Genomic DNA, 244,362 nt, shown 5'->3' with positions numbered 1-244,362 from the left:
TCTGAGAGAGGACCTCATCAATGTCTGTAAGTATCTGCAGAAAGGCTGTCAAGAGGATGGAGCCAGGCATCCAGTCACACCATTCTTCTTGGTGGTGCCAAGCACTAGGATAAGAGGCAATGGAAAGAAACTGATGCAGAGGAAGTTCCACCTGAACACAAGAAAGAACTTCTTTACTGTGCAGGTGCACTGGAACAGATTGCCCAGAGATGCTGTAGAGTCTCTCTCACTGGACATATTCCAGAACCATCTGGACATAGTCCCTTGCCACGTGCTCCGGGATGAACCAGCTTCAGCAGGGAGGTTGGAGGAGCTGACCTGCTCTGGTCCCTGCCAACCTGACCCCTTCTGTGATTTTGTAAGTTCAGATGTGTTGCTGATTTGTATGTGAGTTGTTCTGGCTCCCTGAAGATGAAATGTGCTTTTTTGGGTGACTAATGGGCCTAATTCTTACAGAGGTATTGTTAAAATAAACTTCAGAGTTCCAAAATATCTGTGTAGCATAACAACAAAATTGAAGTGATGACCTTTGCTGCTGTTTTAATCCACTTTGCTTATCAGCATCACACACTGGCAGGAGTAGAAACTCCACTTTTTTCTTCTTCAAGCCAACCAAGTTCTGACCCAAAGGGCTTCACTCTACTTTCTGCTTGCCTTTGAGGAGGTGGATTCACTTGAGTGTGAATGTTTTCTTTATGGTTTATGAGGATATTTCTGTTACTGATGAGTGGTTTGTCAAGGGAGATCTCTGGGTGGCCTGATAAGATTTAATGGATGCCACAAGGTTTTGGAGAGGGTGTTTTACCTCTCTTCATGAAAAAAAAAAAAAAAAAGAAAAAAAAAAAAAGAAAAAAAAGAAAAAAAAAGTGTAATATAGTTGCAGATGAGAATTTAATAAATAGAGAATATTGAATTTTCCCTATCAATTTCATTAAATGTTTTGCTACAGCTTCATAGAAAACAGCAAAATGTGCATTATCAAGGCCATTTTGGTGTATTGCTTTTAATCTGATTTGAGCTTTTGTTGTCTGCCTTGCAGTTTTCTGTTCCTTTACTTCTTTCTCTGGAAAAAGAGTTTTGCTCTTTGGTTAAGCAAAGAAGATCTAAAAAATGTTTTACTTTTTATTTCTCTTTTGCTTTTGAGCAGGATGCTCAACTTTGAGCAGGATGCTTTGCCTCAGTTTCCTCATTATAAATGAGGCATGGGAGACTTCATTACACATATATTGGGAGACTAAACTAATATTTACTGCACATTTTGAGCCTTCTAGTTCAAGATGCCCTCATTGGGCACTGAGTTAAAGTATTTCTTCCTGAAGTGCTCTTTTGGTGATGCTTGTGGTGTAAGTAAACAGTGAAAAGTGCTGAAGGGCAGACAGTTCAGTATAGGGTAATAAATAATGTATTTAGTGAAAGTATCCGAGTTGTGTGCTCCGCAGAAATCTATAGGCTGCTGATGTCTACCTTGATACTCTTTGTTGTGCTGCAAAATACTTGTAAATGTCTTTTAATATTTATCTCGTCCTTGCAATGTGAACGTAAGGGCCTCTCCAAGGATCTAATATCTTAAAGAAAGGTAATTCTACTACAGGGAGGAGAAGCAATAATTACTAAATTTCCTGAATGGTAGGGAGCTGGTCCCTCCGTTCTTGGCCCTCTCACTGCTGGTGAGTATCTCGAGGATGGCATACCCCTGCCTGCTGTTGTTGCGGGCCTCTCGCCGCTCCCCACCTCGAAACTTCGCGGCCAGTGGAGAGAACTGGGAAGGTGCCGCGGGAGGGGAGCGGCGGTGGGGGAGCGTTGCTCGGGCTCCGTGTGCGGGAAGGAGCTTCCGCAGCGCGGGGCGAGCCGCGGGGTCGCTGCGGGCGGGGCCGCAGTGCGCGGCGGCGGGCGCCAGGGGGCAGCGGCGAGCCGGGGGGGCTGCGGGCGGGGCCGCACGGGCATCCAACTCCGCTCCGCGTCCCGGCCCGGCCCGCCCTCTGTCCTGTGCTTCCCATCCCAGCCCGCTGTCCCGCGCTCCCTGGCCCGCCCCGCTGTCCTGCGCTCCCCATCCAGCCCCGCTGTCCTGCTCTTCCCCATCCCCCCATCCTGCACTCCCCGGCCTCGCACAGCACCCTGCTTCCTCATGCCACGGGGCCGGGAACTGCTTTTTCATGTGTCCCGCTGCCTTGACTGGGACGAGGGAGGGGAATCCGAGCTCCGCGGGTCCAGGAGACTTTCAAACTAGTCCTCCCGGGAAGGGAACCCGGCTCAGCCCGTATTGTGGGGTGAGTGCGGGGTATCGCCGCGACAATGCGCGGCTCTGCGCAGGGGCTGGGCTGTGTCCCTTCGTAACACTCTGGGCACTCACCGCATCCTCCCAAAGATTAAAAGCGAGCAGGAGGCGCGTCAAAGGGCCTTTCTGAGCCCCTTCGTCTCCTCTCCCTCCCTCTGGAACGGTGCTTGCTTACTGCATGGAATGCAGCCTCACCAATGAAGGCTATCCTGACATTGCATCCTGGAGGGCTCTTTCCCTCAAACAGATTTTAGAGCAGAAGCAGGGGCAGTCCCTGCTCCACTTTCGGGGTAGTGAAGCCCTGCAGGGAAAAGGAGACTGACTCGGTCCGTCCCTTTCCCGACGATAATTCCTCAGCGCTTTCCCTCAGGCGAGCCGTAAACTGAGGATTATTTCAGTGGCCGAGTGGTTTAAAAGGATACGTGAGACGACTGGGCGGGGGCGATCAGATCTGCTCATCGGGGGTTAATCTAAGTGCTCCCCGCTTCCCTTAACGCGGAAAATACGAGACGAGCCGAGGGCTGGCCCGAGCCGTCACCTTCGTAACGTGGGGAAAGAGGGAGAAGAGTGCTATCGATACCCGGGAAAACTTTCAACTTTCATGATTTTGTTTTCAAGAGTCGGCAATAAGAGCGACAGGGCAAAATACACCTGATGGAGAGAGGATAGAATGAATGCACCGGCAGAAAAAAAAAAACGTCTGCCCGCCGTCTTTTGTTGCAGTACGAATTCCCGATACACGACCTTTCCCTCTTTCTTTCCATTTTTCGTTCCCCGCTACCTCTGCTGGGGCTACCTCCGAAACAAAAGCGGGGACGTGGGGTTTGGAAAGCCACGTCTCACCTTGGCCGTGTAGCCCAGCCTTGAGCCTCTCTCAGACTTGCAGTGCGGTGTTAAAGCTCCCGTTGGCCCTGCATCTCCTCGCCTCCGCACGTCTCCAAACCCCGGCGAGGCAAGAGAGGTGATGGACGAGAGGGGCGAGTCCGGAGCCCCTCGCATCTGCTGTCCTCCTTGGGCTCCAAGCCCATGGGTGGGCAGAGTTACACGCCTCTGTTCCCATCCACGGGCTTAAAGCAAGGCAATGATTGCCTTCATCCTGTTACGGGCAAGGCGAGCTCGTTTTGCTGAGGCAGGGAGTAAGTCTGTGAGTTCCCGAGCACCCCGTCATGTATTATTGCCCACAGTTCGAGCACTTTGGGATTAGCTAGAGGCAAAACTCCAGGTTCACGTGGAAATGCCCCGGAGACAACGTGCGCGGGGCAAGCCGGGGAATCAACAGTGGCGGGCTGCAGTGCTCGCTCTTTTCAAGCATCTCCGCGGGGAAAATTGCAGCAATTTCCATATAACGAAAACCAAGTTAGGAGGGGAAAGAGAATAGAAACAACTAGTGAGTGAATTGGTGCGCTTCGAGAAATGAAGCTTTGCGCGTCCGGCACCGTTCCGTGAAGGGTGCAGCGTTGGCTGCCGTAGATAAATCCCGCTGCTCATTTTCATTCTTATCTCAGCAAAGCCTGGCGAGTCCCGCCTATCCGCTCGCGTTTTCGTCGGAGGCTCCGTGTGCTGGAGCCCGGGGCAGTGCCGAGGGCGAGTAGCGCATCACTCCTGCCGAAGCAGTGGGTCTCTCTCCCTCCCCCCAAGGTGCTCATCCGGAGCGGGGAGTCTCCACTCCCGTCCTCTCCTGAGGTCCAAGGGATCAGCCCCGCCGAGTATCTTTCCAACCTCTTTTATTCCAGGCGACTGAAGCTCAAACATCACCGATTCTCCTAGTGCCTCGCAAACTCTCACCTAGCGTTACTGTATCCCAAATAAATTTTCTAAACAAGCATTTGCCTTCCAAATACGGATATAATCTTCACTAGCTTTCTTGTTAATGACTTCCATTGAATCGATGCGGCAAAGCTCTTTATCTTATAGTGCAGTGCAGAATGTGGCATTGTACACATATGGTTTAGTTTTTTTCCCCCTGATTCTTGCGAGCTGGGCAGCTTTCAGCCGGGAAAGGCGCACTTACATATATTTGACTCCTTGCACATTCTAATAATCTGAAACGGTACAGGATGGTTTGAGGGATATGTTTGGGCAGAGAGATTAAACTAAGTCTAGGCAAATGCACTGTTAAAGCCAATTCCGAAGAAGTAAGTCTACCCTTAAGACAGAGCTAAAAATGCCGTGGACATTTTTATTGCTGTTGCTGAAAAGAGGCTAAGCACGGAGCGATCAATTGCCATGACAAACGGATCAAGAGTAAGAGTTAAGATCACGGGGGGGGGGGAATATATATATACACATGTATATTATATATATAAAGGGGAAAAATATAGAAGGAAGGTACGTGTAGAGCCTTTTACACGGGAGGATGCGTGCAGAGCCGGGGCTGCTGTGAGCGTGAGTCTGGTGTGCAGTATGTATCCTGCAGGGGTGAAGGCAGAGAGCAAGCGAGGGGGGAAATTGTCTGGCAGCCTGCCTGGAGCCACCCCGAGGTACGGCCTCCTCGGAACCCTGATGGAGCCGGCGACTCCCCGCCTGGGGAGGCGTTTTTGGGAACCCCGCGGCCGACACAAATTGGCGCCGCCAGGTCCCCGCAACCTACCCCTCTTTCACGGCCCCTGGAAAGCAGCGGGGCTGCCTGGGTTCCCCGCGCCGTTCCCGAAACTTATCCCAGCTTGGAGCCTGCACCCAGGGGTCGCCTGCCTCTCACGCCGAGTGTGTCGCTGTGTGTGTGTGTGTGTGTGTGTGTGTGTGTGTGTATGTGCGGGTGGGTGGGAGCGTCCTCTGTGTCTGTGTGGAAACGCTGGGCTGCCGTGTCCGTGCCTGCTTTCTGTTTGAAGGCATCTAGAAGTGTTGTCTCTGGTGTCCACACGACCCGCTGGCAAAGCAGAGGGGGTGAGTATGAGCCCCTGGTTGTGACCCCTCTTTCTGCTGTGTCTGAGCTGCCAGGCCGTCCAGTCTGGAGTGTGATCTTTATCTTCATCTGAGAAAGAACAGTTTACTCCGTGTTCTTCTTCTTCCTCTGAATTTGCCAGGGAAGTGTAGGTGCAATTTTGTTTCGATCAAAGCAATGCCTGCAAAAGCGATGTGTACTTCCATCCAAACTCTCAGAACTGTGCCACCCCTTTCCAGGCTGAAATCAAACTCCTATTCTAACTTGCAAAGTCTGTTCGTGTCCCTGCTTGATAGTCTGTCCAGCTATCGGTCCGTCTGTCTTCCTTTGGGGTTGACCTTTCTGGAAGAGGCAGCCCAGGTCGGATTGTCAAGTATGTGTCCAGTCCTGTCCAGTTTGTTTGGCGTGAGTTTGCCCTCAACACTCCGTCTCCCCCGAATTCGTTCTTTTTTTTGAGTAATTAGACAAGGAAAGTCTCATCACCCTTCTGAGCACCTAGGGCCCCCAAACCAAAACCCAATCACAGTACTCAGAATTCAGAGGGTTTCTCTGAAGAAAATATATTTGTACTTATATACACGAACGCACACATAAAAAGCTTTCAAGCTGTGCCCGTGTGTAAACGAGGTGTCAACTCCGATTATGTGAAAAGAGATAACATTGCTCTCCTAGGCATATTTGAAATAGGTTACCAGTTTATTTTTGATTGGTTTGTTGTTCGGGATCCTTTTCTCCTGAAATAAACATGAACTGATTTCTGAAATGGTTTTCCCCCATGGGGTTTCCCCCCTGTTCTGTGATGTATCTGCCATTGTAAACGGAAGATGAGCAATTTCTAAATCTGGTATCAGGGTTAGAGGACCAGAAGAGTTAATGCCGCCAACCTAGTTCTGTTTCTAGACACACATGTTTTGGAATATGGCGATACGCTGACGAAAAGGTGCTCTCCGAAAGGACGAGCCTCTCGGCGTTTAGCCGGGAAACAATGTAGGACGGAAACTGCAGCTGTAGAGATCGGGATCCCAACCCCAAAAAATTTGTTCTGTAGCTCTTTACAATGATTATTTCTACGAAGACTGAAGAGGTCAAGCTCTTATTTCAGCTCCGCACGGGTTTACAGCCGCAAACCACAAGGGACGGTGCTGTAAAGCCCCCAAGAGCTGGTGACACACCAGTTTTTCACACTTTGTGTGGTGCCGCCGAGGTGTCTTCTCTCCAGCGAGGTTTCGGGACTTGTGCACCGTGACGGTCTCTCGGGGAGAGGGAAATGTTTGCTAAATTTATTTTCCAATGCCGACGTTAAAACGAAAAGGTGACCTTTAAAGCGTCTCTTTTAAGCTGCGCCGTGCAGACCTGGAAACCAATTCGCAGGCGATCAATCGTGAAACCTAAAGAGGGAATGGGGAGCCTGCAAATCTTTGCAGCCGCAAAGAGAATTAATCGCATAGCACCGGCTAGACGGCGTCCGCCCGAGCCGTGAGTTTAAAAATCAAAAGAGGGAGTAAAAACCCGATGCGAAAACCAGAGAAGATGCAGCTACAATAAAAACGGGTCAGTAAAGCCTACACTGACCCGCATGCCCGGTGTCAGGGCGGAGTGGAAGGTGTGACCCTGAGGTGTCACATCTGTCGGTGGGGCCTTAACCGGGGTCCCCCGGGCAGGGGAGGCGGCGGGCGAGGCCTCGGAACTGAGACTCGCTCAGCTCCACCGCGGGTGCAGCAGGCACTGCGAGGGGAAGGATCGCCTGCAGACCCGCAGCTAAAGGCCCAGAGCCCCTGCCCCGGCCGTGCTCTGCTTTTTGGCTTCTGCCGAGCCAGCTCGGCCTTTTTTGCTGGTGAACGGGAGACGCCTGGCTTCTCTTGCTTTTCCGAGCAGACAAAGAGCTGCGATTTCTCTTCTGCGGCTCTCTGCGTGATTCCTTCTCCCGCTTTGCTTTCTTACGCTTGTCCATTAACTTGAAAAATTTGGCGAAGGTTTCTGTTCCCGGGGCTCCAGGTACGTCTCCTGACACACAGGAGTCGCAGTCGGCTCTTTCCCCTTCTCAGGAAACCGCCCTGCCAAAGGGGGTTTCTTCTCTGCTCCAAGTTCAAAGGCACAGTCCTGAAGTAGTTAAGGGGGCAAAAGGGACAAGTGTGGGGGAGGCACCGGGTCAGGAGCGCAGGGTCGAAACCATTAGAGCCTCCGCCTCTGCGGCCTTGCCCTTTATGGCCTCAGCATTTTGCTGCGGGCACCGTCCCCACGCATAGGACCGAGAGGCTTGAGAGACACCGGGAAGGGAAGGGAAATACCCTAGTGCTTCTCTTTGGAAACACTAAAGGGACGGCACTGAGGGCCAGCGAGCCCAAAGGAGTGACCCCGGTAGAGAGAGGGGCTTGAGGAGAGCGTGGTTTTCCCACCAGCTCTCTTGCCCTCTTGGGATCCATGATCACTGGGGTACCGGGCAGACATATCCTACTAATAAACGGAATAATAGTTTTCTATTGCTTCTGGTACCTGCTTCTGTCCGTCCACTACATCCCCTGTCAGCCCGAGGGTGTCTGCTGGTGAAGTCTTCCCTCGCCGCTGCCCTCTACTCCTTCCTTGCGAGTTATTGGGTTACACTCGGCTGCTGTGTTATACGGGGCATGTGCTGGGTTGTTAGAAACCTCTATAAAAGAATAAAGACTTAGTGGCAGCCCGCGCCTGAAACTAGTTTACCTGCACGTTATAACACAGTCTGCAGAGGCTGTTTAGAAGCGACGGGATTTGGGCTTGTAGAAAGACGAGTCTCCCACTCTTTCTATTTCATCGAAAGAATAAAGCCGTGTAAGGTGTTTCCTGTCTGTTTGAGATTTTGTGCGGCACTTTAGGCAGGTTATTTCCTTGGAAAAGAGCCATGGATCCCATTGTCTTTATCTGATGCTTGAAAGATTGGGGAGGAGAGGAAGAAGAAAAATCATTGTTAAAAAACACTTTGAAGTTATGCAACTGTTGCTGCTCCAATTTTTTTCTCCAGTTTCCAGATGCACCAGAAATCGTTACTTTGATCTCACAAAGCAGCAATTTATATTTTTTAATTTTTTTTTTTAATGGTTGGGTAACTCAAAGCGTAATGGCAAACATGCCGGGGATGAGGTCATCGGGCCGCGCGGGGAGGCCCGGGAGGCAGGAGCGAGCGAGAGCCGAGAGTGAGAATGAGGCGGCGGGGAAGGACGGGGCTTTCTCTCCGGACAAACCTGGTTGTCGGAACATCTGCTCAGAGCTAATCTTACATCCCCGCTCGTTCACAAGGGAGAAGTGTGCCAGTGCAAAAGGGCCTGACTGAGCGTGCGGTGGGACCCTCCCTTTTATGCGCTTGCCAGAGGCTGGCGGAGGGGCGCGACGCCACGGAGAGAGGCGCGCACATGTCGAGTTGCAAGGAGCACAGGAGCTATTAAAAACCGCACTGGAGCCGTGCGAGGGCCAGGACACGGCTTAGCAAATGGTCCCGACCCGATTTCGTCAGAGGAGGAGGGAGATCACAGAACCATATAATATACTGAGTTCGAAGGGACCCGCAAGGATCATCGAAGTCCAGTTCCTGGCCCTGCGCACGGCAGCCCCATGAATCACACCATATGCCTGAGAACGTTGTCCAAACGTGTCTTGAACTCTGTCAGGCTTGGTGCTGTGACCATTTCCCTGGGTAGACCGTTCCAGTCAGCGCCTAACCACCCTCTGGGTGAAGAATTTTTTCCTGATATCCAGCCTAAATATACCCTGACACAGCTTCAGGCCGTTCCCTCGGGTCCTGTCACTGGTCACCACAGAGAAGAGATCGGTGCCTGCCTCTCTGACGTATGAGAGAGCCCTCTGCTTTCACTGGTGCATGGCCAACCCTCTTTGAGCGTTCCTCAAAAATTAGTTGCCTCATATAAAACCAGGAGCCTCGCGTCTCTTTCAACGCTCCCAGCTCAGGGATGCGATGCCTAGGCTGGAGTTACCAAAGCCAGCCCGACCCGTTACCTGAGCACACCGGGGCGGCTCTCTCCCATCTGCTCCCTCCTTGCCCGGAGAAGCCTGGACTGGCATCCCTGTCCCCAGGGACACGGCTGCCGCCGGGCCCGTGGCGACGGCAGGCACAGCGCTAAGATCGGCCGGGCGGAAGCAGCAGGCTGACAGCTGCCTCCCTCGGGCCTCCCCCTCCCTGACCGAGCCACAGCCACCTGCCTAATGGCTTGGCTCCCGGGAAACACCCACCCGTGCGGAGGTCAGGAGTTTATTTTGCTAAGGAAAATCAAATGGGAGGAAGGGTAAGGGGAGTGTTTTTGTGTGGCAGACCCGAGAGACACCGGCCCCCTCACTCTCTCACTGAAAACAGTTGAATCTGCGGCGTTAACTGCTGGTGATTGTCTTGCTGGGCAATCACTGCCGCAGCTGCCTGGCTTTTCCATTCCAAAGATACCGACCCGGCTCAGGCTGCTGACCCTACAGTCCACGCAAAGTGTGAAGTGGTTCTCTCGGAAGCCCGTCGTACACAGTGGGGATATTTACAAAGCTCCTCGGGTGCCCGCGCTGGAGAGAGCTCGACCCGGGCTCTGCTTCTGCCGTGCCTGGCGGCTCCCCTGTCGGATTGCGCGGGGGCTGCGCCCTCCTCCCCCAGCGCGGGTGGGAACGGCTCCGCAGAAGCCGCAAGCCAGTGGAATTTCGTTGTAAGGCCGCCTGAACCCACGCGAGCCACTGGCAACAGAAGGTTGGCTCTGATCCCGCTGCTGCCAAGGGGCGAGACGGCTCCAGCCGCCGGCCGCTGGCGAGAGGGCCCAGGCAGCGGCTGAGACACGTCCCGCAGGGTGGCTCCTCGCGTGGGCTGGCGTGTCACCGCCCCGGCTGCCCCGGGAGTGGAGGCTCCGGTGCTGCCACAGTCCTCTCTCCCCTGCGTGGTGAGGGCTGCTCGCTGCCGCCCCCGCTGCGGGGAGGGGTGCGGGGAGAGCTGCACACGCCAGCGGGAGGCGAGGTGCCCGTGGGGGACAGGAGACCTGCCAGCTGGCGGCCAGGCACACGGCCGCCTCCACTGCAGCCTGCGGGCAGGGAAATCTGTGGTCTCCAGGGTAGGGGGCAGTCCCGTACCGCTAGAAGTGGCCCTCCCGTGGGAAATGGGACCGAAGTAACTCGAGGGTGAGGTGGTGGGATCTGTCGCGACTGTTCAAAACCCTTATTTTTAAAAGGGAAGAAATGCGGGGAGAGGAGGAAGAAGAGACAGAAATGAGATGCTGACACTGAGGAGTCGCAGGGAGACATCAACAATCGGTGCCTATAGACCACATCAAAGCACTGCAGAGCAACAATAAAATGCCTTGAAATACTTTTTAATGCAATGTTTGCATTGGGCAAGTCCACAGATGACGCCGAATTTGCCATCACAAGAGAAAGAAAGCAGCAGATGAGGTTTAACCAACATTTCTCTGGAAACCGACTATAGAGGGAAAAGAGAGGAAGGGAGAGGGAGAGATTTTTATAATCCTGAAAGGCAAGAGGAGAAACCACATCAACGCAAAGTGAGTAAAATGCGGCAGGACAGGATTACTAAGGCACAGGGGGATCTTAACAAATAGAACAATATGCCACAAAACATCTGTAAAGAAGAAAACTTCCAGTCAGGATTGCTACGGAGGCACTTTTGACTCAGAGGCTATTGCTCGCCCTTGCTATTTTAGAAGAGGCCATACTTGTTCCCCCTGGCGCCCCCGTTCCCCTGGCGATATGGGGGTACACACAACCTGAGTTTTGTCCCGATAGTTGGAGAGCTTTTCTGGGCGGGACGCCTCTCGCAAGGATGGTGAAGAAGGAAAACGGGGGCGAATGTGTGTGCTGGCAAGGGGAAAGCCTCCGGGTTCCGGTCAGTCTCTGCCAAACAAGCAGTCACACTCAGATGAGCGCTTAATTGCTATTGTGTTTTTGTTTTCCAAAGGCAGAACTCCTATTCCCCGAGCGCAGCTGCAGTGTGGCACAGGCTGGCTTTGTCTGGTTGCTGTGCGGCCGCTCTCGTCATGCTGGCCCCGCCTGACTGCAGCCCAAAGCCAGGAGTACCTATTTAGCCTCCTGCCACCCACGCACGAGAGAATGGCTGGATGCAGGCGGCTGAACACCCCTCAGCCCTGCAGCGAGTCTATCCCTCGCTGACTGCTCATTCCCGAGAAGATGAAGCCCCGACCTGTGCTGAACTGTCAGATCCCGCTCTCAATTTGCTTCGTTGCCTTCCCCCGTGGGCGAGCTGCCGTCCCCTCTGAATTTGGCTCTCCCACCTCACCCGCTGGACGGCCGTGCCAGGCGAAACTCGGCGCCTGCTGCCGGCACTGTTTTCCCCTAAGCTGGAGCCTTTCGCGGCTGAGCTTCCCGTGCTGTTTTCACACAGAACCTCCCGGCTGCTGCGCCCACGCCGGACAGCCTCGGGAAGTGTTGCCGGGGCTGCCTGCCCTAGGTGCGGCTGGCCGGGGGGCTCCGCTCTTTCTTGCTGCGGAGATGTCCCTGCGGTTCGGCCCCTGCGGACAGCAGCTGGCTGCTGCCCACCGCCCGCCTCAAAATACTGTTCTGCGGGAGCCTGAAAGGTGGCATTGCGGCCCTCGGGCTCCTCCTCCGAGTATGCCACACGCCGCTCCTTGACCCGGGGCCACTCCGTGCCCACTGCGACAGGGACGCGCCGGGGCCGAGCACAGGGCAGGGAGAAAGGCCTCGCGGCGGGGGAAGCACCGCACACGCTGCCGGGCTCGCTGCTGCGTCGTCGTGTCTCCCCAGGGGATGGAGAGAGAAGATAATTTCACTTATAGAATCATGATAGAACGTGACCCCGACAGGAATGCCGCCGGCATCGAGACGGGAGCGGGGGGAATATCTCTAGGTTTCTGCGGCTTTGCGGGGAATTAGCGGGATGGGTTGTGGGGAGCCGAGAATGCTGTGCTGAGGGGGCATAAAGGTTCAGCTGGATCAGGGGGTATCCCACGGCGTAATCGCTCGTCACCCTCCGTTCGATTCCAAGGCTTCTGTCTTCCAGGCAGGAGAAATCCCTGCGAGGCGTGCAATTCACACGGCAAGAAAGGGACCACAGATACCAGGAGAAGTTCCTCCCGCCAGCCCAAAATTTCGTCCTGAGAGAGCCCAGTCCCCGCCAGCTTTCTGGTTACTAGAAACTAATAAAAACAGTATTAGAAGCTAATAAAATCTTGCTTAATAATAAATCTGGGTGAATTCCGGGCGCGGAGCAAGAGCGGGAGAGGTTTGAGATGCAAAAAGAGAGCACGGGTCCGGGTCCGGTGGCTCATGACCACTTTCGAGGGGCTTGGAGCCGCATGGCTGGCGTGCCTGCCTTACACAGCAGTTGTGTTTCACGTGGGTCAAAATAAGCCGTGTTTGAAGTTCCCGGGTTGTGCCACGAACGTCTCTCGTGAGGAGGCCGGGGAACACTCTCCTGCTTCTGTAGTGGTGCCTAACGTTGGTAGCACTGTTTTCCATAGTGGAAGGATTACATCCGGCGGCCACAGATCTTTTGAATAGACCCATTAAAGTCTGCTTCGTTTTAGGTTCGGCCCTAAGCGGGATTATTTACAGTATAACACATCACGTATGAGGTAGGGGAGTGCAGAGACGTCTCTTGGTTCAAAGAGCCGTGCCTTGAAGAGGGGGAAAAAAATCCCTTATATTTATTTTTTTGACCGAACACACATTGAAATGCTGTGTGCATTCCTGCTTTCCTCCCTGGAAAAGCGAGCTTTGGATCCCGTCTCGGTAACAAGGGGCCGGTTGTCCGCCTGCAGCGCCCCATATGAGAACTATTGTGCGCAAGACCCACAGCGTTTTCTGGGGAACGCCATTTTTTTCGGCGTGTATGAGGCTTCGGGACAAGGGGCAGCGTGAATGGGTCCTGCCCGAACCCGAGGGAGGTTTAAGCACGCTTGGCTTCTCCCTCTCCTCCTCCTTGGCGGCAGCTCAGGCTGGGACGGCTGCAAGGTACCATAGGCCCCGTGTCTCCAGATCTCTCCACTGATCGCACTCAGTTCTGTGGGTTTGGGAGCCGAGAGTTGAATTTGGGCTGGAAAAATAATCCAACAAAAAAGGATAAAAATCCTCAAACGTCAGTACCCTCGAGCGATCCCAAATTGTAACAGCAGCAATTATCTGCGAAGAAGCAGCTCTTCAAGGCGCCTCTGTGTAAAAGCCGTTTGATACCCGCTTTAAATTGATTTCTTTTACTTTTCCAATGGAAAAGTAGTCAGGCTCCCTGCAGAGCACAGCCACCTTTCACACTAAAATCTCCCTGCCGAGGCTCGCGTGGGCTGCCGCACGCCTGATCCTGGCACGGCTTTCCTGGCACGGTGCTCCTCGTGGGGTGATAAGGGAGGCGTACACATCCCAGTCTGGGGTCGGAGCCATAGGAGTGCTGGGCCATGGCAGAGCTGATCCTCCTGGACTTCGGGAGATGCTTGGCCGGCAGCCTTCTCGAGACCAGCTCTTGTGCCCTGACTCTGACAGTGGATCTGGTTAAAGTTCTTGTCCCGGAGTTTGTCTAGATACAGCCTCGCTGCCGGCTTTTCTCGCTCCTCCTGAGGTCTCCTAACCCTCTAGAACTCCGAAATTCCTTAAAGGTGGTTTATGTATTGGGGGAAAAAACCCAAAACCTGTCAACAAACAAACAAAAAACCCAACCCAGGCCTATGAACCGCTTTGAAATCTCTCTCGGTCCCGTCTCGCCAGCTAACACCACTCCAGAGTCCACCTGCAAAGAGAGGCAGGGGCAGAAAGACGGAGGCCCCGAGGAAACCTCAGCGACCCAGTGCGGATGAGGCCGGGGGAGCGCGCAGGGGGGCAGCGGAGCCCAGGAGCCCAGCTGCACCTTCTCCTAGGCACCACCACCCTGTGTGAGCGACTTCGGCTGGCTTTGCCACCTCTTCTCGGGGGTGTGAGTGTGTGTGTGCAAGTAAGGTTTTCAGGAAGGTAATGTGGGGGGGTGGCATGGCTGATTGGACACCTCTGTTCCTCATGGAGCTAAGCGGTGCACTTTTTTTTTGGGAGGGGGGGGAGGGGGTGTGATGGTCAGCCCTGCTTTCCGGTGGTCTTGCCAGCCTCTGCCCTCCTTGGAGCTGCCTCCTACCTCTCGCCATCCGAGAGCTGCAGCCACGAGGATTCACCTGTCAGCAGAGACCTCAGCACAAGGCAGGGAGAAAATCTGCAGAAGAGGGAGGAAAAAGAAATATCTTATAAAAAAGCGGGCGGCAGGAGCAGCCGGGATTGGGTCCGGGGCGCCCGTGGGTGTGAAGCCGAGTGCCCCGGGCGGGCGCGCCCCCAGGCTGTGCCCGACGGCTGCAGCGCACAGGGAGCGTGGAGCACACCAGCCAGCCCGTGTGTATCTGCGGGTTTCACGCAAGCAGCGAGAGCTGAAAGCTGCAGAAACTCCGCGAGCCTGCTGACAAGCAGGCAAAGCGGGTCTGTAGTCTGCAAATGAAGAGAGAGATCATCTAGTCCCCCGCTTATCGTTCCAGGTTGTTCTGAAGTTTGGCGTGGTAAATACAAAATGCATGGCTTTTAATCCTGCCTCTGTTGTTCCAAGTCAGTAGTTGAGAAGGCAGAAGGGTCTCTAGCCGGGACTTTGGTCTTTGTTTGCGAGGGGAACCTGCTTTGTGTGAATTATTCATCATAATTGCCTATTTCCAAACAGCTCCGCGGGGAGGCTCCGAAATGCAGTCAGGTCTGACTGGTGCCTGGAGAAAAGTGACGCCCGGAGCTAGTGGTAGTTCAGGGACAATGTTAAGTTCCCGATTCTCCTCCCCACCGGGAACACTGGGGCCGGCATGGGGATGAATATGGGGAGAGGCCCGGGACAAGGGGTATTTTGTTGCCTTAAGCACAGGAAACGTGCCGAAGCGTTTCTGCTCTGCCTGGTCTCCTTCTGCTGCCCCGAAAACAGGAGAGACAAAAATAATATACGTGCCGAAACAAACAGGGGAGAAGTCTTGGTAAAATGGAGGGAAAGTAGTGGCTGGTTTTTATAGTCCAAGTGTATAATCGGATTTTTTTTTTTTTTCTGTCCTGATAGAAAGCAGATAAATTTAGGAAGGGAGAGCTAAGAGAATAATTACAGGGTGAAGGTAGTTAAATTTTATTTCGAGTCCCAAAGGCAAAACCTGACATTTTATTGCAAACATCTGGAAGGCTTAAGAGACTGGCATGGTGTTTGTTTAAACACTAATAGAGATTTTTATTCTGTAAAACACAAACAAAGCCCATTTAAAAACACTTGAGACTGTAAATATTTTGCGGTGGTTCAATTCTCAAAGCCTGAGAAAACCGGGGGAAGGGGAGGGGGAACGAATCGACAGCATAATAGGGGTATAATTATGAATTAGTTAATATACGCAACAATACCGTTTGTGCAGACCATAAAAATAAATTGCAGGCGTATTTTTTTCCCCAGTCACAATAACTGACCCCGCGCAGCACGGGAACATCACCTCGCTCATGTTTCCAAGCGGCGACTTGTGCTTGCTTTAAACTTGCCTCTTTCTAGAGAGCCAGCCTCGAAATCCTCCGATCCGTTAAAAGATAATCGGCGCTGTGTTAAAGCCCAGTAAATCACTCGCTCACGTTATCAGACAGCCTGGTTTTAACGTTGTTTTCAATTACTAACTTTTAAAAAAAGAGAAATAGCAATCAATCCACGGGCTAGATCTGGATGAGAGACCTTCGGAAAGGTTTTTCTTGCTGTGGAGAAGGGTTTGAAACTGGCCCAGCCCCTGCAAACAGCACATCTGGACAGCACTCCCGCCCAGCAGCCGACTCCCCTTATTTCTCTTTTCCCCCCAAATATTTCCATATATAAACAAATATTTTTCAGGCTCACTCTGCGACAACTGGAAAGCAGAAGTGAATGATTTCTTTATAAACCCCGAGGCCTGGCCCTGCGACCCTTGCTCCTGCCACTTTATTCCAGGGAGCAGTTTCCTGGATTTAATGGGAGCTACCCCTCCGAGTAAGAGTCTGGAATAAAGACCAGGCAAAGGGACGCATTCATCTCTGGCGGCCGGGGGTCGGAGTCGGATCTGAATCCAGATTAAGGCCAGGCCTCTGGTAGACTCGAGGTTTACACGGCTCGCCGCGGGGAGACGGGACCCTGGCCTCGGTGCCGCTGCGGCTGAGAGGAACCCCGGGGTCCGGGTGCCGGCGGCGCAGTGCGGACGCGTTTTGCTCAGTCAGATGCAAAAGCTCAACCGAAATCCCATCCCCCGACTCGGGAAGAGGGGGTTTTCTCTCGGTGAGCTTTCTCAGCGCAGGGGGCAGCGAACCCTGCGAGGGGGCAGCGTTGGTTCTCTGTCCCCCCCGCCCCCCATATCCCTCCCCTTTCCCCCCGACACATCCAGTGGGACCGCAAGGTCGCTGCAGGGTCTGCCCTTTCTCTCCGCTCGCACGGCGGAGCAGCAGTGCCTTTGTGTTTACCGCTTTCGCATCGCCCGGTGCGGACGGGCACAGGGAGGGCGAGCAGTCCTAATCCTCCAGGGCACCAGGATAGGGCCAGGGAGGAGGGAGAGGAGCAGTCGCCGGGGCCCTGAATCCCCGCGTTTCTGGGAGCGGTGTCCGGGACCGCGGGGAGCTGCTCTCCCGTCCCTGGCAAAAGGGTCTGCTCCCTGGGGTTTGACAATTAGGGGCCGTGTTGGCTTGGAAAGTGTGCTGTGTCTCTTGTCGGTGCTTCAGAGTCTGTGCTTGGCTGCCAGAGCACTGCGGAGTGCTCGGACACCGCAGCTCTCAGACCTAGGGTGGCACAGGAGAGAGCCCCAAGAGACCCGAAAGGGGTCGGGGCTGCTTTAAACTGTCCACCAGTAAAACCACACTTACTGCTCTGGAAAAAGTATTTCTGAGTTCTTACATCAGTTCCCAAAATTCGCTTAAATCTCCCTGCCTTTCCAGCACCGTTTCTTTTCACTAAAACGCTATAAATAATCCACTGTTTTCTTGGGATCTTTTGCTAAAATCTCCCTCCAGCTTCTTTGAAAGCCCTCCTCAGTATCTGCATCCCAGACAAGTGTTTCCAAGGCTTTAGGAAAGAGGGAAAAGAATTGTTTTGGTGGATTTTTGGGGGGGGATTTTTTTTCTTTTTGAGACATTCCTTCGCCTGGGAAAAAACACACAGCTGGGGGACCCGCTGGAAACACGTGTGCCCTCCTCCGGGTCCCCGCTCCCGCTGCCGCCTTCATCCAAGCCCCTGCCTCGTCTCTTCTTGCTGCTACTCTTGCCCGGCGCGGCTCCCCACGCGGGCAGTGCCAGGGTGGGGAATACACGACATCCATCCCGTGTGGCAGCGCCGCTGTGTCCGTCGCTGATCCCGCGGAGAGTGACCTGTCAAGGAGGTGTACTGGAGGGGAGGGGAAAGGAGCGACGGGGAGGGGGATGAGGGCTGTAAGGCGGGTGGTGGAGACGTACACAACCTTCTCCTCGGCCTAGATAACAGGGTTTAGCCGGGATTTCCGAAGAAACGGCTCTTTCCCGTTTTTCATCTGAAATCCGTTTCCGTGCGTGGGAACCCCGGCGGGCTGTTGTCAGTCGGCGCTTTAGGCCGGGGACAGGGGCTGAAGGGCTCCGCCGTCCAGCGCTGACGTGGGCACCATGGATTCACTCTGGGAGCAAAAGGAAGTGTATTTCCCCCCCACGCTCCCCTTTCACTTGTTTCCAGCCCCATAGAAAAAAAAATCGTCTATGAAAAACCTGCCCTAAGCAGCTCTGCACCTTCGGAGAGCAGCTGAGAAGCAATGAACAAAAACAATCCCTTTCCTCAAAAATTGTGTGTCTCCTTGCTCGTTTTTCCACCGCGGCTCGGTTCAGGCTAATCCCCTCTAGTACTTTATAATTATTTATATTATATTTTGAACTTGTGTCGAATTAACGCCCCGCGGCTTTCCCCACTGCATTTTCCGTGTACAGTGTTTCGCTCGACTTCACCCATTTTTCCGGGGTCCCACCAGCTAAGGAAAACACACGCTTCTGTCACCTTCTCAAAAGCCGCCCTTGCTGCTTTTCACTGCGAGCCCCCCCCGCCGCGCCACGCGTGACCGAGGGGCGTGGGAGCAGCTGCGGACCCGCCTCAGCCGGGCGGATGTCAGGGCAGAGTGAACAAGAGAGCAGAAATAAAATGCTGAATATTATCCAGGCAAGCAGCCGGGATATGTACCTAACGGCTTTGTTTTCGCTGTAGCAAGAGTGACAAAAAGAAGCGGGAAAGGGAAAATAATTATTTTTATATAGATAAAAATCCCTTCCAAAAGAGAAGGCGCTCCCGTGCCCGGGTGTGTCTGGGTCTCCCTGCCAGCCCACGCCGCCCGCTCAGCCCTGCCGCTCCACGGACACGCATCGTTTTGAAGTGAAAATTTCAACCCCCTCGAGACGTTGCTTCTGCTTCTGCCAAACACCGATTGCGCCGGCAAGGGCAAGTAATACATGGCATAAATGAAGTTTTAAAAACACCCCGTCATCCGGCACCGCTGGGTGATAAAGCACCTCTCGGGTACTTTGCGTGGGGCTTAGCCAGCAGCAGCGTTTGGAAAACCTGGGTGTGGCGGAGAGAAGTGCGGGAGTTGTTACCTCTCTGTGTTTAGAGTTATGGGTTTCCTACTGGCTCCCCGTTCTTCAAACAGTTAATTCTCTCGGCCGGTGTTCCAGAACTCAGATGGCCAAAATTCCTCTCCCTCAAGCCCGAGTCTCCCTCCCCTCCCTATTGGGTCGCAGCTTTTGGGTCTCTCTCGAGCTCTCCTTCCTATTGGCCGGGGACATTTTTTTTTTTTTTTTTTTTTTTTTTTCTGACAGGCGCACGCAGCCTGCCTAACTCTTGGAGAAAAAAAAAAAAATACCAGAAGTTTGGATCAATCAGAGAGAGACAGAAGGAAAGGAGAGAAGAAAAAAAAAAAAAAAAAAAAAAAAAAAAGAAATCCAGCCTGCAGCCCCTCTGAGCAAGTGCTGGGACCTGGGCTGAGCACACCCTCCTGGCTCTGCCTGCGGAGTATCTGTAGCCTCATGTAGTGCCTTCAGGAGACTGAGGGCTGGTTCTTCTGGGGGTGCAGCTGGGGAGGGGTGGGGGGGGGAGAAAGAGGAAAGAGGCTCTGCCTCTGGTCCCCGAGCTGTGTGCTCCCAGCCACTGGTCGCTCCTCTGCCCAAGGGTCTGGGCTGGGGGATAAGATGAGTGAGAGGCGAAGATCGGCGGTGGCCCTCAGTTCCCGAGCGCACGCTTTCTCGGTAGAAGCCTTGATCGGGACAAATAAAAAGAGGAAACTGCGAGACTGGGAGGACAAGGGGCTGGATTTGTCCATGGAAAGCCTCAGCCCCAATGGCCAGCTGGGGGACAATGAAGACCCGACTCAGTGCCTGGACCTCAACCCTGGTTAGTGCGATTCCTTTCTCTTCGGGACCCCCTCCTCCTGCCCCGCTCCCTCCCAGCTTCTCGCCCTGAGTCCTGTCGGGAGCTGCCCGCCGGGCAGCACGTCCCGGAAAACATCCGAGACTAGGAGTACTGAAAAAAATAAGCGGGAATTTTGCGGATTTTTTTTCCTGTTGTTGTTCTTGTAGGTTTTTTTTCTGTTGTTTGTTTTTTTGGTTTGTTTTTTTTTTTTTTTTTTTCAGTTTAAGGGGACTTTCTCTTACTCGCTGTGTCTCTTTCCCCTCCGCATAGCTCCATAATTTCCCGCGAGGGACGGCATGTCCCCTCTGCTTCCTTTTTAACCCTCTCTCCTTCCACTCCCTCCGTGCCTGTCGATCGCGATAGTCCCTCCCGGGTGTCTGGGGACACGCGTTTCGTTTTGCCCCAGTTTCCCGAGCCCCGGTCACGGAGTTGCCGGGTGGGTCTGGGGCAAAGGAGAGGGGTGCAAGTACACGGGGGCGGCCGGTGACTCGGAAGAGGAGAGGGGTGCAAGTCGGACCCCTCTCCTCTTCCGAGTCACCGGCCGCCCCCCGTGTACTCCCCGCGGAGACAGTGCCGCCCTAAGCGGAGGTTTCGGTGTAGGAGGAGGATGTGGGCATCCAGGATCAGCGCTGCTCCGGGGCGAGGGTCGCCGGCTCTTCGGAGCAATGGAGACCCGCTGTGTACTCCCGCAGCTCGGGATCCTTCTCCCGGGACCGGAGCCGCTGGGTTCCGGCCGGCGCGGCCTCGCTCCGCTCCCGGGACGGAGCGCACAAGCCGCGGCGGAAGCGCGGGGGGATGCGGAGGGGGACCTACCCTCTCCGGAGGGAAAACGCTCCCGGCAGGGAAAAGGGCCTTAGTGGGTAAGGGGCACTGCGAGGGGTCCAGCCCCGCTCCCGAGCCTGGCTCCTCCCGGCAGCCGCGGAGTGTGGAGCAGCGCCGGGTCCGCGGCCCCAAGGCCAGCGGGACGGGGTTAGGTGAGAGGGAGCACTTCCCTCTTGGTGTTCGTACTTTTAACTTTAAACTCTCGTTTGTTTATTTTTATTTAAAAGGGATCCGGTAGCTCGCAGCTCTCATTTGGCTCAAGTCGAACCCTCGGTCTCCTCTTGTCCCCCTGGCCGTTCCTCTCCGGCCTAAAACGACGGCTCCGCAAACGCAGCCGCGGATCCGCGACGATCCCGAGAGTGAAAACGCGCTGGGCCTCGCTCCCCGAGCTGTCCCCGCGCCCTTCTCGCAGTCCCACGCCCCGTTCCCCAGGGCCTTAACAAGGGACGGAGGGAGCGGCCCCGCTCTCACAATTATAGCGTGGGGAGAAAGCGAATTTTAGGTGATTTCTCTTTGCTTGCAGTGTTCGGATGGGGCAAAGAGGTCAAATGATTTCTTTGCGCAGCCCCTAAGAAAAAGGGCAGAAATATCCTCCACTCCTGCCAAGTTAATTCCGCTGCACTTGGAACACCTTCTAAATTTCGTTTTTATTTATTTTGTGTGACGTTCCCTAAGCTATGAATTAGCATAAGATGCCCAAAAGTAAGAGTAAAAAACCCAAACCAACAAAACAAATCAAAAACAAAAGGAGGGGGAAAAAAAGAAAGAATTTTAGATCGAGGTATCAAAAATATTTGCTGTTAAATAAAAATTGAAGTGTTTTTGAAGGGAGCTAAAGACTATGAAGACCTCGCCCCTCTTCGCCCTCAAGGAACCGCACTTCAATTTGCTTTTAACAGCCATCAGCCTTTCCCGGTGCGGATCCTAAGGAGAAGTAGGTAAAATCTGCTGCTAGGGTCGTCTCTCTCAGCGGAGGGACGGGCATAAAGGAGAGGGGACAGCAGCGATCAACCAGTCAAAAAATAGCCTACAGTTTCAGAGGCTTCCCCTTTCAAAAGAATAAATACGAGATCATAGAAAAAAAAAATCAACTTTCTAATAACAGAGTTTGTCTGTGCATCAGTATCCTTTTTTTTTTTTTGACTTCTTTTTTTTTGTTTTAGAACAGTTTTTCATAAATTTTTAGCCGCAATGGGATATCTGTTTATACGGTCTAAAAGTTTAATTTGCCTGTTTCTCCGTGAATTCGAATTAGAAAATTGGAAAACTCTCCATGCGCCAGATTGGAGAGCGGGAGAGAATGGCTGCTAGTGCCTGAAACCTCAGAAAGTAAACGTGATGTTTTTCATAAAGCAAAGGAAATCAAGAACAGTTTGAGAAATCATTTTTAGGAGGTTGATAGACTTTAAATAAAGTCCGCGTCTGTAATTTGCACAGTCACTTCATTAAACCTAATTCCTCCGCGGTGTACTTTTGCTGCTGGGTGAAAATTGATTAGCGGCTCTATAATGACCACCAAATTCCATCTTTACAAGACCTAATTAAGAACAAATTTTACACCCAACGTATTTTAAACTTGCCAAATCTCCAGCGATATAGAAAAAAAAATTAGAAAAGGGAATTTTTATAGCGTCCCAAAGGTTCAACACTCAAAGCCGCTGCCCCCGAGTAGCGACGGGCTGTTCCTTCTGCTGGCGGTATTGCTGCTACGGGGGTGCTTGCGGAGAGGCCGCAAGTCGTGCAGTACGCGCTGGGAAATTATGTCCTGATTTTCGTGGGATAAGCGAAAACGGTCTAGACCCATTTTTCGATCTTTTCGCCTAAATTGCCTTCATTTCAGCGCGGGAGGGTCTGAAAACTATTCAGTGCGGGGAGCTAAACGCGGCCACGAGTAGAGTAAGGCTTCGCACTCCTTTGCCCAGATCTTTTGCGTGCAGGCGGGTATGAGTATTTCTCTCCCAAGCGCGGCACACGTCCCCCGGCAGGGGTGAGGGGAGGAGGCGGCGGAGCGGCCCCGCTTCAGTCCCCGCGTCGGTGAGGATCTGTGCTGGACGTGTACAAACCGCAGCCTTCGGGGGTGCCTGGGAGGCAGCGCTACTTGTTTCCCCGTTTTGGCGGAATCCCTGATCCCTTACGTGCCATTTTATAGCCGTGCCCAAACTCTTCCTTGACGATATTGGCGAGATCGAGTCTCCCCGAGAGACCTGCCCTCCTTCCGGTGCCTCATCGTCCTGGGAGAAGCGAGGTGGCAGGCTGGGAGGTGCCGGGACGGGCTATGGTGTGGGCAAAGGTGAGAAAAACAAGCGGATGAATCCCCCAGGTTTGTAAGAAACATCTCCCGAGCATCCGAGCTATTTATGTCTTAGCCATGAATTTTGTCGCCAGAGTTAATGTGCTTTTTTTACGAGACTCATTTAAAAGGGGGATAAACCTGGATTTTAATCATGTGCGGATTCAACCACGAAGTTGTGAAAAGGAATTCGGGATTACAGCGGCTCTCACCTTCTTTTTCCCACCCCGTGCACTATGGCGCGCCACGCGTGGGGCCGTGACCGGGCCGGGGGACGCAGAGCTCGCCCAGGGGCTCCGGGAAGCCTCCCCCGCTGCTTCGCCGCCGCCCACGGCCGCGCTCCCGCATCCTCCCCCGGCACTCAGTTCTCGCCGCCGACAGGCCAAAGGAGGAAGAGGAAGAGGGTGGCGGGACGCCCCTCCGTCCCCTTGGCAGGTTCGGTTTCAGAGGGCAGCAAAACAATGGGCTCGGATGTCTTCTGGGTATTTATAGATTTAACCTGAGCAGCGGAAAGGTCACGGGGGCCCCAGGCGTTGCCTCCCTTGATGAATATATTGTTTACCGTCGTTTACGGCGGTGGCACTCGTCGGCCCGTCCCTTCGCCACCCCAAGGGCGCAGGGACAGACCGAGGCAGAGCCGAGAGCACTCCTTTCCTTGACGAAAGTTTAAGACTTTTAAACTTTTTTTTTTGGAGAGTGTGGGTGGGAACGTGTTTCCGTGGACGCGTTTGCCTTCACAAAAATACGGCTGCTCCTTCAGGCGGTCAGGGTCCCTTTCACGGCGACACGAGCACAGGCACTTCAGAGGCAGAACAAAACGGTGTGGCGGCTAAATAGGTAGACTTTCTCGGCTTTGGGACCGTCCTTTTCCTCGCGAAGAAACACACAAGCCATTTTGTAAACGAATTTTACTTGCTAGTGCAGTCTTTGTATCACACGTCCATCCCATCGGTATTTTTGGTTGCATATATTAAAAATGCACCTACCAGTTAAAAAACCCCAAAACCACCCGAAAACAAGCAAACAATCCCCAATCAACAAATTAAACAACAGAAAGCAGGGCATTTTTGAGAGTTTAACTATTCGTTCCTTGTGTTTGTCTGAATCTACACTGGCGAAGTACTTCGAGCCTCAGCAAAGAGAGAAAAAAACACAGCACACATTTTAAGACCCACAATGTGTTTATTACATGTGCTTATCTTTAAGATTAAGATACAGGAGTTTGACAAAGACTTCAGTGGCTGACAAGAGTAAAACCTTCAGCTCTTTTAGCGCCGTGTGTTGCTCTCCTGTGTCTCCCAGGAGGTTGCATCGATGTCCATCCCAACCCCGCTCCGCCGCGGGGCTCCCGCTCCTCCTTGCCCACGGGCAAAACCCCTCGGTCGGCGGGGGTGCGGGAGCCTCCCAGCCCGCCCACCCTCCGGAGAGGTAAAGAGATTTTAAAAGCATGAGAAAATGCGATTGACCCTTCTACTTCCTAATTTTATTATTTTATTTTATTTTATTTTATTTTATTTTATTTTATTTTATTTTTTTTAATACTTTTGCTTCTGAATGCTTATATTGATGAAGTCCGTTCTTCGAGCAGTGGCTGTTAAACCCGTGAAGAGGGAGTGACTTAATTCGGTTTCTCACTTCAGCTTTTGTTTGAGTGCTCGGTGGATGGGGCTAGGATTTCAAGAGCTGGCAGAGCAATTTTTTTCGTCTCTTTCCCTAGGTAGAGCACATTGGTGTACGTCGTCCATTGCATGTTCCTTGAGGCTCGTAGACGAGCAATGCTCTGTGACAACGAGATGTTAGACAAGAGAGTGTCAGCTTTGCCTTTGCCTTGGGACTGGGTATAATTGATGAGAAGTCTTTCTAACGAATTTGTGTGTGACTGGAATTGTCTGAATTCATTCCACCTGTTGGATCATCAGTTTGCCTCTTTAAGACAAGATACGGAGCTCAGATCCGTTGCTCCCTTGTATACACGATGGAAGGAAATGCGAAAATCTTCCCCTCCTCATACCTCTGTTCCCCCATACCCCAGCAGCAGAGCTAATACTCTCGTCTTTCCCAGAGGAGACAATTGCAGGAGGCAGATGGAGTTGTCCAGATGAGAGCCAGGAGAGCTGAGCCCTGTGGGGGCTCGGGAAAGGGTTGTCTTAGTCAAGTTCATACACCTCTGACCTTGGAGCCTGAGGAGACAGAGAGCGAGAAGGATTTGTTCCTGTGGTCATACGTGCCTTACGGAATTGGGAAACTCCTGCTGCTGGGTTTGTGAAACTCCTCCTGCAGAGAGGTGAATTACTCACACTGTATTAGAGAGGGCAGGTAATAGAATAATAGCGGCAAACCTTAAAGAAAAAAGGAAAAGGGCAGTGTGTCAAGCAATTTCATCCTTTTTAAAATATGTATTTTAAAGCTGCAGCATTTTTTATACAGGTTTATTCCATCTGCTGGTAAAGGTGAAAGCTGCTGTTTCAAAAGATGTTTCTTGTCTTTGACAAGAACTTTGGGAGAATCCAAAAAGCTTCTGTTACAAGCAAAAATCAAGTAATTCCTTGTGAACCATCAATCACATCTCCCTCCTCCCATTTGGGACTTAGCACTTATATCAAATATCAGCCCAGCTAGCCTCTCCTCAGGCAGAAGTGCCCTGCTTTATCCGTATCTGTCTTTAAGGAAAACTGATGCTTTTCTCAGATGGAAAAGCTGAAAGATGCCTTCCAAGAGCACTGCATTCAGGAAAGAGCATTTACATTGTTTTACAACACAGTCGGTGCCATTTGAGTAACTTCTATTCACACAGATCACCGTTCCTTTTGTAATTCGTTGGATTCCTGAATGAATCTTTGCTTGGAGTTTTAGGTCTTCAAAGACCAACATTTTTTTTTTTCCAACATTTCTTTTTCCTGCCTTCTGATCTAGTTTAATAAGGTTACAATAATTTAAATAATGCTCTAAAACCAATCTGAGAGTACTGAAAAAAAATCATTAATATATTGAGGCACGATCAGATGGCATTAACATTGTCCTTTTTGTAAAATTAGTATAATCTGTTCAGGTGTGATTTAAATTACCCCAAGTGTCCATATTGAGATCTGTAGTTTACACTGGTGACATAAAATCAAATTCAGTGAAAGAAACTTAAATTTTCTAAACCTGACAATATTTCAGAGATTGACAGAGTTTCCCAGAGAGGCTGAGCGTGCTAGTGCTCATTGACGGAGTTCAGGATTTTGTGCTAACTCTTAGTTCTCTGACATCCTCTTAAATAGTGCAATTACTTGGCAGTAATGGGATTGGATCTTCTGTTTAAATCCTGTCAGAAAAGGCATCGTGGGTATACACACATGTGGAGAGTATCTGCCAGCCTGGGAGCTGTGTGGCTCCTTTGGGAAGAGCGGTGGTGGGCACCTGGGTGTAGGGAAAATGCAGGCAAGTGAGGTCTTCCCAGTTCTCCAGTTCCTAATCCTGTCCAGAGCAGCTCTGCATAGCAGCACATTGAAAGATTTTGCTTCTATAGCTTCTTATTCGAACTACAGTTTCTTCAGATAAAGAGTACCATGCAGCAATGCTGAGACATTTTTTTTTGGAGAGGGGAAAAAAAACCCAAAGGTGTAGCTTTCTGTTGCTTATTTCCAGTGTTGTTGAAAATAGGTTATATTTGCAACCTTTACACCTGCAAAACACTTGCTTGTCTCAAAATACAACCCCATTGCATTTCCTGTGTTAAAAGCTGTAGTGTGCTCTGGTGAGAAGTGCTAGGGAGAGATAACATAGTGGTATGGTAAAATTAAATTGAAATATCTTTGAAAGCACATTGATAATTTTTGAAACTGAGAAGAAATGTGTGCCAATTGAAATTCTAGTAGCAATTTGCATCCTGGGGGCATCTTTTAATTGCATATTCTTCAAGGTCAGAAAACAATAAATCAGTTAATCAATCCCAGAAGTGATAAAAGCACTCGTTACAATAATATTTTCATATATCCTTTGCTTAATTGAGCTATTGATCTGAGAGTATTGTGAAGATGGTAAAAGGATAGTCTGAGTCAGACCCCTGTGATGGTGGGCTGTCCACTGTTTGCTGTGTATTTGTAAATGCAGCCTCGCAGCTGTTAGAGGGGAGGATTCACCTGGTGAGTGGCTTGGGCCAGCACACACTGATTCACAGCAACGGAGGAAGTCTGAGGAGGGTTTTCATTTTGGGAGTCAGCAGGAAAAAAGTGAAGATGGTGAGGATTCACTTAGATTTAGCTTAGTAAAAGCTTTTTAAACAATTTTTATTTTATGGAGAGTCAGGAAAACTTAGGGTTTGGCCAGTCTTTAAGTATTTATTTTTGTATCATCAAACTACCTAATGTTTTTAAGTTGTGCAACCATTTTAGAAATAGATTCCAAGCCTTCTTGTTTTGATTAATTACAAAGTAGTTTTAAAATAGATCACAGAACTAATTAGCAAATAAAGAATAAGGCATTTTTATTTATATAATATTCAAACCAAGCATTTGGACACTCAAAGCTGCTTCTCATTTTTTCTTTTTCTAAAAGTCAAAGCTCTTTGGCAAATTCTGCAGTATTTAAGGAAGTTTTCATTTCTTCTAAGCTGGATTTTCTTGGTTAATTATATATATAGAGTTAAAAAAGAAGTTCAGCTAAACTCTTGTATGATAGAACTCAGTCCCTATCATAGTGGTTGGCTTCACTTCACTGCCACTGCACCTGTTCATTCTTCTTGAGGCTTTTGCTTTTTGGGAAAGAAATCTTCCAGTATTGTTAAATGGACATTTCCAACTATGTCCACATGTGTAGCTCTTAGAAAGGAGCTTGGGAAGAAATTATTGCAAACCACCTTTGAAAGAACCTATTTAGAGTTTCTAAAGAGTACTTAACCAACTGGTTAAAAGCTGACACAAATCATATTAATAATCAGCAGATTTACATGAATGCAGCCACAGCAAAAATTGTTTTAAAATCAGTGGGCCAGGGCACACAGAATAGTTATGAATGACTTACAGTTCTTTGATTTCACTCACAGGCTGGATGCACTCTTAGCTAACACTGACATTTTTCCATGACCAATGAATTAACAAACCCAAGCTTCAGCTTTTAGGAGCTTCAGGAAATAGAGAACTCCCTGGTCAGAAATCTCCCCTAAAAGCAAGGAGAAAACTGAAGACATTGAAGTGTCTTTGCCTTTAATAAGAGTGAAAAACTGTGTATCATAGACTTAAGAAGCTGCACTAGTAATAGCAATATCCCTAAGTAAGAAAGCAGAAGTGCTGCTTTCTTATAATACCAGCATCAGTGTGGATGCCTATGCAGAGAAAATATGAAAGCATGTTATAGCATTTAGAAATGTATGGTGCATAAGATATGTAGGTTAGGGAGGCTTTAAAAATAGGTTCTTCTTGGTTCACCCCTAAAATGCCTGTAGATCAGTTCTGTAAGTCTGAGTTTAGTGAGGAAGAAGAAAGCTTGGGAATAGATGGAGATTCACAGCTTTTTTATTTTTCACCTAATCACCACACTGGATTTTCCTCAATCCTGCTCTAAGGAGCCTATTGGAAGGTCAATTATTAAATGTTCATAGGTCCTATTGTAAACACCTTTAATGACTTTTACAAGAATCACTTTCTTTGATGCAGAAATTATCCTGGTTCTGCCCTGTCAGCATCTTCTTTCAGCTTTGCACTTTGTACAGAAAAAAATGCAATTTTAATTGTGCTTTAAGCAGCCTTTCTCAGCAGGGTGAAAAAATAGTGGAAGAAGACCTGTTGAGTATTCCCTTATACCCTCTCAGACTTAGTGGAAACATTGTCACTGGCTTTTTAAAAAGCAGACTTCAGCCTTCAGGTTGTGCTGGACTCTGATGCTGCCTACACTTGTAATTAAATACCATGCAAGAATTGGGACTGGCAATACTAAATCTTTAGTTGACGTATCCTAGCGTGAAGGCTGTGTGGAAGCACTGCTAAAGGAGGGCCTGATTCTTTGACATGCCAAGTATCTGCACTTCAAAGGATTATATGGTGCTGATTTTCAAGGGTGCAACTTCTGTGACCTTATTTTCAGTGGTGTTAAGAATGTGTAATTGCCATGGAGATCTTAACCTCTCCCTTGATTTCTGCTCTGAGACACCCTAAACAGGCTGTGATAGCCAAAAAATAGGCTCCTCCTCAGCGCAGCTGTTGGGATTGGAGTAATTTTGTGAGATTCCTTTTTCTTCTGCTTCAATACCGCGTCAGTTTGTAGGAGTTAAATAGTCATGGCAGTGAGGTTAATACCTGGGTGATCATTTTATCCTATAGCCGGATCATGTTTGCTCTTCAGATTTAGTGCAAATGCCTGATAGCATGAAAACAATCAGGTTGGATCAGCTGCAGGTTTCTGGATTGTGCCTGTCTTTGCAATTTCTAAGTGCTCCTGCCATTTAGTTGTGCAATACAATAATACAGTGCTCCATACAAGGCAACAAGGCCGTTATTTTTACACTTAGGAGTTATTTTTTTGCTTCATAAAGCTTAATCTTTTTATGCCAGAAGATTGTAGCAAGCTATGAAAATACAGAATTCAGCCCATGGCTGTGGGTGCTTAATGGTTTTTATTTTGCTCTGGAATTTAAAAGATAAACAGAAGATTTATTATTGTAGGATTTAGGGGTTTCCTGTGCCAAGCTCTTTGGAGCAAATAAAAAAAAAGTCTTCATTTACCATCAAACAAGCCTAGCAAAGTCTCCATATGCCTAGTGGCAAGGCAGTCACATTATTCACTCCAAGGCTTGGAGTGTTACCACATAAAATGTAACATCACAGTGCTGTTACGTAGGTCCTGCAACGCTGTTGGAGTGGCAGAAAGTCCACACTGCCTCATTAGAGACTCCTTGGATTATTCTGTACAGTGCAATTCTGTTTACTCCATCACTCAGGAAATTGTGCCTGAGCTGGGGAAAGGGAGGGCAGCTGTGGAAGTGCCTAGCAGTGTGCTGTTACAGAAATGGACAATAATTAATAGCTTTTGTGAAAATATAGCTGTATAATGCAACTTCAGGACAAAAATAAAAAAAGCCACCTCAGTCTGCTTCTCAGAGTGAAAGATTCAATAGTGAATTGGCTGGTTATTAAGAACATTTCAAGACTGTTTGCTCAAGTTACATTAAGGTGCTGAGCATCATTTATCCAGGGTAATGCTGGAATAATTGATTTAGAAAAAAAGGAAAAGAGGTTGGATTGAATACATAGAGGGCACATAAGAAAGTAATCCAGTATGGTTACAGCCTTCCACAGAAAAGCAGTTCAGCATTAAAGGGGGATGGAAAATGTCTAGGGCATTTTTTGCCTCTGTTCTGTTGCAGTGCGAGATGCCCTGCTCCTGGTTGTGCAGGACTGGAATGTCCACGGGCTTCTGTAGGTGCTGACTTGTCCTTGGGCTGAGAAATGATATAAAAATAGCAAATCAAGAATAATAGTGCTGTAGCTTGGCTGGATGAGGGCTGGGTGTCCTGAATCCTTCTGAGGGGTTCACTTGGCTGGAACAAGGGATGCAATGCACCAGGGAATGAAGTGAGTCACCATTGTGTTCATGTTGAGTCATGGGTGTACATTATCATCCTGGGAAAGAAATGATGGTGAAATCAGGAAGAGATGAGTTAACAGTGGCAAAGGAGTAGAAAACTAGAAACTGATAGAAAACCAGAGAGAGGGATCACTATTGGGAAGGAAGAGGAGAATGAGGTGGGAAAGGGAGCGGTTCAGGGCTTCATTTCCTACCCACCAGCTGCTCTCAGCATGTGAAGAAATTAGAAACTATTTTCAGACTTTCACCCTGCATCTGTGTACCTTCCTGTGTTGTTTTTATTTTTTTTTCCAGAATAATGAATAGCATGGTTCCTATACCTGAAATATACTATTCAAAATGGTTTCTGAAGACAACTAAGGACATTACATGAGTAAATGTAATAATTTGGTGTACTTTAGATATGTAAGAGAGAGGAAAGGGAAGATGTCTCAATTAAGTAGAAGCTTTCATGAAAAAAAGCAGGATTTCTTCCTATGGTCTTTGTTCCTCCATGGTTTGAAGCAAAAAATTAGGAATTTCAGGAAAAATTAAGAAGACTCTTCTAAAGGAAATATTTTCTCTTATAGTCAGCTCCACAGGATTTTTTTAGAATAATATTTAAAATCATGTTTGCAACTTTGGCTACTTTGTCCAGGTCTTTGGTCTTTTTATAATCAGTAGATGTTAGGCATGGAGATCAGTCTATTTTATTGTGCAGTTGCATTGGCTGAATATTATGGATTTTCATTGAATATAAAATTCATATATTTCAGTGCTTTATAGTATTAATATTTAACTTATCAGTATACAGAGTTTTTTATGTGCCATAGAAACTATGTTAGATGTGCAGTGAGTGTAGTTATTTATTCCATAGGTATACCTGGAGGTAATTTCTAATTGCTAATTAAATTACACATAGCACATTTCTGATTCTTAAGGTCATAATTAAACTCAATTTATAATAATCAAGTACTTCAGATAATTTAGTCTTCTCCCTCTACTCAAAATTTGTACTTGTTATATTGTTTATTTGTGTGTTTTCCTGGGGGCATGGCTAGAAGGAAGAGGGACCAGCTTTTCTGCACAGCAACAGAAGTTTTTTGAAATGCCATTCTGGCTAGGACCCCTGAACTTAAATGACGAATTATGAAATAGCAAAGGTTTCCTGTTGCAATTATTTGCAGTTGAATGAGAATATGTGTTTGTGAACTGACCCTCAATCATTTTATTTGTGAATATTCAAAGAATTATTGAGTATTCATGTGGATGCTTGGCAGTCATGAATTAAAATATAAATAATTATGTCTCATATAGTTGCTATTTGCTGTACCATTTGCAATGATGTTTGCCGTGCAGACAAATGGGAAGGAAAAGCTTATTATTATGGTCATCTAATGAAGTGCATAATATTTATTTTGCATTTTTTTTCCTGAAAAATTTCTGCTTCCTTTTTTTTCCTTATTCCACATTCACAGTTGTATTATTTTTGACTTGTCTGAGTCGTGACTTTTCTCCCGTAAGTCAAGGTGTTTGTCCTGCTCTGTTCCTAAAGCAGGAGGTGATTCATTGTTAGCACTTGGCTCGTGGCACATACTTTGACTGGTAACTCCTGGGGACAGCCCAGGGCTGTCCTTTGCTCACATTTAATGGCACAGCAGAGCAACAATTCCCATTCAGGGCCTCAGGACACTGCAGCTGTACAAAGAGCAATATTTTGAAAGTGTTGCTGGTCAGTCACATTCCTTTCATGAGAAGAATTCACACCAACTCTTTACGCTGTGGTTGGCTGAATTTTTTCCCATGTGCACACTAAGAAGTGATCTTCGTTGCATGTGCCAGAATTGCGTCTTTGAGCACAGCAGGTCAAACGCTCCTAACTCTTCCTTGATATCTCTGTCATAAGGGGACTTCAACCAGGATTTGTCATTATTTTACTTGTGGTCTGAGTTTGATATAATTTAATAATAAATTTGAAAGAATGATCAATGATATTTGAGTAGGAAATCAAATCTCAGTACAGGGGAAACCCTAAATGAAGAATGAAGAAATAATAAAAGTAGAGTTTTGTGAAATAGAACAGAGGTCATGAGGTTTTTGGTTTTTTTTTCAGTGCACAATGAATTACAGGCGAGATATCCATGTATAAAGGGACATTTTGTGGAAAAAATCCCCCAGAAATCCCTGAACTATGAACTATGTTTCTTCTTTGTCTAAGATATTTGTCTAAGATATATTTGTCTAAGAAAAGCCCCCTTTACTCTTACGTATCTTAACAACAAACAAGGAAATAGGAAGCAGTAATTCCTCATTTGTGAGGAATGAAGCTGGAGGCCTAGTTTGCAGAGTTTGTAGAGCAATTAAACATATCAGGATTCCCAGTTCAAATTGTTGGCTCAAAATGCATCCTGATTTAATAAGGAAAGAACAGGAATAAGTCAGTGATTGAGTTCCTTGAAAAATGGATTTGCCAAACTGGAGATCTAACATTTTCCTTTTCTTCAATTACATTTTGATTACCCTGACACAGATAAAAAAGGTTGTTTTTTTTTAGGAGGACATGACTTTCAAAAGTTATAAAATATTTGTTTGTTTGCTTTTCTTCAGAAGAGTCTTTAGATGCTTATTTGGGGCCAAATTCAGCAAGCAACTGAGAATTCTAGCTCATCCATTTTCTGAAATTAAACAAAATTTAAACAAAAGCATAAGAGTGACAGTGACTTATACTTTGATATTTCCCATTTTTCGTGAATGTGGTTCTCTCTCTTTTTTTTTGCTTTTGTTCTATGATTTTTTTTAAGAACAGAGGATTTTTTTTTTTTCAGTGAAGACATTCCTGCTACTCTTACCAGCACAGAAAAAGGGACTGTTTAATATTGGACAGAGTCTGAATCCCATTTTAATTGCTATATACTTTCTCCACATCATGTGCATGTATAAGTCTATCCCTCTCCAGACAGATCTATAATATGTTCATATTATAGATATATTATATGTATATCTTATATATATACATATATATAAGATATATAATACATATATATAAGATATAATTTAAAGTATTGTTTTATATATATAATATATATTCCTTATAATGCTAGTATTTTTGGTATGGTTTTTGTATAAGAATTTAGTATCATCTTTTTCTAGGGATATTAAAACACTGTATTTAAACATTTAACATATCTTAGGCATTTTAGAAATACTATTCTCCATTCCCTTTTTGCATTTACTTTTTTTTTTTTTGGCAACAAGTGTTAAATACTAGTGTTACATTTGATGGCTAAAAATAAGAGAATTGTGCTTTGCAAGACAGGTTTTATGCATTTGCTAGTGAAAGCTACTTTCACTTTACAATGGAATTTTAAAACATGTCTTTGTATAGAGCAGCAAAAAAAAAAAAAAAAGCCTTGCTTTTTAATGGGAGAAACATTGTTTTATGTATAGATTTGCCCAATCAAGTTTGCAGCAAGTAGGTAATGTTCAGGTCTTGAAGGCAGAACTTCCTTCTGTCTTCTGTGAGAATCACTCAACAAGAGCATTCCCCTTTTTCCAGCAGATATATTTGTGGCAGCACAGGTTTCCTTCCAGGCAAAAGTGGACGTGAAATCTTCTTTTAAGGGGCAATTCAAAAAATTCACAGTGTTAAACAGAAGTGCAAAAAACTCTTTTAATGAAAGACAGATTGCCTAAGATTATCACTCTGCTAAACTGAAGCAGAGCAGCCGAAATTTCTGCATCATTTACATCCTGTGAGTAAGGCAAGAGCAAAAGCTGGAGGGAAAATATTTGATAATGCGTGAGCAAACAGCTGTGAGGAAGAAAAAGCTTCATTTTTAGTCACTGAATCTCTTGGCAAAAGAAAACATTAGTTTAGTCAATGCCAAATGAAGCAAGCCCTGGGCTGTGCCATGCCATAAATCCTTAAAGGGACACTCTCTCCTTGGATTTAAAAAAAAGATCAGTTCTGATGTCCTCCAGTTTCTTCTCCTTTTAAATACTCTCTCTGTCTATGCACTTAAAAGTGTTTAAAACTTTAATTTCTGTTCATGGGATCTCTCCCTTTTGTATGTTTGCAAAGGTGGTTTCTGTTAGCCTGTTTCCTCCTTGCTATCTGAGGCCCTGATTCTGCCAAAGTGTATACATGTCCTTTATTGCAGTGGGTCTCCCATCCAAATCCCTCCCAGCAGGAAAGGTAAGCTTACATTTATGTGCTTGTAGGAGCAGTGCCTAATTGTAGGGGAAATGGAAACTGCACAGAGCTTTGTCTGTGCCACAAAATAAGCAATAGAGACTATGGAGTAAAGTATATTTCTTTAATACTTCAATTACAGACGTGCTAGATGTGATGTGTAACTTTAGCAAGGGACAGTCCCTTCAGAGAGGAATGTAATATTTCACCTTATAAGTATATAGTTTTAAGCAGAAATATCTATTAAAATGGTACATATTGAAATTATTTCAGTTGTGAGGTGAGGAATCAGGTTCTTTATTTTCATCCTATATTTTCATTTCAATGTGAAACTGTCAAGTCCTTTTGTTGTTTGCCATGGAACTCCAGTGGGACTTTGATTTTATTTCCCTCACGCATGATCTTGTTTTGCACATTTAGCAGTTCTGATATTGGAATTTTAGGTAAGTCCATTCAGAAATTGCAGAATTTATTAAACCACCTTGTGTGGTGTGAACAGAAGACAGAATGTTGAACAAAATTAGATTGTGACCTCTTATATGTCCTTATTCAGAAAAATAGTCTCACTGAAGTCCCTGTGAGCTGCAAAATACATCAGATGCAATTCAGGCATTTACTTGAACCTAAGAGCCTAAAGCGCATTTGAAAATGCATGGTGGGGGGTGGGAAAAGTGTGCTTAAATTATTTACATGCCTTCAGAGGTATATCAGGTTTTAAAGTATGGTAATGTCATGCATGAGCATAATTGAAAAATGTAGCCTAGCCATAACAGGCTACCTTCACCTTGTGCTAGAGGTGGCTGAGACAGACTGCAAAGCTGCTGTCATTTTACACAGCTTGGTAAAGTCGCTGCACAAACAGCTGTTAGACCCAACATGAAGAATGATAGAGCACTGAGTTGTTAGGTGAGAAATTATCTTACTTTCTTTCTTTTTTTTTCTGGCTAACGACCTGTGGTAAAATTTGGGCAAAGGTGTTTCGCTATTATTCAGTTTTTGGACTTCAGTTGCAGGAAAGTTATGTAGAAGAGAGTCAATCTTTATTTCTCGTTCTGTCTTCTTGCACTCTGGTGCAGCTATTTTACTGAAAGTTGTTTGCAGAGCACAGGCAAGATGGCATTATTTAGATCTTGTAAAATGAAATATGAACAAGCACATATCACCACTTCAGGAAGACTTCATACACATTTTCCACCCCAAAAGCCTAGTTTTTGCACTTCCCCTGGGCCCCAAACTCTTGAAGACTTCTAAAGGGTGTCTCTGTGAAAGAAACAAGCCTCTTGTAAGCAGCTGGACAAATGATTTGCATCATGTTCTGATGTCACCAGAAATGTTAGTTCTTCCTGCCCCTTCCCCAATGACTGTATCCTGTTGTTTACTGACATTTTCAGCTCCCCATACATTTTCCTGAACATCTCACAGCATCCCAGGTGCCAGTGAACATTTTCTCCATCTGGCTCCTGTCTGAGGATGTTCTCCTGGGCTCAGCACATAGAGCAAGTAGTCAAGAGAGCCTCATCAGTGAAGGTGCTAATTTGTTTCTGATTTTCACAAAATGTGTAGAATTGTAATTCATTTGACACCGCTACCCCTGTGTCAAAGTTGTTAGAACCTGACCAGTGAGTCATTTGGACCAGTGGGTGAGAATATTAAGGGGAAATGGATAATTTACCAACTGATGGCCCTCTGTGAGCCTGAATTCTTAAGAAATACAGCTAAAATGTTTGCTATGTATACAGGCAATCTGTCTGCTTCTTTTACAACCCAATGTTCAAAAGAAATGCTTTAGGCTAGAGTTATTTTATGTGCTTATGAAAAGATGATGAAAAAATAATTTTCCACACTTTCACACATTTTTTGTCATTTGTATAGCTTCATTCTTCAACTTTCAGATCTGAGTGCCACTTCAGGAAACAAACCCAACTGCATAAAGCTTATGCACATGCTGTTAAGGGGTGCTGATTCTCTGTGCCCCTTTGTTCCTGACAGAGGTCTTTTAAACATTTCCTCTCCTTTCCCAAAATACATATAAGGAGGTAGCTAACAAATATCAGTATATCACCATTAGCAAACGAATTGCTACCTGAAGTTATTAACAGAACATTGAATTTCAAAACTGCTGGTTTAGAGACTGCAGATTCACACAGACAGCCATAGGGTGACTTGCAGTGTTTGGCACCTTCATTTAAAGGATGTTGCTCTTCCTTTTTCCAGGAGATTTAAGTTGCTGCACATTCAACTCATGTACTGAAACATTACTTCAATTCTGACTATGGCAAACTACCCAGGAGCATTTCATTGCTGTGCCTCAGCTACTGCCCCTTTTTCAGAAGCCCTGACAACTCAGAATGAAACGTTACCCCTTATTTGGTAAATTGTAACATTTAAAAATGATAATTAATACACAATTAACCTTTCATAATTTTTTTCAGTAGTTTGACATAAATAGTTACACTCTCTGAGTAAAGATTTGCCTGTTAGGGAACCCAGATTAAGAACCTATTTACCACATAAGACTAAAACCCCATATTAAGAGTTCAGTATAGTTGCCTGGCTCTTGTATGGAACACTGGATATGAATTTCATCAGAATATTTATAGATACAGCATTCCTCCTTTGTATCACCATCTGCTCACCACCTCTGATTCTCTAGCTGAGCTTCAGAGTCTGTACCAATGTCAGCGGAAGCTTTAAAATTTGCCATTAAAATAGAAACAACAGCAGAGATCTGCTATTAAAATAATAGCAACAACATCCCTCTGTGGGATGCTGGGGAACACACAACTATGGACAGGCCTGATCCAGCATTCCTTTTCTGCCCTGGGAGCTCTTTTAGGGGGTAAAAATAAGAAAAGAAAAAATGCACAGGCTGAGCCCGTTTGTGAACATATCGATGGAAATGTGGAACTACTTTCTCCCATTGTCCTTCGAGCTGAACACTGGGGAGAGGTTGGAACAATGCATGGAAATGCCATGGAGGGAATGTAAAGAGATGCTTAGCAGATGAATTCAATATAAAGAGAGCTAAAACCACTGATAAAGTTAATTTATACTTTTTCCAAGTGACTCTCCATGTAGTTGTGACTTGGCCAGCTTCTATGCATATTACAGTTAATGGCAGCAGGATTACAATTAATAGGAGCAGTGCTTATACTGGATTGTAGTGAGACTGAACTTAGGGGTCATGTATGAAACACTCTGAAAACACACACAAGTAGAGCTGTGAGCACGAAAATAATATGAAAGTAGTGAAAATGTATAAAGTAGTATAAATGAATAAAGTAGTGAACAAACGTTAGCTTTGCTGGCTGGCCAATTTTTCGCTGACTGTAAGGGAAAACCACTGAGCAGCATCATCTGGTTTGGTCCATTAGTTATTATTTTTTTTTCAAAGAGCCTAAGTGGCCAAGGTATGGTTGAGACATATTCCTGGAGAGCAACTCAGGAGACACACATCTAATGAATTCACATCATGTTCATCAGCACAACTTCTCAGCACATCTTCATGTGTTATAGTAGCAGAACTTCAGACACAATGTAATTCCTGACAAGAAAATAAGACTGTAGTGGCTAGAATGAAAGAAAAAGATGATCGCAGTGATCAGTAGTATGTCTTGAGAGGCTTTACTTTTCATATTTTGATGCTACTTTGATAAAAAAGTAGTCTGAGATGTAACATAAAGAGCTTTTTCTAACAGAGGCAAACTAAGGGCTTTAAAAATTACCTTTTTTGACAGAAGCATAATTTAGGACTAATAAATAAAGCTAACCATAACAAAAGGATAAAAAAGGACGAATCCTCAAGACAGAAAATGCCTTTGAATGATTTCTTATCCAGAAAAAATTATGTGAGTACCATTTGCAATGGATGTTAAGAGTGTAAAATCAGTGGGGTGTCTTAGGTACTTGGAGAGGGATAGGACAAAGTGCATCTCTAGAGCCACAAAACCTGTGAATTCTCATCCTTCACTAAACAAAATTACTGTAGCTAGTTTACACATAGAAGGAGGTTTGCTGATTTTGATGCAATTACCTGCTGAAGAGCTAGGCAGAAAAATGATTCTGTGTTTTGTGGCACAATCACGGGGAAGTGTATCACTCACTGGAGGAAGCATGAGGAATGCAGTCTGGAGGACAGTGACTGTTATTAAGTATCAGCAGCAAGTCAATGAAGTGACTGTGCTGAATATATTAGTGAAAAGTGATAACTCATCAGCAACATTATTAAAAGTAAAGTGTTCAATGTCTAAAATACTCAAGGTCCTGGCCAGCTATTGCAGGGCACACAATAGACACTTGCAGTTACATGGCACAGGAAAAATACACACAGAATTAATTCACAAAGACTAACATAAAATGGCAGCACAATAAACAGTCAATTAATGATTCAACAATGTTGAAGTGTAGTGGGAATACAGTCTTTGTACACAAATTAATTTCCTCTTATACTGTGTAGGATTTTTTGTCTTGTTTCCCTTGAGCACTCAGAGAGTGCTGTCGGTTAAGTGGAACATCAGAAGGTGTGAACTGCCCATGTCTCTGCTGTCAGGGGGGAAAAGGCTGCTGCATTTTGTTTTAATCTAAACTGTGTGAGTCTGTCGGCAAGACTGTGTGGAAATGAACAGGAGACCAAAACAGGAGGGCAAAATAAGAGATCTCCATGAGATAAGGGAACCAAATTTATTATTTTTAATGACAGGCATATGGAAGAGACGAGTATACCAGAGTAGTAACAAGAAACAGCTTACCATTTAATAATGGGAGAAGATAGCATTTATTTTTATGGCAGGTCAAGAGCCCAATCCACAAAACAGATGAAACTTTGCTTTCATGAGCTCAGCAGGCCAAACCCATTCCATGAAAGCCATGACTGCAGTTGGACTGGCCTTTGAAGTTAGTTGTATCTGCCTTTGCAGTATCAGGCACATGAAGCCCTGGAATGCTACAGGAAAAAAACCTTTAAAAATTACTGTAAAGGGGAAGTAGCATAAAGGGGAAAACAAAGTCAAAATCCACATTCTTGTGGGTATAAATCAGTTCCAGTGGCCTGAGTGAATTTTCCCTTGTTGATACTATGTGAGGCTGACCTAGCAAGACAGAAGTATGAGTACAGTAGCCAACTGGGCAGAACTCCAGTGAGATAAGCGTTATCTGTGTAATCGGAGATAAATTCCTTTTACTTTTTTTCAAAAAGGGTAAGAATTGCACAGTGCAAACCATACAGAGGTCAGACTGGTCTGCACCTTTGCTGTGTGCCAGTGATTGCCTGTCAGTAATCTACAAGAGCTTGAGGCATGGACTAAAGGCTTGAATTTGATCTCACACATCTATAGCCTTTTACTTCCTTGGTCTGTTAAGACACTGTAGAATTTCTCCTGGTCACTCTGGGTTTTGCAGAGAAGCAAACTGGGATGAAAAGCATCGAGAAAAGTCTCTGTTTAGAGATACCTTTTCTGTCAGGTATGTATCTGCCTGTGTGGGAAGAAATAACAGTTTGTTTGGGTACATTAACCCTGCTCCTTTTTGCTCATTCCTGGGTGCTTTCAGCTACTTTCCATTCAGTTGATTTTTTACTAACTCTCCTCCAAGTATCCAGCTTCTCCCTTTTGTTTCAGAATCCTATTTCTTTGCTTTTCCCTAGAAAACTCATCATGCTCATTCTCTTAGACTATCTTGTCTACAGGAACCTTACTGCTGATAATTCTCCCCAGATGTTGTCAGGCACATGATCATGAGGCCAGGCCCTTCCTAAACTATTTACCTCCATTAAATAAACAAAAAAAACCCAAACCAAAATGGAAGATGATTTTCTGTTTAGTCAGCTAAAAAACCCAGTCCAAACAAAGCTAGAACATGCAGAAAGTACAAAACAAGATATTAAAGATTCACAAGAGCATTAGCATTTCACTTAATGGAAGCATTATGCCTGTTAACAAATTTAAAGAAAAGTAGTATGTGAATAGTGTACGTGCAATATGTAAATAATTTATATTACTGATAAAAAATATCATGACTAAGAATTTGGGCTTAGTCCCTGATGAATTTCTGCCTTCTTGTGAGTAAAGAATAGGACTTGGATTTAAAGTCACTTTTTCATCTTCTGACTAATTTCTAGAAATGTTGACTGATGGGCTTGTCCATCTGGTGCCAAGGTGTCCCAGAATCAGTAAGCTTTAAGGAGGAAAGGAGAGTATGGTTCAAGGATGAGACTTGATATCTTCCAGGTTTGATCATTCTACATGTAGGGTCTCACAGCAAGAGGCATATCCTCTCTTCCTTCTGTCCCAAGTGAACTCCACAAGAGGGGCAGGCAGTGGGCAGCCCAGCAGATCCAAGGGGATGCTATGAGTACCACGGCTATTGTCAAGTCCACTCAGAACATTTCTGTCATCCCAGGTCCCTGGCACAACCAGGCTGACAGGAAAGCAGCTTGCATCTCAAGAGGTTCTCCAGGAGGAAAAGTCACCACACAGAATATACACTGGATTGCTACAGAGTCAGATATATAGGTAGAAATATTATTTTATTAAAGTTGGTTTTGACCAAATCACACCTGGAAGATGAGTAACATACGTATTCTCTCTCTTATTCCCTATGCTGAGGTATCTATTTCTCTTTAAAATTACATATGTTTTAGAAATGATTCCATTTTTTCCTTGAGTTCAACCACATCAGTTGCTCCAAAGTGCAAAAAGGTGGGATGAGAGCTTGTATATGATTACTGCTGATTGCTATTGCTGATAGAAGAGAGGATTTCTTGATTTATTATCACAAATTTTTAAGTAGTGTTTCTTATCCTCCTCCAAAAGGGTTAATCTAAACGGATGACAGCTGTCATAATGCAAAGAGAAGTATTAATTGCATTTAGTGAAGAATTCTTTACTTTTAACGCAGATGGTAAAGAGAGAAAGATAAAGGGAAAAGAGTATTTTCCTATATACTAAAGGTAGGCCATGTAAAGAAGTGGCTTTAATTTTAATTTTTTTTCTTTTTTAATCCCTTTCTTATGCAGTACTCATCTCAGAATTTTTCTCACACCATTCTAATTCTGTATTAGTCTACAAATATGGCTTTGTCCTCAAGTATAAAGCATCTTTCAGCTGAGTTTCTTATTTCAGCTGAGCTCTGTAACAATGTGCTATCCTTTCAGCCCTGTAAAATTTCCCATTGTGGGAGGCCTTAATAATATGGAACTGTTTGTTTTTGGCTTTGTCTATTGCCAGATGAAATTAATGACAACAGCTTTTCAAGTCTTTAAAGTGCTGTCTGGTACACACACAAGTATGTGGTGAAATGGGAAAAGAATGTGAGAGAGTATATTCTTTTTCACAATTTTTTTTTTAGCCCATCTGAGAAATCTCTGTTCTTCATTTCTTAAAGTTTCTGAGGACTTGAGACATGCATATATTTCACTGAATCTTTAATCCACAGTAGTTTTTCTGGGCTTTTTTTTTTTTTTTTTTTTGAAAATGCAGGAATCTAACACCTTCCTTTTCTTTTATCTAACAATTTTTAGTGTGGAAGCTGAGGCATCCTGTGCTCAGTGCTTCCCAGAGAGTTATTGAATGTCCTGCCTCTGATCTGTCCCTCACTTGCTCAATTTTGAGAATTCTCCTTAATTTCTCATGACCAAAATGAACAGCTGTCAGCTGTCAGCAGGGCCTCATCAACTGTCTTGCCCTTGAAGACATTCAATCCAACAATCCACAAACAGATGAGCTGTAGGACCTTTATAGAGCATAAGTGCCAGTCCTTGACGTTTCTTCAAAATCATATTGTTTCTGCCATGACTATAAAGTCCTGTTGCTTAATTATTTCTACATCCAGAGGCAAGAAGTCCAACCCACACAATTTTCAAGCTTTGAAATTTCCTGGGTTTTAATATTTTACTTATTTTATCTCTCAAACAGAAAATACTGTTTTATTGAGCATGATATTGATAAATGCCTGAGGACACCATATTTGATCATAAACCCATCTGTTCCTGATGCCTTATTTACATTCACACTTTCTATGATAGTACTCGCTTCCTTCTTTGAAGTGTGTTATCCAAGAATTCTCAGGGTATACATACATATATATAAAAATAAAAATTATATATACATATATATATATATGTATATGTATATATATATGCATTTCGTGGTTCTGTGATAAAGAAGCTTCTAAAAAAGTTTAAAAGTTGTTGCCTTTTGGAGAATTGAGCAATAAATAAAACCTTTTGGTCTCAAATCACCCAACATCTCTTCTCAGCATGTTACCATATGTCCTTTGCTGTCTCTTTTGAAGAAACTACCATATTATCTGCTTTTTCAAAAGCCTGCCCACCATCTTTTCCTTACATAATGCTTTGATTTGTGCATTTTTGGGTTAGTTCTGTTTAACAGACTTGCAGGAAATCCAGTTCTCCAATCCCTGTGGGTTTATGCATATTTTAACAAAACCTTCAAGTAACTCTCTGTTTATCTCAGACTGAAAGGGATTCACCAGGACCTTTCTTCACTGATTCTTGATTTTTTAAGATGGAAATCTTTACCAGTACCTTTGCCATTTATCCTCACCTTTCAAGCAACCTGCACAGGTTTCTTATCCCAATGAGTTTACTGTGTTTTTTTTAGATAACTCTGGTAGGAGACATAGCAGTGCCTGAATTTGCATCACATGGTTGACAACAGTAAGAGCATCCCCCCAAGTTAAGACCTTACCACCTCTTGAACATTACTAGCATCTAACAAAGTGATTAGCTTTAAATTGCCTACAAATCCTGATCACTTTCCTCTACCAAGGGCTGGGTTCATGAACTGACTACAATTTTCTCTTCTGCCCTAAACTTTATGGAAAATTCTTAAAAAAAAGGGAAGTTATATGAAAGAAGCTTGTTCCCGTGTGGAACAGTATGGTGTATGTACTCTTTCAAGTTACCATTTTAGAAGTCTTTGATCAGAATATATCTGCCATCTTCAAACACCAAGCTTTTAGGATGAAAAGGAGGTATTTGACTAATAAAACTGCCACCTCTTCTCCTGGTGGCCTGGCAAGCATTATGGTGTATATTCTCAAATTGCAGCTCAAGAAGCTTTCATTGTTGGTCTGCAAAGGAGCTTCTTGTAATTGCAAGCTGTGTTACTGATTTTAATTTTTTTTAATTGCTTATAAAACTTGTTGACCTAAGCTGGTCAATAATTTAACAGTTAAAGACATCATCTGAATTGGTTCTTCTGCTCTGTTGACTTTCCAGCTGTTGTTTTTCCAACAGTAAAACTTACAAGACTTTATTCAAGTCCTTTTAGCTGATACTTTCATAAACAGCTCAGTGCTGCCTGCTGCAATAGCCAGTATCCCCTTTTTTAAATTGAGGAGATGACAAAATTTCAGATAACTTTTCAGGCTTCATGATACCCTCACTTTACTTTCTTGCTATGTGCTTTATACTCTACCACTGCCCTAACATTCATTAACTTTAGCCATTCTGAATTTCTCCTGTCTTAAATAACTTATTACCAGCCTTCTGGGTCTCCAAGGACTGCAGTGTCCTGTGCCCTTTGGAGCACAAATGCAATTTCAAGTGACCAGAAATTACTCATTAATAGAAGGTACTGATCACTAAAGTGGGAGGCATTTGCATCAGAGAGATGCTAGGAGATCAGGGGAGGGAGGACATCATTATCTTAAAAACTCTGCTGGCCTGGCCAGGGGGGTTAATTACTATCATCCCTGAGAGCCCACACAAAAAGCAGCTGTTTGCCTGCCAATCTGTGCAAGTCACTCAAATCAAAAGAAGGATAAGATTTAAAACACTGCCTGGACCCGAGCGGCGATGTTCAAGATGGTTCTATTCAAGACGGTGCCATGCATGTTGTGCACCCACTGCCAAGGCAATGGTGTCCACCAGGAATTTTATTTCTTACATATGGAGGGGGCCTCACCAGCCAGGGTAATGTGGCAGCACAGAAGTCTTTGGGTGTCCCCAAAGCTTTTGCTCTCTTTGAAAATCAAGGCAAGGAAGGCACCCTGCCTCGCTGGAGAGATTTCTGCTGCCCAGACGGGGGAAGTGCTGCTTGTTATTAAGTCTCTTGAAACTGGGAGCAGTTGTGAAAGCATGTTTGAAAGCAGGATATGCTCAACAATGATATCCAGGGCTCATAAGAGATTTTAAAGGGCTTTAAAGAGGAAATCAGACCTGATCAAGAGAGCTTGAAGACGGTAATTTAACAGGGTAACTCTGTATAGTCTGAGGGTGTTGCTTTCCTGTGTATTGATTTTTCTGTGATTCTGACTGAAAAAATGCATTAGGATATTAAAACCAGAACTTCTGGAGTAAGTTTGGTTGAAATCATGAAGTGGGAGAATGTGGCAAATTTGCCCTCACAAAGCCCAGTATAAGCTTTTCCTTTAAAAGTCACATCAAAGCCATAAACATTGCAAGATGTAAAGCATGACAAATGTGCAAACAGAAATATCTCTCCCTGTTCTTTCCTTTTGAGCCTACAGAGGAGTGTGTAGGATAGGCTAGAACAGTTAACAATCCAGGATGCAAAAGGAAACAGCAAAGAAACCTAATTCAAACATTAGATTACTCTCACATGCTTTGCTGCAGGTTTACTGTCATATTAATCTATTGGAGAGCTGTTTAGTGTGGAAGTGGGTGCAGATGGTATTCCTGACAATACCTCTCCTGTCAACAGAGATCCTCTGGATTCCTGCCACTGGCAGGGAAAGTGAAGGGAATTATGGAATTCAGCATTATGGAATTTGGCCCATCTGCACTGGAGAAAAAGGAAGTTGCTTTACTTCTCTCGTTTTTTTTTTTTTTAGCTTTACTTCTGATTCAAATTGCTTCTGCTTTTGAAGCTCAGAGGAACTGAGTAGGGCAACTAACTGATCCCTCCTGTGATGTCTGCATCCTCTTTGTGGTGAAGCTTAGTGAGTGCTTTTGGCTTTCTAGATTTGATAACAATTTTCCCAATTGAGACTTTTTAAAATAAATACAAATATAAGTATTTGTACTTTAACACTGCAGATCACTTTTTCCACTAGCAGTAGGGATATACTGTAAACCACAAGGAGAATAGACTGAATATCCTTCTGATGGGTCCTAGTGGCCTTTGTAGGATTTTCTTCATGTTACACTGATTAGCTATAGTGTTTTACAGTTTTCTACCAATGAATAACATTAGCAACTTGTATTTTGTTTTACAATGTAAAGTGGTATTCACTGTTTTTATATTTGCTATATTCCCTATCATATGATAGGGAAAAGACACATATTGAGCTTCTATTTATTTATTTAAATATTAAAAGGGTAACACAGAAAAGGGGCTGTGAAACCCCCTTAAAGTCATCCTCAGCATCATCATTATCCAATGACAAAGATTTTTCCTTTTGAATACTTTAATACAGAAGCCTTGAAGTTCAATCAATACAAGGACTAAAAGAGTGACTTCTTAGTGATAACACCTGAGATTCCTGTAGATTTATGTATCCTGGTGTGGGGTAAGGAATAGTCTTTGGCATAGCAACATTTTTGTTTACTTTGATGAAAATCCATGGAGACCTGCTAACCTTCTAATTGTGATGAGGAACAGCAGTTTAGATACATGGAGTTTAAGGACCAAAGAGACTCCTAGATTGCCTCACTACCTTTCCATCTACCAGAGATTGCAGCATCTTATTCAGTCAACTTATTATTTGGCTAAAGAATATCTTCTAGAAAAGCACATAGGCTTCCTCTGAAAGATTCAGAAGCAGAATTCAGCACCACCTGCAGCAGGAGATATCCCACTGCTAGGAATATGTGTCTTCTTTCCCTCAGAAAGGAGCTTCAGCTTCCTGTATTGGTTCTTGTCAAGCCTTCCTCCAGGAAATGAAAGAATTGTCTTATATTTCATGTTTTGTGCTGTAAGCATATTCCTGCACTGTAATAAACTCACCCTATCTTCCTTTGGTATATGAAGCAGGCACAGCTCCTTGCATCTTCCTCTGAAACACATTTTTCCTCAAAATTAGAAGTAGTTTTGTTGTTTCTTTTCTCTATCCCACTGAACTTTTAACTGTCCTTTAGAAAATACATGCACAGGACTATGCAGAGTAGTCCAGTAGTAGTACCTCTTCCTTAAAAGCTTTGAAAACCTAGAATTTAAACTACCTCAAGTCTCACTCAATGCTCCCTAGTTTAAACACAGTTACTTGTTTTTTTGAGAGCATTACACTGGAAATTCACATGGTCTTCTTGTCACTGTGACACCTTATCTCTTTTCAGGCACACCGCTGTTCAAAACACAAGCCACATTTTGTTGGTTTGCCTCCCACTCTTTGTTCCTAAGTACACAACTTTGCATTTGCCTGCTTTAGCATGCCCTGTTTAACAAGATTTATGTTCCATTGAAATATATGGTATGCCTTTATTTATATCTTTACTCTTTGGCTTTTTTATGAATGGGATCCCTTCCCGACTTCTGCGTTTTTCTTGCCCAGAAGAAATATCAAGACTTGTCAGCAGAGCTCCTCTGCTCATCCCATCCCCTTAACACTGACACTCTTCTAGCCTTTCAGTGTTCCCCTGCATTTCCAGCAAACATTCAAGACCATCACAGCAGGTCAGAGATCTCTTCAGCCAAGTCTCTCAGAATTGTTATGCACAAGTGGCCTTGGCCTGCCAAGTTGAATATGCTTACTCCTAGGGGGCTGATCTGAATTTATGTAGCTTCCTCCTCTGTTACTAATAAATATAAATGTTCTTCAGCTTTCTTACATGTTGCTGTCTTACTTCTGAGACCTAGACATGAGTAATTGTTATTTTGTATTTATATTAATGTATCTGAATGCATTGATCTTAATAATTCAGCATTCCTAGTTTTATAGCCTACAAGCAAATATTTATTGCTGTTTTCTGATGAAGAGTGTTATGCCTATAAATCCCTGATACTTTTAGCACTTACTAATGTAGACTTTCTTGCTGGTTTTGGCTTGACTTATTCAGATAATTTAAAACTCGGTCAAAATTGTCTCCTTTGCCCATTGCTTCCTGCTTATTTTGTGTTCCTATGGACCCTTACTCCAAAATTGTGTTGGGACACTGAAATGGATTGTTTCGAAATACAAATACCCGTGGACTTTTAATCAGCTTTCGGGTCAGGCTTGGGAACACAATTTGACCCTTAAACTGTTAGCCACAAAAAGTGTTAATCTTCTGCCCCCCCCAAGCAAACTATCTTTATGAAAGTGATTATCTCGATGGAAGCACTCCCACCTGCTCTCAGGAAGCCTTGGTGCGTGCTAATAGTTTGCTGTAATATTAGAATTGCAGCTGCTTCGGGACGGGGCGTTCTCGGCCCTGCTGCCGTTCATGCAGACACAGGGCTTTCACTGTTTGCTCCTGTGACATGGGTTGGTGGCTACCAGGCCACTGCTGTTTTATTTCAGGGTGCTGCCTCCATCTTCAGTCTCTGGAGGAGATCCTGATGTTTGCTCAGTTCACAGAACAAAACATCATTTCCACATGTTTGAATTCTTCCTCAGCCTGCTCTTCCCACCCACACCTGGGAATCAGGGTACTGGTACAATTGCATACACTTAAACTTTTGTGGGAGGAAATCATTTTTCTTCAGGTCAGTGTAAGAAGAAAATAACAGGGGAAAGGAAGAAATAGGAGGAACATTCGCTTACAACCAGCAGCCACCTGAGGGATGCATGCTAATTTCTGCTCAATCCCCCTCCAAAAAAAAAAAAAAAACCACAATTGGTCATCCTAAATTATTTTTGACATACAAGGCTCCAGAGGCTGGGAGACTGAAAAATTACAACTACTCAGTGTAGAGAGAAAAGATAAATACCAATAAATGACTAAGAGACTGAATGTGAATTTTTGGTTCTAGCAATACAAAACAGGGAGACAAATTTAAGGTGCATGTAGGAGAGATCATGAGTGAAGTGAGGATTTCCAGGTATGTCTGCTGTAAAAAGATCAAAACCTGCATAATGCACAGAACATCATTATGGTTCAAAATGTTGGCTTGTGACTGTGTGAAATATCATATTGCATAAATAAATAGGTAGCACCATTATCTCTAATCCTAAAACAGAATTCTTTTCTTGCAGGCCTGTAGGTTAGAACAAGAACTGGACATTTGGCTGAGAGATATTTCCATTCCACTCGGACTTGCTACAAATTAACACCAAGTCATATTCATTTAAGGTTTCTCTAGGCTTGTCCCACAAACCCACTGCTTTGGTGGGCAGACTCCAGCCCTACAATTCCTTCACTGTGGCATGGGAGGGTACTTGGGGAGATGCAGCAGCATTTCCCTTTTTCTAGGAGAAGGCAAGAACTGGAGGAGAAAATGGACGGTACCAGAGCTGCTCTTGCATTCTTTGGTTTGAACTGGATATGTGTCAGGGCATATGAATATACATACATTTGCATTTGCACAGAACACTGAAATGTAGGGAAACAAGTGGATTTTCTGAGATTTTTTTTCCTAAAAAAGCATTAGCTAATTTACATGAAAATCCTGGGTATTTAATTTTTAGAAATTAAGTAATGAAATCAGGTCAGTGTCATCTTAATTCTCAGTAGAGGGATTTCCTCTTAGGTACCTTTTAGCATTTGAGACAATCTACTTTAAATTACCAGCTTTGTTGGTTTAGTATAGTTTTCCTGCATATCTCTGTGTAGGTAGTGCCTTGAAGAATTCCTGTAAAGATAGCAATTTTAAAGCAGCATGGATATTTTTCCAGTTTTCTTAAAATTGTCTTAAAAAAGAAGATTACTTAGGGTAAAGTGAAATAATTTACTCTTTTCCTAGCTTGAAGAGGTCACAGCAAGATTTAGTGCTGGCTTGCTTAGTAACATTGCTTAAATAATTCTTTCTAATAGAATCTTTCTAAAGCCAGAGGCAACAGCCAGGCAAGCTTCTGGTGATAAAAGAGAGACTAATATAAGCAAGATGAGAATCTACTCAGTCTGTATGGAGCTGGAGGGAGGAGGTTAAATGAGACATTCTGCAGAGTGTACTTGGCAGTTAACTGTCCTGATTAAGGAGGCATGAAAACCACTGTACAGAAGTTTTCACAATGAAGAAAAAGGTCATCAGAGAAAGAAAAATGATGTCATCATAAAAGTAGTGGTAACCTGGGGATTAGGAAGATTGAAGAGCAAAACTACTTCTGCATAAGGGAAACATCAGGAAGGCATAGTTCAGGTCACAGTGACTTTGTAGAAATGAATTACTGAGCAAACCCAAACCTGAACTGGAAACATTTTCTGTACTAACTGTAGCAGTGGATTCTGATGGCTCTGAATTGGAAGTCGGTTCTAGCTAATATGTTGCTAATTTTTTCCTCATCTGTTAAAATGTTTTTCATTTTCTGGTGTGCTGAAAATATCTCTGAATAGGACCTTACAAATATATGAAGTTCTACCACAAACTGTGCAGGCGGTGGTACAAAGAATGTTGAAGAAAATTGCTTTTGGCCTGCGGGACACAGAAGACAATGAGAAGTTTCTTTAAAAAAAAAAAAACAAACCAATATAGTTTTCATTTTGTTGTGGAGCAGACCATAGGACCTGGTTATGGGAATCATCCCACACAGAAACCCAGCCAGCATCTCATGTTAACAGATTTGCATTGTGCAGCGAAAGATGAGCCCGTATTTTCTGAGGCTTTGGTGGGGAACAAGAAGCGTTAAGTGAATGGACTATCACATACTGCTCTACAAGAGGAGGACAGCTTCACTCCTTCAGCTTTCCAAGACAAAGTAAAACACTGGAATCCTTCTGTCCTCTAGAAGAGGCAAAAAAATCAAAGGAGAGCCTGCCTACTGCATTAGAGCTAGGGAAAACACCATGACACTGGAAAAACATAGGAAACTAGGAATTATTTGACAGGCTATGCAGTATATTGACCACATAGATTTTCCTTGCCACCTCCATCTGCATTTCCTCAGGGCCCTGTGCAGTTCTGGGTCATCTCCCTTTGGCTTCTTTGCACTGAGCAAGGCCAGTGTTGATACTGGGTGGGGATCTTTGGCCCCCAGTAATGAAACATGACATTTACAATTCACCAAGTCCCTTTGCAATCAAAATTCTCTTTCTGAATATTTCTCATAGCATTGTTTATTTTTGCTCATTTTGCACTCTAATTTGCTCTTTCTATTTGGTAACATATCTCAAGCAGTGTTTTGTCAGCCTGGCTAACAGTTGCTTTCTCTGTCTTCTGTATGTCCAAGGACTTTATCTAACACTTTGTGCCTTTTGCTGGTTTTCATCCAGGTGTTCTCCAGCGTTTTATGAAAGGTGAAATCCCCACCTTGTATGCTCTAGCCCCCATGCATAGTCCTGAAGCTTCTCTTTGGAGGTTGAAAATCTAAAAAAAGAGGGAAAAACCCTCTTCAAAACCAACTTCCTCAATGAATAAATCAAGTCATTTTTCAAATCTGCCTCTGGTATTTTTGAAGGAAAACTTGAATTGCTCTGTGTGTGTATTTGCTTTGCATGGTGTTTTTTAGATTTCTGAGTATTTACCCTAAAAAATGCAACCTCAAATGCTGTACAGGCAGAACACTGGTTAGATATTAAATCCTATTTTATGTCTGACTGCCTTTGGATGCAGTCAGATGAACTGCAATTACAAATAATTGTATGGCCAGCACACTGTGCAGTGCTCAGAATCCAGACCACAATGTTTGCCTCTGAAATTCTCTCACTTCACTTCACTTCACCAAAAAAAAAAAAAAAAAAAAAAAAAAAAAAAGAAAAAAAAAAAGAAAAAAAAAAGAAAAAAGAAAATAAAAGGTGAAGCTGTTGTTATGAATCGAACTGTTTGCTATAAACTACACCATGTTTCTGTTCTGTCCTGGAGTCCATAAGTGCAGCTTCTAATGACACTGCTCCAGCTGCAGGAATCTGCTCAGTGAAAGAGGAGGAGGAGAATGGCTGCTGGCCATTTTTGTTTTCTAACGTGCATGGGTTGAAGAAAGAAGAATCCCTCATGGGATTTGATTTAGATGGTTTTGGCAGCTGTAAATTACTCACAGCATGCTGCAGAGTTTGCGCTACGAGATATTTTCAGTTCCGTTGAAATCTCATGCTAAAAAAAACCAGCCTCACAAAACTCGAACAAAAATAAGGCAGCGGGACAGAAGACTGCTGCAGATGACTTTCAGCTGGCTCATGCTTGCCTGCTCCATAGGAGGAGTATTAAGGAGCTGGATTCAACACTTAGGGAATATTGAAAAAACAACCATGAATGACACTGAAATGTTGTTTTTCACCCTTAATGGCAAAGAAAGGGCATTTTTTAGATTTTGGATTACATTAGGGTATACTTACTCTCTGTCTTAAGATCATGCTGCACAGGTTTCTAGAAGAATTGAGTTAGCACTTTCTAAAACTCTGTTTTCTTCTGTGGTTATGTCCTGACATTTAATAGTGAATCTTAGTCAGAGAGCAAAACTACTACATACAAAATCCACCTCCACAAATAAACAAACCAATAAACAAAACCCTGTGTTAAAATAAAAAATCTCTTTTAATTTTTGGAGCACTGTGTGCAAATACCTCTATTTTATGGAGGGCTGCTCTTAGAGGGAAGTGAGATTACTTTCCATTAAGAACGGTGTTGCTGAAATTGAAAGAATAATGTCTTTTTCAGTGGAAGGGAATGTCTTGGAAGTACTCAGTTTAAGTTTCACATCCGAGGCCAGCTTGCAAGGTTAGACTTCTCCCAGAAACATTTGAGTAATTGAATGGATTTGACCTAGAAATGATTGAAGAGTGGACAACACAAGATGTCCTTGCTGACCCTTTAGTTTTTCAGAGCAGTTGTGCTTTGTCTGGACATTTCACACTGTAACAGGTGTGGGGTTTTACAGTCTTCCCACACCACATGGGGCCTGCAGCAGTGCAGGGCACCTGCAGAACTGAATTGTGGAAAGGGAACAAGAGCTGCTCACCTTTCCTCCCATCAGCTGGATCATTCCACCACCTGTTCTTACAGATGCCCAGTATCTACATTATTTTTCTGTTCCCTGCATCACTGTACATCGTAGAGGGGGAAATATTTCAGTAAGTGGGAATATGCAAGACATTTCAGAAAATTATATATGGACATTTTAATATTGACATTTTTGCAAATGCCAATTTTTGGAAATGTATTAAAAGTATTCTAATCAAAATGAAACAGAATTAGACATTTTCAGGTATGAAACAATATTAATACCTGTTGGATACACTTCTATTTTCACAAAATACCATTTTCTAAAGAAAAAACTATTTCATCAGCAGGTTTTGACCAGCTTTATAGCTTCATTTCTCCATCATTTTCTCAGGTAGAGTAGAACAACAAAGAGTCAAAAAAAAAATGCTGGTATCTTGTGTTACTTAATTAGTGTTTTTGAATGTCCAGCCTCCTTGCTACCCTCCTTCTCTTAGTGGGTCCTTGGTGCAGATACAAATGCACACATACCCACACACCCAACCCTGAGGTTAAAGCCAGTCTGTTTTAGGTCTTGTTTGATGACAAGAGCTTGGTCCATGTGCTCTCACCTCCACCTTCCTCTCTGTGCCCTCCCAGGCAGGAGGAGGAGCACTGCTGGAGGAGCGCTGCTTGGACCCTGTGGAGTTCTTCCCCAGGCTGAGCAAAAAGCCAGAGAAGAAATTGCATGTCAGGTATTCATCCACGATTTCCCCTTGGGGCCAGAGCAGGACTTCCAAGGTTACTTTGGTACTGTGGGTTGTGGTGGCTGTTCACTTTGTGGGTGAACAGCGTTGTCGTGGTCCTCCGGTCCATGGCTCAGCACTGTGCTGAAGGTGCATGGATATATGAAGATCATTTTAAGCATCCTGATGTTTCAGTCACAATCTGTGTTTTACAAAGGCTCCTAAATATTTCTGCTGCTGAGCCCCCATATGGTGCAAGAAGAAGGCATTTTCTAAGGGGCCATGGTTGCCCAGTATCCTGGTAAGACACCATAATTATAAGGTTCTCCTCAAGAAACTGATGTTATAGGACCATGGGACCAGCCAAGCCTTCTGCTGGCAGCCACTCAACCTCCTTCGATCAAGAGGTATTGGTGGATGAGGAAATGGGAAAAACAACATGGATATAAACGCAGTAAATTCTGTTGTTAATACTCATCTTATGCAAGGCATCTGGACCTGCCCTCTCTCTACTATCAGGGGAATTTTGAAGGTTGTGCAAAATGTTTTCTCCTGTTCCTCTGCTGGATTAACAGCTGCAAAAACTGGACCAGCTCAGCAGTTTTAATCCCTGGGTTCCTGTGTGTACTTTCTGATTTCAGAGGCCTCTGTTGGTGGAGAAGAGAGAATTCATATCTCAGTCTGGGGCCAAATGATATAATAGTGGTTATGGGATGTCATCTGTTGTCTTGCACATAATCTTTGCATGTTTTCCCAATCGATCCATAATTGCTTCCACAGGGTTGTGTGGAAAGTCCTGACTTTGGCTGTCTGTAAGTCCATTCCAAGGTCCTTGGCAAGAGCACTCTAATTTGAGATGGAGATGCAGGAGGGTTTTCTCTAGAATATTACACTACAGAGATTGTTCTCCTTCACTTTGCTATCTGAGCTATATCTGTCCAGAAAATAGAGCACAATAGAGAACAATTAAAAATCTCTAGTATCGCTGGAAATGAGGAAAAATGCCATTGAAGTAGATAATGTAACTGTTGTGATTGAGGTGAGAGCTGGGATTCATTTGTACTGAAATAAAAGCACACAGAGAAATACAGTAGTGGGTTAAGATTCAGTATTATAGGAGTTTCATAGTTTTCCTCTCTAATCCAGTTTATGTGGCTTTGTGCCCACCTGCATGTGGTTGTCTGTTTCATGCAATATGGGCATCTCACAGAGGAATAAAAGTTGTACCTGGGGAGCACTAGTGAGGTTTCAAACTCTTTAGTATGTCAGAATAATTTCTGAATTTCAGCTTGACTTGCATTTTCCATAACCTCTTTCCTCCTTATATTTTTCTTTCAAGTCTTTATGCCTTTCTAATGTCCTTTTAATGTCTTTATGTTTATTTTGCTTTATTACTTGCTTACTATGATTTTTTAAAGCTGTGCTCCATATTTACTGTCTTTTCATCTCCTAATCTTGTCTCCCACTGATTTCTTTAGCTTCTTCCCATTCTCCTTCTCCCATGCTTTCTCCCCCTTCTCACTACTGTGATCTACAGAGTTTCTACCTGTTTCCTCTGAAGACATTTGAACTCAGGATGGTCTGAAGAGTTTCATGGGTGCATATGAGTCAACAGATCTTTTAGGGAAACTTATTGTCAAAGCCTCAATTTTAGTAAATAAAATATATTCCCTGTGACTGGAGAGGTGGCTTCTGAATGTTTGCATTAGCTACCAAGCCACATAGGAAATTCTTGAGAATGTTTTCAGTGATTTAATTTCTCAGTTACTAAGTCTGCAGACACTGAATTATTTTGAGTATGCGTGGGCAGATTTTATTTTTGGTTTGTTTTTCCACTATTCCTTTATTTCATTAAGTCTTTGGCCTATTGTTTTTATTTTCTTTTCCTCTTTTATAAATTTTTTTCTCTCCCCATAACCTCACTACATCATCTCTTTCCATCTCTGTGTCCTTCTAGGTCCTTTTCATCTTGCTTCTTGTACTCTTTTTCTCCTTGCATTCTTCTTGCTCTTATTGTCTCTAACAGATTTTATCTGCTTCATCTAAATCTGCTGAAGGCAGAGAGCACTATGCCTCTAAAGAAACTGGCTTTTATCATATTAAAAATTAAGACTTGGAGTGTTTGGCTTAGGAGGTCAGAAGATTACCTTTCCCGAGACAGTAACTGAATTGAACCCAAAATTCACCTGTATTTCTCCTGTAATGTCCTGTGCTGGACGCCCTGACTTTGGAAGCAGAGAAAGGAAGCTGCCTGAGGTGTCTTTTCTTTGCTAAGCACTCAGGTAGAGTGCAGCCTTTGAGAGCACCAGTGGCTGCCACCTGCCATTGCCTATGGCAAGGAGAAATGGAAGGCTGTGAAGGGATACAGGCTGGGAGAAAGGATTTGGTGACCAGCTCCTCTTGTCTGTAGTTGCCAGTCCTCAGACCCTGTCGGTGAGCCCAGCTTCTGGGTGAGGGTTTTGTGTTTGAGCAGGAAGGCAGCCTGCCCAGTGGTGACTGTTAATACATTGCTGCTGCTTTGACATAGCAGTCATGAATTCATCATGGTCTCTATGAGGGAATGGCTTAGGTTTGAGCAATTGTCATAAGCGTGATTCAGCTTGGCCCTCCCCAGGATGCTTTTAGCGCAGCTGAGCACAGGCACAGGGAAATATTCCTGGCAAGAGGTTGAGGACATTGTATGTAAGTAGATCTGTGTGTCTTTGCTCTTGCACATGTGTAACCCTTATGTAAACCCCCATCAAAAACAACTTCAGTCTAAAATAAGTAAGAAATTGCTTGAGCTCATTGAAGAAGCTGGAATATAATAGTGTTCTGTCAGAAATTCGGCATAAAATTGCTTTAAAATGTATGTGTAAAACAAAGCATTTATTGGGATATTGGAATCTGTACTAAAACAGCCTGTGCTGCCACAGAGGGCTTTGCTTTCTGATTTGTACTGTCAAGGCAATCATGCTGCCTTATAAAGTTTAAAAGCTCTGCATTCTTAGACAGACTGTGCTGGCCTGTATGAATGATTTGTATGAACTGTAGTACACTTTTTACTCAAAAGCTGTACATTTCTGGCAGATTCTTTTGAGTGCTTTTCAAACCTTTGAAGCGAAAAGCTGAGGAGTAAATAAATGGGAGGAAATCACATACAGTAAATCACCAGGAGTGCACAGACAGTTTCAGGACTGTGAAAGAAACAGTGTGAAATATCAATGATTCTGTAAAAGAGATACAATAAAATCAGAAAAAAACAGTCAGGTCAGGTGCTAAGCAGCATGAAGGCTGCTTTGCTCTGCTCCAGCAGCTCGGTAAAGCAGTTAAGCAAACATTTTATAGCTGGAAGTACACGCACTCTAGTTCCTCAAGCTGGGTGCTGTGCCCCTCTCACTCTGAGGGTGGAAGAGCAGCACACAGTTACAGGTGCTACAGGTGCCGGAGCTGAGATTCCGAGGTACACGGGGGAGCAGAGACCCACTTACAGTAAATGGAAAACCCTATGTCAGAGCAAGTGGAAACCTGGAAGAAGGCTGTGACCCTGTAGGAAGTCCTGGCAGGACCCATGGACCCATGGAGAGTGGAGCCTATGCAGGAGCAGGTTTACTGGCAGGTTTACTGTCAGGACATGTGACCCTGCAGGGGACCCATGCAGGAGCAGTCTGTTCCTGAAAGCCTGTGGAAAGGGACCCACGCTGCAGCAGTTCCTGAAGAACTGCAGCCTGTGGGAAGGACTCATGTTGGAGAAGTTTGTGGGGAAATGTTTTCCATGGGAGGGAGCCCATGTTAGAGCAGGGAAAGGGCTTCATCCCTGAGGAGGAATTAGAAACAACATGTGATGAACTGACTTTAACCCCCATTCCCATCTCCCTGTGCTTCTGTATAGCAGAGAACTCTTGCTGTTGTATGAAGGCTTAGGTGCAGGGTAGCAGGACAGCAGCAACGATGCAGCAAAACCAGCTGGTTGCAGGAGGCATGCACTGGTGCATGTACCCTGTAGTACATGCAGGAGAGATCCGTGGTCTTTTCTGGGATGAGGGAAACTCTTTGTCACAGCCTTTGCAGGAGGAGGGGGTTGCTGCAGCTCAGGTTTCGGTGTGGGGGACAGCACATGCCTCCTGGTTGTGCTGTGGAATGGGGCACCCTTTGCCACCTGTCCCTCCAGAGAGGAGGGACAAGCATGGCCTCTTGCTGCTTGAAACACAAGGAACCCGAGAAGAACAAGTTCTGGGGGAGTGTGGTGAAGGCAGTGGGATATTTAGGTTATCCCAGTAATATCCAGCCCCGGACACTTGCCCTGTCTTCTGAGGGCTTCTCTGCACAAGAAGTTCTTACTGAATATTTTTTTGATTGGCAATCAGTGTAAGGAATTCCTTATTCAAGAAAAAGCACAGAGTTGTGCTTTGCTGAGTGACCCCATAAGCTGACACGGAGATGCCTTCCTGGATTTAGAAACACCACAGTTATTACACAAAGCATGTCCCATGGATGTGACCTTCTCAGTTCCTCCCACTCAGTAAACAGAGTTATTCTGGTTATTAATTGGTTATTCTCTAGCTGTGTCTTCCTTTCAAGAAAGGCACATTTTTTAGAGTAAAATTCACAAGTTAGCTGTTTTCTGTGAAATATATCAGCTTGTGAGGGTCTTGCCCTGGTTGTAGAGAAAGATACGGAGAGGCAGGGGGTGTAATAGATGCAATGTTAGATTTGCTTTGCTGCCTTCTGGGGAAAAGCCATTGCTCTTGTTTTCAAATGAGGCCAACAAATTTCATTAGTTTACCTTTCTGTAAATATCCTGACTTGTTTTAGCAGCAGAAAGGTAACTGTGGCTGCAAAACTGACATTTTGCAAAGACATCTTGAAATTCAGCCAGGGAAATAGCTATTTAATTTCAGCCAGCCACTTCTATTTCCTTTTACTTTATTTGGTTTTCTGTTATTTTTTAAAATCTCTATTCCTCAGTGGAACTTGCCTGCAACTGCTCTGTGCAAATGTGTGAAAGCATTTTAGTACTAGCTTCTTTACCCCTAAAAGCCATAAAGTTTATGTAAAAACCAGATTCTCAGGAGTCAAAAACAGAATGCCAGTCAGGATTCTGGGTGCTTTATGCAACAAAGAGTGTTCTGTTGAAGCAACCCCACATTTCCCTATTGCATTAGTGTTTTTCTCCATCACGAAATGGATGTGGGCAAGAAAGCTGCTGAGATGGGTTAAGAGGTCCCTCCCTAGCTGATGCACACAGGAGAAAATGAGGTGACCTGCTGGAGCAGATCAGACCTGCAGCCAGAAGTACAAAGCCAGACTGACATGAGCTGTGGAAAGAGGGAAAGAATGGTGTAGCATCCAGGACATTATCCTGGCTCACTGGCATTCCTTCTGTTGGGGTGTTTTGAGAGAAGGTCTAATGCCCCCTGGACTGTCCTCTCTTTACAGCTTTTGCTGCCAAGAAGCCAATTCCACCCAATAAACTGTCCTAATCCCCAGCCTCTTCCTTCTCCTTTCTTACTTTCAAAGTACATTTGTTGTACTTCTGTTTTAGCCTTGTCCTTTCCCTCCCTCTCCCTCTCCGCCTTCCATGGTGCATCTCACTGAAGAGCAGCCCAGCTGCATCTCAGACCCTGCTGGGCTCCAGGCTGGAAGGGGTGGGTCAGAGTTTCACTTTGAAGCATCTCTGTGGGGCTTCCAAACTGTACTGGGAGAGGAAATTGCTGCCTCCTCCCGTAGCCACATGGTCAAACTCAGCAGCATCAGAGACAAGCCTGGGCTGCTTTTCACATCAAATTTTACCACACAAGAAGAAGGTGACAGAAGTATGATTGAAGGGAAGGTGAGAGAGGGGGAGGAAAGTATGTTCTTCTGAGACTATCTTTTTCTTCTCCTCTTTTTCCCCATGAGAACTGGTAGATCCCTTACTAGCTCAGCGCTTCTCTCCAACTACTTTATGCTGCAGTATGGGAAGGGCTGAAAGGAAGTTTTGAGCCACAGATGGCAGCATTTCAGCAATAGGGAGGGCATGGGAGGATGCACAGGAGCACAAGAGATAATAAATTAAGTGATGAAATAATATGTTTAGAAGCCAAATAAGGAATGTGCTATCTCTCTGCTTGTGCATTTGTGCTCCACTCCCAATGAAACCCCAATGACAAATTAAACTGTCCTTTTGCTTTGTGTTCTTCTTGAAGTGAGCAGTAAGATAAATCTGCAGCAGTGTCTGGGAAAGGTGAGAAGAATCATCTTTATGTCAGAAAAATCACACACTTTTTCATTAAGACCTTTTGTGAGGAATATGCTAAATGGCAACAAGTACCGGTAGGACTGACAGGCGCTGAATTCTTGGTCTGTTGGTGTCCATGGAGGTCTTTCAATCTCTGGGCTTTAGTTTGAGTAATTTTGACTTTCCATCCTGTGCATTTTCTGCAGTAGCACACCTTTAGTTTTCTCGGTGCCTCACTTGTTTGTGATAGAAACCCCCGAGTGAGAGAGGAGTGTCTCAGTGTGCAAGCTCTAAAGCTGGATGGCAGAGTGAGGTTGAACCGGGCTTTTTGGGAGACATGTGGAGACTGCAAATTCAGTGTGCTATCTGTATACCTGTTGATGTTATTTTAAACTCATATCATGATGGTTAAAGTAGAAGTTAATGGTGATGTAAATTTTCGTTTTCTACTTAAAAAATATATGGGATATTTGCATTTTTAGTTGTAGTGGAGATTGAAAATTTTGAGTTTTGTAAGTTTCCTTTCCACATGAAAATGTTCATCCTTGTTTTCTAAATGAAGCCATTAATTAGAATTCTTCATATTTCTTCTCATCTGCAGTAAGATACAGCAAGCCATTCTTTCCACTGCCAAAAGGCCAATTTTTTAGAGAAAAGATGGTTGGAAAGAACCCTCAGCAAGCTCAAAATATGCATATAATTTTCCAAGTGTAGTACATGCATTTAAAGGTTTTAAAAGAATGGGTTATGAAATAGTTTAGTTCTGCATGGTTGAAAATGTGTGGGTATTCATACACAGAAAATTACTAGCCCTGTTTTTGACATCCCTAAAGGATGCTTTGTGAGGTCACAGAAACCAACTGCTTTCTGAGGACACCACTGATGCTTTGACATCACTAGTGGGGGAATCAGGCAAACCTGAGACATTTGTGACTTCAGTGCTTCCAGACCATGCGCTTCCCAAAGGACACCACAGTGGAGCATCCTATTGTTTCTAGCGTGCTGAACTGAGAGTCAGGCAGGCATGAGCATTCTGAATTCAAGTATTTTTCATAAAATACCAAACTATCAGAAGGTTTTGCCAACATTCTCTTTGAATATATCTTTTATATTAGAAGTGGATGAGAGAAGCAAAGGCAAACAGACTGGAAATTTCCAACATTCAGAAATGCTGAATTATGCAATCATCAATTTTAGTCTTAAGCACTGGGATGTTTTTAATTTAATAGTTATCTGGAGATGATTCTCCATTTCCTTTTATTAGTTTTATTCTGGCACAGCTTCTAACCAGAAAGTGGAAAAGTGAGCCTGAGTAGGTAAGGGACAAGTACAGGTATGACTAAGAAATGGAAAGGTATACATATAAAGTTATTGTGTGCAACACCTGTGAAGTGTTTATGTCAGAGCCATTCATGCCCTGTTTTCAGAAGGACTAAATAAGGACTATTATTTTAGAATACGTGCAAGTGATTGCTTGCGTTTCCCTGTGTGTGCCACGTTAAAAGTCCATACTTCCAGTGAAGTGAAAAAGCTATGCACCCCTTCAGTTGTACAGATGAAGTGTTTGTGAGTTCTGTAAAGATGAATGAAGTCTGTGGAGTTTTTGCAGTGAGCTTGTGATCACCAGATGTTGGAGTATGTGTGTGAACGCACGCTGGCGCATCTGTTGTTTGGATAATGGGATATACGCGTGTGGGACAACCGTGCAGTGTAGGTGTTACGACACTTGGGACCACGGCTTCGGCAGGCGTAAATCAGGGGGGCTCAGTGGAAGGAACAAAGTCCAGCAGCGTGCACTTCCTGGAATCAGCATGTGTGATGGCATGTAGGGACTTGGACATGTGGGATTGTGGTTGGCAGAGTGTGTCAGGATGTGACTGGGGGAGCTTCAGCTGAAGACAGTTGCTAAAAGAAGAGAGAAAAAGCCAAGCCACAAATGCACATCTAAGGAGCACGAATGTTAAGGGAAAAGGAGAGAATGCATTCACTGAGGCTGAACCCTCAGGCTAAGTCACCAGTTTTGTGCTGCTTTTCCTCCATGAAAGTACATGGGAGCTGTGGGATTTTAGAAATATTCTGAAGGGAAATTCAATTTATACCTTGTCATGTGTATGTGATATTTCAGATTTCAAATGAAATAATGTTTATATGACACAATTGCTTTTCATAGCACAGGCTTGACTGAAGTTCCAGCACATCTTTTCCAGGTCCGTGCACCATACTGTTGTAATATAGCCCCGTAACTCATTCAGTTACTCGTGGTTCTGTCCCCCATGAACTCATACCAACTCCATCCCCCATGTTGTTACTTTTAAAAATATTTTTTTTTTGTTCCTAGCTTGGTCTTGAAATGCTAGAACTGTGCTCAGGTTCTTTTGGAGAATCTTTTCTCTCAATCCTACCTGCATGGCTACATCATCAGAAAATTGGCTGATTTGGATGCAAGACAGTTGTATGTGAAGGAAATCAAAGGAATAATATGTTTATCATTTGTGAAAATTCCCCAGAATCATTGCTTAGGAAAACATCTGGTCACTCTGCAGAGGTGATTCAAAACAGCAAACAGAACATTAGATTGCAAGAAACTTCCAGTGGAAAGTACCATTGAAAATACTATAATTTCTGCTATGTGAGCCATGGGCAAACCACTGATTTAAACCCCAAATACATTTTTAAGAACTCAATCCCATACATATAGTCAGGTGTCTTTGTGTGTGTGCGTGTATGTGGACCCATGTATGTAATGAAAATAGGACAGATTGAGCAAGCAAGCTATTACAGTCTTTAGAGTCAAGGAGAAGCTTTGCTTTGAATGAAATCTGAAAGGATTTGGATTACTGTCAAGAAGTTTAGATAGAGGGCAATCTAAATTGTACAAGGGCAGATAGTCTTCCAAAGTCTGGCACAGAAAGGGATGTGGGAGGTCTGACAGACAGCTTGGCTCATGTAGCATGCAGATGAAAAAAATGCACTTTAATGATTTTTGAACTAATACAAACTGAAACAACAGTTCAACAGGACTAGCCTGATAATTACTGTTTTCCCAAAAGAAAATTGTAGATTGTGAATGAAACTAACAACTCAAACTTGAAACTTCAGCCTGATGGAACTGCATTTTTCTTGTGAAACTATTCCCATGGAAACTTCCTAATGATTTCCTCTTGAAATAGTCTCATTTAGAAAGAAAATACATAGAGTGGCATATATCTTGTTACAACACTGCAGAAAATGGACAGTCATACCATAAAGGCAAAAAGAAGTACTCTTTCTCTTCTTGTGCGTGCAGTTACGTGGTGGGACTCACTGCTGTGTGACAGCAGTGCCAAGAGTTCAAAAGGACTAATGGAAATATAGAACCTTTCTTGTTATTAAAATACCATCTGGCTCCCTGATACTACTGCCACAATAACCACCACGGTATAGGAAAACACATATAATGTCTCTTTCCCTGTGGCTTGTAGGCCACCAAATATCAGCATGCAAATATTTAAAATGTTAAACTTTTTCTGTTTGAGCTGTGTTTATGCCTACAAAGAACTTTAATATTTTCTGGACTTCACAGTCATTTTAAATTTCCCAGTGATTCCACATTGATCTCAGGGAGAATGGATAACTCTGCAGCCTTAATCTTGTGTCATGTTTTCTTTTTTTTTATGAAGGATTTTTCTTTTCCTGTCTGGCAGAGAGTAGTCCAAGCCGCAGAATCCAGAAACAGACTGTCCCAGAGTTGGTGCCCCTTTCCACCAGGGAAGGGCCTGCCACAGAGCTGGGATCTAGTTTCAAACTCCTGCACAATTTGTGGTTATTTAGAGCCAATATTTTGGTTTGAATCCGTCTCTAAATATTTGTTGTATGGTTTATTTATAAGAATAATGACTCTGTGTTTACAGGCAACAGCATATAATGTATTTAATGCCCGGTCTCTTATTTTTTTAGCTTGCTGTAACTTTCAAGTGCATTTCCACTCTTTAATTTTACACAAACTCTTGGACATTGGCCAGACAAATTCTTTGTAGTCTGTATAGTTCAGGATCTTGGCCAGATTAAAGTTGTCATCAATTTCACCTCCCTCTTCCTCTAATAACATCCCACTTTTCTCTCTAGTACCTCTAATGTTTTTAAAGGTTGCCATTCTCTGCGTTCTTCTGCATTTTCTTCAATATTATACTCTTTTACTTTTTCTTCTGAATTAACTGAATCTTACTTTTTTGGATGCTCATTTTAAAGCCCTGTATTATTTTAAATACGGTCTTTTAAAATATTCACTACTTAGCAGTATTTTTGTGAGGCTATTGGTGATTCCTTGTCCTAAGCCCAATCTGAATGACAGCTGCAGAGAGTCTCCTCAGGGAATTTTAGGAATCTCTTGTTTTGTTCTATACTGAAATTTCAAATTGCATTTTCCTCAAAGCTAATCTGACATACTGAAAGCCCAAGCTATTCTTGCTTTCCAGAAGACAATAATACAATATAAACCCTGAGTCCAACTTTTGCTACTTCAGAGGATTTTGTTCTCCTGAACTACAATTGCCAGAAGCCTCTGCTGGGAAAAAATATGCTTATAAAATTCTTTTAAACTAACAAGATACCACCATCCACGGATGGGAGAGTTTATAGAACAGGTTTCTGATTGACATCTATTTGATGAGATATTTTTAGTTGTGATAGATAGTCTAAAGCATGGACTGATGAATTGCAGGCAGTTTTACTCAAAGAATAAGATGGGATTTTGTATGAAGTCTACAAAGAAAGCCTACATTGTGATATTACTCAGAACGATCTTGGTCACCTAGCTTATGCTTCTGTAGTGAGAATTTGTACTTGCCAAGGATGAGTTCAGAACCCAGCAGTCAGCATCTCCACCTTCAGCTGATGCATTTCAAAACTGGAGCTGGTGTCTTAGATGTCTGGTCCTAAACCAAATGTTGGCAAAGCATATAAGTTTTGTTTTTCTCAGAATTCTTTGAAAAATTAGCATAGATCGTGAGATAAAAATTCACTTTAAAGTTTAACTGTGGCTTATATTCTTTCTTCTTGCTGGAGCAAAAGTTAACTTTTAAGGGCAAACCCCCAGGGCTGAATATACTAGTAAACTCCAGCTGCTTTGTACTTCTTTGCCAATACTGAGAAGTCATAAACCCAATTTAACTTTCTGGTTAAACCAGGCTTACAGCTGTTTTGCATTGCTGGAGTGGAGCAGAGCAGCTGGAGTATACCCCTGAATCAGGGTGATTTTCTCTTTGCTGAGTTTTGTGTCTCTTTTTTCAGTCTTACATGGAATAAGACAAGGCAGAGGCAGTCAGCTCTTGGCAGTGCACAGTCAAATTGATGCAAGACTTGCATTTAGAGCCAAAGCCACCGTGGGTTTTTTGGTGTCTTTCTGTTTGTTTTTATATTCTCCTACTAGCTGTGTTTGCCATGGGGATATAGTTGTGTGATAACTGTACTGGCCTTAAACTCAGTTTTGGTAAGTGCAGCATTTTTTGAGTGGGTTTGGCATGTTTTGTTGGCTCAAGTCATCTTACAAAAACACCTTATAACACTATGTATCAGGAGGATGAAGATGATTTTGAGGTTCAAGTGCCAGAGGAATTCTTCACTTCAGAATAAGCTTGTCTCTATTGGTGCCACTTATGATGGTATCAGGTCATTCCATTTCTCTATGCCACATTATTCCCTCTCTACAACATCTTACAGTTTTGTCTTTTTGAGTCTTGCTGATATGAATGCTATTTTGTCCTGCTGTGGTTTCATGGTCTTAGGCTAGAAATGAATTACTTGAATGCTTCTTTTGGCTGCCTGAGATTGCAATGCAGCATGAATATAGATGAAGTTCTTGGTTTGGACAGGTTTGTACTGTCTCCAGACCAGTAAATCCTGATGCTGGTTGCAACTTGCAGTCAGGAATGGAATAAGTAATACTGAGGGATACACGAGGTAAACTTTAAAAGGTATCTTTGAGCAAAAAATCATTCTATGACTCTATTATCAGTAATAAACAGGTTAGAAATTCTAGCTGTATGTAGTCAATAATGGGCTAATTCTGGAAGAAGGGATGATTAATGTAGTAGGGCCTGTGAGTGAATGGAAAAGTTCAGGGGGATAAAATAATCTATAAGAACACCTGCAGAGCTATCTTTGTGTTATTTGTGGTGTGCAGTATGTCCATATGGTTACAATCACCAAGTATTTAGAAACCTTTGCCTACAGCAAGAGCAATTGCCAGATCAGCTGTGCAAAATACACCGTGCTAATTTGAACGGTTCTCTTGAACTCCAGACTGCTTCACCTCTGCTGCTCCTGCTGCCTTTGCCACAGCCAGACTTCTGGCGTGTTTTTGACACTACTGAGGTCTTTGGTTTAGCTTCTCCCCAAGTATTTGTTATTAGGGAAAAAGTTGTGTACCTGAAGTAGTTGCACCAGCAGCTGCCACCCCACAGCCAGAAAAGTTTCCACTCTTACAAACTGTTTGGACTTAGTGAGTTTCTGTTCGTTCACTTTTATGGGGCTGTGACATTTTGTTTCTAAATTCCAGTAATGACACACTGCTTTATGCATGGTTCTTAGGCTGCTGATCTTGTGGGGTGGCAGTAGCCAGTTTGAGAATCATAAATCTGAAAAGAACCATGAGATCTGTCTGCAACCAGCAGTAAAAGCAAGATGTCCACTCTGCTCATTTCAGCTGAGCTCGTAGGAAAAAAACAAAACAAAACAAAACAAAAAAGTTCCCCAAATGTTCTTTGTCCATACATTCCCAGATTTTGTAATCTGCAGGTCCTAATGGCCAGCAAATCAACTGCAGGGGGGAGGGAGAGACCACCTGTTGTACTAAATATTCACAAACCCTGCAAACAAAAATAAACAGTAAAAGACCAAGCCCTTAACAGCTTGTAACAGCTGCCACATTCCACTCAAGAGAAATCTTTATGCTAATGGAATCTGACAGGATCTACATTAGATATCTACACATACAGAGGGAAAAAACCTAGGAAAAAAAAAAAAGAAGAAAAAATGATGAGAGAAAGAGAATAAATCTGTTGGACTCCTCTGAGTAGGTGATGTTTTATGTATGTAAGTCTTTTGTCATTGTTCCCACTCCTGTAGTTTACATTTTTGATAGTTTGAAGTAAAATGTTTGTTGAGTGCATGAGCTGCATGATGTGGCCAAGGACTAAACTGAGCTCTATTTCTTTTATTGGTTAAGTAAGGGGAGCAGTATCCCTGCTGTGCTCCAGCTGCAGCAAAAAATTCTGCTGAAGATCCATCTATGAAGATGCGTAGAAAATAGTCTTTTAATATCCCACATACCAGTTTGCGTCTGGTCCCAAATTGATGAAAACCCAGGAAATTTACATGAAGAACACTGGCTAGCTGAAACATAGAAACAGGTCAGGCAGTAGCACCTTGCTGATTTGTGTGGGATGGCTCTGATCCCAGGACACTGGTGCTAGAAACTGGTTGGGGTTATTGTCTATTATCTTGGGGCACTCAGTGCAGATGCTGATCTCAGAGTCACCATGCTTGTCAGAACAGTGTTTTCCTTCCTCTCTGCCAATGAGAAGCCTGGGGATTTGTGGATCAGTAAAAATTATAAGTTGAGGATTTCCAGGGTGATACAAAGATAGTTGAAATGTGAAAGGGATTAAGAAAGAAAAAATCTGAACTATTCTAATTTTCTTCTATAAGCCCAGAAATGGCCTGGAAGCTTTGAAAGTGACCCTCTGGTCTGGTTAGACTCAAAGGTTGCTAAAAGTTCTGAGAAATTTCCTGTCCTCCAATTCAGTTAAACTGCAGTAAGCAGCTGGATGCATGGACAGTGTGGTTGGAAGCCATCCAACAGGGCAGTAGAAAAGAGAACTATCTTTTTGCAGTGACAGTGAAAGAGAGTTATGCTTCAGGCCTCAGAGAGTTTTTTTGCACATTGAATCCAGAAGTTTTTTTCCATGAAATTTACAGTATTTTCCCATTAGATAGTTTTGACCTCCTTGAAATGCAGTTCTTCCAATAGCGTGTCTGGCTTTGACAGATCAGTCCAGGTCCCACGGTCAAAACCCCTTGGTCAGTCTGTTTGTCCAGCAAGTTGCCTGTAACAAGGGATAGTGTTTTAGTATTTCTTCTGTATTATGTGTAGGGAAAAACCTATTAGTCTGGAAGAGTTAAGCATTGGCATTTCCCGGTGGTCACCATGTCTGTCTCCACAAAGACCGAAATGTTTGTTTTCTTCTGGCTACATATCACTCCAAAGAATAATAGAAATAATTGGTGGAAGCATCAGGAAAAAAGAACATAAAGAATGAGCAAGAGTAGAAAGGGATAGTTTTTGAAGAGATTTGAAAGAATGGGGAAATGAAGGAGGCAGATTGATACTAACTGTGCAGTCAGCAGTAGCTTTGGAGATGTCCACCTCCATAGCTATGGTGCAGCAGGAAGGGCCCTGCTTCAATCAGACAGGTGAGAGGAATGACCTTGTGAAGAAAACCAGTTAAGATCAGAAAGTGCAAGTTTATGGGTTCCTGTAAAAGCAATAAGGAACATTTTGACTTGAGTCAGTCCCAACTGAAAGTCCAGTGAAATACTATAGATTTAAAAATCTCAGTTGCATCTACTCCCACTTTTGTTAGTGGTCAGTGATGGATGAGCTGGTTGTGAAGTATTATTTCTCAAGGACTGTAACCTAGCAAGAGAAAATCATAAAACTACTTGAATTGCTGGTTGTTTAACTTATGCCTAAAGTGGCACAAATTACAGATTTGTGAGGGCTGAGAGAGACCTTCAAAGTCTGCAACAGTCAAACTAGCACCACTGTAATCACCCCTGAACCATATACCTAAGCGCCACATCCAAACACAGTAGGATTGCAGCCTGACATAGTGCAGGAGAGTCAGCATTTCTGGGGCAGTGTTCTGAGAAGGTCTCCCAACTCAGAAAGGAAGCTATGTCATGGGGGTTCTGCATTTCCGTCTGATGGGACCTTGAGTTCAGAATGTGGGCTTTTGTATAAGGCACCTCTTAAAGGAGAGACAAATACTCTTATCTTGTCACTTTGGAGATAGAAGAAACTACAGGTAGCTTATCTTCCTCAGAAATCCTTCTGTTTGTCCTTCAGTCATGCACAATATGTAGTACCAGCCCCAGGCTGCATCTTTGGGTGCTCACAGTTTTATATATCATATTGAGGCTTCAGGAGCTATTGCCTGCTTTCCCTCTGCTCACACCAATATAAAGTAAAATAATTTCTTTGAGTTTAGCAAAGTTACACCCCACTGAAGCTGGTGTGTGAAGAAATCAAGTGTCACTAGGGTTGAATACATCAGATACACTTAACCTCCCCTGAATCCCTGGGTCTGGACTAGGTGTCTCCAACTGGATGACAGCATTCAGGAGAGCTTAGCTCAGGAAATGTTGAAGAAAACACAGAACATGTCTCAGTGCCTATTAAGTCTGAACTATGAGCAACAAAATTAGGGACTCTCCATTTCCAAAATTAGAAGAAGGAGAGGTAGTTACTGTTCTGTGCACTAACTTGGGGGTGATGATAGTTCATAACTCAAGGCACAAAGTAGTATCCCTGGGGAAAAAAGAGTTCTCCTTTGTGTGGTACCACATGTTTGAGTAGATACTGGCTTATCAGTAATTGGTGAACTCCTTTTGAAATTATTGATTTGTGCCCAGGATGGAAGATTATATCCAAGGTAAGGGCTTTCCTTTGACTTCCATAATTAAAGAAAGGCCCCTCCAGAAGACTGTAAAGTCAGTGGGATGATATCAGTATAAATCAGTGAGAGGGGACTTAAGCCTCTGATACTTAATTTTTTGCAGCATGCTCTGCCAGTTAATTCCCAGGGATTCCCAAAGCTCCAGCCACATGCCCAGTTTGAAAGGCTGTCAAGGAAATGCTGGAATGAAGTGGGGACAGCACCTAGCCAAGTGCCATCTGTTGGCCGTTTACCATACTGCCTCAGAGGACAGTTTTTGAGTGACTGAACCAAGCACAGATGATGTGGTCTAAACCCCTCTCTTCAGATTCAGACCTACAGTTTAGTACCTCCTTTCAGAAGGAGGGCTCTGCTTTTCCCTAGATCCAGTCCCTTCAGACTCCCAGTGTAGTTTAAGTTGGACATGAGGAAGAACTTCTTCACAGAAAAGGTGATTAGACATTGGAATGGGCTGCCCAGGGAGGTGATGGAGTCACTGTCTCTGTTAAAGGAAAGACTGGATGTGGCACTTAGTGCCATGGTCTGGTTGATGTGGTGGTGGTTCAGTCATAGATTGGACTTGATGATCTCAGAGGTCTTTTCCAGCATAATTGATTCTGTATTCTGTGATCTCAGAGAAGATGTATGACTTCTGGTTAATGGTTTAGGACATGAGCAGGTATACAAGCAGATCTTACTGTGATTTGTGAAGTATCCTCTCTCTTTTTGTTGAAGGACAAACTGATTAACCATTCTTAGGGAGACCTAAGTGTAGTGACCCCTACTCATGCTTGCTTCTCCAACACTTTGAGGTGAAATAATTTGAGCTAGAGGAAGAAGATAAGATTTGCTCCTCTGTCACTGGGGTAGTGAAGCAGGGAGCAAATGTCTCAGCCCCTCTGTACTGTCAGGTTGATTATCTGTCCTGTGGCTACAGAACCCCAGAAGATTATCCCATATTGTCTTGAATCACCTTGTGTGTGGGATATTAGTTTTGGATGTAGGACTGGTCTCCATGTAACAATCCTCTATGCATAAGTTTGTGCTTCTCCTTTAGAGGGATGGGCCTATTATTGCTTCAGCCTAACTTGGAAGTCCATGGGACACATAAAGAACTCACTTTTCAAAATTGATTGGGACCAACAAGTACTGAGCCTTTCTTGTGTCCTGCAGAACTTCTACAATGTACTGGCAGATTGTTTAAATAACTGACAAAGCTTACTGAAAACACCCCTCAAACAAAATGTCCACTGTCCAGTGACATCACCTAGGGATCTCATAAAAGAGAAAAGCTTCCTGATGACACTTGGGGCTGGAAGTTTCTCATAAATTATAAGTCAAACAGTTTATGTCCATACCACAGCAAAATGGATTTTCCAGAAATGTTTCCATGTGGCAGGAGGTGAGGATGGTGGTTCTGTGGGTGGTATCTTCACTGCCTCCTTCTTCTTAACCATAGCCTCTTCTTGACCTGCAGGCTGATGTGCAGGCTGATGTGCAGGCTGCTCCAGGAGATGCTGTCTCTCAGAAACTCTGTAAACTTCAGACTCAGCTTCCATGACCTCAGGGTTGTTAAAGAGTTTCTGGCATTTTCTTGGTATGGAAGGAATTTTACATGCCATGATTTGATCACATTTTTAGCACAGACTGATTGTTACTTTTTGTCTCCTTAGGTTTCCTTTGCAGACAGAGATACTTCTTTCTTTCTTCACATGCAGAGGATACATCTAAATAGCTATCTTGTTCATTCACTGGGATGCTTTTACTGGTGTGATCAACGAGGACACTCTAAAATATCGATTCTGTTTGTTCTTTGAAACCCACAGAACTCTTTCTGAGCCATTTGATGGAGTGTTTTACATAATTTTATTATTTTCCTAAATATCATCCAGTGCAAATCTATTAAAAATAAGGTTGGAAACATAACTACATTGCTTTGCAGAATGTATTGTGAATTATTTTGATGCAATGTGGGTGTGCAACACTGCTATTTGCAAAGTTTCATCTTAGCTCTCTGTATGAAAGTGACGCCTGAACATACACAGCATATCTACCTAATAAATTCATTAAATATTTTTGCAAAGAAAGGGCCACCTGACTCAACATGCCAGCCTGGACTTTTAAACTAGTTGAACCTCATTTTTTTGTTTGTTTGTTTATTTTTTGACCAAACCTTCTTCTTCTCCCCCATACAGGTGGTTGTGTCATGGGTTCTTTTCTGCAGTTGGCTTCAGTTGTTTCTTTGGTAGCATGTTCCATATGTTTACTATCACCTTTTTTTGTCCTTTAGTAGCCTAGAGCATTTTCCTCACCAAAAGCTTCATGGTTATCTTTCCAGGAAATATCCTTGTTCAAAAAAAGTTTTATAGGAGCAAATAAAACACATTTCCAGAATAGTGCTGCCAAACAGCAAAATAAAAATGTTCAGTGTTTTTGATGATGAAGACATTAAAGAGAATAAAAAACTGTGTTGTTTAAAAATAACCAACTCTTTAATAGTACTGCAGGAGAATATTCAATTAAATGAAAGATAGTTTTCCACTAAGCCCATCTTATCTTAGCTTGAAACGACAGGTTGAATTAATTTTTTTTTTCATTTCTGTTTTTCATCTATATTTTGTACTCCTGCCATTGCTTGCTACTATTTATATTTTATGTTAAAGGTGTTTTTTTTTTTCAGCTGTTTCTAAAATTTTACAAAAGAAGCCAGATATCATGTTGGAAAATCAAACCTCCAAATCAGGCTATAAATCACAAACCCCCATACATATATATGCCATATAAAAAGGCCACTGTACTATTCTTTAGCACTTTCTGTGTTGACTTTCCTTCTCTTCCCTCCTCTTACCCCTCACAGCAGGTAGAACTGAAGGGTCTTACTTGGCTTCTTTACTTTGCAGATTCAGAACAGAGCACTGGGTCAGACACAGAGGTGCTGGCAGAAAGGACATCCTGCTCATTTGGCTCCCATTCTGACCTTACATCTGGTGGCTCAGGCCCTCAGCCTCCTCCACCTTCATCCATGGAAGAGATCCAGGTAGAGTTGCAGTGTGCGGACCTCTGGAAAAGATTTCATGATATTGGGACAGAAATGATCATCACGAAAGCAGGCAGGTAAGACATCTCTGGCCTTCTGTCTAGTTAAAAAAGAAATCATAACCAAACAAACCAAATTTTATTTAATTGATTTTTAAGAAAGAAACATTTTTTTCCCATTCTTGATAATCCAAAGGGATAAACATGCATAAAAAAGAAATTGGCTGTCTGAGTTTCTCAGCTGTGTTTCCTATTAGGTTTCTTAAGACAAGTGAAGTTGTTTCACATGACTGTTTGAATAAGTGGCTCCAAACAAGAACTGGCAGCTGCAGGAAACCATTGAGGATAGTTGTTCCTTTGAGCAAATAAATCAGGAAACAATCATTGTACTGTTGTCTGTACTGAATTTAAGAAGAGCTATAAATTTGGGGGTGAGCCATTTGAGTCTCCTTTCAAGTTTCCATAGCACTTCATAAGCTTACTGATTTAATCTAAAATATAGTGAAATTCAAACTCACCTTTGCACCAAATGAGTGTCTTCCTGCAGCTCTAAATAGATGCAGTGTTAATGACTTCCTGTATAAAAAATGTGCAAGCCTAATGTTTTCCTTTGCTATTGTAGTGATACCACGACAGCTGAGGTTAGAAAGAGCCACTAATTAGCCAGATATTTTAAAAAGGAAAACTTCACCATGACAGGTTAGCCAAGGGGAAGATCTTCACTGCTGACTACTATTTAAAAATGGCTGGGAGTCTGTTTGCCAAAACACAATCTAGAGGTAGTTGTACGTTTCTAGATGTCCCAAACGAGGATTTTTAGGCACGTTTGCATTAGCAGGCCGTTTCCCACCTTCACCTAATGAGGTTTTAATGCCGATTGACGCGGAGAAGGAGAATGTCAGCACCACGGACAGAGCCCGCCAAGGCGAGCAAACACCGGGAGTGACCCGGGAGCTGTCCCGGCTGCGCCGCAGAAATGCAGCAGTGAAATTTTACCCAAATTTTAAGGAAAACCCAAGGTGCTCTATTGTTTACAGCGTTGTTTCATATCCGTGCTCTTAAAATTTGCCAGAACAGCTCGAAATGTTGTTTTACATTCTCGTGAAGTGAGCACTATTGCTCTCTAGCCCCAGAAAGTCCAGATAATTCAAGGAAAGTTACACTGGACAAATAACCCAGATGATCCCTAATAAACAGCTGGTTTTGACCTTCTGCCTCAAATGGAAGAGGCAAAGTAACAGGAATGATATCACCAGCTATTGTGCAACACCTCCTCTCTGGAGATGTTAAAGCAGACACAGAGAAAATAATTATTATCCTCTTTTCATAGGTGGTGACATTGAGACCTAAACAGATGAAGTGATCTGTCCAGCCTCATTAAATATGGCACTGGAAGAACCAACTTCCTTCTTTCTGGATTTATTGTCCTGGTGCCTGGACCATGCTGTTTCAGAAACTTAAAATAAAACATAATTACATATTAGATGAACTATAATTAATTCTCTGATAATACATGGACTAGATAGACCTAAAAGCAGCATAAATATGTTTTTGCCCACCAGTTCAAAGGAAAATGGCCAGAACTTAGTGGTATGAAGAGGATCTTGGCAGCTCACACATTTCTGAACAAAGTAGTTGACTTTTCGGACATCTTACAAGCTCCAGGGTGGATAATTTTTTCACTACAGATACAGATCATGTATCACAATGGAGTCATAACCTCCTGTGCAAATCATATATTTGTTATAATCCTAAATAATATTCCTTCTCCTTGAAAGGAGATGCTTGTAATTACTTGAGTCCTGATGACCAACTGTCACATTACCACCCACAGAAAATCTATGTAACTACTAAATAGATGTGTTTTTTCCTACTTGATGATGTTCTTCTCCAGAAGTGATGTCAACAATATTGGAGGGCCGCTTTTCTTTTCTTTTTCTGTTGACTACCTTTGAGGTTAATCATCGCAAAGCATGATGAAGAGCTGGGCAGTTTCTTTAGGTAATACACCTGTTTATTGAGGATGGTCCTTACAGGTGTAATAGAATTTGCAAATTAAATGGTTAACAGTCCAACAGGTTAAACAGTTTTCTCTCAGGGAATATGTGTCTGTGATGCGTGAGAGCTGGATCTAGCAATCCTGTTTCTCCATATGGGATGCATGACACATGACGTGTTCCAGAGATTAGATTTTATTATTTCTGGCATAAATAGCAGAACTAGTGTTATTTCCTGAAGATTTCCTACTACTTATTCAAATTGTTAGGGACACACAGAGTAGTTTGCATCTGCTTCCTTCCCCACGAGAAGATTTTACTCTTGTTGCTTTCTCTTTGGAAACCCTGAGTCCCATAAGGCCTTCTTGTTTTGAAAGCCATTATAATTACAGACTCAGTTGCCTACAACTACAGCTGCTCCTTAATTTTCTATGACTTGTAAAGCACTGCCTAGTTCCTGCCTGTCCCCACAATGTCTCTCTGCTCTTCTTGTGTAATGCTAATTTCTAACCTACGTTCTCATTTCAAACATATTTCTGGGGCTATATCCTGCCTATGTCAGGCACACTGCATTTTTTGACTTTCAGACTCCTACTCTCACTCACTTCTAATTCTGCTTTGTTGTTTTTCTTTTCTTGATGCTGTATTTATAGACTTTTTTTTTCTTCTCTGGTCTGTTTCCGTAAACCTATCCAGTCCTCTTATAACTCTTCATTTTTCCTTTCCATCAAAACGTTGTTATTTAGATTATAATCAGATGCTTATAAAAAGACACCTTTGTTCCTTGTGTAAAAGATGCAAATGGCTGTCAGCTGCAGTCATTCAAATCTGCAGTTACCTTTATCTCCTTTTTGTTTGAAAGGCAACCTTGCACTCTGTACAAGATAAAATAAGTTCATCTTAAGCCCTGGGTCATACTGATTTGAACAATTAGTCCTAAAATAATGTTTAATTCTTTTTTTCTACTCTCTTTTACTAACAGTGATCATAATGGCAGCATCAGTGGAGGAATTTGAAACCTTTCCCACATCCTTACAGTCCCAATCTAATGTCCATGGTCACCTGAGCTGCAGGGGTAACTGTTTGTTAACTGATGCATAGGAGTGCTGCCCAAAGTGGGGGAAAATGTGCAATTATTCCTGGGGGAATACACTGTAGGGGGTGTTTGGAGTCAACCCCTGGAAGGGAATGGCTGCCTACTGTTTATGGAGGTGGTTTTATGAGTCCTACCATGCATCCCAGCACATCCAAGAGCCATCGTTCTGGGAACACACATTCTACCTGTAACAGAGCTGGGATCTCACCTCAGCAATAGACGGAATGATCTCATTTGTCATACCACAGTTATCATATCTGTGCTGCAGGATGGCTCAAACCAAAATGCTGATGGCCAAGATCAGTAGTAAGACTGGAAAAAGGCATCAGTGAGTGAAACAGATGACCTTGTCCTCTCTTGACTTCTCTGTGCCTCTTGATAGGTTAAGTGGTACTTTTCCTGCAGTCTCTTTGTCTCCCTGAAATCATGAGTCTGAATTGTACTTGGGACCGTTTACATTACCAGGTGTCACTTTTGCTTTCCAGTGGAAAGAAAAGTGGGTCCCAAAGTGCTTCTCAGTTAGAGAGAGCAGGAGAGATTTTGTAATCAAGCTCTGTTGATGCTGAAGGGGCCCATGAAGAGGACTTCTCAGAGCAAGGGATGGCAGGTCACAGATACCAAACTGATTTTTAGAGTTCCCTGCCCTGTGGGCCAGATAAGCTTGCTCCATATTCCACAAGAATGTCCTCTTTGGGAGCAGCTGAGAAGACCTGTTCGTCTCTCTCTCCTTCCTAAACAATAAATCCATTTGTTACCAAGCCCTGCCCTCATCTTTTCCTCTCAAAACACACATCTCTACATGATCCCATGCTGCAAAGGGAAACAGAAGGGCATTCCTCCACTGTCTTTCCTTGCCTTCCCTCACCTTCCTTTCCTTTCCTTCACTCCTTACACATTTGTTTCTCTAAAGAATATATACATTTGCATCAGTCTTAAATGCAAGGAAATATGAGATATGAAATAACAGGGATAATTTCAGGTTGCCCTGTAAACTCACACACTTTGTAAACATTGTGCATACTTAATCTGCAGACCTAAACCAGATTATTTTGCAGAGTTTCTCAATTTGATTATTTTTATGCCTGGGAAATGACTATTCTGTCTACAGTTAAAGAGCACATCCCTTCATTTTAGGGTTTGCATTTAGTAGATGTCACCCTTATATAAATCTACTGTTATCTAAGTTCCTAACTTAAGGGTAAGAAACTGAAGCTTTATTCTATTGGGGAAAAAAATCCAGTTTGGAGATATATCTGTGATCCTCCTCCTATGACCAGTTTTCACAAAGTAAAATTAATCTGCATTTTAAAAGAAAATTTTAAATAGCATCACCAAAAGATATACTGCTAGCTGCCACAACCCAACTATTTTTTTTTTGTTGAAAGTTCCCAAACATGGTTTTTAATATGAGTACACTCCTGTCCTGGCAAATACTTTTAAACTAAGTTCTAGAGATATTTATCTATCATTAGTTTTCTTCACATTTGATGTTCATAAACTTCAATCTCATTATGGAGAAAAACAGAAACTGAGTAGACTGAGGCACATGGTTGTTGCTAAAATGCTTTTTTAAACACTTCTAAGTGGTCCTAAAGCAGTTGAAATAAGATTTCATATCACACTATATTTCCCCTACAAGGGTATTGTGTGTAAGTTCACAGTCTAAGCTTTGGAAGACTGTTTTCCTGCTGAGTGGTAAAGCTAACTTATAAATAACTTGATCATCCCAAACTGCTGCTGATATAAAAACTCCTCCTAAAATATATCAGATGTCATCACATGTTCCCTATGAAAACAGACAGCCTTCGTGTCTGTAGCTGTTGACTATGAAGCTGATACCTCTCTAGATGAAACATTCTTGACTGTTTATTAATACAGCCATATCCAAATGGCCTGAATTCCTTCCAAACCTTTGAGCCTCTTGTTTTCTATAAGGTTGATGCCTCTAGGCAACTAAGAGCCCGCCAAGAGGAAATGCAGAGAACAGGGACTTTTCCAGATTATACACGAGCACATCCCTAAGTCTCCACTGTTAGCCTCTGCCTTTTCCATTTCCCTTTTTCCACACAGCAGTGCTGCCATAGACTTGCTGTGACAGTTCCAGGCCACATCTTTATGGTAAAGAAACCTAAGTTACTTTTATACCCACAGAAAAAGAAAAACAGTAACAATTTACAAAACTTTAAAGGTACACTTAAACCTTAGAGAAAGTAGTGGGATCAGCCGAGCTCTTGCCGACCATTTTAGAGATTAGCCTCTAAGCCTGCTGAATGGTCTGTGGTAATCTTTTACAAGGCATTTCATAAGCAAACAACCCCACAGGCTATACTGCAACTTTACACGAGGCTGCAGATTTGGAAAGAACTTTTTGGGACACACAGCTCATTCAATTTTCCCAACACAGTGTGCAGACTTAGACCCAAAGAGACTCTGATTTAATCCTGGGTTTCTCATCAACCCTCTGAAACATGACCTACCTCTTTAGCTGCTCCCAAGCCACCTCTCTCTAATTAAAGAGAGCTGGACTGTAAAATGCCACATCCTGTACCCATTTGGCTTGGCAGATTTAATGAGCCATTGTGGCAGAAACGAGGTAATGCCCTCAAGCCACTGAAGACTAATCCATTATTCCTTCCCCACCTCCCCCCCAGTCATTCTACTAGCAAACTCACACCATCAGTTGCACAAATTGCTCTCTCCTTGAAGGCTTTCTGCAGACGATTTTTCTGACAGTTTTACGTCTCTCATAACTCGGGTTAGCTGTGCTGTGGCAGCTGTGGGGCGGTGCTCTCCCCACCCCCCACGATAAATGCCCTTTTTCAAAGCAGATGCAGTTACTAATAGGTCACCTCTTATCTTCTCAGTGTGGCCTGAAATGAAAGAGCTGTGGGTAAGGCAAAAGCTGAGCATCAACCTCCTCCTTCCCACCCTCTTCTGCATAGGGCTACCTGGGGTTGTCTGGGAAAGAATGAAATAGATCCTCATGATCACATCCCTATCATGCAAAGTTTGAGAGACATGCCTGGAGATGTTGACACAAGGTTTCCTCTTTTCTTCCTCCTCCAGGCTGTGTTCACTAGCAATACTTTGAGAAACAGAAGTGATGAAAGGAGAACTCCATCTTCTTCTCTGACATTTCACTGCTTCTTACTAAATAGAAGGGAAAGTGTCACGATCATTTGTAGGGATGACTCCTAGAAACATTTCTTGTACACTTTCCTACTATTTTGGCATTGTGATTTTAAATTGTCCTTTAATATCCTACCTCCATCCACATACTTCCATTCCTCAAGGATATGTCTACTTATCAGAGAAGCAGAATATGATTTTGTATAATCATCCAGTACTTTTGGGGTTTCTTCTACCAAAGTTCTGTATCTTCTAGGCAGAAGTCATTCCATTGAGTAACACCACCTTATAGGACCTCAGCTTAAGTTTTTCTCAGATAAAGGCTGAAAAGCCACTCAGGTAGAGCTCAGGTCTGGGTTAACAGTCAGTGAAACAATGCAGGATTTCTTTCTGCTCTGCTCTGATTTCAAGGTTGCTCAATTCCTTCTGCACCTCATTCCATTCAGCTCCTCAGGTTTTATGAAGGTGTAAAAATACCACATTAGTTGGAAATATAATATGGCATAAGTAATTCCCTCGGCATGCTCTTTGAGGGAGGTGTAGAATAGAAATTGGTCCACTGGCCACCATAAAATTTTTAAGAAGGAGAAATTATGTCATAGCCACACTAACACTAACATGCTTTAAGGTTAAAATTGCTCTGATCTGTTCTCTTCTGAAATAATTGCCTAGCTACAAACACTTCCACAACAGTGACTGTGTTTAGCAGAACTTAACTTGTGCTAAGACAAGAAGAAAAAGGCTGGGAATTGTTTCTTGTTGCTGTAGAGTTCCATACCTTGTCTATCAGGAGAAAATGCTTAAGATAGATCTGGATCATATGGCATGGAAAAGACAACACCTATTAAAAGATTGCACACAACAAAACCAGGAGTTCAAGGAAGCCGTGGCATAATGCCAGTGTTTCTGTTGAATGTGAAGTTCATTCCTAATAAGCAGATTAATTTGAGGGATGTTTTTCTTAAATAACTGAAAACATGTGAGTGAGATGATCTTTCAGGATCATGTATTTGCTTTAAATGTTACCTCAGTACTGTCAAACTCTATACTGAAATGTGACATTCTCAAAAAAAGAGTGATCCTGCATTTAATGGAATATGAGAGAAGAATTAAAGGTGGATGGCCAGTGGGAAAAACACAAGATAAAAGGCACACTGCCCATCCTAGAAATGCCTTAGAGAGGATGATTTGTGTGAAGCATAACAGAACTGTCTGCTAGGAACTGGGAACAGAGTGCTTGACTGTCAGTATTTTATCATTACTTACAGGTGGTTATCCTGTTATCCCTTTTTCTAAGTGGGGAAAAACCTGAAGATTCAAAGCACTGCCAGCACAGTCTTTTCTACCCACACCAAGCCCAGAGGAGTCATTCCAAGGACTGGGCTGTATAAAGTAGAATGTTTCTGGTGCCAGAGAGAGGTACAAGGAGCCTCTTCATTTTCCTTATTCACCATTTTCTTCCTTATTTCTACTCTTATTTTCCTAGGAGAATGTTTCCAGCCATGAGGGTGAAAATTACAGGCTTGGATCCCCACCAGCAGTATTATATTGCCATGGACATTGTCCCTGTGGATAACAAGAGATACAGGTAAGCTTTTCAGGGGCAGAGATAGGAATTGTGTACCAGCTTTACTGTCAATGACAGCCTAGGAAAGACACCTCCATTAAACACCATTGCAAAGGTGTGCTGGAGGAGACCCCCTTGATTTACCCCAACATACATGATTTGACCAGAATCTTTAGACACAAACCCAGAGTTTTAATACAGTCTCCTGCACTTTTGGAGTGAAATCTGTCTCTTTTCAAGTAGCAGTTTTTAATCAAGGAGATCTCTGTCATGCATTTCCTGATTGACATGATTAGCAATGACTGTCTGAGGGAACTGATCACTGGAGTTATCAATGGGGGGTCTGCAGCTCCTAAATCTGCTTCCTCAAGAAAGGAATGGGCAAGGAGCAGCTTGGAACTAAGCCAGGCCCCTCAGGTCTGGCCTGAACTGGATTGGGTGATTTCTGTTTCAAAAGTGCTCACTTTTGAAACAGCAGTTTCAAAACAGTGCCCAGCAGCCTCAGTGAATATTGGTCCCTGACCTACAGTATGGAGTCACTGAGAAACTTCCCACTGCTGAGCTAAAGACAGGAAGAAGAGATTTCTCTGATATTAATGGGCTTCTGATCTTTAAAAATACTCTGGAAAACTCATGATCCTCTGCATCCCAGAAAACTCTCCAGACTGACGTGATTTATGTATTCTTATTAAAAGACCCCTGAGAGCAAGTCTCTTCTCCAAGTAGTCTTGACTGAACCACATTTCAAGGATACAGAATTGAACCTCTGCTTTAAATGCTAAATACTACATTTTTGCTCCCAAATTGTACAGAGTTTTTTCTCAGGGAAAATGCTTTTTCTGGGAAGCAGAAAGATAGTATTTGATACTCAGCTGGATATTTTTCTTCTTTCTAAGAGTGTGGTTCTAACAACATTGACATTGAAAATAAATTTATTTTCTTACCCTGCTTGGCTTGTACAGCCACATAGAGCAAACTAACAGGAAAGGAAAAGACTCCTCTTTTTTTTTTTTTTTTTTTTCTTTTTCCCCCCCAATTTCTTGTGACAATACAGGAAATTAGTCACTGTTTGTAGGTAAAGACTGGAACATCTTAGCAGAGCTGAGTAGAGACCCAACAAGGGGCAGCACAGGGCAGAATTCAGAGGTGTCAGTGGAACTGTTTGTGAAATGCTTTCAAGGGAAGGAGCTGCAGGGCAGAAGAAAAAAAGTGTCTAGACAAAGCTGTGGTAGAGAAATTATTGGCATATATAGCATGGCTAGATCAGGAACCCAAAAATGCTTTTTTCCTCTAATCCCAATGTGTGTAATCCTATACGAAATTTCCTTTTTTGCAACATTTCAAACCAGAAATTCTGTTTTATCAATTGTTTTACTGGTATCCACTGGATATTGCCCTTTCTGGGTGAAGCCACATGTGTTTTCTAAAGTCTGGTATGAGACACAATGCAGATTTCCAGAAATTGCTGGGTATTTATGAATATTTTCAGAGAGGACTTTGTTTAACCATATTTTCTAGCCTCTTACTCTGGCTCAGAGAGGGTTAAGGAGTTGAGAAGGCACATGTGGCAGAGTTTTACAGGGAAAATAACTGCAAGGTGGTTTTAATAAGGAGTCAAGTCTGAACAAGTGGCTCAGGGGTAATCTGGCTTTCATTTAGAAGGTAGGAGGTTGCAATAAAGCACATGCTCCCCTGACTGCAAATGAGAGCTTGGGGTGCATGAGGGTGGCAGGGGAGGGGAAGCCCTCGATATGTTCCTGCAGTGAGTGAGTGACAACCTCCCTTCGCCACCTACCCTTCCTCTTTCAGGTATGTGTACCACAGCTCCAAGTGGATGGTGGCTGGCAATGCTGACTCCCCAGTGCCCCCGAGGGTTTATATCCACCCTGACTCCCTGGCTTCTGGAGACACCTGGATGAGGCAGGTGGTCAGTTTTGACAAGCTCAAGCTGACCAACAACGAGCTTGATGATCAAGGCCATGTAAGTTAGAAGTTAATCCTGGTGCCTGCTGTCCTAAACTTGCTCCTCTCAGACTTGAAAGGGTGCTGCTGCTGCTTTGATGCTCCCGTGTCCTGTTGGGCACACGTGTCTGTGGTTGCTTCCAGATTTATGGAGGTTTTCTTTTGCTATTTCAGTGCTTTTCCTCAAAATGTTGCCTGACCCTATAAAGCACCTTTCTCTTCGCTCACAGCAGAATCTTTGTCTCATACATGCTTTTAAGAAAAGGATCATTTTCTCCATATTAGCTCTTACTCCATCCCTGCTTTCTTGTACATCTGGATGTTGTGTAAAATATTTTTTTTGGGAAAAAAAGTCCTTTTCCTTTTGTTTTCTCTTCAGATAATCTTACATTCAATGCATAAGTATCAGCCTCGTGTTCATGTCATACGCAAGGATTTCAGCAGTGATCTTTCTCCTACAAAGCCAGTTCCTTCAGGAGATGGGGTGAAAACCTTCAACTTCCCCGAGACTGTTTTCACCACAGTGACAGCCTACCAAAATCAACAGGTAAATCCTTCATGCTCCTTTTATGTTGTGCCTTCACAAAAATATCAGTGTGCTCTTTGTGACTGAGACACTAAATTCTCTGAGAAGAATAGAAAAGTTACACTTTACAAAAAAAAAAAAAAAAAAAAAAGGAAAAGAAAAGAAAGTGCCCTTGAGTGCCCTTGAAGATAAGATGGCTTTTTAGTAAAAGTACCTTTTACTGTAAAAGGAGTAACTAAGATCAACTGTAAAGAGGTCTGTTGTGTTCAAATTTCCTTGCTACCTCATAGTACAAAACTAGAGTATCCTGTCCTCACTATAATTTTAAGGCAGTACAGCTAGGATAGCTATAACTCCAGATCAGCTATCTCAGAGACAAAGCAGATGGGTTTTTTATAGCAGTGAAGGAAAAAGTTTTGAAGATGCTCAATCTCATCAGTTTGTTGACAAAACAAGCCTTTGAATGTATGTATTGCATATAAACTGAAATTCTCATGAGTGCATGTCCTGAGAGATAGGGGTCAGGTAAGGGGTCAAGTTATGCACCTGAAATTTAGGAAAGTAAACTTCCACTTCTGCAAGGAGATGGTCAATAGGATCTTCTGGGAGCCTGCCCTTAGGAACAAGGCATGGAACAGAGCTGGCAGATCCCTAAGATTTCCTAAGATTCCACACAGGCCAACAGCCAGCAACAGCCAGGAGACAGAAATCAGACAAGGAAGTCAAGAGAGCAGTATGGCTGAGTAGGGACCTGCTGGGAAAACCAAATGGAAAGAAACAATTGCACAGTCAGTGGAAACAAAGACAGGTACCCTGTGTAGGGACTGGGTGAGGAAGGCCATGGCAAAACTAGAGTTAGAAGTAGACCTGGTAGGGGATGCAAAGAATAACAAGAAGAGCTTCTACAGATAAGCTAACCAGGAAAGGAAGGTTAAAGAAGGTGTACCTCCCCCTGATAACCAGTGCTGGAAAACTGGCAACAACTGATGAGAAGTCTGAGGTACTTAACACCTTTTTTGCCTTAGTCTTCAAATGAATGAGTCCTCACTTCTCATACATTTTGAGAGGATGGACAGCAGGACGAAGACTGGGTAAGCAAAATGCTTCCCACTGTAAGTACAGATCAGAAAAAAAGGCTTTGGGGTGACATAATTGCAGCCTTCCAGTACCAGAAGGGAGCCTACAAGAAAGATGGAGAGACTTTTTACAAGGGCATGTGGTGAAAGGATAAGAGGAATGGTTTCAAAGTGGGAGAAAGTAGGTTTAGACTAGATATTGCGAAGGAATTCTTTACTGTGATGATGGCGAGGCACTGGCACAGGTTGCCCAGAGAATCTGTGGGTGCCCCATCCCTGGCAGTGTTCAAGGCCAGGTTGGATGGGACTTTGAGCAACCTGGTCTAGTGGAAGGTGTCCGTGCCAATGGCAGGTGGGTTTGAACAAGGTGATCTTTATGGTCCCTTCCAACCCAAACCATTCTGTGATTTTATGATAATTTTTGTTTGATTCAGGTCTTGCATAGTTCCCAGTGATGAGACTTAGTATTTTCATAAGGAAAAGATGTTACTGCAGCAGGATTCTTTCTCTAGGGACCTTGACTTTATTAGTGATCTACACTTTTCTGAAACTAGACTTCAGTCTTCTGGGACAGAAGGACAGACCCATATTAAATCAGCTTAAGGCAGATTGCAATATTTAACCAATTTTTAACAATTGTGAATTCTAACAATTTAGTGAAATGCTATAGAGTTTTTTATTTTGCAGTGCATAAGACAGCACAGGTGCAGACAGTGCTCCCGTGACTGCTTCTTTTTCTTCCCATGCTTTTTTACTCAGTCTGGTCCCCTTGAACTGACTTAAACCAGGATCCACAACAGATAAAAAATATTCCAAATCGCTGGTGGGTTTGCTATTGCAGTATGGGAAACTTCCTGCTCCCCTTGTCCAAATGCAGATACTCCACAAATCTTGACTGTAGGTCAGACAAGGAAAGAGGATAGGGAAAGGTGAAGAAATGACAGGAAATAAGCCTGTCGTTCTTCCTTAATGACCAGACTTATAAGACATAATTACACAGGGAGGAGGATGCTAAGGGAGGGATCCCTGTCAGGGATTGGCACCATAAAGAAAAACTGACATTTCTGTCTCTCTGAATTCCAAATGTTTGGGGATTTTGTTCAAAAAGATCTGGGGGACACAATCATATTTTTATAATACCAGTAAGGAGATTCTGGTGGGCTGGAGAAACATTTTCATTTAAACCAAATCTAAATCCCCTGAATCTGCCTGCATGCCCTCCAGTGGCTGCAGAGCATTGCCTTACTGGGGGAAGCGTCTCTGGAAACAATTGTAAAATGTTAGCAAATCCACCACAGGGATTCCCTCTGCTGTAATTCCATCCTCCACAGAACATATCTGTCTCTGTACACACAAGTCCCAGGACAGCTGCAAAGTCAGGCTAGCGGAAATTAAGTTCACAAATTAAGCTTCTGCAAAAATAGGAGCTGCATTCCAGATCTGAGGTTAATATCCAGAGTAAGGGCTTGGTTCTGACAGAAGCAAAACACCTGCAAATCCCCTTCAGATCAGACTGTATTAAACTAGTCCCTTTTGAGCAGTTTCAGCAAAATCACCTCAAATTTGGTTGGTTCTGGAGATCTCACTCTCATTTCGAACATAGAATGTCTAGGACAAGCTGAGGCTGGCAGAGGGAATCTCTTGTGCTCCACCAGGTTGTGGAATAGTCAACAGGGAGTATAATACCACAGGCTGCAAGGTCAAAATCACAATGTTATAGTCCATATTTACCAACATGGAATTCATGCCTAAAAATAAAGCAGGAAGGAAGATTCCCCCAGAGCACTCAGTCTGGCTGCTACCTCCTTTGTTTAGAGGAGGAAAAAAAAAAAAAAAAAATTTCACACCAGAAAACTCTTGAGGGCTGCCTAGATGCTGACCAGAACAACAGCAGCTTGTACATGTGACTGGGTAGCCACCTGATATCTTTGGGGGCTGTAGCCTGTGCTTTTCTCTTCAGCATTTTTTGAAGGTCCATAAGTTGCATCCAGCTGCTGGATATCTGGAGTGTTGAGGCTGAGATAACTCAGATAGCAGCCAAACTTGAGCACTGTGCCTGCTTCCCAAACCACGTGGCCATTGATAAATAACAGCTCCTGGGGGTTTGCACCTGGTGTACTTCTACTTCAGGAGCAACTTCTCAGCCCCAGCACTGTGCCAGATTTCCCAAGGCTACTATGATTTCTGTCTCTGACGACATTTTTTGATAAGCAGATTATCTGTTCATGGATAATGGAAGGGCAAATTTAACAGAGGTCTGGGGAAATAAGTGTGAAAGATCATTGTAGAGATGGCTTGGGATAGAATGGTAATCATCCATGTTTTTCATTTGTTGAAAGAAAAAAAATTGAAAATGTCAACTAATTCTCTTTTTCTTCCTTTTAGATCACCAGATTAAAAATTGACAGAAACCCCTTTGCCAAAGGTTTCAGAGATTCTGGGAGAAACAGGTAACAGAAGCTTGTTTGTGCTTCCTCACTGATCTCTTCACTCCTTTCCCTGATGAGTGCACAGGGTATTTGTCTATGGTTGAGAAAAGCAATTTTTTTTTTTTTTTTTAATTAAAATGAAAAACAGAGACAGAAAGATAGGGCATTACAGATTGTAAAACAGCCAAGTAGGTCACAGCTTAACACTGTACAAAATAATTATTCTTTATTACATGTAGGGTTGGCTGAAGGACATTTAAAATTTTTAATTTTCACAAAAAATGTCAAAATGCTTGCTTTATGTTAGAAGAAAAAATGAGTTTCTCATAGGCGTGCAGGATAAAAGTGCAAAAATGTTCTAGTTCCAAATAATTTCAATTTTATCCACCAGTGTCCAGTGGTTTCACTTCAACTGTGTTGCTTAATTTTGTCATGATTTTTATGGAAGAATTAAGTAGAATGCCTTAAATATTATTTAGAAGCAATTATATTTTAACAGCACAGTAGTTAAAATGGAGCTTTAATCAATCCCCCCCTTTGTATTAGTAAAAGACATTACAGAGTTATCAAAAAAGAGTAAGAAAAAAAACGTTTCAACTTCTTCTGCTGTTCATGAATCCTGCAGCAGAATGTGCAGCACATCTAAATATTTCAGATCTAAATGATGTAGGTATCCTTTAAATCAATGTAACAAAGGCTTTAAACCTTAATTATACAATTAGGTATATATGACTACATTACAAGAAGCCTAGGGCTGTAAAGCAAAGCTTTGAGTGTGCAGACCAGAGTAAAAGTGGTGTGCATAGCCCTCATTTGCTGTCCCCATGGGCACTGTAACTCAGTTTTACTTGCATGCTCCTGTTGTGTGTGTTTACTAGGGCTGCTGTCTCCTTTGTAAGGAGGTTTGGTGAGGTCAGTGTTCATGAATGGGCAACTGCCCTGTGTTTTCCACCACTCACTGTAGTGCTACACTCTCCATCATCCCAAAGAAGACATTTAACTGAACTAGGGACTTCCTAGCTTAGCCCCTCTGCTCTCATCTTACTGAATTTCTGCACGAAGATGTTGCCACTCTCATTTAATCCCCACTGTGATTGTCAGTTCTCCTTGAGGCATATGTGACTTTTATTCTGCTCTCCTCTCCTGCGTAGGGAAAGCAAAGTGTGTCCTGGGTATGAGATCTTCCCCATGTGCACAGATACAGCTGCACTGGGGGTTGGGTTTGGGAGAGGGATTGATGCAGCTCCAGGTACATGGTGGGCTATATTAATGTGGAAGGCATTAATAAGGTCCTAGCTCGGTGAATTTGGACAGTTTCCTGAAAAGGTTGGGAATTGCTGATCTCTGTAGTTCATTGATTTAAGAAAGGGCAGGAAATTGCTACACGGCTGCAGCTGTGGGGAGGGCTCAGTAAGGCTCTCTGCTGATGTAAAGAGGAATTAAAATCTTTAAGGTATTACACATCAAAGGGAGAAGCCTGAGGCTTTAGGAAGAAAAAAACAGGCAAAGGTATTTGCAAGCATATATAGCAGTCAGGCGCCTGCCTCACAAGCAGGGGTCTGGCTGCAGTGGCACTGCTGCTGTCAACTAGGGGAGGACACAAATACTCAGCTGCCTCCTTCCCAGAGGACACACACACAGATATTCCCATAGGAGGGAGGAAAGCACTGGTGTCCAAGCTGTGTGTGGAAAGGACTTTCCAAATGGGACATTTCTTAACTGTGCTGGATGGCTTCTCTCTCCCTTGTGAATCTGTAATCTCATTAGGATCACTGGTTGAAAACCAATTGTGACACACTGCAACTTCCCACGTCCTTCCCACCGCTTGTCAACTGCAGTGCCTCAGACTGTGGCTGGAGAAGGTCCCACTGAAAATGTGGGTTTCCTTTGCAAAAGAAATTGGGTAATTTGAAGAAAGGCCATTTGTGAATCAGGCAAGTGAGTAGTACATGTTCAAGAGGTTTTATGTATAAGGTCTTAAAAGAAAAAATCAAGGTGTGGCAGCAGCAAGAGACAGAATTCTGAGGCAGCTCCAGGACATCCTATTCCAGAGACATTAGATACTGAGCCATGGTTAGAGTTTGCCAGCAAATGATGGAGGAAAGAACTCTCAGGGAAAAAACAGCGCATAGTGGAAGAAAAGGAACTCTTAAGCTGCTTCTTTCTTAGGACATTTCCTTTCTGCTTTATGTTGAGGCTCTTCCATTAAATGGAGATGGATATTTTTACTCCACTTATTTATTGTCATTGTTTCACTGTTGTCTCCTGCTGCAGAAATTGTGGAGGTGACTGTTGTTTTTAAAACTGGCTTCCATTTTGGATCTTTCACTCCCATCAGCTTGCAGCCTGCCCCTTTATTTCCTTATGACTCCCTTCATCAGTGCAAGAGACTGCTAAAACCCTGCTGCTCTGGGGATACCCCATCATGATGTGACTGACTGTATCCATATGGGGGAGCAATCTTTTCCCAGATCCTTTCTTGGATCTCTTTCAGTTATTTTCATGAGTGTCTCTCTCCAGACCCTACTGCCTCAGTCTTTGAGCTGGGAGAAGGAGCACTGAGGTGTTTCAGAGGGAAGGATGGAAACAGCTCAGCAGCTTGCTAATGTTAAGCAGTCTCTGAGCATTCAAACCATGTTAAGTAATGAGGGTCAGGAATCTAACCATGAGCCTTGTTGGACTGCAGAGGTAGCCTGTGTTTGAAGGTCAATCCTAGTTCCTGTTAGAGATTCCCTCTATCTGATTTTTGGGCCTTCTTCACTTTTTGCAAAAGCACATAAAGTATCTGTAGAAATTCAACAAGAGAAGTTCCTGATGTTGAAAGAGAAGTTTCCTGGTGGTGAAAGGATACCCACATAATGTATGAATAAGGTGGGTTATTACTTGGTTGCTTTCCTGAACTTCAAGAGATTGAGAAAGCAGTTTTTGACATATGGAGCTCAGTTAGCCAAATGTTTGGGTAGTGAGGGTGCAGGTTTAATGCCACAGAGGTTATTTTTAGAGACTGGGTAAAGTTCATCTGAAGTGGGATGCTTGCAGAAACTCCTTATCCAGAAGGAAACCAAAATGGAAAACACTCAGGAAACTCAACAGGGTGATGGAAGAAAAAACCCTAGGCTGAAGGAAAAACCAGCACTTTCCTTTCAGATGTGGGCAGCTGAGGTGAATAAAAGTTGTTTGTTTGGAAATACTCTTTGAGCTTTGTCTAGGATAAGAGAGCCAGGAGAACACTTGGAGCCAATAGCTTGGCTTCCCCAGCAAATAATGAAAGGATGGCCTGAATCCTATGTGCAGTGGGAATGGCAAGACCAGCCATATGGAATGGATTATGGAGGTGCACAGATAGCTCGTTTCATTTTTCAGACAATGGAACTGTTTCATTTATTGCCTATTATTAAAACTTTATAGCACTAAAAATAAAAGAATGAATGAAAAAGAGAGAGCAAATTTTGGATACCTTTTAAAGGACTGACCTTATTAAAAAAATGCTGGCAGTGAGACCTCTTCTGATACTTTTTTTTTTTTACTTCCTTCATAAAGAGGGTGTGAGAGGGAAGGGTTTACGGCCTGATAGATATTTTGAAGTTAATTTTTCAGTGCAGTTCCTTGGAAGAGAAAGTAGATGCCACATGGATAATGTTCAGCACACTTGGTATCAGCAACCCTCAGCAAAGGCCCTCCAAATTTCCTGGCATTTCAGAAACGCTAAAAACAATTATTTTTTTGTCAACATTTATTATTGTCCCAAAATGTCTCTTCATTGGCCAGATGGGGATCCTTTTCCTTGTTAGGGGGTGGAACACACACATAGAATGGCACTCCAGTATTTCTGCTGACTAGGAGAGCACACCAATGTCATAAATTGCTATGGGAGAGACAGTTATCAGAGTTGACAGGGATTAAATTTCTTGATTCTCACCTCATCACCTCAACATTTTCTTTCAAAAATAAGACTACATCGCAGACAAAAGAAAGAGTGGGGCTAGGGTTGTAAAATCAGTACACAAAGGTGGTGTGCCTTCTCACCAAGAGCTGTTTTTAGCATGATTGTTTGGTTTTCCTCTGCAAGGCTCCATGCATAGTGTGGTAGGTGCCTAGCAGGTTAGCACATGAACATGCGGTCTCATGGATCTTGTCTGGTACCTGGAAGGATGTGAAAATTCAGTAAGGAGGTCTTCTGCTTAGAAGCTATTTCAAAAACAGCCACAACATTTTTTTCTGCATGAAGAAAAAGAGCCCCAAAACCCAGAAACCAAAGATAAAAAAAAAAAGAAACCCACAAACTAATGGGGAAAAAAAGGTTGGTCTAGTACATAGAGGCTTAAATCTGTGTGTAGAAGTGGACATTAAGTTTGAGCTCTGTCACCCACATGCTCAGAGAGGATGTTTTATACACATGTTTAACACGTACAAACTCGTGGGGAGTAAAGGACTCACATTTGGGGCAGGAAGAACCAGCTGTGGAGTTTGATATTCATTCTTTGGGTGACACCACGCTGCCCTCAGCATTGCAGGGCAAGGCCACACTGTTGCTGCCAGCAGTCACAGTGTGGAAAGGGAAGGGCAGCAGGAGCTGTGTTCAAAGCAAGGGGGCTGTTGTAGAGCTTCTCCCCCGGAGCAGGAGGAGGTAGGTCCCTGTTGGTGTTGGCAGCTTTCCTTCCTCTGACAAACAGGGCAGGAATAGAGCAGCTTTACAAGCTGCTCTGACACTCTCAGTGCTGCCATTTACCCTCTATCAGCTCACAGACACAGTCAAGTCCAACCTTTGAAAGAATATATTATTCCCAATTTACTGTTTTATTTCTTCTTTTTATTATGTCCTGGATATTCTCTTTTTTTCCTTTTCTTTTAGAAGTAGAAATTATATGGTTCCTTTGAGAATTGTATTGATATAGGGAAAAGTGTTAAATGCACAGCTAGAAACTTTGAATCGTGAGTCAATTGCTGAGCTGATAATGATGTAAGCTGCAGGGAGAGGCAGGGGTAATAGCTTTAATCTGCTTTTAGTGTCTCCATGAGCCACCTTCCATTAGGGACTGGATTTCACTGGAAGGGAGTTGTGAGAGCTAGAAGCCCAGTGCTGGTGCAGAGTGGGGTTGTGTACCTGGGGATCTAATGACTGAGCCAGACTGTGTGTTCACTGCTCTCAGTAAGTTGGCCTCCCTGCTTCCCCACACAATCCTGTGGCAGACACAGAGCAGCTAGAGTAGCACAGCTGGAACTTTCAGTCTGCATTTCTGATACATTACATGGTTCTAATCATCAAGGCAGGTCATTTCAACAACAGGTCTGGCTGCTTTGCAATTTGTTCAGGGCATTTTATGCCCCCTGGATATACAGTACCAGAAAGTCTTCCCTCAGTGTTTGGGCTGGGGATCATTTCATGAGGCTGCAAAAAAGGTACCGTTCTCTCCCTCGCTGTGTGTGTCAAGGAGCAGATGGAGTCTGAACATGTGTGACTTTCACACACAGGGAACAAAGGAAATCCTGGGGGTGGTGCCGGTAGTCAAAGGGCAGCTTTTGCACATAGAGCCCAGCTTAGCTGATGGGTTCAAATTCTGCCCTGCCTTGTTGCTTCTGAGCTCCATGAGCTGGCAGAGGCCACTGTATTAACCGAATAGTTTTGTTGTAATGTGCTCAGCACTAGTGTGAGACTGATATGCAGGGATGTCTTCTGTTTCTACTTCTAACAGCTTAGCAGCTAATAAACACCATGCAACAACCTCTCTTCTAAACCTCCTCTTAAAATATAGAGTTTGGTTTGCCAACTCCAATGTATTTAAAGCATCCAAGCTTCCGGGGAGACTTTGGAAAGTTAACTGAGTGAGTGGAGGCATGTGCAGAAAGACATTTTCAGAAGGAAAAGGCAGCTCCAGTGTCAGCTCAACATCTGATGAGCGGCTCTGGGGATGTTGTGCCTTTTGCATTGAAAGGGGATATGTTCTCACATTTGATGAAGAATCTCTACTGGTATTCAGTCAGTGCAAGGGCTGTAACCTACTGTAGGAAAACACTTGGGGGAAGGTGAGGAATGGGGAACAGAGTGGTGTACAGCTTCCACTGAGGAGAACATTTCCTGGGAAGAAACTCCAGTGGGTTTGATAACACACCTATGTCCTCACTGAGCCTGCGGCACTAAGAGACTTCCAGCAGAGCTAGGAGTTTGTGGTGACAACAAGAACAAATCTGAGACCCTAGCCCTTCAAGAAGAAAAAAATTCTCACTCAGTGAGTTTGGCTTTTTCTCTTTGATAAGTCTTTGTGGTGAGTTAGGGACCCAAAGCAGATATATCACTGACCCTTGAGAAAGAGCATCTTATGCATTTCTAATTGAAGTCCAAAACCAAGAAGATTCCCTTTTTGATGGCTTCTCATAGCACTTTGAAACAGTGTCCAGAACTGTGAAGTGGCAGGGAAAGGCAATTCACACAATCTCTCTGATTCCATAGTCTGAATCCCAGGCATTCTTTATTTGCAGGACAGCTTACATCCAAAAAGTGTGGAGGGCCATTCAATGGTAAACTGAGTATGCCTTAAGGAGCTGACAGTTGTGTGTCCCCTGGAAAGCAGACAGAAGGCTTGAGATTCTTGCTAGAAAGGAAAAAGGCATTTAGAGACTGTTAGGAACTTTTGAAATCCTGGGCTGGGGAAATTTCATTTTACTCTTGTGGTCAGCACCTGTGTGGGAAGACTCACTTGAGGAATTCACAGATGCCAAGGTGACCTTTCAGTGGCCGCTGGCAGCCTGCCAAGTAAGGTCAGAGCCGTCTTTCCTCAGCGCCTGTATCCCCAGCTGGTTGACATTCTTATTCACTCCTTCTTTTCTTTCCTTTGCACAGGACGGGGCTGGAGGCCATTATGGAGACCTACGCCTTTTGGAGGCCCCCCGTGCGCACTCTCACCTTTGAAGATTTCACTACCATGCAGAAGCAGCAAGGTGAGTGAACAAAGAGATGGCAAGAAAGAGATTGCTCTTTCTCCTGTAGAAAGAGCAGGAGAAGAGGGCATAAAAGCAGCAATGCACCTTGCTGTGTGTCCAGCAACTGGAATGTCACACACATTGTTGAGCTCTTGGCTGAAGTGAGAGAACACAGAGCAGAGAGGAGGATGGAAACAGTGGACAGGCCATGCCTTATGAGGTGTGATGGAATCGCTTGGGCTCCCTGATCTCCCAAGAGCTAGAGTCCTAAGAGCTAGAAGGAGGAGCAGGAAGGATTGTAGGGTTGGGCAAACCAGCCCAAGTACACAGCATGAGTTAAATCTGAAGAGAGCACGGAGACACTGAGGAAATGCTCAACCATGTCAGATACGTTTTTCTCCATTTACAGTCTACATTCGCAATTTTTATGCAAACACAAGGGGAAGCAGTGGGGTGGGGGCAGGATTTGCTCTCTGGAAGTTTTAGGAGACCAAGAATGTGTCTCCCTTTGGGGTCATGATACCTTGATTTCAAGACACAGTGGCCTTGCTGGACACACTTTCTGCTAGTAAGAATCTGAGAGGAATTATTGGATAGGCCAAGTGTTCATGCTGTGTCTTTTCATAGCTCCTGCCCTTTACATATCTCATTAGTTAAGTAGGGCTTTCATCTCTAGTTTCAGGCCATGTTGCTATTTTGCTTTTTGCAGAGGTAGGTCTTTCTCATTCACTTTAGTGCAGCTATTTCTAGTTAACAACAGTGATCACTGAGAAAGAGATATCAAGGCAGCAGCCTGATACTTTCTTTTTATTCCAACAAACATGCAAAAAAAGAAACAATTCAAAATGGTGTTCAAATGTGGCACCAGCAAAGTTAAGCCATCAAAACCAAATGTCTGCCCTATGTAGCAAATTCTCCAGTCTCTCACATTCAAGCTTGACATCACCCCCAAAACCTCTCTCCAGATCTTAAATCCACCTAGGGATGGATGGTGTGTTCTCCTTCAGATGCAGGGCAGCAGTGGTGGCTGTTGGGGTTGCCCATCACCGAGGCAGAATCAGAAGAGTGTCCAGCAGAGGAATCTCTTCTTGCTTGTTGACTGTCCCCCATGCCAGTTCCACATGCAATACCTCAGGGCCCAGGTTGCCTGCTAAATAATTTTTCTGATGGCACAGCACAGAAGTAGGACAGAGCACACTCCAGTTAGCTCTGTTAGACTCCCCATGCATGGTCTTTGCCTGACCACCTAACTCTTCTGGAATAGCACAGCATGGGGCAGGAAGGATTTCACACAAGCTCAGGGGCTTGTGTCGAGGAGCACTTGGGGTGGGGCACATGGTCAGAGATGGGTTAAAGCAAGGACTTATAAATGTTTTCATCACCCACCTAAATAGAAACATAACAACCTCTCCTCCTGGTCACAGTCACTGAAGCAGCCTCTCTCCAATGTCTCACCCCCTATTCGGGCTCGACTGTCTCCCTCCCCTCAGTTATCAGATAACATCCTAGTGGCAAGTCCAACTATTGCTTACGCGGTAAGGTAATATTAGGAAAGGAAAATATTTAATATATTTTTAGCTTGTTATAATATAGTTTGGCAGCTGAAAAGCCAGAAAGCAAGCCAGTACCCTGTAACCAGCCGGCCCTGTGCAGACCACCACCACTGCACCAGAGACAATAAAGCCTAGGGCAGCCCTTAACTGAAGATGTGTTCACAGGTTGATCTCAAAACCTAACAATTTGTTACAAAGAGGTTTTTGAGCTCTGTATTTAGCCATGTGAAATAATAAATCAGAAATATTCCAACCCTCATAGTGCTCATCTCTCCAGAAACTGCTGTAACAAGCTGTCCCCTGGTCTCAAAAATAGGTGCAAAGCTAAGGTACAAACATGCTCTATTTTAATTTCTGGCTGCTGGGACAGCCCTCTAAGTCAAGGACAAACATGCTAGTATGGAATCCTTAGAATTGCTGACAGAAAGAGCAAAAAATGCTGAGGTAGCTTTAAGCTACATGTGATTCCTCCCTGCAAATGTAAGACAACCAGGATATATCGTGCCCACATCTCTTCATCTCCTTGCTTTCAAGCACATGAACTGGGTGACAGGTGAGTAAATCACTGCTGTTTAAGAGCTGACATCAGCATAAGCTATTGAACTTCAGATCCTCTGAGACTCTACATGGATGTGACTTGCCCCAGAGTTTTTTCCTCCTGGAGCTTCAGCACTCTGAGCTGCATGGTGTCATCTCATACCCTTATATATTTATGAATTAGAAACTTTCAGGTTTGTTTTTTTTTTTTTTTAATAAACTGATATTTTAATTTCAGATCCCACTGGTTTCATCAAAACTGGGTGGATATGTGACATTTCTGAATAAACATTTGAGGAAATGCAAGCTTTCCTTTTATCCCCTGAAATGTTTGTTGGGAAATTGCATGGGGGCTACGGGAAACTTTTGGGACTAGATGTGTGCACTGAAGGTAAAGAGGAGTGAGTTCTTACTGCACAGAGACAAGATGAGGGCAGCAAGGGTGGCCACATGCCTAGGACTGATGAGGAGCAAGCCAGGAGCAAGCCTGTGAAGAGAGAGAGAGCAGATAAAACTACTAAAATAAAATACTGTCTGTGGTGATAGGAAAAAATACAGTAGGTTCCAGTTACATGAAGTTTAAGGATGTGCTGTAACAGTTTCCCTGTAGGAACTGTGGAATTCAGTTTTGATTTTCTAGAGACGGATCCATCCTAGTGTAATAGGAAAAATTACACTTTCTAGGGCAAAAGCTTGGGGCATCAGCAGCATAAATATGGTGTCTTCCTTGCTTTCAAGTTAAATTTTCCTGTGCTACCTGACTTTTCCAAGATAGTTTTGCCTAACAATTCCAACTGAATTATTTGGCCAGGTTAGAAATTTGACTGATAAAAATAACTATATAAATGTGACAATTTTTTGGAGAGCATTTAATTTACTGCCACATGTGCCAGTTTCAAAAAGCTATTGTGTGTATTCTGAAATGAGGAGCTGACTGATCTTAAAGCTGAGAAAAACTACAAATATGCCCTCCAGTAAGGACAATCCCAGTACTACCCTGCAGAGTCTGGTTCCAGCACTAACTTACCCAGAGCTAAAAAAATTAGTGCAGTTCCTAAGAGGTACAAATTGCAAAAATACTGAAAAATGGTCAGTAGTGATGGGGACAGAGGTAGCAAAGGCAATAGATATTGTTTGGTAACCTGCAAGCATGCAAACATGCTTCATTCAAGAGACTAAGTTTTCTGCTCTAACTAGATGTTTATCCCATTTTGTGGGGTTAAGAGCTAAGGACAAATTTCCTCTCATCCACCTTCTTCATAAATTTAATTGTTTTACAGGTTTTTATCTCCCCCTTCTGTGCCTCTCAAAGTGAATAGCATCAATCATTTAATTTTCCAGATTCTTAATTGTTTCTTTAAACACAAGTCTGCACAGAGTATTCCAGACACATCCATGTGATACAATTATCTAAAGATATTACAATTTTTTCCACATGATCCTTTCTGCCATTTGACCTACATCCTAATGCTTTGCTCATTTGTTTGGCCCAAGCTTTATGTGGAGCAAGGGACACACCAAAATCGATACTTGTGCTGGATGCAGCTGTTTCATGCAGGGATTGAATAACTTTCTAATCTGCACAACGATGGGTTTCAGCTGCCACGCAAACTGGAGGATTTGATGTTGCACCCAGTTGCAGATGCCTGGTGCAGCTGAATCTTGTGGTCCATGAGCTTTAGTTGCAGGTGTTGCATTGAAGGACAGCACATGAGCAGGTCCCTGCAGGTCTGTGACCTGAGTGGTCACCATGCTGTCCTACCAAGTGAAAGAACAATGCTTCTTCTCTAAGTGAAATCCCCTGGCTTGAGAACAAAACCTCTCTTTTGGAGTGCATAATCCAAAAGTATCTGCAGCTTCACAAGAGTGAACACCATGCTGGACACAATCACAGCAGATCTGCAGCCAGTTTTGAAAGAAAGAAATCCCCCCTGAGAAAAACCTTTGCACGAAATGTTCCAAAAATGGCAATCCAGGAGCAGCTGACCTTCTGGGGAATGGTGTCACCCACACTGCAGTCTACTTACCGCTGGTGAGAAAGGGGGCTTGGGGTTATTGAATACATATGGCAGTGAGACGTGCAGAAAGCCAAGAATCTATTGAAGCCTTTAATTGGAATATATTTTCAAAATTTAGATTGAACCTCATCCAGATTCTCATTATTAAAAATTTGTGGCTCAGTTTCTTGATTTTAAAAGGGAACATAAAAAAAAAAAAATAAGGGAGAGGAAAAAAGAAAATCAGAGTTCCAGTAACTCTGCATTATGTCACTAAGAGCAAAAAGAGCTATTGCTGGCTCATTTGTGATATCCAGTTTCCCACAGGATATTGTGATGAGCAGATCACTATCAGTGACTCTAAGTTTTGCAAGGACATAGAGACTAAAAAGGCACTGGGGCAATATTAGAAGAGTGATCAGTATCTAACCCTTCCTACAAAAGCTGATGACTTATCAAGAAATGAAATCAAAGGTACCCTGGCAGCTGGTAGGAAGAAGTACCTCCTAAGCAGAATTTCAGGACCAATGTGAGAGTCACATGATGTGATCTTTCACTAGGCTTGCAGCACATAAAAATTCACTTTGTCATTAAATTACTGTTTTGATGCATGAATAACAAATCCGCAAGAGTCAAACATCTTAAACTTGACTGGTCAGCTCTTAAGGCAGCTTTCCTTCCTAATGGGCTCTTTTCTTGAGTAAGTGCTTTTGCCAGGAACTCCACCAAAGGGTAGATGCAGTAGACTCAACCCCTTCTCCATCAACTTGAGCATCTGCGCTGATTTTGGACTGGAGGTAGACAGTAGAGAGTCCACCTCTTAGAGGGTCTGCAAAATTGGCATTAATGGTTCTTGAGATCAGCATTGGAAATTATCTACAAGGGAAAGAGGGGTGTGTTCCTTGCAGGTGAGACAGCCGGTGCTATCTCTAGAGCAGCATGCATGTACAAACTTATCAAACACAGGTTCCACTGTCTCCTTCCATGAGGGGAATATCTTAACCCTGCAGTCTTGTGTCAACAAGGATACGCACAAAAGGCTCCCTCTGCTCAGTGTGGAAGAGATTCAAATGTCTCATTTACTGCTGGAAAGGAACAATGTTTTCTTGTAGTAATGATGTTTCCAGACAGACCCTAAGTCTGCATGGGCTATCAGCAGATGTGAGACAGATACCCCAAGCTGAGATGTTGCTGCTTTTCCAGCCTCTCTGTCTGTAAACATTACCCTTTCTGGGCAGGCATCACCTCTGTCTTGCCAAAGTTTGTCTGTACTGTCTGTAACTTATTTAGTATAATACTCTTCCCCCTTGGGGGTGGTGCTCAGAGAGCTACCCTGATTACACTCATATGAAAACAAATTCCTGAATACACAAATGTGTACTGGTGTCAAGTGGAAGGAAGACTGAGCCCTCCAGAACTTCATCTGAAAGCATCACAGATGCCAGGAGGCAGAAAGAAGTAAATAACTGTTAGGATCCTTTTGGCTTTATCTGAGATTCTAGATCCCAAAAATAGTGTCTCCCAAAAGAGAGGAGCTGCTTACACCAAGGGAGGTTGAACCACCTACAAATTCATCTGATTGGCCCTTGCCTCCCAAAGGCAGCCATCAATTCTATCAGCAATGCCACCAGGATAATTTGGATTCTGCTTCCCTTTTGAAATCAATTGTAAACAGCCTAGGCTATTGGCAGAGGTCAGATAGCTGGGTGTGGACTCAATTATCTGCTTGATTCTTTTGACCTTGAAGAGGAGATTGGAAACAGAGTGGTTGTTGCCAGAGTTATTGGGATCAAGCACTGGTTTGGGCTACATACTTCAAATGGCTTGTAGATTGGCTCATTTAAACAAAGCACCAGGGAAAACACTGTTCCAGCTTCTTCTAGGTTGAGCTGCAGACAGTTTTCCTTTAGAGAAGGGACATTTTTGGTGCTCCACTGGAAAATTAAAATGCTCTCCCAGATGTGACACAAGAATCTGGAAGTCAAAGACTGTGCCACTTCCTGATGACCTGAAAGGAGCCTGAAGTGCTCTGTTACTCCAGAGAGGTGCTCACCCTGAGTTCCAGTGACTGAAGCCTCAATCTCTGTTATCTAGTGAGTGGTGATCAGATTTCATATGAATGACTAGAGGTGGGCAATGATACTTTGAAGATTTGAACAGCTTCCTAAGAGTAACACATAATTTTCTTATAGAATAGAAAATTACATGTTCCTTGAATTCTCCATAGTACTTCGATGTTTTTCCTCAGCTGTCTTGGTGCTCTGGATGTAGATGAGAGTGAAAATCACATCTCTTGAATCATACTCTTTGTCCACATTAGAAAAAAAGGTTGGTTTTTACCATTAGATCTTGAAAAGATTTTGTCTTGGAGCATGACCAAGGCAAGTTTTATCTCTAACTTTCTCACTGCTCGGTTTGCCTTGAAGAAATTTGTAAGATGTAAACAGAAATAAAGTATTACTCTGAGTTGTTCTAGATCTACCATTAATCCCAATGATTCTTGTAATTTGAGGCAAACTTATTTAAAAAGTCCTTCTCTATAATTTGCTAACCTTAACCAAAATTTCCTTTCATTACTCACTTTTGTGCCATACAGTACATACTTTCCCCCTTAAATCTATTGCTGTAATTATCTTTTTTTTTATGTGCTCTGTGAGCTCTATCCCAAAGAACTACAAAGCACTCTTTATATTTCCTCTACAACCCAGCAAATTGGCATGCAATAGGTTTTGAGTCTCATTTGGGCCTTTTAAAGATTTTACCAGCAGATTCATAATTTGATAATTGGCCAAGGGCTCTAGAGAGAAAAAAGGCAGTTACTCTGCTTCACTCTGTGAAGACAGAAATGGCTCTTATTGCCATGAAAGTGGGAAGTTTTCATTCCTAAAAATAGGGAAGGAGTGAAGAGAGAGTCCAGCATGTCACAGACCAGATGGCCCTGCCCTTTCTTGGTGAGAAGACAAGGAAAAGGCACAAAGCCATTTAGTTTTCCAAGCTGCTGAAGAGGGAACTCAGAGGGGTAGTAATGGTGATGAAGAATCTTTCAGTCCTTCTGAAGGTTTTAGGTTTGAATTTTGGAAAGCTAGGACTGGGAGCAGAGACCTTGGGCTGCCAGTTATACTTGCAAGGAAAAAGTTGATATGATAGGTGAGACCAGGAGTGACACCTGATATTGTGGCATTTAGATGTCTGAAGGCATCAAGCAGGACTGAGGCATGTGCTGGTTGAAGCAGAAATGGATCCAGGTTTGTACTACGCCTGGCTCCAAAAGGACATGAGATCAGATAGTTACAGTGGCACACTCTGGTCTCATAATCTATCTGTCAGACCACCTGGCAATCTGCACAAACTCTCCCTCCTGACCTCATTACTCCCTCAGATTCCCATCCTTGGGCAATTAACACATTTAATTTTTGTTCTGCCACCAAAGGTGAAGTGACTTGGATGGCAAAGAGTAAATGTCATATGCCGTACTTAGTGTGCATGTGAGTGGAAGTGCACAGAATGGTAGTAGGATTTACTTTTTTGTTCAAATTTGTTTTCCTGCATGCATGTCATTACATTTATTTGCTGTTGAGTCTGAGGATAGGACACTGCAAAACACTGGTCTTTCCTGTGCTTTAGAAAGACCCTGTACACATGTATCCAAGACTGTAGAGTCCTCACAAAAAACAGACCTTCCAGAAATGACTTGAAGTACATCTGCATGGGCAGGCTCCTCTGTGCTCCTTGCTGGCCAGACACATGCCAACTCCTGGCCAGCTCCATTTGGAAGGCTGGAGAGTTGCATTATCATGGCTCTGTGCCCAAGTGAATATAAACTACCTCTCAGGAGGGCTTATTTACTCAAGCTAAGTGCCAGGAGGAGAGTTGTGAGCCAGGTGAATGACTAGTGGCCACAGTCCCTTTCTTCTGTGCCCCCAGGTGCATTGGATACATGCCTATCATATGATGAAGATGCCAACATATTGGGCAGATGTCAGAAGAGGGACTGTGGCTCCTCTAGAAGATGGATAGGTGAGGTTGTGCACCTATCAATCCAAGCATCAGGTCCTGTTCACATATGGAGGTAGAAGGAGATTACCTGGCTGTGACTGTGGGCTGGACACTGTCCTTTAGGCTCTGCACAGCCTGCAGGCCGTGGGCTGACCATGGTTCGTGTCTGGCCACAAGCTAAACTAGCTTGTAGGTGGGAGTGGGCTAAGCTCTTGCACTCAAAGAATAACTTTGTGCTGCCTGACCCATCAAAATGTAAAATCTTTAGACAAACCACCTTGCTGTTCCCATCCTTGTCAGAAAGGATGTAGAGCACAAACTCTGAGGACATGCAGCCACATCTGTTTGCAATGTGACAGTGAATACCAGGTCAACCCTGGGTGAGACCAGCCATGCTGAGAACTGCAGGTTGTGACCAAGTTGCCCAAACTTCTCTAAAGCTCTGTTTGTCTGGTGAGACTCTGCCATTGCACAGGGTATGGCATTCATGTTCAGGTATGTTGGCTGATGGCAGCTCTGCACTGAGCAAGGACTTCAAGGACCAAGAGGTTTGTATGGAGGCACTGCAGGTAATGGTAGCATTCAATGCCTGGAAACATTAGCAAGGAAAATATGCTGCAGTGGAGTCCAAAATTTGATTTATGTGCACCTTTCAGATAAAGGAGGTTGGGATAAGTTGAGGGTCAAGTGAATAGTATGGTGTCATTCGTAAGAGAGATCCCAGAAAATTTTCCATGCACAATTGCTTCAGACTCCCTTGGCACTGATGCTCTCCCCACTATCTTGCTGTTGCCAGAAAGCTCCTTTGGCAATGCTGGCTTCTGGCAGATGCATTTTCCATCTACACTGCAGTGTTAGAAATTCTCTACGTGACCTGCCTTCTGTGGAAGAGGTCCCTGTAGCATTTCAGATGCCCTGGCATGCTGAATGTTTCCAGAATATTCTAACCGCTCATTTTAAGGCACATCATACCTATGGACTACGTATGTTTGGGCTGCAGTTTACCCTGAAATTGTCCTTAACACAAGCTCAGTCTAGGTAAAAGCAAAAACAAGGGTTTATTTGGAACATACAGGGAGACAGCACCATTACTGTGGCATAGATGGACACAAGTGACAGGAAGGAAATACCAGTCATAAGTTATTTGAGATGATATTTTAATGGCCCTTCTTGTTGATACCCAAAGGAAAAGCTGTAATTTCTTCCCTAGGCCTTGTGGGCATCTATCTGACACTGGTGCATAGACAGCATTTCTATTTGGTGCCACAAGAGTGACAAGAAGAGGAAGGTTTGCCTTTACATCCCACCCTTTCCACATGGTATCCCTGTCTTCCACCATGATTTCATTCTTCTTTTTCCCTACTTCTCAGTCCCAGTTTGCAAATTTTGACTTCTCTTGCACTTGATCGTTCTCCAGTTCCCATAATTGAAAATGCTTTTATCCTTTTGATAAGGTCAGCTTAGTTATCACTTGTATGCCCAGAGAACAAGCTCCTTTCAGGATGACAGCATTGCTTGGCTAAGTCCTGGACAGAATAGCAGGACACCGCGAGGACAGACACTTTCACCTGCTATGTGGGGCAGGGTTCAGATACAAAGGAGGGGCCTTTGAAATTCTGAACCTTCTATTTTATACAAATGTTACTCGATAACAGCACAATGCCTGCAGAGCCAAAAAAATGATCTTTTAGGGGCTGCTCAAAATAATAATTAATCACTCTAGAATCATGGTAAGTGTGGAGGTGAGAGATACTGTGACATCTCTGGTAAATGCTTTTGGTGTTGGCAACTATTTCCAGGGGAAATGGTGGGTAGAGAAAAGGAACAGAGGACAACTATCGAGGGATTCATTGTATTCTTGCTTAAATGTGGTTTCACTTGACTTAAACCAGACCTAACATAGTTTTGTGTATCAGTTTAACTAGATTGGTTTCTATCCATGCCTTCCATTGAAATGACACATACATCTGTTTTTCCAAGACTGTGGTATGGTGTGGATATATTTACTGGGCTTGCTGCCATCTCTAGGGGTATTTGGCTGACTTTGTTACAGCTACAGACCAAGTTATAACTTCACAAAAGTCCAGGTTGTGTATGGCCCATACTTAGGGCCGCCAACAAAGATGGCTAAGAAATGTCTTTCAGGGCAGAGTGGAGCTGGTCTGAAGAGAATGAGCTGAGACAAGCCTTGCTTTGTATTATTTCCTGTTCCACTTAAAGGTATAAAGATTACTCTGCAAATGATCAGGAACTTCCTGCTTCTGCATTATGCTCTGTTGCAGCAGAAGTGTGGCGTGTCCTGTGCTTGTGGTTGGCATTGGTAGCAAAGCATTCTTGAAAGAGAGTTGTTAGGTTTGGTACTTGCTCCAAGTCCATACGTTGATGGATTTCTTACCTCCTCATAATTTTGAAGTTACGGAGAGAAAGAAAAATCTTTTTTACTCTGTTTCCTAACTGTTGTGTTGTCACTTCAGGGTTTTCCTGTTGGTCTGCAAATAGGGGTTATTCAAAGTAGAATCACTCAGTCCTTCTTTGGAGGTGACCTGAAATGTGCAATTCTCAGTTTTGGAACCATTAAGCAACCCTTGAAACTGCTAACAAGCAAAACTTACTCTGTGTAGCCAAAGCCTCAGTTATGGGTAGGACTGGATTGTAGCTTCTCAGCAGATGAATGAAGTCTAATGACCCCCAATTTAAATGCAAATTAGACAAGCAGATTTCTCTGTACCTTCCTCTCACATCTTAAGGATCCTTATTCCAACAAGTAGGATGAAGGATTCACTTCTTTATTCTTTCTAGATTGTCTTCTAAGTATCTTTGACAGCCATGTAAGCCACAGGCAGATGTTCACACTATAATATATCCTCTAGAGAAAGTGAGAAAGTGATATATCTATATCTGTGAACATATTAAAAACTCAAGGCTTCAAATATTAATACTTGAATTAATAGGAAAAAAAAAAAAACGAAGAAAACATAAAGCTTTAAAGTTTCAAAACAAGCTTGACAAAGTTAAGAACTTGCTTGTTAGAAAATTCTCGTAAGCAAACAGATTTGGAGAATTCAGGAATAGGTAGGAATTCACAGTCTGAACCTGTGCTTTGTAACTCTGGTTGTTCAGTTTAGTAAGGGAACCCACAGTTGGCTGTTTACAGTGGTAATGAATATGACATCTCTCCCTGGTAACTGATGTGTGCGCTTTTCTCCTACCGAGTTGATCAAGTTTAGCTCTGGGGCAAAGGAAGACTGAAATTAAGACATTGTATTTAATAATTTATTCTATATATTTAATTTCAAACAGATCATTAAATACTCATATACATATGCATTTTAATTTATTCTCCAGACACAGTCAGCAAGGGAGTCACTTTCTGCAGTTTGTTAATGAAATAAATGGTGTAAAGAGTCAAAAGCAGGATTACTGTGGGTTAAATACATCTCACTTTGTGCTATATTTGTTTTGTGATTGTTTGACGTTTGTATTTTGGGCTTGGATAACTAGAAGATGATACATGAGTTCAGCTGTCTGCTTGTTCTCCCTGTTAGAGGTTGTGCTCTTTACAGCAGGGATAACAAAAAATAGTGTCTGTAGTTGTGTTCAATCTTACCTTTATCAGCAATTTCAACTAAAACAGGCTGCAATAGAACTACTTGTGTAGAGGTCAACTTTCCCTTCTGCTGATCCTACTGCAATACTGACAATCTGTAAAAGACAGATAGGGAGGAAGGCTGGAGGAGGTACCATCTTTACTTACCACAGCCAAAATAGCCCCAGGTTGTCTGACAGAAACATTAAATGAACCAGGAAATTGTAGCCTTTAAAATAAATGCTAAATTAGAAACTTACACAACAAGCCTTTGAACTCTGGAGCTAAAATACGTGAGCAAGTTTGAGCATATCGGTATTGTCAAGAAGTGAAAGCAGAGTCCATGGTGGCATTTGAATATTCAATTTCTCTCATTTACTTTAATGGAGATTTGATGCAATGCTTCTCTTTTATGCGTCGGAATGAATGACAAAACGAGTCAGTGGCTCAGCAATAACTGGTAAGCATTCCTCCCCATGGCTGGTAATGGGAATGACTGCTTTGACTTGGCAACACAGAAATATGCCTTTTGTTAGTGTTGCCTGGGTCAACAGCAAACACTCCAGGCTGTGCTTACCCAGTGCTGTTTCTCTTATTTTTTCTGAATCTGGGTTAAAAAAAAATTAAATTACAACATCATAAATATTATTAGTGTCTCAAGGTTACATTTTCACTCCCCATTCTGTTTCATCCTAGATGTGTCAGAAAAATTCAGATATAATCTCACTTTCATTCTCACCATCATATACTTACACAGAACAAGTCTTTCTAGTCCATCTCTTAACTACTATCATCACCTATGCTCTTTCATCAAGCAACACTGCATTAAGTTCTTCCTTTTTTTTCTTTTTTTTTTTTTTTTTTTTTTTAGCAGCAGACCTAGGCTGGTCTCAAAATCCTGCTGGATTTTTTTTCCATAAGGTGATACACAAAAAAGTTGTTCCTTATTTTTGATCCTCAATGTGCAATCTCTGCCTTGGTGAAATTTCATCTGCCCATTCAACCCATTCAAACACTGTCTTTTCAATTCCCTTTGCCTCTCATCTGTAGTCTTCTACCTTGTTGGAAATGCTGCCTCCCAGTTCCTCTGGATCTGTTTATTGCCTGGTCAAATTTTTTCACCAGCAGTTCTTTGGTTCTTTTACAAGAGTGTCCAGTGTTGGTTGCCCTAATGCAGAAAGGGAATCTCGTGCAAAGAGAATAGTCAAATGAAAATAAAAGGTTTCACATCAGAAAACTGAATTATTTTACACACAGAATGGATTTTCCTGGTTGTTCAAGGAAGCTTCCTCCAGTTCAGAATGTTGCCTATAAATAATTACTTCTTAAGCTCAAAATTGTGCCATAATCTTTTTCATAACACTTACTTTCAGGTTGCTACCATTCTTGGTAGTATTACACAGTATTATTTTCCCAGGTCAGAACATGTAAGTATCCCTGCTGTGCAGAATGGTCAATTCCATTATTCATAGCAAAAATATTGTAAAATGTGCTGATGCTACTGACATGCATATATATCAATATTTTGTTAACATCAGTGGTACAACATATGGAATCCCTTTTAAATTCTACACACATGATGGAAAATCCTGACACATCCTCTTTCTGTGCTCTGTGGAGCCGGATATAGCTTGAAACTGTGTCCCTTCATTTTAGTGCTACTTCTGGCTTGAATCAGCACTGCTGCACTGTGAGCCAGCTGACAAAAATGCTGAATAGTGCAGAAGTACAACACACTTTTCAGCCACTTCCTACCGCAAGCCCCCAAGCAGATGATAAAGGGTGTTTGCAGTGGGACCATATAGTTCACTGACTGGTGGTCTTCCTGCCAACCAGGAGAGAGGAGAAATTACCAAATTACCTGGGGATTTTTGGTTTTTGTTTTTTGGTTTTCGGTTTTTGTTTTTTTGTTTTTTTTTTTTTTTTTTTTTTTTTTTTTGTTTGGTTTTTTGTTTGTTTGTTTGTTTGTTTGTTTTTTCCCCTCCCGTAAAAAGAACTAGATAAACATGCCTGGAAATGGCAGATCTCTTGACTGATAGAGCCGTCTTTCCTTGCAGCTTCTCCCAGTGCCTTGGGTTACTCTGTGGCAGGCTTGCTTCCCTCTCCCATTTTAAAAGGGAATAAAATGTCTGTTGAAAAACAAAGTCGTAACAAAAAAGCAGAAGGAAAGACCAAGGGATGCTATTAATAAAGTGAGGGCCCTTGCCAAGAAAGGCTGAATTTTCCAGTGGCCATTTTACCACCCTTGCTTCTTTATTGAACTAAGCTGTTTTTTTAATGAGGCCGTCTCATTTTGCAGATGTGGTTCTGGGTGCTGAACATCCTCCCATGCGTTTTGTTTTGCAGGGGGCAGCACAGGAACATCCCCAACCACCTCCAGCACGGGGACCCCGTCACCATCCGCTTCTTCTCACCTTCTCTCTCCATCCTGCTCTCCTCCAGCCTTCCATCTGGCCCCCAACACTTTCAATGTTGGCTGCCGGGAGAGTCAGCTTTGCAACCTCAACCTGTCTGATTATCCTCCTTGTGCCAGAAGCAACATGGCAGCACTGCAGAGCTACCCAGGGCTGAGCGACGGGGGCTACAACCGACTGCAGAGCAGCACCGCTTCTGCCTCGCAGCCCTCCGAAACCTTCATGCCTCAGAGGACTCCCTCCTTGATCTCAGGAATGCCGGCTCCTTCCTCCCTGCCCAGCAACAGCAAGATGGAAGCATACAGTGGCCAGCTGGGATCTTTCCCCAGCTCTCAGTTTCAGTATGTCATGCAAGCAGGCAACCCTGCCTCCACCTCCTCCTCTTCACACATGTTTGGTGGTGGCCACATGCAGCAGAGCTCCTACAATGCCTTCTCCCTGCACAATCCCTACAACCTCTATGGATACAATTTCCCTGCTTCCCCCAGGCTGGCGGCAAGCCCAGAGAAACTCACCACCTCCCAAAGCACTTTACTCTGCTCTTCCCCCTCCAGTGGGGCCTTTGGAGAGAGGCAATACCTTTCCACAGGGATGGATCACGGGATGCACATGATCAGCCCTCCCTCCAGCAACCAGCAGACGGCTGCCGCCTGTGACAACAGGCAGTACGGAGCGGTTCAGGGCTCCTCCTCACAGATGTCTGTGCACATGGTCTAACAAGCCTTGCCTTTCCTTGGCATCGAAGGCAGCCAGACCTTCATCGTTCTGGGCTGAACCCATCCCAGTACTCTTTTGCCTTCAAACTTATAGTGGAACTAGTATTGTAACGATAAACAAGAACATAAGCCATCTAGATGTGTGCCCCAGAACCTTCTGGAGAGCCTTGACTGACAGCCATTGCAGCTTGTTGTAGCCCAGGGCCTCCAGACTGGCACTGAGCATCTGCTTTTTCTGGACATTGCAGAGAAGAGGGCATGAATTTCACAAGGAGCTGGAGAGAAGCAGCTGAATTTACTGTTTTATGCATTAACTTTAGGCAGTGTGATCTTTCAGCGTGAAGGGATCCATTCCCTGTGCTGTCTCCTCCGAGTGTTGAAGAAGGGCAGTCTCCCCGGGCTTCATCTTCTGAAGCTGCACTGCCCAAGTCTCTAAAGACCTCCCCGTTCCCAGACAGTTCCTCACTGCCAGAGTGGCTCAGCCCATTTCTGAAACCAGCAAGGCCTGTGGGTCTTTCCTCCACTGTAGCACAGGAATGGCGCTGCTGGGCTGGAGCTTCTTCTGAAGAGGTTTCTCATTTTCACCACGGCTCTGCCCAGCCGGCTGTTTCTTTATGGAGGTCAAGCTGACCAGCACTCAACCTGCAGAAGGAGATGGGAGAGAGAGGAGAGAAAAGTTTTAGCTCACAAATGAGACTCAGACAGAAGCGGGGATGGAACTTTGGAGAGGTGAATGGGGGGAGGGGGCTCAGCTCCTGTTGACTTGACTGGAAGTAATGCAGCGAAACCAAATGGATGACAGCCTTTGTGGGGAATGTGTGTCTCCCACAGCACTCATCCCAGTGGGGAGAAACTGTCCAGACTGAGCTCAAGGGAAGAGTGATGAAAAAAGAGAGCTCTACAGGAGTGCAGCTGACCTTGCATGTGAGAATTGCCATAGAAAACCATTAGCATTTCAGAAGCAGTGAGGTTGAGTATTTGCCAACCTTCCACCTGCCACATGGTCTCTGTTTAACCAAATAGATCATTGCCTTTTAACATCTTTATTTTCTGGGTTTTTTTCCCCTTGTTCTTTTTTTTTTTTCCTCTTTTCTTTTCAAATCCTTTAAAAATAAGAAAACATTTGTAGCTTGGTGCAAGCTATGCATTTAAGTTGTGTGAAAATGCAAATACCAAGTAACAGAATACAGATATTATTGAGAGTTGTTGTGAGGTGTTGTAGATAAATGTATTTATATGCCTAGTGGGGTATTCAATATTATGAATATAAACGAGGGCAATAAAAATGGTATGTAAAATATGTATGAAGAAAAAGCTGTATAAAGATTTGCCCTATGCACGGAACTCTGTTTCTAAGTGCCAAGCACAGAAAGCGCTAAATAAATCTTTGCAATTGTTCCTTCTGTGTTCTTCTCTGTCTGTGAGGCTTCCTCAGTGGTTTTCTAGAGACATTTTTAAAATACTGTCACATATGTTTGCACAACAGAAGGGGTGAAGATATGGTGCCAGATTGTGAAGTCCAGGCAATATTGCAATAAAAATAAAAATTCTGTCTTCTCAAGAAATTAAAAAAAATGAGTCCTTGGAATTTGTAAGTTGTCTTCTTCACAGGAAGTGTATCTTAAAAACAGCTTGAGTTGTTATTTTGATTATTGAAGAAGCTCTTCTGAACAATTTTTCACAGTCAGTACAGCCAATGATACTTTAAAATAGCAATATAGTTTATTTCTCATTTAAAAATAGTTTCAAAATGTAATTCTGAGGTATGTGTCAGTTTTTCATTTGTACTATAATTCTAATATGAGATTGAGACATTAATAGTGAAAGCTGTGGGAGGCTGAAGCCCCTTCAAACCTGGCTGTAAGTTATGGCTGCAGAGTTTACAGCTCTCCTTGTGTCAATAAACTTCTTTTCCCCTGAATTGAAAAAGCACCAGAAAGGTAGAAAGACCTTTAAAGATCAATTCTGCAAGCATTTCTTTATTTTTGTTTTTACAAGGGAAGTTAAATATACCAATGCCATTCCCAGTTCTGTGCCTAGTCTGTCTGACTGTATTCTGGTTTTTACTGCGTCTAGCCTTGGAGGCTGCTGAAAAGGGTAGGGGGGATTATGGATGGGGACAACCTGTCCTTCAACTTGTTGTCTCTTGCTTACCCCTAATAATGAATTATTGGTTTAATCTTGACCATGGAGTTTTAGAGCTTTTCTAAAATCCTTTCAGAATCTTTCAGAAATGCCCTTCAACCTATGCTCTGATGTTTGCTTTTAGGTTTAATTCCATTTTATGGCAACAATTTCTATAGGTTAATAGTATGTTGTGTGAGCCGGTATTTCCTTCCACTGGCTCTTTGCATTAGATTGCTCTTTCTTGTTTAATCAAATTAACTCTTTGTGAGTCAGTCTGTATTTCAGCTAGAAGAAGAGACTCAACAAAACCAAAACAATTGTCTGTATTAAAATGCATGTGTCTATTCTGGATTAAACAAACAAACAAAAAAAGAATAAAAAATTATCACTGGAAACAATAGATTAAAAAAGCAAAACATATGCAGGGCACAACCTCAATATTAGTGTGAAGAACTGGTATCTAAGTTTCCACGCATTTTAGTAGGAATCCATGGGTAAGAGCTTTGGGATGGTCACCCAGACTATTCAGCAGTGTGATCCTTCATGTTATTGAGTACTTTTTCCCTGATCTCACCATATTCTTCATAAAATCTTACTGCATTAGTACAAATTGAAATTCCTTTTGGTATGAAGTATATTGACCCCAGGGTGAGCATTCATGGACCTTGTTTATAGACATATTTATTTAACTCTTATGGGGCACATATATAAAATGAGAGAGCTTAGATAGCTAGATAGTAGTTATTCCTTAGTGTTTTGTTGCTGCAGGGTCAGAATAGTCAGCATCAGAACTGAAAAAAAAATAGGAAAAAAAATGTAAGAGAGACTTCCCTGTTTCAAGATGTAAAGTTGTAAGTACACAAATAGTACTTGGTGTGAAAGTTATACTGACAGTTTATGAAGATTAAAAAGATTAAAAACAATCTGATACTGAAAATGAGAAAAAAATTTACACTTTTTCCTTGGCAGTCACTATGGAAAGCAAAACCAGAGCAGTGTTTGGAGGGCAGTATTAGAAATAACGGGACAAACTTGTTAAAATTATTTATTTATGGCTCATTAGGTGCACAAGGGTAACACTCCCCTGAGCAGATAACCTGCTTAAGGCCTTGACACCACCCCAGAAAGATGACATGAGCATTGTATTTGAAGTGGACCCAGGTGTGACAGAAATCTCCTGTACAGCAGTGGCTCTTCTCCCCCTGCCACCCACGTACAGGCACAAGGCCCTGAGCCATTTGCCACCTCTTACTGGAGCCTTCCAGAGAGAGGTGATAGCAGTGGAGAATGGGAGAGATGCACTGGCATCAGTGTGAGATCAGCCAGGTCCAGCTGGCCTGGTGGGCAGCCTGGGTTGCAGAACACACAGCAGCCACCCCCAGCAGACTCCCTTTCCTTGGGTGACTGCCCTAACCACAGGGCTTGAGAGCCCTCCTGGCATGGTCCTGCTCTGATCCAGGACCCCTTTGGTTGCTCATTTGCGAAGTATGTTTGTGTGGGTGGCAGAGGCAGCAATGCTGTGATTCCTGTCCCCTTCCTTCCTTCCCAACTTTACCACGAACATTTGAACGCTTTGACCAGCTTTAAGCAGCTTTGGGATGGAAGTTCTCACATGTTTCTTTAGAAGAAACAGTGGAGGAGGGCAGGGACCTCATTAATTTTCCCAGTGCAGGGAAGGCCACCGTGTAACATCTCATTCAAAGAAGCCACACAAGGAACAGGTGTCCTGCATACAAGCCCCCAAACACAAGTTTCCTCTGGCATATGGATGTTATCAAACACCAGAGGATCTACCCAGAGCTGCAGAAGCCAGGGGGTTTCAACTCCTCCTCTCCTGGGCTGGCCCATTTGGCCTTAGCCCATGCAGGCTTCTGGTTTCCAGTCCAAGAGAAAAGAAGGCTCTGGATCTCCCAGTTCAATGCTGCAAATTTAGAAGGTCAAATATCATGTACCTCTCTGAAGAAGTATCCCTTTGTAGAAGCTGAATCCAAATCCTAGAAGGAGTAATGGAAATCTCAGTGATAGGAGATCTCTCATCTTGCAATACAGGCTGTTCCAAGTGCAAACCTGACAAATTGTTACAGAAATTAAAAGTATGGCACAAAAATAATCAGGGTGGGTTTGCAAGCTCTACAGAATTTATTTAGCTTCATTCCTTAGCACACTGACAGGCATAGGACATCAATATTACCACAGTCAGTGCAGCTCAGCAATGCCAGGACACTGCAAACCAATGCAACGTAGTGTTCCCAGAGGAAATGTAAGCACCATGTGCTTAAGCAAAATGTTCAGGGCACAAACATAATTGCAAATTAAGTTGTACAGGCTGTGACACTCTCTGAAGTATGTGAGAGGCTGGAAGCATTGCTGGTTTGAAGTATTCTGTGTGAGTGTGTGAGGGGTAAGGGCAGGTCAGGCCTTGCCGTGTTGAGGGGATGCCCTGCCCTGCCCACCCTATTCCTAGAGCCTGTATCCCAGCCTGGCAGTGGCTGCCAATCCCTGGCACACCAGAGGCAATGCATTCATCCCTGGAGCCCCTAATCCCCTAATCCAACTCCAAAAATGACCAGAAGTCCCACATGGGGGAAGGGACCAGGAAAGCCAAAGGGTATTTAACTCAGGACATGCAGAAGGACATGTCTTGACCCTCTTGTAATTTCTATCAGCTGAACACTACAGGAATCAGGAATGCTGGCTATATTTGTCCTTTTCTATGTCTTTCTGTCTTTCCATGTCTTTCTGTCTTTCTTTCTTCTTCTAATTCCCTCTTACAGGAATTTTGAGTAACTAAAAATTGAATGGGCTTAGAGTGCTGAGTTGAATGGGCCAAGTTAATGCTTTGGGAAGTGTTTTACATTTCTGGGGGCCTTACAATGCACTACAGCAAAAATTGCAGAAGATGATCTGCTAGAGTGCCGCATTTATTGCATACTGATCGAAGCTTTACTAAGGTGGGTGAGGGCTGACAGATAGCATCTGCCATTAAAAAGTCTTCAGATTATTTTTTCCCCCAACTCGAATAGCTGCATTGACCCAGAGCACACATCCCATGTGAGTTCAGCACTAGCAAATCAGTTTTGCTGGATGTTGCTTGTTGGGCATCACTCTAAATGAAACAACAACATGAAAATGCAGCCAAGGGCTGGGCAGAAGAATGCCTGAGCATGCCCATTGCGTGCCACAGATGTAGTAGAAATGCAGCTATAAAAGCAATGACAGGACTTCATGAGGAGGGTGCTAGTGTGGCCAAGGGACAGTTTGCTATAAATAAGCCAGTTCCTGTCCAGGGAACATCTGACTCCTTCTGCACTTTTTCTTCTATGGAGAGGCAGACTGCAGGAGCTAACTTTTTGACCAAGTCTGTAGCCCAGCATTTTGAATCCAGAGATGGGATCATTTCTGAGAGCTTCTCTGTGGGTCAGCTGGGAGGGACTTCTGTAGCCTGATGCTGACCCACAAAACTTCTGCTGGAAAAGTGGCTCACTCAGTTTTCTCACTGCTTCTTACAGTTTGTGTGTAATTGCTATATAGGAAACTGCATAGAATATGACTAAAATCCATATAACTTTCAAGGGTTATTTCTTCACGTCAGTCACTGCTGCTTATCACCCCAGAGGTGTGACATGGCCACAAATTACAGGAGCGGTGTACAGCTCTTCAAATATCAGCTCCTTTCTGCTACAAAGGTCTCCAACAGTTCTGGCCTGTCTGAACAGAGGATGAGGCTGGAAAAGAGCAGCTCCCATGGACACTGCCACACTGCTGTATTCCGACAGCACGTTGGTGAATGTGACTTCTGTGCTGGATAGTGGTAGGCACCAGCTGATTTTGGGAGGAGTGATAAAGCTCCGCAGTGGGGATAGTTGTGCAATAGCCCATCTCTTGGAGCACTGAGCTAGTTTCTTTTCTGACTCAATGTGGAACTCATTGCATGCTGTGGGGGAGAAGGATTAGAAGCATGTAATTTTACACTGGTTGATGCTCCTACAGATGCTGTTCTTATTCCAGTAATGTTCTGAATTTGTTGAGCATTTTGGAAGCTCTGACATTGAGCTGGATAGAGTGACTTCTGTGGACTAACCTCAGATGCTTCCAGGAGCAGTGCTAGACTCAGTTTAGCTGGGTTGGCCTTTGAGCATTCAGCACTGTGTGCAGCTCAGGGCACTGTTTTCCAGCTGTACTGCAGAGACACAGAGCTGGCCCAAGTGGCGCTGCCAGCAGAGACCATTGCCCTTCTTAGGATGATGGAGAGGGTGGTGCTGCTTCAGCCAAGAAGCTGGTTCAGTTGTTAGCAAACCTGGAGCTTTATGACATATGACAGTGAAGGGGCCTGTGGCTGGCACTTTTCCCTCCAGACTACACTGATGGCAGCCCTGGGGATATTCTGCAGCACCCACAGTATTCCCAGTGTTTCCTTTGTAAGAATTAGGGGTGTCCAGTGACTTGCAGGGAGGTTGACATGGTCTTGGGTTCTTTTCCTACCTGAGTTGGTTTATAACATTTCCCTTAATGTGCAGTCAGGTAATTGCTGGTGAATACAGTTGCATTAAGTTGGTGTAACCAGCCCAGGAACAGGCACAAAGAAAAATGCAGTCCCTGACCTATATTAAATAGGTGATGTAGTTTAGTGATTGGAGACATGATGTAATCACCTGCATTGGTCTCTCTCAGTAAAGCTGGAACAAGTTGCAGTACAATTAACCCTGCAGAAAATGGATTTATCCTGCCAGCCATCCAAGCCAGGGCCAGCACTGTACTCTGTGGTTTATATGATGCTGCCATGCAAAAATCTGTATACAGAAATATGAAGATTAATTAGAAAGCAGCATGAATGCAGAAGGGTGTGGAAAAGCAGTAGAAGAACAAGAGAGCAAGGGTGCAAAGAATGGCCTGTACTGATAGCCAGGGACATGATCAATGGCAGTGAAACTGGTAAGCTCTGAGGAATGTGTTGTTCCACCCAAATCACAGCACATGTGACTCACCAGCAGAAACCCTGCAAGCAGCAATGGGAGAGTGGCAGTGAGACTGCAGTGCACTGCTGTGGCATTTCTCTTACTGTAACCCCAACAAGAAGTCTAAATTTGCTAGCAAGCTACCCAAAATGGGGAAGGAGAAGACAAGTGCAGCAATGTCACCCAAGATTTACAGTGGATAATTAACCAAAATTCAAAGGTTAAAGTTCAATACCTGTGACTCCTGAAATATATGCAAGATCTGTCCAAATGCCAATACATTATCATCAGTGCAAAGAAAGCCAGAAGATGAAGAAGTTTCAAGGGCAATCATTCCAGAATACTTGGAGACATGCATTTTGGAGCTTGTGAGTTCCATGTGTGAGTTGGCAGTGTAATATTTTTTCTAGAAAACTAAGTAAAAAAATCACTTCTAAAAATGAAATAAAAATTACTTCCACTTCTATACAGTATTGTACTTTTTTACATGAGTTCCTACAGCTGTAGTATTATCCATAAAATACTGCAACTACTAACTCTGTAAACATTACAAAGTCAAGTTTTATAGGAGACCAGAGGAAACCAACACAAAAATTTGGTGATCTGAGGAAAGAAAAAAAAGCTAAAGATTATGTAAAAGAAGGTTGATCTAACATGAAGAAACCTGTATTAAAAAAAAAAAAAATAAAGTGCATGCATCCAAAACAAGAGAGACTTGACTATGGTCACATAGTAAAGGGAACAGCATAGTCTGAAAAGATATTTTGTGGATAGCTCAGTTACTTTTAGATAATGAGTAATAAGCTGCTTTCCTTCTTGGATGGATAATTTGAAATTATCCAAAGGAGCTTGAGATGCTCTAGCTTCTGACCACACAGACAAAAGTCATATCAACAGAAAAAATGAAACTTTGGAAGGAAACACATTCACTTCTTCGATGTGAAATGTGCTGTATTAAATTTGTTGTTTACACTGTATGCACTATTTTAGGCACTGTTTATCACAACTAGTCATTGAGCACAATTGAAAGCACATTAAACTGGCTACATTGCCTATACACCAACATAAATGGTTTTAGGCAAAGCCTAATTGTTCTTTCTTTATTTAGGGTGACAAAAACACCATGAAATATTAGGAGTAATTTCAGTTGTCTGCCCCTGTAAATTGGAAATATTTTTCCATTACTGCCGTGATCTTGGAAGGAAACAATTTGATACAAAGAACTTGTGGAGACAAAAATCTATTTTGTAGTCATTCTTGATTTATCATGCTTGGTTTCTGTAAAAAAAAAATGAAGACCCTGACTCCTGTTGCAGGTCTACTCATGCAAAAATCCAAACTGGGGAACTAAATAATTCTGGAACCTGTGTTCTCCACCCTTAAGGACATGGTGGGGAGGTCCTGAATGCCATAAGAGAAATGGAAGGCTGGAAATATCTGCCTAACATAACCATAGATCAAGCTGTCAAGTCAGGCTTATAAATAGTACAAAGTGACAGAGGCAGAGAGGTGGAGCAAGGCTTAGCTGTCATATGGCCTTAGTTCTTTGGCTTCTCCTTTCTAATATCCAGGCCACATTCACCCTGTGAGTGTCTGAGTGTGCCATGATACCTGATGTGAAGGGATCCTTTGATGTCCATCTCTTTCAGGCCTAAGCTGGTAGACTATTCCATGTTCATTGTATTGGCACCAACGAGGTATTAATAAGAAACACAGTCACAGCCTCATACCAATCCATGTGACCCATGTTCAGGCCAGCCCTTGACACTCTGTTCCAGCAGTGATTTAGTTTTCATTTTATACAAGTTGTGAAGAGAATATAGAACAACAGAAGGGAAATGCAAGGGGAATATTTAATAGAGTGGCTTTTCAAGCTGAATTTAGCTGTGGAACAGAGTTGCAGCTGTAAACCTTGGGGAAGTCTATGGGGTCAGTCAGTCCTGGGTGGGCTGTGGATTGGCTGGGTGGGCTGGGTGGGCTGGGTGGACTGGGTGGACTGGATGCCCAGAGCTAATGCCCAACACTTCTACAGCAGAAGGAGTAACAGCATCCATGGGTTGCCCTTACAAGGTAAGCAGGCATGCTTAATTTCAATTGAGCTTGAATCCAAACCTAAAAAATTCTCTGTGTTCATCCATCCATAATATCTATGTTTTTTCTCCCTTCATCTGTTGCCACAATTGTGCCACCTGGGGGTTCCTTAAATTCAGTTCTCCTCTACTTTTACCCATGTTTCCCAGAATGCTGGCAGCTGCAATATAATGAGATTATTTATGATTTTTAAATATAATCTTCTGATGTATCTCCCAGGCCAGCAAAGCAACAACCCAGCAAATCTCACTGAACCAGAGCTGCCTGTAGCAATCCCAAAGTGCCCAGCCATCCATTTCTATTTCCTGGTTTCACTGGTTTCTCACTGCACTTTTTCAGATTTCCTTTTGGACCTTTTTTAAAAATTATTTTTACAGCAATAATGCAAAGAAAAATGTTATTGGCTGCCAGTGTTCAATCCCATAGCGTCATTGGAGACAGAGCCTTTTTCCCATGAATTTTTCCCATTTTGGTAGTGTACAGAGTAAAATGGAAGCTCTGTCCTCAGCATTGTCCTGAGACATGGACAAGGTGTCCTTGACCCAGCCGGTCCTGAGAGAGAGTCTGCAGTGATATGAGTGGATGTGCTCCCAGAGGTGTCAGGTCTCAGCAGGTAGAATATCTTCTATTCCTGCATTTCCTTCACCCACGTGAGGCCTTGCCTTTTCACACATACTTTAGACTGAACACATTTCTAATGCAGCAAGAGGAAACTCATCTCCAGTGTGAGAATAAGTTGGTTTCTTTTCAGCAAATTTATTGGGCATTTATGTCTAAATACAGACTTGCTTATAACGACAAAAAAATTAAAATTTTTATTAAATTCCATTTTATGTTGATAATTTTTTAAACTCTTTTTTGTTGTTGTTGTTCTGTATAGTCAGGGAAAAAAACCCTGTAACCTCCTCTTTCTTATAGTACTTCAAAATTTATCTGCAGCTTTCCATGGCCAAAGCAGTTAGAGAAAAACTGAAATCCCTGTAGCTCCCTTGCTGGTCAAAGCATTTTATAGAGAATAAACCAAAAAAAGGTCTTGCCCTTGGCCATGTGTGCCAATCTCTGCTGCATTATTGCAAAACTGTTATCACTGCCAGAAGCAATGACAAAGTCCCCATCTTTGCCAATTTGGCACTGTATAAAGGTAACGTAGCTCAATTTATACTTTAATATTTAAGTGAAATGGAGGGAAGCGCGTGCTGTGTGATGGCTGACACCACCGAGCACAGGTGTCAAGTCTGAGCTGTATTTTTCCCATCACTGCTGCAACACAAACCAAACATGCAGGTTTAGTGGGACCAAGCTTAGTATTTTATCACCGACCCATGGCAAGGTGGTGGTGGAAGAATTTCCAGCTGAGGCTGCAATGCACAGGCAGGAAAACTTCATCATAGCGTGCTCCTCCAGAGCAGTCCTGCTGCTAGCCAGCAGAAATCTCCTGGATGCAACTCCTGGCTCCTTGCAAGACTGTGGAGCTGAGAATTGCACCCTGGAAACACAACCCTTGTGCCAATGGTGCTCTGCAGTTTGGTTTGATTCTCCCTCTGTGTGCAGGTAAACACAGCCCTGTGCCAGCAGCCACGTGTAGGTGCACAGAGAAAAAAAGGCAGTTGCTCAAACAATATGGAATGGAGGGCTGGAGAAAGGCACATTGAAAATGTAAAGGACATTTATGTTCAAGGAAGGTGTGAGAACTTCAGGAAGAGCCAAATTACAAAAAAAAAAGTGAGTACTTCAAGCAGCCAAATTAAACAAGACACAATGGGGGCCAACTTTGCCTCCCAGGCATTTCACAAGCCCACACCCCAGAGTTCAGGGGGTGCTGGGGGGAGAACCACGTGTCCCTCTAGGTCTTATTTAACTTGGCCATGTGTAAGGAATTTTAACTCTTTTGTGACTTGCAGATTTCTACAGCACTTGATTATTGCCCTTTTTTTCTTCTTTATTTCTGGGTACCTTTTATTGGACAAATTTTAAATCCTTCAGAAAACAAATAATTTCTTTTAGTTTAAAAAATAATCATTGGAGACAAAGCATAAAGTCATTTCCATAATAGTATCTTGGAAGAAAATAGATACAGTATTTTGGAAAGAATTTGAAATGAAAACACAAAGCCTGATGGGATTTAAATGTAGAAAACCAAAAATTGAGTCTTGCCTCCTCTTTTCCCTTCCCCTATCCATGAGGTCACCATTTCTCATCTAACAGACTATGGCATCTTGCCGGGATCCTTAGGCAGCCACCAGAAAAAACATTCTTGCTCCTGTAAGCACAACGCAGGATCAAACTGGCCAAGTGAAAATAAGCAGAATGGCTTATTTGAAGCTACAAAGAAAGAAACTTCGTAGAACTAACAAGAAAAAGACATCCACACAAGGCAGGGAGAAACCTCGTTTGTCCCTCAAAAATTTGTTGCCTAAGCGTTTGAGATTAGGTGAAAATGTGTGAAATAGTGGATGTGCATTGAAATTCAGCATTGCAAACAGCTCGATTGTAAAGGAACTGTGAGTGTCCCTGTGTGCAGGGGGCATACAAAGAATGAGTGTGCATGTCCCTGAGATGTGGCAGACCTCAGTCCAACAAATTTAACTTCAATCCTGCTTGGAAGCACTTCCTGTGGCAGGCTGGCTCTCTGAAGAGCAGGGGTTGATGCTGCTGACATGTCAGCTCTGCTGCTTCTGGGGCAAGTGACTTTTCTCACAGCATTGCTCATTCTGTCTGTGCTCAGACCTGAGGAGGTGCTCCTTCACTCAGCCCTGGCATGGTATGAGCAGGAGCTGAGCTTTGCATCCATGTAACTCTCAGCCCACGTGAAGAAGAAGTGATCACTCTCTAACACTCCAGTGGCCTCATTCAGCTACAGGTATTTACCTTTTTTAATAAACTGTGATGCCTTTGGGGGTAAACCAGGAGCACGAGCGAAGTAGGGATTGTGAATGTTCTTCTCCCATTGCAGATTTCTCTGCAGCAAGATCCTGCAATCTCAAAGGACCTCCTGGCAATATTGATGGCTCCTACTTGCTCTGCCACAACTCAGAACTGTAGAATATCTCAACTTGGAAGGGACCCATAACAATCATCAATTCCAGCACTCGGCTCCTCTCAGGAGTACATGAAACTAAACAATATTACTGAGACCATCATCCAGATGCTCTTTCTAGAGGCTTGATGCTGTGATCACTTCCCTGGGGATCCTCTTCTAGTGACTGATCACCTTCTCAGTGAAGAACATTTTCCTGACATCCAACCTGAATTTTGCCTGGTGCAGCTTTATTCCATTTCGATAAGAGTAGAATGGTGAACCAATATGTCAACAGTCATGGCTCACATTAAAACTTCTCCATGAAAGCAGCAATCTGCTGGTCCCTGTTATTTATTTCAGATTCTGAAAACTGCCCAACTACACCTATCATAGAATCATAAAGGGGTTTGAGTTGGAAGGGACCTTTAAAAGTCATCTAGTCCGACCCCTGTAATAAGCAGGGACATCTTCAACTAGACCAGAGTGCTCAGAAACCTGTCAGATCTGACCTTGAATATTTCCAGGCATAGGGCATCCACCACTTCTCTGGGCAACCTCTTCTAGTGTTTCACCACCCTCACTATAAAAAAACCCAAACAACAGGTCTGCCATATATCTAGTCCATATCTACCCTCTTTTAGTTTAAAACCATTACCCCTTTTCATATTGCAACAGACCCTACTAAAATGTCTGTCCCCACCTTTCTTGTGAGCACCCTTTAGGTGCTGGAAGGCTGCTATATGGTCTCCATAGAGCCTTCTCTTCTCTAGGATCAACAGCTCCAACTCTCACAGTCTTTCCTCCTAGGAGAATTGTTCCATGCCTCTGAAAGCACAACTCAGCTTTGGGACAGCAGTGGCAAAGTGAATGCTTTAACTCTTACCAAAGTCAAGCACAGTTATTTTCAGTGTTTTCTGAGTTATTTTGTTGTTACTTAAATCCAATGTGAACTTGTGTTGAAGATCCAGTTCAAAAATGTGTCCTCATGACAATTCTCCAATGCAAGAAAGGAGGAGAACTTACTACAAGGAAAAAATCATGCCCATTTGAGAGACAGATTTGTTGAATTTTGGATCTGAATTGCCTCCAAGGAAAACTGACAGCATGAAGGGCATGAAGTCAGTTTGGCTGACTGATGGGATAGTCCTCTGGTATAGGGGAAATGTGCTCATCAAGAATATTCCTAGTATTCTACCCATACTATTATGGATGTCCAATGCCAAGGGCAGCAGCCAATGTCAAAGCACATGAGGTGCCCAAGGGATGAGGCAGCAGGGAGGAGCACAGCTCCTACCTGGACACCTGCAGAGCTCTGTCTGAACACCACGCTCACTTTGCTGCTCAGGACAAGGCATGCTCCAGCTGTACCTGACAAGATTTCCAGCCTACCCCAGAGTAAATCACATAATTCAGAATAATCTTGGGGGAAACTCTTCTGAATTTTTCCTGTCCAGTCTGAAAGCCTCCACCAACCATGTTCTTCTCAGCTCCTTGAGAGCAAACTGTTTACTCCTGTGCAATGCCATGCAGCACCTTGGCTTGAAGCTGTCCCTGTACACCCCCTGGACTACACACTGGGACTTCCATCCAGGTCTGCAGTTCTCCAGTACCCCTGAAAGCCAAATTATTTGGATTTTATTCTTTTCTCATCCTCTGTTGCTCCTTGTGTCCTGGATCAGATGGAGCTCCTCAGGCTTGCAGTGATAGCTCTTCTCCTTACACCATTTGTGGGAATGCAGGGATGAGCACAGAGTGCCTGGCTCTGACACTGACAGATCTCATACTGCTCCCAGGGAGTTGCTCAAATGCTGTAAAGATGAACCATATGGGCAGCCCCAGCACTTGAGGCCATTAATAGGAATTTTTAAGCAACTGTGATTGATGAGGCAGCTCTTACAAGTCTGAGATCAATGAAAATGCAACTTGATCTTTTGAACCTAATTTTTTTTGTTCCTTTTTCTGCAGAGAATCCCATAAAACCATTTCTGTGCAGACAAAAACTGTCTGGGACACTTCATGTGGATTTGTCATGCATTTTCCTTTTTCTTCCCCCTCCACCCTATTTGCAGTTTCATATGCAGTTTGTTTTTGAGTCTTTCTCCAAGATTCGTACAGCTCAAGATCAGCTTTTTCTATAATTGTAAATGGGCATTCTCTTGAGGGTGTTTTTTGAGACTTATTATTTTTCTTTTGTTTTCAATTTAGATAATTTACTCCTCATTATTATCTGAACACCAGGGAGAAAACACTGGTAATGAAAACCAAAAGTCATTGAGGAGAGAGGAAAGGTTGAGCAATCTTCAGGAGAAAGCAAGGAGCCCAAGCAAAGAACAAGAAGAGGTCTATGTCTAATAAGTCTTGAATTATCCAATATTGATGTTTTTCCCTCAGGATCTGCTGACACAAATGAATAGTAACTAAAACAGCTCCATCTTCCAACATTTGCTATCAGGCTCTTGACCAACAGAACAGTTGTTCCCAGTAACTTTGGATTGAGCCAGTCCTTGGCCAAGATGTCAACAGTCTTTCACTGGCTGAATGCTCAAGGAAAGGAGAGCCTCTAAGAGACAGCAGGTCACTTAGAACTAGAGGAGAATAAGCCTTGAAAGGCAGAGGGAAGGGGCAGCTTCTTAAAAACCTAGATAGGGAATTAGGGGGAGCCTGAGGAGTAGGGGCAGGGAGAGAGGCAACATGGGGAACTGTATTTAGCTAAGGTCAGAGCTTGGAGGCACACAAGAGGGTCCAGAGTGCAGGAGGGAGTGCAGTGACATGGGTGAGTTTGATGGAGCTTAGAGAAGCATGATGCAAGAAGAGAATGTTCCAGAATGAGGATGTGAATGGCAAAGAGCTGCAGAGGAGATGAGGGGTGCACATCATTGAGGAAAATTGTGAGAAAGGTTGAGGGAAGAGTCTTGGAGGGGTTGGGGCTGCTTCCCTGCTCTTGGTCACCACTGTCAAGGAGCAAGGAAGTTGACAGAGCCCACAACCAACTCAGAAATAGAGTCATTGAGGGCACTGATGGGATTGGGAGCACCCAGTTCTTCATCACCTTCACTTCATCAAAGTACAAGAAAAATCGAAGATGTTCCCAGAACCCAGCAACATAGCTTGGCTCTAGACAGCTGGTCACCAAAAGAACTTGTGAACTTATATTATGTGACAAAAATTCCAATACACTCTGTCTCTCTTTTGCTAGGGAAAGAGTCAAACCTTTCCTCTGAACAACACCTGGGATTCTTCCATACACTATCAAGTTTCCAAAACTAATCCATGCAGGAAATGATCCTCGGCAGGCAGAGGGATGGGTGGTTACAGCTGCAGGTTAGTAATGGAATGACGTGTCCAGCCCACTCCTCTGGAGTTGGCACCCCTTCCTGGGAGAAGGATAAGCAACTGCTAAGCAATGGGAAGTGCTCATGCCCTCTCCAGACCTCAAACACCCCAAAGTGTTCAAGCGCTTTAATACGTTCTAGCTGCGGGCACAGATCCATTTGCAGCTGTATGCAACCCAGAGATTTATATCTTCAAATGAGCTCTTTCATGGTGTCACAACGTGGGTGACTTCCAGGGCCTCTCCATGGTATTCTAGAGCACCCTTAGGTCTGGCTTCCACTCCATATTTGACAATGTGGTATCCCCAGAGATGCACTCACACTAGATGAGTTCTTCCATTAAAACCTTAATATTTGCAAAATTCAGTGCTCCCTCAACAGAAACATTACACTCAATTATCTGATGGTGGTGACGTGCTTCAAGCTCGGGAGTGTGCCAGTAGCAATGCTACAAACCTGAGTGGTTTGGGCTTCACAGTCTTTTCTTTGTAACTAATCCCCGTGATTAACATTTTCCTTAGAAGCAGTCAGTGGAGCAGTGAGGAACACCAGGCTGGCAGTATTAGAAACTGGAGCTGGGTCCCCAGAGAGCAGATGCAGACTGAAAAAGACAGGGCCAGCTTCTCACACCTACACAGGGCTCTGGCCACACAGCTTGGAGTCACATCTCGGAGTGACAGATTTGAGAAGTGAACGGCAAGCTCAGTTGCCACTTCTTTCTCAGATGCTGCCTGCGATTATTGAGGCTGCCAAAAGCCACAAGAAGGCAGCCAGATGCCCTCCCTGCATGCTGGCAGGGTTGTCTCTTATGAGCACCTAGAGAAGCCCCCTCTTCTCTAGGTCAGCTGCAGCACAGGGCTGAGCTTTACCAGGAGACCCAAAACAACCACCCACTGACCTGTCTCACCTCCTCCTGCAGACAGTTCCTCATCTGGGCACTGCTTGAACCCAGGTGAGTATTTCCTTCATTAGAACACCAACAAGGTCTTACACAGTCTCTGTGACTGCTCGCATTCACCCTTTCTCCATCACCAGCATCAGGGAATGCCTGTATGTTTGCAGGGAATTTCCTTTCAGTCTTGCTCTCTCTGAACCCCTGTTTATTTCTTTCATTTCTATCTTTTATTCCACTTCTAAAACTTCCTTGAAAATGACACTGACTCTTCTACTTATAGCCACTGCTCTGGAGCTCAATCAGCCTTGTTGATCCCCAGCTGCAAGTGACAACACTTCTCACTCTTTTATATATCAGCTTAACAGCCTGATAACAACTGGGCAGGAGAGGATATTCCTGGCACTCTGAGCATACTCTGCAAGGCTTGTAGTGTGGCACCAGCTCTATTTTGCTGTCTCTCGCTCCTGAGCTGTTGCCTTCCGACTGCTTGAAAATTACTTAAAAGGTTCATATGGTCCAAATTAGGTGAACGGCTGAACACTCATGATGCTGTCGGTTACTTAAAGAATTTTAGGCAGAATTTTAATATTTCATTGTCTGCCTGCAAACTTCTGAAATTTCTTAGTAAACAAAAGGCAAGTTTTGCAAACTACAGAAATGTTTCATCAGCTGAGGATCTGAACCCTTCTTCCAAGCTCTTTTAGTACCTTTTGTAGCACACTGCTGTTCATGCAGATATAAAACTATGTTTTTTTTTAAAAAAAATGTTCAGTTCTCAAGGGCATTTCTCCATTTTCTTGTGCTAGTTTAAGACTAGAATTGTTCTTCAGCCAGTGTATATTTTCATTGGGTGTTGCTTTAAAACACGTGCTAAGCATCTATGGGACATTGCCATTATCTTGGGTTGCAGAAGATGTTATGTGTATGAAAATATCCTTTTTGAGCTCTGCCTGGCAGAGTCATCTCTATTCCAGTAGTTCTATTCCAGTAGTTCTTTTCCAATCCATCTGAAGAGCTTCTCTCCAGCCACCGTCCCTACTCTTAGCCTACCCACATCTGCAGTATTGGCCCTGCCCTCCTGCTCCGCCAGCTCTGTTCCTCATCACCAAAGCAATGCTCGAGCATGTTCCAGAGCATGTTTAGTGATGTGAGTTGCTGAAGGATAGGCAAATGTTGCTCTCCTGGTGTGCAAACTGTTACTGCACTCAACAACAATTTCTCTTAGAGCTTCTCACTTTCTTTTAGAGCTGCTGCTAAGGTGAGACTCAAAAAGCTTAGGGCAAAATTCTTGGCTTCTCTATTCTCCATTACCCTAGATCCCTGACCTGTGTACTGTTTTGAGGAGCTGTATTTTTTGTCTTGGAAATCATCCCTGCAACCCAGAGTTTCCTGTATAAAAAAAATTACTCTTCTCTAGGTCTTCATTATTTGAGTCCCCATCACTCCCAAAGGGAATGCCTTTTCAAAATGCCTTTAACACTTGGACTGTCCTTTTTAAATTTTAGTGAAGCCTGGAGGGTTTGCCAGTGGTTTTGCTTTCCCAGCATGAGCCAAACGTGCCTGCCAGATTTCTCAAGAGGGGATGTAAGATTTTCCAATTTCTAAAGAGGCCAATGAAGCATTAAAATATCAAAATGTAAAATAAATGTGTTTTATGAAAGGATTCTCTGTTGTCAAGGAAGGAGGGCTGGCTAACACCTGAGGGTGCCGGGAACTTCTCTGCTCTGTGACCTGAGACCTGCGGGAAATGACCTTTACCAGCCTGGAGGCACAGGAATGAGGTGGTGCCAAACTTCCCCTCCACGTGTTGTGGGCAGCTTAATGGAAAAACCTGTAAATATTGCAGAATGTTGCTAATTGTTATTAGTATCACTGTGCCTTTAGGTAGAGGTATGTGCTGTGCATTTTATCCTCTGTAACTTGCTTTTCGTAACAGTTAACCACTGTCTAACGAGGAAAGAAAAGAGGTTTCATGCTTACAGGAAGTATATGGTGTTGATGGATTTGCATAGTATTTAGAAGAGCTAGAGTTACATGGCAGTGACGCAGTTCTACAGCACTCGCTAATTCCCTCTTCTCCCTAAATGCTTCCTCCTGCCTCCCACCTTTGGCCCTTTGGACCTATCCACCCTGTTATTTCTCTCTCTCTCTGGGCTGTGTCTGGAGTTACTGAACAGCTGCACCAGGTGTGGTCATCCAGACTCTCTGGATGGGAACTCCAGAAATTTGCCTCTTGATGTGTCTTGCAATCTTCCTTTCCATATCAACTCTTTCCTCTCTCTCGTGTCTATTCCAGCAAATCAGGTCTTAAAATCATGTCTATTCCAGCAAACCAGGTCTGATTGCCTAGCAAAGCAGAGTACGGTGTTCCCAGGACAGTTTGTGCAATGGTGATCTCTACATCAGACAGGATTTATGTTTGTCATATTTCTAGCCAGAGTTCAGGTTTCATAGATATATTGCCCCATCCTTACACACACAGCTTCTTACTCTGCAAAGTGCCTGACAGAAGCAGTGCAGCTGTTGTACCATCTTCATCCCTGATTCTGGTGAAATGGCAAAAGCCTCCCATGAACCATCCAACAGTTTTGCAAGGGTGACCCTGGAAAACTCCCTGGAAATGTCCTTTCCTCTTTCCACCTTGAGAACTGGTTTTAATTGCTCTCCTTTTGTGGCAAATGGGGGTAGAGGTGGTGACATCAAGCCCTTCTTGGCAGCTCCCTTTTCACAAGGAAGCATGCATTCAATTAGAGGATTTTAATTAAAATACTTTTCTGTAGCATCCTGTTTCCAGGCCCTGCTGTAAATTTAACTTGACATTCTCTCATTTAACAGGTGGGTGAGATTATTGTGAGAGCTGCCAGATGGAAGAAAGCAGAAACAGGGCTGGCTGTTGAGATAGAAGAATGAAGAGAGGAAGAGAGAGAGAGCAAAAGAAAGGAGTGGGACAGATATCTGCTGCATATCTGTCAATATTTACTATGCAACATGCGATACTTTTCTGTGATGGTTCCTCGCTGCCATATGCGCGTGACTTCTTAAATGCCTTTTGAAGGATAAAAGCAGCAAACCAGGGATCAACACAGTTGTATTTGATTTCCTTTCCTTTTGGATCAGAGCAGTTCAGGAATAACCAATGACTGGCAATTGATGCAATATTCAAAATACACTCACAGCTATCCCTAAAAAAGGAAAAAGAACCACCCTTTGACCTGGCAGCTGAGGAGCAGAGTGAGAGCTTGTGAGGCTGCAGTGGCAGCCCTGGGAGTGGGCAGTTTGCTAGAGGTCCCTTCTGCCACTGCAGCTGTGTCACCACCAACTTGCAGATGCAACAGGTTAAAGATATGGGAGAGTAAGAGATTGTTTTCAAGAGGTTAAAACTCTGCTGCTAACAGGAGCAAGGATGAGGAATGTGGAAACCTGCTACAGCTGGGAATCTCAGAGGTAGAAAGGATGGGGACAATGAGTGGCCAGGAAGGAAAATGAAAGGGATCAAAGGAAGAGGAAAAAAAGGGTAAAGAGAGTTTGGGAAGGAAGAACCTTAGGGAATGGGGATGGAAGAACCACTCAGGGTTTCTGAGGTTGGGGAGAAGACTGAGAAAGCCACAGAAGTAATGAGAAGACAATGGGGGTGAGAAGGAACTGGCATGAAGAGGAGCAAGGACCCTTATGCTCTCATTTTTCCTCTTGAAAGCAACAAAACTTATGGAACCTAAAGACCAAACTTCAAGCTAAGGTGGATGGGCAACAGCACTGATGTCCTTCCACTGTGCTGGTTGGGCTGTAGGACTCTAACCCACCACCACACAGCACGTGCTGTGAGACCTCTGTGACAGTGCGGGGTGGAGGCTGCCTGTGGCAGCACTGAGCTGTGGTGCCAGCAAAGAGGGTGTTATTAACCCTCAGGAGCATGGCACACTGCTGTCAGAAGTCAGAGCACTACTGCAACTAGTCTCGTGCTTGCATTGGTTGCCTGAAACAGCTGTTTTCAAAGGAGGCTTTTGCAGTAGAAGGCTTAGCAGATAAGGTGTTACTGGGGAAAGTGCCTGGTAAGCTCTCTTTCCCCTTTCCATGTGGCATAGATTGGTTTAAGCTCCAGCTTCAGAGGCCTGGAGCTTTCAAAGCTATTGATTTCTTCTTTAGATTTGCTGTTCTAACTCCAGAGGCCTGCTGACTAAATCCATTGTCTGAATTATTTGCTTGGAGATTGATAAAATTGTTCAAGCAAGCACTGAGAGTTCTCATGATGTCCTCTCAAAGAACGGGATTTCAGACACAGGTATGCTCAGGCTTTGCCTCCATTTAGCAAACTGAAATATTTAAATATACAACAAAACTGAAACATATGGTTTTGATTCTCCAAATGGGAAAAATCCTGTACAAAATAAGCTCCCATTAAAAAGAGAGAGAGACAAAGACGGAGAGAGAGAAACCCAAACAGTTTCAGAGAAAGATTTTTTACCAACAATTGTAGACATTTATACAAGCTGAAGCTTACATCAGGCAGAATCAAGCGCTTTGGCCAGCAAGCACACTTTTATCAGTCACTTCATAATCATTCTCTAATAAGAGTTGTTAATTTTTTCCAACAGGATTTTCTCTCCATATTATGATACCAGTGGTATTTAATTGCATCACTATCCTTTAATTCCTTACCAGCTATGTCTCCTATCTGTCTTTGTATAATTTTCCCTGGGATTGATGCCAGGTTAATGTGCCTGGGTTTGCTTGAGCAATCCCATTTGTCCCCTTGAACACAGGAGCAACAGTGAGCTTTTCCCCCCAGTTATCTGGAACTGTCTCACTCTTCCAGGACCCATGAAATAGCAAGAGGAATAGCTCAGAGCCCTCTTCAGCAAGTATTTTTTAAGCTCTTTGGTAAAATGTACCGAGTCTGTGGACCTTAAAATGTTTAATTTTGTAATTGTTCAGAACCTTCTAAAGTTACTCTTGTATTTTCACAGATTGACAGGGAAGAAGGGCCCACAAGCTGTCTGCTGACACCTCCAGTGTACCACTGACCTGTGGTACACAGGTTGTCTACGTCATTTCACATTCAGTTCCAAGGCCAAAGCCTGAACAAAGCCAAGAACAGGGCATGGCAGAATCTTCTGACAAGACCTGTGCCCACACCCCAACAGGAGCAGGGAAGCCTCCCTGAACACAAGTGACAGCCCAGCAAACAAAGTACGCCCTGTACTGCGGAAGGGGAAACCACCTCCAAGATGGTGCCAGCCTGAGCTTGGGGAGGCCCCACGTGCACCTCGAGCAAGCCAGGGACTGTGACCCTGAACAAAGGGGCACAGGGCATCACCCCCAGGCACCTGCAGTGCTTTGGAGCACAGACCAGCTCCCACTCAAAGAGCTGCCTTTTATTTTCTCTGGTTTCTCAGCCCTCGGGAAAAAGCAAAGCAAGAAAACAAACATTACTTCTTACAGCAAAAGCCTGAAAGCACACTAGAACATGTCTGGTCAGCAGAACACCAAGGAGAAACACCCATCTGATACTTGCAGGGAACAAGGCAAAATCCAGATGAACTGAATTTGCTTTCAGCTCTTGCTCGTTTAGAGTTCTACAGAACTGAGGGCATTTGCAGCATACTGAGAGCAAAGGGAGGTAAGTCTTTTACTGAGAAGTTCAATGCAAGTTACTTTCTCTGATTTATAAATTGTGGCCTCTCATGCTGGAAACTAAATGGGCATTTGTCGGTTCCAAAATTTTCCCCTGGCTCTGTCCTTTCATAACCCCCCAAGCAAATGAATCCTCCAAAGCTTTCAAATTTTCCCAGATTTACATGATTTGTGAAAAGAGTATGAATCAGGAAGTTAAAACAACTTTATTGTTTAATTAAGGTAGCTTTTGTCTAATGCCTTCCTTTGCTACAGACTGCAAACTTTCTACTCCATCCATAATATCACACTTTATTTTGTCTTTATAGCAGGCATACAGTGTGCACTGAACGCTTTGGACTTTATAGTTTTGCTGTTAAAGAGACCCATATTCAAGCAAGGCTTTGTAAAGGGAGTATTAGGTATTGGTTTTTTAATTAGCTTTTATAATTCAGTGGTTGTTGCTGTCATTGTCATTGTTATTACTGTCATTACCATTATTATTATGACTGTATTTATTTATTAACATTGATTTTTAGGTTATTAATTAATAATAAATGAGATATAAATATATTTATTTAAATATAATAAATTTTTAAAACTCTTAATAAATGTCCAGAGTTGGTACCGAACTATCTCATCCAGAATGCAAGACACTGCATGTAAAGAAATTAGCACATATTATTTTTAGAAACTCTTAGAAGTTTTGTCACCAGTAACATGAGAAGTCCAGCAAATACTCTCCATGTTCTCCTAGGCCAGATGGCTGTCATTCCCCATCCTTAGTGAAACCAGCTGACCTTTATCCCACACGCATTCAAATTTTGTGATTCTGGAACAGTGTCTCTTGAGCACATTTACAGCCCCTGATGCCTGGAGACACAGCCTCTCTGCTGCCATCCCTGCTGGCCAAGGTGGCTGTGAATTTCACTGACTGTGCTTGCTTATCATGAACAGATGTGATAGAGAAACTTCGATTCACACACACAGAGGCACCTCAGAGCTTGGACCCCATCAAATGGTTTGAGAAAGGTGCCTCAATGTCTCTGCTCTTGCACTTTGCCACTGCAGAGTGTACAGTCACCTCAGGTCAACCACAGTCACCATGGTCTGACTTGTTGCTCACCCATCTCCTTTGGAGACAGACATCTGTCTGTGACAAAGCTCAAAGGGACACAACTGGGAAGATTTCTTGTAGCTTTGCATGTACAAATGTGAGCTAAATTTGTTTTTTGAAGTTTATGTGAATACAGGTTATATTTCTGATGCTGTTGCTGTAGTAACGTTGCCTACAGGATTAGTTACTCCAGATGCTGCCAAATTTTAAACATTTGGACTCTGTTTTGTGCCACAGACCTCTTCATCTCCCATAGTCTTATTTTTTTCTGAGAGAAAAAAAAAGGGATAAAGTGATTTAGGAAGAGTTAATACCCCCGAACAGATGCACCAGCAAGAGATGTGACAAAATGTCAAGTGGAATGTGCCTGAGGGCTTGGAATTTGGCCATGGAAGCAGCAGATGAGTCCCCAGGATGGCATGTCCCCCAGAGGCCTGGCATACTTTGGTGACAGCTGTGATTTTTATGACCCAGCTTCGATGACAGTTTGGGAGGGGTCAGCTCTGCTCTTTTCTGACAAGAATTCGGTTTGTCATCAGATTCTAAAATCCCTCTGATTTATGGTATCAGCCACTGCTAGCATTTTACTGAGATGTAGGTCCTCTCCCCACTCCCTGAACACTGGGAGGTTAAGGTGCAAACCCTGATGTTCAAATTAAATTAATCCTGAGGAAAAAGGAAGTGGTAAGTCACGAAGTGACAGGAGACACTGAAAAGGGAGCACTAAAAATCTTGCATTAAGAGCACTTCATCTGAGAACAGGCTGCTCTTCCACCTCCATCTGAGCACCAGCTCTTCCATTCACTTCCACAGTCCACAGCCTACCAGACACCTTGGTACCATATTGCCTCCTATTTGCCGGTGACAAAGCAACTTCCCAGAAAGGTGATCTGCTTGGATCAAAAACGATTAGGTGTCAAATGCCTCCAGCCACACAGGGGAAGGGCCATGTCAGCACAGCACTCCTCAGCTTCTCAGCTCCCACTCAGTGTGACCATGGTGTGCATTTCCATGGTCACTTAGCACCCAGCAGGGGACCCAGGTGGCAATTGCAGTCAGTCATTAAGGACACAGGTAGTTTCTGTTTTCCTCCTGGCTTTTTTGAACAGTAAATTATTTTTTTTTCTTCTTTTTCTCTAGGTCTGTAGATAAGACATAGTAACACAAACAGCTCTCCTGCAAGCCAAGAGCCCAACTCCTACCTCCACCAGCATTTAATTCACATCTTAAAGGAAGATGTTCTAGAAAAATGAGAACAAGGCAGGTCCATTCTGATGACTCTCTCAGCTCCCTCCCAAAGGGAGGTTGCTTCCTCCAAACATTCTCACTTTTTGACTTTTTGCTTACCTTACAAATACAGCTCTGTTGCCAGCCAGAGGCATTGAATTTTTCCTGCTGGAATACCCAGTTCCATTGAGGCCTCCTAGCAGCTGGAAGATCCAAAGGGGTGGGATTATCTTTTTCAGAAGAAGCTGAAGGAGACCATTCAAATATCTGAAGCAAGAAGAAAGGACTGGCTGTGAAGCAGCCTCCCCTCAAGGGTGAGAAACACTGGCCTCAGGCTAATGCAGTTGTAATCACAGAATTATTATAAAGTCCTAAAATGGGCACAAGGAGTCACGGGTGCAACCCAGAGTAAAAGAATGAGGGTCTGCTCCAGTAATTCTCATGAACTGTGCTATTAATGTGTCTGCACAGTCCTGGGACAGAAGATGGAAACTTCAGGGATCACTTTTTGTGGAGATGACAGCAAAACATCCTAAAGCACTGGGCACCTTGTGGCCAAAATACGTGTGCTCCATGGGATCAAGAGACAGGAATTCTCAGCCTGGAATTTGACCCTTTTCTAGCAAAATATATGTATTTTCTATTTGGATGCACCACCATTCTTGCTTGGAGCCCTGCTCTTGAGTCCTGCACATTTTCCTCCCTCTTTCCTCCTTATATTGTGCCACATAGCATTATTAGCAATCCAATTAGACATTCCTTCCATTCCCAGTTCTTTGCATGTTTTAGAAGGCAGAGCCTTACTAACTCTCCAGTGGTCCATTGGATTATTATGAAAGATGTCATTTTCTACTGTAAATTTTTAATGAAGTGAGTAAAAGCTAAAGAAACAAAAATTATGTATTTAACTCTATCAAGCACAACTCAAAGGAATGCCAGGCTCAAATTTCTCACAGAAAGTTACCTGACCACAGGGTTTTACAGGGTAGATACTTTCATTTCTACACAACTGATTGAAAGGATTTTACATTAGCATTCCCACAAAATTTGCTGGAGATGCTTGGCAAGTTTCTCTTTGCCCAGGCAGGGGAGAAAATATAAATATTCCCAAAAGTAAGAGAAGCAATTCAAATCAATCAAGTATTTTTCACCAAAATGAAAGTGCCTGGGAGAATCATAGCAGAGCAACGGCAAGAGAAAATTCAACTCAGATCCTTGCCCACAAAGGATGCAGAGGTGACACAGAGGGTCCCAAGAGGTCTGCCACAACTCCTGAGGCCTTGCAAAAAAAGATGAACTGGCCCTTGCTGTGGAAACATTCCAGTTCAGTTTTTTTTTTTTTTTTTTTTTTTTTTAATAAAACAACTACAGTTTTGATCTGCAGAAAAACATTCATCTCAGTAAGAAATGTCGGGCAAAAGTCAGTCAGGATGTCTTGATACTTCTGGTGCAGTGGCAAACTGTATTTTGTCACCCATTCAGTAGCATGAAAAATATTTTGAAATATCAGACTTTTCTGCTGAATGGGTGCTACAGATCCCAACTGTGTTTATCAAGAGACAGTTTTTTCTCTGTTTGCCATCGCGGGGCTCTAGCAGTCCTGTCACAGCACTTTGCATGACTAGCTCTGTGTGAGATGGATATAAACGGCAGTGGAAATCTATTCCAGAGGGACAGTTCTGTTTCCTTTATGGCTATTTTGGTTTATGTTCCAGTTGTCATCCTAATATGCAACAGCCTAATCAGATAGCAAATGCTCCCTGGAGACCTCAGGATGTTGCATGCAGTTTGGGGACAGCACTGAGACAGGATAGGCCAGTGCCACATGACATAGAAGAGTACATTTTTTATTAATAGTTATTTTTAATTTATTAAAATAATTTATTTATAGTATTTTCCCCCTGGTTTTCAAGCAGCTGAGTTCAGTAGGCACAATTCTCCTGCTTCCTCAGTTAGGACAGCAATGCCGAAGCACAGGCTTTGGGACAGGAGTGGTACAAAAATTGCTGGGAAAATAAATGACCAAGACCAAGTGATTGTAGTTTCTAACACAATCAGAAAGTGAGAAATATTGTTCTGAGCCTCCAAAAGACTCCCAGGCTCTACAGCCATTTGAATAAGGAACCAGAGTTTCAGTAACATCTTAGGCTCCACAGCACTTCACAGATTTTTTTTCTATGCCTGAGAAATGTTTTCCAGATTTCCTCTGTTCCTGGTTCTTGCCAGTGATACAAATACCACAAGAACAGTCTATCTCAAAAGTGTTCTGGCAAACAATTCAGGTGCTGGCAAAGACTCCAATGTGCACTGGCTACATTAGGTTTTTATAATATGTCAGCTAGTCCCTGATAGCTACCATGTGGTGATAACGATTATTCAGTCCAAGCCCGAAATGAGATGGAGAAATAGCATGTGTAAAGTGGGAATCCATCTCTGCAACCATGCTCTCATTTCTACACTTGATATATTTCCTGGGAAAGGAGTCAATCCAGAATCCTGGGCTGTTACCACTGAGAAAGGACCTGCTCTTCCCAGACTTATATTTATGGGTTCATTAGCACTATTTGTCGCCACTATGTCTTCACCTTTTTATTTTTCCCAGCTTAGTGATGCAGAGGTTGTGGACAGCCTAATGCAACTCACATCTCTCTGTAAAGCAGGTAATGGTCTTGGTGACTGCTGGAGAAAATTGATTGTGTTGGAGCAAATGAGCCACTGCTGGGATGATGAACATCCCTGAAGTCAAGGTTTGCACGCAAGTGCCAATATTTTGGCGTTGCACATCAGGCATAATTTAATATTGGGAACCCAGAAGTGTCTGACTGGGCTTCAGAGAGAGCCCAACCACTCTGTTCAGCATGTCAAATTAACTAGCCAGTAGTGAGCTGCCCTGGCTAAATGATCACCCGTTGGCCAGGTGCCACACCACAAAGCTCCCCATACAACCGTCTCAAAAAATGGAAACTTGTTATTCTGGAGCTGCCCTGTGAATGCCCGTTCTGTCAAGGCTGGAGGGAAATATTTGGGGCAGGCAGGCTGAGAAAACAGAGAGGTGTTAGGTGTCAGAATTGATTTAAATGGGTTCCAGCTTTGCACAGGAGCAGTGGAGCTCAGCAGCCAGAGGATGGGAGGTAGTCAGGGTGGGGGGCTCAGGGGCAGTAGAAAATGGCCTAGATACAAGATTTAGATGCTTGAGAGGCTCCTTTGGAGCCAAAGACTGTCTGTTCCCACTTTGCTTCCTAATCTTCACCAGCACTCAGAGGTAGCAATTGCCTGCTGGTGAACCAGTAGAGGTTTCTTCTTGGGACCTTCACAGGCAGAACTGCCAGCAGATCATGTGAGTGTGAGAGTGACAAATTCAGCCTCAGCAAACGTTACTGACCCTTGCTTGAGTCAGTGTGGAAGTTAACAGTGTTTGGGAGGACTTTCTGAACAGCTTTTGAGGTGCTGAGCACTACTGGGTGCTTCTCCCTGCGATAGGCTCCTGTGCCATAAAACCCTCGCATTATGCAGACCAGGAGAACTCCTGAGGCACATCACATCTCCCTTATTCTAAAGAAATCAGGCTTGGATAGGGTTGGTGAATATCAGCTGTCATCTAGACGTACAATCAGGTCATAATCAGTGCACCCAGGAGCAGGAACCTGGAAGGTTGTAAATTGTTGTCCCTTGATAAATATGTGACCATGACCTAGAATCCTGACAACTTGAAAGTTTCAGCTCAAGCCTCTGCTTAAACAGAGACATCTGTGAGAACAAATCAGATTGCTCAGGGTTTGCCGTAGTTGTGCTGTGTAACCCCCTCTCCCTTCTTGGGAGAAATCTCTTTCCTGCTCTAAGTTAATCACCACTCTTCCCCTCTCTCCCAGAAGTCATGTGTTTAACTAACTCTACAGGTACAAGTGGCCAAACACTACAAGTGACACCAAGATGCTGTTCTAGGAACAACAACAACAGCAAAAGCTATCCAGCTCCACAAAGACATCTAGACAGATTGGTATGCACACAATCATTGGTGGCAACACACACAATCATGAGCAAAAGTTTGCAGGAATCAAATTGAACATGAGGAGCACCTCTGTCCCTCATGGTGTGTGGTGTGACAAACTGCAGTCAGAGAGTACAGATCTTCTCAGAAACAGATGCACGTGCCTGTCTTTTGGTTTGTGTGGACATATCCTACATGACTATTTTCTAGGTCATCAGAAGGTACTAGTTCTTCCCATTGATTTTCTACTCCAATTTTTAACATCCAGAGAATGTCACCTCCAATCTATGATACCTAAACAGTTTTGACACAAGCAATAGGCACTCTAGATAAATATTTGTCATAAATGTCTTTCACTCTTCTTCTGAAACTCTTTCAAAATGGTTTCCACATAATGGCTGTTACCTACAATAAATTGTTTCCTTTCTACCTTGCCATTTTCTTCCTAGTTTCACACTAGTTTTCCTCTCTGTTCCACAGCCTGTTGCTTTAAGTTCTAAGCATTTTCAGGCAGCTGACTTACTCCATCTCACAGTAAAGACTCTTTACCATATTTTCTTCTTCTTTTTGATATCCAATAGCATTACATACAAGAAATTTTCTAAACCCCATTTTATATCAAGGTAGTGTAAGTCTAGTTATACACTGTGCTACATAAAATACATTGTGCTAGGTATCACTGCTACATGTTTGCATTTGCATTATTCATTTGTTTATAATAATAAGTATAAGTTTAGCATAATTTATTTTAATTTTCCAATTATGAAGATGCTCAACTCTATGACAATAACTTTGCTGGCCACAGCCTATAGTGCAACAGTCTGATCTGTCACGCCATGAGTGGTTGGGCTGTTTTTGTATTTTTTGTCACACCACTGTTAGCAGTCCTGGTGAGATTGGTTCCTCCTTTTTCAAACATGTCACTCTGCAGGGTCTGTGAGTCTACAGTGGAAGTGCCATAACTTATCAGATTTTCTGCTTTAGAGACACCTATCATTGTGGGCTTGATGTGACATCTCTGATAGTTTGCTCAAAGACCTTTTCTGAACTTCCATATAGCACATATGTGTATCAGAACTGGCAACATTTTAATCTGGTAGGCTACTCAGAAAAGATGCCCACATATGTTTTGCTCTCATACCAGGCTTCCAGAGAATGTGAATGGGCAACAGACTTGAAAAGGCCACAGTATTAAGCAGACATTACACTGGTATGTATCATGCAATGGATTTAAATCACACCAGAAGTTTAGAGGTCTCAGAATTTCTATGTATTGCTCTGTCAGCAACTAGAAGTCTACTTTAATAGACAATTCCAAAGTGTTTGGACAGTTACATATGTTTTTAGCTACTGTTTATATGATGAGATTGCTTTCCAGTAAAAGCTTTGTTATTTGCTATAAAATTGAAGGCATGGCTGACTATTTGATGAGGTGTTGTGTGCACTGTGTCTGTTCTGGAAAAACAGGAAACCCATCCTAAGGGAGGGCCTGAAGAATTTAGGCAACTGTATTAACATCTGCAGCTATGCCACAAAAATGCTCTGAAAGGGAAGAAAGTTGTAGGTTTTAATATGGAAAGACAAAAAATTTGTTACTTTGATCACATTTGGGTTTTCAAAGTTTTGGATAAGACTACCATATGACAATACAACTAAATCAGAAGCAGCAAGAATTCTGCTTGTTTGCAAATGGGTATTTCAGACAAAAGTATCTCAAGGACCCATAAAATTCTGCTTGGCTATTGAATATTAAAATTCTTGCTTTTCTAGTTCCTTCTGGAGGCACACGACAATTTTCACACTAGATCAAATGGGAATGACATGTGCCCTGGTGTCCTTTCTGTGGACAAGCCTGTGAAATGTAATGACGGGAAAAGCTCCTTCCTAGTTTCTACCAGCAGAAAAGGAGTTCATAAAACATTATTAAAGGAGTTAAAAACATTGTTTTCCACCATAACTTCACAGAATCACAGAATATGCTCATTTGGAACGGACCCAAAAAGGATCCTCTAGTCCAGCTCCTAGCCCTGCGTCAAACCATCCCCAAGAATCACACCATGTGCTTGGGAGTATTGTCCTTCAGCACACCCACTTCTGGATTTCATTTAACTGTTCACACAGTCTCAGATGTTTTCGTGACCACTACAGATTCATTAAGAACTACATGACAAAAAATCTCCTTACGTTAATCTTCAAATCTGAAGCTGATATTCAAATTCAGGGATGCCCTTTGCTCTTGCTAGCATTTCACCTACTCCATCTCTCCTTTCTAAACTGAACAGATTTGGTTTCTTCACTCATCTGATTTCTAACAACCATTTTTGTCATCCCTTTTCCAGAAGTTAATCAGAGTTAGTTTTTACCTGGATATTTCTACCCATTTGTTCACAGAGCAGTCTAGCCGAACACAAATCAAAGCATCCCACCTGATTTGGATTTACCAGCAAATTCTCATATGGTTCATTTGACAGAATGAAATATAAACACTGGAAGACATTTCAAAAATAGCTTGTGAATTTTCACATGCCCATGTGAGACATGTGCAAGTATGGGGTAAAAATTACTTTGAAATCAAAAGCCAAAGTGCCATAAAATTCAAACAGTAAGCTTGTGTGTGCAGACAAGCAGCATAATCTGTGTGTTTGTGAACTTTTTACTGCATTAAGGGCCTGGCTCTATCTCTGCCTGCAAAATCAAATTATAGAAATTGAAGAGAGTAAATCTCTACCCAGCAACTCTGTGCTTGCAGAACAGCAGGTGCAAGTTTCAAGGGCAGGTCAAGGTCACTTTCAAAATGCAGCCCTTCATGTAAGACTACCAGCCAAAGATAATATTTTTCTTCTTAAGAGTTCATAACAACACAGGCTCTCATCAGAAATGGAATCACCTTGCCTTTGCCAACACAGAAATCTTCTGTTTCATTAATCTGGTGCCTACTGGGACACAAATCTAATGCCAGGTCCAAGGGTCTTCAACAACTTTGCTGTAGATGAGGAGACATCTTCACATGCAAGAAAACAATTTCTCAGATGTCTTTCCCCATAGTCTACTTGCCTGTTTCTTTTTGGCCTTTTAGTAGCTATCACCAGGATGAGCAAGGTGGCTTATGGCTGACACAATGAATTTTCACCTCCTTACTCCACAGCTTTCCAGAGAACATCATATATATATATATGGTACAGGTCCAACAAAGATCTTTCCCATGCTAATGCTCTATGAGGCACAAATTAAGTCTTCCCAGTCTTTCAACTTGACCATTATCCCTGCTCAATTCATGCTGACCTTTCCTTCCTCCTGAATGTCCAGGCTTTCCCCCGATAAACATGGGCTACAGATAAAGGCCACTTTTCTCCTAAAGAAGGTAGAAATTGTCTGACAATGTTATCACACTGCCTGTGCTCTCTCAAAGAAGGCTTTCTCACAGCTTCCTTTCCAACTCACCTGAGCAGAGCCTTTGCCTGCCTGCCAGGACGCTCTCAGCAGGCAAATTGAACAGCTGATTTCGGGGACATGAGATTTCTGCATGACCTTGTACAACACAGGAACTTTCCCAGCTTAGCAGTTTCCCCAGAGGTGTAATTCCAAAACACTCCCTGAAATAGTCCCACTACAGCTGCTCTGAGAGCACTTCCCAGCCCCCACCATGGATATTCTTCTTGGGATTCACACTGGCACTACCCCAGACTGTGTAATCACATACACATTTATTTGGTTGCTGTACATATATTAGGATATACTCATGTATATTCAACTGTTTTTAGCCTAACAAGTTACCCGGTTTTCTTTGCATTCATAAGAAGCTTTCATCCTTATTTACTATGCCATAAATCTTGTGCAATTAGCTACCTTAATTAGAAAGGCTTTTTATGCTTACTTTGAGACTATCAATGAAAATACTCAACAGTGATAGACCAAACCCAGACCTGTGGGACCACATTAGAAACACACACCACTTTACTGAAGATTCCCCACTGGTAGATACAGTTTTCAGTCACTTCATTCATTTGTGATTTCTTTAATATGTGGAATACTGCTTTGGCAATAGCAGTATTTTTACTAGCTTTTAGTCAAAATTCTAAATATTTCAAATTCACATTTGGAAGCAATTGAAACCTACCTTAACAGAATTAACTTTGTCAGCCAGCAACACAATCTTTTCAATGAACAAAGTGGATTTATTTTAGTAGAATCCCTTTTCTGTGAAACCTCACTAACTAACACTCATTGAATTCTTGTACTTTAACTGCTTTTTGATTGTGTCCCACTGCTATTTTTTCCCAGCATCAATATCATCCTAACTGACCTATAACTTCCCCTGTTATGCCATTTATCTCCTTAAAATGTCAGCAGTCTAGCTTCTTAATTGGAATCCTTCCAATTCCTCAAAACTTGAGAAATTAAATCCACTATTCAGAAAGCTCCCTCATTCGCTTCAAAAAAACCTTGACAGCAAAATAGTCAGGTAATTTAATTTTAAGATATTTAAACTTTCATGGTTACTGTTTGACTAAGCTACCATCGGACTATACCCAAAATACCAGTACACTATACCAATGCAATAGATCTTTTTTTGGGCTGCTTTCCAAGTTTTGTTCTCTAGGAACTGCACAGGCTCTTGGCTTCCTTTCAGAGGAAGATATTGTTTTTAGTTTTTGGATGTCTTTACATTATGGTGCCTGGTATGATTGTTATGACTACTTTGACCAAGATTCTTCTTGTGATGGTCAGTTTTGTGCACAAATCACAGCTACCAGCCCAAACATTCTCCAAGAAAATTCCAAATTCCAAGAGGCACAACTTTATCAGCACATCAGGGTGTGACCTATGTCTCATTTTTCGCTAACCAAAGGTAATTTTATTATAATTTCTGTGCTTTATTTTTATTTATGCTTTGCTTACAGTCAGGTGACAGCATGTGGGCTTTTGGCATTAGCAAGCACAAATACTGAGTAAGTCAATCTGCACTGGATATCTTAGATCCATCAGAACAACTTGGCTATCTGAAATTTTTCTTATTTTGCATAAAATTCAGGATGTGTATATGTATCTTCTGTGTCTGCTACTGCATGTGTGTGTGCATCTACATAAACTATATATGACATTAATATAAAACTCCTGTATTATCATCATGGCCAACTCAATTTTCTCATTTTCCTTCACCTTTTCCTTTCTTTTTTTCCAGTACTAAGACACTCTTCATAAGCCTAGGATACCAATTCTGCACACCAATCAATCTAAAATTAATTATAATTGCCTTCCTTTAATTCAAACCACCTATTTTAAACAGCAAAGTGGTGTTGACCAGGCATGGCACTACCTCGTGTGCTCCAGCCCCTCTTGTGCTCTCCAGGCCTTTTCCTTTCTCCTGCAGTGGTCACTGCTGTGTAACAGGACTCTGCTGAAGCCATGCAGCACACCCTGTGCTCCCCAGCTGCGTTATCCACATGCTCTGCTGGCTCAGTTAATCCCTGTCTTTCTCAAGAATGGAGGTCACCTCCTGAGAGAGGACTGGAGGGGGATTCCTCCTCCTCCTCCGGGGAGCAACACATAGAGCCAGTTGGTGCAAGTTCCTGAACAAACTGTGGCAGATAAAAAAGGATCTCTCTAGAGGATGTCCTTTCTTTGACACATCCAAGTCTATACAACACAAAATGACTATTAAAAGGCAAAATCCAGACCTATTCCATTCCGTGACCACTACAGGCTGGTAGCAAGCTGAGAAAGAGAACAGAGTTTTCCCTCTACTCATTTCTGATTCCAGAACTGGTGATCTTCCCTATTTGTTTTGGAATTATGTGGTACAAAGTGGAAAGAACTGGTGTCCCCTAAGTCTAGGACTGCACACCTGACTTACTGGGTCTCTGTACTAGCAAGCTCCGTGATCCTCTTCAGTGACAGTGTTCTGGGGATATCTACAGGGCAGTTTTTCAACCTTCTTCATTGACATACTTTGGGCATCAATGTCAATACCAGAACAGTCTTTTAAGTAAAAACAGACACAGACCAGCAAAGCCTTTGAGATGGAAGGCAAAGGATTGGGTGAGAGAGTCAGTGTGGCTTGCACACCTGGAGTGCTCTGGATACATCACCAGAGAAAGTGGGAATAGCACCAAATAGGCTTCAACTGACTTGAATCTTGTGTTCTCATGACCTTGAAGAGTCAAAGAGAAGGGGAAGACAGCTGGTGTTTTACGTGGAGGTCACAAGCAGCAAGTATATAGGACTCTGTCTCTGGGCCAGCAGAAGGCAGCACCCAGAGCTCACACTAATTTTGATACAGCAAACCTCATCAGTTCTGCTGGCAAAATAAGTCTCCTACAAGGTCTTCTAAACATAGGCCTGCTGCCTCACAGCAGTCCTCAGTGAGACCTTAAAGGGGCATTAGATCTGACACAATTCTCAGTTACATGTAGCTAACTTATCCAACTAGGATAGTTCCTTCAAGGACAGAGAGAACCAGACACTGGACCAAGGTATTCTGAGACTGGGATGTCAACACTTTGCTCTGGAAAGGGCAGTCAGGTGTTATGCATAATCCTACACCTGGTGTTGTCTGAAGCCTGGATCTCCATATTTCAGTGACACAACCATCCTGTCCCCTGACAGCCTAATGAAAAACGAAAGCCACATAAGTGGCTTAATCCTAAACCCAGACAAAATCACTGGTTCTGGTTTTTCACTGTGATTCAATACAGCCTCTGCATACACTGTCCATACCGCTCATATCCTAAGTGATACTGGCAGTGGTGACCACTCTTGCCTTTTCTCTTGTGGAGTGCCAGCCTTGGCAGAAGCCATCCTGAAAATCTTATCTTAAATCTGCCTTATCATTTCTAATAAAAGAAAAGGTCTTAGCTATGGTGTCCTGTCTGAAGGCCAACCTATGTAATTCCATACTGTATTCCTGTAATTTCAAGCAAAGTTGACTAGAGTCAAAATCCTTTGTGCTGTGTCCAGGCTTTATGCCACACACTCCTGACACTCAGCTCATAACAAACTGTATGATCCATCATCACCTGAGCACCTGTCCCATGACAATCTCTGCCTTCTTTCAGCATCACTCCAACATATGTCACATTTCTATGCCAGAATATATTCAATCCAGAACTGTAATGTAAATATTTTCCAAGCTTTATGTCCCGTGTTGTGTGCTGATGTAATTAAAGACCTTACCAGAATGCAACTAGCAGGCATAGACTCATGAAGGCAATTGTGACTCTGAAATTCCCATTATTTTGAAATTAAAGTCTTAACTGTCATGGTTTATAATTATTTTTTAGTGTTAGAAACATCCTTTCCGTGCTGTGGTTCCTCTGATCTATCATTTCTTATGGCCATGGGGAGAAGTTTCAATCTTTTTTTAAACCTCAACAGATTCCCCTCATACTCCCTACCCAAGTAATTTGATTCTACCTAGATGGCAGGACACTGATGCTTTGCTACATCAAAAACTACAGTGCAGGCTCCTGTGTTACAGAGAGGGGAAAAGTGCTTAAAGCCTTGAAGGTAGAACTTATTTATTAGACAGAGAAGTTGTCAAAATTTATATGTTTTGTTCTACAGAAAGTTCTGGTATCAACATTTATTTTGGATGCACATCTGGAAGAAATGTTGAAACAGTAATGTTTTTACTAAAAGCAAATGTGTCCTTTCTCAGCAAAAGTTTAGCTTCAGCCTGGTTTGATATAACTGTTGGTCCCTTGGAACTGCTGTGGTGCCTCATGAGGGTGATACATCATATTGCTTGGTCGATGAAGTTCCCAGCCAGAGTCCTGTGATGTTTTGTGGCCATCTGACTCTCAGAGTACATTGCAAAAATTTAATGAGAGAGACAATTATGATGCATTATGGGAGTATGATGGCTATAAATTAAAATGTCCACAAGGCACATAGTAACTCTTGTGGACATAAATTAAAGCTGAACTGCCCCTTCATGAAATGTTTTAATTCAGTTTGACAAACCAAAGTATTTCAATTTAGGTTGAGCTAATTCAAAACAAAGCATTTTATTTTTCCCAGTGGGGAGTAAAAATCTCCAGCAAAAGTGCCATAGGGAAATTCAGAGCTCTTGAAGACTAAGTTTCCATTCAGAAAAAGATATTCATGGGAAATATCTGACCCCCTATAATACATACTCCATATCCATGTTTATAAAAATATATAGGCAAGTATATTAGCACAAGCAAAGATATATAAGGCAGAATGGTTAAATATAGTTTAATATGCTTAATATACACTTGGTGATATTTAAATTACAGTTAGTTGTATTATATGCAATACGTATTATTACAAAAACCATGCAATCCAACAAAAAGTTGGACTGAGGAAGTCATAGAGCACCTATTTCTAATGCCTATATGGATATATCTGTAAGTTGCAAGCTCAGCTCACTAGAAGCTCTTTTTTTTTTAGTTTCTTGGGGGAGAGAGAGCTGAGAGGAAAAGGTGAAACATTTCATCTCAGCCTTGATGAATTCACAGAACTGGCAGGCCTTCTATTGCCTCATGACAATCCTGTAATGTTCTAGCAACTGGGAAACATCTCATTACATCCACACAGTTTTCTGGGTTCCCATTTTAAAATAGAGAATTTGCTTCCCTGAGACAGACCTCTGCTGTTGCATTGTGGCAGAAATCTAATGTTTATGCATTGCTGACAGAGGCCAATGTACACCTTCTGTATTACCACTGCTCACAGGGAAAGATTTCACTTATTTTGGGTCATCAGAAAAAATATTTCACACTTTTTGTCAAAAGGATTTTTGTTTCCCAGAAAACAAAGTTCTGTTTAGTCCCCAAAGAAGAGTCTTATCCCCAGGTACCTGTGTCATCAGAGGTGGAAAGGTGCAAACAGCATCAAATCCAAACACCTCATTGTTTTTAATGAGGTTTCACCATGGCAAAAATTATGAAATTACACTTCTGTTATTTTTATTTCAGAAACATGAGTCATTCTAGACCATTTCAGACACAAAATAGTGGCAAAGCAACTTTAGAAATTGCTGGTAAGTATTCTCACAGTGACACAGTTGGTCACTCACAGCTCTAAAGGGGTTTCTGTAAGAAACACTATGCTAACCTGGCCCATGACTCCGGAGAGCCCACAGCCATGTCAGCTCTGCCAGCTGCATCCTGCTCCCAGCAGCAAGCAGGAATCCTGTAGGAGGGGATATTTCTGGGATGCAGCTGAGCCATGGGGATTGCAGCAGCAAAGGTGCTTCAAGGCTGTGTAGACTCACATGGGGAGAGCCATGTCCAATGCTCCCTTCTGCCCTCTGATCCCACCTGTCTGGGAGGCCATATGACTGTGTTGTAACAGCTTGTGACTGTGACCTGCTTCTTGATAAAAAACTGGAACACTCATTTTCCATTCCTCATTTTGCTCATTGAGCTGTAGTGTCTGACTTGCTTCCCTGCCTCAGTCATCTGCCTGGAGTTATCCAGCCTCGTGACCCTTCCCGAGTCTCTGCTTTCCAGGATGTGTGCCTGCCTCTCCCGGCAGAGAGAGGACAGAGCTTTCCATTCTGTCCCACTGGATGCATGTCCTGGCATTTGTACTTATTCAAGCTGAGTTTTGCTCAAAGGGTTCTGTTCAGGTGATCAGGCCTGAATAAGCAGTCTGAATGAGTGCCCCCTCGTCCCCATTCTTCACCACACCTCCAGCTTTGTCTCCCCTACAAACATCACCAGCTGTGATTTTGTACTTCTCAGAGCCCACTGAAGGGAACGCTTGTCCCCATTAACTAAGACTGTGTGTCTGGCATTTCCACTCAAAATTATCACTGTACAATGTGAGCTGAATGTAAACAGAATAACAGCTAACAAAAGAAGCTGGAAAATATTGCCTGTGGAAGAGGAATAGCAGAATATAATAAAACACTGGGCAAAACCACTCCAGGAGTTATGGATAAAGCTTCAGTCAAGCTTTTATGAATTGCCCTACTTTTGGGGCAATGAGGCCCTGTGTACCTCTCAGAGACACAGCAGCTTTCAGGGAAAGGCAACTCTGTACAGGTTGCCTTTTCTCCATGTCCTGAGCCCTTGCTACATGACAGCCTCACTATCTGTAGCTGTAATTTTGAGCTATAAATAGCATGAAACATTTTTTCCTGCCTCTGTGCCTGCTATGCCATTCATGCCACTGATGTCCTGCAACAGACCCATCCAGTCCCTATCCCATTTACCCTTCTCCTTCCCTATATTTGTGCCAGACCTATTTTGAGCTTATTTATCTGAGCCATTAATCATAGCATGGTTAGTCATATTAAAAAAAAAAAAAAAAAGAATTTCTGGTCTGTGGACGTGACAAGTCATTTCCAGCTACTGAACAACTTGGCAAGAGATTTTTTTCTTTAGTTGAAAATATTCAAGACACAACAGGGAGGGTTTTTTTATCTATGTGTTTTTATAAAAAGAACATGTAAATGTGTCAGAGGGGATGAGATGGGAAACAGCCAACTCTTGAGCAGTTGCTAAAAGATGACACTTTGTAAACTATGTTGATAACCCTCTGTGGGAGGAATAGCAAAAACTTAATTAGTCCTGCTATATATTATGAGAAGTCTTATTTTTAGAGTTCTGAAAGGAGACTGCAGGAACTTCTTGTCCATAATCTCTTGTATAGAAGTACGATGCCTTGACTCCATGGGAAGGTGAGAGGTTTGACAGGGAATAAGGCAACCCACAGTTTCTTGTGGCTTAGGTTTGTTCAGTCCATACAAAATGCTTGCTGACTTCTAGGAAGGATAAAAATCAGGCTTGTAATTTCTGGGATCTAAACTAAAATGAAGTAAATAGTTCTGACATCTGGAAAAAAAAACCCAGCAATGAAGTGTCCCAGATCAGTTTGCTGCTGACCTCTTGAGTAATATAGGGAAAGTCATTGAACCTTTTTGTACTTCACCTCTGTCCTGGAAAATGGCAATAATAGCAACAATTGAGACGCAGATGGCTTTTCCACCTTGTTCATATTTTTTTACTTTTAACAAATTTTGTGGGTTTTGCACTAAGGTATGGCTAAAACCTGTTAAAACTGCCCACAAAAAGACAGCAATTGTAGATGAAATTGCTGGTAACAACATGCTAGAATCATTCACCCCAGCATGTGAGGGGATCAAAACTAAATCAAAATTTTAACTCAAACGCATGAGCCCAACTCTTCTCCTGTAAACATTAATACCTTAGCTGCCAAGCTCTTGGCTATTTTAGGTCAGTCCAGCCTCATTCTAGTGTGGAAAAGATCCTTCTTTCAGATAAAGAATTTTTCATTAAAAGTAACTCTAGCCCTGCAAAAAAGAATAGTTTCCTGATAATAAGCTATTCTATTCAAATAGTCTTCCCTATTCCAGACAACATTTTGCAGCTTTCACTTTGGGACAGTCTCATCTGGTCACTGGGCTTTTCAGTGATGCTTCAGTTGAAGTGCATGGGAAATATACTGTAAACTCTTTGCTGTCCATGTCATTTGAGTACTGCACTTATCTCAGGCAACCTAAGTCTTGTGGGATGCCTCTTTTTTTCTAATGCAGAACACAAGAATAAATCAGAAATAACAACACTGGACACTGAAAGACACTTGCTGAGAGCCACATGGGACCACTGTTGTGGATGCCTCTTCCACTGGGTGAAAAGTCAGAGACAGCACAGCTGAACAGAGAAACATGGTGAGAAAATCTTTGTATAACATCAAAGAAAGACACCTAAAAATAGCCCAAATCTTCTTTCTCTACTTGTTTAAATAAATCATCTTTCTAAGGAGAACTGACACTTTGCAACCTCACAGTCATATTTATAGGAGGTGGCAATAATTTTCAAGAATGGTCTAAGCTGGGAGGGAAGTAATTGATCTGGAGGGCCACAACAGATTGGTGATGACTGATTTAAACTGCAACGTGGTTATTTGAGATTAAATACCAGAGAACTTTATAAAAATGTCAGTTGAGAAAGAGAAAAGGCTTTGAGGAGGTGTGAAGGATTCAGAGAGCTTTAGATGCATCAAGTCAAGGCTTGTGATCGCTTCTGACATAAGGCTTCTCCAGCATTGTTTGCAGCCCTGACAGATGCCAAGGATGTGTCCAGGCTTCCCTCAGTGATGCCTTAGCTCTGCCTCCCTGCACAAGGGGATGCAGTGTTATAACACCATGGAAAAACAGCCTGTGACATCCAAGTGTTTGAGGATCTGTCCTTTTCCTGCCCAGGGTAAGATTTTGGAGCCACTGGTGTTCGTGTGGTCCAGATGATTGTCATCCATAGGAAGAGTTGAGCAAATGTCCTCGGTGCAGCCTGCCAATGTCCCTTCTATATGGACAAGACAAGCGAGAGATTTGTTGTTATCTTCAGGAGGCTCCATCTCATGTCTACCCTGTACAGATCCACACAGATCTGGGCTAGGATCCTAACTCTACAGCAAAACCACTGCAGTAAATCCAATGAAAAGCTGTCCTGCATGACACATCTCCCTTGGGGGTTCTGTTCCTGGAGCTTCAGTAGCTCCAAACACTTTCCATCATAACAGCTCCCATGTTTCCACTACGGCTTGAAAGATAAATGGAGGAAAACCCAGCCGTGCCCAGGGAAAGGGAACACACGAGAAGTTTTGAATGTAAGTGAAATATAAATATGAGTCTCCTGTACTGTCACAGCAAGCACTGCTCTAAGCCATGTACATCTGTCCTCTTTCTGTATTTTAAGGTCCCCCCTAGGCCAGCAAACTGTGTTGTGTTTCACGAGCTGCCATTCATTGTCAGGCACTCACTGTCCAAGGAAGGGTACTGAAGAACCCAACAATTCCAATGAGCAAGACAGTTTTCTTGTGTGATGGGAATAATTTATTCAGGCCTATTTCTAAGATGGGGAAGATTTTAGAGACAAATTTTACTTTAGCTGTTAAAAATATTCAGTTTTATTAGAAGTTTTTGTCAGAGTAATATTTTACAGCCTGTAAAGTGATTCCTCCTGGAGATTTTCAACAGTGGGAATTTTATTCCATGTGTTTTCATGCTCTACACACTGAAGGGAGAAGGAAGACATCAGATATCAGGGCATATTGAAACAGGCATAAGAAAATATGTGCACCTCTCCTCTTCCTCTTCTTGTAGTACTGTACAAATGCTGCCTCCTAGAGACTCTCAGCCTCTCCCAAGTTTCATGGCTGTCTCTGTGAAATTGAACTGCTGCTGCAGCTGCTACCTCCTCCCTTCATTTTCACTTCCAGTTCGGGCTCAGTGGTGGGATGAACAGGGGGGGATAGCAGTGTTCATCATCACAGCCATAAAAACATTTAAAGAGATACAAGAATGCCATACCTCAGACACGCCATTTCTCCTCCTGCTAACCAGCCTGCCAAAACAGAAGCTTGTCTTGTGAAGAAGAATGGAGGGATGCAGCAGGTCATTTGATATCAGTGGCTAAGTTGGCATTTCTGACCATTGCCAGGCACACTGCATTTAGGGGTTTCCTGCAACGTAGTGGTGGGAAGACGACAGGCTAGAAGAGGTAAATCCATCTGCTTAATTGGACCCTAACGAAGGACAGTGGAGAGATTAACTTATGGAAAACAGAAGCAAACTGCTGCAGACTTCTACTATCAGACAACTATTAATTGTGTTTGGAGACACAGCCCAAGCTCGTGCACAGCAGATGAGTGTCCAACTGCCACTTAGACTTGTAAGCACCCACTCTGTTGCAGCAAGCACAGGCCATGATTAGTGCTAACTGTGCCATGAAGTGGTTGCAAATGGAATTAAAACATGTCATATGCATAGCCACTGCTGTCATTGCTATGGCTTTTGGGGAAGAGAGTGAAGAAAAGGCCAAATACAGCACAAGAGAATCCCTGAGAGACACAAAAGCTCAGGCATTTGTAACTCCCAGCTGGAAAGCTGAGTTGTTGAAAGGAGACTGTGGTTTTAAGGAAGCTCACTAGATAAATCTGACAGGGTGATAAAAACAGTTTGTGTTTTTGGTCCATCTCCAGCAGCACCCATGTTATTCCCAGCATGGTCATGACTTAGGTCTCAGCCTCCATCTGCCTGCTTAGGGGAGATAATTTCATTGTGTCAGCTGTCACAGATGTGCACAGCACTGCTAACCTGCTGCAGCAATGTTTCATGGCATCAGCCAAACTCAGCAATATTCCTTTACCTGCACTTATCTGACTGACGGCCTCTGCCCTGCCATCTACATCAAATCCCTTTAAAGACCTATAAAACACACAGTGATGTTGCCTGAGGCTGTCCTCAAAGGCAGTTGGATCAAATTGTTAGAGTATTATTCAACATGTCTAATTTCAGGTGTCTGCAAGGAAGCATTTTATGACTCAGTGGGTTGCTCTGGGTAATCTCGAAAGTCACAAAGGGAAATAAATACTTCTACGACCTGATCCGTTTCATTGTTTTAGACATTTACATAACCATGAGGTAACTAGCACTGTGTAAAGGGAGGCTGCACATCCAGACATCCAACTCAGAGGAAGATGTCCACATCTGGTCAGCTGCATCCCACCCACTGTGACTAAAGGGAGAGAATACATCATACTTGCTCACATTCAAAACTTATACCATCCAAAGCCTTCTGCCAAAACAAGCAAACCTCTTCCTTCACACGAAGAGACCGTTCTCAGTGTTTTGTGCTTCTCATTTACTCCTTGAAACCTGAAGAAATCAGAAACTGTAAGTGCAAGGAAGTGCAGGAGTGCACTAAGGAGTGCAATGTCAAACATCACACAAGACCATTTTTGGTACAGGAAGGCCCAGCTTCCACTCACAGCTTCTGGCTGATGGTTTCAGTCCCTTAATTCACTCACTAGCTAAAAACTTCATTAAAGTTCCATAAAACAACAATGGATAGAATGAAGGAAAAGAAAAAAAGGCATGCTTTGCTCAGAAACATGGTTTGAATTGTTTTTATTAAAGCACAGTCAAATGCTTTGCCAAAGCAAGGCAGAATAAACCTACAGCTAGCATTTAAGTAACTAAACAGTACCTGACCCAGCAGGACTGCAGCTTGAGGTTACTGTCAGTTCGTAGCCTAGAAACTATTTTAGGTGTAAATATGAAGATAAATAATTCATTTCCATTGCAAAGAGCAAAAGTGATTTTTGGGAATTAGTTGAATTTACCAAAATTCTTTAATTTCATACAGTATGAATTGATATATGTAACAACACATAATATTTGTAACACATTTCTGCTCTGAATTTGCCTAGAAGGTTTCCTAGAAGGAAAAGCAAGAAAAATATATCCATATTGAATTGGACAGGCAGGGATTTTTCATGCTCCATGACTCCAATTATTTCACTTGCATTTGAGCAGAATGAAAAAGCTGCAGAAGACTTAAAATTGACTAAAAACTCATGTCTTCCAACAGTTTTGTGGAGTGTCTCTAGGCACTGATACATCTGAGCTTCACTTCAGTGCTTCATTGGGGGATTTTGATGGTAACATGTAATTGTTGGTTCATTCTGGCCTCTGGCACCAGACCATTGTGGTCCACCCTGATCTAACTAATAGTGCCTTCTCCACATTCTGATTTTTTTGCTGTTGTAATTCTTACACTACTGTTTGCTAAATATGTTGTATCTGCCATATTTTAAGTCCTGCAGAGAATCATAGAATAACTTTACTTGGAAGAAACCTGTAAGGATCAACTCCATAAGTGCAACATTGTACAGACCATTAATTTATATAACAGACTTGATTCTGTGCCATCTCTCATCTGGAACTGATGCAGCCCCTTTGCAGTGGAACAGACCTGTAAATGACAGGAGCGCCTGCCTCCCTAGACAGCTCACGCCACCCTCTCACGTGCACACACACATGGTTTGCACCATGGAAAGAGGAGATAATCAATCCACATATGCTGCACACTGGCTGTTGATCTGATCCTATGGGAAAGAGCATTGCATGAGACAGCAAATTAGAGCTGAGTTTAAGTCTTTGGGGATGGTGGTGATGTGATACTGTGCTGGATGGAGCCTTGTAATCAGGAGAGCAGCACCAGGGTGCACAAGACATCCCAGACCCAGCCCTGAGAGATCACTCTGCTCCTGCTCTGCTCCATCTTGGCCATGCAGTGCTGGCATGGACCTTGCTGACTGTGCTGGGTTTGCTGCTGAGGTGCTGAGCACAGAGTTTCAGGGCTACCTCCACCCCAGGCTGGGGGAGCTTCATGCACCACTGAGTCAGCCACTCGCTCTGGCCTTTAGCTTACGGCCTACAAAATTAAAAGTCTCTGCACTGTGTTGACAGCTGGAATCGTTTTGGTTGTGACTACCCTCCAGCATCACACTGCTTTTCTGACTATTCTGACTAGAGGACACTAAACAAAACTCAGCTGAGTGCTTCAGACTACAAACAGCTTTGTGAAACCAGAGTGCCCCTGACACACAGCCCTGGGTAACTGCCATAATTCATTCTCAAAAGCCAGCTTCAAACAGCACCATCTATGTTTGATACGCCCTTTCCAAACATCAGGCTTTATTTTTGGGAGCACACAATACCCTGGGTCTGTATTAAAGAGCTCATTGTTCAAATTCACAGGACTTAACAAATATGTCCCAATCTTCAGCTTGCCATTTTAAAGGAAATATTGTCAATTATAGAGATAAAACTAGGAAAAAATTGCCTCACACTTCATCTGCCTATGATTAACAAACTACACCCTGCACTGAACTGGAGAAAGGGCACCATCCAGCCTGGCTGTTTTGGGAGCTCCTGGAAAAGATATGTGTCTTGGAACTTCTGCATGACACTTGGCAGTGCACACCATTGCTCCAAGTGCTCCTCTGTGTGGGGACAAGTGGCACAGCCACCTCTTCCCCACTTGCATGGATCCATGTGGAGCTTCATGCTGAAGCTCTTTCCCCATCTGTGCCTTGGGAAAGCCAGTGTGGGAGGTGCTGGTGTGCTGTAGTCCAACATGCCTGCTGTCCACAGCGAGCTCTACCCAGCCTTTATTTCCTGAATAATTTATTTCCTGAATATTCTCTACCTCTGGCATTACTCAGCTAGATCCTTGCCTAGTGGAGACAAGTGTGTGGACATGAGGGAAAGGGCTGAAAATCAACAGCAGTAAAGTTTTCTGTTGAGAGGAGTGCCACAGGCAAGAAAGGGAGAACACACCAGAGATGTAGGCTGCTGAGAAAATAGCGTGATTTGCTGAAAGAAAACTAAGCCAGTTTCAGGGTCTCAGATCTAATTTTTTAGAAATTCCGTAATACCATTGAAAAAGGCATACTGTGAGAACTGCAGTGTCCTACTGCATCTCCGCAGCACTGTCTGCCTCCAAGATCAAGTGGGCAAAAGCAGCTTACACTCCAGACAGCAAGGTAAAGGTTCTGTAGAAGATGAGAAAGAGCCTGCATTCACATAATGACCTTCAAAACAAAACTGTTTTCTTTAGCCTGTGTTGATGAAAGGAAGAGGAGAAGGAAGTTTGGAAGGAAGTTCGGAAGTTTGGAAGGAAAGGAGGAAGGAAAGGAGGAAGGAAGGGAGGAAGGAGGAAGGGAGGAAGGGAGGAAGGGAGGAAGGGAGGAAGGGAGGAAGGGAGGAAGAAAGAAAGAAAGAAAGAAAGAAAGAAAGAAAGAAAGAAAGAAAGAAAGAAAGAAAGAAAAAAGAAAGAAAGAAAGAAAGAAAGAAAGAAAGAAAGAAAGAAAGAAGAAAGAAAGAAAGAAAGAAGAAAGAAAGAAAGAAAGAAAGAAAGAAAGAAAGAAAGAAAGAAAGAAAGAAAGAAAGAAAGAAAGAAAGAAAGAAAGAAAGAAAGAAAGAAAGAAAGAAAGAAAGAAAGAAAGAAAGAAAGAAAGAAAGAAAGAAAGAAAGAAAGAAGAAAGAAAGAAAGAAAGAAAGAAAGAAAGAAAGAAAGAAAGAAAGAAAGAAAGAAAGAAAGAAAGAAAGAAAGAAAGAAAGAAAGAAAGAAAGAAAGAAAGAGAAAGAAAGAAAGAAAGAAAGAAAGAAAGAAAGAAAGAAAGAAAGAAAGAAAGAAAGAAAAAGAAAGAAAGAAAAGAAAAAAGAAAGAAAGAAAGAAGGGGCATGGGATGAGGAAAAAGACATGAACACTGGAGACTAATAATGTAGGAAAACTGAACAGAAAAAAGGCTAAAGATTAATAAATTAAAATATAAGGAGGAAAGCCTGTAAGCACGGTTACAAAAGTATGGGCAACCTTATTCTTTGTGCAGAATTCTGGATAAATGGGTAAATCTGACTAAAAACCTAGGGAGAGAAATAACCCCATCCAGAAGGAGAAAAGAGAATGACTTCACCACTGAGACAAGGGGACAACTCTGGGCCACCTGGAAATTTTGCTGTCTTTAGTGGAGAAGGTTTAAATAGTGAGAGAAGCTTTACAGCACAACACAAGCAGAGAAACAAGACACTCCATCTTGGGGAGATGACATTTGCCAAGTTCTAGGCTTGTTATTGATGTCCTATCAGATACAACCACACCGGATTATCCTGGCAGGAATGGTAACATGCAGCACAGAAGGTGCAAACAGTTATTTTAACTCACTGCAGGAACACATGCACTCACACACTACACATTTTGAAGATGTTATCCTGCGGAAGGGACACCTATCAGCTAAAGATAGGCATAAAGCATTTGGAGCCTTCTCAACACATGTCTGCCCCAGTCATTTTTATACACAAACAAGCTACTTCATTAAAACAAAGGTCTGAAGCTCAGATGAGTATTTATTGACCACACACCTAATTAAAATTCTGGTTTTGCTGCTGAAGCAGCTCACTCATGAAAAGAGAAGAAGTAATAAAAATTAAGAACTTTTAAACTGAAGGATTAGAAAAGCAAAGACTCATGAAATCACAGTAGCTCTGAGTAAATATCTTGTCTGAATGCTAATTCTTGCCACTGAGAAAATACATATAACATCAACTATAGCAACAAGTTAAAACATGCATGCTTTAAACTTACAAATAAACAAAACCCCTCCAAAACCACCCTGAACCCTATACAGTCCTGTAATACTTGGGTATATATTCCCAAGGAATAGTTTTTATCAGACAGTAGCTGCATTAGATTTTCTCAAACAAATAAATAAACCACATGTCTTTCTACTGCTTCATGAAAACAAAGTTACGTAAAAGCCAGTTATTTGGAGCATAACCTTTCTGAAGAAGCCTCAGCTGATGTCAGGTAGTTATTTGTCACCCGAATCTAATACTTTCTGCCCTGTGCCAAGTCATTTTCATGGGATCTGCAGGGTGTGATGCGGATCAGGAATACCTTTGCCATCCGTCACTGCTGAAAATCACCAGAGCTGGATCCATCTGCCTGTGTTTACCAGGCAACCAGAGTCGCGTTGCTAATGCGAAGGTCGCCCCATGTGAACCCATCAATCAGCAGGCTGGCGGTTTCAGCCCTCCACCAATATCAGAAATAAATTCAAGGGAACAGTTTTTAACCCCTCACTGCTCCGAAAGGGCCTCTTCATCTCTCCTTCACAGAAGCAATTTTCGAAGTCACATCCAAAGTGACATTCTGTGTAGAACTTCAATACCGTGTGTATGAGATACACCTGTGACCTGCCCACTCAAAAACCTGCTGAATACAGCTCAAGACAGGCAGTGTAGCTAAATGAGCTGTAACTGCTGGATTCAAATGCCAAGAAAACTCCTACAGTATATGTTCTAAACTGATCACCAGCTATACTAAGAATATGGTTTAAACAATTCAACTCAAAACATGATGTTACATTTAATGAAAAGTAGCTTTCAATTTTATATAATGCATAAGTGTTTACTGTGTTTGTTTATTCCTCATTTGATTTTTTGGGGATGTCTATGTCAAGATTACAAATATAGTCAGCTGCTCAGTCATGCTTTAAGTAAATGTGCCTTTCTGCTCTGTACAGATCCACGCCTTCATGCTCTTTCTGTGATTGAAGCTAGTCAAACTAATTAATTAAAAAATTATTTCTATTTCTAAATTGTCTGCAGGCAGACCGGGATCTCCACTTATTTTGTTCTCATCTGAAATTGTTCAGTGGATTCTTTGTCCAAGCATACCTCAGACCATAAACTCCTTGTCACTGACCTGCAGTGGCTGATACAACCATCTCATGTTCCCACTACTGGACCTGGGAGAACTGTGTGTCTGTGTGTGGGTTGGAGCCCTTGACAGAGAAGGAAGGGGTTTGGAAAAGGCATGTGCTACTAAGATACACAACTGCAAAACCTGAAGAAGCTTATCTTAGAGCTCATGGAAAATAAACATAGCTAAAAAATGACAAGATCTTCATGTACCACTGAAGTATATTCACCTCTGGTCAATAGTTCATAATAATAGCTTAAATTTCCCAAGTAGCTGATGTGAAAAATTTAAACTGAAACTGCAGGAGTTAATTTAGACTGGGGGCAGCCTACCTCTACTAGGTGGGCCCTGGCCTGAATGCTGACTTTATAAAATTTTAACCCTATTAAAATGCCCTGTATCATTTAGTTAAACAGTTGAGACAACCAATATCATAGCTAGAGCTAATAAAATCTGGTCTTTTAAGAAATTCAAATCTGTTGTGTTCCCAGTCCATTTGTTAACTATGGGGACACAGTTAACTATGAAATAATACATAGCCTTTCCCTATGTGTCTTAGATTATTTCAGTACTTGTTTTTATTAATTTGGTTTTTGGTAAAACTGTTTTAAAGAATTTGTTCTTAAGATTTATAATAAAAAATGGAGCAATCAATTGAAAATCACTTTCTTTCGAGAAAAACAACACTGTCTTTAGGTGGTGGCAATTTTGAGAAAGCTTCTGAGAAATAAGTGCTTTACAGCATGGTTTTTGTAGTGTCTGTCACTCATACTCGAGACCATTTGCTTACATCAATTCTCGCCTGTATCGTTCCTCTAAAGCATTGCAATGGGAAGTGATTTTGGCTTCTTAGCTGTTTTGTTGCTCCCACAAAATCCAGTGACAAGTCATCAGAATGCCTGTGATGAGATGGTGGTCTCAGCAACTTTCTGCAGTGGCAGGGATGACAGTGTGAGGTGCTAATACAAGTCAGTGATTAATGGGATATAAGAACCCAGATTAGATTAGAATGGATTAGGCATGCATATGCTTCATTTAAATTTAAACCTCCACAAAAAAAAAAAAAAAATCCTGTGTTTTTTTGCCTTGCTAGACACACCAAGCTATTCTAACTCTCTGGCTTTCCAGTGTCAGGGAGCTTTATCTGTAGCCTGACAAAGCAGAGTCTCTGGACCTGAATTCTTTCTGTCTACTGCCTATTTTATACCTGTCATTCCAGCAGCACAGACAGAGAAAAGAACCAGCAGCAGGTTAGTAGGTTCCAGGGCAGAACTATTGCATGTTACACTGGTGTAGGCAAAGGTGGGATTTGAATCAACCAACCCATGTAAGCAGTCACTCCTAATCCAGTATTAACCAGCTGAAAATAATCGATGCTGCAGCAGCAGCAGTAGCTCAGTGCCATATTATGAAAATCAGTGAAAATTCAAGCTGTATCACAGAGGTACTCACTATGCCTCATTTTTCCACAATTGAAATGGGGCTGCAATGCTTAACAGTTTGCAGTTTGTAGGAACCTGTAGGTTAGAACTGTGGCTCTGTGTTATCATGTGCTGGGACAACAAGTGATCTCCTCCTTATAGACTCTTCCAAAATTTTTCTTTTCCTGTAGAACCCTTAAGACAGTCCTTTTATGAGCTAGAATTTCCTGTTCTCCTACTAGTTCATACATGCACCTCAAAAAAGCTGGGTCCATGGAAGCACAGTTTAAGCTGCCTCTTCCTTCCTGAAACAAAATGCTGAGCATCTTTGTATTATTTTTGTGGACATTTTAATTTGAAAGACCCTGGGGTTTTATTTTCTAAAAAGTTCCGTCATTTTCTCTTTTTGTGCCAAATCATGCTCTCCCTTTCTCTCTCAGTGCTTGAATATCTAGTGGCTTTAATGGAATTGCTGAGATTAGGAACATGGAAGATTACTGCCCTGCCTCAAACACAGCTCCTCACATGAGTGAGAGAAAGGTGCTTTGGCCTTTAGAGATTTTTCCGTTCCCTGATTCAAGGTCTTGGCAAACCACTGCTGAGTCAGAACCCCTCATCTCCAACATGCTCTAATCTGACATTGTTTGAGTCCAGGAGAATGCTGAGGGACCTACTCTGAGAAACCTGGCTCAGTCAGAGATAGAAGAACATACATAAGCACCTTGGCTGGGTATCCTACCACGGCTAATACAGAGGAGTTCATGGATGAGTACTGGGATGACTACTGGTGGTTGTGTCTGGGGATGTGGTTCCAGTATCACAATGCCCTTTGCAGCCTGGAGGGAAGAGGGAAGCAAAGGGAAGAGAGAGCAATAGGAGCATTTAGAAGTGAATTAGTTAAAAAGTTCCTCTCCATGTGAACCTGTCAATCTTCAGTAGAGGATTATGCCCACTGGGGTGAGTAAGCCCAGGCGTGCATGCACACACACACACACAAACACACACACACAGACTTTCACATAGTATCACTAAGACCTTGTGGTTAATTATAGCTCTGAATCTGACAGAGAAAAATTAGAGGGGAGAGGGACAGCTGCGGGATCCTGGGGTGTAGGGTCTGATTTCTAAAGTAATCTGCAGCCCACCAAGGATCTTCACTTTGGAAAAATAAAGTTCAGCCATTTCTAGTCCCTGCCTGCTGCTTTTCCATTGCCTCATGCGTGCCGTGAGCCTCTGAGCTCCTAGCAGGGTCCCCATAGCAGCAGCCTGGCCCGTGCTAAGCAAGGGTGGCTTGTGCCAATGAAAAATGTACATAAGCTGGGGCTTCTCAGATCTCCTTTTCTTTTTACCCTGCTTTATTTTTTCCCCCCTAGCTTGTTGCAGGAGATGAGTCTGTGAGACTAGTGCCAGTTACTTTCTTCCTAGGTCTGCAAATCTCTCCTAAACCTGGAACTAAAATAAGGTGGCAAGTTTTAACCTTTTCTGATCACATGTCATTTGACTCTTCTGGTGTCCAGAGCCAGAAACAATCCTGTTGATCCCACATTTTAAGAATAAGGATAATTCAAGGTCTGTGTATCACAGCTGTTTTCCTTTGGAAAACTGGTGACTTCAGGGAGTCTTGCTGCTTGTCTTGAACCTGCTTGCATGTAATGAACTCATATTACAAAAAAAAAAAAAAACCCTCAAAAAACCCAAAACCAAAATCAAACAAAAAAACCTCCAAAAACAAACAAACAAACAAACAAACCAAAACAAAAAAAAGAAGACCCCATAAAGTGGTTGCAACAGGAGCTGAAAGGGTGGGTCAAAGATTACATAAAATGGGGATCACTGTTTAAGGTTTGTACCTCTGGTCTGGGTTGCAGTGCTTTGAGAGACATTTTAATATACTCAGGCAAATAACAACCCCTCAGAGTTACTAAAGTACAGTCAGAAGCTGTGATCAGGTCCCCACTACAGAGTCAACAGCACTGTTGGATGCAATCATAGCTTTTAATGCATCTTGGAAGGACAAAGTAACTCCAATGAACTAGAAATATTAGTGATGTGCCAATGCTTGAAGAGTATATGTGGCAGGGAATTATAGGCTGCTTAGCTTGACAACAACCTGACGCAAAATCATATAATGGCTGTTCAGAAGATGGAAAATCTGACACCACTTATATTACTTCTTTGAGTTAGGAATTTCTCATAGCAGATACTTTTTTAGTATTACCATTGTTTACCAGTATTTTCCAAGGATGATTAATTTAAGACATCCATACCAGCTTAATGTGTTGTTGTACATCCAGATGCATATTAAACGTGAGTCATCTTCAACATAAGAATAAAGTGCAAACCTCACACAAATGCAGACCCCAGACTCTGCCAGAGCTTATTAGAAGTTAAGCACAATGCAAAATAGTGTCTTTTGAAATTTATAGAAAATTATTTTTAAATTTTGTAATTGTGTTTCTCCAAATTGTGATTTCTCCATTTACAGCCACTCATTCAGAATACACTACAACTTCCTTGACTTCCTTTAGGTAACAGATTCAGTCAGGCATAGAATCACAGAATTGTTCAGGTTGAAAAAGACCTTTAAAATCATCAAGCCCAACCATAAACCTCACACTGCCAAGTCTACCCTAAACAATGACCATGAATGCCACATCTACCCACCTTTTTAGTTTTTACTGGGATGATGACTCAGCCAGTGGTTGACTGAGCAGACAGATTTCTCTAGAACACAGCTGAAGCAGCTGCACACATCATTATCAATTTGGTTTCTTTCAACTAAAATTTCAACAGAGCTCAGCTGGCCTAACACTAACTGGATCTAGCTCGATGCAGTGTTGAACAGGCAGGTTAATTAAAATTACCTTTACCAGTCACTTGAGCCATAACAGTATGAATTTGTCCTCATAAAAAGACTCAAAGAGTTGGTTAGCCAGCTCTCTGGAGTAGACAATAAACAGCAGCATGGGTACAAAGGTAGATCAGATTCCTCAAAACATCATCCAGCTGTGTTTTGAAAATCTCCAAGGGTAGAGATCTTAGAAAAGCCTAAAATGACATTTTTTTCCTTCACAAATACCCATTCCCCTTTAGAGAGAACATTTCCCCTTTGCTGGGCTCCTAAGAATAAAATCCTCTGTATCCATGTACTGATTTATAGCCTCTTCTGTATTCTGCTGGCTTTGCAAAACAATCCTTTTCCTGTTAACCCATGCATGGGGGCATGCCCCAGGAGGCACAGATACAATAACCTAACATCACCACCCACATGGGCTTTGCAGGTCCCAATTGAAGCATACATTCATACCAGGTCAAAAGTTTTTATTGCAGCTGGTAATAGCAGGATGAGAAGCCTTGCTCCAGTTCGGAGTACACAGCTAGGTGTTGGTGGACAGCACACGTCACCGATCCATACAGCTACAACTGCAGTGCAGCCACTGTGACAGCCAGCCTGTGAGGTGGTTTCACCTCTCAGGAATGCTCTGGGAGTGCCAGATGGAGGCTCTAGTGAAAGGCTCCAGTGAGCCTGAATCTCCACTAACTTACGTCTTTGTGCTTTGGACAGAAAAACTGCTGAAGGTGTAAGGACAGCCTGAGCAAAGCAGGGAATCTGGTGCTGTAGGGCTGCTTTGAGCACTGCTGAGCTTCCCACAGGGACACAGGGTTGCCAGAAAGGCAGGTCTGTGCTGTGTCCCAGGGCAAGCCAGGGCTGTGCACCTCTTCATTGCTACACTGTACTGAGCCATTGCTTTGGAGGCCTGAGCTAGCAGTCAATGCTGAGACTAGGTCCAGGGCGCTGACAGGCTCTGTAGCCAAAAACTCCTTAAGTACTTGCTGTTTTCTCCATCAGGGCAGAAATTGCTCCCTGTTTAACTGTTTGCACCAATGACTAGAAAGAATGTAGTCTCAGAAATGACTGAGTGTTACAACACTGTAGTTATCCCACAGCTCACCTGCTCTCATTTCTGCTTGCCTTTGTTTTCTTGCCTCCCCCTCAGCCTCTTAATTCTCCTGGTTTACCCACCATCCATTCATTTTCTCTACTTGGTGGGGGTTTTCTCCTATGCCTCCTTTTAACTCTTTTTCTCTGAACCACTTCTCCTCCCCTCCCCCTGCCCTACATTTTCTGGCAGAGGTTTGGTCTCTGAGTTCAGTGTTATTCTTCCCTGGAGAAATGACTTAATGCCTTGGCTTTAATGAGCAGTTTGCTAACTGTGAGCCCTTGCTGCTTGGTCTATATGGAGATGTGCATGCCAGTAATTGGGAGCCCCATTTTTCTCCCGCTTTGCTTTTCTTCTCCCCCACTCCCTTCTTTTCCTCAGTCTCATTTAGCCATATGATGGCTGGAGAGAGCAAAGAATCAGACAACTGGGGAGGACCTTTTGTGTTAGATTGCTGCTGTTCACATGCTCAGGAGAACAAGCTCAACAGCTCAGGGAGCACAGACGGCCACACAAACAAGGCTTGCGAGTGTACATAAGATTTTAACCCTTGGGGGTATTTTCCCACTTATTTTGTGAGCAGATTAAGCTGGCCATGGATTGTATATGCTCTGCAGTGTGGACACTGCTTTGACTTGCCATCTGTGGAGTTATGTCAGCTAAGCCCTGCTTTCCCAGAGCTGTGGTTGGCTGAAGGCAGTCTGTTCACCAACAACTTTCCAATGTTCCCAGCTCTGACCAATTCCCCTCTACCTCATAAACACGGGATTTCTCCAAATTTTAAAGGCCCTCAGGTACCCTAACTTGACCTGTTCCATTCAACCACTTCCTGTAAACAGACATTTATGGTAATTTTAGAGTCCACCAGAGCCTCTTTTATATTCAAAGTGAACCTTTGCTCCCAAACGTCTAGACTTTGACCTCCTCTCTCCCCAGCTTTCATGGTCAAACTCTGCTGTGCTTCCCACTCTACTCTTTGCCTCTGAAGTGCCTGGCCCAGCCTCTCTGGTTCACTCTTGTGGTCTTTGCAGCTGCTGAACACCCTGCTTGCAAGGCATGAGAAGACAGCAGCAGTGGTAAACAGCAGCACTTCCTTGGGCAAAGCACCCCACCAGCAAGAGGCCAAACCTCAGTGCACTGCAGCTCCCCATAAAACAGAGGCTAAGAACACAGGAGGGACCCTGGCTGCAGCTGGGAGAAGGTGTCAGACTTTAAAAGTCATCTTAGGGCCTGAAAAAGCCCAAGAACACAAAGTTTCCTGATGAAAGTGACGCTGGATGCTTCTAAAGTATACCCAACCACAGAATTAGCCACATCCTAGGGGTGTCACATTTCTCTTGGATGGCCCTTTCAAAGTCACCTAGTGGCTGCTATCCTGCAATGAAGGGCTTCCTCCTGACTACTTTCTTGGGATCCACCAGGATCTAATCCTTGGTGAAACTGCATGTGCACCACCCACATGGTTGGCCACTGTGGCAGTGCCAGTGCCAGCAGCTATCCACAAAATCTAGTTAGCCTTTGTACATGGCTATATGCCATGCTGTGGTTGCATCCAAGTCCCTGATTTGTTGCCTAGCCTGGGAACCATGTGCAAGAACTTTATTCTGAGTGCATTCCCAAGAACTTAGATGGCTGTGATTAGTATTTTTGTAGCACACAGCCTGGGCTCTCTGTCTTGAAAGCACAGTTTTTCCTTGTGTCATTCAATACCACATCCTGCCTTCCAAGTCATAAGCTGATAACAAGACCTAAAGCCCACTGTTAACAGAATGTATAATTAAAAACTTTATGATTTGACCTGTTGGCTAAGCTAACAGTGGTCAGTTAGGGCTACAAAGTCTCTTGAACCCCAACTTGACTCTGTAAATCGAACCAGGATGTCGGTGATATTGATCTCAGGAGACAGTCAATCCTCTTCCTCCAGTGATTTCACATCTGAGGACTACTGCTGCTCCTCTTCCCTGGTGCTCAATATCTCAGTCTCTTTGGGAACTGGATAAGGCGACTTCTGTCCTCCCACAGACATGGCCCATCACAGGTAATGCCCTCATATCATCATGGATTAATGCATCATTTTCAAGAACTGCAGGCAGTTTCCAACACCATGAATCTTATCTTTCTTTCCTCCTGCCCTTTGATATTTTCTTTTCCACTTTGGCAGGTTGTTAATATCTCTGACATCAGTTTCTAATTGTTTGGACCATTCTTGGCTTTCGTTTTCTACTCAGTAAAGCCTCAGAGAGTGACAAGCCATGCTGACAATCTGCAATTTAACAGAGCTAAACAGGGAGCAGAGTCTGACTAAGCATTCTTCTTTGGATCTTTTTCCACCATTTCCCACCCATCTGTTATATTTGGAATAATAGCAATTAATAGCTCATGTCCAAACCCCCAAATTCACCCTGCAAATGCTTGAACTTGTGACCACAGTTTGGCATTAATTTATCAGACCTCACTGCATCAGTAATACCATGTAAAAGAAAATTAGATTTGACAGCTGCTTAAATTGGAATAGTATAAACTGAGGGTATCTTGTATTGTTTAGAATAGGAGTGCAGAACAAGTACACAGTGGTTTTGCAGATAGTACAAATAAACCTGTGCTTACTTTTCCCCGTGGAACAATTATTCTTTTGCTGGGGGAAAAGTTTCCCTGTTCTTTTACACATATTTACAGCATGGATTTTTTTTCCGGTAGTACATTAAGACTCAACACCCTCACACCTTTAAACAAAATTTCACCTTGTAAAGAAATCTTTCCCTCAAACTGAGTTAGGGGCTGTTCTAACCATTCTCAACTCATAGTTTGAAGAGCATCTCTAGCTGTAGTTCAGAATCCATATTTCATCTGAGAGCTACCATGATTTAGATTTTATCTTGAATATCATCCATGCCATCTAGTTCTGAGCTCTGCTCCATTTTTCTTTTATTTAATCCTCTGAAACAACTCTGAAACCACCAAATCTTTCCCACATTTGTCTTTAAATTATTCTTAAAAGATAAAAACATGTATGTATTGATCAGCATGAGTGTTACCAGGTCCCTCTTGGCAATCTTAGGAAGGTTTTATGGTCAGTTCAGCTAACACTGGCCTCCCATAAATAAAGAAGTGAAATTTTACACCTGTGGACTGGGGCCAAAGCTGCCTTCTCTATTCGAACATGCTGACGCTCTGTTTTTGTTGGTGTGTGTGACATACAAGCCACTGGTTTCCAACTCTGACCACACTGGTACAGGAAAGGCGCACTGACTCTCTCCTCAGAGGCATCTGTGGACAACTTGCTTTTGTATTTACTGTTCCAGTCTCCCAGGGCTTTAGGCTCTTCCATGAATTCTTTCACCTCCAAGGCTGTTGAAAGTTTGCACTTCATATCTTCCAGACCCCTCTCAGTGGTCACTTCCTGCATCCCTTTCTGAGCTTCCATGAGCACATCAGCCTTTACTTTCTCTGAGTCTTCTTCCATTGCAGGCATTTTTGGTGTGTCACACTCTGCCTCAGAGCTACTGGTACTACCTCAAGTGAATGAGTCAGTTGCAAACTTTCCTATGCACTATACTGGTCCAAGGAAACTCTCTGTGGCTTTCTTGTCTCTCGGGACAGTAAAACTGGTGGTTTTCTGACCACTCTGAGACCTGTCATCACATCTGACCACTTTAAGACCTTTCCCCACTTCTTTTTTACACTGCAAAAATTTGTATTTGCAAATTTTTTTTTCAGTTTTACTCCAGCACCATGGGTCTTAAGATGCCTGAGGACTTTCATAGTGCTCTTCTGCTGCTTTTCCCCAGATCAAAGTGATGTGCAAAACCCATTACCTCCATACTATCCCAAATTGACCTCACTCTCCTAATGAAAGATTGGAATACTAAACTCAGCCCACATCACAGACCACAGAAAGTGTGTCTCATGAAGAGTGTGTTGAATGTACACAAATATATGCTTTGTATTTTGAGGTGCTCTTGCCAGAATCCTGCTGTGGCATCTAGCATAGAAAATACTTGGCATCACATATATCCCTCAATATTTTTCTCCTTTCGGATGTTGGAAAACTTGCCTTTTTACATTTTCAGTACTTTTGAGGAACCACAATTCCTCAGAAGTACTAACAATTTCACTTGTCACCCCCAATACAATTCTCAGCATGACTAGCACATCCAAGAACTATTCTAAGTCTCTGTTTTAAGGCAGAATGAGTTTTCCCATTACAGTGAATCCTGTAATACTGGATACTTACAGCCCTATTCTTCACTGTGCTCACAGCTTCCCTATCATCTTGAAGATGTTCTCAAACTCTTCCTCAGGATTTTGCTCTCTTCCTCCCCCAGTGGAGGCAGCTTACTGAGAATACTGAAGTTCAATCCATCTTTAATTCAATAAGAGCTGCTCTTACCCATTGCATTTTCAAGAATTCAGATTTGTAACATAAAACTATAGTTCATATATATACTTTTCAGTGGAGCATTTCAAGCATCACCTATGCAGACGGAATCTTTAACAGTCAGTGTCCAGTACAAAACATGTCTTATTTATTGGTTGGGAAGTCCATTCATCTTTAGTTACTGCAAGAGCAGCCACTGATCCTATGAAATTGCAATCTCTGTAGCACTATTCTTAACCTCTCCTCAGTGCTGTGGAAGCTCTGTTGGAATATGCAACCTTTAACATATGGTAGGGGATGTTCCTTTTGTATTTTTGCCCCAAAAAATATTGCAGTGTGCCCTTTGATAGTCAGTTTTACTTGACTCTGGCTGAAAAATGCTCACCTTTCTGCTTCCACTCGTTTTCCCCCACAGTGTAGTTGAAGTCTCTGCCATGTCTGAAAACTATTTGCTTTGCCGTCTCACTTTCAGTAGCTTTTGCTTGCTCACTTAACAAGGGTATTTCCAATCTCTGAATGGTTGTCTGAACTTTTTACAGCTAGGAAGGATAGCAAAGCAATTTCAAGGCAGCGACACCAATGCATCTAGAAAACACTTTGGAACTAATTTCATGATATGTTGATCTTCCCTGGACTTGGTAATTTATCTCTGGGGAGCTCCAGACTGAACTATGCATAGTCCTTTGTGCAGTGTTCATTGTATTTCCTTATTTCCTGTCATTTTCTGTAACTGAAATCCATTGCAGTCTTAATTATATTAGCCACTGTTAAGCATATCAAACCATGGAACTTGTTTTTTTTTTTCCTTAATAATTCGGAAAATTTAATTTAGCTTTTAACATGACAACATCAGCTACAGGATTAGTAACTGTGATTCAGTAATTTAGATAAAAGCTGCTACAGAGCTATTGCCCATTTAGGCTATCCTTGAAGAATAATGAGAAACTTATTTTGTTCACATAGTAGATTATTTGCAATCTGCTTGAACTTCATAGCGGTTAATCACTGATCTCAACCATATAATGCTGGATCTGCTTCATGACTACATCGAGACATGGAAATTTTAAAGATGATATAAAACAACAAGAAAAAATGGTCCCAAAACCAGGAATAATAGATTTTTTTAGAGCTGCATTTCACAATTTTTTAAAAGTTAACATTACCTTGAGTGTCTAGAAATTATTCTTGTGTACTAATCCATGTGAATTAGCAGAAACCATAATCATAACTTAAACTGAACTGAGCTTCTGTCTTTAGATTTTTAAAAGGATTTGTCAGTGCCCTGCTTATTTCTAATTATTTTTCAGTCATTACCAGTAGCAAAGATATGGGTAAAGGTCTATGATGTCATTTGTTCTCTGCTCTTTTTTGCATTGCAATGTCACAGACATTTGTGCTCTTTCACAGGGGAGTACTCATGTCTGAGAAGATCTAAATAAAAATTTATGGCGCCTGAAACAGCTCAAAAAAACATTTGGGACTCCTCTAATATCTGTAAACTGAGGCATGAAATTCCAACTTTTGAGGTCCAATGGAGAAATTGAATTACCTTTGATTGTCCCTCCGAGACTGCCCAGCCTAATGTAGGATGGGTGGAGTATTGTCCTTGTGTCCTGGTGGCTTGGAGTATTCTCCAGTGAGCTGTATATCATGTCTGCAGTCTGGTCACAGCCTCCCCTCCAATCTACCAGCAGATTTCATCATCAGCCACATTTCACTTTGAGACAATGGAAAACCTTTTCCAGACTTTTTTTATAAAGCATGGCTCTCAAATTCCCCAGTATTCTTGGAGCACCTGAGCAGGATTATAGTCTTAAAATTGGTACAGGCTTGTAGTGACTGCAAGTGGCAACATGACAGAAAGAACTGTAAAATTATATAGTAAAATAATTTTTACTGTAATGCTCTTCTAACATACATATAAATCTCTGAGATTTTCATTCAGTGGGCCAAAGCACATCTATATTCAGTGAGATTTACACTTAAAGTTTTTAATTCTTGTAGTAATTTTGAAGGAAAGGGAAGCATGTCTTCTCTATGGTGCTGGAGAAATTAACATGGGAAATTAACATCAGCTTTAATCCTGGATATGGCATAACAACGAGTCTGTTAATGAGGATTATGAGTTTTTCTAATTTTTAGGGAAATGACAAGATTATTTCTGTTTGAAGATGTACTTGTGCTTGAGTGCATAGGAATCAAGTGGAACTATGAACTCCTAGGTCTGTGCACCTTTGTTCAGCTACATTTAAACACCAGGTACATTTGAAAACAGTGCTACAGCTGAGGTTTAAAATTGCATCCACAAAACCACAACTCTACTTCATAATATTATTAAAATTGTGCTTTAAAATCCATATTAAAAATATCCAAGTACTGAAAGTCTGGACACAAAACTGTGAGCTGCTTATGAAATATTAATATGTGGTTGCAAATTCATTTTGCCATGGGGCACCTACATCCATCAGCTTCCAGAGAGCTCCAAGGCCCCACATCAGGAGGTGTCTAGGGTAAGCCATGAGGAGAACTTTCTTATGCAGGATGTTCACGACATCTGCACAGGAGCTGAGAAGCATGAAGCAAAAATATATTATACATTTTATATATATATATATATATATATATATATATATATAAATATAACACTAAATCCCTTATACATTGTGAATTTTCATAGGTTACAAGAAGTAATGTAGAAATTTTTAAAAAAGGAGAACAATTTTGGGTTGTCTACCAGATTGGGATGACCATGCTCACAATTTGTCATTTGAACTGTGGGCTTATATCCCTAGTTGTTCCTCTGTTTCCCCCCATCCCACATCACAGCCTGTGTCCTGCTCTATTCTTTCTGCACAGCAGGGCTGAGCCCATGGGCACATCGAGGTCCACCTCTAGCCTAACTGTGATGTTGAACAGCTGCCTAGTCCCTGTTGTACCCTGTGACTGGGGACACAAAACAAGAAGCTGGAAGCAGATGAGAGGGGAGAAAGTTTGGGGGGGGGGAGGGAGAGAGGCAAAAAAAATGGGGAAGGGTCTGTCCCAGTCAATCTGCAGAACTGGAACTATGGGGCCAGGGCAATGCCCAGAAAACACTGGGCTTTCAGGAGACAAAGCTGCAAAGTCTGCAAAAATTCCTGTTCAGGAAGCACAGACTTATTAATTTAGAGGCTAGCACATTGGTCAAAGTTAGAAAAATTTGCACAGGGACACAGAAAAAAGCTCATACCATATATAAAGGCACCCAGCCCTATGCCAAATTTCACATCCTTACTTCAAAGTTCAGACTTTCTTAATGAAAAATCTCTCCCTCTAATCTCATGTTTGGGAACTGATGTTTCAGTTTAGCTGAAAGAATCGAACCATGCTCCCAAAGCCGTCACTAGGTAGACATTTGGCATGAAAATCTTCCATCTGTACTGTTTGTATTCAGCAGAGCATTTCATGGGCAAGTAAAAGAGTATAGCTTTGGAAAGGGTGAGATGTGCCATACCCTGAGCTGTGAAAATTATTCAAGGAGCTTCACAGGACTTCATGGAATAATTTGCAAAGCAGGGGGAATGATCCTGAAAGCATAAACTTACTTGCTCAGGACTATAAAGAGAACTAACAAAAGAGCTTTGAATAGAATTGCTAAGAATGGTTTCCCAAGCTTTTTCCCCCCAACTCTTAATACTAAAGCCTTCTCATCTTGCCTCCTTTCTAAGCCTCTAATGTACATTGACATTGACAGTGGTACATCTTTAGTATGGCTGCTATAATCCCTGCATCTTGTATTTACACATCTAGAGGAGAGGGATTTCTGCCCAATGTTGGAATACAATACTGTAGTGGAGTGTCCTCAACCCCACGTATATCCATCAAATCTCCAGTTCTCTTGGGACTCCATACAAATTCCTCCCTTCTATAATTTTTCCCTTCCTTGTCCTGCTATGACTGCAGCTCCTGGGCAGACATAGACCTAGTAGTTTCCTCAAGCACAGCTAAAATTCCCATGGACATATCACAAGAAGAGTAGCTCTGGGAGGAGCTAAAAAGAGGAATTATAAGAGTTTGCTAATGCTGCCTTGGTGAGCAGAGGAAGGGGAACCACAAGGGATGAGCAATTGTGTGGTCCTGAGAGTACACCTTAATTGACCTCACCACAGTGAGAGTCTTCTCTCTTTAGGATAAAAAAAGGTCACAGAAAAGTCCTAGATTATAGGATCTGCAGCTTCTTGTGAGCTGAAAGTGTCCTGGGGAGTTTTCTCATACAGCTTGGAGTTGGGACAGGTGAAGCTTGCCTCATGGAAAAATGATGGAAAGTACACTATCAGTCTTCCACAACTTCTGGCTCATCCTAGGCTATGAAACAACATAATTTAAAGAAAGAAAAATCATGAAGCAGAAAAAAAATGTCCAAACTGACTTTCCAGTGACAAACAGGTCAACACAAGCCAACTGGCATGGCCACTGTGCAGCTCACCATTGCTCTAATTATCTACTCCTCTTTTGCAATTTGCTCAAGTGATCTAATCTTTGCAAAAGGCAATTCAGGGAACATCTTTCCCTGTGTAGTTATTTATAAAATGTCAGCTCAAGCTCAACAGTTAGTGAACCTCAACCTGCACTGAGTTAAGGAAGGGTGATTTCATCTTGCACGAACCTTCTCTCCCTATCCATGCCCACTGGACACTAGGAGGTTGTTTATACTATTCGTGCCTTTTCTCTCTGAAGCTGAAACTCTTCTAAATGTGTCAGGAGCATGGGAAAACACAAAAGGAATTTATCTGGCCTGCAAAAAGTGCTAAGCTTAACACAATGGTATCTAATAACAGCCATGCCAGTGTGACTGGCAGCTGGCCAGCATCCATACTGATTCCAGTGCTAAGCACAGCAACACATGCTGGGGCCTCTCTCCTTGGCTAAGCCTGAAGGCTTTTGCCTCACACCCAGCCCACATTGCGCTTGGCATGAATGAGTGGGGAGACACTGTGAGGTCTGGACATAATGGGATCTCCGTATGCAGGCTTCGCTTTCTCCAGAGTGACCCCTCCCCCTCCACCATTCTTCTTCTCTGCAGATTTAATTTTCTGTAAAGTTCACACTTTCCATCTCAACAGCCAGGATATACAAACATGAGCTCAGCTTCCATCCTTGACCAAAGTAGAAAGGAGATCTGGTATTGTTGTCATTGCAGAGGAAATTTTCTCAGCTGGGGAGGTGTCAGACCAGGGGGCACAGGCATTAATTAGTGCTGTGTACCACCGCCTCCAAGCTGAACAGACTGCCTGAACATGGGAAATGGGAGGAAGTGAGGGGAGCAGTTGGAAGATGAGGGCAATCTGGTCCAGTTTGGGAAAAGCTAGGGATTGTTATTCAGCACCTCCCCAGCTTCAGGCAGACCAGCACCACCCACCTGTCCAAAGGTCAGACCCACCACCCTACAAAGCCCTTGGCATTCTCTCATTTCCTGCTCCTGGAGGATGGGAGAGGAAAACTTTTCCTCCTGTTCTCTGGGTTCTTTCCAGTCAATGAACCGCTGCACACTACATGCAGTGCAGCAATGGTGGAAAAATACCACTGGTGTTTGGAAAGGAGCTAAACGCTCCCTCACTTTTGCTGGGACCAATGTAGAAAAGATGGGCTGGAGCTGCAAAACTTGTGACCCAATCCTCTCAAATGCACCACCAAACAAGAGACATCCTTCCCCACACTAAGGGACGCTCCTGTTGTTTGCTCGATCGGGAGCGCTCCATCAGCAGACAAGCAGGGGTCTCACCAGGACTGCTGGGGGTGGTTTGCCAACTTAAGGAACCAGCCTGAGGCAGGGACACTTCAAGGAACCAGTTTCAAATACCAGCAGAACCCATTTTTATCCCCGGAGAGATAAAACGCCTATCAGGTGGTTACTGCACTCAGATTTTTTCTGTGAGACCTCAGAGACTGAGCTCATTGCTGGGCATAGCAGAAAGTAAAGCCCTCATGATGCCAGTGGTGAGACCAGAAGTTTTCCTTGGTTACTCTGGTTAAGTTTTTTTCCAGGCTCTTTTCTGTGCAGGTCTGTGCTACCCTGCAGAGACCTTTCTTTTATGGCAGCCTAGTCTACAGAATATTTCCATACGTATGCTGTGCTCACTGTCATGGTCCTCTGAGAGGAACCCACTCCAGAAATATACAACATATTTATAATCAGATCAAACAGAGCAGGTGGTGTTTTAAGATTCAGAAAGCTCAATAGAGAAAAGGTTTTCTGAAAAAAAAAAACCCAAATTCCTTTCTTTCCAGATCAAAGGAGCAGAAATGTATACTTTCTTTTTCTTGCTGAAAAATATACTTCTGTCAAAAAAGTCTCTGCCTGAGAACAATCTTCATTTTCATATATATCTTTAACGTACAACTTCCTGGATTTATTCAGTCTGGCAATTTTTGCTGCCTATTTTCATTTGTTTTCTCTTGTTTTTTCAGGTATTAGACAATTAGACTGTGACTTCATCCTTACTTTTTCTTTCCTAATTTTCTCCTTCCCTCTCCACCCAGAAAGAATTTTTCATAGATCAGAAACCTGAGAAAGTGGAGTATTTTGACATATTTATTTCTTCTCCTGGAAGACAGATGCAAGAAAAAAAATAGTTGCTTTTGCTTCTGACAAAAACAAAATCATAAGAAAAATTGCTTTGGTGCTTTCTTGCATTTTTCATGTATGTGTGTTTCTCATTTTCCCTATTTTTTCTCTTGTCTTTCTACATAGGAAAAAGGAAGAGAAAATGAGCAAGGATCAGAACTAAAATGTGTTTCTCTATAGAAATCAAATTTAAATGAAAATTTCATGAAGTTAAATAAAGTAATTGATTTTGGTTTGTTTAGAATTTTTCTTCAGAAGAAGATGTATATGGGAACACTGAATAATTTTTAAAAAGATTTTCACTATATAAAGTGGCTTTTTGAGCTAATGTTCCAGGAAAGTACAGCTGGCAACAGGCAGTCTCCAGGACACATTTCACCCACACATCTACAGTAGGAACATACTTTATGGGAGCAATTACCAGACATATAACTCTAACATGAAATCACTGCAAATCACAGCACAGCCATTCATTTATGCCAATCAATAATAAGTAACTCTTTAAAGCACAGCAGGAATTTACCTCAAATAGGAAAGACAACGTGAGGAAGGAGTCCTTTTATTCAAGGAGAGATGACAGATTTACTCATCATATTTTCTGAGTGCAAACAGCATGGCAAGATTACAGCTCTTCACATTTAAGGGACTGTAATAAAGACTGAAACATTGTCTATAGGAAGGAGATGAAATATTATCAGTAGGTCTTAATAAGGTTGCTCTGAAAAAGAACAGATGGTTTTACACAACTGGACTTGCAGCAAAGCTCAGTAAATCCGAAAAAAATAATTTTGGCTAGAATTTGTGTAACTTTCCAAATTAATTCACTGTGGCCATGCTTATACTGCTTCTTCATTCATTTCCCATGAACATCAGAGTGATCAAATTTTACCCACATAAATTCCTGCAGAAAGCACATTTTCGACTTGCTTCCTCACATACTCAGCAGTGATGTATTTTAAAGTTGTCTCCAGAGTTTACAGTCTGATATGAAACTGGCCTTGACTTAAGAAAAGCAGACAAAGGCTTCCAAAGCCCATTACCAGAGCTGTGGTGTTGCAGCTTTTCAGCTTATAGGATCTTATGTTACCTCTTGAAATAAGGATCTACAACAAATTTTACACTGTGTGACTGTGATCACAGAGAAGTAAGAGAAACCCTGCACTTGTCTGCTGAATTTCACATGAAGCAATGTTCGTTAGAGAATCATGCTTTAGGTATTGTCTGGCTCACCGAGAAAGCTTTTTTGTTTTGTTTAACTCTGTTTTAAGATATTGTTCAGCAGGCTAATCTGAATTCTCTGCTGTCTTTTTCCAAGCTGCAGTAGCTTGTTCAAGCCCTTCTATTGATGAAGGCATGCTAATTAGCACAACATACAGCAAAGTGCAGCATAAGATATGAAATCAAGCATAGCTAGCTAACAATATTTCAACTGCAAAATAATCCATAAGAATACAATTCCTTAGAGAGAGAGGGAGATTGACAAAAGAACAGAGTAACTTTCAGTGAGGTGTGCCTTGCAAGAAGACTTGCAGTTGTTGAAGAAATGACCAAGAGATGGAGCAAGAAGCAGGGATAAGTCACCAGCTAAGGTCTCATTTGTAACTTTATGAGCAAAATCTCATTTGCATGACCTAACCTGGCCAGTCTTCAGGGTGAATCACCTTTATATATATATAACAGGGGCCAGGAGGTTTTCCTGGCATTTGAGACAGAGACAGCAGCCACCATTTTTCCTTCCAGAGGAACTGCAGAACAAAGCTGTTCCAGAAGTTTTGCTGATTTGGCAGAGACAGGGAGGGAGGGAAGAAAAAGAGCAGATGTTAAAATTACTATTGTGAGACTTTCATCTGTACAATCAACCACGTATTGACGATGAGGCACCAGTGAGTAAGAGAGCAGAGCAGAGATAACAAGACCATGTGGGACAAGATTGACAAAGAGCCCTCTGATATATCCGTGTCCTATGCAGATGTGAGAAATGGAGAATGAAACCTTCATCCCTCTGAGAAGACACTGACACTTCTTGCCAGAATGAACCACTGCTGTCACTCCAAGGGTGATGCAGGCTTTCCAACATGATGAAAATCACATGATGAAAGAAGAGTCACCAAACTAAATTGCCTGGAATGCTGAGCCTGACCCTGAGGACTCTTTCGGGCACCTGCCAGTGACAGCTTTGAACACTGGAGTGCTGCCCTGATCCTGTTTAGCTGAGGTGTTGGAGGATCAGTTGGACTCGATGATCTTTAAGGTCTTTTCCAACCTAGTCATTATGTGAATTATGTGAATCTTCTCTTGCTCTTGTCCTCTCTCTTTCCCCCTTTCCCTTTAGAGGAAAGGTAGTGGTTGGGTAAACATCCCCCACCACCACCTGAAGAAAACAAGACAGTCAGATTTTTTTTCTATCCGCCCTCTGGAGACACATAGCCAACATTTTCAATGTTGTAATGTGCCAGAAGCATGTCAAATGTAGCATTTGAGCATGGTGCAGTCTCACATGCTGTGACTGAGCTAGACTTTACTAATGTCACACTGGTTTGGCACTGGGGGGATGTTCCTTAGCCCTGCAGTCAGCTGCACTGAGCTCCTGTCCTCCCTCAGCACAGGCAATCCCTTGGGCACCATCACTGACCCTGATATGTTCAAACCCCATCCAAACTGGCCTAAAATTAGACTGGAGCTAGTGCTACTGAATCACTGGTCCCCTCAGAGCACACAGAGCGCAGCAGTGCCCTTCTTTCTGGCTGTCCCAAGTGGTGCAGCATGGGACTCTGATGCAGATCAGCACTGCTGCCATGACTAAACAGCTCCAGGTCTCTACCCTGTCACAGGGCTGAAGCCATTTGTCTCTATCACTACCCACGATTTTCTTCATCCACCTGTAGAGCACCAGGCATCCTGTAAAGGTTAGCATCAATCAAATAAATCCATGCTTTCATTTCAGCCACATGGGTCTCCACCTCTGATGTCTCTTGCAACCAAAGGTGCTGAACAATTCAGTAGTGAGGAAGTCATTCAGTTATGTATCTTGGATCTCAAAAGAAAATACCACATTCAGATATCCTTTCTAAGTGGAAAAAGACTCCAGTTCTGCCAAAATCACTATGCCATACATTTTTACTTTGTGTGAGAGGTACCAGAGGGTAAAGAAGGATGGTATTAATAGATATAGAATGGTTTGGGTTGGAAGGTATCTTAAAGATCATCTAGTTCCAACCTCCCACACCATTGGCAGGGACACCTTCCACTAGACCAAGTTGCTCAAAGCACTTTGATACACCCAATGCAGCAGGAACAAAAGCCCCTGCCCTCCCCAAACCCCCACCCCCCATCTGTGCCCAGACACCTTTTTCTTCTGCCTACTTTGTCTCCAAGTCTCAAAAGGATTTTTTAATCTCCCAGCAGCACGTGGCTCAGCAATGGAGAATGATGAAGCAGCTTTGTGCCCTTGCTTTTGCGATGTGCCTTCGGGACAGCACTACACACCTCGACCTATTTCACACAGACCTGTGGGACCATACCCTGCGGCCACAGCTTCCGCCCACCGTGACACTAGGGCGGATTTCAAACCCTAATCTGGGGGTGAAAAGAAATACATTCCAGCAAGCATTCCAAATCTCACAGAGCTGAGTTCACTGGGAAAAAATCTTGGACCAAGCCAGCATTAAAGGGATCACTTCAAAAAAGAAGGAAAACACAGGCTTAGTATCAGGAAATATTTGCTAGCAGGGAGCTTTGTTCAAATGCACAGTTTTCTCCCAAAGGAAGAGATGGAGCTTCCATCACTGAAACCAGTTAAGACTAAACCTGACAAGATCTGAAGAATAATTCACTTGTACTAGCTGGAGGGATGTATGGGATAGGACAAGAAGTCTTTTTTCCACTTCTAAATTTCAATTATTCCTCTTTAACTTTCTTTTCCTGTATGCTTGCTCTCATCAGCTGCTTATTGCAGGAATGGATTTCAGTTAAATGATCACAGAGGAGTGGAAGCGGCACAGAGCTGAATCTGAATTTCTGTGTGGGCCTGAGTCCAGGAAGAAAACAGCTTCTCAAGGTTGGATAATTAAATTCTAATTTAATTATCAGCTTAGTATCAAACACTTAAATACAACAGCTATCTGTGCATATTGCATTGCAGCCTTCTATTTTCAGGCACTCTCTGCTTTAAAACTGCAGCTCTAATGCTGTTTGCAGATGGATGTATGTTATTGCAGTATAGGGAACTGGAAATTCTCCATATACCAAGCTATAAATATTTCTTTGACATTTATTATCCTCACTTGAGTTCAGGTGCTAAAATACTTGGACCGAAGTCATGTTTGTAGCAGAAAAAGTCAGTTTTGGATTTTACCTTGTTGCTGGCCAAATTATTAAGAACAGACAAAGGCAGCAAGGAAAGGGAGTCCCTCACTTAGCAGAGGTCATGCAACCTTTGAATCAAATTAGCTGGAGTTTCGACTCATTTAATGATACCACTTCCCAAACACTCCTGCTCAGACAATATAACAGATCACTTCAGGGGGGCTTTTCTTCTTCTCTCTCTCTCTCTCTCTCTCTGTGAGAAAGAGTCTCATTTTTTTGTCTTCCTTAGTGTGTGTGCACTATGATTGCCTTTGCGGTCATGAGTCTGAATCCCAGTTTTGCCAGCTGCATTGGATTGTAAACCCCAAGTCATATGAATCTCAGTTTTGATTGCCCTAAGGGAAGTGTTGGATTATGTAAACCAGGAGATAATAGCCCTTATAAAATCCCTCCAATAAAATAAAATCAAGGTGTATGTGTCATGGTGGATTAACAGACTTGGCTTTTTCCTTTTTTTTTTCCTATATCAGGCTCCTGGTTGCAGTTGACTGGAAACACATACTACCACAGGGGGAAGGAGAGCATTTTGTCATTTGTGAATCACACAGAAATGTGTGATAGCACACTTAGGATGCTAAGTCAGTTAGTTCCCTGTAGTGAAAATAAAACTGGAAAGAAATGGTGAATTGTCTGTGTGACAGCACTCAGAAACTGCTGAGGTAGCAAAGAGTGGCTATTTGAAACAGCATGTGAATAAAGTGCAACCAAACTGAGTAGCCTGGCTTGGCATTTGTCTGGGACAAAATAATGGCTGTCTGGCCATTTCCAACATGCTGCCCCCCACCACCTGTGGTGCATCTATGGATGGCTGTGACCTTTCTGCTGAGGTGATTCTTTTTTATGGTAGAACAGAGAATCATCTCTGACAAGCAAACATTTTCACCAGAAAACTCCAGCTTGGAGAAAATCCCTGATTTTTGTTTCATAAATGTAGGATCTGGTGGTTAAGCTCTTCTGTGACCTCCAGACAATTAGAGATTGTGAGACATAGACCACCAGTATTTACCAAATTACTCCTTTGGCCTGTATTGCCTGTAGTACCCCAATATGACAAAGAGAAGTTGAATTTCATAAAGTAAGTCATAGATGGGCTTCTCAGCTCTTTTAATGGGGACCAAACAGATCAAAGAGCAGCATTATGGAAAGTGTATCAAGCAGCCTAAAGAGCTGGTGTCGTGGTCCCCAAAACCAGGATTCCTGATCAACATGTGCCTCTGCAGCCTCAGGTCTAGGCTGCAGTGCTGACATCCAAGTCTGAGGAAAGTCCAAGTCTGCCAGTCTTGGGCCATGGGTTGCAGAAAACAGCAGTGAGGAGGTGCAGCTCCATGACAGCCAGCAAGGGTAGGTCAGTGCTAAGCCAAAAGTAAATGACACATTTTTATTAATCCTAAGGGAAAAAAGAAGTGGCAGAATGATTTTATCCCACACAGTATCTCAACTTCTCAAATGCTGTGGGTATTTTTTCTCCCTCTTCTGGGGCTGAAAGATAGATATCAACATTCATAGCAACAGTTCTGTCAGTCCATTGTATGGGTTGCTTTCAAGACACTTCTGCCAACACTGAGTCATCCAGACAGTAATTTGCTAAGAGCATGGTTCAGTCAGTGGTCAGGCTGCATCTGCCCCATCTCAGAGACAAGACAAACAATGGGGCCACTGGCATCACAAATAAAATCTGAAGAACTAAATAATTCTGCCTCCTGCCACTGTCCTGCACTGGAAGCTCAGGTGCTGCTGATGGAGCTACCAAATTTGGCCCTCCACAGTGACATGGTTATGCTACAGGAATGGGATGGGAGCATGTAGGCGTGGGAGGAACACAGACAGGGTTAAATGTCCCTAAAAGACAGATTCAGATCTCAATGCTTTAAAGTGAGACCATGTTTATAAATCTAAAGCAAAAAAATTATTCAGAGAGGAGTTGATAGTACTTCTACCATGAGGAGGTTGTTGAATTTAGTTGACAAATCAAAAGTAAGATCAAGACCAAAAATGTCAAGTAAGAAATGCCATGCTTCTTCAAAGCCCTGCAAATAATTAACCTTGGCAAGAAAATACCATAAGATATGGTAAATCCTGCATGACTTGAGTCTTAAAAATCAAGAATAAGTTTCTTTTTTTTTTTTTTTTTTTTTAGTAAGATGCTTTTAGTTCAGCTACAAGTAGTTGGAGTTAAGGCAAGATTTACTTGGTGACATTATTTGGCACATGTTATGTGGGAGGCCAGGCCAGACCAGATGACCATTTCATCTGGTTTCTGGCTTTACAATCTATGAAATTACTAACCTGAGAACAGACCCCTTCAGCTTGACCACATTCCTAGTGGGTGAAACGACTTCTCAAGGTGCAGACAGACCCCCCAAAAGCAGTGAGAACCTCGTTCTACAGGGTTCAGGTTAAGAGGGGGTATTCACCCATAAGGAATGCATGCTGCATTTGGCAGTCAGAGCACCTTTACTGGTCTTTAGGGGTGAGGCATTTCTGCAGGTTAAAAACTCGTGTTTGCACACTCACGTGTTATTTATGGCTACTGACATGTCAGCATTAATTCTGAGCTGTGCTTTCTCAACTCTAGGAATGGTTTGATAATTTTTATTGCCAGACTCCTGCTGGCCATCTAAGCTTCATAAATAAAGGTTGAAAGCTGTCTTGTAGGACATATTGCTTGGGAAAATGGGACACCCTTGGAAAGAGTTGGAAAGAGTCTTGACTTTTGGACCACTGGCAAAGGTGGGCCCTTCCTACTAAAACTTCATGAAACTTCAGAGAAATATCCATCATTAGCTGCTCATTCTTCCCTTTAGAGTCCCTAGTTCCTGGTTTGAACTCATGCCAATCTTCCTGAGAGACCACTCCTCCTCTAAGAATCTCTGATTCTCTCAAACTGAGTCTTTCCAGTATGTGCTCCCATCCCCCTTGGTCCTGACTAGTCATCTCCAGCTCCACCCTGGGCTGCACCCAAAGCAGCCAGCAGGGTGAGGGAGGTGATTCTGCCCCTCTGCTCTGCTCCCTGAAACTACGCCTGGAGTCCTGCATCCAGCTCTGGGGCCCCAGCACAAGAAGGACATGGACCTGCTGGAGTGAGTCCGGGGAGGGCACCAAGATGATCAGAAGGATGGAGCACCTCTCCTGTGAGGAAAGGCTGAAAAAATTGGGTTTGTTCAGCCTGGAAAAGAAAAGGCTTTGAGGTGACCTAATTGTGGCCTTCCAGTAACAGAAGGGAGCCTACAAGAAATATAGAGATTTTTTTAGGAGAGCATGTAGTGACAGGACCAAGGGGAATGGATTTAAGATAAAAGAGATTAAGTTTAGACTAGATATTAGAAAAAAATCCTATACTGTGAGGGTGATGGAATACATTGCCCAGAGAAGGTGTGGATGCCCAATCCCTGGAGGGACAGGCTGGATGGAGCTCTGAACACTCTGATCTAGTGGAAGGTGTCCCTGCCCATGGCAGGGCAGTTGGAACTAGATGATCTTTAAGGTTCTTTCTAACCCAAAAAATTCTATGATTCTATGATCTAAAATTCCATTACTTCATAAAATGCTTATTCCCAACCCTATTCCCACATCATTGCAGCACGGGGTGGGGGGGGGGGGGGGGGGGGGGGGGGCTAGAAGAAGAGCACTTCTTCTACAGGATCATCAGGAAAACCAGAAGAATTTGTTCCAAACATGGGTCCCAAACTTTCTTTGTGGTCAGGAAGTCGCCTTTAACTTAAAAGTAGTTGGAGTTCAGTTCTCAACACAGACCACATTTGAAGGTATAAATCTTGGTCCAGTACTGGTGCTAGAACTTTAACAGTATCTGCTGCTATCCTGGGAGAGAAGTGTTTTATTTCTTTTGACATTCATCCAAATATAAAAAAGGCTAGAAGGTTAAATAATCCTAAAGCAGAAGGAGTTTAGGTCTGGGTTTAAATGAATAGCTGAAGAATGACGCAGAATGATTTTACTGGTCCAACACATTTCTTTTGAACTCTCTTTTGAAAATAATGTCTTCATTATTCCCACAGTTGTCTCCAGCACTGTGTGGCCACCTTCTAACTACATCTACTGTCTGAACAGGAGCTCCTGGCAGTTTAGAGAAGAGTCAGCTGAAGGAAGGAAGTGGGCAGTGATTTGGTCAACAAAGGCTTCAGTTTATTAACAGCTACAGGTGACCAAAAGAGTAGCAGACAGTGAAGCAGAGTCTTTATCATGCAAGTAACCAAGACATTTTCACTTGATTTACATATAGATTGTACTGTCAAGACAGGAGCACAGCCTGAAGTTTACTGTGATTCTATGGCATGTACAAGGACTTGTAAGAAAGCAAAAGCAACAATGTACAGAGAAATAAAATGAAGGAGAAATGAAGAATTGTATGCTCTTCTATTTCTGACCTGTGTAAATATGAGATTTAAAAAAAAATATGGCATTTTTTGCTTTGAGCTAACCATATCAAAAATGTGGAAACTCTCACTGAGAGCATCCTTTTGAAACCTGTGAAATCTGCTTTCTGGCCATAATGCTGTCCAGTTGTATCAGGGCTGTTTCTTTCTGAACATATTCAGCTGACTCAGTAAAGTGCAGGGCTTTAAAAATCCCTCCTAAGGGGAGATCTGCAGCTACACAGCCTCTCTTTGGCTACAGGGAACTACTGGGGGAAAGTATCCGAGAAACCATGTGCACAATCCAAACGATTCAGCACTGACCTTCTAGTGTAGTGTTTATTAGCTCTTAACTATTAGCATTTGCTCAGTGTGCTTCATTGGGTGAGACTGACATAATCCAAGAGTGTGGTGTGGCATCTGGATGATGTTATCACACATACTCTTGCGTGCGCAATCACATTCATCCACAGCTGCGTGTGCGCACACGCACAGAGATCTACGAGCACAGCTCAAAAAGCTTTTCTTTTTCCAATGTTGTGGGTGACAAATGGACAGGAGGAATGGAGTCAAAGCCTTTCTTTCCTCTCTTGTTGGAAAGGGCCACTCACTTGCAGCACCATCAACGGGTTTTGAAAATTCACAGAAAGATACAGGAGTACACAAGAAATATAGAGGGAAACAGTTTTGTGGAGCTGGAGGGTAGCAGCTATACTGTGTGTTTCTGGTCAGGCTTAAAAGGCATCAAAGTCTGGCTTTCCACACTGAAATGGAAAAAGCCTGTTTATGTTTATCTTTATTTGACAGTGAACAGACTAGTGATTACTCCTGGGCATGACCACATGTCCCCAGATACAGCCCTTTCTCCCTTAGGATAGGGTGCCACAAACTGAGATAATAATCAACTACACTGCCTTTTTTATAATTTCACTTGCCTTGGGATACTAATGTTACGTGGGAGTATTGCAGGCAGAGCCAGAAAGAACACCTACATTAGATGTTGCTCTGATCTTCCTATGAATGACACCTTTCTTCTCTCTCTTTTAATGAACTGTGCTGAACCTGGCTCACTGTTGGAGTTGTTGGAACAGATTTCTGCCCCCCAGAGGGTGCTGTTCAGATTTATTTGTCCCAGGAAACGGACTAGGCAGAAAAACAATGTTTCATCCCTGGTGTGAATTTATGACAGGATTTGCACCAAGAATTTGGTGCTTCAAAACTTAGAAATCAGCAGCAGTGGGAGCTCAGATGGAGGGGTAGATACAGGCCTGGGGGAGAGGGAGAGTCTGAGAGAGGATACTAGAGATAGAAGGGGAGGCTGGGACTCAATGAAGCAGCGGGTGACTGGAAACTGAGATGAGAAGGTGGAGATAAGGAGATGAAAGTAGGGGAGGATGGGAACAGGACAAAGCCAGGCTGGAGTGTCACGGAAAACCTGGAAGGGGAAAAGAAATTAAGTGCTTGCAAACATTTGATCTAGTGCTTCTATACCAGGAAAGTGGTCTTCCCTGTAGAGACACAGGCACAGCTGCTCTCAGAGTTCTGGGCACTGCCAGCCTCCCAGCTGCTTATGCATGGGGCTGAATGGACACCTCTGCACCACTGTCCTCGAGGTGGGAGTAGGAGACCGTGGCACCTCAGGGTAAGGCAGGGGGACCCTGAGTACTCAGGGACCCAAATTTCTCAGGTGAGGTCCAGCCAGGATTCCTGGGTCATCTGCTGTTAGCAAATTGGTGCAGCCCTCCTGGGTCTGTTTGCCCCCTTGCCCTTCAGTCCATATATAAAAATGACCACTTTTTGAGCTGTTTTTTTTGCTGCTGTCTCAAGAGAAGGAGGCAGAGATGGCTATGGAGACATGTGCCTTTCTAAGGAAAAATCACCACCACTCACTCCAGCGTGTGTTGATGTTACTCAACTATTTTCATTGCTATGAAAATCCTGAAAAATCTAAATGTCTCATTCAAACCCTTTAAAAAGGAAGAATTTTTACTTTTACATCTTGTTTTAGTTTGAATCAGAATTATTAATATGTCACATGAAAAATGAAAACCAGAATGAAACCACTTTGCTTGACCCTTGTGATTCTTTTACATTTCTGAGAGCCATGAGCAAAGGAACCAGTCATCCTGATAGTCCATGTGAGAGTAGTTACTGCCTCCCACAAAGAAATTCCCAAGCAGAGTTTTTTTAAAGTTTGGTCTTTAAAAAACTGAGGAAATTTCCTAAAAAGTTACATTTAAAGATAATTAGGGTTGTAAAACCAAACACTTAAAATTCAGGAGGGACAAAAATTAAGATACCCATGAAATTTGAGTCCTCTTGCACATGCACACTATAAAAATGAATTATGAACACAACCATTTATCTCCAGGATCCTCATCTCATGCAATATGCAGATGGGGGGTGCCTTTGGCATGAAAGGGGGTTGAACTATGAAAGAAGCTGTTTTCTACCAGACTTTGCACAACTGCTGAAGAATACAGAAACTTCAAAGTAAGTATGAAAAAAGAGAGGATGAGGGAGGGAGAGAAGATTATGCTATGACTTAGACAACTGAAAGCCATTCTGAGTGAGCTGGAGCCCAGCCTTGCTTTTGCCTCACAGCTCCAGAGCAGTGCCTGTCAAATCACTCCACCTGGGGTTTTTGGGTGGTGGTCAGTAGATGTGCACTGCTGTCTTGGTTTGAAAAGACAGGTGTCTGCTAAGGAAGACAGGAGCCTCCCCTGAAATGGAAAATGTACACCCCTTCCCTCTGAATTATTATATTTTTGAAAGTAAGGGGTTCTCAGGCAAAGATGTGGGAGTAGGAATAACAGTTCTTTATTAGGGAAGAAAATAAAAATAAAATTTAAAATGCAGTAATACAAAACAACACTGACAGAGTCAGAATATGACCTGACACCCTGTGGGTCAGGATGTTAGTAGCAGTTCAATTGAAATGGTGGCTGCAGTCCTCCTGGAATGACAAGTGTGGTTCTGTTGAAGCAGTGATCCTGTAGAAGGGTGTAGGTTTCCTCTGAAGGTCCAGTGAGGGTATAGATGGGCCTGGCCTTCCTCTGGGAATCCAGTGGAGAAGAAAGCCGCTCCTCTGGGAATCCAGTGGGAAAAGGCTGTCTCTGTTGTTCCGAATCTCTGATTATATCAGGGAAGGAATGCTTGGCTCCTCCCTCTGGGTGGAGCTTCTCAAGATGGGATGATATAATTTTATCAGTCACACAGTGAAACTCAATGGCCCATTAACAGCAGATGTCTCGCTGGAGGGAGGATTGGTTGTGGAAGACATAAAGAAAACTGCTCAATTAACAGAAGATAACTGCCCCACCTGTAGCAGATGGGAAATAGAATACACACCCCGAGCTACACCTTTCAGCCTAGGACAACTGCTCCCTTCTCTGTGTGCCAAGGGTGAGAGGCCAAGCCCATAGTGCGGAGCTGAGCACTGAGTCAGTGGGGGCTCTCCTCTGAAGATAAGGGTGTGCCATGAAAGCAGTCACCTATTTATTTTGTTATTTATTTAACATTAGGCTTTCAGATGTGTTCCTTGCACGTTCAGGAAGCGCGTTGCACACAAAGCCTACTCATGGTCTGATAGCTTTGCCTTCGGACCCAGGGCTGAAGAGCGATCAGTAACGCCGGGCCAGGGACCTCACACCGAACAGTGAGGAGGATTAAAAGAAAACTCTGAACAACTTGTCAGTAACTGAACACCATGCTCTGAGTGAGGGGCATCTGTGGTAAGAAGATGATGTGATCTCACAATAAAAGACTGCAGTACCTTAATTGAGGGATTTCTTGACTTTTGGTGCCAGACTCTGCAATTTTAATATTTTTATAATCAATTTAACTTATGGTGATAAATCAGTGCAGCTCATTTCTAAAGCACGTTAAGAATGTCCACATGTTCAGCTGAATCAATGACAAATCATATGCCTTTATGTATGGAGAGACTCTTGGATTAAATTCCTTATGGCCATCAGTTTTGTTGAGCTGCAAAATAGTCACACAAGGATTCATAATAGTTTAGATTCATTATTGTTTTAAACCAGTTTATTCTAAGCTGGTGCAAGCTGCTCAAAAGCATGTCTCTGGGGAGATTTTGTGGGAGATTTCCAAAGGCACAGATAGCAGTTCAAGTATTTAACTCTCTGTGAACCAGCAACACACAAGGTTCATAAACAGGCTGACCTTTTCTCGCTTCTTCTGGTCACAGCAAATCCATCTGTAATTGCTCAGCTGTTCTCAAACTATGTTAGATCTACTTGTTTCATCACATTATCTTCAGGAGGAAAGCATCTGGGGAGCTGTTTATTAACACAAAATTGCCTCTACAGTAGAAAAGTTTCACCTTAGACACATTTCTCAAACATGAAGGAATCCCCGCCATCATGAACCTATTTTAGCTGTCTCTTCTCTAATTGCTGCTCTGTATATCTTCCTTTTCCTCTCTTTCATTTCCCTAAAGTTCTCTTTGTTTTTAATTGGTGACGCCAGCCCAGCCATCTGGAAAGAGAAACAGGAGGGAGAGTTTTCAAATGAACAAACTTTGGGTGCTTCTTCCTATGCAGTTCTCAGTGTACTACTCAACTTGCAGATGGACATCTGAGACAAAGAGCAGGCCAGCACAGACCCAAGTAGTGGCACATCACCTGGCTTCCAGATGCCCACTCCCAGCTACATAGCAGGCAGCAGTGGCTGCCTCAGTTCATGTCTTTGGACATTAATTTCCTATTATTTCCAGAATTATTTATTTCCCAGTTTGGGCATATGCACAGTGCATGCCCAAACGTGCATGGGTGCACACACACACAGACACAGACAAACACACACACACACTTTCCTTTGTCAGTTTAATGACACCCAAACAGTTTCCTTACTATATATGTTGTCATTCCCTAGTGCTGGCATTACCAGATCTGGCCTCTGACATGGGGTTTTCCATATCATGGCTTCAATCCCTATGTTTCTTATTGACCAGGACACTGCTAGTCCTATGTTTTCCCACCTCCCCTCAGATGGATATTCATCGTCTAATAAGAACACCCATGTAGCTAGCCTCTTCTGCTCTTCTTTTGTCACTGCTCGAGGCTGAAACTGCCCAGCCAGTGCACTGCAGGTACCCTAACACCTGCCAGTCCCACTGAGGTGCTGGCAGCTGGTGGCACTCTGGGGTTTTGTGGACAAGGCTGCTCCATACTCATTTCCATTTACCCTTGGGCATAAGTGGAGGTGAACCTGCATTCCTCAATTCACAATGACCTCCATGCTGAGCATGGGGGGTGCACAGAGCAGAGCACTCCAGCTGAGAAAAATGAGCTGTATCCACACTTCTTAATGCAAAAGCTTCCAAATCCAGGTATGACTGAGGGACTGCCATTACAACGGGATGACTTTTAGTGGGCTGAGCTCAAGGGTTTGGTCTGGCAGTATACAGTCCCACACGTCATCTTTTCAGGTACTTTTATGGTGCAGTGGATTACAGGGAGGGAGGCTATATCCATGAAAACATTCACAGACAATACTCTCCAAGGAGAAAAAGCAATTTGTAATTGCTAAATTATGTGCTCTTCAAAGGCAACAGTATTCTCTGCAGTTAGGAAAAAGACTCAGCTGTGCTGTGGACAGTGAACTCGGTACTCAGACATAAGGATGAAATTTGCTAATGACAGGAAAATGGCTCTCCTGAGTCCACAGTCCCTTTTTTGTATTACACCGTGGGGGATGATTTAGTTTCAATGCATGACAGGTCCCGCAAAGGGAATGATGCTATTAACTTCTGAACTAAAATTAATATAATCGTATAAATAAAATGCACAGTTTCCTGTCTACACAGTGCATAAAGCTGAAAATTAAAAAAGTCTCACTCATTTTCTGTTTTACATTTAAAAGACCCTGCAACCTACATGCTTTCTTCTTCCATCTTCTCTCTTTATACCCATCTCTACACACAGAGTCACACAGAGTCAACAGATCAGTTTAGAAACTTAGAGCTACGTTTTTTTATAGCTAAATGTAAGGAGCCCTTGCATAGAGTTAGTGTAATCAGTGATGAATCCAGGCAAGTTAAACAAATAGAAGATACTTTTCAACCTTTTCAATTGCTTCCTGATTTGATTATACTGATGTGAATTTTGAGTGTAGAGGTGGTCCATGTACCAGCATTTCACTTGCTCTTCCAGGACAGAAGAGCAGAGCAGCCTCTCAGTCTTCAGCAGATTTGCCTGCAGATAAAGAGAGAGAGATCTTCCAGGGTCCTTATTCCTATTACAAAGTATTTTAAAAAGTTAAAATCAAGCAACCACTTCAGAGAAAATCTGATGTCTTAATGCTTCCAAAGTTGCCTCTGGAGATGCATGTTCAAAATGTTTATTTCTCACAATGATTGCAAATATTCACCAGTTATTTTTCTCTCTCACTTAGTCTGTTTCTTTAAAAAAGTATATGTAAATTGCATACATCCTGGATGTACAATTTATTTTAAATATTTGTGTTTTCTGATTAAATCTTTACTGACATATCCTGGAAAAAAGCATGAATTCATTTACTAGTGGCATTCTTCAAGTTGTGCAACCTATTCACCTTTCAGATGGGTATCTAAGTAAGTTTGTTATCTGAAGGCAAAGTTTTTATTTTCTGATAGAAGGACACTAGCGTCTTGTCCTTCCTCATGGTCTGGGGAAAAACACACAGAGGAGCTAATTCCCATTTGTATGGTATCCTATGGCTCAAGTACCACACCTGGGGACTTGACATGTTACACTTGGATGTTTCCCTTTCAAACCACCCTCCTGCAGTCAGATGAAAACATCTGGACAATTTAAAGGTTCCTGGGAAGCCATCTTCAAAACAACCAGATAATGCAGAAAACTGAATTTGCGGTCTTCCGCAAATTGGCCAGATTAAAACCCATTAACCTTTTGAAAGGTATATGGAAAATTATGAAGACCTAATGGCATCAGACTGCACTGAAAAGCTTTCCTTCAAGCATAGACTCAGGGAGATCTCAGGGACCTATTTCCACTGTTCAGATGTCACAGCCTAAAACAAATTAGGAAAGCAGAACATCCAGACAAGTGGATGTTTCAGTCTCTTTGAGGCTATTGATATTCATTCACCTTTTGAAGTGTTTTCTTTCAATTTGCTGCAATTAGTGCACAAACAGAGATGCTGCTTTACATTGTAAGTGACATCATGAGTGGACAGTACCCCTCTGGTTGGTGTGGAGTAGTTCTGTGAAGAACTTAAGAGTCTAACATTAAAGTGTATTTTTTGGTAGGATTAACAACAACTATGAAAAAACTTTTAACTTCTTTCCATGCAAGTTTTGGGTTTTGTTTTTTCCTAATAATAGAGTTCTGATTTACAGTAGAATGAGCAGAGAATCTTTGCATTGTGCTTAATTAAAGACAAAATTAAGGATCTTGCACAAAGCTTGCTCTACTTTCCTCTGGCAGATGTGCCAGTCTGAATGCCTTAGGTGCAGCCCACAGTATTACTAGCAGCAAATACACTGGGAATAGCAGAGGGGAGAATTTTTCTTCCTGGATCAGGAAAAAGTCATGGGTCACTGCTGAGAATGTGCAATAAGCCATTTTGCTGTCATTGACAGGTTTCTGCTTATCACCATCTCAAATATCTATCATAAAGTGTACCAGTCCAGGAGCACAACCCTTTTAACCCACCCTACAGAGTTAGAACTTCACCGTCACCATGTGCTGCTTTGCCAGTCTTCATGAAGAAGAAGTATTTATCTCAGCAAATCTTCATTATCCCTGTCAATACCCATGTGAAGAATGGGACAAAGAAACTAAAACACTCACCAGTAGACTTGTGCACAAAGCAAATCTCAGTGAAATTGTAACCTCCTTTGATCCTGTCTCTTTCTTCCCCCCCCCCCCCCCGCCATGCATCTTCCATGCAATTTCCACTGTCAAGTATTTAAATCTAAAATGCAAGCCACAGGAGCAGAGGCTCACTATTCATTTTTTTTTTTCAGCTCTACCTGCAGAAATCACCACCAAAATCCACTGTAAGTGAAAAAAGCCAAATCAGTTTTTCCTCACCTAGACTGACTGTGTTGGTCAGCAGTTTCTGAGACTAGCCAGGCTGTTTTAAGGTAAGTTACTCTAAATTAGGTGCTGTTTCAAGAATCTAGCTTGGCTTATTTTCTGTTATATTAACACTTCAACATACTCCATATGCTTACAAGATGGGTGTGAGAGAAGAAGAGAAACACAGCTGGCCCAGAGTGGGAAGAATGTAAGTTTAAACAACCTCAACCCTTCCCAAATGTCTTTCTGGCGGCACTTTGTGACTTTCTGGATATTTTCAGTTCTCGCTTTCCTTTACAAAAGCTCATCATACCCAATTTAATTTTTTATAATAAAAAAATGAACTGAGAATTTTTGCCAGCCCCCTTTACTACTGCTGAAAGTGCACTGGTACTCAAGATTAAAAAAAGAAAAGGCCTGTAAGAAGCCCTAAGAAGGGACACATTATCCATTATATTTAAATGTGAAGATGCTAAAAGTTGCAAAGGAAAGACGTTCTCCTCTATCTCCTGTTTTAATAGTTCCTTTTGATCCTTTTTCTTGCACCTATTTATTTGAAGACAAATGTTTTATTACTTAAAGCCTTGGACCTTTTCTTTTGTAAAGAATATAAAGGATATAAACAACCAAATTTAGGGCTATATTCCAGAAGTCGTTGCAATAGTTTGCACAATTTCTTGCCATGTGATCTTAAATTACATGCCCCAGAAAGCATATCCTTCCATGGCTCATTGCTAATTTCTTCCTTGGCCTGAGACAGGCCAGCTTGCAGTTTCTTACAATGCTTTAATCCACCCAGCCGACAAAGCTGGAAGCACAATGGGTGCCACACTCAGGCAGGTTCAGCCTTGGTAACTTGGAGCCAGATTACAGCCATCATTTTTTGCCATGCAACTTAGGTTGTGCCCAGTGGTGTCCCAGGAACCAGAGGAGAAGGGGATGTGGTGTCCTTCCAAGCTCCACCTATTGAAATAAATCCTAAGCATGCACCTAAACTAAGAGCAGCTCAGAGCAGATTTTATAGAGATTTAGGGAATGACGTGTGCTTTCTGGGATCCCATCAGCTCAGCTTTCACTGGATATGCCCAGGGGCTCTTGACCTTGGCTCCTTTTTGACTGGGGGTAGAAACATAAGATGCAGTACCTCCCAAAAGCCACCAATTAATGACTCAGTAAACTGTGCAGTTCTGCAACTCTCCATCTTCTTTTCACATGAATAATGATATCACTGACAATCATGATGTTTAAATACTTATATTTAATGTATTATTTTGCTGGACTGAAGGAGGTAATTTACCTTTCCAAGCTGGCTGCTGACTCCTATGGGTATCTTCCACTCAGATATTGTCAAGTCCTGCTTCTCTGTTTTCTTGACAACTGTGCAAATGGAAGAGTCCTGCTCCCCTTTCACAAGCTGAGATGGTGTGGAGAAGAACAAGACAGATGCAGGGCACTGAAATCTATTTCTTGCAAAACATTAAAGCACCCTTCCCTCACCTTGCTTTTGTCTCTGCTGGCTGACCCTTTCCATGCTGTATGCAGCAAAAGCAGTGCAGGATTCAATCACAGGTTGTAGCCTGTCCTCCCATGTCTTGGTAAATAGTCAGACTTCTTGTCTCCAGTTCTGCTGCCCCTCTTCTTTAATGTGCAGGTTAGAAGATGTTAATTCAGTATTCCTTCAAGCTTTGTTCATCCAAGGAGACTGTAAAACAAGTGTGAAACAATTTTATATATCCAGAATGGAGCAAACCTTCACCAGAGGTGAATTTCACCAGGTTCACTTGCAGTTTAAAACAAAGATCAGCTCTTTATCTCAGCTCGGGTCCAACCCAGAGGCATCCCCTTTTTGAAGGAACAATGAATACAAAGGGTCTGGCATGCACCTGAAACCTGGTATTTTCTATCAAGATGGGGTTTCAGGAAATAACTCTGGAGACTACTTCTTGCCCTCAGTAACTCCCTATGCTTGTTACAGGGTTTCATGTTTGGGTGAAGGCGACGAAGGATTATGGACAACTTGAAACACTGAAGTCAGAAGTGCCTCAGGCACCAGTTTTCCCCTCCAACTAATCCATCATTCCTGCTGTGATTTTGGGAAAGTGATATAGTAACCTGTCTCCTTAGAAGAAAGGATGGCCCACTGCTGTCTTTTATATTCTGTTGAATTATAACACTTTCCTTTTTTCATCTGGCCTTTCATCACAGACCTAAGTGTTTTTCTTTCTGTGTATACAACTGTGCCGGTTTCTCATTCATTATCCACACAGGGATGGACACACTGATCCCATATGCAATCCTTTTTCTCTGCTCCCATAGGATTTTCTGGGGAGTGAAGTTTTTCTAATTTGGAACAGATTCCCAATTCCTTACCAGAACCTTATCAACAAATGCATCTGATCTCACCACAGACAGGAATTTCATGAAAAAAAATGCTGCCTTCCCCCTCATTTCCACAGCAGCAGACATCACCCTATCTTCCAGCAGTGTACTCAAGAGTCAGAAACAGCTCAGTGAAGCATGGGAGGTCAGTTCTTCTGGTCCTTCACATTGCACGTGGTCAAAAAAATCCCATCAAAATCTAGGTATGGGTGCAATTTCAGTAGCTTTAATGTGTGGTTTATACTGTACACAGGTAAGTTTCTACCCTGATTAGGAGGTACCAAATACCTCACATTCTGAGACCATGTTTAAAGATATTATCAGACATGCATGGTAAGATTTTATGGGCAATTCATTAAAAATTTGATTTAAATGTGCCCTACTCCTTGGTCAAGCAATTATTGAATCTTTGTTCATGCATGATCATATTGTGTAGTCTCAAGAAGAAAGCAAAGGCATGGGGAGTGAAGCATTTTTTCATTCAGTATGTGCAAAACAGATTTACTTGTGAGGCAACAGGATTACAGGGAACTTGCAGGTATGTCAGATGGATTTTCTGAGTTCTGGAAGTTGTTGGCAAGGTGCCCTGCAGTCATCTGGCTCCCTGTCTCTCATTAAATCTACAGTTTTGCTGTTGATCCTTTGAGGCTCCTTTAAATTCAGAGGAGTGCCTGTCCCCGCTCCTGTGTGAAAGTGCTCGGTGAGGATTCCTCAGCAGGGTGAGACCTACTGAAGTCACAGAGTCACAATGAAAACAGAGGCACAGTCATGAAAAAACACACAGCAGAAAGTATCACCAAGAACCTCTCTCTCAGTTTGTGCCACTCTGCACTCCAATTCCCTCTCAGAGGATGCTGCCTCCAGCCTATTGTGTAAAGCACCCACAGAAATGGATCAGAGGGATAAAATACAGAGGTGTGGGAATACAGATGTATATGTGATGCTTCAGGAGTTCTGAGGCGTGCATCTATCCCCCAACTTATTTAATCAACTTTGCCAATAAATAGGCCTAATGAGGTCACCATTCCTATATTTTTTTTATTTGAGGAACAGGCATCAGTAAAAGAATATGGTTTTAGTTTGGAAATGTCTCTCTGCTCGTCTCAGTTTCAGTTGCTTAACAGTAGAACCCTGCCATGGTTTGCACTTCACCTAACTCATATAATGCAGCTACCTCCATGTGGGCTGGTTGCCATCAACTCTGGTGCTGTTCATGACCTATTTTGGATAAATTTTTTCTTCCATAGACTACAAAGGGAGCCCAAAATATCACAGTAAAGAAACCTGTATTCTTCACTTCTCGGCTTAGCGGGTGACAGACTCCACACCTTCAGCCTGGAGCTCAAGTCCTGATTTTCACTGTCCAGGGCAAAAGAATCTTGCAGGAACAGAAACAGGCCATGGTCTTTTGAGTCAGCATCTTCACATACTGTACAAACCCTGCTTCTGATACTGGCACTCAATTCTTTTGTTTGAGCACAAAGACATTTTCTTCTCCAGGGTAATATCTCTCTTTGCAACTGTTGATACATAACACTGCAATAACTTTTTCAGTTCCCTTCTCACTATCTCATTCCCAGAAGGTTATATCATGCATTAAATCCCTGTTTTTAAAGACCATTTCATGTGCTACCATTTATTTGCATTCCTTAAGTTCTGTTGTAGAATAGGTTTGTGTGTTTTACACTGTTTTGGGTACTTTTCTTACTCCTCTCTTCAGTAAAAACTTGAAACTTTTGCTTGTCCAACAGCTTTGCTGATAACTCTGGGATTTTATAAATCGAACTCCCATACTCTCAGTAAAGACTCACATATCATGTCTAGAGCTGCATATCTGTGGCATATTCTTTAATGCTTTCCTGCACCTGTTAGATTCTCATGAGAAAAATGAATTTTTCATATGATGCATTCTTCTGGTGGATACAATAGGTTTCAGTTTGTGCAATAATCCTATCAATTTCTGTGCAGCTGTGAGCAAGATCAAGATGTAACTGAAGATATACAGGACATTGGTAACAATGACAATAAAAATAAGAATTATTTTTCATTAAGAATATTTGCAAGCAAAAATTTCTTGGCACTGTTCAGCACCTCTGTTGTTCTTCCAAATATACAAAGGGAAAAAAAATCCTATTGAAAATGGTACAAGGATCCCACAAAATAAAAAGCTCAATTCAGGATTTGATTTCATGCCGTCTGGCCTCATTAGCTGTGCTCGTATGTTGTCCTCATCAGATACTGGGCAGGTACATTTCATGGGAAAACAAAGGTTCCTTGTATCTGCACTTTAATTGATTTTCATTTTTAGATGGCTTTAAGGAACAGGAACAAGACCCTGCTGTTAAAATGCAATCCAGATCTATGTTCAAGACCTCTGGCATTTCTGTGCTCTGGCAGGTAAAGATGCAGCCACCAAGCTGATGGAATCTGCAGAGGTTCTCCTCCAAGACTCCTGACTGCCTGAAAGGATGCAAAGGGAGAGAAGCAGGGAAACAGGGTGTTTATTTATTGCATCCCAGTATACTTTCTGCATCACTGCTTGCTCCCAAAGAAGTGAGTTCAGGTGCACATAGCAAGTCTGTATTTGGAGCCCCAAAGAATGGAGATTTCTGTTCATCCACAGTGCAGGAATATCTGCCAAGGTTTCTCCCAATGCTCTGCAAACCAGACTTACTTTTGGCTGACAAAACTCCCCCTCCCTCTCTCCCATGGAGACATCTCACAGAAAGCCCATCCAGTCAGACAGTGCAGCAGCAGCACAGGAGCATTTTGCCATCTGTTGTGCTTTGCCAGCTGAGCTGACCAGACTGTTTCTGGGAACAGGTGCCTTTTGCCAGCCCTATCTGCTGCTTCCATCCTCACCTTGCCTTGGCAGGATGATGAACAGAGAGGTACATACCTGCTGAGACCTCTTCTTCTCCCCTTGAGGACCACAAGTGTGTGCACTCCTGACACCCTCCAGGTGTGGACCACATGGTCCCAGCCCACACATTTCATCTTCGGTGGCCCCAGTCTCATCTTCCTGAAGAAATACAGCTATTTTCAAAAGAGAGGGGACTTCTCCTGTGGAACTGGTCCAATATTAATCAGACAGAAGATGCGGATTTTCAAAATAGGTATATAGACAATCTAACCACACCATTTTGCCCCATTCAGGGATGTGAATCCTCTTTGCTCTTTTCTGTCACCTTCTGTTTACTGTACCATCTCCTTGGTCCCTTAAATTTTATGCAAGGACATTTTAAAATCATGTCAGAGGGTCATGAAATGAATTTCCTCATGCAGCAGATTTCAGAATTTTTAGCAATGACATCAGAGGCCATCTGGAAAGGCCAGCAGCAGCCACATATCATCCCAGAACACACACATACCCAACACCTCTTTCCTATGTGGAAAAATGCAATCAAGTCCTCCTGGCTCAATGGAGTTGTAAATGTCCTTTAAATCTGTCACTTTAATGTCCTCCTTGGAAGATCCAGAATGAGGAGGTAGTTTTTTTTCCTTATGGCTCTTTATATTATAAACCAGAGGAATTCAAACTACTCCTCGGGTTTGTTACAGGAGTTCTTTGAAAATATTGTGTTCTGGAAGGAGCAGCAATAAAGTTTTGAACTGTGTTTCCTTCTGACATTCAGGAGAGTCAGAAGTCAACCTGGCTGCAAGCAGCTGAGACAAGATAAATCTTTCGTGGCAGTAGACTAGCAAACTCAGGCATGCTCTGCAGGGAAGGCTTTATTCTCTCAAAGCACATGTAGGAAAGGTGTAAAAATCAGATTTTCCATCCCAGAGCAGAACTTCACACTGGGAGGACAGGACTACAGTGCCTGCTGCCTGTGGAATATTGTCAAATCTGTGAAAAAACTTACTGCACAATTGTAGAGCTGTTAGACATCCTCACAATCACATCATACCTCCAAAACCGTGTCAGCAAAACCAGGGGTAGTCAAACACAGGATTGCTGTATGCCAGGGCACCAGCATTTTAAGCACCTTTCCTGACCATTGCAGCTACAATGGTTTATTATACTGAGTTAAACAGAAAACTGCATTGAGTGGGGAGAACAGCACAATGGGACAAACAGCAAACATAACACATGGAACGACCAGCAAGCACAACATGGAAATCATCAAATAAGAAAGGCGCTGTAATGGGAAAACCAGGTATTTTGATGTTGACAACTTCAGACAAGCATTCTTTACAGTTCAATTATTGCCTCCATACATAAGGAAGTTACACAACATTCATTTTTGTATTTTCTGTATTTTTTGCACTTTAATACTTTTTCCCCCACTGGATATTTATTTTTCAGTCCAGCTTTTTCTTTCTTTTTCCTTTAATTTCTTTTTCCTCTACAGTTCATTTTAGCATAGTGACATGCTTGACTGGTGTACCTGGCAGACATGAAACATTCCAGGTCTGTATTTATGAAAGCAATAGATGAACTGGTTTCCCTGCTCAATAGTTTCCTTGCATTTTATTTAAATCCTGAGAATGCAGTAAAAGACAACCAGCATTTGTGTTTTGATTTTCGTATCTTTGTCTTTTGTATACTTTTTTTGTCTAGTAATTTCTCACTCCTTCTTTTCTTGGTTTGATCTGCAGTCAGCTCCATTATCTTCTCTTCCAAGTCTGCAGTAACTGTCAGATGACTTTTCTTGTTTCTTGCTCTGATTTTGTTTTCTTATTCATCTTGAATTTGAGTTTCATCCTTGTACTTACTAGCCCAGCAAAAGGCTTGGACGTAAAGGACCCTGAATACAATGTCCCCACTTGAAAAACATATCACAGAAAGTGCTCAGAAGATCTGATCCCAAACGTACATGTGGTGTCCCAAACGTACATGTGGTACATGAGTAACTCTTTGGTTTGCTTCTGATTACTGTACTCATTTTTCTTAAAATAGTTTTGCATCTCAGCCACTGCAATCTCCCTTCTGCATCCATTAGAATTCTATTACTGTGTTTTTTCCTTGGTTATTGAAATTTTCCTTTTTTTTTCTTTTTTTTTTTTCTTTTTTTTTTTTTTTTTCTTTTTTGTGGTCAGTTGCTGTTTCCGTTTTGTGTGGGCAGAAAAAGAGGTTTTGTGCTGACAATGTTGATTAATCAGTATGGCCACATGTTGGGATAATTTTAGAGGGGAAAAAACCCCCAAGCTTTGAAACAGTTTATACATGGAAAATGAACAATTGAAAACATCGTAACTCTAATTAATATTTAGGTGACCATTCTTAAAAACAAATAATTATTCAGTGTAAAGGACTGATGAAATTCAAATAATTTTGAAATCTTCCTCAGCCCTTATAAAACTTTGGTTCTGGCTGTTTTAAAATGGTTCTGGTAAAGCAGACTGGAAAGTGAAGAAATGTATACAGACCATGTAATTATCTGTGAAAAGGGAGAACAGTAAGACTGCTATTTCCACAGACTGATTTCTTAAGAAACCTTCCTTAGAAGAAGTTGGAAATGAGTTTTCAGAACTCAATCAACTTAAAAATTATAAGCAAACACAATGAAGATCCCAGAATGCAAAACCTATTTAGGCAAGTAGCCCCATGAACACTAGACAGAAAGGGCAAGTGAGACTTTTAAACTCTATTAAAACATAAAGTTTATCTCCAATTCAAGTGAGACTTTTTAATGTTTGCAGGGGAATTGTATTTAGGTTTGGCTATTGTAGGTCCACCAAAACTGTGGACCACTTTGATTTGCATGAGCTGCTGTGACTTCTGTCATTGTTAAATTGGACTGCTACATCAAGGGGAATGGTGTGGAAGCAGACAGACAATTCCAACTCCTCCAGATAGACTTTATCCGCAAGGATGTTGTATGGTCCTTTTCTTGTAATGCCTCTCACTGTTAATCCAAAAGCACAGTTAAGGGTTGTGTGTCAGCATCAAGTGCAGAACACCTGGAGGACAGCAGCATACTTTCAGTTTTTCTTACATACAACATCCAAGAAGGGATTAGAAGACCCCCAGCAGAGCAGATGTGCTGGTAATCTTTTTCTACCTCTTCTGTTTCATTGCATGATTCCCTAGGTGCTAGTGAGAGTATAAGCCCCAGGAGGAGAATAAGTGAGCAGGGGAAGGCATGAACTATAATGTGCAAAAATGTTTGTTTTTATCATGGAAAACATTCTGAACATTCTTATTGTGAAGGTACTTCCATGGAAAATGAATGTAATGACAACAAGTGCAATCTGCAGGGCAGAAGTTTCAGAGCAATCTGACAAACTCCAGTGATGCAAATCACTGTGAGCTGACAGCTCTGTGAAAGGGTTTAGAAAGAAAGAAAATATTAAATTTCACAGGTATTTCTAAGAATGCAGAGGTTGTGTACAAGTAAAGCAAATGATTGTGGTGCCTAGAAATCCTCTTCTACATTAATTTTTTGAAAGGGGCAAGAAAGAGCTGGGGAATTGGAGATGACTCACCTATCTCTATACTAAAGGGACATAAAGACTTTCTCCTTAGAAGCAGATAGGCTGGTCTGTATCACAACACTAAGCACTCCTCCTTTATTTACTTTCCTTAGAGAAAGGTGAGTTCCAGTAAGCAGGACATCTTTTGCAGCATTCCCATGATATCTGAGCATGTCACTATCACCTTTTCAGCACCACGTTTCTTACTGCAGTGCTTTGGTAAAAATGATCCTTATGTATGCCAGGATAAGTCACAACCTTTTGCATCATAGGCAAGAATAAACCATAATCAGATTTTAACAGCAAAAAGCTCTGCAACACACATCTTCACAAGATCGCATACCTTCAAAATGCAGGTTGCAGAAGACAATTCCCAGCTGCCTTTTCATCTATTTTACTTCTCCAGATAGGAATTCCACAGATGCTTCTAAAGGGCCTACAGACTGTCCGTGTTTCTTTAGTGGTGCTGCAGGAACCAATTCATATCCAGAGACACAGTGAGCTATCAAACCTTGTGCAGTGTCAAATAAATGAGCAAAGATGCAACCTCCACACGAAGCATTTCCTAGCTTGCTGTTTAATGCTTAATTAAGGATGTTTAACCATATAACCTAAACTGTCATTTCAGAGAGTGTTGTGGGGTGTTAAAACCTTGATGCTGTTATCAATGATCCACTGAGAATGCAATTTTTGATATTAATTTTTTTTGTTATTCCAAGTACTAAAGTTGTTCATGGAAGTATATAAAGGAAATAAATATAAATATGTACCACAGCCTTTTCAAATAAAAATTCTTTCAAAAAAGTAAATATATAAATAAAAATCACTTATTAATACCAATGTCCTTTAAAGCAAGTGTGGTGAATTATGCAGGAAATCCAAAGGGGAGAGGGTGCCTGGGCACTGTGTGCCAGAATGTTGTCACAGGGTGTATTACATGCCAGGAGTATAACCAACTGAAATTCATCTAATATTTCTTGCTGAAGAGTGGAATTTACAAAAAAAAAAAAGTATTTTGGTACGACTTACAGCATGTTATTTCAGAAATACACACACACATGTTCATACCAAAACTTTCTTTTGTAGAGTTATTGAGAATAACTGCTAAGAGATAGATAAAAGTGGTCTTTACACTCTGTAACTACTGGTTTCTGCCATTGTTCTGCTCTTATTTTTGTCATCATTTTTGGCATCCTGGATCAGTTTGTGTCCCTAAGCCTGATTAAGCACTTACACTTCCCTGCAAGATTTGTATTTCTCATCCATACCCTTCTGCAAACCTTTCTTCCTGTTTGCACCATGACAAGTGGTACCCATAGGTAGAGAAGAGAAATACCAGGTACAGCCACATGCCCTCTCTAGTCATGTACCAGTCACCAGGTTGATGCAGCTGCCTCACACCTTTCTCTTCTGAGCTCAGAGAAGGCCCCTGCAATAGCTGTTTCTTGGTCCTGGAGATCTGTGACTTTACATGTTTTTTTGGCTCCAACACAGAGTGGAAGCACAGAAAAGGCCTTTAGCTCAAAATCTGTGGTAACATTAAGATGCTCAAGTGAATAAACTAAAGAATTTCCGCAAAAAGGAGTGCAAGTGGTTTTATTCCAGCTTTGGGGGTATCTCTGAACACCCTGAACAGTAGAGCTGACTCCTATTTCCTGGTGTCTGCACACAAAAAAATAGATAGAGGAAAAAAGACATGCTTTAAAAAATCAACTCCTTTGCAACTTAATAGGACTCTGATCACCCATGTAAAATGAGTCATGTTTTATTGCAATCTTCTCTAACCCTGACCTCCTTCACTCAGACACACCTCACGGAAAGAGAGGTGGAAGCACAATTTCAAGGGCAAGAAGCAGGTAATAATATTAAATGGCCACAGTGGGACTGCAGCAATGGATTGAGCAGATTGGATTTGCCCAGTGCACCAAAATGCCCATTCAGTCCTCACTTCTTTACAGGCTGCCTTTCCAGTCCCTCTGTGCTATATTTCATGGTCAAATTCAGGTGATGACATGGACAATTTAGTGTCTGAGTTCTTTCTAACCCAGGACATGGTGTTGTAATTACACGCTCCAGTGCAGGCCTGCATTCCGAGATAACAAACAACCTTGTAAAAGAGGGGGAAAAATCCTTTAATAGAGTGCAGTTCCCTTCTCCATGGGCTGAGAGAGCTGAACAGCAAAGGAAATTCTTCTGCATCGCTGTGTACCTGGAAGTACCAAACAGAATGAGCCCAAGTCACGCCAGAAATTACTCACCGGGAGCTAATGGCCACTAAAAGCATGGTTTCTTCCTTTGTCCTAAGTGCTTTGCTACAGGCTTGATGCAAATGCAGTTTTCATAAGCAGCTCTTTCCCAGATACATTAGCTCTGACAACACTTCTTCAGTCTCTGGTCTTGCTCGAAACACTCCTCATTGAGCATCACAGGCTCATTCCATAAAGCAGTTTTCACACAGGCAAATTATCTCCCAGCACACACTCAATAATTCTACACCCAAATCATTTGCATTTCCATGCTTTGGCCTCAAGACAGTCATAAAGGACTGCAGGTTAAGACTGCAAAGTACTGTGGGATGCAAATTACAGGAAAAAATACCCATGTATCAGAAGGCAGAAGAAACAGGAACGTAGAAGATCACACTTTTTTTTTTTTAAAGCTGTAATTCATGGCAACTTGATAGGGGCAAGATGAGTCTTGTAGGTAGCAATATAATTATATAGATGCTTGGAAAATTTGCCATTTTTTTAAAGCCAAGACCAGCTTTAATATTCATTGAAAATGTGAGAGTTGTTGCCTGGTGTATTTGTTTAAAAAACTTAAAGTTACCACTGCTTCAGCCACAGGTTAGATCTCTTTTTGGGCCTTTCAGCTCTTAGTCCTTTGTCCAAGTGTGAAAGAACAAAACATTTCCATTTCTGGACTGGGTTGTCGAAGTTTATCTTTCTGCCATTTGCCTTCTAACAGCCCTTGGGTATTTGTATTCTTTAATTTGAGCCTCTTCTTACTTCCCTTTTTTTTTTTTTTTTTTTATCTTAGTGTCTTTTTATACATATGAATGCATTCACAGCAAACATCCCAAAAATCAAGAGACGGTATTCATGTATGGAGAAGACACTTCTTTTTCCCCTATACTTTTTCAAGCTCTGTCATGAACAGATGTTATTTGATCTTCAGGCCAACTGGAACAACAGTTCTAAGAAGTATGAAGCGTATTATTCGTCACAGCACGGTGTTAATTCAGGGTTGAACTATACATAGTCTGGAACTAAAAAAAGACCAGTCCTATAAATCATACCTGCAGTTCAAGTGTGTAGACTAATATTTTGGTGGCTCATCCACATACTAACCTAACTTTGTTAGTAAATTGTGACCAGAATAGGTAACAGACAAATCCTTACCTTAGCCCCAGTGCTTCTGGTGCAAATCTGATGGAGATTTGTTTAATGGAGAAAGGCCACTCTGAATAGAAAAACACAACACTGTCACACCAACATTCACTGGTAAGCTCAGATTTAAACCCAAGTTGCTATTTTGATTGCAGTTTGGATGCACTGATGTTCTCCATCATCTGAAGATAACAGTTTTGATGTCACTAAAATTAACCATTTAATTCCTGCTCCCAGGCCCCCATTAGTGATTTACTGTGCATCACTCCATTGCCAAATATGAACAGACACAGGAAACACAATGCTTTCCATTTCTCCACAAAGAACCAAGCTCACCAGAGCTCTGGGGCCTTCTGGGATAGGTCCTCAGCTATCACCCCGAGCTGGAAGGGTTGCTCTGGTACTCCAAAAGATGCACCTTCCTGGAGCCACCACTTCTCCCCAGGCAGCTCCCAGAGAGAAACAAAGACCTTGGATGTTTCTCACACTCTTCCCATAAACCTGTTTCCCTTTCTGCTGTAGAGAAAATGATGGGAGAGAAAGAATGTATTTGGGGTGCAGGGAGGATCAAGATAGTTGTGGGAAGAGACTGGAGGAGGGAAAAAGGGGAGTGATTGTTCACCAGAGGATCTGAAATAAGGCAACGGAGCAGCTGGACTGCTCTGTTGAGAGAGAGGATAAAAGAAGCAGATCAGACAAGAACAAAAGGAGTTTGGGAATGCATGGCCCACAGGAAGGTGAGGGTGGGGATGAAAAGAAAATTAATTTCCAAGTGAAGATAGAGTAGAGAGGGAATGAAGATGAAGCAGGGAAAGAATTAAACTTGTGATGGCAAAATGCTGGCCCTAGCAGAGAACTAGCACTGCACCAGTGGTGATTAATTATAGTGCCTTTTTTTCATCACAGGCTTGTTCCTTTTGGAATACAACAATACATGGTTTCATTGTATGCAGACTCTGAGAACAAATTTTAAAAATTTGCTCCTCATCCACATTACTGCAAATATGGCTTCAGCACTCTGTGCATGACCTGCTGTGTTTTATGGATGCTGAGCCTCAAAAGCTGGCTTGACACATGGCAGGATGTTTTCTAAAGGCCAGCAGAGTGAGACTGCTAGTGATGTAAACAGCAATGTTTACAATATTTATTATGTGATTGAGCACGTTGCATAAACACACCCAAGCTCTGTGCACAAGCAATCACTGACATATTTACACCGTGGCTCTGGAGCCCAAATGCAAATGTGTACAATAAAGCAGCAGACTGAGACTTTCAGGCACAAGGGAACAATCAAGTGCCATGTGATGAAACAAAATTGGAAGCCATTACATCTTCTGGATTCTGAAAGCAGCTTTTTTAAAAGAATATTTTAGAGCTAAATGCTCCTTTAAAAGACACCATAAAAATTTGTTTTCAAATGAAAGGGTGGGGGGGAAGGATCCCTCTCTTTTGAAATGGTGGACATTCCTAGGAACTGCACTTCACTATGGAAGTTTCCAGTGACAGCAAATAATATTGTATTGGCAAGCTCTTAGTGGCAGGCTGCATTGCATGTCCAGAATTGCTATCTGATAGTGATTTCACAGGGGGAATGAGCATCTCTTATGCCAAGCCATTATCTTAAGCCAGTGATAATAAAACTGAAATGACTGAATGCAAAATGCATGCTAAACAGTAGGGATAAAGTTAAAGAATTCAGTTGGATGATGACCTTGCAATTCAGCTAGGAGAGGATTTAGATAAATATGACTGGTTTTTCATTTGTTTCAATGAGCTCATTGATATAAGGTTTGTAACACAGCTACACACGCACAGAGTGCCATAGCAATATATATATAGCTACCAGATGTTGAAATAAAAAATGCGCTAATGAAGTTGCCTAACTTCAAGAGCCAGCTGATGGTTGTGTCTATGGACCACAAGTGAAGTAGATATTAATGTTTCAAAAGTTTTCAGCATTTTTATCAATGCTCATGAGATATGTTTAATGAAAAAAATCGGTTTGATACCAACTTGTGGCATTAGATGTTATAGTGCATAAAGAAGCATTCTGGATGGACAAGGACTAAAAAAAAGGAGACATGATAGTGAGACTTTAAACCAAAGTTGTGTTGATTCACATAGGTTGACTTTTCACTTAGGGTAGAGAGGATGGGTAACATCTCCATTTATGTGAAGATGCTCCTAGAAAAACAAAGCACTTAACAAGTAAGGTCATTGATTTGCAACAGCAAGCAACACCTGTGCTAAGGGTTTGAAGAAAACAAGTCCATTTCTGGATGAGAAGGGAAATAAGCGACACTGATCCAAGAAAAACAAAAAAAAACCCAAGTATTATCAAGATCTATCCTTATCTTCCCTCCTCCACAGACTCTTTTTGCTTCTTCTCAGACTTTGTGTCCTTTGTTCATACAGCTAAATAATCTGAGGCAAAAGAAAGAGAAAGAAGTTCCTGCCCTTCTTCTTTCTCTATACCAGAAAACTTCCTCATCTTGATGCAACCACAGGAGTCTCTTTTTTTTTTACTGGCCTAGCCTCCCCATACTTCTCTCCACTGAAAAACATCACTAAAGATAACTTCTAGTCCATAGTTTTGGCCACTAACCAGTGACATGCAGCCCAAGTCTTGTGAAGGGACCTCCCGTTCCTGCCAAATGTTCTCCATTTCAGCTGTGGGTAAGTGACGTGCAGGCTAATCCCAAATCATGAGCCTCCCTCCATCAAGTAACTAATTTTTAATCCCTCATGACTCTCAGAGACACTGTAAATCTTCCACACCCAGCATCTATTTCTTGGCTGTAAGAAATCAGCCTCCCTCTAACATACCCGTGCTGAGGGAGTAATGCAGCCGGTACAACAATTTAAGGGTCTGTTTGTCCAACTTAAAGGACAGAAAAAAAGTCAAGTACAAGAAGCCTGTTACAAGAAGGAATTTCTATAAAGCTGTGGCCACCAAGGGACAAGAGACCCCATTCCTCTTATTTCTTCATATGTTCCCACATTTTTCCAATGCCTGCTAGTTCCTAAAATGCAAGACATCCTCTTAAATGTATTCAAACTTTCCTTCTCTGAGTTTGCAACTTTTTTAGCTAATCTTAAAATAAATGCCCTTAGCATCTTTTTCTAGATCCATCAGTATTTATTACCCCTAAGAAGCTCTGTCAGATTGAGACTCATTACTCTCTTCTCCCAGGGGCAAAAAAATTCCCAGAATTACAAAACAAAAGCAACCCCAGTGAAAATTCTCTCTCAAGAAACCTTTCTTCAGTGAATGTGATCATAGGAAGCAGATAGAGAATAGCCCAACAGCAACATCAACAGGCCCTTCTGCAGTTTTAGAGGGCCATTTTCTTGAATAGCACATTTCCATCTGCCATAAACCTTTCCCTCTCCTCCATTGTCTTACCCTGCATCTACTAAGTAGTGACATCAGAGGGGACCGGCATTTGCCCCTGCACTAATGCAAATCAAAGTCACACAAAGCAGTGGGATTGTCAGGAAGAAGCCAGAATGGGGCTGCCATACAAGTGGAGATCCAAGGGTGATCCCAGCCCACGCAGGGTGGTGGAGATGGAGGGCAGTGCCAGGGGGCTGATTGCAACTGCTGTTGAGATCCCCAGGCAAGGCAAGGTGATGGATCCTGTCCAGGGTCCACCTGGGGAGGAAGGAACATCTGGAGAAGGGGGACAGAGATGAGACTGGGTATGAGGCTACAGCCCTCACTGGGTATGAGGCTCAGGAATCTACAGGTCTGTAGATTCCTGAGCTGAAAAAGAGCCCAGGGCTCATGGAAAGTGTTGGTGGGTGGAGTGGCCTCACTGCTCAGGACTGACAGGGCACGAGTCTTATGGGGAGCAGCTGAGGGAAATGGGAGTGTTCAGCCTGGAGAGAAGGAGGCTCAGGGGGGACCTTATTGCTCTCTACAACTCCCTGAAAGAAGCTTGCTGCAGCAAAGTGGGGGTCCGTCTCTTCTCCCAAGTAACCAGTGATAGGACAAGAGGAAGTGTCCTCAAGTTGCACCAGGGGAGGTTTAGCCTGGACATTAGGAAAAAAATCTTCATATAAAGGGTTATCAAGCACTGGAACAGGCTTTCCAGAGAAGTGGTTGAGTTGCCATCCCTGAAGGTATTTGAAAGATGTAGATGTGGCCCTTGGGGACATAGTTTACTGGTGGACTTTGCACTGCTAGGTTGGATTTGATGGTCTCAAAGGTCTCTTCAACCTAAATTCTGTGATTCCATAATTAGTGCATTAAGGACCCTGACCAAATATATCTTGACAAATTAAGGTGAATAACTTTTCAAATGAAGTCTCTGGAGGAACTTCCCAACAGTGAGCTCTAGTCCCCAGGCTGCAATTTTTGTACTTCCCACACAAAGCATCAATGAATGATTGCAGAACCAGCACACAACCTCAGTAATAATAATAACAATGATGTATAGTCTCTTGTGTGTTGGTCTGAAAGAGGCTTGGGACTCCTCAGCAGAGGCTTGTGGAAGCCAAATACTGCCAGTGGAGGGGAGAGATGATCCCCTGCCATGTCAAGACACCACAAAGATGAACAGAGAATATTTCTGTACAAATTTTGTTGGGTTTTTTCCCTTTTAAAAAAAAAAAAAAATCCTATCTGAGCTGAATTCTTCCTTTGCCTGCAAGAAGATCTGTCAACTTTCTTCAGTTTTCTGGGGCTTTAATGAACCTGATGTTTTGTGGGTACCTTAACTTGTGGGATCTTCTGGATCTCTGGCCAGAAGCTCTTAATTTTGATGTGTAACCACTGTGAAACAAAACAAAAGTGTCTGCTCTCACCAGATAAGGAATTGTTCAGCATTAAGATGAATGTTATTCCCTTCTTTTTCTCTCTCACTGATTTCTCTAAGAAATTTCCCTGCCCCTCTCCTTCATCTCTTCTTCTCTGCAGTGTTAAAAGGCAAGCGACTAACCCTGACTTACCTCCGCTCCTACCACAGACCAACCTTTCTGTGGATCCACATCTCCCTTCATCTCCAATCCCACTCATGTAGGATCCCTACTCACCCTTTGTCTGAAAAAGGACACACATCCTCCATCTGAACTTCTCACCAAATGGGCTGCAAGCCAAGGCACCACTCCACACAGGGGTAGGCAGGTAGCACTGCACATTGTCATTGCTTTTTTGTCACAGTAATCCTAAGCAACATTTATTTTTCACTTGGATTCTCTCTCTGCATATTTTGCTCTGCATAACTTTGCTATATATTTTTTAATTTATTTTCATACAGCATAATAAATGAAATTTTTCTCTTTTGCATAGCATGATGAAACTTTCCCCAGGAAAGACTGTTTTCTGAAGAGACATTTATGCTACACTTTGTCTTCCCCTTAAGGAACTTATTAACACGGATCACTTTTTTTTTTCCTTTTCTTTCTCTATTTTCTCATTACAAATTGCATATTTGTTTTGTAATTCTGCTTTGTGAGCTGCTTTGCTTATTTAAGGGTGATTCCATAATTTAACTTAGATTCTCCTTACTTCCCCTTAGCTGCCTTGTTTATGGCACATGTGTTTCTCATAAAAAAACATACTGGCAGTGCTTTGTTAGGGTTGGTTCTATCTGGTTCCAGTGTGTTGGGAAATGAAAAAATAAAGAAGTAGGCTTGTGGTGGAAGAAACTATGGTGTTTAGAGAAGCATTTTCCCACCATCCTCACTGCTACAGAGTTCCCCTGGCATCCTGCCAACACTTTTTTGTGTCCAAATTTGTCAAATTGTCAAATTTTGTGTCCAAGTTTTGGCCAGCCTGCTAGGGGCGGTAAGAAAGATGGAGGTGTGTTGGGGAGGGCCAGCCTCTTCCATTAGTTTCTGCCACCGGCCATGCAAGATGAAAGACCCGGTGTTTAGGACACAGTTTGATATATCTGCAGGGAGAACTGAAATTCAAGCAGAGGAAGACACTTCCAGAGGCAGCCAGGCACAGGTCTGCAGACTGGAAACAGAAAACAGGTGTCAGATGATATTGATTCCTTGATGTCCCTCTCTCGCCCATGTATTCTCCCCATCTGAGCTCCATTCACATTAGGACAGGGCTGTGTAATCTGTCTTCCATATGTTCTGAGGGGAAACTGTCTCTTCAATGGCAAAACCATATCAATTGTTCCCTGCCAGACCCCTCCCCGTGGCTTGTGATGAATGGCCCCAGCATGCAGTCTGCTCTGGGAGAGATGCACTTTGCTCACTGGAGATTGCAGCCTTTCCCCAAACCTTTCAGCAAGGTTTAACAAGTTCATATTTCTTAACCAGATCTTGCTCGCAGAACTCTGTCAGAAGTGGATAAATCAGGCTGGAGAGTTACAAAGAGGCATTATCTTGTCACATGGGCTAAGTTCCTGGTAGGTACTTGGGATCCTGACACGACTCCCACTGCAATCCATGGCAGAGGGCTAGTAAGTGCTTTTAGACCCTGGGCCTTAGGGGCCAAAGTAGGTTTTTATGCATATTAGGATATTGCTGTTGCATTTTTATGCTACCTATTATCTTCAATATCAATTTAGTGGTTGGGGAGTGGTCCCATGCTTTAGGGGGCAGGAAACTACTTTTACTCATCAATATTTCTAGTGAAATCACTATGTGCCTTTATCACTATATTTTTGATTGACAATGTTACTCAGTTTCCTACTTAAAAATATGGCTTTAAAGATGAATGATTTGAGGTTCCACAGTCTAGATCCTACAAAAAGTTCAGCAAAATCAGAAATCTTGTACTTTGTGGAACTGTAGACACCAGTTGCCACAATAACAGGAAAACGGTATGTCAGGTCCAAGCTGGTGAGCAGCATCCCTGGCAGAGTGGAATCAGACCACATTGTGCTCATTGTCTGAATGTCTATAACATTATCCAACCCAAAGGTGGTGTGACTGACCCTGATCCACAGCGAAGGTTTGTGAAAGTCAGAGTGAATATGGGGGGCATAGTGTGGCACAGAGATGGACAGAAGGGTCAAGTGCTCCTTTTCACAGGAGAATCATGACCTTGCATCTTCTAACAAGCAGTTCTTCTTCTCTACCTGTGTTACTTTTCCTTGTTGTTCTCCCCATCTCACCAAAACCCTTGTTTCTTCTATTACTCCTTGTTTTAATGTTTTGCCGTGCTCACTCACTGCATCTGAGAGTTTTGCGCCTGCTGCTGCCCATGTCCCATCATAGGACCCTGTCTGCCCCCTCCCATCAGAGCCCTTGTGGGATCAGGACCTTAAATAAACCAGGTGAAGCAGTTGCATTAGGAAAGGCTCACAGAAAGTCAGATCCAGAATCCAGGGAAAAGATTTAGCAGTCCAGCTGCCTTCTTACTCTCTCAAAGCAGTGCAGGCAGGCTTAAAGCAGAAAAAGCTGAAGTCGGTGCTCTGTGCTCAGCTCCATCACTGTGACATGAAACTGCAGCTGCCAACAGGGGCATCTGAAGGTCTCTGCTCTCAGCATTTATGTGGCCAGGTGCAAATATTCTAAAGGAAGGCAGTGGGGGGCAAAGGGAGCAGGGCCATTGTTGCTGCAGGCCATTAACACCTCCTGAGCTGCGCACATATTTCAGGTCATCTAACTTGGGTCTGGCTGGGCTGCACAACCCTCCCATTCCTCCCAGTTCCAGATGCTCCCATGGCCCATGTGCAGAGTGTATAACATACAAGAAATTTGACATGCCCACCTACCCACTCCTTAGGGAACAAAGGGCACTGACTACACCCATAAAATTATTCGTTTTAAACTGAGGAAGTAGGGGAAAAATATAGGAGGTTAGTTGATTTTCTTCTTTTTAAGTAGGAATGCTGAACCTGTGGGATTCACTGTACCACTGAAGTCAACAGTTTGTTGCTGTTGAGAAAGGGATTATGGATTTATATGGATAATGAGAGCCTATACTGTTTTATTGGACAGACTCAGAAAAAAATGCTTTGAGACAAGATCTAAGTCCTTCTCATGTTTCAGAGCATAAGCTAAACATTAAGTGATAGAAGCTGGAAAGAAAAATGCTGTATTCAGTAATCACCTACTTCATCACTCCTTTCTGCCTCTTCTGATACAGCAGGCACCAAAAAGAGACCGTGAACTTCAGATTGCTGGTCCCGCCCAGTCCATGTCAGGGCTGTTTCTAAGGTAGGACAAAATCAAGGGACTTGAGTTTTCCAACACAGCAGCACATGTGCCCCTACCCACCCAAACAGGGGCAACGAAGTATTCATCCCTACCCAGGAACAAATGCAGGTCTCTTGGAAAATAGGCACAACGTTTCCCCATTTTTTTTACAGCAGGATGTTGTTCAGTTTGTGGCACGTTAATTACTATTTACGGGGCTGCTATAAAAATTAGTTACCTTTTTATAACAAAAGGCCCACAGCCAATATTTTTATAGACAACACACGAAGAAGTTTGGAATTGATGATTTACAGATCAGGAAATAACACTTAATCAGCTTCCCTACCTTCCCAAGTGCGACTGTGCAGTTTTACGCCACCTTGCTGTTTTCAACTCATTATTTATTGATGTTGATTGCTTGACATTTCACGACAGGATATGCTTGTTCTGAGAGGTGCACTCTGGGATTTACCCCGACGTGGCAGAGAGGTGTGGGTTATATTATTTTGCCCGCAAGTCAGCTGTATCATGTGTCCCAGCACATAGAGTGGTCCCTAGTGTTTATGTCACACAACATAAAACCTACTTTCACGGAGGGTGACCGCCTTCCCTGCACCACACACGAAGGGAGCCCAAGAATGCGAAGCAAATACCTCATTTACACCATCCCCACGGCATGGAACACACTGCCAAAACACCACTCCTGCTCACCACCACTGACTTCTGTAACATCTTTCATCAGGTGGTCTGAAAGCTCTTTACCCCCATGAATCAATTAACTGCACACCGTCACTGTGATGTGGAAAGACAGGGGATAGCTGCAGGTAATTTATAGATAAGTAAATGGAGGCACTTCTTATGATCATATTCCATCTTAAGTGCTACAAATCACAGCCAGTTGATTAATGTCTGCAAACCCCTCGGAGTGCCTTGTGCTTTGTGCATCATTGATGAAACACTGCCAGAGCAGCTTGTGCCCGTGTGGAGCAAGGCATAGTCTGACGTGCTGCCAGCAGCAGCAGGAGAAGGTGAGAAACCTGCTCAGTGTCACACTTGATGGCTCTGTGGAGCTGTCAATTACAGCGTGCAGCAGGGAGGACGCATTGCCAGGGTTCTGCCCTCACCACTTTGCAACCCTCCCTTGCTGGAGGAGACATGGCAGGAGAAGGATTAAATAAAAGCTTACAGTATCCAGCACTGCAGCCTGCTGCCTGCATGGAACACGGGGTTACAGTGTGATCATCCACACCCAGAGCTCAGCGCTCCTAACAGAGGCAGTTTTACCTTGGGAAGTTCCAAATCACAGATGTCAGCATCTCTTGGGAAACAGAAATTGTAAAAGCATGTATGTAGCCTAAGTTTAATCAAAATAAAAACATAAAGGTGCTCCTACTGGTTCTAGACTCTAGCACAGACTTGCATTAGGGTTTGAAGCCACATGCTGTCCTCTGGAAAGAGCATGATTACTCTTGAAATAGTCACAGCTTTACATTCATACACACTGACAAACAAAAGGATGACCACTACTCATTCCTTTTCCTAGAATTTATTTTTAAAGTAATTGAATTTCATGGCAAGTCAAAAGGTAAAGATCCCAGGGATATTTTATTGATGTACTTTGCTAGCTATGTTTTTGAAGAGAAAATTGTTCAAATTTGTAAAATTTTACTTCAGTGACTTTTCACTTTACTGACTGGGTTAGGAGATTTTTTCCTATTCCCTTCTTTTCTCTTTATTTTATTGAAAATTATACACAAAACTATTTAGTATTTGTTGACAAGCATTACTTTAAGAAAAATGAGTCAACACACATTTTTATCAAACAGTATGAAACATATTCCAGCTGGCTGAACTGGAAAAAAAGCACCTGCAAACATGCCCCCTCCTATGATGCAGTCCCACAGTCTATTGAACCTTTCCAGTCATTTGCCATCATCCAGTAGTACAGCAACTTTTCGTTTCTTTAAGTGCTTAACCCAGGGCACACACATGCACAGACATTTGTTACAGATTCAGTTTGAAACTACTTTGCACCTATTTAAACTCCACATGCTTGCACGAAGTAATTGCTCAGAGTTCGTCTTGAAAAGGAGGCAATATGGACAAAGCAAACAAAATCTGTCATATTCCACAAATCCATGAATGTGCCTAAACTCGAACAGAACACAAAAGAGAAAACCTTTAGGAGCTTTAGGTCATGAAGATAAAATGTATGGCCCACCAAGTTTGGATTTTTTGAGAGTTATGCAGTGAATGACATCCTGACTTTTAACAAATGTAATTTATTTCATTAGGAAGGATTTTCAGTGACACTGAGGTGAGAGCACAAGCCCAAAAACTTAGTGAGGCTTTATAAGTGGACAGAAAAATAAAGCTAATGGGAAATTTAAATTAGCAATTAATATGTCTGTAACATTTAGTGAACAAGAGGAGGTGCTACAAGGCTTTACAAGGAATGATAAACCAGTGTGTTACACAGAGGCATGGAAAGTTTCTGGAGTCTCCACTGCAAAAGACCCCTGGAAAACCTAAGAGCATTCACATGACATCTGTACTGATACAATGAATCTGTCTGAACTCGCTAATGTTACAGAAATTGAGAGCAGCAACTCACAGGTAAGGTATTCCAGTATCTTGGAATCTGTCTATTCCAATATGCCTTACTGGAGAAAGCTATAGCAAATGTAGTTTTTTTATCAAAATAAAGTAAAGAGGTGATTCAACCCACCGTCCCAGAAAACTGAAGAGCATTTCAACATCAAATCAGTTCTCATGGTTACCAAAAGACAGTAACAGAATCATCAAGATTGGAAGAGACATGAAAGTTATCTAGTCCAAACCCAGCACCACCATAATCACCTCTAAACTGTATCCCCAAATGCCACATCCAGACACCTCTTAAACATTTCCAGAGGTGGTGACTCCACCACCTCCCTGGGCAACACATTCCAATGCCTACCCACTCTTTCAGTGATTTTTTTTTTTTCCTGGTATTTAATCTGAACCTCCCTTGTCATGACTTAAGGCTATTTTCTCTCATCCTTTCACTTGAGACCTCAAAATTCAACCCTATGTGATTTTATTAATGGATATATCTAAAGATAGGAAGAGATAGAGACTCCCAACATTGTTCCTGGTAATTTCTAGTGACTATCTTTATTATCAAAATATGTCTCTATTTTCAGTTTGGATTTGTCTGGCTTTATCTTCCTGTCATCAGTACTAATTAAGCCTTCTTATGATGAAAGAAAACCCCTAAGGCATTTATTGTTTGTTTTCTTTCCATGGAAATATTTCCACAGTGTATCACACTCACCTCTGACTACTCTATTCAACAGAAGAGAGCAATGGGCTCTCAAAGTTTCTCCACTTTTTCTATAGCTGAAGTATCCATAGACCCAGACAATTGTTACGACTCTTCTCTGCTTTCTTGTCAATTTTGAAAATATTTAAAATTAGGGAAACTGGAGTTGAATGAATTATCCTCAATCCATTTTCATCGGTGCTCCTTATGGGGGTGAAGTCTCTGTTCTTCCACACACTTTCACACCCACCTAATGACTGTGCCAGCTTTGTCTACCACCTGAACCAGGTGGAGAGATGGAGAGATCACGTCTCAAAGATGGAACTTCACATTTGAGCTGTGTCTGGCTGGGATGGAGTTAACTTCCTTCACAGCAGCGGGGAGTCAGTGAGTGGCTGTGGGGTCACTTGTGTGGGGTCCATCCATGGCAATATTTGATAATACATTTTTTGATGAAAATGACTAATAAACTCTTGTTTTGAAATGCTATTGAAACTAAATTGCTGGCTGTGTGAAACTTTAAATACTTATCCCAAATTAAGGTCTCCATAACAGTGTGCTGATAAACTCTATTATGACGCCCCTGTTAATTGCATTGACTGGACCACTGAAGAGATTTTTGCATAACTGATCTATACACTTTGAACATTCCCTGTTAAATTTGACTTTTGTCCCTGACAGGGAGGCATTAATCATTCCAGAGATTCAAACAGTGGGTATCTGGGAGAAAATATCTGATATTAATTAACCCAGCAAATGAAAAAATCCAGTGAATATAACTTGAATTTAAGCTAGGGGGAACATACAATATTTAACCTTTGGAATGACCAGAAGACTCAGCTCCCAAAGTCTTGAGGTTACTGCTGTGTTTCTTTCAAAAATGTATGGCATGGATCAGAGGTGATCCATGGAGCACCTGAACAATTCAACCTGCTAAAAGACTGCCTTGGATGGTCCTGTCTCCTGAGTATGGGGTAAACTGCTGGTAGCTGCTTCCTCTAGATGAGTATGCCAGAATGATCCCTCCATCATGTAGAGGGCACCCTGAACCTCATGACACAGACTTCTGTCTCATTGAGAGGTTGATGTGGGAGAATCCAGTGGTATTCATGGAAGAAGTTACCTGGGAAAAAACATAAATAATTTCTTCTTGAGGTGGAAGTCTGTTTCCAGCCTGCATCTTTACTAGGGGAACTCAAGAAACAGTCTATGAGAATGAAAGGGATGCATGAGATGGACAGCTGAACTATAGGAAATGTTATACCTTCAAGGCCTGCCCAGCCCAGCTCTCTTTGATTCCCTACTCCTGGAATAATGTTTGTGATTTCTTTGTTCAGAAAATGATAGGCATCTTTGGCCTAGGTGAGGCTCAAGTTATACAGCTCAGTGCAGAAGTTAGGGCTGACATTCTCTCGCTAGTGCTGTGCAGGGTTATGTTTAGGACTGGTTTTAAAACTGATGAATCAACTGAAGGAAGACTAAAAGAAAAAACGTGTCTGGCTTCATTCTGCTGCAGTGTTGAGATGACACTAGTAATCCCTCCAAGGCTTCAAAGATTATAGGGAGGAAGTATCATTGCTAAAAGTGACTTACTTGGGCACAAGTAAAAGCAAAAGGTATATTAAGGCAAATGAAAGATATTTCCCATCCTGCCATGAAGGTGTGTCAAGTAGTGATCTACACATCTATGGGGAGAGTAGGAACTCCACTCCTGTGGTCTTGATAACTGGCAAAAGACTGGAAATCCCCATAGAACCTTCTCCTTAGAGTACTGACATCAGTACTCTTGCCCTATCCCAAGTCTATCCTCCCTGCTGCTTGCCATGATGGCAGGAATACCCTTTCCCTGAGACCATGCTCTGTTTGCTCCCGACTGGTGAGTGGGGTCCCTCTTCAGTCACCCTTGCACATGTGCACTTCATTGTACTAAAGCTATGTAACAGTGCTGGCTTGATTTATGAGGGCTGCATTTCTTCCAGTGATCCCTGCTGGTACAGGACTCACTACTTCCCTTTTATGTGTCTGTGTCAGAGGGCAACTGGCAACCAGCTGTTGGAAACTGATGTAAAAAAAAAAACCTAACACAACAAAACCTTTTATTATCATTGTGATATTATTTCAAGTCCCAGTACCTGCCTATAGTCTCTGTAAGGAGGGCAATGGAGACTGTGGCTGTAGGCTGACTTTATCATTGCTGTGAAGAAATTAAAATGGTATCATTGAATTTCCAACTTGGACAAATGTCTGGGGCTGGAGAACCAAAACACATCCCCACTACAAAGTAACACTGATTCAGACTGCAGGTGTGTTTTCTCAGTAGTCTTTTTACTCAGAGACCATACGATATACATATTTCCTCCTCCCAGGTGTCTGCTAATAAGGGGATATCAAAAGCTCAGTAACAATAATTATAATAATAACAATAACATCTTTTTGTTAAGGCAATCTCCTCTCATATATCAAATCCAGTTGATCTATTGTGCTGTTGTACATTGTACAGATACAGCAGGGCTGGAGAGAGGAGAGTGGTGCTCTACAAACACTCTGTCTTCTTCCCTTGCCAGGCAAACACAAGGGTCCTGACACTCCTTAGCTGGCTCTGCTCTCTTTGTGTGCACCCATCCCAGGGGTAGCTTCCCAGTTCAAAGAGTCTCAAATTCCAGCTGTGTCAGCATTACTGGGGTGACTGGCCCAGGATGCACAGTGAGATATCAGCAAATGGCCCAGGCATTACAGGAATGTATTGGAGAGAAGTGGCCAAAAACATCAGTTTGAATGTTGTGGCCTTGTATGAATTGTGGAGAGATGTGTATTTACAAAGCCACACATGGTGTTTGCAGAACACACTTCAGTCTACTTTGCAAAGTGAAAAGCATTTATAATTGCAGCATCCATCCTCTTGAACATGTCAGTCCCTCCCCCAAGACCTGCTGAACCTCAAGGACAGAATCAAGCAAATTTGAGGGAAGTTGAATGGCTCTGAGGTAAGTTCTTTAAAATTTTATGTAAATGGACAGCTGAATAATGGAGAAAGAGACATATGAGTGTTTTCAGTAATTGAAAGGCATAGGAAGGAGCCAGGAATATTGTGGTCAGATGGAGAGAATAGGAGAAGGTCTAGGAGAAGCCAGGAGCACTGGAGGTGCTGCCAAGGGAGTTGGCTTTGGGCAACAGCAGAATAAGAGAAGAACGGTAGGAATGTAGGATACAAATCCATAGAAAACCAGGCCTGTGGAGTTGGATGGCTTAAGGATCTAACTAGAATTCTGAAAAATTAGTTTGCTAAAAAAAAAAAAATCTGCTTTATCTGATGCTCTGATACTCTTTGCCTCTCAGTGATGTGCACCAACTCTCAGTATGCACAAAACCACTCTCGTGAGGTGCTGTGTCACTGTAGCACAAGTGAGGTAAAACAAACAGGACAACAGAAGTGACAGAATCAAATTGAGATGGGCTGGCAGGAATCACCCAGGTCCCTGGCAGATACAGGCAGAGCCAGCAGATCTCACAAGTTCCTTTAGATCCCAGCAAGGTAAATCATGCTGGAGCTGGACAAACACTCTGTTGTCTTTCTCCTGCTGTTATCTTCCAAATAGAGGGAAGGTGTCCCAAGCCAAAGAGAAAGCCAAGCTCCTTCATGCAGCCCAGAGCCCCGTGCCTCCCAAGCTATTCCTGTCCTTCTCCCGTCACCTCCTCCTGCCTCTGCACATGCCAGGTGACAGCCTGTCTCAGGAAAGTATTTATTTTTGCATTATTGGTTAGCTTTGTTTTACCTCCTAAGTAAACCTTCCAGTATTTATAGCCTCGCCTCCGCACTTGTAGTATATATTAGCCTTTTATGCCTTCTCTGTCACCTGTTGAAATGAGAACTCTGGGTCTTCGGGCCTCTGCGGCCCTTCCCTTACATTAACTTAAATCACACCAGATGTGGGCCCTTACTGCAGAGGAAGACTAATTGATTTCGCCAGTCACAATATGCCTATTGTTTTTTAACACAAATAAACACTGTGGTGTGGGGGGCTTGGGGTTGATTTTTTTTTTGTTGTTTTTCCTTTTTTTTTTCCCTTTGCCACAAGTGCCAAAGGTTATTCAATTAAAGGACTCCAGAAAGTGTGACTAATAATCCATGGGCAGGGTATTTCTACAGTAAAAAAAAAAAAAAAAAAAAAAAAAAAAGAAAAAAAGAAAAAAGAAAAAAAAATAATCTCCACGCTACCCTGAGAACAGCAGCCTCACCAGGGCTGGCCATAACTGTGATGGATGGCTGGTGTGTGTAAGACGTTATTATTTGTTATGTGAGTGGGGGGACATGGCAGGCACATTGGGCAGTACACCTGCTGGGCTCCAAGAAGCAAGAACAGCTGTGTGCATTGATTTAGACGCTTGCTACTTGGGGCTCCAGGAACGAATCAAGCGACAGCTCATAAAAAGAGAGGGTTTTATGATTTTTTCCCCCTTCTTTCTGCAAACAAACGGCCACATCATATGTTTTCCTAACGCTGCTATAACTCAAAATTAAATCCCAGCCCAAGGTGTCAGGCTGGTACCATGTCAGAATTGTAACGGCTTATTTTAAAGGTCGTTATGGATGTACCGGGGAAACACTGGGGGTTTCTGCACAAAGGTGCCATTTCGTTTTGCTGGAGCTCAGGCACTTAAGGGCAATTAGCTCCACTGTTAAAAAATGAGCTGAGAGTGTTTTAACTGGTGATTTTATGCTAATAACAACTACTAATTCATATTGTTAAAAAAGAAAGTGCAGGCTGCCAAAGCAGTTTACTGTATGGCCCCAAAGCTTCCTGTTGTCCCAGGTCCTGCCTCCAGCAGAAGGTGTGAGACACACTGAGGTGCGTGTCACACGGTCAGCAAACCTCTTCCAGAGCACAGGAGACCAAAGCCTGAGCACACACCCTACAGCAGAGACACCCAGGACCCTTTTCGCCATCCTGCACCCCTGCACACCTCTGTGGCACTACAGAGCTGTAGCTAGTCCTGGATCCCATCACTCAGCACCAGGAAAACACCACTGTTCTTCCAGAGCATCCTGCAAGGCTGCAGCCTAGGCTTTGCTAGTCCCTGCTCACAGGTTCTCGCACACCAGGGTGCCTGAGAGAGCGCAGCAGCTGTGCCCTTGGGGACACATCTGCAGTCCCATGAGCAGCTGGGGGCAGGTGAGGTGCCACCAAAAAGATCTCAGCTGCTGCCTTTGGAGGAGCCAGCTCCAAGAGCTTCTCTCATGGCTGTTCTGGCACTGCTTGGAAGCAAGGATGAAACCTCACTGTAAAAGGTGCATCTGAACTGAGCACATACAGCTCTGACAAACAGAGAAAAAAGATCTCTCATATGAGCACTCTGTACACAGATGCTGTTCAGGACAAAAGTTTACTTTAAATGCTGCCCTAACAGCCATTCCTCCAAGTGGGTGCAGAAGTCATCAGAGAAGAGCAGCTCCTGTTCCTTGCACTTTAGATGTTTCTTTCCCCTCCTTAAATCTGTTACTGATGCAAAAGATCCCAGCCCTAAAATCACAGATTTTATTCACGGCATTATGCTTGTGATAAAGAACTAACATTTGGCACTTGTACAAAAGCATGTACAACAAATAGGCATAAACACTTAAACAAGGAGAGTCTTATAGGAAGACAAGACCACTTGGCTGGGTTATCCAAGAAAATGCAATTGGTTTTGCTTTTCTTAAAGAGAAAAGGAGATGATCAGCTTTCAGAATTGGTAGAAAGTTGATCTATTTCTACTAACTGACAAACAATATGGTGCAAAGCCATAAAAATCACAAAAATGAAATTCATCTGAACATTGTAATATTATCTGTTCTTTTAGACTTTCAGACTTGCCTTTCACTTATGAGAACAATGACAGTGAAAATGAAAAAAGGTTTTTGCAAGCATGAATTTGCACTATGGGAGTTATTTGTGAAGCTTCTTCTCTGGCCTGCTTCTCAGCATAACAGCCAGCAGACAGAAAATTTATAAAAGAGTAGGAACAAAATAGAAATCACTCTAACAAATGGAAAATTTTATCACTTTCAGAATGAGATTCTGAAAAGAAAACCATTATATTCCTTCCTTCCATAGGCATGGATGTGTAAGCCACAGCTGACAGAGAGCAGCAAAAAGCTTCAGAGACCTTTGCAAGCAACAGGGAAACATTTGCTTCTCCTCCTTGTTCCAACTTGACATAGGTCTTTCAGCTGTACTACTTCCACAGTCAGCAGACATCCCTGGGAGCCCTGGCTCTTCTCTGTGTCTTCTCTATGTCTTCTCCATCCTGACTGCAGACAGATCCCAGGCTCCCCTTACCTTTTGCTGAAAACATAAAATATTGAGCTGTTCACAGTAACACAATAGGAAAAAAATAAATCCAGGAGAAAATTTCAGTTTTCCATATTAAAGGCTGGGTTAAATAAATTCTGAGTCCACAGACTGGGTGGAGAAAATTCTTGCCTGTGAGGCCAGAGCTGAGGTCCATCTAGCTCTCAGGCTAGCTGATTTTGTAGCTCGTTGCTGGCAGTCACAACAGGATATGCAGTTTTGAGGTAAGACACAAACCCAGCCACTACCTGAGGACAAAGCATCATTGAATTAAGGATTCTAATGAGTACATCCCTTAATAGCCCTGTTAATCCATTTTATGGACTCACTATCCACAAATTTGTGTAAGTCCTGAATTCTGTCTGTCCCTACAACCTCCTGTGGCAACACATGCCAGAAGTTTGCATTCATTGTGTTAAAAACTTGTGTATTTCCATTTGTTTTAAAGCTGTGTGCTACCACTTTCATCATATGCAGTTTTTAGAGTAACAGTTCTCAATTCACTTTATCTGCCACTGATGTGATTTAGTGGGGCGCTGAGCAAGGGAAAATACCACAACAGCTTTCATGGAAATGTAAAAATATGTCAGGTTACCTTTTAGGAACAGATTTCAAACAAAGGTCAAGGGTCAGGGGATGGGATGGGATGGGATGGGATGGGATGGGATGGGATGGGATGGGATGGGATGGGATGGGATGAGGGGGCAATGGTGTCATTTGGGTAATGAGTGCAGCTCAACATAACAAACCATGTATTTGACTGAAGGTGAAACCTTCGAGGGACATTGAGCCACAAGAGAAGGTGATACATTTCTTAATATTTGGGACTCAGAAATGTCTTTTTCCTTCAAACAGAACAATAGTCACTGTACCCTGGCACAATATATCACTTGCTGTGTTGTAAATAACCAAAACCACTGTGGAGCAAAACCTCAACTGGCTAAAAACGCCATAACATCACTGTCATTAGTTATAAAATGACACTTTCCAACATATTTTGTTTTAATGAAATAAATAAAGTAACAAAAAAAAAATAAGGTTCAAAGACTGCTGCGGTCTTGTGAATCTGAGTGTCTTCACACAGACTCAACAGCTGTAATTCTAGTTCCCCTAAAAATAGGAATTAGAATAAAATATGAAATCATTACCTCAGCCTCTTTTATAATTCATAGACTTATTTTTGTGTAACTTTTTATCTATAAAAATTCTAAAATGACAAACTTTTCCTGTTTTTTTCCTGAAAAGTTCCCCCAGATAGAGAGTACCAGTGAAATGTGATCAGCTCACAGAGTTCTTATTTCTATGGAAACAAAGAGCTGAGGTAGAGATGCTTAGAAGCATTGTATAAAATTATTTTCAGTGTGTGTTAAATGAATATTCTTATGCAGCTGAGGTTATCTGCTACAACAGAATCCCACTTTTCAAATTTATACATTGAAATTCTGAATATGCATTGCCTCTGAGATATCTCTGACTTTTAAGGTTGTGGTAAATCCTGGTGAAGAAATGGAATTGCAGAAGCAAGGGAAAATAAGGCAACTCAAGCAACTAAAAAAAAAAAATCTTAAGACATGAAGCATTTTTTCTTCCACTACCAAGATAAAGCAAGGCACAAAAGGTAAAAAACTGCTATATTAGAGATAAGTCCTCTAAGTCCTGAGCTAACTCATTACTGAAAGAATGAAACTATAATTTCCTATATGATTTTGGACATGAGATAAACCTACAGGCTTCTGTTAAGTTTAGAAGATTTTCAGAAGATACGTACAACAGCCACAATGTAAATTTAATACTGTATATAAATAAAAAATACAGTATACACGTTAAACAAAATAGGTAATACCTGCATCTCCAGAAGGACATGCTTCTCTATTGTTAGAAGCTCTAGGTATTTAATGAAACAACATAGCCCTTTAAAACAGCATGAGGAAGACAGTGAAAAATCCCCAGTCCTATAGGAGTGAAGTTAGAACATGAAATGGCTCCAGGGGTAAAATTTGTCCGAGAATTGGGTTTAATATTCTAATTTGAGCAAATAGCTCTGTAAAATCTTCAATAGTCTCACTTTTTTCTAGGGCTAAACATTTTTCAAGCATTGGAACAAAATTCTTCATAATTTCTTTAATTGTCTGATGTGAAAAAATTACTTCATTCATGAACAATTTTTGCCCAGAAGTAGGCAGGAGAAGTGTTTTATTTCTAAATTGAGAAAGGATGTCTCCAATAACCCTAATGTGTTCATTCTTTGCCTCATGAAGACCACATTATCTTCTCAGTTTCTGATATCTTCTTCTGACACTCTTCAAACAGCTCAAGGTTTCTTGGGAGTTCCCCAGTTATGTGCTGAACACAGCCTGTCTTTTTATAGAATGCAAATTCTGATAGGATCATAGTCCACAGGAGAATTTTTTGTTTTAAAAATAAATAAGAGTTACCTCCTTCCCTTTTCAGGGTTTTGCAGAGGAGCAGGCTGCCAAGACTTGACATGTTCCAGATGGATACACGGAACGGCAGTGGTGCCTTGTTCTGTGGTCAGACTTCAACACAGGAGGGTAGGAAACAATGGGGAAAGAGTAGAATATTTCAGGCAAAGTGTCCTAGTTTTGGAAAGGGCCATGGGCTTTTTGTTCATTTGCAAGCACTTTCTCACATTACGAGCTGACAGGTTTCTACTGAAGCCCTTGTCAGTCAATCTCTCTGCATATTTCTCCCTGGTGCTCCGTTAAAGCCAAATAAAACCTATTTGCCTCTGCTTTCCCTCCTTGTTGATGTATGTAGAGTTATCAGCTTCTTGCAGGTGTCTGCTTCTTGCATTTGTAATGACAGTTTAACAAAAAAATCAACCAAACTCGAGGCCACAGAAAAGCTTTCACATGAGAGGTCAAAAGGGTTTCCTCTTCTGCTAAAGGTCTGCTACATTATTAGCAGTGCCGTGATAGAGATATTTACCTGTTGGTTGCATTTCAATTGATTCAACATGTGGCTACAGGGAGGTTGGAGTCCTTAGATTAAACCCACTTGAAGTTAAAATCCTGGGATAATTCCAGGGGGGAAAAAAAGAAAAGAGAGTGCTCATCCTGCTTTGGCTCCACTATGACTTTTCATTCTGTTTGGCTCCATTGTGAATTTTCCCTCTGTTTTTAAGTTTAGCCTCAATTACAAGAAAACAAGCAAACAACAAATAGAGAACAACAATCCTGAACAATTAGGGTTTTGACATCTAAGGAAGGCAATATTGGATGAGGTCATCTCATCACAGCCCATAAAGCTATCTCTTCCTCCCTTTGTAATACCCATGTTCCAGTCCAAGTTCCCTTAGTTATTTTGTGGCTAAAGTGAACTAAACACCCAAGCAAAATATGTGTCTGATTTATTGGTTGTCTGGGAGAATTAATGCTACAAATGCAATCATGTCTCATTTCAATTCAATAGGAAAAGCAAAGCCCAAAAGAACAGACCTCCCCATGAAAGAATTAAAGAACAGATTCAAGGTTTACAAAGCCAGATGGGAGCAGCCTGCATGTTGATCCTGACATCTAGGAGAGCACAGGCCAGACCACTACTTCCCTGAATTACTTCCTTTTGGAAGTAAGGCACATATCTTCAAGAGAAACAGTCAATCTTTATTTTTCAAATTGCCAGTGATAGAGAACCTTGTATAGCCACCACATCTATTCCTTTAGTGATTAGGTGCCCCTCACTGGTAAAAACATGTGTTTTATTTTTGGTCTGAAGTTACCATATTTGTATTTCCAGACACTGGATGCTCTGATGTCTTTAACCAATAGATAAAAAAACCCCAAACCCAAACAAAACAAAAAAGTTCTCAATGTGGAGAGATATAAACAGTCATTTTTATAAAATTCTTCAAGAAACAGAGCTCTTTTATAGTCTTCTTCTCTGGTGCAAGTTTTCCAGCCTTTTAACCATCCTCTCAATTATCCTATGAGACTTTTTCTGCTATTCAATGTCCCTGGCTTGGATTGTGGACACTAGGGAATATAGATGTTATGGCCACATTGTCACCAAATACCATACCTATATTCTATTTTCTCATTTCTAGTTCACCTCTGGGATCTGTGGACTGTGTACCCACTGTGGTCCCAACTACAATCCAGAATGCAAAATAAGTATATTCTGTCTGTATGGCTTTGTTTTTTTTTTTTTTTTTTTTTTTGGTTTTTTTTTTTTTTTTCAGAAGATTGCCTTTACTTCCTAATATGTTGCTATCATCTGTTTCACCAGGCAATCTGGTCTGCATCACTATTTTATCTTCCTGCCTTTTTTTTTTCTCCCTTTCCATAACATTTGTGTCATATCCAGTCTTTGTTAGTGGTTAGTGGGTTTTTTTTTTTCTTAGACATTGATACTAATACTAAATATAATTCTGAAAACTGAACCATGCAGGACTCCAGATAAAACTCAGTTATTTAACAAAGAGTACAGATTTATAGTATTTCCAATTTACCATTTGATTTTTAAAATACTTAACATAAGTTGCATTCATTTTTTATTATGCTAGTTTCTGAATGAAAACATATAGTACATCAAATGAAATTCCATATTGAAGGTTATTTTATTGACATACTAAGCTTTATGCACTATATTTAGAACCTCATCTCCCTTATATCCAAGGCTGCTTGGCAAAGATCTATTTCAAAATCCACTTTGAACATATTAATTTTTGATTCCAGAAGCTCTGTCTCAGCCTCCACTATTTAACCTATCAGTTTTAGACAGGCATCTGCTTATTTCAGTCATTCTACTTTCCCCTTTATAAGCAAGTGTTGTCAGAAAGCTTTTACACAGATATGTACATATTTTACATTTTTAAAGATTGCCAGAATTTACAGCCCTATTTTCAGTGCCCAAAATTCTCCCTTTCATCTTTAAGGCTTTTTACTGCGGTCCTTTGGCCAAGGAGGGGTTTTTGCATAATTTCCATTTTTCGTGTAGAGCACAAACTTCAACAGTCTGGAACATCTGCATTGGCGCTTAAAAGGAGCAGCATGTCCGGTAAGTGCAGTGACCAGACACACAACCACCTCTCTCCTCTTCCCTGGAAAGTGCATTTCACAGATATGTATGAAAAACCGGGCCTAGGGAAAAGAAAAATTAACAAGTAGAAATATGGGAAGCAACCAGCAAAGTGTCCAGCCATATCTTTAGCCATCCTCCTCTTCTTCTCAGAAGTGCAACAACAAGCAAGGGAGGCAATACTGACAGCTTTGTAAATGGAGTAAAGATAAAAATTTTGATGAAGCTGTGTGACTTGTGTGTATTCTACCATGAATACATGATAAACAGACCTTATTGGAGCTGCACACATTGCTTTTGTGCCAAGTGTCTTACCTCCAACATCCATGCTTTGTCCTCAGGGTTCCAAAGAACAAATATCCACTGTGGTCAGGAGTTTTAAAAGAATTGGCAAAGGAGTTTTCTGATCCACTGACATAGTTTTTAAATAAATCTCAGGCTCCTGAGGATGTTGCACAGGAAAAAAAAAAGGCTATCTCATGCCAGTAATTATAAATGATCAACAGGAAGGCTCAGGAAACTATAATCCCCATGAAACTTGGCTTAGCGGCCCAGGGTCTGGGCAGGTGGAAAAGAAAGATTGGAAGAGATACTCGTAGAGAGAGATAAGAAGATGTACATTTCCCAGTGGAACATCTAACATCTCCCTGCAGTATTTTGTTTTCTCTTTGACTGAAAAGTGGAAAATATCCTTAGCTAATCATTTCTGGAAGAAATGGGAGACTCAGAGTTCAACATATGGAGAAACCCTTTGGTTCCAACAGTCTACTTTTCATGTGCATATCTGAGGCTGCCAGACACATGCTTCCTTCACAATAAAGTATTTCATCTGACCGCTGGTCTTCCTTTTCTTTTTCTTCCCTTGAGACTGGGCGGTGGAGGGAACGCTTCATTACAGAGAGGGAAGGTTTTGTTTGTCTCACACTTTTTATTTACTCCAATCTGTTGTGTATAATAAGGGCTCTTATTTAACTTGCTCTGGAGAGTATTTACCAGATATCAAATATCACAGTTAATTTGATATGGGACTTTAATCTTAAAACACCTGCTTTGACCCTGTTTTGGTTAAACTGTAACAGGCATTAGTCTCAGCGCAGAAGTGGATATTTTTGGAAGTCACAAGAAAAACGTCAGTTTTCATGTTACACAACATATGGCTTTTCTGAATTGTTTTTGGGTTTGTTTTTTTATATATATGCTTGTTCTAAAAAAATGTTATTTTTGTGCCTTCATAACCAAAGAACATATGAACTTTTCCAGTTGAAACTTCCCAGGTGTTTACTTCATGCTGTTCTCATGTTGCAAATAAACAAGTTAAAATAATGGAAGCGTAATCCATTTAACACGCTTCTGTGCACATCCATATTCCAAAACCTCTTTAAGAAGAAAAGAGGAGACTCCAGACTCCTGGGGCTATTAACCTCTAGGTTATCAAAGACAATTCATTCCAACATTCAGACCTTGCATAGCAGGGATGAAAATATGGGGAGATATGTTATGAAATCAGCATCGTTTGAGAGTTTTTTGCTGCTGCCATTTGGTTGAGGCTGGCCCCACTGCTGTTCTAAGCAGACTGTGACACTTCTTGGCATAGAGTTTCAGTCTGGTTGATGGAAAGCTGATAGCTAGTAGGTCTCACAGATTTAATAATGAATCATGTGCTTGGTTTTGTTCAGCAATTTCTCTCCAGCATGAATGAATAATGGGAAAATTTAAGCAGTAATAGCTCAAACTGAGAAAGGTTTTAATACCCCTTGTGTTTGCCTGTACGTTTTCAATAAATATTTAAACTGCAGCAAGATAACCAGTTCATTAAGCTTCACTCCAGTGATCCACCTGTTTCATCTTTCCATTTATGGCAGCGGTCAATATACAGGCTCATTAGGCAAAACTTGCCAAATAGATCAAAAACAACCTATATTTTTTTACCTTTTTTTCCTATATATGTTGATTAGGAAATGAGCTTACCTGGTCAAAGTGCAAGGTACATGCCTATTATCAGCTTTGATTTAATTATATATTACGTTTGGCACACAATTTTACCTATGTTGCCTGGCATCATACTTGTTAAGCACTAAACAATGCCTGTGATGGATGGAACTAGCTGCACTGGTAACTTTTTTTTTTTTTTTTTTTTTTTTTTTTTTTTTTTTTTTTTTTTTTTTGTTATGTGGATAAAAAGGACTGACAGCTACTAATAAGGATGTCAGATAATTTCTTCTGTCATGCATTTTTCCCAGCATTGACTGTGTCTCACTCACTGAAAATTCAATGGAGAGAAAAGCCTCCACTGCACCAGGTTTGTTGGTAGGACCTGGACCCCAAGGGGGACCCATGCTGGAGCATTCTGTGCCTGAACGGACTGCACCCTGTGGAAAGCTGGAGCATTTCTTGAGGAAGGACTCACACTGGAGAAGTTTGTGGAGGACAGTCTCCCATGACTGGAGCAGAGGGAGAGTGTGAGGAGTCATCCCCCTGAGGAGGAAGGAGCAGCAGAGAACAATATGTGATTGACTGACCTGCCCACAGAGGCTGAGAACACCCCATCCCCGGATGAGAAGTTGTGGCTGCCCCATCCCTGGACCAGCCAGATGTGGCTCTGAGCAGCCTGGTGTAATGGAAGGTGTCCCAGGATCAGGCCAGACGTGGCTCTGAGCAGCTGGTGTAATGGAAAGTCCCAGACCACGGCAGTGGAGTTGGAAGTAAATGATCTTTAAGGTCCCTTTCATCTCCCATCGTTCTGTGATTCTATAACCTCAATCCCTTCTCCCTATTTTCCTGAGCTGCTCTTAGGAAGGAGATGGACAAAAACAGAAGTAAAATGAAATCTGGGAAGAAGGAAGAGGTGGGGAGAAGGTGTTTTTAAGAATTTGTTTTATTTCTTTATGTTCTACTCTTGATTTTATTAGTAGTAAACTAAACTAACTTCCCTAAATGAAGTATATTTTCCCTGTGATGGTAACTGGTGGGTGGTCTCTCCCCATCCTTATCTCAGTCCATTGTATTTTCTCTCCCTCATCTGGCTGAAGAGGGAGTGACATAGTGGTTTTGGGGGGGCCCTTGATGTCCAGCTGGGGTCAACCTATCCCCTCACCCCATGGAATCATCTAATGCTTGGGGTTGTAGGGGACTTCAAGGCCATCTAGTTCCAACCCCCTTATCACGAGAGGGACACCAGCCCTTTACCCATCTTTGTGGCTCCCCTCTGGACTCACTCCAGCTGGTCCATGTCTTTCCTGAGCTGCGGCCCACAGAGCAGATGCTGGTTATCCATCTGGGTTATCACAAGTATCAAGCAGAGAGGCAAAATCACCCACCTTAGCCTGCTGGCCACTCTGTGTTTGATGCAGCCCAGGACACCTGGGTTTTCATCCATGGTGTTCTCGGGGTGGTTGTTGGAGGGTAGCACCTGGATGTGATGCAGCAGATGTGTGGAACTTTCCCATGGGGTGGGAGGTGCATTTTGCCATGGGGCTGTAAGGAGGCTGAGGCTGCAGCTTCCACCAGGAATGGGCTCCTCCTGAGGCAGCTTCCCTTCACAGGGAAAACCTTTTGTCCCAGTGGAAGCTGAAGGTGATGAAAATCTGCCAGGAATTACCCATGTGAAGACTATAAATAATTGGGGAAAAAAAGATGGAAATGTCAGAAATGTAAAAATCTGGCATCTCCCTTGGTGATTTGCAAAGCAACACCCGGAGTCCAGCTGATAACACAAAGAAGATCCTTAGCTTTGGCTTGCTAGAAACAGAGGCAGGAACTAGCAACCTGAATTATGTGAAGTCCATCAGGTGCTGGCACTGGTAAAAAGAAGGGAAATTTCAAATAAATATGGTGAAATGGGAAGACTTCCTTAGAGCACAAGTACAAAATTTCATTATTGTTAAACTAGGGAGCCAAGCACAGCTTTTCATTTTCAGCTCCCTGCAAGATTGATTTGACTCGTATATATGAGGGACTTCAGTCTTTTGTAGCCACCTGGAGCAGGGGACCGGCAAAGGCCAAGGTATTTCCCTATCCAGGTGGCCCTCATAAATATCTTGGTGGAATTTATTTTCTTTCATTTACTTTGGCATTGCTTGGGCACTGCTTGATTAAGAGGTGGTGTGTAGGAACTGATATGCCCAGAGATAGACAGCCACATCTGCTAACCATTTGGATTAATTATTACACCTGTACCATAAAACACATGTTAATAAAGGGTTGGTGAACAGGTTCAGGTTGCAGTTTTAAAAAGGCCCAAAGAGAGCACAATGCTAGTCACATACAAGAGTTAACCAAACCTTTTGCTGATAAGATGCTGCTGGTTCCAACCATATCCAAGGAAGAGGCAACATCAGATACACATGAAAAATAAATCACACTCAGGAGGAAAGTGAATATCCTGGCAAGCTATGCCTTTGTAGTCTATTGGCTAGAAGGTGAGTGACAGTACACATTCTTTCTTTCCTTCTTTCTTTGCTGCTAAATGTAGAAGGAAAAAAATCATTAATCACTCTGCAGGATACAGCACTTAAATGGGTAAAGTTGCTGAAGGGGTCTGGTTAGCATCAGCCGATTTTTCATTTCCTTTCAGTGGGGACAGTGTGGTGCTCTGGAATCCCTGGAGCCCAGGAGCATGAATGCAGGTATTGAATTTTCAGGAGGAGACAATTAAGACCAAGCATGTGAGATACAATCATATTTAAATTAATTCAGATACCTCAGCTGAAGACCTAAACCCTCTGCCTTCTTTCTTTTTTGGGAGGCATATTTGGGAGGGCTTTACTGGGCTGGCATTAATCATTAATCATATAAGCCTTGTGTCAGTTATGATGGAACACAATGGAGCTCTGTAATTATTATTTCTTCCCCTGAAAAAGTTTACCATATTCCTTCTGCCTGTGGAAAATCACTTTCTTGAACAATCACTGCAAACATCTTTTGCCTGTTTTTTACAGCTCTTTATTCTGAGATGGACTGAAGTCAGAATGGAGTGAATGTTGGCCCTGAGCCTGGTGCCAATTCTTTATTATTTTCCAGATATCTCCTTATCAAAACTAGCTTCCATTGCGATCTGCACTTGAACTGAAGAAAGAGCATAGGACCATTGTGAGGACACCTCAGTGTCATCCCACCTGCAATCCTTCTCACTCTGGGCTTCATCTGTGACTGATGCTGGTGTTTACCTGGTATCTTTGATGGTTTTTTGCAGTGATTGACCCATCACTGCAAATACCACTAACAAAGGGGCACATCATGGGCTGCTCTGATGTCCAGCACCACTGGGCAACAATGCATGGTTAAGGAAATCTTTCCAAAAACAGGAGGCCAGAGCATGCACCTGTCCCTTAAACCTGTTCAAACAATATTTCACTGACGAATCCAAGAGTTCAATACATTTCGTCCTCACCTGTGGCAAACGCTCCAGCTGAACATTTCCCAAACTGAGTTTGACACTGAGAGATTGGCAAAAGATGCGTAACTCAGCCAAAAAAAGCTTTCCATTGGGGAAAGACAACTTCAAAAGGAGGATGGGTCTTTCATGTCATCACAATTCCACCTCCAGACTCTACTAGAAAGCCTGCAGCAAGGATAGTTTGTAAGAAGTAATAAGCCTACCTTTGGGAAGGTCCTGGAAAGACAGTCTAGACATCCAAAGTGAAGGATACTCTTTCAAGGAGATTTTTCATGAATCAGGACAAGAAAATTAAGTTAAATGTCTGCCTCATCTGCCCAAAGAAATACTTGTATGGAAATATGGCAATCTACAGGGGAAAGGATTATGGAAATTTGAAATATACCTGCATATAATTTTTAGAGATAAGAGATAGTCCATGATAAGTCTGATAAGGCTATTTATCTTGAGATATGTGTTTCAGTGTCAGAGGCTTACTTTCCCCTGCAGCCTCAATTTAAGGTTTTGTGGTCTTTACCTGTATATGCATATACTTCAACACTTTGGAGGATTGGGGTTAAAATTAGCATTTCATTTTCTTTATTTTCAAACCATACTTCTGCAGTCCTTTTTTCACGTTACCAGTAATATATAATAATGTGCACTTTTGTGGCTACTCTGATCATTTGAGTTCTGTCCAGGTAATAGGTGCCAGTTGCAGTATATGAATTGCAGTGGATAGAAACTACTGGTACATCAACAACATTCATTTTTCTGAACTGGAATAATCCCTGGAATGTATTCATTTCAAGCTATTGTTGTTTAGATTTACTATCCAGCTCCACCTTCTGGTAAACTTGAATTAAATCTAACTTTAAGTTTCTCTCTACTTGCAAATACTGAAAGAAAATTCTTTTCTTTGTAACTATGCTAGTGATCAACACTTAAGGATGAATTATACTGACCTGTATTAACCTTGCCAGTCATTGAATTTGTACCCCATTGCCTTTTCCAGGGATACATGAAATAAAAGCACTTTCAGAGTAAGCTTTAAAGCTTTAAGGGAGATAATTTGCATTCTCAAGTCATTGAATTTCTGATTTGAGATATCTCTTCATTAATAGGTCCCAGGCTCCAAAAATGTACAAATGTGTCTAATGAGATATCCATTCATTCATAAGAGTTTCTCAAAGAGAAATCCAGTCTAGTGAGATATCCATTCACTCGCAAAGAGTTTCTCAAAAAAGATAAGCATGAATGCTTATACTCAAAACTGAGCATAAATTTTAAACTGCTCATTTATCCCTTTGCTTCTTATCCCTTTTGTAAAATATATAAAGTAATCAGACAGTTAGATGTCATATACAAGGGACATCCAGTACTACTGAGTTATGAAGAACATAGGAGAGCTGCATTCCCTTCTTGGACAGGGCATGGGGATGCTATGAATTTCAAAACCAGTTATTTAATTAATCCATTTATCCAGGCTCCTATCTATGGTGTTTGGGTTTTCATGCACACATCTCGCCTGTGCATTTGCAGTTTCTTTTGAATCCTCACCTTTTTTATTTGTATACTTACAGTATATAAGCTGTATCTCTACTAATAAACTAACTAGGGCTCAAGGGTTAGTCAACAATCATCTATAATGTTAACTCTTGGTACACACACTGATACAGCTCCCCCAAACTAGCTAAATCCTCACGGACAAAGCCAAGGCACAGTTTAAGGAGCAGCACAGGCCAGTGAGAATTTCCCACAGGCATTCTGGGTTGTGGTAGGCATACCACTCCCCTTTATTGCTCATTTTATTTTTAAGGGTTGACATTGTCTATCACTCTTATTTTCTGTTCCTGAGAACACAGAAGACTGACAGCCTGGTTCACCTTGTGACTGGGCAGAAGGTGCATCAGGACCTGGTATACACCTTGTAAAAACCAAAATGAAACTGTAGTTTATTTCCACTTACTCCCCATGAGCAGACCACCTCTGTGTCTGACTGTGGCCTGCAATGTGCTAAGAAAGGTTTCTTCATTATACTAGTGTGGAGAGTGTAAGCTTTTCAATATGCAGAAGGCTGAGGACAGTGTGCATGTTAATTTAGGCTCTCTTTAACCAAATCCCTATCTTCTTCCTATGTTTCTACTCAAAGAGTGTTCAGCTGCACTACAGCTAATGGAAGTTTGCCTGAGTAAGGACTTAACGTTTGTCCTCTTACTGAAAAAAACCCATCCCATTGTTTCCCTTGTGTTACCATTGGGCATGAGATGTCTGTTTTTCAACCAAAGTCCCCTAGGTCTGAGGACAAAAGGAAAACACAGTTCTGCCCTTCAAAGTGATCATAAGGCAAAACACAATGGGCAGCTACAGACAGATGAATGAGCACACAGACACAGAGAGACAGCGCTGGTCAGTGAGATGTGCTGCAACCTAACCATTGTCACCGTGGGCATCACTGGAAGAAAAACAATTGGAAAGAGAACTGAGCCAAGAGAGACACTTTATTTGCAGAGGAATTTGCATCTCAGCACTTGGTGACAGTCCAGCCAGAACAAAAATCGGAACTGTTGCAACACTGAGTGAGAAGGGGCACAGAGCCCCTGCTGGGGATGTTCTCCTGGGAGGCTGGCTCTCACGGGACTTGCACAACCTTCCAGTTGCAGTGAACTGGCACATGCCAGCAACCACAAAAACACTTCCGTCACAGTTTTTCCAGCCAGTGAAGCCTGAAAGAGAGTGGTGGAACAGATTTTGTCTCCTATTACAGGGAATGCCTCCAGGAATGAGAAGCAAGAAAGGAGAAAATGTGGTCATTAGATCTGAAAATATAACATACAGGCACTATGGTATGGCACCACAGTCTGGCCAAAGATCCAATAGCTTCCAAGTGAATGAGAGATGATGAGTAGTGTAAGAACTGACTGCAGATAGCTAGAAAGGATAGACCAGTTCCAACCCCAGGCAGCACCACAGGCTGGGGGCAGAGTGGCTGGGAAGCTGCCCAGAGGAAAAGGGCCTGGGGGTGCTGGTGACAGCAGCTGAACATGAGCCAGCTGTGCTCAGGTGGTTGAGAAGGCCCATGGCACCTGCCTGGATCAGCAATAGTGTGGCCAGCAGGACCAGGGCAGGGATTGTCCTCTTGTATTCTGCACAGGTGAGGTCACATCTCGAGTGCTGTGGGGACCAGTTATGGGCCCTCATTGCAAAAGCTTTGAGGGGCTGGAGTGAGTCTAGAGAAGGACAATGAAAATGGTGAAAGATCTGGAGCACAAGACCTGTGAAGAGTGGCTGAGGGATCTGGGGCTTAGCCTGGAGAAAAGAAGGCTCAGGGGGGACCTTATTGCACACCACAACTCCCTTAAAGGGGGTTGTAGCCAGGTGGGAGTCAGTCTCTGCTCCCAGCAGCCAGTGACAGGACAAGGGGAAATGGCTTCAAGCTATGCCAGGAGAGGTTCATGTTGGATAACAGGAGGAATTTCTTCACAGAAAGGGTTGTAAAGCAGGCTACCCAGGGAGGTGGTGAAATCATCATCCCTGAAAGTGTTCAATAAATGACTGGACAAAGCACTTAGTGCTCTGGTTTAGTTGATATGGTGGTGATTGGTCAGAAGTTGGACTCAATGATCTTGGAAGTACTTTCCAATCTTAATGATTCTATTATTTAATGCAGGAGGTACAGAAGAAGCAGGGGAAGGTTGCAAACAAAGAATGACATGATCACAGGGGCAGACTGCAAACACAGAAATGCAAACTGACAAAACTGGGATCTGTGTACATGGAAGCTCAAATCCTTATCGCTCTGTGCAAAGTGTGGACGTGGTCTGAATGGGATTCATGAGTCATAGATTCTGCCCTGATGGACTCTGAGTGACCAGCAGAATGGTGATGCTCTCAAAAAGAATTGGAAAGTGAGTTTTAGCCAACTTGAATTCAAGGTATTAATTAACTGTACATAAAGAAGTGTAGCTAACACAAGTGAGATTTTAAATTGGACGGGAGAGTGATTTTTCTCTAGCAGTGACATGAATTGCTGACATGGAATGATTTGTGTGGAGGCACTCAATGGATTTGTGCCTTTGTCTGACTAGAAATTTGAGGGATTTTTACGGTGAAAGAGGTGTCAAAAAGGATCACACTCATAAGGAAACTTGAGTCCGACCGGGCTCTGGCCAGAGGAAAGAAAAGTTACCTCTGAATTCAATTATCTGCGGGATATCTTTGTCCTAGGGTGTCAAAAAGACTGCAGAATGGTCAGCCAACACCACCACCAGACTGAAATGGCTGGGACATTTCCTCTGCTTTGACAGCTCCTCTTTCCCTTGAGTGGAAAGAGACTGACCCAAAAATACCCTGAAAGACGATGAAAAGGAAAATGCTTGGCTACAGTTTCTCCTTGCCTTTCCCTGCTTTTTGCAGTCTCTTCCTCTGACTTACCTTTTCTTTTTTAAAAAATTCCATCCTGGCAAGCAATACTAAGAGGTTCCAGACAGGCGGGCATGTATCAGACATACAGGTGAATCAGAAAATCAAGGTTGCAACTCCTCTGGTTGCTGGCACATGTTTACTTGAGAAATCTAGGTGGAGACCACAGTTTTCTTTTTAAGTTCCCAATGCTCTTCTTTTCTCACAAAAAAAAAAAAAAATTAAATCTCCTCTGCAAAGGATTCCCTGTTGACCTCATTTTAATCTACATCACTTTGGAGGTCAGTAGGAGAGCTGTTTTGCTCATGCACAAATTTATTCTCAGTCGTAATTCAGTGCCTTGGTTTTTGGCCTATAATGACAACAGTTACCAGTCTAAAAAGTACTTAATCTTGCTTTGTATTGCCAGTAGAGTTCAAATGTCTTACATTTGAATATATACTATGTGAAGACCCATTACACTTAATTTTTAACTCTTTTCTAAAGCCTAAATGGAAGCTTCCACGCATCTAATGAGTAACAGGATACAAAAAATATAACTGTGATTAAAAAACACAACTTGTAGTCTGTCACAGTATTTTAAGTTTCTTTGTGTTTAGATACTCAGTTCAAAATTGTACGTGCTAGACCTCTTAGTGGTTAGAGAAAACAGTGGGGAGTTACTAGTCTGGAGCCAGAGGGTGTCTGATTTTCATTGGAAGCCGGAATATCCAAGGCAGGAGTTAGAGAAGCCAAAAGTCCTTTAGAATAATTTTTCTGTTTTGCAAAATAAACAAAGGAGGATTCAAATGAAAGCAATGGTGGGACAGATTCCCATAGGAACACACAGCATATTCTGGCAGAATCCTTGGGCTCTTTTCTACTCTGATTTATATCAGCAGGATAAACACTCTTTATTATTTACCAGCTGCCAAGGACCAGCAGAACCTACAGGAATAATATGATTCAGTAATCTACAATACATCTATTTCTTGGTTACCTTGTCTTTTCCCCACCTCTGTGCTCTCATGATCTCTGCGCATAGGATCTGACTTCTTCAGCAGGAGAAATGAGATCCAGTACAATGTCCTGCCTCCTGGCACTTTTCTGTCCTTCAGCAACAAACAGATTTTACAGCAGCTGAGATATGGTCCCTATAGAGCAGATAGTTACACCAATGCCTTACACCACTGATCATGTGTTATATAAGGACAAACTGTACACTGTGATATAAACATGACATATGATATAGTTACACTGGAGTAACTGCATCCACATCCACAGCCGTAGAATACACCACCAACTTAACTGTGCTGAAATAATCAAATCAATGCCAATCTCACATTCAGGCATGTTCTTAGAAATCCTAATCTTAAGCAGGAAGTTGCCTATTTTCTTAAACCCTGATCCAGATTCAGAGGAAGATCTCACCTCCAGTTCCGTGTCTGCCTTGACGCCCATCACAAATGGCCAGCTAAGATCCCCAGGGCAGCTGTGGGGAACTGCTGTTCTTCATGATATTTTTCAGGTTACAAAATAGATCTGGATCAGCACAAAGTCCCATTCCTGCTTCCCTTATTCTCCTTCCTCCAGCCTCTTCAGCTGCATGACAAGCTATTAGGAACTGGGAGTTGATCAGACTCTGCTCATCTTGCATGACAGCAAGACTGTACTACACTGAAGCCTCTGGGCAACCTCTTAACATGTGATTTTATTGTCTTCTCCACCTAGTCCACTGCTTTGTGCACACAGGGAAGGTACACTGTACAACTCAACAATGTGTATCCTTTAAAGAAAAAACTCATAATGGACACCTTTTTTAAAAAGAGGACTGGTTTTACTATTCACATGTTACTTCATCTACTTCTAATTATTTTTGGGGATTATAATACACCATTCTTGGCTGTTTAAAACAATTCTGGAAGTAGGATATTTGTTAAAGTTCTTTCTGCCAGACACTTTAAGCTACACAATGCACTGCTGCCAAAAGGTCACTTCCTACAAACGAAAACTTATTGCAATGTAATAAACATTAAACACCAGACTCAAGGTCTTCTATTCTCAGGTAGTCATTTTACCCCTCACAACCAGAGAATCCCAGAAAATTGTCCCAGAAGGGATCTCTAGAGGTCATCTTTTCCATTCCCCTACCTCACAAAGTATCAACTCCACCTACATCATCCCCAGTAGCTATTTTTCTCTCTGTGCAGACACAGCAGTGTAAAGGAATGTCACCTTAATTTCCTCTGGAGCCAAGAGAGTTGGAGATAGGCAATACTGGAAGGTGTTCAGCATATCAGTGAATAGAGAAAGACCTTACTCAAAAGCAGGATTTCCTATGCAAAACACAGGAGATCAGAGATTTAGGCAGCTTCATGTTATGACCAGGTCAGTCTGTCTAGCTGCTACTGAAAGACATTCATCTCCTGGGTCCTAGTTCCCTTTCCTGACACCTTGTCACCTATTCCTGTCTTGGTGCTTACCTGATCCCACTGGAGGCTGATTCACACAATTAGCCCAGCTGTAACATCAGTATGATGCTGTTTAAACACTCTGGAATCAAACTAGCTCAAGAGAGGTGTAAAAGCAACAGCAGGGGCACAGAAATGGGAAGCTGTTTATGGGGTGGAGGAGGAAGCAGGCCCCCCACAAACACCTTTCCTGACTACTGTGTCTTAGGTTTAGCTGGAATGGCACCATCAACCTGCTCTTGGTTCTTTAGGTAAAAGGCATATGCTGTCACTGCTGCAAAAACAGCTGCCCCATTGCCAGCTGCAAAGTCCACACCCCATCCCACGCCTCCTTATGCATCTGTGCACCCTCACAAGCAGCCAGGCAAAGGAACCAGGGCTAATAGTTGATGGGATATGAGGAAAAGGACAAGGCAACTCCTGGTCTGTAGGGATGAAGTGGGGCTGGCTCAATGCCTGCTTGTAAAGCGAGTGTAGAAACCATGCCCCAGGCCTGATTGAAGGATATCTGCAGCAGAGTTATGTGCTCTGTCACACCTCCCAGGGCAGCCACCAACCCCTGTGGGCACTCCAATAATTAGCTAGTTTCCTTTCCAATGAACACTACTTGTGCCTTTTTTGCCCCAACATCAATATGCATCTTTAAGCATTTTTAATATGAGATTTTAATGAGGAGCAGCAGGAAGATGTTTTGTTAACCAGCACCAGGGGAAAAACCCATCTAGTTTATCTTCAGTATGGCACTGATTGCTCTCATCACCTATGGCTGATGTTCTAGTTAACTACCCAGATGTGCTGGCCAAGCAGCACTTCATGATTTATTTTAAAATTCACTTAAAAAGAGGCAAAGAATGGAGGGGAAAAAATAGAAGTTGATATATTAAAGTCATCTTTGCTTGCCATGATTGGGGATTTCATGGGAGGTATTTTGGAGGCAAACTGATCAGGAACCAGGAGCTCAGTGGTATTTTAACATGGAATTGTAAATTCCATGTTGAGGGAATGGTATTGGGAGGGTTGATATGGAATAATGCCAGTCCCCCACTGCTCACCTGTCTCAGACATCTTACACTGCAAATACACCAACTGTACATTCATAATGTTTTCTTAGCACTCCCATTGCTTCTGCTTTCAGTAAGGTGCTGTGGCATCCTACAGCCACAGTATGACAGCATTTGTCCAAGATGTGATCTCTCTCAACACCAGTTGCTGCTGTTGGTGTTGTTGCTGTTATCATCTGCAGGCTAATTTTGCAACAAGACCAGAGCTATTTCCCATGATGGCTCCAACACACATTATGTGCTCTAGCACCATCACCTGCTCGTGTTACAGGGAACTGGATCATCAGGGAAAGTTTTACAGCTTATACCTCTTCAATAACATCTTGGTACCTGCAGTGACTTTTCCTCTACTGCCATCTCATCTGTACAGCACAGAGCCCTACAGGAACTTCAGGCAGTAGGACGTGGGGGAAGGGTGAGCAGCTGCAAACCTTTACTGGTAGCAGAAACTGAACTCCCCAGCCATTTCTGTTCACAGCCTGTGATATGAAAAATCTTGGTGCAAACAAAAATATGGCAGAGGAATGCTGTGTTCACAGAAAAACACATTTTTCTCTGCTTCTGTGAAGGCGCTGTGGCCTGGAAGACAAAATGCTACTGCTGAGTGAAGACTGCCTGCCTGAGCCACAGTCTAACCAAGCACTCTTGCTTGGACTTGGATTTTCCTCGAACCACAGCCCTGCATGAATTCTAAATTATCCAGAGAAAGGAAAGGCATAAATGAGGTGTTTGTGGTGAGACAGTCTCCACTTAAATAGAACCGAAGCGACAAGGAGTTTTCTGCAGGCCTGGTGAAGAGAAGCCTCATGGGGCAAGGATGGGGAGATTGGGGTCACCCGGGAAGCAGGCTGAGCAGGATGCTCAGAGAAGCAGGAGGGACATCTGCAAGCAGTCAGTGCTGCTTGTCAGTGCCTTGGAGATGGGGACATGAGCCATGGACCCGAGCTAGAGCAGATTTGGCTGTTACACCTCCCAGGCCCTGGTCAGGCCTGCAGGAGGGTGTCCTTGGTACTGCCCCGTGGGGCAATTCAGTAACAACCCCCCTGACCTACAGGCAGGAGACCTGCCAGCCCAACAAACACAAACCTTCTCTGACTAAGTACACAGAAACCATAGTCTCTGCTGGAAATTACTTTCTGCAGTCCTGAGGCCTCTCTCAAAAGCCAAGTCAGCATTTTATCCCCGTCTGGGTACCAGAACTACAGTTCAAATTGCACTGTCACTTGTTGAAGGTGTCTAGCAGAACTCTTTGCTATTGAGGAATTAATTAATTTTGTTGCAGTGGAATTGTTTTGCAAGTCTGTAACAATTTCTTGGCAGTTTTGCTTCAGAGATAAATCTAGAGGAGATAACTATCCTACACTATCAAAAGACCAGGTTCCCCTGAACAAAGCCTTGGGGTGTGACCTTGAATCTCCTTTCTGTAATGTTTTTCTTTGCAGTGTATATGTCAATATTTTTAAAAGATTATGTCAAAATGAAATGCTTTTATCTATCAGAAATTAGCATTTTCTAGCATATTATTTCACAGGAATATCTATATTTCAGAAGCAGAGGACTGAGTCCTGACTTACTGAGTTTCTACATTAAAAAATAAAACAGATACTGCATTTTCCACATGTCCCAAATCTATTATCTGTGTGAGCCAAAACTCTATTTTCTCATACTTTTTACTAGGGCAAGTGTGTAATTCTCTGCAGGAATACACTCAGTGGAAGCAGTAATTCAGGAGTGCAGCAATCTTCCTAGGGAACGTGTCTGAATCTCCCCAAATGTTTGACCTTCCTATAGCCTGCAAAACGCTAATGACTTTAATGCCTCTCACACTCTGTGCCTAATGACAGCCACTTCTGTTGCCAATTAGATGAGATTAGGGGAGAGCTATCTTGTGCATACTGTACATGACAGCCTATTCCTAGAGCAGTATATTGCCTCTAAATTGGCTAATGCTGAATTCAGGATGGAAATGGAAATCTGTTTGTGGGAGGCTTGATCTGAGTCCCCAGCAGGGTGCGAGAATTTGTACTTAGTGCTGATGGTATGGTTATGCTGCATTACTGATGGATGTAAAAGAGAGCTGCCAAATAGAGACTCCAGAACCATTTCCTAAATTGCAGCGATAAAAATTACTGTTAGAGACTAAATCTGCACTGTTTTCTTATTTTCTAGGCAACTTTGAGCTGCCTAGGGAAGCTGCCTAGGGAAGGATATAATTCGCCCTCAGAGTATCATTATGTGAGTTTTTGTACACTAAGCTTTTTCATACCCACCTCACAAGAAGGAAGACTGAAAGGGAAAATCTGGCAGGAGAGTGAGAAAGAAGAAAGTGGAGAAAGAAGAAAAACAGTGGAGCGGGCTCGCCAGGAGCAGATAATGCGTGAGCGCCGTCACGTCAGACCACATCGGATCGCTGTGCGCTCAGAGGTGTCTTATGAGTCCATGCAAAAAACCTGGACCAGAGTAATCAAACCCAATTCTCACACATTCCATTCCCTTTCTGGAGTCTATGTGGGTACTGGTTTTAAAACACAAATTTTGGAATAATATATCATCGTCTGGTTTGCCTTATCTATTTTAAACATCACGCTAAATTCTTGTCAGTCAGAAATTTCTGTTGAAAATTTGTGTTGCACAAAAAATAACTCTTTTTTAGAAGCAGAATTTTCTTTAAAAACATTTTTTCCTGCTGTCTGACCAAATATTTCAAACCAAATGTTTCAAACCAAAACATTTCAAACCCTTGGAATATGAGTTACAACAGAGTTGTTTCTATTTAAAATGTTGTTGGTATTTATGTTGTTCAACTTTTCTTTTTTTCTTGATTTGTATTTTTTCTTCAATATTTCTTTCTTTTCAAATTCTTCACAGCACTGGAAAATTAACAAGAAAAAATCTACAATTTAGCTGCTCTTTTTCAAAGCTGATGAAGTTGCATGTTAGCAGATTCAATTTCAATTATTTTCCTCCTCAAACCAGTTTTTCTAATTTCACATAGTCCTAAAAAGTAATATGAATCAAAATTAGAAGCTAAAAAGTTAAATAAAAGCATTGACATTCTCAATGTTGTTTGCTTTCACTGACCTAAATTAAAAACAGCAAAAAAAATTTCTTTAGGAGAAATAGAAGAAGGTGTACAAACAGTAAAAACTGTAAAACATTCTGCTGTTATTCACTTGAAGGTGAAGCAATTTTGGGGCTTTTATGTGAAATAGTTTTGCTGTTTGTGTAGCAGCTTTAATCCGTGCATACGTTTTAGCAGTAAAAAAATCAAACCAAAACAAAAAAACCCAGTACATTCAAATCTATTCTGATTTTCTCGAGCAAGAGTGAAAATTGTCCTTCCTGGTGCCTATAACAGATACACATTTTATTGTACAAACAGAAAACACATCTACCCTCCACAAGCACTCACTTCTTCAATAGGAGAGTATTTTTAAAAGAGGAATGTACATAAAAATGTTTGGAGTGTATAAGAATTAAATCTCCTCCAGTTTTATTTTCACATATGCTGAGTGGCAAAGTCAGATCACAGACAAGTAATATTAAAAAAAAAAAGAATATATATCTGCTAGCACATTCTTATTTGTATTTTTTTATTTATACACTCTCTTACAGAGTTCTGTGCTTGGCAATCCATCTAGTTTTAACTTGCACCCTCCAGAAGCTATATTTGTTTACAGTTTGTCCCCCTTGTTGGTCACAAGGAAGAATTTGTTTTCAGGCAATTTTTAGATCCCCTCTGCCCTCCTGCTGCAATTCAATTATATCCTATCAGGAGGTTCTTACTGGCATTCCCAACACTGGATTCCTCTACTGGGGAAAATTTCAGGCTGTATATTCCTTCTTCTTTATCTTCAGCTAGATAAAAATTAAAATTATTTCTAAGAAAGACTGCAAGATATATTTGCCTCCTTTAACTTCTTAATTCTGGTTTATCCTATCATGTTAAAATCAAGAACATGTTGATTACAAACTCAAGATTATAGAGAGCATGATACAATAAATAGACTAAAGAATATTAATCCCTTCATCCTTCACTTTTTTGCCATCTTTACTAAATTTCATGCTTATCATCCTGCAACATGAAGCCATTATTGAGAAAAAAATTTCCCTCATACTGTTTTCCTTGTACACTCAGCTCTTTGCTTATTTCCTGTTTTTTCTCTTTCCAGCTATTAGGCTGAAAGTGTTTTACAGGACCTTCATGTAGAGACTGCTTTTGCCATCTATAGCTGGGACTCTCTAGATATTTCCTTGTTAAGTTTTATTGGTGTATTGGTTTAGAGGAATAATTTTAGTAGATATTTCTAGCTGTGTGGACTGGAAATTCATGTCATAACAATAATAATCTCCATATTAATAATTAATTAAGCAACCTGCTTCTATTTTATCCCTAAAGCTCCCAGGAATATTTTTCACAGTGCAATGTTCAGATTTGTTTCCTATGGTATACTGAACCAGAAATAAACATGACCTGCCATCATAATATCTCTTGTTTATTTCCTGTGCCATGATTTATGCAGAATTGGGAAATGAAGGTTGAAGATATCACTATTTCTTTTGGAGGACTCCTTTGCCTCCCCACCCCACAGCTGTGAGATCCTGGGGAAAGTCACACAGAAGATCAGATGCTGGTTCGTCTGCAGCCAGTAACAGAATATTTTGGGCAAGTGTATATCCCACCAGGTCAGCTGCTAATATTTTGCTCTTGCTTTTCAGCGAGCAGGCAGGCATGAGATACTCTGACTAAGACCCAACTTGCAAATTCCCACTGAAGCTTAATTTGGCCACATTGCAACATCTGTGTTGTGCTGAGTCCAGTATCTCTCTGTGCTATCAGGGTCAAACTCATCTATCATCACAGGCAGCAGTTTGGAAGATGGCAACTGCTGCTGCCTTTGTTCCAAACTTACTGACAAAAAGAAAAGAAAAAAAGGACTAATTCATACTTTAAAAGGTGTTCAGTAGATGAGGCTACCCTTCTAGGCAGAATCAGGCCAAGTTTCTCCCCAGATATTTCTCCCACACAAGAGGTGCATGCACTTGAAATTTAATAAAGAGAGCAAATGACACTCCATAATTTTCATCCCAAGCACTGACTGAAAGGTGACATTACACAAAAAGAGTAAATCTCCTGCTCCGCTTATACCAGCCAAGAACCCAGAGACATTTCTGCCATAACTCCCAAACCAAAATAGCAATTGGTGAAATACAACCTGCATGCTGTTGTTAAAAACAAGTGTGAGTATTGTAGTTAATGCTTGGCAGCAAACCGGGGAGCCAAAGTTCACCAGAGGGGCCCCGCTGGGGATTCCTGGAGGCACTGCATAAATCTCTGCTCTACTCCCTGTCACTGCCACACTACATATGGGAGCACCCTGAAAAATATGCCCAGGCTCCCAGCAGCAAACACCAAGCACATGTCACAGCCCAGAATAAATAGCATGGATGCACATGTGCCCTGTGTGCATGCATGCACAGAGGGGCAAGGGGCAGCTTTTCACTTGATGCAACAGAAAATCAGTTCTTCCTTCGATGCAATAGATAATCTTGATCAGATAATTGTTAACCAATTACGAAGACTCATTTGGCTCTTACTGGGGTTTTATGTCTGATAATAGGGACCCGATCCTTTCAGTCCTCGCTGGCTCAATAACCATCACCAATCTTCCCCAGTAATTTGGTTTCTGACTCAACAGCTCAGAGTCACATCTTTTAGGGAATCATTCAGTCTTCTTTTAAAGGTTCAGAGGAATGCAGAATTTGCCTTCTCTATCCCAAAGCTAAATACATCCACTTAAAAAAATCTTATTGAAAAGCTGTACCTTATATTAGAATTGAATGGTTTGGCAGTCAAATCTTGCTATACCTTTGACTGCTGGACCAAAGAGCCCTGTAATATCAGATACCTCCTCTTCACATAAGTAATTATAGAACATGATTTAATTGTTTCTTAAGCTCTTTTACAATTGAAACAAACAGATCCCCTCTAATTTCTCATAGTAAGCATGTTTTCCAGGCCACAATCCATCCTGGCAGGAATCAATAGGCAGTTGAAGTCAGAGGACCTACACCTGCCCTCGTCTCCTTAGGATCTGATCCCTAAAATGCTAATCTGAATATTTACAAACTAGAAAGTGCTTAGGTGCATAACTAGACACATTCTCCTTTCATACCTTTTATTCAGTTCACAGAAAGCATTCACTGTGTTGCCCACAAGTGCTGCCATTAAATATAGAATATTCATATACCTATTCAAACACACAGACTACCTGTAAATTCAAAACTAAGCAAAATTCAGAATATTTACCCAATAGAAAATTCTGACATCTCACCTTCTTATTTCATCCCAGCTTAAAACCTGAAATGTTAACATTTATCAGAGAAAAATATGACATTTTTACACAAAATGACAGAACACTATGTTTTTATATCCTTCAGTGCAGACATATCAGATCACCATTTCCTAAATGAAAGCACTTCCATGTGGATCAATGCTGTTGTGATTCTACTTTCCCTTATCATGGTAAATTGCCTGGCAGGGACTGCAGGTTGGTAGCCTAATGAACATGCTCAATGCTCTTTGAAGCCCTGCTCCCTCTCCTCAGCTGGCTCATGCCTTCAGGGCCAGGGAGGAACAGGGCAGCAAGAAACCTGTAAGGCACTGTGTGAAATGGGGACTTTCTGAAAGCTTAGCTCTGGGAGAAGGTTATCAGGCTAAGTTATCATGCTGGCATTAGGCCTCATGCTGTACCAAGCTTCTCTGAAATATTTTAGGTAAGCAGAGCATAGCAGAATTGTCTGATCCAGGCTGAAGGATGAGTGAAGTATTTGATACTTACAGTGCACTCTGCGGAAACTCCAGCTGGCTGCTTTTCACACAGATAAATATGGGAACGGACATTACAGAAGTGTCTACACGAATTTTGCACGTAGAATCAGAACTGCCACGTAAATTCCAACATACATACATATCACAAGCAAATATGCATCCTGAACACACACAGTCAGCATGCCCAAAAATCAGATGGCCAGCCCAAATGCATGCCCAAAATGCCCCTATCATTAGAGGAGATGAGTCTT

The 244,362-nt window shown here is 42.5% G+C and overlaps 2 protein-coding genes across 2 annotated transcripts; one reads left to right on the top strand and one right to left on the bottom strand.

Moving 5' to 3' along the window:
- The first annotated feature begins 19,322 nt into the window (after nucleotides 1-19,322).
- On the top strand, nucleotides 19,323-109,014 carry TBX15 (T-box transcription factor 15). The gene is made up of 8 exons (XM_053934898.1): nucleotides 19,323-19,524; nucleotides 71,841-72,054; nucleotides 79,685-79,786; nucleotides 81,575-81,746; nucleotides 82,107-82,274; nucleotides 85,715-85,779; nucleotides 92,597-92,694; nucleotides 106,692-109,014. Exons 1-8 carry the CDS (start codon nucleotides 19,323-19,325, stop codon nucleotides 107,474-107,476), a joined length of 1,806 nt encoding a protein of 601 aa, XP_053790873.1. The 3' UTR covers nucleotides 107,477-109,014.
- A 4,193-nt stretch (nucleotides 109,015-113,207) lies between these two features.
- LOC128783724 (uncharacterized) lies at nucleotides 113,208-228,314 on the bottom strand. Its single transcript, XM_053934754.1, has 4 exons — nucleotides 228,253-228,314; nucleotides 227,290-227,581; nucleotides 226,230-226,447; nucleotides 113,208-113,536 (listed from the first exon to the last, which is right to left on the bottom strand). The coding sequence occupies exons 1-4, from the start codon at nucleotides 228,284-228,286 to the stop codon at nucleotides 113,208-113,210; spliced, it is 873 nt and encodes a 290-aa protein (XP_053790729.1). The 5' UTR covers nucleotides 228,287-228,314.
- Between the last annotated feature and the right edge of the window lie 16,048 nt (nucleotides 228,315-244,362).

This window comes from Vidua chalybeata, chromosome 2 (assembly GCF_026979565.1).
Source record: "Vidua chalybeata isolate OUT-0048 chromosome 2, bVidCha1 merged haplotype, whole genome shotgun sequence".
Taxonomy (NCBI): Eukaryota; Metazoa; Chordata; class Aves; order Passeriformes; family Viduidae; genus Vidua; species Vidua chalybeata.
The sequence above is the reverse complement of the archived record's forward strand: the minus strand, read 5'-3'. Positions and strand labels throughout refer to the sequence as shown.

Excerpts from the sequence above, each read along its gene's own strand:
- TBX15 (XM_053934898.1), top strand. The coding sequence starts at position 19,323 with ATGAGTGAGAGGCGAAGATCGGCGGTGGCCCTCAGTTCCCGAGCGCAC. Across the intron at positions 19,525-71,840 it reads GTGCCTGGACCTCAACCCTG|ATTCAGAACAGAGCACTGGG; the intron begins GTTAGTGCGATT and ends TTTACTTTGCAG. Across the intron at positions 92,695-106,691 it reads TACCATGCAGAAGCAGCAAG|GGGGCAGCACAGGAACATCC; the intron begins GTGAGTGAACAA and ends TTTGTTTTGCAG.
- LOC128783724 (XM_053934754.1), bottom strand. The coding sequence starts at position 228,286 with ATGGTTGGAACCAGCAGCATCTTATCAGCAAAAG. Across the intron at positions 227,582-228,252 it reads CAGCATCTTATCAGCAAAAG|TCTTCACATGGGTAATTCCT; the intron begins GTTTGGTTAACT and ends AATTATTTATAG. Across the intron at positions 113,537-226,229 it reads CTCCATTGAATTTTCAGTGA|CATGCAATGAGTTCCACATT; the intron begins GTGAGACACAGT and ends TCTCCCCCACAG.